Source organism: Gymnodraco acuticeps, unplaced genomic scaffold (assembly GCF_902827175.1).
Source record: "Gymnodraco acuticeps unplaced genomic scaffold, fGymAcu1.1, whole genome shotgun sequence".
NCBI classification, from domain to species: Eukaryota; Metazoa; Chordata; class Actinopteri; order Perciformes; family Bathydraconidae; genus Gymnodraco; species Gymnodraco acuticeps.
Window position 1 is genome coordinate 767,833 of NW_022992090.1, and position 243,793 is coordinate 1,011,625.

The 243,793-nt window shown below is 41.4% G+C and overlaps 3 protein-coding genes and 2 long non-coding RNA genes across 13 annotated transcripts; 3 read left to right on the forward strand and 2 right to left on the reverse strand.

Moving 5' to 3' along the window:
- The first annotated feature begins 17,313 nt into the window (after positions 1-17,313).
- LOC117537449 lies at positions 17,314-17,886 on the forward strand. Its single transcript, XR_004567720.1, has 3 exons — positions 17,314-17,397; positions 17,505-17,564; positions 17,802-17,886. It is a non-coding gene; the product is annotated as an uncharacterized LOC117537449 (long non-coding RNA).
- A 9,943-nt stretch (positions 17,887-27,829) lies between these two features.
- Positions 27,830-77,959, forward strand: ddc (dopa decarboxylase). Of its 2 annotated transcripts, none has more exons than XM_034202646.1 (14): positions 27,830-27,849; positions 47,566-47,773; positions 48,843-48,956; positions 49,033-49,152; positions 51,172-51,306; positions 51,799-51,942; positions 52,511-52,577; positions 52,872-52,966; positions 54,398-54,465; positions 55,521-55,597; positions 56,587-56,606; positions 56,731-56,829; positions 76,274-76,375; positions 76,638-77,959. In XM_034202646.1, the coding sequence occupies exons 2-14, from the start codon at positions 47,573-47,575 to the stop codon at positions 76,833-76,835; spliced, it is 1,440 nt and encodes a 479-aa protein (XP_034058537.1). In that variant the 5' UTR covers positions 27,830-27,849; positions 47,566-47,572; the 3' UTR covers positions 76,836-77,959. The 2 variants fall into 2 exon arrangements, with proteins under 2 accessions (XP_034058537.1, XP_034058536.1); XM_034202645.1 differs by lacking the exon at positions 27,830-27,849 and adding an exon at positions 43,074-43,164.
- Positions 35,572-36,291, reverse strand: LOC117537433. Its single transcript, XR_004567718.1, has 2 exons — positions 36,130-36,291; positions 35,572-35,748 (listed from the first exon to the last, which is right to left on the reverse strand). It is a non-coding gene; the product is annotated as an uncharacterized LOC117537433 (long non-coding RNA).
- An 8,917-nt stretch (positions 77,960-86,876) lies between the features above and the next one.
- On the forward strand, positions 86,877-98,380 carry entpd3 (ectonucleoside triphosphate diphosphohydrolase 3). The gene is made up of 10 exons (XM_034202703.1): positions 86,877-87,015; positions 89,981-90,118; positions 90,555-90,672; positions 91,221-91,380; positions 91,762-91,921; positions 92,623-92,850; positions 93,495-93,758; positions 93,842-93,952; positions 94,948-95,085; positions 95,943-98,380. Exons 2-10 carry the CDS (start codon positions 89,984-89,986, stop codon positions 96,129-96,131), a joined length of 1,503 nt encoding a protein of 500 aa, XP_034058594.1. The 5' UTR covers positions 86,877-87,015; positions 89,981-89,983; the 3' UTR covers positions 96,132-98,380.
- Positions 98,381-98,610: 230 nt separating this feature from the next.
- LOC117537445 (RNA-binding motif, single-stranded-interacting protein 3-like) lies at positions 98,611-239,742 on the reverse strand. Of its 8 annotated transcripts, none has more exons than XM_034202664.1 (15): positions 239,314-239,742; positions 191,711-191,889; positions 181,524-181,582; positions 174,221-174,312; positions 165,985-166,017; positions 146,690-146,847; positions 145,535-145,614; positions 129,872-129,978; positions 124,347-124,390; positions 120,486-120,582; positions 116,977-117,027; positions 104,439-104,555; positions 102,494-102,574; positions 101,881-102,006; positions 98,611-101,107 (listed from the first exon to the last, which is right to left on the reverse strand). In XM_034202664.1, the coding sequence occupies exons 2-15, from the start codon at positions 191,860-191,862 to the stop codon at positions 101,054-101,056; spliced, it is 1,251 nt and encodes a 416-aa protein (XP_034058555.1). In that variant the 5' UTR covers positions 191,863-191,889; positions 239,314-239,742; the 3' UTR covers positions 98,611-101,053. The 8 variants fall into 8 exon arrangements, with proteins under 8 accessions (XP_034058555.1, XP_034058556.1, XP_034058553.1 ...); XM_034202665.1 differs by having other exon boundaries at positions 101,881-101,951; positions 238,510-239,742; XM_034202662.1 differs by having other exon boundaries at positions 101,881-101,999; positions 238,510-239,742.
- Between the last annotated feature and the right edge of the window lie 4,051 nt (positions 239,743-243,793).

Consider the following 243,793-nt stretch of genomic DNA (forward strand, 5'->3'; position numbering starts at 1 on the left):
AGGAAGGCTTTGAGGCCCTGAAGTCAAAGTTGGTCTCAGCCCCAGTGTTGACTTATGCGGACTTCTCACACCCCTTTATTTTGGAGATTGACGGTAGTCATAGTGGCCTTGGGGCTGTCCTCTCCCAGGACATGGACGGTGCTGTGAGACCAGTGGCCTATGCTAGCCGAGGCCTTCGGCCCACGGAGCGCCACATGTACAACTATAGCTCCATGAAACTGGAATTCCTTGGGCTCAAGTAAGCCATGACGGAAAAGTTTCGAGAGTACTTATTGGGGCATAAGTGCATAGTTTATACCGACAACAATCCATTGAGCTACATCCAGTCGGCAAAACTTGGGGCCACTGAGCAACGGTGGGCGGCCCAGCTTGCCTCTTTTGATTTTGATATCAAGTACTGCTCCGGTCGAAGCAACCGAAATGCTGACGCACTTTCACGCCAGTATGTGCCTGGTACTCCCGTCCCTGATGGCCTTTACCACAACTCACCTTCAGGTTCTGTGGTGCCTGTGTCTCAGTCCTTGATCTCAGTCCTTCCATCCCACTCTGTGCCATATCGCCGTTCATTGCAGGAAAATGATTCCTGTTTAGGTGTGGGTGTTTTGGCGACGTAAAACCCCACCTACCTCAGCCGAGAAGCGGCAACTTCAGCGGCCAGTCATGGCAATTTTATGCCAATGGGACCGCCTGGTGGAGAAAGATGGCATACTTTTTCGACGGGTGTTCCGCTCTGATGGGGGGAGGGAAAGAGTCTTTCCAACTCATTTTGCCTGCAGTTCTCAAACCGGAGACCTTAACCCAGCTGCATCAACAGCATGGCCACCAAGGCATTGAACGGACCACAGAGCTGGTCCGACAGCGCTGCTATTGGTCGGGTATGTCCTCCGATATAAAGAGTTGGGTCCAAGAGTGTGAACGATGCCAAGTGGCCAAGGACTCAGGCCAGGTGCCCTATAGTTTTATGGGCCATTTGCTTGCTTCACGGCCCAATGAGATCTTGGCCATCGATTTCACTCTGTTGGATTCTTCCGGAAATGGGCTTGAGAATGTATTGGTCATGACAGATGTGTTCAGCAAATTTACTGTAGCTGTTCCTACTCGGGATCAACGGGCCTCTACCGTGGCCCAAGTATTGATCTGCGAGTGGTTCTACAAGTTTGGTGTTCCGAGCCGTCTTCACTCAGACCAAGGCAGGAACTTTGAGAGTTCCCTGATCCAACAGCTTTGCTCTTTGTACGGCATCACAAAATCCCGTACGACCCCATACCATCCTGCGGGTAATGGGCAATGGGAACGGTTTAACCAAACTCTGCATAATCTCCTTCGCACCCTGCCAGTATCACGGAAACGGGACTGGGCCTCCTGTTTGCCTCAGGTGTTGCAAGGTGTTGCAAGGTGTTGCAAGGCGTTGCAAGGCGTTGCAAGGCAAGGCGTTGCAAGGCAAGGCGTTGCAAGGCAAGGCAAGGCGTTGCAAGGCAAGGCAAGGCAAGGCAAGGCAAGGCAAGGCAAGGCAAGGCAAGGCAAGGCAAGGCAAGGCAAGGCAAGGCAAGGCAAGGCAAGGCAAGGCAAGGCAAGGCAAGGCAAGGCAAGGCACACACACACATATACGGGTTTTGGGCCGAGGGCGACACCGTACTTCCGGTATCAACCATTTCACACGAGGTGCATACAGAATATCATACTCGATTGCCTTAATCAATATAGTCAACTCTAAAATACCACATATATGCATTGGCATGATAATATTATTGTGACAAGTGGGGTATTCACCTGGTGTTTCCAGAAGATAGACGTAGATGCAGCCAAAATCGACCGAAGGCCACTTTTGAGGGTCGTAATTCCATACATTGTACGTCCAACAACCCACACAGCTCTAGTTTACGCTGGTAACGACCTAGAGCACACCCCTCAAGTCCAGAGATGTAATCCAAAGACATGCAGCGATTTCTTCGGTCGTTAATTCAGAAAAAAAACCTAGTGCGCTCTGCCTGGCTACATAAGCTAGCTGTTTATATTAGCATTTGCAGGATTTTTGCACCTCCAGAAAAATGGCGTCTTTATAAAAAAATATATGGCACGCGTTGCATTGTGGGTAGCTGTGACGTCACTGTGTGTGAAAGAATTGTCCGAGTCAGGGGCCTTTTTATTTTACTGTAACTTTGGAAGTTGTGTTACCAATGCTTACTGTTTATTTGATACCCATTTGGTAATGCAATTAATAAAAACAACAAGGTTTGGGTTCGTTCTTCAGATGACTGTGACGTTAACGTGTAAGCTCAATAATGAACTCCAGCTCAACCAACTATATTGTAATATCTAAGTAATCATCTTGAAATATGACATTAATAATTGTAATATACACACATCTTATTGTGAGGTTGATTTCACATACACTACTTCGACATTAGCTTGTCTACATACTTGAGAATAGCCAATTTAAAGGGATAGTGGAAATCCGCGAATTTTGGGTTTAACTTATGTATTTTTATTAAAAAGAAGCATATTAAACAATTTTTTTTAATTTCATCCGCCTAGTTTCATTTTATTTTCAATTTTACTGCGCCCTCTCAATGAAACGAAATACTTCGGGAATCGTCGGGAATCTTCGGGTGATGACGAGAGCTCAGGAAGACGGGCACAAACAATGGCGGACATTCAATAGCATTTGCATGTGAATAGCCGACCTTTATTATGGTGAAGAGAAGTGTTTTGTATGGCTGTAGTGCGACAGAAAAATGCTACGTGACACAACGACATTGGATTAACCTTGAGATGCGTTTTTATTCCGTTGAACACAACTTTTGATCACAAATCAAAAAAGGTAAGACGTAATTATTGTAATATTTTTGGAACCGGATGTTGTTTACTTTCTCTTTTCTGGCTGATAGCTCCAGGAATTCGAGGTCTTACAGTGATGACATTACATCTGTGGAGTCTCAGCTTTAAATCGTATATCTTGTTTGTGCAGTTAATATAGTAATAAGGGCATTTCTACCGTGTGTTGTGTGTAAAAAAGCGTTAGCATTAGTTAGCATTGTTTCGCTCAATGCTAATTCAAAGGCTTGGTATTACTCTTGTGTTTTTTCTAGCTAACAATTGTTCTTATTGTCAGTTAGCGGAGTTTCTTACCTTTAAAAGGGTATGAAACATTAATAGTTTCATAAATGTTAAGAAGCCCTGAGACATGTGAGAGAGAAAAAACGGTGGGAGGGGTCCACTGGGGGGACCTTCGGCCTTAACTGGTTAACAATGATTAATATTTGTAAAGGCTACAGGTGATCTTAAGATGCGTGAGCTATGCTTAGGGACCTACCAGTCAAGATTATTTGTGCGTAGGGGTGCATCATCTGGCTCCTGGTCATCCTCGCCATTGCCCATGCCGTGAACCATCACCTCGGGTTCGGGCTCGAACAAATAAGGACGTAATGGTCCATCGTCTGGCTCAATATTGTCACCATCGTCGCTTACTGAACCGGATTCAGATTCAGTTCCTAAAACGACATTTTCGTAGGAAAGCCGAGAGGATGTTTCTGACTCGCTATCATCACTGGATACCTCGTACAATCCTTCTTCTTTGTCTGGTATATTTGCCCTTCCACGTTCATTCTGCATAGACGCCATGGTTTGTTATCGTATCGTCTTCCTGAGTTTTCGTCACTTCCGGTTAGGCATTTCGTTTCTAAAAAACTTCGGGAAAGCTGCAATAAAGTGCTTCTAACATGCGTAAGGCAATTATTATATTTTTTAATCAGGTGTGATTGTTTTGGTACGTAATTATGCTTGTATATAAGTTAAAACGAAACTATTTGAGGTTCCATTTCCACTATCCCTTTAAATTAACCTTAGATGCATACAGTTCTACCTACATAATAAAATATCTCTAAGTTACAAGGATGTAACCTTATTTTATCAACCTCAAACAGAAGCCGTTTGTTCAACAGTATTATCCCACTTAACACTTGTCTATTTCGTTTTAACCTTTATATATACAGTCTATGATTTTAACTTGGAGGCTACGATTACAATCGTTAGCACCGATGTAGCTACCACTAGCTTACATGCTAACCCAAGCCTGACCATTCATTACGTAGCTGATTAAAATCATTAACACATAAATAAAGCACTAGAATTTCACTTACCGCAAAACCGCATTCATGCACCGTCTGTTTTAACCGCAGAGCGAGTCACAATAGTCCGATATATAAGCATGAAGAGCAAACAACCACGGCCGGCTACAAGTTGTGTTTCCTGGATGAGCTGAGCACTGCAGGCAGAGTCCCTGTAGCTAGCTTCACCGAGCAGATAGCAGAGAGACAAGAAGCTAACAGCAGCAGGCACTTGACAGAGCCGTCACTCAATGTGACCACGCCCTAATTTATGCACAAACGTTAAGACCTAATATAAATAAAAGGGTCGCGTTAGAAAACAATTCACTCACAGATCCATAATCATGAAGGTGGAATCTAACTATATCGATAATAAAAATGTATGGAGCCAAGGGTAGAAACATTTCTGCTGTAAAGTTGGGCATTTTAACATGGGGGTCTATGGAAATTGCTCCTTTCTGCAGCCATCGCCTATCGGCCAATATATGAACTACAGTGTGTGGCACTTCCGTATTGGCTTCCCGGCTCTACCCCACAGTTTGCCGCTTGATCCCAGTTCACAAAGGGTTAACAACACACAAAGAGGTGCTTTAGCCAATCAGAATGCACATCCTGCAGTACTGGAGGCGGGCTTTACTGCACTCGCGATGTGACAGTGAAGGGAGAGATCTGCTTCCGATCGGCAGAAATATAACTCAGATAAAACCGTAATAACTCAATATAATGTTGTCAAATCAAAACGGTAACAATTTGCAGTGGTATATGTGTATGTGAGAAGGCCTGCTCCCGGAAAGCTGGCAACTGACACAGAAGGACTCCCGAATTTAGTGATTCGCGGTAAAAAAATAAACAAGAGAGAAAGTGCATCTCTGTCAGCAGAGCTTCTGTCAGAGGGTTAGGTAAAAGTTGAGATGTCATGTGAGGAGAATTAACAAAAATACACTTCATTTATTTACATTTATTTTTAAATGACGGTCATGAATGTGCGTGTGAGATACAGGCAGAATAAAGGCCAGGCATATTTTTATTAAATGATGTGCCCTTTCATGCATTTGAGAGGTATATGTTTCTGTATGTGAGAGGGTGTGTGTGTCTATGGGAGGGTGTGTGTGTGTGTGTGTGTGTGTGTGTGTGTGTGTGTGTGTGTCAATTATTGTTCATTTTTAGATTTTCATTTTGTATGTGTGAGAGAGAGGTCGGGACACACAGAAAGGCTGAGAGCAAAAGAGAGAAGGAGAGAGAGAGGTCGGGGACATACACCCAGCATGTGTGCCTGCGTATGATGTGGCTCTTTGCAGTAACACATGCAGTAAAATGATTGGCTCTTTACCTCTGATTGGTTGGCCACCACTGCTGTAGAGCAAGGGTGCCCAACCTTTTTTGAACCGAGAGCTACTTTTAAAGTTGCCAGTCTGCCGAGATCTACCAGTCCAAATAGAGAGGAGTAGCCATTACTGACAGCCTACTGCAGGTAAATACACACTTCTACTTAAAACGGACCTTTGTACGATGAACACTTCATAAAATACTGCAGATCTTTTATCTTACCTCTTTCTAATCTACACACAAGTATTTAACTGAAGTTACAGAACAGTGTTGTTGATACAGAGTTGGAGTTTATTCACACGTCACATACTACAGTGGGTAATGTTTTCAAGACACATTGAACAGTGCTGCCACATATGACACAGGAAAAAAAGAAAATACTCTGAACCCTTTCTTTGCCATTATATAAAAATAGTGTTGCTACAAAAGTATAAATTAGGCTTACTAATAAGACAACTCAGATCTGAAGCTACACAGGAATCTGCTGCCAAAGTGCAATAAAAAAGACAAAATTAATAGAATCAAACCCTTTTTTTGTTGCATTTTAGTAGAGTATAAAAAGAAATGCCTTTTAATATAGGATGCAAGCAACACTAGTTTCTTAACCTGAATTGATGATAGACTATAATCAATTTAAGTTTGCATTCTTATATCATTTTTGTACAATAATTATAATGAATCCCTCCCCTTTTGGGAGCGTAAGGCAGAATTAGGAGGGAATTCCGTCTCGTAGCGTTTGTGCACTGTTTTGAAATGCCGCTCCTAAATTACCCTTCTTCGATAAAGCCACGCTCGCATTGCAGATGAGACAGATGGACTTTGAATTGGAATAGATACAAAAGTAATCATCGGAGTGAAATTTATATATTTTGGGCTTTTTTGCTTCTGCCATAATTGCGGTCTTGTGTATGTGCGGACTGTCACTCCTGTTGAGTATTGACACGGACAACGTCAGAGAAATAGTGCCCACTTCCCACCAGCCACGCCTCGACACATGGGGTCACGCCGGCCAATCACAAAGCTTTGATGCGTTCAAGTGCATTATTCTGGCACAGGAAGATTATTTTATAGGACATTAACGATAAAACAGAATATTGTTGTTCTATTTTTAGACACATCTCGCGATCGACTGGGAATCTCCCCGCGATCGACTGGTTGGGCACCCCTGGTTTAGATAGTTAACTTTAGTCTAAGTTATCTCAGTGGGTCTCAAACGGTTTGGTCACAAATTATTCAAAAGATTGTTTCCGCGGCACACCTTCATAGGATCATTATAGTTATAAAAAAAATATGAGAATAAAGGAAAAACAGTTATGAAATACTATAAAACAAGAATACAGTTTGAAAGGGGAGTGATTTGTAAAATATCCATAAAGAAAAATAGCATCTGCTTACAGTAGTGTTTAATCTGGGTGTTGACAGATGTATCCATAGATCTCTTAATGTTGCTCTCAAAGTGCACCAGATTGTTGCTTTTAACTTCAATATTTAAAAAAAATCTGTCAAAAATACCATGGTAAATATACCATGGTACATTACTATATGTGCTATGGAACAAATACCATGGTACATACCATGGTACGTACCATGGTACATTACTATATGTGCTATGGAACAAATACCATGGTACTATAAAATATACCATGGTACTATCTGTCAAAAAAATACTGTGGTACATGTACCGTGGTAAATATACCATGGTACTATGGAACGAGTACTATGGTAACATTTCATATAGCTGTTGGAGGGCTTGATATCCCACTACCCCTGGCACCATAACAATTACCATGGTAAATACATATGTTCTTGTATTTGTGTCACACCTGTACCATACTGTAGAATGCACAATGGTAGGCTATATCAAATAAAAATAATGGACTGAGGCAAATACAAATAATACAAAGACTCAACATGTATTAACACGTATTAACATTTTTAATTTAAACTACAGAACATACAATATTGAATGCAAACAAACATAATGGCCTAACGTGGCCGAACAAATTGATTTTTTAAAATGTTTTCCTTTTGAGGATCTTCGCCGAATTGGAGAGTTTCTGGCGTATGTAGCCCTTGATCTCCGCCTCCGTCTTCTCTTTGAAGACAGATTTAACTTCACCTAAAGAGAGAAAGAAATAAAGAAAAGGGGAATTAACAGATGAAGAGACAAATTATAAAAACAGACAGACAGTCAGGTAGACAGCAGGGATGCAAACTCATCAGGTATGAAAAAGGTGACAAGGATCCGAGCCCCCCGACCACCACACCCCACGGAAAATTGGCTTTAAATTTAGGAATAACAGAGGATTTTAGCAGTCAGAACAACTAAAGCAGCAGGTAATAATAACAGAAACGCCAAAGAGTCACATCTAATAGAAATATATAAAAGCATTTATTTTAATTGCAGCAGTCAGTTTATAATTTTGGCAGCACTGTTGAGCATTTTGAAAATGTATTTCCATGCCTCTGTGCAAGGCTTAGTCTTTCTATCTGTATAGCCACTGGTGTAAAGTAACTAAGTTCATAAACTCAAGTACTATACTTGGGTACAATTTTGAGATACTTGTACTTTACTCAAGTATTTCAATGTTTTGCTACTTTGTACTTCTACTCCACTACAGTTCAGAGGTAAATGGTGTACTTTTACTCCACTACATGTATTTAATCCATTTAGTTACTTCACAGATGTGGATGAATGATGTGAAATATAATCAAGTGTTAAATCAGACTTTAGTTCCACCTGGAGTAAATCCACAAGCTACCTTGCAGTATACAAAGTCATTCAAACTAGCTGCAACTTTACCAGCTTTGAGAACACTTTAATGATCAATCATTATAAAACATATCATATATATTATTCTGAAATGGACCAATCTGCACAATGACTATTTTTACTGTCGCTACTTTAACTATATTTTGATGAGAATACTTTTCTACTTTTACTTGAGTAACATTTTGAATGCAGGACTTTTACTGTAACAGAGTATTCTGACACTCTGGTACTTCTACTTACTCAAGTACAATATCTGAGTACTTCTACTTTTACTCAAGCACAAGATCTGAGTACTAACGTTAGCAGATAGTGACAATGTTAGTTAGCTAGCTCAACAATTATTTAAATAATATTGCGACAGAAACATTTTTCAGTTCACATCACGCTCTGCCGCTCCGACAGGGAGCTCTGCTCTGAACACCTGAACTGTTCTAACAGCTGTTCACCAGCCATCCAGTCTGTGCTCCCTCCCCGCCCCCACCACTCTTAACAACCTTAACAGACAGCAGAGCAGTGGGAGCCGGTAGGTCAATCCCCGACCCGTATTGCGCATGCGCAGATCTAAGATCCAGTAGAAATGATAAAAAGTAAAAGTCTGGTGCTTATTGTTCTACTAGGCCAAAATAGAGTCAAAGAGTACATGAGAAGGAGAGTGTGTTAATATATTTGGCAGTTTGGAGTAAGTCTGTAGATTTGTTTGTGTGTATGTGTTTCATGTATAGGCCTCTCACGATAATTAATTTTGTTGGATAAATTTTCCCGGAAATTATTGCGATAAATGATAATATTGTCGGCACCGTTGTATGACCATTTTAGACCACTGACATAATGATAATATATAATAATAATTCAAGTACATCCTTTCAAACTGCTAGTCACATCCTCATGTAAATGGAAATGTATCGAGTTCATTTTATTTATCGTACGATAAGTCAATTAATTGCTTATCGCGACATGCACACAATAAAACAGTGGAAACAAGCATGTGTTTGACTTTCATTAGTGAACGAAAAGTTGTGCCCTTTATAGTTTATGTCCAATATTGTGTATTTGTATATATATCCTATATATATATATGCTAAGGTCCCGCTGCTGACACGATAGCAGTCATTTAGTACGCATATGTGTAATTAAACCTATGATATCAAAATCTCACTCCAGCCAGGTACCCAAAGTTGGCAACCCTGTAATATATAAAAAAATAACACCATGTGCGTCATGATGGCACAAAACAGCTCGCGGCCACACTAATTACTTACAAACAATCTTCGTGAGTTCAGCAGAAGGAAGGGATGGTCGTGTCTCCCCCCTGCTTGATGCCCCAAGCCCAGTCACGCTGTGAGCAGCCATAAACGCTGTTGTGTACAGACTAGGGATGTGCATCTCCATCACTGAGGCCGATGCGATGCGCATCTCGATACGTTGCCACGATACGATACATTAACGATACATTTGAAACACCAGGCGATGCGATACGATTCACCCCTGTTGCGATACAGTTAGATACGATTTGATTCAACATTATGTGATTTGGTGCGATACGATGCGATTCAACACGATGCAAAAATAATGATACTTCAATATGGTACGACAGAGGATTTTTGTTTTATTCCTTATATGCAGCAAATCATACATTAACAAAAAAGTGCTTTACATATTTGGTACTGCACATCCCATCATGCCGTTTATTTTTTTTACCTTTAAAAGCTCTCCAGAGTACAATTCTATAACACCTCACAGTCCACATCCAACAATGTAAGGATGCATTGCTCATGATTAACAATGTGAAAATAACAGCTACCATAGTGCAATGCCCATACAGCTGCCATCCTGATGTGCTTAACACTCATTCATAGGCTAACTCACCAGTGAGCAGAAAGCAGTGGGTTCTATATGAACAATAAATAACACAAATAACCTTTAACAAACAGGTATTTCATAACTGCTTACAGTAAGGAATACATTTACATTATTATTGGCCGTCACAGGCTGCTGTAAACTAAACACCACTCTCTCTGACAGAACACCTCACTGAGTGATTTAACTCGTATGTCTAACTTTCAGGTTTATCTTTTCAGCCGCAGACCCCATGTCGCCTCTTTATGTGCGTCGCTAAGTTCCTCGTACTACTTGTGTACTTTAAAGCGGCTCGGCATCGTTAACAATTTGCGAGCGATTTTTCAAGTTGACCGTCTGTAGTATATAGTGCCGCACACATATTACATTACATTACATTACATTGCATTTAGCTGACGCTTTTGTCCAAAGCGACTTACAATAAGTACATTCGACCAGGAAGACACAACCTTGAAGAAAACAGAATCATATAAGTATATCAGGTTTCATAGAGCCAAACATTTCAAGTGCTACTCAACTGGCTTTAGGTAATCCAGTCCTTTATTAGTATAAAAGTGCTTCGTTAATCGTTCTAACGCTCGAAGTGGAGTCGAAAGAGATGAGTTTTCAGTTTGCGCCGGAAGATGTGCAAGCTATCTGCCGTCCTGATGTCAATGGGGAGCTCATTCCACCATCTTGGAGCCAGGATAGCAAACCCACGTGTTTTCGCCGATGGGAACTTGGGTCCCCCTCGCAGCGAGGGCGCAACGAGTCGTTTGGCTGATGCAGAGCGTAGTGCACGCGCTGGGGTGTACGGTTTAACCATGTCCTGGATGTAGGAAGGGCCAGATCCATTCGCAGCACGGTAAGCAAGTACCAGTGTCTTGAAGTGGATTCTAGCAGTTACCGGAAGCCAGTGAAGGGAGCGGAGGAGCGGAGTGGTGTGGGAGAATTTAGGAAGGTTGAAAACCAGACGAGCCGCTGCATTCTGGGTGAGCTGCAGAGGTCGGATGGCACATGCAGGTAGACCAGCCAGGAGGGAGTTGCAGTAGTCTAGGCGTGAGATGACGAGAGCCTGGACCAGAACCTGAGTCGCTTTCTGAGTCAGCTGGGGACGTATCTTCCTGATGTTGTAAAGCGTGTATCTGCAGCAGCGGGTTGTAGCAGCGATGTTTGCAGTGAAGGACAGGTTGTTATCTAGGGTCACACCCAGATTCCTTGCAGTCTGAGTCGGGGAAACAACTGAGGTGCCGATGTTGATTGTCAGGTCAAGAGTTGGACAATCTTTTCCCGGGAGGAAGAGCAGCTCAGTCTTGTCAAGGTTGAGCTTGAGGTGGTGAGCAGACATCCACTGAGAGATGTCAGCTAGACAAGCAGAGATGCGTGCGACGACCTGGGTCTCTGAGCGGGGAAAGGACAGAATTAATTGGGTGTCGTCAGCGTAGCAGTGGTAAGAAAAACCATGCGGGCTAATGACTGATCCGAGCGAGTTTGTGTACAAGGAGAAGAGGAGGGGACCAAGAACAGAGCCCTGAGGGACCCCCGTAGTTAATTGACAAGGGTCGGACTCAGACCCTCTCCAAGTCACCCTGTAGGTACGGTCTTTCAGGTATGAGGTGAGGAGGGAAAGTGCAGAGCCTGAAACTCCAAGTTTTTGGAGAGTGCGAAGGAGGATCTGATGATTCACCGTGTCGAATGCAGCAGACAGGTCCAACAGGATGATGACAGAGGAGAGGGATGCAGTTTTGGCAGTGTGCAGTTCCTCCGTGACAGCAATGAGAGCAGTTTCTGTGGAGTGACCTGCCTTGAAACCAGACTGGTGCGGATCCAGAAGGTTGTTCTGATTGAGATAACAGGAGAGTTGTTTAAAGACAGCGCGTTCAAGTGATTTAGACAGGAACGGGAGGAGAGAGACAGGCCTGTAGTTTATAACATCAGACGGGTTGAGAGTGGGTTTCTTTAGGAGAGGGTTTACTCTTGCCTCCTTGAGACTGTTTGGAAAGTGACCAGAAGTTAGAGAAGTGTTGATGAAATGGGTGAGAAACGGTAGAATATCAGGAGCGATAGTCTGAAGGAGGTTTGAAGGGATAGGGTCCAGAGGACAGGTGGTAGGGCGGGCAGAGGTAATGAGGGTAAGAACCTCACTTGGAGAGAGAGGGGAAAAGGAGGTTAGTGTGTTGGTGGAAGGTCTGGTGACCCAGCGGTGAGTAAAGGTGAGTCAGAAAAAGAAGAGCGAATATCATTAACCTTTTTTTCAAAGTGGGTAACAAAGTCGCTTGACAGAAGTGAGGAGGGGGGAGGAGCTTTTGGAGGGTCCAAGAGGGTGGAGAAGATGGAAAATAGTTTTTTAGGATTGGAATAGGAAGATTGGATCTTATCTTGAAAGAAAGTGCTTTTTGCCTGAGAGATCGAAGCAGAGAAAGAGGAGAGGAGAGCTTGATAGGTTAGGAGGTTGTCACAGTGTTTGGATTTCCACCATTTCCGCTCTGCTGCCCTAAGGACGGTTCTATTAGCACGCAGTGCATCATTTAGCCAGGGAGCCGGAGGGGACTGACGAGCCTGCCGAGATGTCAGAGGACGTTACTGATGGGGTGCGGCTGCGGAGTGATACTGTGTGTATGCAAGCCCGCATCTAGGACGGATCTATGTATCATGGCTGTAGACCTGTTAAGTAATAAAGATACCTCATACAAAGGTCTACGGATACCTTATTACTCTCCATGACCTGCGGTCAACTATACAGCATAAAGGACTATTACACCGTCTTTCTTGAACAATCCGAAGTGTTGCCAAACGTTTGATTTGTAGGTATTTTTCGGTGCGCTGTGTTTCTCTTTCTCCTCAACTTCCGTGTGTGTTGATAACTGAGACTCTCGGCCTCCGTAGTGGCAAAGCAAATATCAAAGATCGTCTCTGCTGAGCGTTGACAAGATGAGGGGATTTTATATGAATGAATCGTTTTTTTACCGATGCAAAGACGCTACGCAATCGATGCATCGCGAGTTCAACCCGGTTCAACCCAAACTGTAGCCGATGTGCACTCTTTCAACCGGTGCACTCGCATCTTGAACGTTTATGCCGGTGCACCGATGCGAATCGGTGAATCTTAACATCTCTAGTACAGACCATGCATTAGGTCGTTGGTGTACTTAGCTGCTGTGGCCTTGTTGCACCGATCTTTTATGGCTTGTTTAATATCCTAAGAACATAAAATAAGTAACACACTGTCATATTATCAGGACATGATTTGAAATAGCACTATTGTGTTTCTAAGACAACAATTAAAATCATCCAAATCAACATACTTGATAGTATACCTATTAGACAATATGAAACTTACCAGACAGACAGCATCGGTGGAAATCCCACCATCCTCCAAAGGCAGATGGAAGACTGCATATTTAAAAAAAAAAACACACAATAATCTTTGTTACTAATAAGAAACTACAGAGAAGATACATAGACATACAGACAGACAGGTACACACACAGACAGAAAATCAGGCAAAGAATGAGAAGCCGGAGCAACTTGGCCTTAACGCCTTAACGTGGACTAAAATGGTTAACAAGAAACAATGCCATGGCAAAATAAATATAAATATGGGGAAATATAATTAAATGTTATGAGTTCTAATTTGGAGGTTTAAACAATTATGTTTAGGTAATGATTGCACTTCCATCAATTAGTGATCAGTTAAATCAATAATCATCTACTTGATTTATAACAAAGAACAATACTAATAACAATATATAATAGCTGTAATTCATGTGATTACACAACAACCTATCATGTACCTGCAAACTTGGTCCAGCAGTTGAGGTGTGAGCCGTAGATCTTCCTTCCTCTTCTGGTTTTGTCTCTTTAATTGAGTGTGTTCATGAAATAAACAAAGTTTAAAAAATGACAACACAAAGCTGATTTAAAGACATAGCAGATGTAAACAAGTAACAAAACATACCACGGTCTGAGTGTTGCTCAGTGAGCTGCTGCATTGAGGAAATCATCCTAGGGAGACCTACAAATACAGTGATTATTAGCAATATCTCATTGAATAAAGATAAGAAGTCTACAGCCAAATTACAGGGGGTAGAATTTACCATCTCAGTTTGGTGTATTGGCATGCTAACATTAGCTAACTAGCCCTAAACAAAGTATATGTATGTAGGGCTGATGGGAATGTCACACGTTTTTGGGTTATTTTTACATAAGATGCCAGATGGTGCGTAAGGAAAACTACCAACATTTTCAGGTTTTGATTTACTTTGAGGGATATATGGATATCTGTAAAAAAAAATGCATTACAACCCAGCCAGCAATTGTAGAGACATTTAACTTAAAACAGAAAAAAAAAGCTGGGATTCAACAATTGGAAATTGGATTCGTCCGGGGACCTAAAGGTTCATGGCAATCTATCCAATAGTTGTTAATATGTTGGAATAGCCTCCCAACTGAGATACGGGATTGTCCCACTCTCAATAGTTTTAAAGGTTAACTCAAAGAATGGTTGAGAAACAAACAGACGTGTGATCACCGCTAACTGCATTTTAACACAGGGGTATCTCCTCTTGCACTTTGTGCATCTCTTGTATCATCTCTTGCACTTAATATGTCGTTGCTGCTATAGTGTACTGCCATGTGGTAAATACTTGTGTGTGCTGCTCTTGCTCTTTCTGCATATCATGTATTTATTTTTTGCTCTGTTTACAAATGTCATGTTCTTATATGTTGTATGTCAGGGACTATGGATGGAAATTAGCTCAAAGCTAAAATCCGGCATATTTACACTTGAAGCATTATTTGTCTTAAGTGTTCATTAATGTGCATTGTCCCTATTCAAATAAACGATTTAAATGAAAAAATAAAAATGTTGATACATTTGAGTCCAGACTGAAGTGGTGGACTAGCTAGCTAACTGACTGGGAGACAAACATTCTGTAAATTGCAAAACAGCTTCATGCTGCTACTGCGGCTAAAAAATATATTACTGTTAAATCAACATACCTTCAATGATGCTCAAAGCATTCCTGAGGGAATAATTCTCCCTCTCCAGTGCAGCAACCCTTTCTTCCAACGTCCTCTGGTAACTATATTTGTTCACCTCTTGGGCCTATCAAAAAGCACACCATTAAAAAAAGAAGGTTAGGTTTAAAAGCCAGTGGTGGAAAGTTAGTTCTAAATAAATGTACTTTTTTTATATACGTGTTTTGAGGATTTAGCAGCCAGGTATGTATTGCACAGTTTAAGTACATTTAGGTCACTGCACTTTGGACTTAGTATAAAACAGATACATACCTTCTGAAGATCCTTATATTTTTTGGATAATATCTGTGGATGACGATGACTCCGGCCTTGGTTTTTTGCTTGGTCTCTCCTGAGAACAGACAACAACATACATAAATATTTGTTTTTGTGTGTGGTTGTGTGTGTATCTTCATAAAGTGGTGGTGTTTCGATTTTGAATAACTCACCTGACTGTTCCACGTCGTCGTCCTCCTCCAGAAAAGGCCTCCTTTTCTTTGCCCTCTTGCCTTTTCCCATTGGCCCGGATTGTTCCAAAGGTTCTTTACCTTCAACCAGCCGGTTCCTCATCTTGAGGAGTGCACCTTTGTCATCTATTGGAAGCAACAAATATATTCAGCCTATTACTTTGTACAATCCATATATATATATATATATATATATATATATATATATATATATAGGGCACATCAACATTTGTATGTGAGTCACATTGTCTGCTTACATGACAATACGTTGGTAATGATAGTCTGTATAGGAAAATATAACATATGGTCATGCTACACCCATTAGTATACTTATGATACTTAGCTGATAATACCTATGTAGCCAGGTGATTTAAACTACATATTAGTGGCAGCTGGTGAAAAATATTTGAGGTGGGGCTGTGGAAGATGGGGGCATATTTTATACCAGGGGTCTGCAACCTTTTTGAAACTGAGAGCTATACTGAAGGATAATGAACTATGGAGGCCTGCTTTTTTGATATAATCTTTCTGAAGAATATAAGTATATTTTTACTAATTACTGTTTCCAATGGGCGACACTTTCTTAGATAAAAAACACTATTTTTTATTTTTAATAATAACTTTAGAACGGATTATAGAGAGCCTTTCATTTAACAGATCTGAGGACGCTGATTGGCTGAAATGTGCTGCCATATTTTTCGGGTAGCAGCGGTCAGCGGTTGGCTGCTGCTGCGCTGGGGTGGTTAATTCCCAGGAGAGAGAGGGTAATGATTCTAATGAAACATATAACGGTTTAGATTTGATATACTAAACAGTATTGTACTTATTATAAATATAAAACTTTCCATATAGCACCTCTATTGACCAGCCGCCACTGCTATATATTAACAAATAAAACATAGGTCTAACAACTGTTAATAATGATAAACTGTACATGTATGATCTATTTAAATATGCCAATTTACCGCCAGTTGATAACACTTTCGCAGTCCAAGCCGTCTTTTTCCCATTTTGGGGCCACCAGACAAGATACTCCTTGTCCAATTCAGGATCATACTCCCCCTCAATTAAATTAAACCGGCCAACTTCGATTGTATCATTGGTAAATTCATAGAGCCCGTACATTTTTGTGTTCAAAAGTAGCTCTAAGTAGTGGCAACAAAGTGATTACAATCCGGAGATTGCAGTTGGCACTGCGGTCTGTATCCTAGCAACGCTAGAGAAGCGGGAAGCGCGAGGCGAAAGTTGGGCACGCGCACGTCACCACTCACCAGCTACCCTCAGCGGCAGAATAATCCGTGCTTGGAAAAAGTCTTTAGTTTTGATTCTCATTCACAAAAAGAGAGAAAACCTGAGAATGTAGAAAATATATTTGTCAGATGTAGGTATAGATATTCCCAGGACTACAAAACGGTACCGGAGGACCTGTATGGAGGCACAACTTGTGACAGGTAAGGACGCGGGTTTTCTCTTCATATTGGACAAACGGGATGAACTGCCAATATAAGACGTATTTCATTTGGTGGTTTTTGTCTCACATTACTGTATTCAACGAATTATAGCAGAGTATACTACAACATTTTGAAACATTTTTTAGATGTACATGTATAGATTCACTTCGTGTATACTGCTATTATTCCTATTTTGATAGCAGTAGGGCAATATGTAAATTATGTTATAAAACATATAAAATCAATATTGACTCTAAAAAAGCTGAGATATATAAACCAACCCTAGCTTTTTGCTGAGATGCCAAATTAAAATGCTCACAATCAATGTGTGTATAAATGTCTGTGTAACAGCTGTGTGATTTTATCAATTTACAGACTCTGACTCATCCAGTGATGAAGCTTCAAATGAAGATCGAATGGTGGGTGAGAGTATATGTATTACAGTGACGATGAGGTTGTGTGAGATTCATTAAAATCATATTATCAGGAGTTATTGTGTAGCCTTTTGCTTTTTGCTTTAACTCAGGCTGATCACCATTCTGGCGGGACATCAGATGACAGAGGGGAGGATCCACATCATGAAATGGTAGTTTTTTGCATTGACTGATCCACAGACTTAAGAAATTGGACTCACTGGTGGACTTAACTATGACTCTGCTACTTGGTCACTGATTTTTTTTTAATGCATTGCCACAAGGTCATCGTTCGTCCGTCATGTACTGTCTTTGTATCCTGCTTGAATGCTCTTTTTATGATGCCTGTCTCAGGAATAGCCCCTCTTTTTTTATTGAATTAATTTGATTTAAACTTTTCTGTCTCTCAGAGTGACGATGAAGTAGAGATGGCTGCAGACGACGAAGGAACAGATCAACAACATGAAATGGTACAACATAAACATGCAGGATTGTTTTACTTATTATGCAAAAAAATGTATTCTGTTAAAATCCATGACTACATTACATGCTACATTACAGGTAGCAGTAAGAGACAACAGTTTTCTATGATGATAAGAATACAGATTTATCCGACACAAAAGAAGTTGGGTTACAAATATTTAACAAAATGTATCAGGAGTTATTTTATAACTTATAGTTAACATTATTTTCACTGTATGCACATACGACTTTCACCCACACTGCTACCTTCCCATTTAAATATATTATGTTGCTGCATGCGAACACCTGCATTCCCTATGGGCATCAATAAAGATCCATCTTATCTTATAGCCTTTTGCTGTCTCTCAGTCTGGAGGGTCATCAGAGGACGGAGGGGAAGATCCAAACCATGAAATGGTATAATTTGTGCAGGTCCACTTTGTTCCAGAAAGACAAACTGGTGTTTGGCTCATGACACAATTCCATCAGATTAATGATAAAAACCTAGAGGACATTATACAACTTCTGAAATCCTCCTCCTGCTGCCTTGATATTATTCCAACAGGATTTTTCAAAGATGTTTTGCCTTGCATGGCCTCAGATCTACTTCATATAGTAAACAAATCTCTTCACTCAGGTATTTTTCCACAGGCCCTGAAAACTGCAGTCATTAAACCGCTCTTAAAAAAGAATAATCTAGATGCTTCAGTAATGAACAATTACAGGCCCATATCAAACCTCCCATTTCTAGGTAAAATCATTGAAAAAGTTGTTTTTCAACAGTTGAGTAATTTCTTGCATTTAAATAACTGTTTCGATGTGTTCCAGTCAGGCTTTCTTCCAAACCACAGCACTGAGACTGCTCTTGTAAAGGTCTTTAATGACATCCACTTAAACACAGACAGTGGCAGAACTTCAGTGTTAGTATTATTAGATCTCAGTGCTGCGTTTGACACTGTTGACCACAGCATATTACTAGACCGACTGGAAAACTGGGTGGGACTTTCGGAAACAGTTCTAAATTGGTTTGAATCCTACTTAAAGGACAGAAACAACTTTGTTTCTATAGGTAAATACACATCTGAGTTGACAAATATGACATGTGGGGTACCTCAAGGCTCCATCTTGGGGCCTCTTCTCTTTAACATCTACATGCTACCACTGGCTCAGATAATGAAAAACAACCAAATAAGTTACCATAGCTATGCAGATGACACACACATTTACATAACAATTTCACCAGGAGACTATGCTCCAATTCAAACACTGAGTAAGTGCATTGAACAAATCAATGACTGGATGTGTCAGAACTTTCTCCAATTAAACAAAGATAAAACTGAGGTAATGGTTTTTGGAGCCAAGTCAGAACGTATAAAAGTTAGCGCTGAGCTTCAGTCTGCAATGTTCAAAACAACAGATCTATAAAGCCAGAAATGTAGGTGTAGTCATGGACTCTGACCTGAGTTTCAACAGTCACATTAAAACAGTTACTAAATCAGCCTACTATCACCTAAAGAATATATCTAGGATTAAAAGACTAATGTCACAGCAGGATTTGGAAAACACTTGTCCATGCTTTTATCTTCAGTAGACTCGACTACTGTAATGGTGTCTTCACAGGTCTCACTAAAAAATCTATTAGGAAGCTGCAGCTGATTCAGAACGCCACTGCTCGAGTCCTCACTAACACTAAGAAAGTGGATCACATCACTCCTGTTCTGAAGTCTTTACACTGGCTTCCTGTGTGTCAAAGAATAGATTTCAAAATACTGCTGCTGGTTTATAAAGCACTGAATGGTTTAGGCCCAAAATACATTTCTGACCTCCTGCTAAATTATTAACCATCCAGATCTCTCAGGTCTTCAGGGACTGGTCAGCTTTCTGTCCCCAGAGTCAGAACTAAATATGGTAAAGCAGCGTTCAGTTATTATGCTCCAAATATCTGGAACAAACTCCCAGAAACCTGCAGGTCCGCTGCAACTCTGACTACTTTTAAATCCAGGCTGAAGACTTTTCTTTTTGTCGCTGCTTTTAATTGAACTATTCATATCTTAGACTGCACTGTAACTTTTATCCATGTATTTTTTCTTTTAATGTTTATTTTATTAGCTTTTCTTTTTAATGACTGATTTTAAATGCCATTTTCTTAATGTCTTTCATTTTTTGTAAAGCACTTTGAATTGCCTTGTGTTGAAAAGTGCTATATAAATAAACTTGCCTTGCCTTGCCTTGCCTATGACTTCTGCTGCTCTTCTATTACAGAATTCTGACCGAGGCACAAACACTTCAGATGAAAGTGCAGGTGAAGATGTAATGGTGTGTAAGATTGTTTTCATTATTATATTGGCAAAAATGTATCTCCTCTGCTTAGCAAACAGTTTATTTCTGGTGGTAACAATATAGTGCTTATTTAGGACACAATGGATTATAGCTGTATACGTTTATTTAGGACAGAGCCGGTCATGTTAACAGCATGACACTAAATCAGAGCCCAATGTTTATGATTACATCATCAAGATCACACTGGAACTATAAACGTTGTTGATTAACATAAAGAAGGTGATTGGCTGAATCAGGAGTTCAACTTTTTAATTGTTTTTCTCAACAAGATAAAGACAAAATGTGGCACTGGCTGTTAACGCAACTGAGAAATATCCTTGAATATAAGCGTTGTGTATAAAAACATTTTAGTCCCGACCAGAGACTACAGTATGAATTTCAAAACAAATAATTCAGTAATAGAAACATCAATCTGCTTTGGTATGGTAGCAAACTCTACAAACAACTGATATGACTTGTAGAAAAAGTAGGTGGTTGAAAATAGTCATTCCCGCCTTCCTTCACACTTAATCTATTGTCTTTTGGTGGAGCTCTGTGGAGAGAAAGAATAGAGAATGTTACCAAAGTATATCAAGAGCAGGCCATGTACAGTATATGTGCAGCTGACCTCGGAGAAGTACCAGATTCAATTGATAGCTGAACGAAAATATGCTTTATAGTTTCGATAAAATAGTACACTTTTTCATAACTTGAAATATGAAGTTCGGCAATACGCTTCCTGATGCCCATCCCAAACTTTTCCTTATCTAAATTATGTGAGTATCTGAAAATCTTAACACCTTTGCGACTGGATCAAATGGGATGGGAAGTAAAAAAAAAAAACCTACACACAAAACATGTGTCCACACACAAGTTATCCAATTAATTGTAAATGAGAAGATTTATTTGGGCGTACCTGTAAATGCCGAGCACCGCGTGGTCTCTCTCAAAGGGCTCCAGTGCGAGCTGCTCCAGTGCGAGCTGCTCCAGTGCGAGCTGCTCCAGTGCGAGCTGCTCCAGTGCGAGCTGCTCCAGTGCGAGCTGCTCCAGTGCGAGCTGCTCCAGTGCGAGCTGCTCCAGTGGCTTCATGTTCTCCCCACTTATCTTCTTCACCTCTGAGGCAAGCACTGCCTCTGGAGCCGCTGTCAAGTCTATACAGTTAATCTATAGAAATAAAATGGTACATGCATTGTATCAACACTGGAAGTGAATACAGACACGAGGCTCAGGAAGTCAACACTGACAGTATTACACCAACCTTCAATTGTGATGGCGCCCCTGTGTTCAATTCATCAAAAACTTCAATTAGGCCCATCTTGTGTACTATCAATAAATTACCATTTCTGGATAGATGTAAAAAAATGCTATTGTATACATTATGGTTTGGCAAAGGGAAACCAAAGGTTCAAAGTTACTTCACCCCATTCATCCATGAATTTCAAAAACTGAAGGACACAGGATTCTGTTGGAAAGATGATAATGGGTTAGAACATCACACCAGAGTAACAGCTAAAATATGTATTTGTGATGCAGTAGCAAGGGCAATGGTGCAGAACTTAAAACAGTTCAATGGAGAATTTGGATGTTGTTTTTGCTACCACAAAGGGGCGGTGGTACCAAAAGGCAGAGGTTTTACTAGAGTCTATCCTGTACAGATAGTTGGATGTGAACTGAGACAAATGGCTGAAACTGTACAACTTGCCAAGTTATTGATGGAAAACGGTGATGACAAAGCTCAAAGGGGTGTTAAAGGACCAAGTCCACTGATCCTGTTGCCATTATCAAAAAGGCGTTGAGAAGGTCTCTTCCTCCTCCTCGGTCATCAAATACTCCTCGTCCTCTTCCCCTAAATTGTCCACGTCCTCCTCTGTCCCCACAAGGGCTGAACCCTGAAAAGCAAACACATAATGGGGGGCATTAGAAGGTTATGGGGACTACAACACAATAGGACTGCAACAACTGTGATTGGTCAAGTTGGGCTGCTTGAGTTCTCTCCTACTTGATGCATTTGTATGAGCAATTGTTATAATACAACAGAATATAATAGTAATATGCTTTAGTAGCTAACAATAGTGTATACAATCAAAACATAATACACTAGTTAGCATATAGGTGACGGTGACGTATCTGGTTGTGTTCAGCTCCTGGGGCTGAGCACGTGTGATTTACTTGGGTGAAATCACACGTGGGTGCTGCGCCGCGAGCTGCTACTGAAAGCAATTTATCCGTTTCAACCCTAACCGCACGTAACGTTTCTATATAGTCACTCACAGCTATCCTAGTTAACGGTGAAAGCTTCCATACACGTTGTTGTTTTTTGCTTAAATATTGGAAAAAAATATCATTTTATTTTGGTATTGACATGTGTTAACCTTTGTATTAGGAGCATGTATTTGAACCTACCTTTAATGGTGAGAAGAAGATCTATGCTGGTTCTTCAGTTACAATGGCAACACTGGTTTAGCGTGTTCTATTGCAGCCGACGGTCCTCTGTGGCTCTTCCTCTGCGTGGACCCATGGATGTATAAGCGTGGACCGCAGCACGTGTAAAGTCTCCTCACTGATTCACTTCTTTCCGTGAGGCTTCACCACAGAGCACAGGGGACACCAGCGCCACCACCGGGTCTGGGTGACTTATAAAGCCAGTATAAAAGCGCATTCTTTCAATAAATGCTGAGGGAAATACAAGCAGCTTTTTACTTTCTATGTATTGTCGACAGAACCTTGTAAGAATGTGAAGGATAAAGCCAGAGCTGCTTAAACAAATCCTGGTGTTGCTGCCGTTTTTGTTAAACCGGCAAATAAGTCAGTGGCTGTTCAGTGCTGACTATAGTCACTGGTATAGCACTTTCTGTGGGGATATCTAAATCTATCCAGAATGTAGTGAAACCCTTTATAAAGTCTATAGAATTATTCACAAGATAAGCAAATTTGACATAAGCAAACGTCAGAAGGTGGTTGAATTATAGTTTTAAAAAAAAGTAACAATATAAAGTTATAGTCTTTTACAGAAAAATAACATGTTCAAATAAATTCCCAAAAATCATTACGTTTTAATAAGTTAATTACTAAGATGTAGTAAGAATAATATATACTATGGAAGATTGCAAGGTTTATGATGTTCAGTTTAAACCAGTACTTAAAAATGCCTATGATTCTGTCTCCAGGTGCAGATGGAGTTAATTGAAGAAAGAAATGAGGGGGATGGATTTATTTTAGTCTGATTTGTTTATATTGTGAGCTCTGCACTTTGGATCTGAGGTCTCTACAAGAAGCATAATTTAGCAGCATATCACTGAAACATAACTAAAATGTTGGGGGAAATTGAATGACTTAACGAAGGATATATTGGGTTTTAGTCCAGAGCACATAATATTTAACTCAGATTCTTTACACATTCAAAATAAATCCTGTTCTAAGGAAACCACTTGGGTCCATTCCAAATCTATGATGATAAATAAACCTGGAAATGGGTCTATTATCAATTAAAGACTAAGATTGCCATCACTGATGACAACAGATTTCTGCTGTTTCCTGAAGTAAACTGGGGGAACAGAAGTATTTATATTAAACAATAAATAAAGTGACAGGTTCATCCTGAAACCTCCTTCTTTAATTTGATTGTTTCTTACATGTCCACATGAAATGCAAATGGATGTTGTAGACACAGGATCCACTGTTGGTTCATGTTTCAACTTTATGGTATATTTATTTATGTGTGATGTGATTAAAGCATATTGTAAACTCAGTGAAGTTTGAAGCTACAGAAATGATCAGACATGTAGTATTTTCAATTTGTAAAACAGAAACTTCACATACAGGATAAATTACCTGGGAAAATGCTCTTCTGCACCTGTTCTAAATACAGGACTGGATATGATCACAACTAACTTTCTGTATCTCTGCAACTTCTGTATTATAGAATGAAGATAGAGCTAACTCAGTTCCATCTGGTGACGACCAGTGCTTGAATTGGAATGAAAAAGGTGCCAGTACTCTAAAATCAGCAACTTTTTCAAGTCAATTTTATATATACAGCCCACAAACAAGAATTTGACTACTATAATGCTGGTGGGTTTGTCTCTTTACTAATGTATATTTTAGAAAGGTTCACTGTACTTAACATTTTTTATGATAGGCAGCGGATATGGCTAAAGCTCAGTAAGGTCAATATTAACTGAAAATATAGCAATCAAAGTCTAGATCTTCTGCTGAAGACACATGAAGCAGAGACCTTTCAGGTGAGAGCCCCTCTGGTGGTGTGCAACATTAATGACAAGGAAACAAAGCTCTGGTCAGAAGCATTTTTTATAAAAAGCTTTAACAAAATTAAGTATTTCTGTACATTTTGAATGCAATCTAACTTTCCAACTCAGAAAACGAAAAACGAAAAAGTGCCAAAAGTCTTCTCACATGGCTGAGCTGCTTTGCAATATACTTCACCACTGAAGAATACAAATATGTATAAAGTAAACTATGATGCAATCTAACTTTCCAACTCAGAAAAATGATAAAGAGCATGAACAAAGAACATGTAAAAACAAATGCAACATTTGCACAATCTAAAATGAGAAACTGTAACTGCAAGTAACAAAGTCTGAGCCATGGTAAAGAGTTACATTGAACACCAAGCTGATCAGATAACTCCCTGGTTGGTCTGAAGTCCTTCTATCTCCAGGATCTGTACAAATCGGCACATTATGCCAAAAGTCTTCTCACTGGGTGAGCTGCTTTGCAATATACTTCACATTGTTAGAAAAGGCTCCAGAAGGCCTTGGGGACATCAGTATCAGGGGCTGGAGCTGGACAGGCTCTTTCATCAGCACTTCTCCTTCCCTTTGCCAGCCAGGACCTCACATACTGTTCCGGATTGAACTGTCCTAGTGATGGTCCATTACATTTAATGAAAACCAGGCTGGACAGTCGGCTGACAGAGAGAGCATTCCTTTTTGCAGTAAGGATATCGTTCATGCAGCTGAATGCCCGCTCACACTCACTAGTGGAGACAGCGATGGTTCGGACTGCTTTCAGTAGAGGCTCCATGGCAGCAGGTGTACGGGATGCCCTGGTTTCCTTGTATTCGCGAAAGCCCTGAACAGTCTCTCTTCTGTCCACTTTCAGCACTTCGCACAAACGTAGCACCTCTACGTCCCCATACTGTACGTCTAACTCCTCTTCAGGCCAACTTCCAGGATGGATAACTTTCATGTCCTGGATTAGCTGATTGTCCCGGGCCTCCCGGCCATGTAATGGGATTTCTCTTGTGCTGACATGAGAGGAGGTTGTGGAAGTCATTCTGTGTCTCAGATTCTCTACCATACTGCGGAAAAACTGACCTGCATGAATCTGTACAAGCCTGCCATTCTCACGCAGGGCAACACCCTTGAAGGACTTCTCAGCTAGAGCTGTATGAACTGTAGTCATGTGTGGGCCAGGCATGGTGACCATGGATTCAAAAACTCGTATTTCTCGAGTTAAGAGCCTATCTGCTGTAGGCAGTGTCATCTCTCTTTTTTGGAGTTGCCGAGAGAGGTCGCTGAGCTCTGTGAGCGCATCGTACATCAGTCCCAGATTGCTGACAAACGTTGCAGATGTGAGCACATCATCCAGGCCCTTGTACTTTGCTCTGTCTCTGGAATCCCTGCTCGTGTCGTTTGCAGCATTTGTGAAGTGATCATGAAGCACTCGGTAGTTTTCCCAGACTGCTCTGACGCTCCTTTCACTTGAAGCCACCCAGCGGATGGACAAAACACGCCCTATCACCAGGAGACGCTGTCCGACTGCTTGCGCACACTGCGCTAACTGCCTCTGATTTTTGGGGGAGGCATGGAACAAGGAATAGAGTTTGTCAAAAAAGATCTGGAAATGATTGAGCCCTGAGACCTCCTTGACCACATCCCCAACTGCCAGCTCTAGACGATGATTGGAGCAGTGCCACACAAACAGGCTTGGGAATTTACTACACAACTGGGTAGCAACGCCTGTTCTCTTCCCTAGCATGACTGAAGCCCCATCACATGCAAAAGAAACGAAACACTGACCTAAAAAGTCCTCGTTAAAATCTCTTCCAAGACACTCCATTAACGCCTTTGTGATGTCATCAGCCGTTGTTCCATCCAACTCGATCAGCTCCCAAAAAAACGTTTCGGGCTCAGCATCAGCTAATGCTGAGCGTAGACACACAACAAGCACCGTTTTACCACTAATAGTGGTAGATTCATCGACCAAAACACAGAGTTTTCTTTGGTTTTCTGTAATGTCTTTTGCCGTTTTTTTCTTCAGCTCATGAGCTATGTGGTCGATGATTTCGCCACAGGTTTTATTGGAGTGCAAAACCCTGCCCACGTTCAGCCCATTCAGTTTCTGTACATTCAAATCAATTGGCATGTCTGTGAATGGCCGGCTATGTTTGCCAATTTTATATGCCGTTCGAAAAACTCTGATAGTGGTGTCTAATTCAGATTTATGCATAGACTGCACTTGATGTTGAATAGTTTCACGTGAAGCAGATGTAAGGATGTCAGCAGCTTTTACATGGGCTTGTGATTCTTTATGTTCTTTGATTTTTTTTCTCAGGCTAGCTTGTTGTTTGCTCTTGTCAACACCGAAATGAGACACTGCACACTCACCCCATTCAGTTGACAGTTTCAGTCCTTGTCCAGTGTGTATTCCCAAAGATTTGACATCTCTGCATATCCGACATCCTAGCTTCTTATCTTTAAGAAGGAGCCATGCATTGGTCTTGCAAAAAATATTGCACCTGGTCCGTTGTCCAGCAGTCAGGTGCATCGCTTTGCCCGGTGTTGGTGGTGGCAGTTGAGCCAGCAGCAGCTAACGTTAGAGGCTCTGGAGGAGGCGGCGGAGCTAGTGCTAATGCTAATGCACTAGAACTTGGAGCAGGAGGATCAACCAAAGAAAGCTCCCCATCAGACACAATTTCCAACACAGGCACAGCATTCTCTGTATTTGAAGTTTCTTCCGGCGACAACCGCTGTCTTTTTGCACTTTTATTAATCCACGCTAACATTTTAGAAATGCTAATTTGTGACGTGACTTGCTTTCCTTCTCTCGGGGGCGTGCCTGCTCTGTTCTATCACTCTACATAGCCACCCACTGGGTGGGAGTTGCACTGCATAAACACAACACACGTGCATCTAGGTATGTAAATTGTAAAGCATTAAAACATGGTTTTACTAACAGTTTTCAGTATGTTGTTACTTCGGCGTTATTATTATTATTATTATTTTGAAACGTGTATTACTATTAAATCACGGTCAAATAGGTTAATTTTGACATAGTCGTTTCCACCACAGTATTTACATGGAGAAGATAAGCCCCGCCCCCTCTCCAGCACGTTCTGTTTGAATGACAGGAGTAAACAGCTGACAGCCGCTGTGAAACTCCAGTGGTTAGAGCGATGAGAATGTCCTTTCGGCACCTCATGACGCATCTACTGAGTACCGGGCGGCTGTATATATATATATGGATGTATAATAAGAACGGCGGGAGAGTGTTGAGTACTGGCACGGTGCATGAGTACCGGAGTACCGCCAGCATGCCGGTACTGAGCAAGAAGTGCCGGTACTCCATGGGTCAGAACCAGAAGTGCCGGTACTGCGTACCGGTGAGTACCGGCCCAATTCCAGCACTGGTGACGACACTCCCGAAGATCCAATGGTGAGATCATTTAGCTAAATGTGTTTATTTTGCTTAAATAAAAAAATTGCGTTTTTCATGCATTTTAAGCACATTCTTGCAAACTCCTCCTAAGGAAATGATCGGAAAAAAATTCCAATCCAGGACAACTTCAGCGCATATCCAATATCATGCTACATTGAGAAGGAATAGTCCTTCGCTCAAATGGGGAGCTCGTAGGCTAACGGAGAATGTACCATTTTTGACCAATTATATGTCAGATAAGCTACTGAGACCTGCCTGTCTGCCTGGCACATCAACTCTCACTCTCTCTCACACACACACACACACACACACACACACACACACACACACACACACACACACACACACACACACACACACACACACACACACACACACACACACACACACACACACACACACACACACACACACACACACACACACAACACACACACACACACGTGTTACATTTGTCATTAGTTTTACCAAAATAACTTGATTTAATTGTATTTAAAATAATATTTCCAAAGAAATAAATCCTTCGAATCTGCCTGTTCAGTTTCTGTTGGAATGTGAAGGGTTAAATGCCGTCTCGAGTTATGTGAAGCTTGTTGGTCCCTCTGTACATTCACAGAGGGCCAGCTATAGTAACTCAACGAGAGAGTAATGTCAAATGACAGTACAATTGACCAATCATATCTTCCCTCTAAATGGGCGGGCTTTATTTTCGCGGACTTTATGACAAGTTCCGCCCGCTGTGAGGTCTATGCAAGTGGTGCAGTGACGCGCCCTAAAACCCGGAAGTAAGCTTCACTCGGATTCCCTCGACAGAAAACAATGAGATTTCTCCATAGGGTTTTGGAAAATAGCTCGAAATAAGGTCTGTGGAAAACAAACCTGTTAGATAAATGCACGTTTTGTTCAGCCGGATAATATCCACATGTCTACCCTACTTTTAATCGAATCATAAATCTATTCGATAGATTTATGATCGATAGATTTATGATTAGCATAAGTTCGTTCATGATGGCTCACTTCAGTGATAGTGATGACATCGTTGCGAAATTATTAACCGAGTCATTTTCAAGATTGAGTTACAATGATAAACTGGAGTGGCAAAGGATCAGCTGAATGACCCGCAAGTGCTTCATCCAAAAGGACAGGAGGATGGACTTTGTGTTTAAGTGATTTGATCATCAAAGGTAGGCCTAAGTCATTTTCAATGTGGGCCGCCGTGCCGACTTAATTCATTTGTAATTGTTACTTGGCTGTGGATGCCCTGTCATGATAGGTGTTTATATAAATCATGTTGTTTTGTGTGCTGTCATTGATGCGTTTTGCACACCAGGGCTGCTTCTCAGGTCGACTATTTTCATTTCCTCGCTCCTCGGTCCTCGGTCTCACCGGAAGTTGATTTGCCTGCGCCATCTTGAGTACCGTCCCATGGCTCTTATTTCTGCCGGAGGACCGAGGATCGAGGAGCGAGGAGCGATCATGGAGGAGCGATAACCGAGGAACCACCAGACCATCCTCCGATGAAATCCTCAGATACTCACCCCGCCCCCTTACTGTGTATCGCTCACTGATTGGACGAGGCAGTGCATGCACTGATCTGATGCTTCTTGACATGAGAGCAATACCCCAGCGGAGTGAAGAAAATACATGAACCTCACGGGACTCACTCCTCAGTTTATACTGTGTTTTGTTTCAATTCATGTATCATTTAGTTACAAATATGTGATATATCTGAACAACAAAGTGGTCAAACATTTTTTTATTCATTTATTGGAAACATTTTCATGATCGCTTTTTTCGTTTATACATTTTAAGAATGGCGTTTATCTTTTTTGAGAATGACTTCTTATTTTATTTCATGTATTTGGATCTACAACAGATGATACTAATGTTTATGTCAGTAAATGTGTAAGAGGCGGGGGTGTTTGTGGAAATAACGGGTACAGAGCTGGCTGCTGCCAGACGAACAGCTGTGCAGCGTCATCACAAACGGACGTCGCTTCACGTGACGCTCCGGAGGAAAGGACGTCCCATTGCTCTTAAAACTCATTTCCCTGCTTCTCGTGGTTTCCTTGCGTCCCTCCATGCTTCCCTGGTGGGAGGGACTAAACGCAGGGAAACGACGCAAGTGAGGGAAGCAAGGATTTCATTTAATCGACCTGAGAAGCAGCCCGGGCCGCTGTTTTGATATTCCGCTGAAGTCTACGCTGTGACGTAATATCTCTTCTTTTTTTTCCGAGGGAAGGGGGGTCAGAGGGCCTAGGTATACAATTCACGGCTCGCCACTGATTACAACAGACACCTATACACTCCCTAACCCTACTGTTTATTTGTAGATATCTCCTAAAGCCTACAAATAAAGTGTGAAATGTAGGCCTGTTACATTTATTATTAAGCGATATATATTATACACACTGTTCTGCTTTCTGCACTGACCTCAGCAGCTGTTCTCACTGTAAACATCGTCACAATGAAAGCAGTTGTATTGAAAAAAAAAATAGCCTAACATCCAGGGGACATGTGATTAGTGAGTAAACAAACGGTAAAGGGCAGAAAGTCTGATGCACATTTGATAATCTCAAATAACTTATATAATCACAACGGGAACAGTTTGCAGAGCTGTGCTTCGTTGACAGAAGTCCAGCCATGCGTCACACCTCTTTTAAACATCACTGTTGGCTGAAATCGTCTCAGGAGAATACTTCAGTGTACCCTCGGTTATAGCTCCTCTTGAGACACTCCTCTCTCCTCTAAATCAGTGTATCCTCGGTTACGGCTCCTCCAGACAGCCTCCTCGATAATCGATCCTCGACGAGCCTTTAGAGAAATTTGTTTTCCTTCGAGACGGCGCGCCGATATCCGTTTCCGGGTCACTGCCGGAGGACCTGGGAGTCTGGGGCTGCTTCTGATTGATTGATTGATTGAAAAGTTTATTAACAGCTTGTATATTGGGTACAGTACAGTACAGCTCAAAACATACAATTGTTAAGGGGATGCAGACCAGAGAAAGACTTTCGTCTTGTTTACATCAGGGTCCCCCATTTCCAATTCATCATGTCATTTAAGACATATAAGACATATTTGACATACAGATGGCTTATTTACAATTTAAATACAGGTGGTATTTTACATACAGATTGCTTGTTTACAATTTTCATTTTAGATTTCGTTCTAATACATCCTAACCGGACATTTAAGACATACCAAGTCTACAGATATACAGTTAGTAACAGAGTCTAAAATGCGAGTATATACATAGATGGGGGGGGGGGGGAAGCTGTCCATTGAACGACAGGTTGAGATTTGTACCATTACCGGGGCCAGTTTTGCAATGCTCTCCCCCGAAGGTGCTCTTTAAGAGAGGTTTTGAAGGTAAGTATAGTTTTACTTTCCTTTACAGTTGTGGGAAGAGCGTTCCACCTTGATGTGGCATAATTGCGAAACGTGTATTCCCCCTTTTTTGTGCCAAATCTGGGTTTCACATGATTTGTGGAGCTCCCTCTGGTGTTATGATCATGGTATTCCTTGACCTTTGGGAAGAATTTTGACATGTACATGGGTACCATAGAGGTGTAGTGGATCTTGTAGACCAGGCCCATTGCAAGTAGCTGTACTCTGTCGTCTACTCTAAGCCATCCTAGGTTGTCAAAGTGGGCAGAGGTGAGGTGGGTTCTAGATGAAAGGTCAAGCAGTAGTCTGACAAGTTTATTTTGCGATGTTTGAAGTTTTATTTTTAGCGCCTTGGAGGTGCTATGGTACCATGACGTGCAAGCATAGTCATAGTACCCTTGAATGAGTGCTCCTGCCAGAGTTTTCAGGGTGTTTTTGTTTACCAGAGAGGAGATCCGGTATAGGAATCTAGTTCTTTGATTGACTTTTTTTATTACATTGGATGCCATTTTGTCACAGGAGAGGTTTGCCTCAAGAATAGATCCTAGGTATGTAATTTCCTTCTTACTTGTGACAATAATGTCGCCCACTGCAACTGAGAAGTCGTCGGATTTGCTGAGATTATGTTTCGAACCGAAGAGAATGGACTCTGTTTTACCCAGGTGTAATGATAATTTATTATCGGCGAGCCAGGTGCAGATTCTGCTGAGGGTTTTTTCAACCTGCAACCTGTTCCTGTCAGAGACCAGCAGGGCTGAGTCGTCCGCGAACAGGAACAAGTTGCAGTCACATGCTGATGACATGTCATTTACATAAATTAGGAACAGTAACGGACCTAATATGCTTCCTTGTGGAACACCACAGCTCACTGGGAGGGGGGGGGACAGAGTACCGTTTACCTCCACCATCTGTTCTCTCCCCTCCAGGTAGGATTGCATCCAGCTCACCGATAGTTTATCAAAACCAATTGCTTTTAGCTTGTCAATCAGAATGGGGTGATTGACAGTGTCGAAAGCCTTTTGTAGGTCCAGCATCACCATGCCGCAGTACTTGCCCTCGTCCACCTCTTGTTTGATGTGGTCGCTCAAATAAAGAAGGCATGTGTTAGTGGAGTGGGATGTTCTAAAGCCAGATTGAAATTCATAGATTAGTTTCTTTTCCGCGAGGTACTTTTCGACCTGTTCATATACTATTTTTTCCATGACTTTCGAGATGGAGGTAAGTATAGAGACAGGGCGGTAGTTGCCTGGATCCAATTTGCTGCCCTTTTTGTGCAGGGGGGTTACTCTTGTAATTTTGAAGTCTTTGGGTACTTTTCCCTGTTTTATGGAGAGGTTAATTATGTGAGCTATGACTGGTGAGATGGCGGTTGCTGTGACTCTGAGGAATTTGGAGGGGATATTGTTGTGGCCAGTGGCCTTGTTAGGTTGGAGGGCGCTCAGTTTAATGAGTACTTCTGCTGTTGTTACCCTTGCTAGACTGAAATCATCTTTGCGTACCCCTAGGTTTTTGTAGTAGGTCATGATGTGATCTACTCCAAAAAGCCCTGAGTGGGAGGGTAATTTATTTACAAGAGTTGTGGCTATGTTTGTGAAAAAAATGTTCAAGTACTTGGCCACATCCAGTTTGTCTGTGATGAGCCTGTTATCTGTCTTTATGTTTAAGTTAGAAAATCTCGTTTTGAGTTTTTTACTGCAGCCAAGCTGGTTATTGAGTAATTTCCAAAGTTCACGGGGTTTATTTTTGTTTTCCTCAGTTTTGATATTGATGAAATTCTTTTTGGCAGTTTTGATCATGGAGCTTACGTCATTTCTTAGTCTGTTTCTTTCAATTTTGAGTTCAGTCACGTGGGCCTGGAGTTCACTGCTCGTGCTTTTGGAAAGCATTGACTGACTTTTATGAAACTCAGGTCGATTAAATGAAATCCTTGCTTCCATCACTTGCTTCGTTTCCCTGCGTTTAGTCCCTCCCACCAGGGAAGCATGGAGGGACGCAAGGAAACCACGAGAAGCAGGGAAATGAGTTTTAAGAGCAATGGGACGTCCTTTCCTCCGGAGCGTCACGTGAAGCGACGTCCGTTTGTGATGACGCTGCACAGCTGATCGTCTGACAGCAGCTCTGTCCCCGTTATTTCCACACACACCCCCGCCTCTGTTAGTACACATTTACTGACACAAACATTTGTATCATCTGTTGTAGATCCCAATAAATAAAATAAAATAAGAACTCATTCTCAAAAAAGATAAACGCCATTCTTAAAATGTATAAACGAACAATAGTTTGATTAATATTGATTAGAGTGCACAAAAGAAATAAAATAATTGAGAGAAGAAAAAGAGATATGTTATCTATCAAAACCCAGTTAGATTAACATTCATTGGATTGCACACTTTGTTTGTTTGTTTGTTTGTTTGTTTGTTTGGATAGCACATTAACATTTTAATAGCACTTAATGACTGACTGAATGGAAATGACAATAAATGAAAATGTAAAACGAAAAAAGCGATCATGAAAATGTTTCCAACTAATGAATAAAATGATTTTTGACCACTTTGTTGTTCAGATATATCACATATGTGTAACTAAATGAAACAGGAATTGAAACAAAACACGGTATAAACTGAGGAGTGACTCCCGTGAGGTTCATGTATTTTCTTCAATCCGCTGGGAAACGGCTCTCATGTCAAGAAGCATGAGATCAGTGCATGCACTGCATCGTCCAATCAGTGAGCGATACATAGTAAGGGGGCGGGGCGAGTATCTGAGGATTTCATCGGAGGATGGTCTGGTGGTTCCATTATCGCTCCTCGCTCCTCGATCCTCGGTCCTCCGGCAGAAATAAGAGCCATGGGACGGTACTCAAGACGGCGCAGGCAAATCAACTTCCGGTGAGACCGAGGAGCGAGGAAATGAAAATAGTCGACCTGAGAAGCAGCCTGGGACATAGATATATATAAACACTAGATGACTCACCCGCGCTGCTGACCAATGGAGACCGACGTTGCCACTTGGCCGCCATCTTGCTACAGGGAGTTCTCTCATTCATAACATTATGGTTTACTATTTAAATAACCATAGCTTGCTCAATTTTCAACCAATTTTCAAACGGTTTGGTTTTTTATAAACATCAAAGATGTAGTTATGATACTGCATACTTATAATCATGGACTTTCATATGAAAATAACATTAATCAGATAAAGCAATAGCTATACACACACACACACACACACACACAAGGTATTTATATTAAATATTTGCCGGTGTATATATTTCCATTTATTTTATTATATTGTTAATATTTAAAATAAATTATAAAATTAAAATACATTTATATTTTATATATAAAAATCGGTCTCATGTTACCACTCTGTAAGCCAAGAGTTGTTAATTTAGCAATGCCTTAGCTTTAAGAACAGGGACACAACTAATGACAATAGCATATGTTGGTATATTATTTAGATATTCACACCTTTATCAGAAGAACCAAACCAACATAAAATGTGCTCACAGACAGGCCAGTTCTGTCTAATTTATCACAATTATTTTTGACATGATATCTTCATATTACTATACTAGTTTTGTATTTAGTTTCTAGATTTGTAAACAAATCCAGAACCTTTGAAATATGTTATTGAAAAAAGACCAAGAATAATATAAACTGTACCATGTGTCCTTGTGTGTCCTTCTGTAGTCCATTTGTGGTTTGTCTTGTCTCACCCCGGCTGATATATCACAAAATCCACTGTTTAAATTGTTCCCTATATTGCCCCTATGCCCCTGTAAGGTGTCCTTGGGTCCTTGGGAAAGGCGGCCTCCCAAAATAAATGTATTATTATTATTAAGAAGAACAACTTGGTGTGGTGTGGAGGGGATGTAGGAAGCAGGAGCAGGTGGGGAGAGATGGGGCTTCAAGATTCAAGGTTATTTGTTTTAAATGTGTCTTGGAGATAAGGACCAGCTGCACACAATAAAATACAGTATAACACAAAACCAATAAGACACACGGTGACACATGGCACACCAACAATCAATCATCGTCCAGCCTCAGCTTTGGTATTCTTTCACAACCATGTTATGGGTTTATTAGACTGAGCAAACATAAACATATGTGGGGAACATAGTGCTGTGTCTCATGGAACATGAAGTTTTAATAAATACATAGTATGTGGCGATATATGCTCCTAGTGGTAGCGATTCACCATTAAACAACGAAGAAGAAGAAACATCAGGGGGAAAGAGAGGGAGACACACAAGCACCCACTACGGCACGTAACACATGTTGTTACGTTCCCTCTTGGCGAGGGGTACAAAGGGAAATGACACGACCAGAGTAGAATTGGTATGTGTTACCAGCGGTTTATTTGTAACTGCAAGTAAGTAAAATGATATGCACAAAACAGCTTGGCCCAACAACGGGTCAAACTGTTACTGTCCTGTCACAGGAAACAAAACCGTCCCTTCTTAGGGCAAGTTCCCACTGCCTCCTCCTCTCTTCGGTTTTGGGAAACCTTAAAAACACGAGATAGGTAGCCAGATATATAAATTATTGTCAAAATTTTCCTCCCTTCTTTCCTTTAACATTAAGGGTAAGGACAAAAATACACACCGAAATTATCATATTTTTGGTATGTATGCATGTATGTATAGCCTACTTTAAGAATAAGACAACCACACTAAGAGTAATAAAAAGGTGTCCAAAAGAAACATTAAATAATTGTGTAAAGAAATGGTAACAACATATTCTAAAGAGGCTGGGTCAACAACAATCTTGCAATACTATTATCTCACATAGCCCCACTGATCCTGTGTAGCAGGACTTGTAATGTACATACATCCACTAAGTAATTAACGATTATCCTAATTTTAGTCATAATATTGTCATATCTTACACGTGAAAGGTGATCCCACGGGTTCTTGTTTGTAGACTGCGGTGATTAGAGCATCCGTAGGCTGCACAAAAGTCCGGCATAGTCAGGTACTTCTGTAAACACAAAGCCAGCAAATTCCTGTATCATAATGCAAGATGTTTTTAACAAGCCAAACCACTTGGAAGAAATAATATGTAACTTAAGTTATGTTGAAAAGAAAGAGCAGTTCTGCCTCTCCCACTGGTGTAAAGTTGCTGGGTCTGCTTGACGCCGGGACGACCGGCTGCCCTCCCCGACAGGCGCACGGACGCGAGGGCCCGCTCATCATTGTGCGACCGCAGTTCTCATTCATTTCATAACACTCCGTTCGATGTCTCACTATGGGATGCGCCTCATCGCGGAGCAAACAGAAGCATCAATCTCATTACGCCAATCCTGATTGGCTGGTGATCTTGACGTCAGCGTCAGGGAATTCACCCCCTATAAGTAGCTTGCGCCACGACGCATGCGTCATTCAAACACCTCTTTACGCTTCAGAGCACATCTCTATAGTAGCCGGACAAGCTTAACGGTCCACAGACTGAACCCAAATATAACCATTTCGGTCGACGGGCGCTCGCCGGCTACTCCTTCTGCTTCGCAAGAAGACGGTAATACTAACGCCAGTTAGTATTAAAATCGACCTCGCCGTTTCTTTCCCCGGAAAGTAAGGTAAGGTTTTGATTTTTCTCAAGCTAGCTACGCACCTGTTGCTAGCTAGCTTCCCCTTACTACCGACACCACGGTAGCGAGGACGCTTTTATTTTTCTCTCTCACGGAGGAGAAAAGGATTAGAAGTATATTGACACACCAGTCAATATTCTTTGAGAACAAAGGACCCACACCGTCCCTTTTTCTCCGGATTAAGGACGGGTTGGTAACACTTTTTCTCTCAACGACGTACCTGTTACGAGCAGCTCCTCTCCACGCCACGAGGCGAACAAGATGGACGCCTCTCCCCCTCACACCAGAGGAGTCAGGGACTCGGAGGCTCGGTCATGCGGCTGCGGGTTGAAGATAGCAGGCACAGACTCACACCAGGTCTGCTCGTCCTGCCTCGGGCTGGAACACGCCCAGGAGGCTATCGACAACCCCGGCTCGTGCGGGCATTGTGCCCTTTTCACCCGAAAGAGCCTCCACCGACGGCTAGCACACCAAGCTAGCTTGTTGGAACAGGACTCCCTCATGTCCACTGATTCGCCGTTTGGCAATCAAGACACGGGGGCGTCCGCCGCAGAGACTGAGCCCCTCACTGTGTCGATCTGGGGCTCACTAACAGCGGCAGCTGCGGAACCGGGATCCCACGCCGTGTCAGGCCGGGACCCGGTGGCGGCAAGAGACGCGGGAACGGAGCCCCACGCCTCACCAGGCGGGAGCTCCTGGCGAGACCTCACCATGGTCTCGCCCGCAGAGGCTCGGCCTGCTCCGCATACCGCCGATGGAACTGCTGGTGGCAGCCCACCTCCTACCGAGGATGGGCCCATCACCAAGCAGGAACCCCACGCTGCCAGCGAAGGTGGACCGTTTCCAGTCGACCATGACTGAACGGTCCTACAAAGCCGCAGCGTTGTCCGCCAGGGCTCTGAACGTTTCCTCACTGCTAACCGCATACCAAGCGGAGCTCTGTGAGGATATGTTAAGTAATCCTGGACCGGCCGTTCTGGATGAGTTGGCCGCGGTCACAGACTTTTGTCTCCGTGTCCAACGCTGCGCCGTCCAGGCCACGGGCAAAACAATGGGGATCATGGTGGTGCAGGAAAGAGCTAGATGGCTCAACCTCACCAACCTCCCAGACCGGGAAAAGGAGAATGTGCTTGACATGCCCATCGTTCCCGAGGGGATTTTCGGCTCTGCTCTTGCCTCCATGCAGAGGAGATGCGAGTCGAAAAAGAAGGAGGACGAGGCCCTCCACCTCTGCCTCCCTCGAAGGGCCCAGCCGCTGCCTTCGTAGCGGCAGCCCTTCGTCCAAGCCGCTCCGAACCCTGCTCGGTTCAAAAATACCGAAAACGCAGAGGTCGCAGTCCGCCCCGAGTCCCCAGCCCAGGCAGGGGATGAGGGCGAGCTGGCCTAGAAAATCTCAGGTTCCGGCTGCAGCCCAGGCGCAGCCAACCCAGAATTTCGGCCAGCAGTCGAGGAAGAAGAAGCGAGCGGCGTGACAGCCTCTCCTTCTCCCCTCTTTGACAGAGCTGGAAGTCTACGGTTCCCCAGCTCTAAATGTGTTCCCGCCGCCTCGAGAGATGCCTCAACACCATCCTCAAGTCCACGTAAACACATGTCACACACTTATTGATTTTTCTGTCATAAAACATTTTCCGCTGACGCATCCAGGCTTCGAGCCAAGGGCGCAGCTCGGAAAAAAATGAAAAGAAAAACAATAAAAACAATAAACAGTCCGTCAACTATTCCCCTTCTGAGAGCAGCTACGGCCTCTCTCAAAGGGCGGACAATTGACGGGTCTGTGAAGGCACCACCGTCACGCGCATGCGCAGTGCCGGCTGGGGCTGTAAAGGCACCACCGTCACGCGCATGCGCAGTGCCGGCTGGGGTCGTGAAGGCACCACCGTCACGCACATGCGCAGTGCCGGCTGGAGCTGTAAAGGCATCACCGTCACGCGCATGCGCAGTGCCGGCTGGGGTCGTGAAGGCACCACCGTCACGCACATGCGCAGTGCCGGCTGGAGCTGTAAAGGCACCACCGTCACGCTCATGCGCAGTGCCGGCTGGAGCTGTAAAGGCACCACCGTCACGCGCATGCGCAGTGCCGGCTGGAGCCGTAAGGGCACCACCGCCACGCGCATGCGCTGTGTCGGTGGGGATTGTCGAAATGGGGCACCACAGTGCTCAGACACTGGAGGGCCCCATAACACAACAAATAGAGACTCAGAGGGGAAGAGACGTGACATATCAGCTGGCTCTAAGGAGCATACAGCGGGAGATGCTCACGACATCTGCTTGGGTTTCTCAAGACAGTTACACGGAGCTACAGACTCCAAGTCACCGTCACCCCCCCTCGCTTCTCGGGCATTCTGCATTCGCAGGCCCGAGGAGAGTCAGCCCATATTCTGGAGAGAGAGATTCTCTCACTCCTAGAAAAGAGGGCTATATCTATTGTACCCGCCGAGCAGAGTCAGGGCGGCTTCTATTCCAAGTACTTCCTCGTTCCCAAACGGGGAGGGAACGGAATTCGGCCAATACTTGATTTGAGGGCTCTGAACAAATATCTAAAAAAGATATAAGTTCAGAATGCTCACTCACACATCTCTGCTGCGGCTCGTGCGACAAGACCACTGGTTTACATCAGTCGACCTGAAAGATGCGTACATCCCAGTATATTACCCACACAGGAAATATCTGAGATTCGCATTTCAGGGGATCTGTTATGAATACAGAGTACTTCCCTTCGGTCTGTCTCTCAGTCCAAGGGTGTTTGTACGATGTACGGAAGCCGCGATAGCCCCGTTAAGACAACAGGGTATTCGCCTGGCGACCTACCTGGACGACTGGCTGCTTCTCGCACAGTCGGAGCAGGAGGCTGTTACGCAGACAAATGTCCTCGTAAAGCACCTGCTCAACCTGGGTTTCATAATAAACACAGAGAAGAGCATGTTGTGCCCCGCGCAGACTATACTCTTCCTGGGTTTACGCCTGAACTCGGTGCCCTTTTCAGCTCGCTTGTCAGCGGAAAGAGTGAAAGCTTTCAGAGCTTGTCTCGCTCTTTTTCAGCTGCACAAACATGTTCTCTTCAGATCATGCCTGCGATTGCTGGGGCTCATGGCATCAGCCATCCTGGTCGTACGACTGGGACGCTTACACATGAGGGAGTTTCAGCGCTGGGTGGCCGCCCTAAAACTAAACCCCGCGGAGAGTTATGGTTACTGTGAAATGCGTAGGCACTGCGCCACTGGCTGCACCCGACTTTTCTAGTACGAGGTGTGCCTATGGGTGCTGTCCTTTCACGGAAAGTGGTCACCACGGACGCATGTCTGACAGGTTGGGGAGGTATTTATGAAGGTCGCCCGGTGAGGGGTCTCTGGAGCAGAGACCTCCAGCGGGCGCACATAAATTACCTGGAGCTTTTAGCGGTGTTTCTCACCCTAAAACGCTTTCTGCCTTTCCTCAGGGGACATCACGTCCTCGTGAGGACAGACAATATGACCACAATATCGTATATTAACCGCCAAGGGGGTTTGCGTTCTCTCCAGTTACACACACTGGCGCGCAAACTGATCCTATGGAGCGGTAGACGTCTCCTCTCTCTGAGAGCGACGCACGTACCGGGAGTGATGAACCTCGGGGCAGATCTACTGTCCAGAGGTATACCACTTTATGCAGACTGGACTCTACATCCAAGGATTGTGAGCCAGCTGTGGGTGCGTTACGGCAGAGCCGCGGTGGATCTGTTCGCATCGAAAGACAACGCTCAGTGTCAGCTGTTCTTTTCGATGCGCGATCTAAATGCACCGTTAGGCGTGGATGTTCCCACCCCTGGCTCTGATACCCCCAACTCTGGCCAGAGTGAGAGAGCAATGCCACACACTTATCCTGATAGCTCCGCACTGGCCAGCTATGTACTGGCCAGCGGAGATATATCAGCTGCTGTGCGGGCATCCATGGCAGCTCCCACTACGCAGGGACATACTGTCCCAAGCGGGGGGGGGCAATCTTTCACCCACACCCAGAGCGCTTGGCTCTATGGGCCTGGCCCGTGAGTGGTACAATCTGAATACAGTGTGACATGAAGCTGACCCTGGCAGCTGCCAAGCGAGCCAGTGGCACTCATGCGCTATATGTACAGTCTTCATGCACTCAGTTCGCCCCAGGGCAAACAGAGTGTGGTTGAAGCCCAACCCTACCTTTATCTTAAGGCGGTTGTTTCAGGTACCACATTTGACATTGAGGCATCCTCCCCGCCACTGTATTCCTCCGGGGAACAGCGGCCGGATTTGCCGTGTCCAGCCCGTGCTTTACGCACGTACAGGGACAGATCAAGGGTGCTTCATCATAATGACCAACCCCTTGTGTCCTGGGCTAACCCTTACGGCCCGTCTACACTACAGGCTTCGAAAAAGCTTGAAGCTGGGCGTGTCTGAAGCTTGGCGATTTTTTGCGACCAACAACCAATCACATGAATCTCCCGCCCCCGACATACAAAGCAATAGCGATGTTAAAACGAAGTAAACTGGATATAAAATCCCCAAACAGGCGAAAACCTACCAGTTTCACCCACTGTCTCTGCCACCTCCCTCCATGCCTGGTTCCTCCGGTTTGTATCCCGGTAAATAGTTCTGGTCGGAAAGAACCGGGTGATTTGCTACCGTAATTTCTCGTTTGGAATATGAGGAAATGAACTGCGGCCTGGCTCTCCCAGCTTGCACGCGGTTTGATTGGCTAGCGCTTGTGGGCGGGATTTGCATAAACGGGATTTGATTGGCTGACGCCAGCTTCGAGCAAGCATCGAGCCTCAAAAGTTGAACATTGTTCAACTTTTGACGCCGATAGACGCTCGCGATGCGTGCAACGCCTTGCCATGCTACCCACAATGCAGTTCGGCGAAGTTTGAAAATATCCTACGTCACCCCATTCAAATGAATGGGCGAAGCGTTGAAAGCATTTTTTGACGCCTGTAGTGTAGACGGGCAAGCCTGTTACTAAGCAACGGCTCTCCCACTGGTTTGTGGAAGCAATTGCTTTGGGGCTCATACGAGTCAGAGTTCGCAGGCACCCTCGGGTCTGCGAGCTCTTTCGACTCAGGGACTGGCTGCATCCTGGACTCTGTCCAGGATGTCTCCCATCCAAGATATTGGTGCAGCGGCGAGCTGGTCCTCGCCGCTCACTTTTGTCCGCCTCTTAACGGGCTGGACGTTCTGCTCCCAGTGTGACTCAAGCAGTGCTGGGCACCTGGTTGAGTCAGAGCTCTACCTGTTAAGTTCTGGTTGGTTTGGTGATTTTCGAGATAAGCTCGTCTGACAATACGGGAGCTACAATTTCCCATAGTGAGACATCGAACCGAGTGTTATGAATGAGAACTATAGGTTACTTACGTAACCCCAGTTCTCAGAGTAACATGAAGTGAGATGTCTCACCAGACGGCCCTCCTTGCTATGGTGAAGCGAGAAGAGGTGCTTATTTTGAATGACGCATGCGTCGTGGCGCAAGCTACTTATAGGGGGTGAATTCCCTGACGCTGACGTCAAGATCACCAGCCAATCAGGATTGGCGTAATGAGATTGATGCTTCTGTTTGCTCCGCGATGAGGCGCATCCCATAGTGAGACATCTCACTTCATGTTACTCTGAGAACTGGGGTTACGTAAGTAACCTATAGTTTTTATTTTTTTTTCAACCTGGCTTTATTATTAGACATTTCAATTACGGTGTGTAATTCATCCAGATTTAATAAAGCCATTAGAGCAATATTCTTTTAAACATGTTCTTACAATGTATAATTGGTACATTTGGTGACTCATAAGCCTGTGTAGAATCAGGAAATAATAGAAATGAAAAAGAACATGTGTATAATATTTTATATAACATCTTCTTTACTTTTATTATTTCATGTCTGTTTCTTTACCACTGTACACTGTACATGTCCCCGCTGTGAGACTAATAAAGGATTTCTGATTCCGATTCTGATAATACTGTAATATATTTTTATCTCATAGATTCTCTTCGAAAATCATACATTCTTAATATTTTCTTGGTGTGCCTTGATTATTTCAATGCTAACTATGTACATGTATACATGTTTTGTAAGTATACACCTAAATATGTATGTTCCGTGGATATCCTTGTGAATCAACCAACACTTGTACTGACCGTGAGCCCTGTTCCCATTGGCTGGAATAGTAGGGGCTGGGGGGTGGGGGTTTGAGGGTGCGTTAGTGGCAAGATAAAAGGAGCAAATATCTCTCGTCCTGCTTACACACACAGACACACTCACCCTGTGCCTGCCTGTCTGTCCGTCTGATTGTCGAAGCTAAAGAAGAGGCTCCACCACCTGAAGCTTTCACTTGAAAATGTAAGTACGCTCACACACACACACACACACACACACACACACACACACACACACACACACACACACACACACACACACACACACACACGCAAACATGTGTAATCCTATTTGAGATAAGGCTGAGGATAAGGGCTCTGCTTCTTAACAAGGGAGAGAGACATGCAGGATAAAACACTTGTTGAACAACACGCCCTGGTGTAGAAAAAGGGGCAATGTTCACATGTTGGGACATTTGAATAAGCACCGCTAATAATTTGTAAAGAAATATGTTCAAAGCGTTTTTCTACAATACAATTAACTTAGTGTTGTCGTACTGCAACAGGATTTTTCTTCAATACAATGTATAGCATGCTTTTTTCATTTGCAGTTAACAAAAATGCTTAGAGTAATTGTATTTTCCGTTGGTCATTATGTTCATGTGATGTGATCTTCATAAGACTATTAACCGGGTTTATGTGACTGTACTTTGGCCCATTGTGTTATGTGAGAATGAGTTCATAAGAGTCAATAAACTATAAACTTGAGAAAATACAAATGTTTATGCCAATCTCTTCTGTTCACATACATCAATAAATTAAATGAAAACTAAGGGATAAGAGGGTCAAGGGTTCATCAATTCATTTATATTGCGCAAGGCTTAGGCTGTGTGTGTGTGTGTGTGTGTGTGTGTGTGTGTGTGTGTGTGGTGTGTGTGTGTGTGTGTGTGTGTGTGTGTGTGTGTGTGTGTGTGTGTGTGTGTGTGTGTGTGTGTGTGTGTGTGTGTGTGTGTGTGTGTGTGTGTGTGTGTGTGTGTGTGCATTAAAGTTAATAATTAAAAAACTGTTTTGGAAATAGCAACCAACAACATTGTTATTTTGTTCTACTTGTTGGCAATGAACAGTTTTCATTTCAGTTTGAACTTGTATTGCACTCTTCTAATATATTCATGTATGATGGAGCATATGTTCAACCCAGTCTCACGGCATTTCGTGTTATAGTCACGACATTTAATCTATTGATACGTGTTCACCAACACGATTTTCCCCTTTTTTCGTGTCACACAGAACGATTTTAAAAGCAATGTATTTCTATTGGTAGTATGTTTCGTGCCTGCAGCACGTCTTTTTGTCCGTTCGGGTCTTGGAAGACCGGAAGCTGTGGGGTTCATAAAAACATGTTCTTACTCAATATCAAGCCACGATTATTGTTTTTATTTTAAATCGTATAATGTCTGACTTCTTTTGTCGTCTGTGAGGAAAATAAATGGGGCTCAGAGCCTCAGAATACTGAAATCTGTATTTTTTAAAAACTTTTTTCCTTCTAATTTGTTATTCTTTTCTAAATAACACACTGTTATTTACTCACCAATAACACACAATTATCCTTGTTTTTATTTATTTGTTTAATTCCATAATCTCTGGCTTTTTTGGCGTCCGTCAGGAACTACATTTCAAAATAACAGACGTAGCATCATTGTGATACACAGCCACTGAACTGATTACCCAAGATCCTCAGCTATGGTTTAAGCTCGCTGATTGGATGTTTTAGCCGCAATGCATGTAGGGATATGGTGTTCATGCCATATCAAATCCGAACAACTTTTTTTTTTAAAGAAAATAATACTTTATTCCGAGTGTTTTTGCTTTTCTCTTTGAAAGTCATCACATAACGGCATTGTAATACACGGTTCGGCTGCATTACATATTACAGATCTGCCTTGGTTCTTTATTTATAGAGACCTGATGAGAAGACCTTTGGAAAAACTGGAAGAAATGCCGCCAAAACTGAATACTTGACGTGGATCATAAATATATCAACAATTAAACAACATCTTCAATTTCTCTTCACACAATACGTCTCCTTGCAGTATCAACACTAATTCGGCTGACTTTTATATTTGATCTAATTCGTAGATAGGTTATATTTACACCATAACGGTGCACAGCTGATATAAAAGGACTTGTAGTGTTTAAAGATATTACTGATTTTCTTTGAATATAAGAATGTAAATACTGAGTCTGAAATAATATAGTAAATATGTAATATGTAAAATTATGTGAAAACATGAATAAAACTACACATCTTCAGATGTTGTACATACATAAGTGTCCTACACTAATAATACAAAGTTATTATGGCTGTGTGTACCTTGTGTGCACCGCCTAGTGGTTAAAGCACGTTATTGAATTATTGTTTTTACGTGTTATATTTGATGAAAAAAATATTAAGAGTACATACTTTCATAGGGGGAAAGTAGAAGGTCAATGATAGAAATATAGAATATAAAAAATCAAGAAGATACTATAAGTGATCTCTACAATAAAACATTTTAGTGCAGGATGTACAAAGATATTAATAGGAGGAGGTGCAAAACAGAAAAACGAATTAACCTTTATTTAAACATTAAATAATACTTTAGATTAAGGTCTTCTTTTAAATAAGAAAAAAGCTTTGGGGGTATCAAAAGATAAATATTAAGCCTGACAAAGTACTTAACATCTAATATATTGCTTTCCTGCAATGTTAACTATGTTGAAGCACTTATTTTAACTGATATTATACATATTATACTCTTATGTATGTAGATAGTATAAGAAATGTGCAGAATATGATGGTGGAGGTATACACACATATTGATAGATGTCTTGTAATGCACTGTTGAGGAACCTCAGCTGCGACCCAAGTTTTTCATTCATTGCATAACTACACCGTAGTTGTGTATATGATATGTCAATAAACCTTTGAAAATCTTGAAATCTTGAAAGGGATGTGCAAAATAGCCATAATATACAGTCTTTAATTAACTATTAGTAGAGAATAACGAGTAATGAATATACTTTATTACTCGTTTCCATTCATGTCAATTGCAGATAAATGTTTAGTCTTCTCAAGCACCAACTATCAAATATCTCTCCTGATTGTTGGCACTTGACAATCACCTTCCCTGAATTTTACTCAGGTGTAACTAAAGTCTGATTTAAGGGTTGTTTATATTTCACATCATTATTCAGAATCTGCAAAGTAACTCAAATAAATGTAGTGGAGTAAAAATACCAGGTTAACCTCTGAATTGTAGTGGAGTAGAATTACAAAGTAACAATGAGCTGTCATGTGGGTATATATTAATGCTGCGCATTATGGACAAAAGCGATTTTCACCCATTTATTAATTATATGTTTTACATTTGGTAACACCAATGTGTTAAATACTGGCAACTTCTAATTGTGGGAAAAACGAAAACGTTCAGTAGAGACGTCCCATAGAACATTTTGCGAAACACAATAGCCAGCGTGTAGTTCTGGGGGCGTTCGATTCCAGTTTTGGAAAGTCTGCCGTGGTTCTATTCCATTTCATAGAGCTGTATGACGCACAGCGTAACCTTGTTGCACTGCCACTCCAACATCCAATCACAGGGCTTGATGACTAATCACGGGGTTTGTAAAGCAAGGCGGATGTTGTAGTCCCAAACGATAGCTGGGGATTCTGGGTAGTGTAGTGTCTTCGGAAACTGTAGTGTCTTAACTCCTAAAAAACTATTTGTTTCTCTGAATCGAAGGTTAAAAACACAAAAGCATTGTACACAATTTAAACCAATCAATATTGTGTAATTAACAAGGATAAACTGATGTTTTTTTAGTGGATGAGTAATGCAGATATCACTGTGTAATCATTTGACAGTGAGGGGAATATATCCGGTTTTATTATTTAAACTTCGAGACCGGAAAAACTGTTTTCACTCACGCTAACTTGAAACTGCATACACGTTCTCCTGGCGAGACCTCAAATCAACTTCGTAATATCTATCAAACTATAGATCCTACACATCGACTGGACGTGGATTCTAAGAGTACAATATACACTTCTCGCCAGAAATCGAATCAAAAAGCATTTTAATGGCCAAACTATTCCACAATTTAGGATTTTCCAGAGAGGGTTATTTGTGAATAAACGTCCCTCCGGAGCGTTAGCAAAGAACGGGCCGGGAGCATGCTGTTTCTTACACGACCACTAGAGCACCTCTAGTGGTCGTGTAAGAAACAACATACACTTTAAAACGTGTCTCTGGGTCGTAATAAGGTCATGAACAATCGGCCTATATGGTTGTTTTTTGTAGGAGGACAGGCTGACATTTCAGTGTAAGCAAGTATGACTTCATTTCCTTTAACCTCACTTGGCATTACACAACTGGATAGATTTTACATCGATCCACTCATCCCTATAAGCAGTTGTGTAGAAATGATTCAGATATTTAAGTACAAATAATCTACAGTGTCAACATTATTTATTACAAGAAAAAGTCCTTGATTCAAAATAAAATGAAATTGCCCTCTGAAATGAAATGAAGATACTCATTACTCATAAAAAAAGTACACTTCAAAATTGTAAAAAGTGTTTGAGAAGTTTTTTTGTACTATTTTCCAGTGTTACCATGGATACAGCAGAGTTCCGGCGCAGGGGGAAGGAGATGGTGGACTATGTGGCCGACTACCTGGACAACGTGGAGCAGCGACCGGTCTACCCAGATGTGGAACCAGGGTACCTCCGTTCTCTGATCCCCGCTGAGGCCCCTCTGGAGCCTGAGAAATATGATGATATAATGACAGACGTGGAGAGGGTCATAATGCCAGGGGTGAGATCATGCTTCTGTTGAATTGTTGATGCGCTCGATGGCGTTGGTGATAAACATATTCCCTTGTGCTTCTTCTGACTGTGTAGTTCAGATTAGCTCGTTTAGAAAAGTTATACTGGTATAGAGAAGACAGTTCTTTTATTGAATCATGACAACTAGTGCTGGGGGGGAAACGATTATTTTGAAAACGATTAATCGGGCGATTATTTGATCGATTAGTCGACTAATCTAACGATTATTTTTCTGTTGTTCAATTCATAAAAAACGTAATGTAAAAAAAAAATTTTTTCACGATACTGTGTCTCAGGGGATCTTAATATTTCAGAACCTATTAATGTGTTATACCAGATTAACGGAAATAATCTCAGCTAATTGACGATACAAACCATGTTTACCAAAACAAAACACAAGTCTCATAAGAAGCATCTAAATGACCCTTGAGCGAAAAATGCTAACGGACATTGGCACAGAACTCAAGATAAAAGTACCCTTATTACTTATCGTAGCTGCACATACAATATATCCAATTAAAGCTGAGACTCCACAGATTATGTAGGTATATAGTATCATCACTGAGTGATCCGGACTCGCGACAGGGGAAGCAAATACAGTCATCACAACACGTACCTTCACAGAGCTTCTAGGGAGATCGTCTCACTACCGTAGCTGTCAATCTGATCAAAATACGTGTTCAATGGCATTAAAATGAGAAAAAACGCGGCTGAATCGGTTAATCCATAGGTTTTTAACGTCTATGTATAAAAAAATGATTGCATTTCTAATCCATAATTCCATTTTTATGTAAAAATCGGAGAGCAAATGCTAGCTGCTAATGGTAGCCACCACAGCTAGCTGCTGCTTCTGCTAGGCTATGCAGCAGTCTCAGTGAGATATAAATATATAAATATCTTTGCGTTTTGGACTAACTTTAAAATATTCCCATGCTTTTGAAGACCTAGGGCGAGATGTTTTCGTTTGGGGGCTTCGTGCGCAATCCTGTGAGGAGGAGGTGGTGACTATCCAAGGTCTTGTTTTCAGATGAATTAAGTATTTGCATGTTTTTTTCCAGGTCACTCACTGGCACAGCCCATACTTCTATGCCTACTTTGCAGCTGCTTCCTCTTACCCTGCCATGTTGGCTGACATGCTGTCTACAGCTATTGGATGCATTGGATTTTCCTGGGTAAAAACACTTTGCACAATGTTATGAACACAGAACATTTGAGAAAATTGTTTTATATTTTGGGTTTGTTTTCTAGGCTGCCAGCCCAGCGTGTACAGAGCTGGAGACAGTGATGTTGGATTGGCTGGGCAAGATGTTGAACCTGCCTGAGGATTTTATCGCTGGGACAGAAGGCCAAGGAGGAGGAGTCATCCAGGTAAAGGTTTTTTGTGTTTTTTATGCTTCCCTGCAAACATTTTCCCAGGCAGTCCAAGAAGTAAACCTACGTTTTATAATCTACCCTGGTTTGAGACAAGCCAAGTCAAAGGCTTAGTTTTATAGGCTTAAAATAACCGTGACTCACAACTGAGCGCCGCTGAAATAATATTCACCAGGAATTTGGGTACTTTTGATTGTTGCTTTTTCTCTCCCTGGTTCACTGACAATTGGCAGGAAATTGCCTTTTAATGTGTCATCAACAGGCAGACAGAGGTGACGATGCTGGGATTGTTTGTGTGGCAAAAGGCCTAAGCGTTAGTTTAGTGTTCCATCGACAGAAGTGCAGTAGCAGCAGAGGATGCTGTGTTGTGTGTGTGTGTGTGTGGTGTGTGTGTGTGTGTGTGTGTGTGTGTGTGTGTGTGTGTGTGTGTGTGTGTGTGTGTGTGTGTGTGTGTGTGTGTGTGTGTGTGTGTGTGTGTGTGTGTGTGTGTGTGTGTGTGTGTGTGTGTGTGTGTGGTGTGTGTGTGTGTGTGTGTGTGTGTGTGTGTGTGTGTGTGTGTGTGTGTGTGTGTGTGTGTGTGTGTGTGTGTGTGTGTGTGTGATGGTGAGTAGTGGAGCATGAGAGTGCACTCTGATGACAGATCATTTCATGCCTCTTCTATTGTGACCACCTGTGTGTGAGTGTGTGTGTGTGTGTGTCTTGCCACTCTCCTTTTTAAGTGCAGCCTACAAGCTCACTATGGCAACCAATGGGGCTCTTCTCCCCGCAGCAGGGCTAATGAGGGTTGTGACAGCACATTGCCAGCCTATTATTATAAACCTTATGCCAACACAAAGGGGAACGGGGATTGTTTCAAAAAGACCCTCGTGACCTTAGATCTTCCTTTCTATGCCTGTGTGAGTCATTAGATTTGACGGCAAAAAAAAAACAGTTTGCCTATGATTAAAATAAATTACAAATAACAAAAGAGTATGGAGACTAATTGACAAAAATGTGCTACTTAAATATGTTAAAGACACAAACTTGCACTTTCTCTTTACATTTTTACTTTACGATCATGACATGTATACTTAAAAGCAGTGTTTATAATTTCAGCTGCAACAGGTTTCAATTATTTTGTGCTAAATAGTGTATTTGGTTATATTTGAAGCAGAAAAGGCTCTAGTTCACTATTACAGGTGGTAGCTAGGAGGATGGATGAGCGCTGGTAGACTTTTGCAGAAGAAGGACATAAAGCCCAGTTTGGTATGTTTGGAATACTTGAGGTTATTTGCTTTTTGCATTTATAAAAATGTATTTTCTTTGGTCATTTCATCTGAGCTAGTGCCATATTTACATCATTGCAGTGAGTTGATGGATTTGTTTATTGATCTTTTGGGTCTCTGATGTCTAAAATTGGCTTCATTTTACCCTTCCTGTCTATTTGTTTCGACGTAAATGAAATAGCCTATATTACCTTGTCTGGGGAAAGATTTGTGCTTATTGATTAAGTAATTGGAAAAATGTAATGATGTTTTTGTGGTAATGACCCAGATACCTGAGAAGCCATGGCTCATTATGTTGCCTCAAACAATTGTCAGACTGGGTGATGACTCAAGACATAGTTTCTATCTACAATGATTTTATTCTCTAATCAGGAAGTGGATGTGTCACCAGCTTCATATCAGTGGGAATATCCAACAGCACAAACTGTTTACTTAATGTCCTGCTTTGTGTTCATGAAGGTGTTTGCAAATGGTTTGGTATCTGTCAATTAACATCAGTGTATCTGCCAAATAAAATCTAGATATGGATTGTTTACACCTTTCATTCTGTTTAAAGGCAGAGATAGGTACACAATGCCTAGGATAGATGACTTTTCTGTAAGCATGAAAATCAACTCTTTTCCAAATATATATATTTTTAGAGATCTTGCAGAAAAAACAGGTGCTCTGGATTCCTTGAAGACTCCATGTATTTCATGCTTGCTTCTATAAAATGTAAAGATGCTTATCAATTTCCTTCTTATTCTCACAGGGCACAGCCAGTGAGGCCACCCTGGTGTCCATGCTCGCCGCTCGCTGTAAAGCAGTCCGCCGCATTCAGGCCTCCAACCCTGAGAAATCAGAGGCTGACATCCTCTCTAAACTGGTGGCTTACACTTCAGAGCAGGTAAGCACACATATTTACAATCTTACATACTTCCTGTTTAATGCACAGGCCAAGCGTACTTATGCTACTTTAACAGATTTCATATTTATTATATCTACAAGTGCAACAATCTTGACTTCTGTTGGGTCTTACTCAACATATTGTTCTTGTAAACTTCCATTATTAAAGGTTACCTCAGGAACAGTAAAAGAGATTTTCAGTGATTTAGCGAGACAGAGGGTCAAGGCAGTAGCTAACTCTGATCAGGTTTAATACCAGGCTGACTGTGATTGGGTTAGGGAGTCGCCTGAGGGCCACACAGACCGCAGCAGCAGTTTGTGTTTCTACTGAAGAACACCATCCTTATATCTAGGTGTACATGTCTAATATAGTGTGTATTTATTTCTGCATACATGTTGTGAAGTTAAGATGGGGTTATCTTCTAAAAGCTGAAGGAGATTCATCTGGCGTACAGTGCATTTGTACAACATGTTGCATTCACTTCCTCCTAAGGCTCATTCTTCAGTGGAGCGTGCTTCTCTGATTGCTGGAGTGATGATGAAGAAGGTTCCTGCAGACAACAACTATGGTGTAGAAGGAGCCATGCTTAAGAGGATGCTGGAGCAGGACAAAGCAGATGGACTCATCCCTTTCTATGTAAGAAAATAAAACACTATTTATTCATCCCCTTTGCACAGAACACATGGACATAAAATACATTTCAACATTGGGATGTGGGTGATTTTACCATTAAGATACACACATCTGTCAGTACATTGCTTTGCAAAACATGTACATCTAACAAACACACACAACTGTGGGAAAAGCTGCAATGATACAAAGTATGTGATGATGCTATGCACACCCTGAGGCTTCTGCTGTTTGTGGTGAACTTAATGTATGTCTATCAGGTTAAGGACAATAATCCCTGTCTCAGCTGGTCTCACCGATCACTATCAGTGAACAACAGTAGGCTGAAATGGTCCAGGAGCACTAAACCATCAAAGATATCCAGATTTAAATTAGGATATAAAAGGAATTAGATAAAAGTGATATTGCACAGTAGCTGAAATAAGTGTGAATTTGTCCTTTTTACATTTATATTATAGAGAGTGCCATTGTTGTGACAGTAAAAATGAAAAAATGTTGTACCCATTTTTGAAATTGCTACAGGTAACAAAGCACTTCGGGACGTTAATGATTTGTATGTCTGTGTCTTTTTCAGTTCTGTGCGACCCTTGGCACCACGCCATCATGTGCTTTTGATCACACCACCGAGCTGGGGCCAATATGTGAGTCAAGCTCACACACACAATTTTCTTTTGTTTCACAACAGGAAATGGATTGTAAGCTTTTGTGTGTGTGATTGAGAAACAGACAGACAAAAAATTATTTAGTCAGTCAGTTTACCAAACATTCAGTATCTTCCTTCAGAATTCAGTACAAATGATATGCAACTCGTTTCCAAATATATATTTTGAAAATTCATGAATCATATTTTTTATATCTCAGGTTATTAAATCTCGACTGTCAAAAGTTGTTATTTTTAAAACGTTAACAGCCTCTCTGTTTTGTGTCTGTTCCAGGTAATGAAGAACAGATGTGGATGCACATTGATGCAGCATATGCAGGGAGTGCATTCATCTGTCCTGAATTTAGACCTCTGTTGAATGGCGTTGAGGTGAATGGCATATAAAATATCAAAGCGTTCCTGTTCAATTAGTAATGATGTTTAGTTACTCAGTTTTGACATGGTTTAAATCTCGATCATCCCAATATGTGCAGAACAGACTTGATATTGTGGTCAAAATTTGAAGTGTGCATCCACCTAAATACATGCTGAAGGAGAAAACAGCCTATTTCTGTTCAATTAGTTGTAAAATATCTCTCATAGCATCTATAAAAGGCAACACTAACTAAATGCTGATTATATCCAGCTGCTTTATTTTTGTTTCAAAATGTCATAATGTTAATGTCAAGGAGGAAGCATGCACGAGTGAGTAATAGGCCAAACAATCGGGATTGGCGCAGGAGCATCAATCTGCCTTTTGAAGCTTCCGAGGAAGCTGTTGCTCCCCGAGCCGTGCAGAGACGCAGAGATAAGGACAGAGTCATTTCCTGAGGCAGCGTTAGACCTTTATATATCACTGTTTATTAGCCACACAAGTTCAAACAATGTTGGTGGGAAGAAATCGACTTGACTGTAAAGACCAACTGTGGTTGCATCTAAAATAATCTATTGGAACACATTTCCCTCTTATACTTGCAATTTTACATTTTATTGGAATTAGTATTTAGGGTCCTTTTATGAGGAAGTGGTGAAGGGATTACTTATTAGAAAAACCTATTAATTGTATCCGCATGCTGTTATATACTGTATATGGTAGAATCCATAAAGTATATTGTAGTTATATAATATAAACATTTGGAGCCAAAAAAGGTGAATTTGAATTATCCAATGAGAAGATGGTGTGTGTTTTAGGATGAGAGTGCAGCCCTGCTGGAGGGCTGGTTGCTAGGATATGACTGATGGGCGAGCAGGAAACCAGCCCCCTTTGAATCAGTCAGCATGGCAACAGTCAGCCAGGAGTCTGCCTCACATTGTCTCTCCACGCTGTGTTATTGCATTTGTGGAGGTAGAGAAAAGGATATTACAAAAGATAGCCAACATAGAGATGAGAACAGATTAGGAAAGGTTTGTTTCTCTTTGAAGAAACGCTGCCAGGAAAGGGTTACTTTCCCTGCGCTCTGCAAGCTGTCGGCTGAGTGTTCCTCCTTTGCATTTCAAATAAACTGAGGATGCTTTAGTCCAGTTAACGCTGTTGGTGAAAGGGTGTCACTGCGTCAGTAATGGTAAATTAAGATGTAGTAAGATGTGTGTTTTGGTCAACACACATTTTTCAAGTTTAACTAAAGATACAGAAATCATATTAATACTTTTATAACCATTAACTTCATGTATTTTGTTTTACTTCCTAAAAATATTAAGCACTATATGCACACAATGAAAGACACTGATATTTAATGAAATCATAAATGTTTTATTTTCGTTATTTCATACATACATGACCTCTTGATTCCTTACTATTGTTTATTCTCTTTCCTTCTAAAGTTTGCAGACTCATTCAACTTCAACCCACACAAGTGGCTTTTGGTCAACTTTGACTGCTCTACAATGTGGTGAGTTATACATTTCATTATAGTGTATGACACTAAACCCCGAGATTTATCATCCCTCTTTTTAGCATTTAACATGGTGTGTTTGTGAGTGTCCAAAAAGGACAGAACTTAAATGTGTTATAAAAGGCCACAGGGCTCATATTACCTTTGTCACATTTAAAGAAAACATACAGATATGAGGGTGTCTGATACAAAATGATAGCCAATGACGTCAACAACAAGGAGGTTGTTCAAGTCACAGTATTATATACTGATGTACTGTAATGAACAGTGTGAAGAATAAGACATTTAAAAAGGGCATATGAGTAAGCATTTTTGACATAATAATGTCAGTATATATGTCATATCAGTAAACGTATTATTATAATAAACTCAATTGAGGATCAGTGTGTTATTTGGTTTGATGAAAATATTACAAAGATGTGGAAGATCCTGTAGACTTCTGGCCCAGCTGCAGGTTCATGGGCCATGACAATAGCACCTTCTGTATTTTGTCAGATTATTTAGCAATTTAGCTCAGAGTGACTCATTGCCCCATAAAGTAACAAAGAGTAATCCATTTCAAACCGGTTTCCATCTACACCTCAATCATGTGTAGAGTAAAAATAGAACTACGCCTCCCATCTGCCCTTCTGTCAGCAGCAAACAAAACGAGACATGCTCTGAACAAGATGCAAACAGGTGAATCAAACCTGACAGAAGGGGACGGGAAGAGGGGATAAACCCTTTTTCCATCAGCTCTGGCTCAGCCGGTCACTGCTCACAGGATAACTGTTGACTTCTGACACATTTTCATGTTTATTTATTTAATGCAGTATATTTAGACACTAAGAATACCCTATACTGTGTAAATCAGTACACCATACTAATAATGTAGTGTATTACTATCAGGTTATTTAAGACACATGTCATATGTAAAATACAAGGGGAACACTAAACTATTACTAAACATAATATATGATGGTGCCAAATCTATAAGATTCCTTTGCCCTTATTAAATGGTCAGTTCATATTTGATGTAAACATTATCTCTGCTTGTCAAAACCTATCAACAGGGTAAAGAAGAGAGAGTCAATTATTGGAGCCTTCAAGATGGAACCTCTTTACCTGAAACACGAAAACCAGGAGTCAGGTAAGATCATTCACTTATAGTATTTTAATCAATGACTACAGATCAGGTTGAATTGACTTTGGCCTTTACAGCAGAACCTGCCAACAATGAACACATTTGACCTTGTTTACTGTTTAGTTGTGAATAGGGCAGTTAGTTTGAGCCATATTTCCGATTAAACATTAACTGCTGAAGCATGCACCAACCTCTTAAAACGCAGTGTTGTGAAGCCTATCCAGCTTAAATAGGCATGAAGGTGAATGTCTGACAACCAGACAGTTGTACAAGAGTGTTCTTGTAAACATATGTTTGTGAGGACATTTTCACAACTCGATGCTAGCTGAAGTTACGTTTTTACCTTTGTGACCTCACATAATATATATACAGCCCAAAAACATAATCTTGAACCATTTCAACAAGACCTAACATAGAAAATAATATATAATATGCATCAATGTCTACATGTGTGTTTGTCTTCTGTGTGTATTCTTTACATGCTATGCAGATGGGCTCAGAGCTGCTCTGTAATTTGTCTGTCACACAAGCACACAGAGGGAAAGACAAAGCTACCTCACCACACTGAGGCACCTCACGAAAAGCCATTCGCTTACACAATGTGGGTTCTTCCATCTAATGAGTGGTTTCTAGCTCCAGCTAAAAAGAGATGAGCTATCTGTATCTGCAGCCAGTAGCCTGTGTGGACTGACTGAGATGAGGGAGGGGGGCACGATGACACAACACCTGGACGGTGGAAGGCAATGCCAAATGCAACACCTGACAATATATCCTTTTCTAAAGCGAATAATGTTTAATGGCAATGCTTTGTTCATTTCACTTATACAGTAGGTGCCAGTTGTTGTTGTCTGTTATTGTTGTCAGTATTTTTGTTCGGATGTCGTGACCAGAACACTAATCCCTAAATATCTTTTTATAACAAGTTGCTTTTAAAATGTAAACTATAAGTATATTATGAAGTGACATTTTTAACTGAAATGTGTATTCTTTCACAGGCTTGATCACAGATTATAGGGTAAGATAAAAGTTCTTTAAATAAGTTATTTCCACAGTTTACAAAATATAACATTTTCCAAATTACCCAAAAACGTGCAGAGGGTTAAACCTATAATGGACTCTCGCCCTCCTGTGCTCTGTAGCACTGGCAGATTCCCCTTGGCAGAAGATTTCGCTCACTCAAGATGTGGTTTGTCTTCCGTATGTACGGGCTCCAAGGCCTACAGGATCATATACGCAAGGTAGGACACCAGCTGAATAATCCATCATGTATCATTGCTCTTACATTTCTTTAATGGTCAAAATCTTAACATTTATCTCTGAAAGTATTAAGAGAAATTCAGTTGATAGGTTCTGTTGATTCATGACCTTTAAAATATTATGTTTTCATTTCTCTAACCAGTTAATTGACGTAGTTGTATGCATACAATAGTTTTATAATAAATGCCATCCCATCCGTCCATCAAACGCCTCACCCAACATAATCTTCCCCAGCACTAAAGTCCTCATCTCTGCCTCCATCAGCGCATCCTGTCAGTCTTATAGGTCTGGTCTGCATCTTCTTTTTATAGCAACATTTCTCCTCCAATGCCCATCCTTTTCTCCATGCCTCTCTCTCCCCCCTTTCATATTCCTCTTCCTCCCTCCAGTCTACTGTCAATCAAATGAGACTGTTTTGCGTTTACTTCCATTTAAAATGAAGCAGCAGCAGTGAGCCCCGCGGCCATAACCCATGACACACTGCTCCACTGTGCATCCGTCCTCTTGATTAGATACAACAGTTTGATCCGTATTTTTTATTCTTTAAATCTAATCAAACAATATTTAGCCTACAAATTGAAATACAGAATGCCAAAAAAACTGAAGTGTCTTCTTTCCCAGTGGAGGAAAAACCTTTACTTTGTTTCTTTACTTCTTTCCCTGAGAAAAAGTTGTGAATTAAGCATTTTAATGTCAAAGGCATGTGGAATGTGAGTCTAACTAGCGCACAGTCATTAGAAATGAGGTCATTATAGTATATTGGCTTGTAAACACCTCTGCGTGATGGTGAATTACTGGCTGGGAATGAGAAAACAAGGTGGTGGTCAATCCGTTGGTCATTCATTGCTTTCATCAGCTTTATAGAGAAGCAGGAAAGTGGAGTTCCCCCTTGTTATTGTGATCAGATTGAAGAATACAGGTTTAGTGTTTCACCATTCTTTGATCATACGTGAATTAATGAGGTTTGTGTTGTATGTATGATCATATTTTGCCATTTAAAAATGTGTAAAAAGGAGTGCACATTATTTGATGAAAGCAGAATATGATGCAGACTATTTCATGGTTAATGGCAGTGCTTCCTATCAGTTCTATCCTGCAAAAAACCCTTGAATCAATGGGGTTGTTCATCAATAGTTTCAAATGGTTCCTTTGAGATTATAGTAAGGATATTACACTATAAGGTATAGAGTAGACTGAACCAGTTGGAAACAGTTTTCTTATTTTCTTTTTTAACCAGTGGGAAAAAAAGGCTCTGGGGCCTCATTTATAAAGGGATATACGCTCAAAAGATGGCGTACGCCAGTTTCTACGCAATGTTTGCGATTTTATAAAATACTAACTTGACGGGAAAACGTGCGGTCCTCCACGCAAACTCTAACCCATGCGTACGCACTAAGCACAACAACGGGAGAGATGAGAAACTGCGACACCGTTGGCAGAAGGAAGAATGGAGATAAATATGTGGAAATAATACCATAAATAAAATGTTACCTCTCATTTATCATATATGAAGAATTCATTTTCAGACATTGATTAAAGCCAATCTTAAAATGATTAAACAAACGCTGCGGGGGGGGGGACTGCGGTCAACTCAGCCGTCTCTCAAATTTGCTTGGTCAAATGAGCAGTTCTTCATTTTTGAGTGCGCGGTTTATAGCGCCTTTACGGTAATCGCTGAGAAGCGGCACTAAAGCAAGAGTAAAAGAATGCATGTTTTTTCTGCTTCATGCGATACAAATTATTTTAACCATGAGTTCTTAAAAAAAACTAACACTGTTACACAGTCCTAGTTTGACTGCTACCAACAATAAAATGAAGTAATTTTACTGTCTTTTTTTCTGGGTAATACTCTCAAACAGAACGAAATCATGCAACTTCTGCTATATTTGATGAGATAAAATGATTTTTATCCATACATCCTTAATAAAAGTGATACTGTTGGACTCAGTACTTGTTAGACTACTACCATAAGTACAATCAAGTACTTTTACTGTGTACTTTTGAGTAATCCCCTGTCAAACTCCCCTCCCGAGTACAATAATTCATGTATTTGCTATATTTGATGAGGGATACAATTATTCTTAGCCATAAGTTCTTAATACAATTAGTAGTGTTGGACTCAGTACTACTTGGACTACTCCCACAAGTACAATCAAGTACTTTTACTGTGTACTTTTTGAGTAGTCCCCTGTCAAACTTGTTAGGGCTGTACAAGGGCGTGGAATCAAATGCACGATGCAGAGACAAACAAAGTATCAAAATAAAGTGTTTTAATGTAGACAGGTCATAACACACTGAATACATAAAGCAACAAAACAAAAACTACTAATACACTAATCTAACTCTATGGACAATGACAAAAGGATCTTACGCTGGAAGGCTTGGAACACACAAGACAATCTGGCAACGAGACAGGGGAAGACGAGAACTATATATTAGACAGACAACACCAGGTGAAGACAATTAGACAATCACAACCGTGGGAAAACAGACAAGGCAGGAAACGTACTTTAGACACATGAGGGTAGACAAGACTATCAAAATAAAACAGGAACCTATCTAAACACATTACATTGCATTTAGCTGACGCTTTTATCCAAAGCGACTTACAATAAGTGTCAGAGAATATTTTTAATCCGATCTCTTTGTGTCTTGAAGTTCTCAGCTATTCTGAGAAACTGTTAATTTACAAACATATGCTTTTCGTAAAGTCGCATATGCTCCTGCCTGTAATGTGAGAAGGACACAGGTCAAGAGGTCCTCTGCTTTCCTGTGGGTGAGAAGTTTGGCACAATGGGTCTTTGTTCCAAAGTCTGGTAATGATTAAGGTAGGAAAGGCGGGCTTTTTAGGTTCCTCCTTATGGATATATAGATCCATGTTTCCACTCTTTGTCTTCAGAGTGTTGCTTGGTTGCTCACACATGTGATCTCTCCGGCCGTATTTCTACTCTCAATAAATAACAGTGTTTGACTAAAGCCTCTCCAGCTTCCATCCTTTCCTGAGCCTTGGCTCTGCATTGCTGCACAGAAGTTTCACTCACAATAAGTACATTCGACCAGGAAGACACAACCTTGAAGAAAACAGAATCATATAAGTACATCAGGTTTCATAGAGCCAAACATTTCAAGTGCTACTCAACTGGCTATAGATATATTATATTAGTATATAAGTGCTCTGTTAGCAGTTTTTTGTTAGTAATTCTATCGCTCGAGGTGGAGTCGAAAGAGATGAGTTTTCAGTCTGCGCCGGAAGATGTGCAGGCTTTCTGCTGTCCTGATGTCAATGGGGAGCTCATTCCACCATTTTGGAGCCAGGATAGCAAACCCACGTGTTTTTGCTGATGGGAACTTGGGTCCCCCTCGCAGCGAGGGTGCAGCGAGTCGTTTGGCTGATGCAGAGCGTAGTGCATGCGCTGGGGTGTACAGTTTAACCATGTCCTGGAGGTAGGAAGGGCCAGATCCATTCGCAGCATGGTATGCAAGTACCAGTGTCTTGAAGTGGATTCTAGCAGTTACCGGAAGCCAGTGAAGGGAGCGGAGGAGCGGAGTGGTGTGGGAAAATTTAGGAAGGTGGAAGACCAGACGAGCCGCTGCATTCTGGATGAGCTGCAGAGGTCGGATGGCACATGCAGGTAGACCAGCCAGGAGGGAGTTGCAGTAGTCTAGGCGTGAGATGACGAGAGCCTGGACCAGAACCTGCGTCGCTTTCTGTGTCAGCTGGGGACGTATCTTCCTGATGTTGTAAAGCGTGTATCTGCAGCAACGGGTTGTAGCAGCAATGTTTGCAGTGAAGGGCAGGTTGTTATCTAGGGTCACACCCAGATTCCTTGCAGTCTGAGTCGGGGAAACAACAGAGGTGCCGATGTTGATTGTAAGGTCAAGAGTGGGACAATCTTTTCCCGGAAGGAAAAGCAGTTCAGTCTTGTCAAGGTTGAGCTTGAGGTGATGAGCAGACATCCACTGAGAGATGTCAGCTAGACAAGCAGAGATGCATGCGACGACCTGGGTCTCTGAGCGGGGAAAGGACAGAATTAATTGGGTGTCGTCAGCGTAGCAGTGGTATGAAAAACCATGCGGGCTAATGACTGATCCGAGCGAGTTTGTGTACAGGGAGAAGAGGAGGGGACCAAGAACAGAGCCCTGAGGGACCCCTGTAGTTAATTGACAAGGGTTGGACTCGGACCCTCTCCAAGTTACCCTGTAGGTACGGTCTTTGAGGTATGAGGTGAGGAGGGAAAGTGCTGAGCCTGAAACTCCAAGTTCTTGGAGAGTGTGAAGGAGGATCTGATGGTTCACCGTGTCGAATGCAGCAGACAGGTCCAACAGGATGATGACAGAGGAGAGGGATGCAGCTTTGGCAGTGTGCAGTTCCTCAGTGACAGCAATGAGAGCAGTTTCTGTGGAGTGACCTGCCTTGAAACCAGACTGGTGCGGATCCAGAAGGTTGTTCTGATGGAGATAACAGGAGAGTTGTTTAAAGACAGCGCGTTCAAGTGTTTTAGACAGGAACGGGAGTAGAGAGACAGGCCTGTAGTTTATAACATCAGACGGGTTGAGAGTGGGTTTCTTTAGGAGAGGGTTTACTCTTGCCTCCTTGAGACTGTTTGAAAAGTGACCAGAAGTTAGAGAAGTGTTGATGAAATGGGAGAGAAACGGTAGAATATCAGGAGCGATAGTCTGAAGGAGGTTTGAAGGGATAGGGTCCAGAGGACAGGTGGTAGGGCGGGCAGAGGTAATGAGGGTAAGAACCTCACTTGGAGAGAGAGGGGAAAAGGAGGTTAGTGTGTGGGTGGAAGGAGGGTCTGGTGACCCAGCGGTGAGTAAAGGTGAGTCAGAAAAAGAAGAGCGAATATCATCAACCTTTTTTTCAAAGTGGTTAACAAAGTCGCTTGACAGAAGTGAGGAGGGGGGAGGGGCTTTGGGAGGGTCCAAGAGGGTGGAGAAGATGGAAAATAGTTTTTTGGGATTGGAATAGGAAGATTGGATCTTATCTTGAAAGACAGTGCTTTTTGCCTGAGAGATCGAAGCAGAGAAAGAGGATAGGAGAGCCTGATAGGTAAGGAGGTCGTCATGGTGTTTGGATTTCCACCGTTTCCGCTCTGCTGCCCTAAGGACGGTTCTATTAGCACGCAGTGCGTCATTTAGCTAGGGAGCAGGAGGGGACTGACAAGCCTGCCGAGATGTGAGAGGACAGAGAGAGTCCAGAGAGGATGAGAGAGTAGAGAGGAGAGTTTCTGCAGCAGAGTTTGGAACGAGTCAGAGGAAGGGAGGGCTGAGAGCACCGATGAGGCAAAGGTAGAGGGGGAGAGGGGGAGAGGGAACGAAGGTTACGGCGGACAGGTGCAGGATGAGAAGAGATTAGTTTGTTATGTTTGGAAAGGGGTAGAGAGAATGAAATGAAGAAGTGATCGGATGTGTGGAGCGGGTTTACAGAGAGGTTAGAAGTAGTGCAGTTCCTTGAGAATATGAGATCAAGGACATTGCCAGCTTTATGCGTTGGTGGGGAAGGAGACAGTGAGAAAGCAAAGGCGGTTAACAGAGATGTTAGTTCGTCTATATTCCCTGTCTGGAGGTTGAAGTCTCCGAGAAGTACAGCGGGAGGGCCAGTTTCAGGGATGTGTGAGAGGACATGATCTAATTCCTCCAAGAAGTCCCCAAGGTGCCTGGTGGACGCTAGAGAACAACAATGGTTAATTGTATAGGATGGGTTACTGTGATGGCATGGAATTCAAAGGTGGAAGGAGTGAAGTTAGGTAGCTTGAAGAGGGAAAAGCTCCATTTGGGAGAGAGGACAGGAGACCAGTGCCACCTCCTCTGCCAGTGGGTCTGGGTGTATGGGAGAAGGAATATGCTGTGGAGAGAGCTGCTGGGGTGGATGTGTTGAATGGAGTAATCCAGGTCTCAGTGAGAGCAAGGAAATCCAGGGTCTGCAGGGAGGCGTAGCCAGAGATGAAGTCAGCCTTAGGAACAGCTGACTGGCAGTTCCACAGGCCACCTCAAACTATAGATGTTGGATCTCAGTGGAGCATGTGGGATAGACGAGAGCAGGCCGGTTATAGCGATTAGGAGATACACGGGGCCAGTGATAATTGCGAGAAGACACATGAACAGGAATGGAGAAAATACACATGATTATAGCATGAGGGGCTAGAAAACTAAAGAAAAGAAAGTAAGACACCAGCGGTAATTAGCTCAATCAGAGTAGGATTTGCCTCCTCTTTGCCACCCTCGTGACTCCCGCAGGACTCCAATGTCTTTGTCAGTCTTAGAGACTCCCGCAGGACTCCAATGACTTTGTCAGTCTTCGGCTGTCTGACGCTGAAGCTGACGCTCCAGGAAAGAGTTACCTAAAATGGACGCCTGATTGCTGAGTTCTCACAGCTGTGGGGCCACGCCCCTCTAATTAGTTAACTCTCTACAGCTGATGGGCGACAGCAGAGTGGCCCTGCCTATATTGTAATGCAGGCTTGAGTGCCCACTGAGACCTGTGTAACAGGTTCACTTGAGCAGATCTGAGATTTAAAATCTCTCAAAAGCGCCGTTTTAGCTACAATAACTACAGAACAATTATACAGAGTAGAATAAATGAAACAGAGAAGTCTAATTAAACAAGAATATAACTTACAGTGGTTGCTGCGTCAATAGGTATTGTCGTCACCCGGTCTAGATGCACACATAACATGAAACCTAAACTAGGGAACAATCTTAGCAGAGCCGTCTACGCACAACAGTACCCTCCCCTCTAGGGACGACACCTGACGGCCCTGGGACCTCCGGATGACACCTGTAGTAGTCCTCGATTAAGTCTTTGCCCACGATAAAACTGGACGGGACCCAGGACCGTTCTTCAGGATCGTAGCCCTCCCAATCAACCAGAAATTGACGACCTCGGCCTCGATTTCTCACTGACAGGAGACGTTTGACAGAGTACAGCGGACCGCCATTAACAACACGGGGGGGGGGGGGTTTGGAGGGTGGAACCAGGGGACTGTCCAGAACCGGCTTGATTCGGCTGACGTGGAACGTTGGATGAACCCGTAGTGACCTGGGCAGACGGAGACGGACAGATACAGGATTGATTATTTTAGTGACAGGAAATGGACCCACAAACCTTGGAGCGAGCTTCTTTGACAAGACCCTGAGTGGCAGATCCTTTGTGGACAACCACACCCGCTGCCCCGGTCTGTATGTAGGTGCCGCCCGCCGCCGTTGATCCGCCACCGTCTTCATCCGAGCCGAATTCCTCAGGAGGATCCGACGAGCTGCAGCCCAGACATGGTGGCATCTTCTGACTAAGGCGTGAGCAGATGGCACCACCACCTCCTTCTCAGTTTCTGAGAATAGAGGAGGCTGATAGCCAAAGACACAGTGAAAGGGAGACAGACCGGTAGCAGAGGTGGGCAAAGAGTTGCGTGCATACTCCACCCATGTCAGATGCTCGCTCCAGGTTGCAGGGTTCTGAGAAACCAGGCAGCGCAGGCACGTCTCCAGCTCCTGATTCAGCCATTCCGTCTGTCCGTTGGACTGGGGATGATAACCTGAGGTGAGGCTGACGGACTCTCCCAGGAGGGTGCAAAACTCCTTCCAGAACCTGGAGGAAAACTGAGGACCTCGATCCAACACAATGTCTCTGGGAATACCATGAATACGGACAACATGAGTCAATAATGCCTGAGCAGTCTCTTTAGCTGACGGCAACTTTGGCATGGCAATAACCCTAACCAAACCTGACAGTTTCTCAATTACTATAGACAACTCTTCACTCTCCCCCTCCCCTCAGGTTAAGAGTCTGGGTGTCATCCTCGACGGCACACTTTCATTCAAATCTCACATCAGTAATATCACTCGGTCTGCCTATTTCCATCTACGCAACATCAACCGCCTCCGGCCGTCCCTTAACCCTAAGACCACCGCCATTCTTGTTCACACCCTGGTCACTTCCCGCATCGACTACTGCAACTCCCTTCTCTTTGGTCTCCCTCTCAAATCCATCCACAGACTTCAACTGGTTCAGAACTCTGCCGCCCGCATCATCACCAGAACCCCCTCCATTACCCACATCACTCCTGTTCTTCAGCAACTTCACTGGCTCCCCGTCAAATCCCGTATCGTTTTTAAGATTCTGCTCCTCACCTTTAAGGCCATCCATAACCTCACTCCTCTGTACCTCTCCGACCTCCTGCACATCAACACACCCATCCGCACACTCAGATCTTCTGCTTCCCTCAGCCTCACTGCACCCCCCTTCCGTTTAACCACCATGGGGTCTAGAGCCTTCAGCCGCTCTGCACCCCGCCTCTGGAACTCCCTCCCACCTGACATCCGCAACACTGACTCTCTCCCCATTTTCAAATCACGCCTCAAAACATATCTCTTCACACTCGCATATCCACCCTGATCATTATCCATCACACATCCTCTGTTTTATTTATTTGATTTGTTGCATTGTCTTGTTTATGTTTCTTATACTGGTGTTAGGTATTGTGTATCTTGTTTTTTATGTGTTTGTACGGCGACCTTGAGAGCCTTGAAAGGCGCCTATATAAAATAAATGAATTATTATTATTATTAATAAAATGGACCATCTTAGAGAACCTGTCCACTACAGTGAGGACAGTGGTGTTACCCTTGGATGGAGGAAGACCCGTGACAAAATCCAACGAAATGTCAGACCAGGGCCTGCTGGGAACGGGGAGAGGCTGCAGAAGTCCCATCTGTGATTTTGATGACGTCTTGTTCCTGGCACAAACTACACAGGCAGCCACATATTCGGAGACATCCTTAACCAAGGAAGGCCACCAAAACCTCTGTCGAACGACGAATACGGTCCGCTTGACCCCTGGATGACAAGTGAGCAGTAATGTGTGAGACCAATGAATAACCTGTGACCGCATGGATTCAGGCACGAATAGCCTCTCCAATGGACAGCCACTAGGTTTCGGCCCCTCACCATTGACACGTTTCACCTGATCTACTATAGGCCATGTCACCACCCCAACCACACGGGAGAGTGGAAGGATTGGCTCTGGATCCTTGGCCATGATGGGCTCTGGGTCATGGAGGCGTGAGAGGACGTCAGGTTTGCCATTCTTGGACCCAAGTCTGAAAGACAATGTAAAGTCAAAACGGTTAAAAAAAAGTTGCCACCGGGCCTGGCGTGAGTTCAACCTCTTAGCTTTGCGGATGTATTGAAGGTTCTTGTGGTCGGTCCAAACCAAGAACGGCTGTGGCGCCCCCTCAAGCCAGTGCCTCCATTCCTCCAGAGCCATCTTGACTGCCAACAGCTCTCGGTTTCCGACGTCGTAGTTTCTCTCTGCGGGAGATAGTTTGCGAGACAAAAAGGCACAAGGATGCATCTTATGATCCCCAGCCGCTCTCTGTGAGAGAATGGCCCCCACCCCATCATTGGAGGCATCCACCTCCACAACAAACTGTCGTTGAGGATCAGGAACAGTCAGTATGGGAGCTGTGGTAAACCTTCTTTTTAACTCATTAAAAGCCTCCTCGGCCCTGAGGCCCCACACAAAGTTAACCCCTGGTGAGGTCAGTGCATGAAGGGGAGCAGCAACAGAGCTAAAGTTCCTAATAAATCGTCTGTAGAAGTTAGCAAACCTCAAAAACTGCTGTACCTTCTTCCTATTGGTGGGGGTGGCCCAGTCTGCCACTGCACTGACCTTTGCAGGGTCCATCAGGATTTGTCCAGGAGAAATGATGAACCCCAGGAATGAGACAGTTGATGCATGGAACTCACACTTCTCTGCTTTTACGAACAGGTGATTATCCAGTAGGCGCTGTAGTACTTGGTGGACATATTGCACATGAGTCTCCTTATCAGGAGAGAAGATTCAAATGTCATCCAAATACACAAAGACAAACACGTTAAAAAACTCCCTGAGTACATCATTGACCAGCGCCTGGAAAACTGCTCGGGCGTTAGTTAACCCGAAAGGCATTACGAGGTACTCGTAGTGTCCTGTTGGGGTATTAAATCCAGTTTTCCACTCATCCCCCTCCCTTATTCTTGCGAGATGATAAGCGTTGCGTAAATCCAGTTTTGTGAACACTTTGCATCCTGCAATAGGTCAAAAGCAGAGTCAATGAGAGGGAGGGGGTATCTGTTTTTTACCGTGATGTCATTCAGTGGACTGTAATCGATGCAGGGACGGAGAGAACCATCTTTTTTCTTCACGAAGAAGAAACCCGCTCCGGCAGGAGAGGAAGACGGTCGGACGAGTCCTGCCTTGAGTGAGGTGTCGATGTAATCCTTCATGGACCCCTTTTCTGGAGCTGACAGGGAGTACAGACGGCCCTTGTGAATCGTGGATCCTGGCAACAAGTCTATAGCACAATCATAAGGCCGATGGGGTGGTAGTGCACTCGCCCTAGCTTTACTAAAGACTTCCTTTAGATCATGATAACATGTGGGAACCTTTGATAAATCAGGGTAATCAGAAAAATAGTCAGAAAGAGGTTCGTTGTGACAGTCTGCTTTAGAAGTGGAGATTTTCCTCAGTATCAACTTACTCTGATCGTGTACACACTTCTGTTTACACAACATTCCCCACTCTTGTACTTTCCCTGACCGCCAATCAATGACAGGATTGTGCAAAAGTAACCAAGGGTAACCTAAAATGATCGGGTGTTGAGCTGATTTAAACACATGAAAAACTATGTTCTCAACATGAGTGTCATTGATTGTCATTTTTACAGGTGTGGTGCAATGAGTCACTGTGAATAGTAGGCGCCGATCTAACGCGTTCGCTTTTAACGGCGAAGGTAATGGCGTCAACGTCAGGTTAAGCCAAAGAGCTAGCTCTTTATCCAAAAAACTCTCATCGGCTCCAGAATCTACAAGTGCCCCCTGTTCAATAACCTGATTACCTTCACATAGCATAACTTGAGTTAATGTGCGTGAAGGGAAGTCAAAAAAGTCAGATTGGCTCACCAGTGTCTTCCCTTTCACCGGTGAGCCTGTTCTTTTACTGGACACATGGCTTGTTGATGCCCCTGTTGACCGCAGTAGAAACATCTTGCCTCCACTAGGCGGCGACGTCGTTCCTCCGGTGAGATTCGGCTCCTTCGAGTCAATGGGTTAACGCTGTGGCCTCTGAAGCAGGTGACGAGCCGAATGATGTCCTCCGGACAGGATGAACAGCTGTTGAGAACCCTCTGGTTCCGCTGGACGAAACGGCAGTCTTCTTTCTTTCTCTATCTCTCTCACAGATGCGATTGTCAATCTTAATAGCAGCCGCTACCATACTTTCTAAGTCTGTGGGAGGATCCATAAGCAATAAATGATCCTTAATTTTCTCTGATAGTCCGTTCCGAAATATGTCCCTTAACGCTGAATCATTCCAATCGCAATCAATAGCCATAGTGCGGAACTCAATTGCATAATCCGCCACTCGGCGTTGATTTTGCTGAATGTATGTCCAATTCTGTGCGCTCTCTACAGCTGGTGTGTGATGTGCAAACACTCTTTTAAACGAGTGGATGAACTGAGAGACAGAGTTGCAAGTTGCAGAATTGTTCTCCCACTCCGCCGTAGCCCATGCAGCCGCACGGCCGGACAGATGAGAAATGATAAATGCAATCTGAGCATAATCAGAGCTATATATGTAGGGCATTAACTTAAAGTGTAGATCTACAGTCATTGGAATCTCCGGAAAACTTATCTGGAGGGGCCAAGCGAGGCAACGGGACAGCATGAGATCCAGGAAGCAGCACCGCTGTAGTAGGAGGGGCTGCCAGCTGTTGAGGATGAGCCGCAGCATCAGGTAATGCCGGAGCAGTGGCACCGGCGTCCAGGCGTGCCAGCACACGATGCACTGCCTCCGCCATGTCGCTGATTTGGGTGTTGACCGAGGCTTGGAGTCCATGTTGCTGCTCCGCCAGGTCCCTCACTGCCTGGTGTATGACAGAGAACTTCTCCTCATGATGGTGTAGACCAGGGGTGCCCAACCTTTTTTGAACCGAGAGCTACTTTTAAAGTTGCCAGTCTGCCGAGATCTACCAGGCCAAATATAGAGGCGTAGTTACTGACAGCCTACTAGGCTACTAGGTAAATACACACTTCTACTTGTATAAAACTGACCTTTGTACGATTAATACTTCATAAAATACTGCAGATCCTTTATCTTACCTCTTTCTAATCTACACACATACAAGTATTTAACTGAAGTTACACAACAGAGTTGGAGTTTATTCACACGTCACATACTACAGTGGGTAATGTTTTCAAGACACATTGAACAGTGCTGCCACATATGACACAGGAAAAAAAGAAAATACTCTGAACCCTTTCTTTGCCATTATATAAAAATAGTGTTGCTACAAAACTATAAATTAGGCTTACTAATAAGACAACTCAGATCTGAAGCTACACAGGAATCTGCTGCAACAGTGCAATAAAAAAGACAAAATTAATAGAATCAAACCATTTTTTTGTTGCATTTTAGTAGATTATAAAAAGAAATGCCTTTAAAATAGGATGCAAGCAACACTAGTTTCTTAACCTGAATTGATAATAGACTATAATCAATTTAAGTTTGCATTCTTATACCATTGTGTACAATAATTATAATGAATAAGTTCAAACAAACTACAACTTACAGCTGATTAATAACGGTATCTAACTTGAGTTTTTATTATGTCAAAAACCTGTTGAAATGCTACTGTTATTTTGACTGTCCCCAAAAAGCGTGTCGGCAGCCTCCAGGAATGCTTCTTTCACAACTTCGCCGTCTTTGAAAGACTTCTTGTGTTTCGCAAGAATGTGACTGACACGATAAGATCCTATGGTAGCAGCCTTAATCTTGTTGTTGGGCCTGGTGAAAATGGACTGCTGTGCATTTAGCTGTCCTTTCAGGCCCCTCCCCTTTTGGGTGCGTAGGGCAGAATTAGGAGGGAATTCTGTCTCGTAGCGTTTGTATACTGTTTTGAAATGCCGCTCCGAAATTACCCTTCTTCGATAAAGCTACGCTCGCATTGCAGATGAGACAGATGGACTTTTAATTGGAATAGATACAAAAATAATCATCCTCCCACTCGGAGTGAAAATTATATATGTTTTGCTTCTGCCATAATTGCGGTCTTGTTTGTGTGCGGACTGTCACTCCTGTTGACACGGACAACGTTAGCGAATTAGTGCACTGCCCACTAGCCACGCCCCGACACATGGGGTCACGCCGGCCAATCACAAAGCTTTGATGCGTTCAAGTGCATTATTCTGGCACAGGAAGAGTATGTTAGGACATTAACGATAAAACAGAATATTGTTGTTCTATTTTTAGACACATCTCGCGATCGACTGGGAATCTCCCCGCGATCGACCGGTCGATCGCGATCGACTGGTTGGGCACCCCTGGTGTAGACGTTCGCCCTGAAGTCGTATTGCTGTTTTAACTGGTTCTGCATCTGCTAATTCCATGTTTTGGCCAGATTGTACTGTTAGGGCTGTACAAGGGCGTGGAATCAAATGCACGATGCAGAGACAAACAAAGTATCAAAATAAATAGTTTTAATGTAGACAGGTCATAACACACTGAATACATAAAGCAACAAAACAAAAACTACTAATACACTAATCTAACTCTATGGACAATGACAAAAGGATATTACGCTGGAAGGCTTGGAACACACAAGACAATCTGGCAACGAGACAGGGGAAGACGATAACTATATAGACAGACAACACCAGGTGAAGACAATTAGACAATCACAACCGTGGGAAAACAGATAAGGCAGGAAACGTACTTTAGACACATGAGGGTAGACAAGACTATCAAAATAAAACAGGAACCTATCTAAACACATAACATGAAACCTAAACTAGGGAACAATCTTAGCAGAGCCATCTACGCAGAACAAAACTCCCCTCCAGAGTACAATAATGCATGTTTTCTGCCATCTTTGATGAGAGATAAAATGATTTTTTGCAATAAGTTCTTAATGAAATTGGTACTGTTGGATTCAGTACTACTTGGACTACTACCAAAAGTACAATCTAGTACTTTTACTGTGTACCTTTTGAGTAATACTCGTTTAAACTCCTGTCCTGAGTACACACATTAATGTATTCTGCTATCTTTGATGAGAGATAAAATGATTTTGTGCAATAAGTTCTCAATGAAATGGGTACTGTTGGATTCAGTACTATTTGGACTACTACCACACGTACAATCAAGTACTTTTACTGTGTACTTTTTGAGTAATCCTTTGTCAAACTCCACCCCTGAGTACAATAATGCATGTTTTCGGCCATCTTTGATGAGAGATAAAATTATTTTGTGCAATAAGTTCTTAATGAAATTGGTACTGTTGGATTCAGTACTACTTGGACTACTACCAAAAGTACAATCAAGTACTTTTACTCTGTACTTTTTGAGTAACACTCGTTTAAACTCCTGTCCTGAGTACACACTTTAATGTATTCTGCTATCTTTGATGAGAGATAAAATAATTGTGTGCAATCAGTTCTCAATGAAATTGGTACTGTTGGATTCAGTACTACTTGGACTAGTAGCACAAGTACAATCAAGTACTTTTACTGTGTACTTTTTGAGTAATCCCCTGTCAAACTCCCCTCCAGAGTACAATAATGCATGTTTTCTGCCATCTTTGATGAGAGATAAAATGATTTTTTGCAATAAGTTCTTAATGAAATTGGTACTGTTGGATTCAGTACTACTTGGACTACTACCAAAAGTACAATCTAGTACTTTTACTGTGTACCTTTTGAGTAATACTCGTTTAAACTCCTGTCCTGAGTACACCCATTAATGTATTCTGCTATCTTTGATGAGAGATAAAATGATTTTGTGCAATAAGTTCTCAATGAAATTGGTACTGTTGGATTCAGTACTATTTGGACTACTACCACACGTACAATCAAGTACTTTTACTGTGTACTTTTTTAGTAATCCTTTGCCAAACTCCACCCCTGAGTACAATAATGCATGTTTTCGGCCATCTTTGATGAGAGATAAAATGATTTTGTGCAATAAGTTCCTAATGAAATTGTAACTGTTGGATTCAGTACTACTTGGAGTACTACCAAAAGTACAATCAAGTACTTTTACTGTGTACTTTTGAGTAATACTCGTTTAAACTCGTCCTGAGTACACACATTAATGTATTCTGCTATCTTTGATGAGAGATAACATGATTTTGTGCAATAAGTTCTCAATGAAATTGGGTACTGTTGGATTCAGTACTTGGACTACTACCAAAAGTACAATCAAGTACTTTTACTGTGTACCTTTTGAGTAATCCTTTGTCAAACTCCACCCCTGAGTACAATAATGCATGTTTTCGGCCATATTTGATGAGAGATAAAATGATTTTTTGCAATAAGTTCTCAATGAAATTGGTACTGTTGGATTCAGTACTACTTGGACTAGTAGCACAAGTACCATCAAGTACTTTTACTGTTTACTCTTTGAGTAATCCTTTGTCAAACTCCACTGCTGAGTACAATAATGCATGTTTTCTGCTATCTTTGATGAGAGATAAAATGATTGAACACCCTTCCAGAGTACAATAATGTATTATTTTTTTACCACGTCAAATTCCTCGTACGTGTAAACCTACCTGGTAATAAACATTTTTCTGATTCTGATATATAATAAGCGTTGTAAAAATGTTCTTCACAATAATGACTATGTTGGACAGAGTATTTTAACAGGATATGGTAAACACATGATATGAACACTAGATCCACTAGATCAGTACTCCAGCAACAGCATTGTTACACTTTGGAAACTCTTTAGAGACTGGCCTGGTCGTGGCAGACAGGACCCTCTCTGCAGAGCGGATGACATGCTGCATTACATTACATTACATTGCATTTAGCTGACGCTTTTGTCCAAAGCGACTTACAATAAGTGCATTCGACCAGGAAGACACAACCTTGAAGAAAACAGAATCATATAAGTACATCAGGTTTCATAGAGCCAAAACATTTCAAGTGCTACTCAACTGGCTTTAGATAAGCCAGTCCTTTATCAGTATATAAGTGCTTTGTTAAAAGTTCTATCGCTCAAAGTGGAGTCGAAAGAGATGAGTTTGCTGCAGCCTGCCCTTATCCTTGGCTGTGGCTGCAGCGTACTAGATGGTGATGGGGGAGGTGAGGATGGACTCGATGATAGAGGTGTAGAAGTTCACCATCATCGTCTTTGGCAGGTTGAATTTCTTCAGCTGCCTCAGGAAGAACATCCTCTGCTGGGCTTTTTTGATGAGGGAACAGATGTTCTGCTCCCACTTGAGTTCCTGGGCGATGATGGTGCCCAGGAAGCGGAAAGACTCCACAGAAGTGACTGGGAAGTCACACAGAGTGAAGAGGGTGGGTGGGGCTACTAGTCCAAGTATTACTGAATCCAACAGTACCAATTTCATTAAGAACTTATTGCACAAAATCATTTTATCTCTCATCAAAGATAGCAGAATACATTAATGTGTGTACTCAGCACAGGAGTTTAAACAAGTATTACTCAAAAAGTACCCAGTAAAAGTACTTGATTGTACTTTTGGTAGTTGTCCAAGTAGTACTGAATCCAACAGTACCAATTTCATTAAGAACTTATTGCAAAACATTATTTTATCTCTCATCAAAGATGGCAGAAAACATGCATTATTGTACTCTGGAGGGGAGTTTGACAGGGGATTACTCAAAAAATACACAGTAAAAGTACTTGATTGTATTTGTGCTACTAGTCCAAGTAGTACTGATTCCAACAGTACCAATGTCATTAAGAACTTTTTGCAAAAAATCATTTTATCTCTCATCAAAGATGGCAGAAAACATGCATTATTGTACTCAGGGGTGGAGTTTGACAAAGGATTACTCAAAAAGTACACAGTAAAAGTACTTGATTGTACTTTTGGTAGTAGTCCAAGTACTGAATCCAACAGTACCAATTTCATTAAGAACTTATTGCACAAAATTATTTTATCTCTCATCAAAGATAGCAGAATACATTAAAGTGTGTACTCAGGACAGGAGTTTAAACGAGTATTACTCAAAAAGTACACTGTAAAAGTACTTGATTGTACTTGTGCTACTAGTCCAACCCTGTCTCCTAAAAATTACGTTCCCACAGAACTAAACTGCATTCTGAATTACGTTTAGCTAGAAACGTATTTACTCCTACGTTACGTTCGTTATGAACGTATCTAAAATACGTTTATTTTCTACATATCTTTGCCATTTATTGTCTTGCTTATAATAATGATAATAGTCATTTATAAATATCATTTTAGAGCACACCTTTGAAATCGACAATCGGGCTCGATATATGGTTAAATTAAAATCAGTAGGCGAGGCTGTAATTTTGCCAGCTGTTACTCTCATGAGCGAGGCAGAAAATAATAGTTGTATCATGCCAAAAAGCTGCTGTGTCGTTTACCTCAAACATTAAAACAAATCCAGAGTTACGTGTTTCTGTACTTCCTCTAAGAAGAAAGGACAGTCAAAGAAGATCTCTGTGGCTTCAGGCTTGATCGCCGTTCAAATGACAGCGTTGGTTTCCCCAAAAGTGGGCGGGGCTGTAAAGTGACGTAGATTTTACTCTCATCTATTATTCAAAACCATTCTATTTATTCTAACGTAAATTACATGCCAGTGTTTTATCTTTTTATTTATTTGTTTTTATTTTAAATCGTATAATGTCGGACTTTTTTTGTCGTCTGTGAGGAAAATAAATGGGGTTTAGAGCCTCAAAATACTGAAATCTGTATTTTTTAAAATCTTTTCCTTTTAATTTGTTATTCTTTTCTAAATAACACACTGTTATTTACTCAACAATAACACACAATTATCCTTGTTTTTATTTATTCGTTTAATTCTATAATCTTGGGCTTTTTAGCCGTAAATAAAGTCACCAGAAACAGACGGGACATTTCGAGATTTAGCATGGCCGAAGACACTACCCTACCCATAATCCCCAGCTATCGTTTGGGACTACAGTCCCGTTGACAAACCCCGTGATGTTGGAGTGGCAGTGCGCCAAGGTTACGCCGAGCGTCAAGCTCTTTGAAATGGAACGAAATCACGGCAGACTATTCAAAACTGGACTCGAACGCCCCCGAGAAATACACATGCTGGCTATTGTGTTTCGCAACATGTTCTCTATGGCACGTCTCTACTGGGAATTGTAGTTTTAAAAGACGTTTTTCCCAAAATTAGAAGTTAACAGTATTAAACTGTGTAGGCTACAGCCCTGGAGGTTTAGGCGATAGGAAACACATTGGTGTGTACACATTTAAAACATGTAATTACTAAATGGGTGAAAATCGCTTGTATCCATAATGGGCAGCATTAATATATACCCACACGACAGCTTACTTTGTAATTCTACTCCACTACAATTCAGAGGTTAACCTGGTATTTTTACTCCACTACATTTAGTTTAGTTACTTTGCAGATTCTGATTAATGATGTGAAATATAAACAACCCTTAAATCAGACTTTAGTTTCACCTGAGTAAAATTCAGGGAAGGTGATTGTCAAGTGCCAACAATCAGGCGAGATATTTGATAGTTGGTGCTTGAGAAGACCAAACATTTATCTGCAGATCTCTATAAAGTATATTCATTACTCGTTATTCTCTACTAATAGTTAATTAAAAACTGTATAATGGCTATTTTGCACATCCCTTTCAAGATTTCAAGATTTTCTAAGGTTTATTGATCATATACACAACTTGGGTCGTAGGTTCCTCAACAGCGCATTACAAGACATCTATCAATATGTGTGTACCTCCACCATTAAACTGTCATATTCTGCACATTTCTTATTCTATCTACATACATAAGAGTATAATTAATGTATAATATCAGTTAAACTAAACTGTTTTATTGTAGAGATCACTTATAGTATCTTCTTGACTTTTTATATTCTATGTTTCTATCATTGACCTTCTACTTTCCCCCTATGAAAGTATGTATTCTTAATATATTTTTCATCAAATAACATTATTCAACAAATATAATTCAATAACGTGCTTTAACCACTAGGCGGTGCACACAAGGTACACAGCATACTAATAATAACTTATAAAGGGAAACCGGCGTAGGAAGTGCTGTACGCACTTTCCTCGCCGGTGCGCAATGTTTGGTGAATCGGAAAATTTCGGAAAATTTCGGTACCTATTTTTTGGATTTCTACTACGTAAGCAACCTTCCCACGTGAATCCTACGCACAGCGTTATAAATGAGGCCCCTGATCTGTATGACTGAAAGCCATTATAATACAGCACTGCCATCTAGTGAACATCATTGAAATTACAACATTTAGCAGTTGCTTGTCAAATATTGTCTTGTTGAGGTTATCTGATATACTTTAATCTACATGCACAGTCAATTATAAGGTACATGTACCAACCTGCATGAGTCATAGCAGATTACAGTTGTGTATTCTCTTTACAGCAAGTGGACTTGGCCAAAGAGTTTGAGAGTCTGGTGCGAGCAGACAGCAGGTTTGAGATCTGTGCAAAGGTCGTCATGGGACTGGTCTGCTTCAGGCTCAAGGTAAGCACATCCAACATCTAAGGACCACATTTACTTGATCCATGTGTTCCTCTTCTGTTTGTGAAAGTGTGGCTGTATTGTTGAATGTTGATTATATTTTATTCAACATTGTTGAGTGAATATAGACCTCCCAGTTATCAAACTAATTGCAACATGATACATATTTTAACCCATTAACCCAGTGTTTAGGAAAGACCAAATTCCAGACTTTGGTATATCTTCTCACTGTGATAGGTTTGTTCTTCCTTCCCCCTCCTTTCAGGGCTCCAATGGGTTGAGCGAGCTCTTGCTGAAAAGGATCACCAAGAGCAGAGAGATCCACCTCGTGCCTTGCCAGCTCTCCACCCGCTTTGTCCTGCGCTTTGCCATCTGTGCACGCAGTACTGAATCAAGACACATCCAGCATGCATGGAAGCATATCACGAAGCTCACCTCTGAGATGTTGGAGTATAGGCATTAACCAACTAAGATTCTGAAAGGAGGACCAAAGTTAATTCAAAACATCTAAATCATTTTGCAGGTATACAATGTCATAAAGGGAATGAACAATGCTTCATAACTCACTTAGCAGTCAGGTTCTGTTCTGTTCTGCGGAATTTTGAAAATGATTGTATGTGAAAATAATTGTATTAGAAATCTAAAATAAATAAATAATAATGCACATTCAAATAATATTTTCAAGCTTTAACTGTCACTGTTTAATGAATATGTTATTGTCCTCATCATAATGCAGCCATCCTGAGATAGACCTGATAGACTGCTTCTGTGTCTTCTACATACAAAAAAAGGTGATTGGAATGTAGAAAGGTTTAGTGTTAATATTGCACATCTTTTGTTTGATTGAGTTTTTTGAGTATGTCTCTAATTTTCTATTGGTGGTGCTTTTTGATGTGGTACGCTAAAAAATAAGCAGTTGTTATGGTGTGAAAGAGTTATTTGATCACATTGCTCATGTTATTTGGCGATATATTTTACGGAGGACTTTGAAAAGCCTGTAAAGGTAAAGAAATTGTTGCTCCTACTAATCAGGTAAAACCCTTTTACAAGTGCATTCATTTATTCATGACCTTATTGGCATAAGTACTTGTGTGTAATAGATGATGATAGGCAAGGTTTTATCATTTTATTAAAAAAAAGATTCTATTCTATTCTATTATTTCAATAGTGTCTTATGCACAGAGTGTATTACTGAGTGTATTCCCAAACATTACAGTGAGACAGGGAATTTATTTGTGACACAGATTTAACATAATCGGTATGTACTGTATTGTGTGTTCCAGTAATCTAGGATCCTTCACAACATCCACATGTATCTCTCCCTAAATACTGCTTGTGTAAGCCTCAAGATAACAACAAAGATTGTCATGATTTACAAATGTAAAACTTCTAAAAACAAGGCTAGTCTCCTGTCTGTCAATAAAACGTGTCACCATGGTGTCTGGGTTGCTATTCCCTCCTATATGCCACCTGCATATCTGTGGTGTGACCTCATCGAACCTTGTTGTCAATTCATTTGAATGTTTCAAAGTATACTACTTTCTGACTTGGCGGTGCAATGGTATGGGTTTGTTTCAATAAAGTCTTCTCTAGTCTGCAAAGTGTTTGAATCTCTCTTTTTGAATAATCATTAAAGGTTTATAATATATCAGGGTAGCTATGTAAATATTGAAAAGGGGTGTTGTGGTGTTTTAAAGTTTTGGGAAAAATCTGGGCTACATTATATGGTATGAAAAGGTTCTGTCTGCACATAACTGTTACAACCCCTTAAGTTAATAATGGCTCCAACAGAGAGCATAACATGTTCGGCACCACCAACCAGTGTTTATGTTTCCTGGTAGTCACTAAAAGACTGGTGAATACAAATTCAGCGTGATATAGCCCTGCTTTCACTTTACTGCAGTGTACTAAATTAAAGATGACAGGTGTACACACACACACACACACACACACACACACACACACACACACACACACACACACACACACACACACACACACACACACACACACACACACACACACCACACACACACACACACACACACACACACACACACACACACACACACACAGAGCAACCATTATGCTGTGCCACTGAGTTTCTCTGAGCAACCTATAATCCCTGAGGACAAAGGCCAGTGTACTATAAATACAGATAAGGATTCAGTAGTAGAGGTTAATTCTTAGCACCTGATTACTGGTCAACAGTATTGGCCTGTTCACTTGCTTCAAAAGCTAAATTATGATTGTTCTGCAGGCTGTATACAAGAAGATCTTTGTAGTTTTTGTTTTGAGTATTTTGCTTTAACTGTAAAACACTTACAATCGTGCAGCTGGTTGAGAAAATGCCAGGAGACAAGTTCTTAAGGACTGTCTGCTCAGAGAAACTGTAAACTAGGATGATGGCTCACATGGGAATGGGATATAACAATGCTATTACAGGGGTGCAAGTTCAAATGTTTGTGTGAGTGCTCTTGGCCATATAAATAAAATATGTGCTTTTGCGAGACGCTCTGTTTGCATTGGTTATTGAGTGAGATGTCAGTGCTTAAATGCACACAGAGAGATAAAAGTCAAGGGATTTATTTTTTGCATGTTTCTTTTGCAAATAATTTTTCTCAAAGCATTGCTTTGGGAACAGTAACATTCATCAGTGTGGTACACATGCTCAATGTGGTACAGACTTGTATTTTTAAGGCCTCAATAATTCTACATAGTATATCTTGTTGACGTCAGTATAAATATGGTCTATATATGACGATAACATTTTCCAGTAAAACACTCAGTAGCTTCTTGTCAGAATAACAAAATAATGAGTATAATCAGTTTGAGGCATCACTTTAGTTGAGGGTGCACAAATAGATACTAATGCTCAAGTAATGTATAATGAATAAGTAGTTAGTACTCATTAGCAACTATGCCACTCAGTGAAAGTGGACGACATTCTAAATTACAGACATTTAAAAATGAGTGCCTCAAGGTTCTTGTCATTCATCATTATCTACTATTAGTTCAACTCAGACTTGTGTGCACTTTGTGTGCTGTGTTTGTGTACTTTATTGTTGCTCTTCCTCAATGTAATGCTATCTTTTTGCAATGATTGCCTGGAGTTGCAACTGCTCAGTTTGCCCACAAGAGCTCGCCATTACACATGTTTCCCAGAAAAATGCTGCCACAACTGCTGTCAACTGACATTCACACCGCTGTCATTGAATGACCCGAATCAGCACACTAATGATAAAGGCACCAATTGATAGACTGATTGATAGATTAGTGCCTGCCCTCTGCATGTCCAATATGTCTCTTCTAGACAAAATACACTGCAGTGTACTATGTCAAGGCATTGTTACTGTACACAGTCGTTAAAGGTGCCAAATGTCTTTTTAATTTAAAGTACATTATAGACTGATTTTAAATGCCATTTTCTTAATCTCTTTCATTTTTTGTAAAGCACTTTGAATTGCCTTGTGTTGAAAAGTGCTATATAAATAAACTTGCCTTGCCTTGCCTTGCCTTGCCTTGCCTTGCCTTGCCTTACACAGTCGTTAAGGGTGCCAAATGTCTTTTTAATTTAAAGTACATTATAGTGCTCCGGGCAAAGCAGTTAAACTTCATTGTTATGTAACTGCTGAGAAGTATCCTCTTGAAGAAGATACAGTGGAACTTTGACTATGCAACGAATCTAAAGGCCAATTGAGATGCAGTCAGTTGACTCCTCAGGCTATACACCAGTGTTTCTCAAACTTTTTCATACCAAGGACCACCTAACCAATACAAAAACACTCGCGGACCACCTAACTCCACAAATATCCAAAAACACATCATTTTTACAAATCGCCTGAAAATGATACAAACAAGTGGCCACATGTGTGACGAAGGTGTTTATCTGGGCTATATCATGCAATCGAAAATTAAACTTAAGCTCGCTCCATTGCGGAGATATTCCTGCGAGAGTGCGGAAAACTTAAATTAATTTAAAATGTGACATTTTACCAATATACTCACGGACCACTAGGGGGCGCTCACGGACCACCAGTGGTCCGCGGACCACACTTTGAGAAGCACTGCGTTATACACATGGCTTTCACAACTTAGTCACACTGTATCTGCATGAACCAGAACAGTCAGGGAAGTCAGTTAGATTTCAGAGTTTTTATCAGTTTTAACATGCAAGGAGCTCTTCTTATATTTACTACTAACACCTTTAGGAAGTAATGTTACTGTATGTGGCTGTTGAATATATGAGTTATCTGACCTTATTTATGTTTTTATATTGACAACGATGGATCACATTACTACTTACAAGTGAAAGGGCTCGCTCTTAGTGAAAATAATCAATCCACTCCACAGTTCCCCTCAGTTCTTCTAAGCTTTATGACGCTTGTTGTTTTGGTTGTCTGGCCAGTAATCTTTCTGTTTTGGTTTACTTTCACCATTCTCGTGACACAGCACTAAACAGCAGACGGACACAGTGAGCGACAATCTTGTGAGCATTTGGCACGACTGACTAATGGACTTGCTTTCATCTGGTTACCAGAAAAACGAATGAATGCTTATGTTGTTCATGCTAGACGTGTGAATAGGCTTCTGTTTACTTACCGTGTCAACTTAAAAGATGATGTTGGTGTCAGTGTTGTGTTCCAAACTTGTGGCATGAAAGTCAATATATTTGTAAAGGGCTTTGAGCATCTGGAAAAGCGCTATAATAAATGTAAGGAATTATTATTATTATTATTAATATATGTGACAGAGAGTATCACTGATGATTAGATTGAAACCAGGAACAATATGGGACCATTTGTGGCAATAAGAGCAGTATATTGTGTCTATTACTGGCACCCAATGTGGCACCCAATGTGAGGGAGTGCGGTCGTCTTTCAACCAGAAGGTTGTGGGTTCGATCCCAGCCCATGCAGTCAACATGTCGATGTATCCTTGGGCAAGATACTTAACCCTGAGTTGCTCCCGATGGCATGGCCAACGGTGTGTGAATGTGTATGCATGTTAGGTCCTAGAGTAACATACACTGCTCTGTATGAATGGGTGAACGACATGTAGTATGTAAAGCGCTTTGAGGGGTCTTAAAGACTGGATAAAGCGCTATATAAGTACAGTCCATTTACCATTTACCAATGTAGCTTTGGGCCAACTCTGAGTCTTGGCTCTTTGCTGTATTAAATGTCCTCTAACGTCCTTGCCTTTCATTTGACTCTCCACGCTTTCACTAACTGATCAATTCAGCTGAAGTGCATGACAAATAAATATAATATATTAAACAAATTATTACTGACATGATTGTCTCATCATATCAATCTATCATGAATCAGTCAATAGGTCCAAATGTAATTTTGAAAGAAAAACCCTCCGTTTCAAAGTATAATAAAAAAAAGTGTACATAAGTGTACACTGACAAAACTGAAACGCTGAATTTAATGAAATGTATTATGTCAACAAATTTCACATAACTATATTATGTTAGTTGAAAGCAATAATATTAAGTTGAACCTAATATTTTACAAAGTGATGTGAAATCTGTTTTAAATAAAGTCAACGTTTTGTTTTTTCCTGTGTACAAGTAGGAGTAAGTATAATCTGTGTTGTGTGAATGAAGGATTGCATGAGAAATGTTCCCATGTAAGTTTGAGAACCCCTGTTTTAAACTCTAAACTGTGTACAGTACACAATCATTCATGGTGGACAAAAAACAATTCTGACCCAATCTTTTCAGGTGCTGAAAAGTCCCATTGAGCCTGGATGATGCACGAGGCGTTATTGGAATCCCAGTGTTACAGTGGAGTCCAACACATGATTTCAGCTCCACTGTTTGCTTGGCACAAGTAACAGCAGCTTTCAAACATTTATCATATGAGGTTACTGGTTGGATGCTTGCCACAGACATGTTTTCCCTTGGGAGGCATCAGATGGGAAAACATTACAATCCAGCAGCCATCAGCACATAACTCAATCTGAAGTCACAGCTACACTTGAGACCTCCGAGATCAAGTTACATTACAAGCATTTAATGCCTCATGTTGAACTGTGCACTGATTGCTGTTAACACTAATACTTCCAATTATATTAGGATAAGTGTTTCCTTTCTGATGATTCAATAGTAGGGTGATGAGTGTTATTTTGCAGCTTTAGTATGCAAGACGTACCGGGTTGTGTTACATATTTCCTGGGGATGTCTCTCTGTAATATCACTGGCAGATCTGAGAGAGTGTTTTCTATATTATGTAAAGGCCACGTCATAACCATAAAGAGAGTTTGTCACTGTATTGAGTTGGGTTTGAGGTATAGGGAGCAGGGCAAATGTTGATGCAATAAGAAGGGGTTTGGGTTTAAAGTGCACAAGCCCACACACTACAAACCTACACAGAGGCATGATGGATTACTTTCCTTCATCATGGCAGGGCAGAATGCTTCAGTATGTATAATGTGTGTGCTCATATCATTTTTTTCACATTAAGAAGTTAAAAGGTTACAAGGATAAAGACATCCTTTTGCTTATAAACTGTGACTTGAGTGGCTTTTTATAAAGAGTACAATACCTTTGATAACATTGCAATGAGTTTGATAGAAGCCTCATGATAATTACTGTAAATACTTTTCGATACCAGGGCCCCCCAGACAAATATATGTTTGCATGTCCTACAATTAAGAAATACATTGAACAAAGTACATTGCATGTTGATTGTGGTTAAGAAGTAAAGTGTGTAATATACAAAAGACCCGCACAGTGAAGACGTTTGACAAATGTTGAGCATGAGTCAGAAAGAAAGTATACAGAGATAAAGATGGATGCAAACCCCATTATCAGCCGTGGCTCAAATTGAGATATTTGAATAGCAGACGGGGTCTTTCTGCGGATCTGAAGTGCATCTGTCCTCTAATTGATCTGGCCGCAACACCACCACAACATTTCCTCCCTGCTGTGGTGGAGATTCCTGGGGATGTTTACTGTATGTTGAAAGATCAGAATGAGACACAGGCAATTAGTGAGAACTCCTCTGGGCAGCTCTTCAAATCCCGCAGCGGACTAGTAACAGAGTTAATGCAGTTGGTAATGCTGTGAGGCGGATGGAGCTGCACTTGGTTGTTAAGAAGACTAAATCTTATTATAGTTAAATCTTTAATAAAAACACTTGGAAGTATGAATTATTATATGATTTTTTTCTCAGAAAATCACGCGTTTTTCCTACGGTAAGGAGAATGTTTCATTATTTTTTTTAAAAGGATTGACACAAAATAATGCCCAATTATTAGTTATCTGGCAGTATACTGGTGATAACTTTAACATTTACGACCAGACAATATAGAATATGCAATGCATGTAATAGAAATAACTTATTAAATAACAATAGGCAACTCAGACTTAGCTTTACTGTTTATAATAAGTATATAATGGAGTAGCTTTAAAGGATATTACAGCTTTACTGCCTAGATTTTATTAATAGGAGTCTGAAGCATTGTGCCGGTGTCCATAGCATCTGAATAAAAAACCTCCCCTGTGCATGCTGATTAATGTGTTGATAATAATGTACAGTGAAAATCCTTGTTATTTGATTAATGTGTGTATCATTTCATATGTGTTACACATGAGTTCCATCAGGAATACTAGCTGTCACTTATTTCCCTTTGCTGGTGGATTTTCTTTTGTTGTTTTGCTAAAATGTTCTTAGACATAGATATCTTTCAACAGGCATCATTGAGGTGAATGACATTACTTTGTGTTCCAGCACAATATAACAACTGCATTCAACAAAGTTATTGCTCTCACCTGTCTTGTGAAAGAACTTCCCAAAGTTGATACCCTCATTTTCTTTCTTACTTCTGTTTGTTAATTCTCAAATTAGTACAAGTACAGAGCAGTTTTCAAATAAACGTCAGCAATACAAGAAAGGACACACCTCTATATCTAACCGGTTTGAAGTACTACAGAAATGTAATGCAATCTCTATTCAGGAGGGGTGAAGCACATCAAGTTAAGTAGGAGCTCTCTGTCTCTCTTCTATTTCCTCTCTCTGTACAAATCGAATTTTCAGCGTCCTGTCCGTCTGCTTCATTCAGACCAGCAGGTTTCAGGTCTCACTTTGGGCAGCTACAAATACTTTATCTTCACTCTCTGAGAACTGAATCAGACATGTAATTCACTTATGACTGGCCCCATAAGTGTGTTCTTTGTAGACAGTCCAGATAACCAGTAGAGCACCGACGTGCTGAAATGTTTAGGAATTCACCAGAAATATAGAGCAGCCACCGTCGATAGGAAGCACTGCAGCAAATTAAAGTCATTGTAAAAGCAAATATGACAAATACAAAATATGACATGGGCCAAGTACAGGATGGAGCACCAGATGTTCACATTCCTAGTTTACTCTCAACTCAGAGGAGCAGTTAACACAAAGCTGAGCCTTTGGCTACCTGGGTGAACAATATGACCGACTGAGCTGAGTCTAAGCTATTTCATTTAGATCCCTGGAGCCTGAGCTTGAGTGTGTGAATGCAATAGCTACACCCACTCAGAATAACATTCAAATGCAAACTATTGCATTAATGAAAAACATTTAAAACTCAAACCCTCATATTGAACATTAACAAAAAATATATCTTTAGTGTTATTCCCATGATTTTGAAAAATAAATGTCAAAAGCAGCCCCCGAGGCTGACATATCCTGCCTTTTGGTACCTTTTTACCAAAGTTTTAAATTGGACCCTTTCTGCCTGGTAAACTTTTGTAGCTTTAAAATGTTATGCTTCATTTTTAAAGTGTAGTCTCCAAGCTGACTACATGCTCAGGTTGATTTTTACCTGAGTTATTTTCCTGGATGCACTAAGTTCTTCCAGAGCCTCAGTAGAAATGGTTTTCAGAGGCTGGCTGGGTATGATCCTCTAGTGACTAGTAAATGTACTTTGACATGTATAATTGGTGGAGTGCCTCTTGGAGGTTAGCAGAACATTGTGGTCATGGTAACATTGCCAGGTTTTTGCGGCGCCTTAAGAACGTTAATACTTCCTGTATTGGCCTGTGAAAATAAAGCATAAAAGACAAGGTTGGAAACTATGGGGTATGTAAAGAAAAGAGTGAAATAGTGAGCGCTATTTTGGATAAAATACATTTAAATAGAGTGTTTTGTAAAATAGAATGTATGATTGTTTAGATATGATGTCGAAACTGGTTGAAGTTGTTTTGGCCAACAATCTGGACTTTGAAGGGTGATGCATTGAGAGGACCCTCCACCTCCTTACAGTATGTGATTTTTGACTAAAAAGTCAAATCCGGCATGTTTTGCGTGCAAATACAACTACTCACACACGCACAGACACAATGAAAATTACACTATTGGTTATTTACTGTCGGCCGCTGTAAGGCAAGGCAAGGCAAGTTTATGTATATAGCACTTTTCAACACAAGGCAATTCAAAGTGCTTTACAAAAAATGAAAGAGATTAAGAAAATGGCATTTAAAATCAGTCATTAAAAAGAAAAGCTAATAAAATAAACATTAAAAGAAAAAATACATGGATAAAAGTTACAGTGCAGTCTAAGATATGAATAGTTCAATTAAAAGCAGCGACAAAAAGAAAAGTCTTCAGCCTGGATTTAAAAGTAGTCAGAGTTGCAGCGGACCTGCAGGTTTCTGGGAGTTTGTTCCAGATATTTGGAGCATAATAACTGAACGCTGCTTCTCCATGTTTAGTTCTGACTCTGGGGACAGAAAGCTGACCAGTCCCTGAAGACCTGAGAGATCTGGATGGTTCATAATTTAGCAGGAGGTCAGAAATGTATTTTGGGCCTAAACCATTCAGTGCTTTATAAACCAGCAGCAGTATTTTTGAAATCTATTCTTTGACACACAGGAAGCCAGTGTAAAGACTTCAGAACAGGAGTGATGTGATCCACTTTCTTAGTGTTAGTGAGGACTCGAGCAGCGGCATTTTTGTAAGCAAAAAAAACACTGGATTACAGCACAATCATCCATTCATTTGTAAAATGAATGACTCATGGATTTTACTGTGAGAACTTGAGTTCTCCTTTAAATGTGGAGCTTTCAGGTACCAACACATCCATGATTGTTGATACAGTGCTTGATCCTCTACTTTTCATCGCACTTACCTTTAATTCAGGCTTGTCAAATAAGGGCTGACTTTGTGATAACGTGTGCAGCAGATACTCAACCACATTGCACTTTATCTTATTGATTACATCAATTAACTTCAACCCTAGTCAACCTCTCCCTTATTACATTATGTTATGCATACACAACAACACCTTAATCTGTGCTAAATCATTACACAAAGACATTGAGCGAGGAACAAGCCCTGCATCATTCCCTGCCTGCTCCTACGGGCTGCTTGCTGTGTGTCTTCAGTGCAATGGGATTGGTGAAAACTTGAGTTTCCCCACATTGCTCCTCCCATGTTTCCTCCCTCCCTCCCTCACTATCTCAGTTTTGTTGGGGTACAACAGCTCCTGCTCCTGTGGGAAAAGCACTCCTTCAATCGCCCACGCTCACAACTGACTCTCTATCTTCCTCTCCCTCCCTCTGCTGATCCCTTGTTTCCTGCTGTGTTTCTTCATCCTTCCTTCAGAGCCACCTCACTAGGATCCAACCAGGATCCACAAACCAGCTCTTCAAGGTAAGAAACAAACAAAGCTACTTTCCTTCACATGCATACATATTTATTTAGCGCACACAACACTCTATATTTCAAACACAGTTAAGACTGCTTTCCTTTCACTGGGTTGCTACAGTATATGGGTGTGTGGACATGTTTCAACACACTCCTTTACTCATGAGGACCAGTCCCCACAAGCAGAGGCTACATGTTCAAATGTTCTTGCAGGGGTGATGTGGATGTTCATTCTTGCTATATATATGTAAAGGAAATATTTTAGATAACTTTGTTTGCGGTATTGTGTAATTTGTTTACTTTGTGCACAAATGAACTGTAATGGGGTGTGGTTGTGCATAGGGCTGGATAACAGAGTACTACAAAATGGTTAACTAGATTTCAAAAACAGCATATTGATATATTTTTCTTGGGCACACAGCGACCGTAAACGCCAAACTCATTATACTGAAGCACATATTTAAATCTTCGGGTTGCATTAGGCAACATAAAAGAGAACAAGCTTAAATATTAGAGAGCAGAAAAGCAATCGTAAATCAGCTTTGATTTATTTCGTTTTTCTTATCTTCCTCTCAAGTCCATGTGTATCACAAGCCTGGGAAAAGCCATTAATCGCTATAAAAATAAAACACAAAAATATATACATTTCATATATAAAACACCAACAGAGACACACACAAAAGTGTTGAGCCGACTAAATCTGCATCTGTCTGAGGATGGTCTGAGACATGTCTGTTGACATTTCTTCAGGTTTTAATCACAACTTGTCTGGCAGCGACTACCTGGGTGTTTTCACCTGGAGTTTCCGTGTTGACTGTAAATGCCATGATGTAAAAGACCAACACATATCCTGCTGCTGGCTTGTTACACTCTACTGAAAACAGAGGTGTCAAATATGTATTTGGGGTTTAAACAGCTTAAAAGATGATTAAAGTAATAAATACAGAGGGAAAAAGAAAGAGGGGGGAGAATTGTGTTGCAGCTTACCAAATGTTTGTCAGTCTGATAATGACAGGGCTGAGACAGTACCATCTAATATCTGAAGACTGACACAAGGTTGTAACTAGGTTGCATCCATTTATGACCTCCCATTGCCATACAGACAACCAGTTAAAGCACAGGATGGTATTATCCGTTGCTGTGCCATTGATTGTTATTTTAATGACTATAAAATAAATGTATGCTATACAAATGAAGCAATTACATAGCATGACATTGCTAAGCTTAGTTGTTGTTTTAAGTATAAATTATCACCATACACAGTGAAAACTGCACAGCACATCACCAGCTGCCATCCATGGAGGAACTTTACTCCCAGCGGCTCAGGAAGAAAGCCCTCAGGATTATAAAAGACCCCCATCACCTCAGCCACAAACTGTTCTGTCTGCTGCCGTCTGGCAGGCGGTACCGCAGCATCCGGACTAAAACCACTAGAGTCAGGAGTTTCATCCCACAGGCCAGAAGACTATTAAACACCTGAACTTTTGAAACAACATCCATAACATTCATCTGGCTGCTACTTAGAAATTATTTATCTAATATATCATATTTCAATCACTTGTTTATAGACTCTTATTGCACTATTTCACTATTTCACTATTTTACTATTTTACTATTTTACTATTTTTCTTTTTGTATTTACTTGCACTATTTCTTCTGTTTTTCTGTGTTATTGTGTTGCACTGTTGGAGGAGCCTGTGACCTAACATTTTCATCGTCATAACTACACTGTAGCTATGTTCGTATGACTAATAAAAGCCTTGCACCTTGAACCTTGATACCAATGATACTAGCAAAATGTAAAAAGTATAGAATTGACAGCATGAAAGGAAAATGGAATAAACCAGATCACTTACAAATAAACGTTTTAGAGTTTGCACACATTCAGATACAAGCAGCTGCTGTTCAAAGTTTGCGTGTGAACTGTTAATGCATCAATAATGCATTTTACTGAAATACTGGAGAAATGCTTGTGTGATTCTGGTCTTGTGTGACTTTCCTCCTCCAAAGCACATATGGTGGATCTGGCGTGAAACACTGTTTTCTGCAATTCAGTAAAAACTTGAAGCTCAAACAGAGCATGCAATGTTTATTAACAAGATCCAAATCTGAGTGAAAAACTGTTTATCTGAGGTTAGGATTTTTCCATTGCCGAATGTTTGACATGAAGTTCCTTTGTTCTGAGTGTTTCTACTGAAGGTCTTTTTGTTTAATAATAGCCATAAAGTAGAGTTTAAAACAAAACAAACCTAATGATCTGCAGATTTTCCTGTCCAGTGGGGTTTGTGCAATATTGAAATGTGGTAGTCATATTGTGTTGGAGTTTATACAAACATCACAACCAAAACGTCAAGGCTAAATAACATGTACGGCTTTCATGAGCAGAACATGTTCTAGTTGGCTGTTGAATTAAAGCATTGGCCTTTGAGTCTTTGCTCACTTCTTGCCCTTGAAAAACGCTTGCCTTAACTTTGGAAAGCACTGACACCCTCTATAATATCTCTTATATCAAACCCCAAATCCACAGTTCACTCTCTTCAAAGAATCTGAAGCTGAAAGAGGCCTATATTCTCCTCTACAGATCATACAAAAACTTCCCTTTTCATTCCATTGCTTTGTATGTATAGCTCAAAGATAATCTTATGGGATTAAAGTATCTCATAAGATTTTCATTGCCTGGAATAAAGGTATACATTTAAACTGAACAAGACAAAAAAAGAAAATCTTCAGACAGCCAATCATTATCCACAATTTCCTCATGATTCTGTTTCCAGTTATATTTATGTATGTTTTCGATAAACCTGGTGGTCATATTTATTCCATCAATACTGCTAATGTTTTTTTATTCTATTATTGCTCGTCATTGCTCAAACCTCTCCTCATGTAATCACTTTGAGTGCTCAAATGCTTTTAGTGAGAACATCACTTTTTCCCCCCCTTTTTTTTAAAAACCCACATTCCTTGTTCACAGGAAATGGCTTCCAAACAGCCAATTGGCTACAATTGTTGCATAGCAGGAGTGCTGCTTCTCCTCTTGGCCAGCGTTGCCGCCCTAGTTGCTGTTGCTGTCATCCAGGACACCTGGAGGTTCAAAGACTATAGCTCTGAGGTAAACATGAACACACACAATGGATGGTCCCATCAATCTGTGCACTATTTGGCTGCAGATCTTCCTCAAATCATCAAAGAACAAAACAGTTATCAATACAGAGAGAGGGACAAGAACTGGTTTACAAACCCTTCAGATCACCAACACTCTCATGTGAATGTGATGCCAGAAAGTTTCCAGATGTTAGGTTAATTTCCATTGAAAGGGGTCATCAGTAAGTGACACTGACAATGTGTTTTTTCAAGGATAGATAGGGTAACAACAGCCTCTTTAAAGTTTAATGTAATGTTTATAGTCTCAGCTCTCTCTCTATATGTATATGCATATATATATGAAACCTCTTCATTAGGTTTATTTAACTAATCAAGGCAGAGGGTAAATCAGGTAAAAAGGAAATTAAACATGTGGACCGGTAACAATTTGTTTTTCTTTTCAGTATGGCATCGTGATAGACTCAGGTTCATCACGTTCCAATATTTACCTGTACAAGTGGCCGGGGGAGAAAGAAAATGAAACAGGAGTGGTGACTGAGCAAATGAACTGTAGAGTTGCTGGTGAGTCATGGTCTATAAAAAAAATTCATCTTTTGTACTTAATAGTTTTACATTTTCAAGAATTAAGTTAGAAAAGAGAAAATTGACAAAAGTCATAGAGAGCATTTTAAAATACTCTGTTTGAATAATTAATCTTAAACATGGCCAGAAGGTTTTACTTTTATTACATCTTTATTAAAACTGAATCTGAATTTGATATGAATAAGTTAACTATATATCAAAAATAACCTAAAACTCATAATTTGTATACAATTAAACTCTTCGTTCTCGCTAAATGGGTCATTGCTGGGATTAACATTACTTAACTTTTCTTTTTCATTTTAAATAATTATCACCCTGTTTACCTTACCCTGCTCAGAGACCTTTATCAATGCATACTGTTATTCCGTTGGCTCAAACTTTTCTTAAGCCCATTACTGCTTTCCAACAATGATGTTTCATTCTGCTATCCTATAGTAATAACAGTTTTATTACAAACTTATATGGTAGTCAGTTGATATCTTTGTAACTGTGCTTGAGAATATGATTTTAGCTTGGCCCTGTTACAGGTAATGGTATCTCCGAGATGAAAGTTGACAAGGAAAAAGGTGCCAAGTCAATGGCGGCATTTAAAGTGTGCATTAAGAACATCACCGAAGCCATTCCTGCTGAAAAACGCAACACCACAACTCTTTTTCTAGGAGCAACTGCTGGAATGAGACTGCTACAGTAAGAAAGTGTTGAAATAAGTTAAACACAGGATATTCTCTTGACATTACTTACTATGCCAGAAGGATCAGAGCAATTTAAACCCATTCATGCACCACATGATTCTTCCCAAAGCCCTCTAAGGCACAAGTCAATGGCTATTTCCTCTTCCTTTCAGTCTCCATGTTAAGCCAAGCTAACCTTCTCCTGGCCAGCGCTAGCTTCACATGTAGCATACATACACCAGAGTAACAATCTGATTAACTCACTCTAGGCAAGAGAGCAACACAGGTGCATTTTCCAAAATATAAAGATAAAGATGAATGATACTCATTTCACAATTGACCACTGCTGTTTCCAGTAAGATATGTTCTCATGTCACTTGTTCTGCTTTGCTTTAAGGGGATTGGATGAACAGAGGTCAAGTGAAATCATGGAAGATGTTAGGGAATACCTGTCGTCTCTGCCTTTCGTCTTCCAAAACGCTTCCATTATTTCTGGACAAGAAGAAGGGCTGTATGGGTGGATTACTGTCAACTACCTGATGGGGAATTTACTAGAGGTAAGGCCACTGTCATTGATCTATCTGGTCCAAGTGTACTTATCATTTTCAAGGGATAATATACCCACAAAATGACCATGTGTATATCATTTTTCACCCTGCATTGAGTTCTTGTTTTTTACTACTAGGCTACTACTACTACTCTTTACTAACTCTACAGTGAATGAAGAATACAAAACAAAAGTATAATTGATTAGAAGTAAATGGCTGCCCCATTAAACAAATTTCAAAGTACGTATATAAAAAGTTCAAAGTATGTATATAAAAATACCTGTTACAAACTCCCACACAACTAATGAAGTGTAATCCATGTCTTTTTTAAATAGTCGGCCTATATAAAATGCACTACTCCTCATTGCCAGTTTTGTTTATGCAGAAGTGTATAAAATAGTAATGTTTTAGTGAAAATGCATGTATTTGGTACTGAGTACACTGCAAGTTGCTTACAAGTGTGAACGGATGTTTTTTGATATGTTGAATGCAGCTCCAATGTATTTAAATTAATTTACTTTATTTACTCTTCGTTCACTGTAGATGCATGAACAGTTTTCGTAAATAATTTCAGGTAAGACAGGGTGAGTAAATAGTCATATTGTGGATGGATTATTTCGTTAAACTTGAAAAAAAGAATGTCAATTTACCAAAAGGGTGATCACATGGTTTTTCATATGCTGTACTAATTAATCACCTTATATTTACAGAAAAACACATGGAACAAATATGTGCGCCCTCAAGGGGAAAAGACTGTAGGGTCCATGGACCTTGGTGGAGCTTCAACACAGATCGCATTTGCTGTCCAGAGTAATCTCAGCGGGCCGGACTACTTACCTGTCAAACTGTACGGTTACCCTTACAATGTCTACACACACAGTTTCCTCTGCTATGGCAAACATGAGGCTGGGAGGATGATTCTGGACAAAGTAGTGCGGGTACACAGCTTATCCTTTGTTCTTTTCTGAGTTCCCTTCCTTAGGATGTTTTTCTATGTTCATGTTGAAATGCTTGTTTGTGTTCCTGGTGCATGTGGCAGTGGAAATGTAGGTTGTTTTTCTTTTGCATGCATGTACAGGCCAAATTCCATTAATGCCCATTTAAGAATTGATTAGTGAACACTTATGTCCCTGAGTTGCTAACAGACAAGGGGAGACCAGTCAAGAATACATTATGTAATTAAGAATATTGATCGAAGTGTGAATGTACTCAAACAAGTCTGCTAGAAATGCATTATTTCTGGTAGCCTATAGATTCTTCATATATAGTAATTGGCGCAGGATACATAAGCCTAAAAATGAGAATGTGTTATGGGTAAACATTTGCAGGAATGTCCTGTAAATGCTAACATAAAAGCATGTATGTACATAAGTATATGCATGTGTTAATGTGTAATTAATAAGTAAATAATTCCTGTTTTGTATATTTAGATGATGTCTGTTAGTAAGAATGTTGTAAGAATGTTGTAAGAATGTTGTAAGAATGTTGCTCAACCCCCATGTCCCTTCTATCTGATAGTTTTATTTCTTCTTCATCCTACATTCTTTCTTTTGACATGTACCTTCTTCTCCTCATATCCCAGGAGTCATCTGACCCAAACTACATTCCTAACCCATGCTACCCTAAGGGTTACAACATCACCTTGGGCGCATCATACATTTATGACACACAGTGCAATGAGAAGCCAAACGACTACAACCCAGATCAACAACTCTTCTTTGTGGGTACTGGCAACTCGGACAAGTGCCTAAGCATGGTGAAGAGGATTTTTGATTTCCAGACATGTTCTTCAACCCAGTGTTCCTTCAATGGGGTCGAGCAGCCACCAGTCACTGGAGATTTTATGGTAACAGAGAGCAAATAAAACACGTGCAAGAAGAGAGATGAAAATGAAAGCAACTTATGATTTGTCTTTACTGTTTCTGCCAGGCATATGCAGGATTCTTCTATACTAGTAGTGCGATTGGGTTGGAAGGAACATTCGATCTCGAACAATTCAAAGCTTCATGTACTAAATTCTGCGAAGAAAAGTGGACGGTGGTAAGTGTTTTCAATTGGTATAAAGCTTAAGTAATAATAGGAGGAGAAAATGGGGAACAGGAGGGTAAAAAGAGAAGAACAATAATTTAATATTGTAAAGACAAAGTGAATTGTGGGAAGAGCAAACAAGTAGAACAATTAGAGAACACATACACTTAGTGGTGTGGCAAACTGTAGCACGTAAAGCACAACGGCCAACCACATTCCACAATAAATCTGCTTATGAAGAAGTAAGAAGAGTTTTTTCCCTAGGGCAAAATACCTGATTTAAGATAAACACCTGGAGATGATCTAAGCTGTGCTCTCATCAAAACACCACGTCAAAACTGAGGCTTAACTCACAAAGGAAACAACTTTGTGGAACACATACACATAAACATATACACTTACACATCCTGTGGATTTTGTTATTTTTGACTGATCAGCTCAGGGATTTGGGGATTCCTACTTACAATAATATGATCAACTCATTGAATGGCCATTATCAGTTCTCAATACTAACATTTGAAAGGTTAAGACGAGGTGAATGAGCACCCAGCGTTTACTCGCATGTTGCTATAACAATAGGTGAAACATAATGGTAGTATTTTGAAACAAGTGCTTAATGTTGGACATTAAGACAGCTTTAGACAGCAAAACTACCTGGAGAGGTTTAGGAAAAGATCATGTGTGTGTCATCAGTGTGTTGTTACTTCAAATAAGTTTCATCAGACACAATCACTGGGCTCCCTGGTAAAAGTCCAATGTTTATTGACCCATGATTTCACCCTGACCTGCTCCCTACCTGTTATATGTTGCTTTTCCTAAAAAGGTGCCTGACTCCTTCAATGAGATGACAACAACCTTGTAAATGTTGTAGTTTAACCCACTGAGGCTGTTAACCACTGATAATGGCAATCAAATGGGCTGATACATGTATTTATTACATAATACATTTGAATTCTTCCTCTTTCTATCACTGGACTCTTTCTTGATCTCTGTTTTCTTTCTTACAGTTGAAGGAAGAGAAGCCTTTCATCTCTGAGAAATACCTTAGGACCTATTGTGTTTCATCTCACTATGTGTTCACTTTGCTGGCAGACGGATACAAGTTTGACAAAGAAACGTGGAAAAACATTAACTTCCAAAAAGAGGTTGGTTGAACAAAATAAACTCCACTACACCGCTTGCTAATACTGCTGTTCTTTACACGGCTATGGAACACACATATCACATTTATTTATTTTCTATTTAAAAAAATAGGTTTGTTTTAACAAAACTATCAGAATATATCTTTGGCAATTTAATGAGAGTTTATATGCTTTAGCTGCCAACATATCTGAGTCACAGGCGGTTAGCATTTAACATGCACAAATGTGAGTCAAGACCACCCATTGGGATAGAGATAAACGGCAGACATACCAATCATCTGCAGTTTAGGGTGGCATGAAAGACAGCCAATGTATTTCTACGGGATGCCTTGAGGACAGGGAGCGGCTTTAACAATGGAACCCCCTGAACAGAAGGGGATTCCTGTTCTGGAACACACAATCTATATGACATGAGTCATGAAGAAAGACAGTAGCTATGGAAAAGCCGCACATTACAGCCGTAGTTTCCAAATTGCATGGCGGTTTAAACTTCAGACTTGAACACAAGAATGTTCCTTAACAGCTCGATGCTCCAAATCGTCAATGCAGCCAACAAGAGGGTCAGTGTGCTGTTGAGCGCCTGAAGGGGGACTAGGAGTCTGGTGGTTGGGCAGGTCCTTTCAGAGGAAATTACAACACAGAGACATTTGGGTTATAAACAGAGATGATGTCAGGGTGTTATTACTCATGTTTTGCCCTAGAGCTGTAATTGTGAACTAAACAACAGGAACGTTTAATATTATCAACATCTCTACACGCAACGATGATGTATTAGATGCATTGAAAAATACTGTGTACATCATTCAGATTCACTGTGACCAAATCATTATGAGAACTCTTCTCCTCTCTTCTCTCTCCAGGTAAAGGACACCAACATTGGTTGGAGTTTGGGTTACATGCTGAGTTTGTCCAACATGATCCCGTCTGAAGTGAAAGAAATCCTGCCCATGACAGATCCCCTGTTTGCCGGTCTTATCTTTCTATTTTCAGCACTCATCATCATAACTGTTGTTTTAGTTTTCATCTTCCTCATTCGCACCTGCTATTGAGAGAAGTGTGAGAAAGGGAATGGCCATTGGAAGCCTTGTGGGTTGCTGTTATCCTTTAACTAGAAGGAGAGCACGACAGCAGCATGTGCCTGCCAAGACAATTGCACCAACAGAAACTAAGGGGAATTTTCTAGTTTGTGCCATTTACTGCCATCTGTGTCAATTGTGAGGGTTTATAGAAACGTACTGTAAGAGACTCAAAAATGAAATAAAATCATCTCCAGTGTATCCCGTTAGTGACTTTGAATAGACTGGTTATAATAAAACGTATCCAAAGAAGACTTTCAAAATGTTACAATTGACACACACTCTCATAGGTTAAGTAATAGGATGCAAATACGGGTGACACAGTGGTCTATGAATGCTGCAGAGATAATGAAAGAGCATCCGGGAATTTCGACGTGCCCGTTCTTGTCGAACATTGTGTAAAAAAAGAAGAAGCATGAGCTACTGAATCACTGATTGATTCTGTTGATTCCCCTGTATTATACATGTAGTTGCACTGTATGGTTCCACTTTACAAGCTAAATGGTAGCACTTTGCCAAGGCCAGTGTTTTAAAATATACTGTACACAACACTGTAATCCTGCTAACAATCTTTTTTTTATATCACATAGTGAATGACCTCATTGAAAACCAGTGGTGGCATCAACACTCCCCATTTAATGAATGAAAACCTCCCTAATAAACAATGTATTCAATGTGCTATGTGCAATTGTCTTATTATGATTTAGCAAATACATGTTCCACATATTGATTTTTTTATTTGCTAAATATCAATTTTAATCATATTTTATAATAAGTATAGGACAGCAGTCAACTGTCAATTATTAATTTGTACAACTAGTCTTTGTGTTGTTTTATCAATAACAAAGCTTGGGGAGTAACGGGCGACATGTAACAAGATTACGTCATCAGGATACTAAAAGAAGGTATCTGAATTAGATTACAATTACTTGCGCAAAAAAAGATTAGTAGCAGGATTACAGTGTTAGAATACATTTTTAAATAAATATAAATATATTATAGGTAGACACACTGAATTAATTTTCTTTATGATCTGATTTAGGCTACTTTAATTATTCTTTATTTTAAATACATTTCCTATTTAATGCAGTAGGTGGACACCTGATTTATTAAACACAATTACAATCTATGCTTTTGATTAATGTATGAAGCTTAAACAGCATTTGTAAACTATTACTGTAACTACATTTTGTATGTGGAATCTTGGTTTCTTGTTTTTTAAGGTATCATTGTTAAATACACTTAAGTAAAGAACACCATATTGTTATTTGTTTGTTCTTGTTTTTATTTGATCTACATTTGATATTGAGGTAATCCAAAGGTAACGGAAAGTATTCTGATTAAAGATCACTTTTATATTTTGATTCTCAGAATAGTTTAGTGATTACATTTTTTGACATGTAACTAGTTATTGTAACGGATTACATTTTAAAGTAACCCTCCCAATCCTGCCCATTATGTCATATTATATTAGCCTATGTGTTGTTCACACCCTAGGAAGGTTTTCTTAAAGGACTAAAGTATTGTTGTAGACATATTATACATTTACAGAAGCTATTCGAACTGTATACTGTATATAAGATAAGTCAGTGGAGTGGATGGACTCAAGTACACCCGATTTTAAATGAAGTGTTGAGGACACTGACAATCACATTGGAATCCACACATTTCCACTTTTTAGTCACTACTACTGAGTTTGACATATATTCTGAACAATGTCTGATAATGTTAATGCCTTTGAAGATAGACTAATTTTTATGAGCAGAGACTAGTTTACAGATATTAAGCATTAATATCAACAGTTATTTTTTTACTTTTTGGTCGGAGCCTGAATCAGTCTGCAACAGAACACAGAGCATTACCAACATAGGAAAAGCATGTATTAGAAAATAGAGTTTAGAATATTTTCAATTATTGTTTGGTCCCTGTTGTAGTTTTGTTACATAAGCTAAGGAATTACAAAACATCTAATTGTATAGCAGATAAAATGTATTTCTATTGATAACTTCTGACTGAAAACAGCATGAATTGAATGGATGTGTGTGCGTTTGTGTGTGACTGACATTTTGTATGCATCGTACACTGCCTAGCTCTTTGAAATGGAGAGAATTATGCATGATTGTAATGCAATGTCTTTATTAGTCCTGATACGTAATAGAAATATCTTGTTACTGTGCCTTTGAGGCTGTGTATAACATTAAAGCTTCCGTGTTACAGCAACATTACAGTTTTTTTAATCTAATTTATTATTTAACAGAGGAAATACTGTATGTTAAAAAAGAAATACGGCTGTTTGAATATGAATTCCTTTGTTAGCATCTGTGTCGAATGAGAAAATGTAACATGCGCACACACACACACACACACACACACACTCATGTAAATCATACTGTGCACAGCAGTGCACTCTAGTGGTTCTACGTTGTGCCTGCAGAATAAACAACATGAGTAGTGACTGTTTGAAACATTTTTTTATTGAAAGATTTGTCTAAAAAGGAAACAAAAAAGAAAAGAGACAGTTGAAACTACAGCAATATCCACTGGTTCTACAGACACTCTCTGAATCACAATTTGAAAGACATGGGATGCATGTGATCAAGCAAATAAAAAAATAGCATCATCAAAGTTATTTCTGTTGCATCTTCTTTTACACACCTGTACAAAAAAAAGATCTCATAAATATTACTTTTGTCCTCACTTTCTCTACTTTCTCTCTTCTTTCAATAATGTATTTTTCCCATAGAGGTTTGTATCTGCTTGATTTTGGTTGAACCGTGCATTTTCTGTGTGTCCGTCTGTTCCCACACCTCCATTGGCTTATTTTCATTGATGGAGGCTCAAGTAGGTGCAAGTTAATGTCCATAGAGGTGTTTTCGTTTTCAACAGATGCCCTCTTACGCATTACATAATGCAGATTATTATTATTATTCAAAAAGAGATTCATAATCTCATAATAGGGCTGCAACAAGGAACCTATCTTTTCTCACACTTGAAAAGAGGCACCTGACTTGTAGAATGTTTTTTAAATACAGTTGAGTCATGGATAACAATAAACTGTCCCTATCTAGGCTCCAAATGTCATTCCGTCACCGTCCCCTCTTCTGGACCCACCCAACACACAACTACCTCAATCCCTAATAACAGCAGCTCACACGTAATCAATTCTCAAAAAAAGTGTAACACAAATAGAAAAACAAAATATCTCTCCTCTTCCTCTTAGAATATACATAAGCTGAAATGATTTGTTCAACAGAAATGCCCTTTCTTTAAGGTAGATCCTCACCCTGCTCACATTTTAAAAGGCTTGCGTTTGGCAAGACATTGGCGTAAAACGTATAAACTGAGTCTAATGATTAAAAAAATAGTGTTGTAATGAGCTACACCAGCATTTAGGAGTCATTTGAGTAAAGATTAGTCAATGCAGCCTGAAGAAGGCGTAGTAGGGCGTACAGGTTTAATCAATATTCCACAGGATGTCAACCTCTTTACCACCAAAGTGTTCTATACCAACTTCCCAATATTATAACAACCTCCTCCACTTTCTCCATGCCATATTGCCACAGGGTGTCTGGTCTCTCACAGATGTTCCAACGCACTTTGGATCCTCACCACGTTTGATCACATGACAACAACAAACGTCTCAGAGCACACTCTTCTGGTTGAGGCAGTTGTATAGCAGACCCACAACATGTGACTGATAAAACTGTCTCAAAGGCCAACAGCATGACAAGCAAGACAGGTCCGTTTCAGGTTTTAAGGAGGTGAAAAATGAAGGAAAAGCAACACAAGGAAGATCTCTTCACTACCTAGTTTCTTCATCTTTGGTATAAAATACGCCACCTGTTGGCTGCTTTTGTTCAACGTTTAAGAAAGACTCAAGAAACTGTCAACAGTTTTACTAAAACTATTGCTTTTGCACATTTAAAAATCCTAGCGTTTTTTTCTGCTTTTGTCAAAGTCAGATTTGTTCCTTTTTTTGTACTTTTCTTTTTTGCAGTGAGACAAGCAAAGCAGGCAAAGCAAAAACGTCAACGTAAAAAGGCTGCAATCAAAACTCAAAAGATACAAATGTGATGGAATAACAGAACTTTTATCCCATTAAACTTGACTGCATTTTCCAGGAAGCAGTGGATTGACCCTTCCCAATAGTCATATTAAAGAGGATTTTTTTCCCTATCAACCAACATCAGCTGCACTGCACCACATAATTTAAAATCATCTTCATACAATAACAACCTTCTTTTTTTAATCCTGTACAAATAGCTTTGTAGATTTCATCTCGGTCGCTCTTGGAACTCTCCAAGAAAATCTCAAATCATCATCATTATTTTTTATAATAATTCAACACTATGGAAACTATTTTTCCCCAACGTTTGAGAAAATTAAGGCAATAAAGATTTACGAAAACATTGATATTCTAGAAAACTACTCAAATAATAAAAATAATGAAAATAATGTAGCTTAATATCAAAGGAAGACAAACTGTTTTTTTCCCCTAGACTTTGCTTCCTTCTTTTTTTTTTATAAAAAAGTCTGAAAATCTACCTGCACATTCAAATGTTCTTTTTTTTCTTTCTCTACAGCTTGTTAGTTGAGTTTAGATTTCACTTTATGTCTTCTCTTTTTCCTTTGGAGGCAAAGTCCAGTCCCACAGTGAGAAATGATAAACTCAAAGTTGCAGACTGCATTTGATTTCATTGTCCTCGAGTTCAGCAAACCAGCCTTTCTTTTTTCTTTCTTCGTTCGACCAGGTCGGAAATATAATAGATTTTTTTTTTCATTTTGTCTTTTATTTGGTGCATGTGCACAGTGGAAGCATTCTCCCCTCAGTGTTGCCCACGCCACCTCTTTTTTTGTCCCTGTTTCATTTGGATTCTCTCTGTGTGTCCAGCGCCTCAGTGCAGTCCTTCTGAAGGCGATGCAGCAGCGATTCCCAACAATCTTGTTATCTTAAAGAGACAGAAAACAAGTCAGTGAAAAAAGGGTAACAGAGGAAACAGTGGACAATGTCACAGTTTCTCCTGTAGACACAACGCCCTTTGTCCGACTGCTGTTTTTGGAAAAGAAACCACCGGTGGGTTATCTAGGAGGCAGACAACAAGGAGAATAAAAGAAAGAAAATAAATGTGTTGTGCAAGCAGAGTTCAACATGATTAGGCACGAAAAAAACAATTGGCTCCACGTTGTGTTTGCCAGAACTGTAGTGTTCTGTTGCTAAATATATATGGGCACAATTCAACATGGTTGTTCTAACTTGTGAATCATAGCCCCCCAGAAAACACTCATAACGAAATATGTCAAAATTAAAGGAGACGTTTCTCTCTCTGTCCAGGTCTTTCCACTCACATAAGCTAAATGAAATGGCTTTGAATGACTAGTTTGACATTCTGGGAACCAAAGCTTAGCATAAGTTCCATTAGAATATAACAAGTCACTATGAATTCACTTATCAAAACTAATTTCCACGTTAATAAAAAAACCTAAAACTGAAAACAGTTTGCATGAATCTGTTTAAAGTTACCAGGTGTTTGTCCAGATTAATTCACCTGTAACTGTATAGCATATTAAGTGACACCACTGTTTTCTTCAATTAAAGCAATGAAGGAAATAAACTTAAACAACACAGACAGGAGATTTATATATCAAAAACATACTGTAATACCTTTGTGGTAAGTTTACAGAAAGTGTGCAATACAAAGAGAGATGTCTTTACAACACTCACTTCTGCTGGTAAGAGTAGGCTGTGGCATGATCTGTGTTCTCCACTGATAAAGGCTGCTGCCCGCTGGCGTCCTGTGAGGAGGGGGGAGCTGTCTGTGAAGAAGGGTCTGTCACCACACCCTGACACCAGAAACCATTCAGATACAACGATGTACATGTTGTTAGAAGCTGTATACGGCAATTTACTGAGAAAAACATTCAAACTGTTCAGCAAAGACAACAAGTCACTTGGTATCGATTAAAAGTGATCTTCAAGCAGACCCAATTTAATTTCTGGTGCTCATCTTCAGAATTAGATAATGGTTCTTCTGACCTTTGGGAATTTAGGTTAATTATTGGCAATGTCTAACCCTGAAGCACAGCGAACCGCAACACAATTCTGATATTATCTAGGCTTAAGTGCCCTCAGTGGAAATGAATCATTTCTGTTTTTCGTTTCTGGCAGCATGACCGCAGCTTCCGTTACTAGCATCTAATTTATCGAAGAGACACAATATGACAGAATCATATGTGACTTATAGACTATAACATTCTCAATATTCAAATCCAGTTAGCCCTGGCTGCAGTAAGAAGTTGATCTAAGGTCACAATAAGCAATTTATTATAGTCCTTACTTCCACTGTGATGGCAGAGGCAGGCACTGCAGAGTACTGGGGAATGTAGGTTCCTTGCATAGGAGCTGCAGCAGGCATGTACTGCAGAGAGAGAGGGGGAGGGGGGGGGGACACAGTATGATGATACAGACACAAACAATATGTCCCCCAGAAGCTTGTGTTTCATAGTACTGCTATTCCTGCTGAAATATGTGTTTTTGTAACCTTTCACCAGTGGTGTAATGTAACAAAGTACATTTACTCAAGTAATGTACTCAAGCACAATTTTGAGGTACTTTACCTGAGTATTTTCATTATATGCAAATGTATACTTCTACTTCACTACATTTTGGAGGCCAACATTCTATTTTTAACTCCACTACATTTATCTGACAGCTTTAGTTACTTTGCAGATTCAGATTATTGGCTATAAAACATGTAAAACGACTTATAAATAAACATTATACATAATAATTGGTTAAAATATCAAGCAGCAGTATATTTTACATGCGCAAAATCCGCAAATTAGCTCCACCTACTGGCTGTGATGAACATTTTGATGCATTAACAATCATAATCCAGCAGTTTAATTAAAAAAAATGGGCCATAAGGAATAACGACTACTTTGACTTTTGGTACTTTACTATAAGTATAATTTGATCCCAGCACTTTTATTTAGGTATGGTTTTAAAAGCAGGACTTTTGCTTGTACACAGGAAATATTGGTGAGTATTTTTAATTAGTAATTACTATTTTGCTCTGAAATAGTGATATTTAATCATCTTGGAGTGTATTTATTACTCATAGCTTCTAGAGTGCGATAAAAAAATGCAGAGATTTAATTCTATTGGAGTTAAACCGTGACCACGCTGTAACGGAGGTGATCTCTGGGGCCATAGATCTCGGTCTCCGTTACGGATTATATTAGCTTCATTATTGGCGAAGTATGTTACTTTGTTCCACGCTAAAACATTGCACAGGAAGCATGTAAATATATGTAATGTATGCATATATTTGTCACGATCTGTCTATATTTTAGTTTGTCTGTCTCTGTTTCCTGTTTTAGTTTGAAAGGTGTTCCCCTTCCCGTCTTGTCTGTTGCTGCTGATTGCGTTGACCTGGTGCCCTGTGTTTCTCCTCCCTCCTCACCTGTGTCTTGTTGGTTTGATTAGTCTGTGTGTATTTAGGTTCTGTTTTCCTGTGTGTGTGTGTGTGAGATCCTTGTTGCTGGTGACTGTGTTCACGTGAGACAGTCATATTGAGGATGTGTATCATGTACCACAGCGATGAATAAATGCCCACACCGGGTTGTATTTGAACTCTCTGCCTCCTTGCTTGGTCGGGCCGCTCAATGGTCAGCTTCACACACGCCCACTCATGTTCATTAAGCACTTTGGTTTATTGACCTTTTTTATTGTAAAGATCATTATGGTTCATTTATTCTATTATGAGTAAAATGGCAGTAGAGTTGTTTTTAATATACACTACATAGAGTAAATAACCATTAAGCAGAGTCAAATCTAAGCACATAATAGAGTAAAATAAACTCTAAAAATACAACTCTGAACAAAGAGTACATTTTACTCTATATAGGTTGGGACCAAATGTAATATTTTTAGAGTCAAATTTTCTTCAATTTGAGTCAATTTTACTCAGAAATTTACTGTGGAATGGAGTATTTAAATAATGCATATTTTTATGAAGTAAAAAATCTGAGTACTTTTTTCCCACCCCTGCATTTCACTAACCATAACGTTATAGTAAGGCTTGGACCAGGGTCATCACAGATTTCAGCAAAATAAAAAAAGGCAATTAGCAAATCCATGTGTGCTCTTTCTGCTGTGAGATCATTTAATTACAGCAGATCATGGCGATATCTACTTGACGAAGTATATTAATGTAATACAAATCAAAAGATAACACAGATGCATGCAGAGCAAAGTAGTTTAGAGGAGCTCAGACTCACAGTGCCTGTGGTGCCCAGAGACATGTGGTTCATCTGCTGGGTGAGGGGAGCCATCACACTGGAGGGGTGGAGAGACAGACTGGACTCTAGAGGCGATGCAGGGTTGATCACAGCACCCTGAGGCAGGAGGACAAGAGAGAGGACGGGATTATAGATATTCAGGGCCATCCCTGGCCAACATGAGGCCCCATGCAAAGTTATATGATGAGGCCCTCTGCTTCGCGAGTGTCGTCGTCGTAGAGCATGCACAGTTTTCTGGCTCTCCAAAATCGAGGTTCTTCCAACAACCGGGCTGAGTATGCTAAACTAGTGAGAGAACCGCTGGCAACTACAACAAAATGAACATATTTTACATTGATTTAATTGTAATACACGTTTAAAAATGATGCCGAAGTAACAACATACTGATACCGGTTAGTAAAAACCATGAATTAATGCTTTGACAAGTCTGCAGACAAGACGGCAGGCAAAAAACCTTTTAAAATGCATGTTTTCTGAATGGAGATCGGCTAAGCTAATGCTGTATATGCTCCGACCGTCCACACTCACAACAGCGGCCTAAACAGACATAAATAAACCAGCGACTGTATTCGCCATGACACAGACAGTCTGTGGTTTGTACTTGTTTAAAGGTGACCTATCATGCTATATTTGAACAATATATTGTAGGGCCATACCTATATAAAATATATAAATATAGGTTTTTTTTCAAAATACCAAACAGATCCTGCATTTTAGCCATGCCTAATTTCGCTCTATTTGCTCTTTCCAGCCCTGTTTTTGCAGAGGCTGATTCTGTGAGCTGCAGCTGACCACGCCCCCCTGCAGGAGAGGGGAGGTGCTTTGAGATCAGCTGCTAGGCTGCAGCAGGGAGAAGAGGGGGACAAAAAGAGATCTCCGTCCTCCGTGTTTTATTCTTATATGATTATATAGAGTCATTATTAATTTGTTTTAAAGCTCAATAAATAACAAAGAAGACCTTTGACCGGCACTTTTCTAATTTTGTCCGGAAGATTTCAACTTTAACGGACATGTTGACCGGCGAAAAAAAATCTAACTGAAACTCTGCCGCATGGTCCCCTCATTCCTTGGAAGAGGCGGAGAGGTGGGTGTTTGTCATCTGCTGGTGGACTAACCAGAGAGAATTACAGCGAGGGAGGGATTGCAATGAATAACAGCAGCAGGAGCAAACGCTTGCCTCGGGGAGGGAGAAAAAGAGCCACAGCGGACAATAGAGTGGCGAAGTCCCTCCCCTTCCGGGGGAGCTCCATGGGACCTTATTTCGGAAAAATTATGTATTGAAGTCAATGGAGAGAGAAAGATTATCTTTCGATCCCGTTTGAATTGTGCCACAAATTACACATATGATGTTTGTCAATTTCAAAGATAATTTTGCAAGTCAAAAAAATTAAAATGTGTCGTAAAACTGTGAAGTAACACATTTGTTTGTCTGAAACGCTCAATGAACTACATCTCTGGTCTCGCAGACTCTCACAACAACACACGTCACCAAGATGGCCGTCACTGTCTTGTCAAAAAAGTGATTGACTATCAACACGTCCAGAAAAATGTCATGCAAAGCTGCCTGCCTTCCTTTGATTCTCTCTGAACTGCCTGATCTTTTTAATGTTTAATGTCAACCATTTGTGCAGATAGCATGAAGTAGAACAGATCGCCGGTGCTAATGTAGCGTTAGTGTTAGCATTTCTCCCCCGGGCTTAAATGGTGTATTATAGAATGATCACCCCGGTGTGACAGTACTCTTCAAAGGGTTCACGAAATATGACTACTACTCTTACTGTTTAACATTTTGGGTTACTTGATGTTACTTCATGTTAAGGCTAATACAAATGATTGACAAGGCTAAGACTGTAATGCTAACTAACGTGCTTGCTACTAGCTAGGTAGCTAACTTGATCCAGCCACTCCTGGTCCTTTCATCAGACGGGAAGCGAAAGAACGAGCAAGACCCATTGCTGGCATGATTACAGCCTGGTACTAAGCACACAGGCATCTTGTTAAAGTTATCTTATGTTAGCTATATCTTCTATTTAGCGGAGGAAAACAATTGTGACATCAGTTATGACATCACTTACGCGACTCTGGGATTTGTAGTCTTTCTAGTTGGGTATTTTTCATAGTCTTATATTTCAACAGTTTTGCGAGAAACTGTGACTTTTTTTACATGGAAATTATTTTTTAAGATTGACAAACATCATAGGCCTATGTGTAATTGGTGGCACAATTTAAACGGGATCAAAAGATACGTTTTCTCTCTCCATTGACTTTAATAGCCTACTGTGGTGACACGTTATTGGACATAATTCACCTTGCTTATTGTGTTGCCACACGGACCCTTTAGTGGGGAACACCTGTAGCTTTAGCTGCCATTCCTGCTAGCTCATCAGGCAGAGCAGTGCATGTGTTAACCTCTCTGAAAGTAATGGATAATAAAGATTGGAACTCCATTCTTAATACACCGCCTCCGACTCTCTTTTCACGGCACTACACTGGTGACCCTGACTTTTCCGAGAAAGTTTCCGGAAAATTAACGAACATGGCTGAGCGCGATGTTTTCATAAAGCTGCCGGAATTCTGGGAGCACGCCGCGGAGGCATGGTTCGCACACGTGGAGGCACATTTCGCCTGCCGACAGGTCCGTGACGGGGACCTAAAATACTACCATGTGGTAGCAGCGCTGGGGAGCTCCACGTCGTCCAGGTTGGTGGGATTCATCGCAGCCCCCCCACATCATGGCAAATATGAGGCGATTAAGGCCCTTCTCCTTAAGACATTTAGCTTATCTGCTAAGGAGAGGGCCCGCCAGATACTTGACATTCAAGGCCTAGGAGACAGCAAGCCATCCCAGCTAATGGAGAAAATGCTAAATCTGCTAGGGGGGAAGATCCCCGGATTTTATTCACGGAGATTTTCCTGCGTCACTTGCCTCCGCGGGTACAGACGGCGCTGGCCAACACGCCTGTCACGGAGCCCCGTGCTTTGGCTGAGGAAGCGGATCGTTTTTTCCTGGCTACGCAACAGCCCGGGGCAGAGACGTTAGCCGCGACGCTCAGCGGCCCACCGGCAGTCAAGAAAGCGTGGCGGAGGCCGGACACGGCTGTGGCTAGCCGGCGTGGAGACACCGGAGAGTGCGTTTACCACGCACGTTTCGGGACAAGGGCGAAGAGATGCATCGCTCCGTGCAGCTACAAACCCCCGGGAAACGGAGGGGCCGGCGCTCAGTAGTGGCTCTGAGCGTCGGCGGCACGTGCAGGCTCCTCTTCGTCAGCGACAGCGTTTCGGGGAGCCTGTTTCTGTGTGACACGGGCGCTCAACGGAGCGTAGTTCCAGCGTCGAGTGAAGACGTCGCCCGTGGGGGGCACGGACCGCGATTGACGACGGCTAACGGCAGTCCCATTCGCACGTACGGCGTGAGGCCTATGTGTTTGTGCATCGGAGGATTGACCTGGGCCCTTTCTCATTTCACTAATTCCCCTCCTCCACTCCTATCCTTGTGTCTTAGTCCCGCCCACAGGAGATGAGAGTGGAGGAGCCGAGGTGGGGAACCGAGGAGAGCGGAGGGGAGGCAGCAGGCGGTTAGAGAAATGAGAACTCCTCTCCTCTGAGCAGTCATTTTAAAGAGACATCCATTAATGATGACAGGATCGAGGCACAGCAGCCCTCTGATGGACATAACTGTGTTCATGATGACTTATATATTTACTTTTAATTAAATCACAGTGCGGTATAATGAGACAATAACAGGCTACAGATGCGGGGACACACACACACACGCACACACACAGAGGTATATATATATATTTATATAAATATATACAATTTCAGAATCAAACAAGTATGAGAGCACTCTCATAATAACGTAACACAATCAGAGACTGGCTATATCCCCCCCAGTGGCGGTTCTAGACCAATTTGACTGGGGAGGCCAGGCTGGGGCCAGTTATTTCCTGAGGGGGGCACAATAAATGCAGGACGAAAAAGACAAAGACAGTATGAAGTAATTGCGCATAAGAAAACAATGCAATACAGTTATTGGTATTTGTTTCAGTACACATATTTATTTCAGATACTTATAGTTACACTTTGTACGCTCGAATGCAGGGGTCGCCAACCTTTTTTAGGATGAGAGCTACTTTCAAAAAATAAAAAAAGTCGTGAGCTACTTTTACTCCTCTTTCTTTTGTTTTTTGCAGTGTACATATTTAGCACATTTTAACATTATTATATGCTTACCTTTAACCTTTGTGTTCTGTTTGGGTCTGTGGGACCCGGTTTCAGTGTTTACTAAAATACATTTTTTGCAATTTAATTATTTTAACCTGCTTTATTTGGGGGTGGACCTCACATCCTCTAGGGGGGTCCGGGGGTATGCACCCCCGGGAGGTTTTGTTTTTAAATGTTGAAGTTAAATGCATCAATCTGGAGCACTTTGAGCACAAAATGAATTTATGGATACAGCTCTCAACACTCATGAAAGAGAGCTGTATATTTTTCAATAATCCAAACATCTTTAGAATATGATCACAACCAATAACAAATAATTTAAACTTGTTTATTCTTATCTTATGTGTGTTATTCAAAGAGCCTGCCGAGGCTATAAATTACTTTGATTTGTTGTTTAAATAGGGGGCCTACAAAAACCTGCCATCAGCCTCAGGGCCTGATGGCAGGTTAAGGCGGGCCTGCGCATAAGCGCATAGGTGCGCTGCATTTTCGGCTCAGTTGAGGCACCCTTCGCAAGATGAGGCCCCCTCCGCAAGGTGAAGCCCCACGCAGTCTGCATGATCGGCCTGTAGGGTGGGGCGGCCCTGTAGATATTGTTGTACAGGGTACAGGTTATATTCAGTCATTAAGTGTAACTGCATATGAAAAGCAACTGATGTGATGAATTAAACAAAAGGAAAAACACAAAAAACTGCGTATGGAGTTTGGCTGGACTAAAATATTGACAGATAGTTGAATATGAAGAGAGTGGAGGACAGCAAGAAAACTAAAAATTAGTGTTTCAGAAATGTAACTATTCCTCTGGATCATGTCAAAATCACATATCAAAATGACTTGGTGGAAGATGTATCTGTTTCTTAAGTAAAAGTAGTAACACAATGGTGTAGAAATACTCAACAACATAAGTACAAAATGTTAATTTAGTAAAAGTGTTAGCATGAAAATATTGTCATTGCACAGAAAGTAAAAGTGAAATACTACACTGCAGCTCATTTTAGAATTCTATTTATTATATCATTGCAATAGAATAATAATATGCAATAATGTAAACATCACTCTACAACTGTTAAAGGTGGAGCTTATTTAATTGCTTTATCTCATCATTATCGATTGTTGATTTTATTTCCGATTAATAATAATATTACTAATATATAAAGTCAGATAAATATTTCCCTCTGAGATGTAGTGGAGTAGAAATATAAAGCACAAGTAAAGTACATACAAGCACTGCAACATTTTAACTTAAGTATAGTACTCGAGTAAATGTTACACTCCAGCACTGCAAACTGACAAGGTAGACCATTAAAATGAAACTAGATAACATACGTTATGTCAGCAAAACATGTCACTCGATGTGTGCGCTCCACTGTATAAAGGATGTTTTTTATGCTATTCAGCTAAAGAATAGCTTTTTAAGACAAGCAGCTAGTAGACATACATTAGTTAAAGGAATACTTCCAACCCAGTTAAGTCTGATGACTGCAAACTGTGAGCCTGGCAGGCCTGACAGAACATAGCCCTGAGTGGAGCAGAAAGGCTTTTACTGTAAATCTCCTCAACGTCAGGGGCTTTGATGCCCGCAACCACCTTGATGCGCTCTCCTTTTCGGCTTCAGACTCTCTACAGCATTTAACAGGAGACTCCTCAAACTGTGAGCCGAGGTGCCTGGCAACATTTCCGTGGAGATAAACACTGTTCAATTGTGATAGCTGTTTAACTGCACTTCCTATGAGCCCAGACAGCATCACCGGATATGTGTCAGCATCGCTCCAGAGAGCAGTCAGCACCTCTGAAGCTGCGTGTTGAGACAGGAAGTTAGAAGAACACGTATTAAATCTAGGTATTTTAGGCACAGAAGCTCAGACACCTCCTCATCACTCCACCGATCCCACGTTTTATTTTGTGTTGCCATAAGTTAGTCTCTCTCCGTTGGTGCGCTAGGCTAATGCTAATAATGCTAATGCGAGGAAATAAAATGGCGGCTTCACAAACACTTGAATTGAATCTAGGTATTTTAGGCACAGGCATAGCTGTACAGCAGTCGGCTATAGGATTTCATAAAGAGGCTCGCAACAACACAAGAGGCGCTGTCACACCAAGTACTTTTCCCAGGAAAAGTTCCCGGAACTTTTCCCCGGAACTTTTATTTCCCCGGAACTATCTAGTAATTCAATTAAACAAAGATAAAACTGAGGTAATGGTTTTTGGAGCCAAGGCAGAACGTATAAAAGTTAGCGCTGAGCTTCAGTGTGCAATGTTCAAAACAACAGATAAAGCCAGAAATCTAGGTGTAGTCATGGACTCTGACCTGAGTTTCAACAGTCACATTAAAACTGTTACTAAATCAGCCTACTATCACCTAAAGAATATATCTAGGATTAAAAGACTAATGTCACAGCAGGATTTGGAAAAACTTGTCCATGCTTTTATCTTCAGTAGACTCGACTACTGCAATGGTGTCTTCACAGGTCTCACTAAAAAATCTATTAGGAAGCTGCAGCTAATTCAGAACGCTGCTGCTCGAGTCCTCACTAACACTAAGAAAGTGGATCACATCACTCCAGTTCTGAAGTCTTTACACTGGCTTCCTGTGTGTCAAAGAATAGATTTCAAAATACTGCTGCTGGTTTATAAAGCACTGAATGGTTTAGGCCCAAAATACATTTCTGACCTCCTGCTAAATTATGAACCATCCAGATCTCTCAGGTCTTCAGGGACTGGTCAGCTTTCTGTCCCCAGAGTCAGAACTAAACATGGTAAAGCAGCGTTCAGTTATTATGCTCCAAATATCTGGAACAAACTCCCAGAAACCTGCAGGTCCGCTGCAACTCTGACTACTTTTAAATCCAGGCTGAAGACTTTTCTTTTTGTCGCTGCTTTTAATTGAACTATTCATATCTTAGACTGCACTATAACTTTTATCCATGTACTTTTTTCTTTTAATGTTTAATTGACAGCACTGTAACATTTATCCATGTATTTTTTCTTTTAATGTTTATTTTATTAGCTTTTCTTTTTAATGACTGATTTTAAATGCCATTTTCTTAATCTCTTTCATTTTTTGTAAAGCACTTTGAATTGCCTTGTGTTGAAAAGTGCTATATAAATAAACTTGCCTTGCCTTGCCTTGCCTTGCCTTGCCTTGCCTTGCCTTGCCTTGCCTTGCCTTGCCTTGCCTTGCCTTGCCTTGCCTTGCCTTGCCTTGCCTTGCCTTGCCTTGCCTTGCCTTGCCTTGCCTTGCCTTGCCTTGCCTTGCCTTGTAAATCGCGTTCACACCGGAATAAGTCCCTGAGGGAGGATTACGCAAACGAAGCCGCTGACGTCACTTCTTCTTCTGCTTTGGGTTTACTGGCAGGCCGCAAACAACTTCACGGCGTATACTGCCACCCGAAGTCCCGGAGCCCCCCGGAGTCCGGGACTTTGGGTGGCAATAAATCGCCACCCGAAGCTCCGGGTAACTCGTCAGAAGTGCTGACACCTCCTCATCACTCCACCGATCCCACGTTTTATTTTGTGTTGCCATAAGTTAGTCTCTCTCCGTTGGTGCGCTGGGCTAATGCTAATAATGCTAATGCAAGGAAATAAAATGGCGGCTTCACAAACACTTTTCCGAGTTTTACGTGGCGTGGTTTGCAATTCGCCCAGCCAATCAGAAATTGGAACCTTTTTCTCCCCAGGAAAGTCCCTACTCTCTAGCAGGGACTAAAAAGGGGTGAAAAGGTTCCCGAAATGTTTTGGTGTGAACGCAACATCCCAGGAACTATCGGAACTATTTCTGGGAAAAGTACTCCGGTGTGAAAGCGCCTAAGCACACAGGTAAACACACACCAACACACACTCAGAGCAATGAAAGTTCTAGCTGTGTGAAGCATTCCTCTTGAAGACACATACAGTCTATCAGAGTTGCTCACAGTTGCAGATCTGTACGTGAAGATCCTTAAGTCTGCAAGCCAAGCACACACACACACACACACACACACACACACACACACACACACACACACACACACACACATTACAGTCAGAACTGTTAACAGTGCTCTTCCTCCTGACTGCTGTCTTTATAGAGAGATCTGTTTGAAGTACAAAGCCGCCTGGCTATCAGTGATGCTCTGTCAACACTGTCCTCAACATCACAAGTGAATGCGTGGCACTATTTCAACACGCACGCACGCACGCACACACGCACACACACACACCGGCACAAAGCTTTGGCTCCGGCAGGTATATTCAGCAGCCAGAATCTAGCTAATACCCAAGCTTTTCATACTTCTATAATACGTTTAATGATTTCTCATCCTCCCTCACTCTTTCTCGCTTCATCCAATCTCGCAGCAGGATTCAATTCAGAAAGAACGCTACATAGGGCCAAAAAGAAAACGCACAATGACTAATTATCTGCTTTGATTTACAGCTGTACAAGTGTTAAACTTGCTATGTTTGCGTGTCTATGCAGGCACAGTGGGTGTGTGTTGAGCCTGTGTTAGTGTGTATGTTTTCATGTATCAGACATCTTTTTACCAGGCTAAGCAATTAATGAGTGCGCAAGACAGACAGTTATCTTTTCCCCCGAGGACAAGAGAGAGAAAAATACAAGATCTGCTTCAACTTTGAACTTCGTCTTTCTCCCTCCTTCTCTTCTTCTGCTATAATTTTATAGTAAAGTAAAGCTGACTAGCAGATTGCTGCAGGCATTTTGCAGCCTCACATACACAGTATTGGTGATAATGACACCCGTTTAGGGAGAAAACCATTAACTGCTGCTGGGAGCTATCTGTGTGGGCGAGCATGCAGGTCTATATAATCTACATTATTTAATTCTCTCTCAGGTGCGGTGGTCTGAGAAGACGTGCTTGTATTACTCTACAAAGTTACATTTTTTATTTTGAAACTATTTTTTGTAGCTGTCAGTCATACACCTGCCCAGGGACTGAGTTTGAAAATGTGCTAAAAGGGATAAATTGGCAGGGTAGGACTATGGTTTTAAACTGTAAAACTACAACCTGATTTATATATTATTTTACATTGTACAGCACACAAATATTCTACAAAAATGTTCTACATGAAGTCAACATGCATGTGTTCTGCATGCTGACAGGTCATAAGGTAATGTAAGTGCGCACATATCTCTAAGCGTTTGAACAATCAAAACAGAGCCGTCCAGCTAACCAGGAGGAGGTGCTGCAGCACAGGCAGTATGAGAAGAAGAGAAGAGCTTTTTGAACATGAAGCATGTAAACATGTCACAGTAGAGTCACAAAATACAATTATAAAACCTGAAATAAGCATCATAGGGCCCCTTTAAGAGAACAGGAAACAAACGGAGCATTGTGCACTATAGAGGCTTAGATATGTACTGATCTGTGCTTTCTTCCGACACATTATCCCCCCCCCCCCCTTTTGTCTGCTCAAATAGGTTTAACATAGCAATTTAACTCAGGAAGATCCAAAATCCCAATTCTTTGGATGTCTCATTACAGCGCTCCCCAATAAGCCACCTTCCCTTCTCTTTCTTGCCATGCATGGTTAGGGTAATCATTCATTTTCTGTAGGGGGATTTGTGAGTAATTATGCACAAAGACATTCTCTCACTAATTAAGATGTAAAAACAGGGAGTTCAAGTAATCTGGGCATTCCACCAAGGCTTAGAAACACACAGTCCTTAAGGCACTTCACTGTGTGTATAGGTGTGTTACTGCGTGTGTGTGTGTGTGTATCTGAATTCATTAGAAAGTGCTTGTGCCTATGAGTGAAAATGAAGTATGTGTGCACCTTCTTTAATCCCTTTGATAGTGTCTTTATTTCTCTCATTCTAACCTTTTAATAAGAGGTATTTATTTCTTAAGTAACCGTCTGCCTACAGTCTGTATCTGTGACGCCTTTTTTGTCAGTGACACACATAGTTACCCTTCCAAACATGTAAGAAAATCTAACCGAATGATGTGATTAGCAGGGGCGTGCTTGTGTGCATCAACCTAAATGTGTCAATGAGCGCACGCCATAAATCAAAGTTACCAGCAACCACAGCGGAGAGGACGCCTCTGCTACCATAGGAACAGAATTAAGCCGCTGTGTCTCTCTCAGTCTCCCTCCCAGACGCAGCTTTAATTTGCCACGCTCCTCTGTATCCAGGAAATACAATGACAAGCATTTGCCTTTGTTGTCTAACAGGGATTTTGACTATGCAGAGACAAGGCTGGGGAACAGAAGCGCACAGCCCAGACATGCTTCTGCAGCAGTTGTTTTCTTTTCTTTGTTCCCGATTTGTTCTTTGTAATCCCTTCTTTCCTCTGCTTTCCCTCTCTCTGTCAAACGCACACAGTTCTCCTATTTATTTATTTTCTCTTTCTCCAATAACTTATTCTCTCTTCCCATGTCTCCCTCTCTTTGTTTTCCCAAGACTTGCGCAGTCATATCAAGTGGCCGGCCAGATAATTAGATTGGACATTTGTTTGAAAACACATTTACAGAAGGGTATTATCCTCTCTCACAGACATAATTTTAATCAAACATGACAACAGAGCATTTTAGGGGTTTGCAGATAGACACAAAGAGGAAGACAGATATCCAGGGAGAGCTATATAGAGAGGGGGACAAGAGAATTTGGAACCAGTTTAACTATTGTGTTGTGACAGAATTGCTGGAATTCCTCAGTGCACGGCTGATATACCTATCTGTGCTGCCTGTATCTCCCATCGCCTTACAACGGACAATTTCTATGGAGCATAACTCAATTTGCAGGTATGAAATAGCCCGGAAAACAACTTACTCACACTTGCAGTTTGATGAAAATATGTCTGTGTCTGTATTTTTTTTAAATATCTCAAATAAAGGAGACTGCTGTCCTGGAAAACCCATTCCTCCATTCCAAAAAATCAGTGTCGTCTTGGAAATTCATGGCTGTCCAGATAATGTGGCGTGTCGGAAGGCTTTTGCCAGCCGTGATGACCATGCTCACTGAAATCCTCATTGGATTGAGCACTAGTCTTATGATTAACTCCCTCACTTCAGACTGAAATGTTCCCAATAACAAATACTTTTCCACTGTGACATTTCCTTATCCTTCATATGATCCCTGTCTACAATGAGAGGACATTCAGAACAGGTGTGTAATAAAACCCACTAGTATAAAAAATGAAATGAATGTTTTACAAGCTGGTTTAATCTTACTTCTAAACTTAATAGAAAATTATAAATGTACACTTTAGATGAATAAATGTTAAAGAGGTGATTAAGATGTATTGTTCATCTCACGCACTCTCAAGGTTAGTGCATGGTCCTGACATGCATCTATTCTGCCTATCAATTTCACATCCATTAAACCTGCTGTGCTGAGAAATAATCACCGGTGAGTGAGGTTGAACTGCTGAGGCCTTATTTAGGCCTGACATAGCAACAATAATCCTAAATTATTTTTGAAAATAATGCCAGACACTACAGGTAAATATATTATTTTCACGTCATCTTCAAGACGAGTGAAAAGAAAACTTCCGCAATATATATGTTCATTTCTCTCCCTTGAAAAGGATAAAGAGTATGAAGGTATAGAGATTGAATACAGCATTTGAAGGAAGGTACTGTATTTGTGATGGACAGGATGTCAGAGCGAGTTACTACACCTGTATACAGTCCCTAAGGAAACCTTAAAGTTTGTGTCGGATTGAGCTTGTGTGTGTGAGGGAGATATAGGAGATGTATTGACTGTACAACTACACTTACAGGCATCATATGTGACTAAACTTGCAGCTTCCTATCTGCAGTTTCATTTCAACCCAGCAGGGGGCAACCCTTTATTATAGAAAACAGGCTCTGCTCTGCTGAGCGAGCTGCTTTTAGGAGGTTATTCACAGGCTGATTCAGCAGGGTAGGACTCAGACGAAGAGAACTTTGCTTTCTTAATCTGACTTGGGTTTAACTCTCACATGCTGCAATTATTAGAACAACGGTGTGTCATTTTCCCATTTGCTATTTGCTATTGATAAATATTAAAATTAAAACTGGTGACGTGACAAACTGTCTCTATTTTCCTTAAATAGATGCATTTGAAGGTTTTGTCTAAGAGATCCTGTGGCAGCCAAAATGACACATTCACATTATCTTTTTTAAATGAGCCATGCTTTTTTTCAGTTTGGCAGACTAAAAAGCCTAGAAGGAGTCAGCGCTGAGAGAAAGTTAGACACTGCGATGAAAACGAGTAAAAAAAGTTGATGAAAATAATGGAGAACATTTTTCTGCTAGGACAAGATAACAAATGACCCAAAAAAATAAAGAAGAGTGTGTTTCAAAAACTTACTGTAGGTTGCATAACATACTGTTGGTGTGGCATCCAAGACGTACTCTGGACCTGTGGAGAGAAGAAGGTCGGATCAGAGAGGAGATGAGAAGATAGGTAACAAGAAGATGAGACATGAAGAAAGAGGTCAGATGGGAAGTAGAAAATAAAGTAATTAAAGGAGGGGATGGGAATGTGTAGGAGGATACAAAAGGGAGGTGAGGAAGAGATGAGAGGAGAAGGAAGATAAAAAAGAAGACAGTTATAAGTGAATATAGAATTGAGGGGGAACGAACATAAAGAAGGACAATTGGAAGACAGAATGACAGGACAGGAGTGCAAATCAGGAAACCAAGGAGGAGAAGAGAGAAAATGAATCATTAGCTCAAGTCTTTACAAGCCTATTTCAGAGCCTCAGTCCCTACGAAAGTGTGTCTTAAAGAATATTACAGCAGTATGTGAGGGTCCACTATACAGTACGTTATGTTGTAATTATAAGAGGATATGAAGACCACAGAGAGTCTAATAATTACGGCTTCACAGTGGAGGGTTTCATCATCAAAGCCTGCACAAATCACCACTTTCATCTCCTACTGCCCAACCCAACATGAGGAGTCCCTGAAGGCCCCTTAGTCACATGTAAATAGGGCATGGTATCCATAGTAATGAAATGAGTGCATGTGTACGTTTGCTTACCTGTGTCTGTCTATGGGGAGTTAACATAATGCAAGGTTAATTCCTTCTTGTGTTTCTCCTCAAAAAGCAGGATGTCTCTGTGTGTAATTCTGCTTTTCTGAAGGCGTGACTTTGCATATGTCTCGTTTACAACAGTGTTCGGTGCTAGGGGAACATCTGTGGGGGGAGGACTGCCGTTTGTTTTAAAGTCTATAGTGTTTGAGAGATTAAGAATCAAGTACTGAGTCAATATCTGAAAGAAACACAGCTACATCTGCAACCAGCTTTGACATGAGTTTGTAGGGTTGGTGCGTGTGGGAGAGGGAGGATACACCACATGGGAACATAGAGAGACAAAAAGAGGATTTGTGCCTAAGAATGAAAGATCAATGGGAGGAATGCTGCAATATAAGCCTGTATTTTATCATTGCTAGACGAAGAATTATCCTGAGTGGAGAGGCGTGATAACTCCATTTTTGTTTTAAAGTCTTTCCTGAGAAAAAGCAAGCTCTACTTGCTTGACCTGTGTGCCCACTACACAAACAGTGGTCAAAATAAGGACCAGAACTGCTGTGAATGGCATCAGCTCAAAAATATTTATTACATATTTCCAAATCCCTGATCCCACATACATTTTTAACTTCACTCTATAGTAGATGAGGCGGCTATTGTTCCATATTTTTCATGCGTTTAGTCGTCTGCCAGCAAACCCCATGAAAACACCCAAACCAATAATGTGTTAATTGTCACGGTCTGTGTTGTGTTTTGTCTGTCTCTGGTTTCCTGTCTTTATTTTGAAAAGTGTTCACCCCCTGTCTTGTCTGTTGATTCCTGTCTCTGTGTTTGCCCTCCTGTGTCTGATTGTCTGATTGTGTTCACCTGTTGCCCTTGTGTTTCTGCTTCCCTTACCCAGCTGTTTCTCGTCCTGTGATTACCCCTCTCTGTATTTAGTCTTGTCTTTCCCTGTGTTCCCCTGTCGGTTCATTGTTTGTTTTTCCTGTCTCCCTCCATGTCAGTCACGGTCGGTCAGTCTTTTGGTAATGTTTTTTCCTTGTGCTTTCGTTGTGTTTCATGTCATGTTTTTTTGTCATCGGCTTTTGTAATAAAGCTCGCTTTTGTTTATAGACCTTTACTAGTGATGGCAAAATGAAGCTTTGAATGAAGCGTCGAACCACTTGGACAATTGTGTCGGAAATAGGTTCATTTCTCGAAGCTTCAGTTACAGCGACCTCTCCTGGCGAAGTGCAAAGCTGCAGTGGGTTTAACGTATCTTTGCCTTGAAAAATATTCGATGCACACACTCACACTAAGACTGAATATCATGTTCTATTTGCAATTAAAGATTGATAATTGTGTGTATTGGGTTATTGAGAAGAGACTAGAGAGTGCTAGACATGTTTTTTGGGCCTTTTATCAGTTATTAAAGTTGAAAAGCAATGATTAAAATACGTCCATTCCGGGATTTGAACCAGCTGCGCGGAGGACATCGCCGCATTCGGGCCGCCGGCTGTACCCACTGGGCTATCTATTCCTTGAAATATTGAACTGTTTTTATATTACTGATAATTGTCTTTTTGTTCACAACTTCTCCACATTTCGAAGTGTTTCCCGAGCCAGAACGACCTATCTTTCTTCCTGGCTTGCTCTATAATGATATAAAATGCAATACCAACAACAACTCAACAGCAACAACGCAAAGTACGACAACAACCCACACATTGTGCATTGTTTAGAGCGGTCATAAAGTGTTGAAGCACTCAAGTTTGAAACTGTTTCAACCTGTCAGAATCGAGACGAGGCAGTGCATTGAATCGCGTGAATGGACCGTGAACCAGTCAAGTGATTCATTCAGGAAATGAAGCAGTTGCTGCTTCGGACGTCACATGTCACGTGATTTGAAGCAGTTGCTGCTTCGGACGTCATATGTCACGTGATTTGAAGCAAGCTTTGAAGCACTGCTTCTATGGAATAGGAAGTCCAGGGTTGAAGCTCCGTTCGAAGCTTCAGTGTCAAACTGCCATCACTAACCTTTACCTTTTTGTAGTCTGCATTTGGGTCCTACCTTTTCCACCATTTCTCAAATCCTGACATTAATCCTTCTCTCTGTACTTTTAGACTTCTCCTGTGATGCTAATGGACGGGTAGTTTACTTAAACAGCTGGGCACTGTAGTTTTAGCAAACATTATCATTAAAACAGTAAACATTGCTGCATTTGTTGGAAATTAAATTATGGGATACATTGGCATACATAAAAAACACAATCAAAAATAAAATATTGTATTACTTTACCACTACAGATGTTCATAATCCATTACTAAAGCTCAGGTTTTAATGCATCTCTACAGAGTTGTTTTTACTTCAATTTATTCTATAAGGCTGTATGTCCTTGGGATTATAGGCATATAATAAGACAATGGACCCCAGTAAAAGATATACCAACGTTTCCACCATATTTTCTTGATTGGTGAAAGACACAGACTTTATAGTGCTTCTTTTCGTTTTTTTTGTCATGTCTGTGGTTGTCGCTTCGCCAAATCTGTTGGCCATCCAGCAAGCTATTGTCAGGTTAAAATGCATGCCTGAATCTTGAACATGTTCTCTGTAGTAGTGCTAGTACAGGACAATGCAGTTGAGTTTAGTTAACTAAGCTGATAACTAAACGGTTTACTAATGAACGCTACATTTGAAAGAAATAAACTTAACAAAACCATAATCTTTGCTATAATATTCTAAACAAATGATACTTTATCTGACAATGAATTTTCTGTTTAAGGTGCCCTCTGATATCTTGGAGCCCTTACAGCATTTCAACACTGGTTGTGAACCGTAAATTCATAAGAGATTGTTCACCAACCTGATATGTAGACACGGGAGAAGCAGCGATGAAGGGTGTGATTGACGTCTGTGCAATCATCCGATTGGTGGAGATGCTGTATGGCGAGGAGTAGAACCTATGAAAGCATACAAGAAAATGTTTGATTTTGACATCATTAAACTAGCCAACTAGGAAGTATTAAATAACGAATCAAGACAGTCAACCGGCAGTCAAGAGGCTTCCCTGCACTATTAGCTCTTCAGATGTAGCCACATGCAAAGGTGAAAATGAGCCTTTTGTACCTCTTTGCTTTCACATACCCTGTGCACTTCAAGACACCACTGACAAAATGGATCAGACATCATCAAGGCAGTCATGGAAACAATAAATATTGCAGCTACACTCTGTGCCACACCATCAAAGACGTCTAGGAATGAGACTTGACACTGCACCGGAGCACACATCATGTTACAAAGGGGTCTGCTCCATTGCCATGCATAACAATGAATTATCACCTTAATGTGTGAGTGGGAGAGTATTTCTATCGCCCTTTATGTCCCGACCTACGCTCATTCCACTTAGCAGAGAAAGCTGCATCTGTAACATGTGGATGTTGTACTCTATCCACCCCCCCTCCATTCGCCCTTATCTGATTTTGCTCCATCTCTTCTTCTTTTTTCATTTCACCCCTCTCAGCCCCTGCAGCGGTTGAATGCTGTGGCTCTCAGTGCTTTATTATCATTGTGTACCTAGAGAGGACATGTTTTCATCCGCCAGAGCCGTTTTTCTGTGCCCGATCGATCCTAAAGTGGTCCGTTGACTGAATAATGGAGCAAGGGAGCAGAGAGAGAGGCAGAGAGAAGCCCTCCCCTATCGATTCTAACATGGCCTCGAATGCATAGAAAGGCACTCGCTACAAATCAAGGGATGTCTAATTGGTGGAGAAAAAAATCACCCTGTTACATTTAAGGTTACTTCCAACTACAACCAAATATCAAGTTTTTTCATTTCATTCGTAAAGATCTGTACCACACTGAGATGACAGCCAGATATATATGACGGATTGGTGCTTCTCCACTGCGACACCAGCACATCTCATATCAAGGGTGAAATGGTTTGCCGAGGTGCTCTCCCGCCTCTGTTTCACATTACATTTGTTCGGTCAGTGATAGCATGAGCGCTGTTGAACTCAGGTATTTTTAAACCATTGCAGTCCTGGCCTGGTGGAAGCAGTTGGTTTCCAAATGCCTGCGATCAGCTCCAGAATGGGATTGTGCTTCACACTGACATCCAGCCTCCCTGCTGGATTTGTATGCAGTACTTGGGGTTCAAGCCGAAGTAATAGCATAAAAAAGTATAGCTACAATGGTTATACAACGTGGTTCACTTCCTTGGCGCTAGAAAGAAATCTCATGAATTATTAGCACTATATATTCTGTCTTGCCAAGGCTCGGCTCTGGTTCACACGCAGGTTGATTGCGTGTTCAATCTTAGGTGTGTTGACACTGGCTCGGCTTACTTAGACTTTCCCTGAGCTCTTTGCAGGGACATAGATTTTCTTTAGCTTTCCATTTGTTCCTTTTAACTTTGGTTTACCTAATGTCTCCAAGTATAGTCTCCAAGGAAAAAAGGTGTGTTGTAAGTCACGCAAACATTCTCTAACAGCATGTTTTTCTTTGAGTAATAGCACCGTGTGTTTTACATTTAATGATGTATGTTTCAACCTTTTACACCCATTGAACTTGTAAAGTTTGAACAGATATATAGTTTGACTGTACAATTAAAGTATGACTTGCATTAGAGATACTGTCACTGATGAATACAAATGAGAGACCGCAACGGGGTTATTCAATATGGTCTTCTGATTGTGTTTATTGTATTTTTCATTAGAGTGATGTGTATTGAGAGAGAGAAATAGTAGGCAGAGGACAGATCCAAGGTTATTGATGGAGGCTATTAGCCCTGAGCAGCACACTGTCAATAGGGACTCCAGCGCGCCTGTTTAAACAATACACTAAACATGTAATTGCACAGAGAACATTACTACGGGATCGAATTGAAAACTTCTCTGTGAATCCCCGGTGTGACCTAGCCGCACTGTCAGGAGTTTGCCCTGAAAAATTTGTGAATGATTTAGTGCCGACCTCACTGACTTTTCAGCGGAGAAATGTGGGGGAGCCTGCTAAAATATATGTGTTTGTGCATGTGTGTGGGCAGGAGAAACAGAGGGAAGAGAAGACAGATAGAAAGGCAGAATAAGAGCGCAAATAACAGAGATAGGGAGAATGAGAGAGAAGGATGGAGAGACAAAAGGACAAACAAACCAGATAGAAGGCAAGAGATTAAAAAGAGAGAGCCAGAGAAAGAGAATTGTGTGTCTCCCTGATAGAAGAGAGGACAGGCTTTAAGCCAAAAGCGGTCTGGTTGGTTGGGACACATGTTTCCAATAACCTCAGATTGGCATCAGACCCTAGAAACCAGCCGATCTCGAGCTTGGAAAGACTCGCAAACCTGTAAGTGATTCGTACCCTTCCCCTCTCCTTGGGCTGACTTTATTTCTGCCTTTGCCCTCCTATTGACCCACCCAGCCCTCCCTTCTGATTCAACTCCCTTCCCTGCCTGCTTTTTCGCCTCTCTAATTAACTGCATTAGCATTTCACAGTCATTTAGCGCTTTCCCGGAAGGAGCTCCGATGACCTCGGAAGAGAGGTCGGAGTGGGGCTTAAGCAACGCAGGCACACAGATGCTTGCGTGTGAGCATGCATTTACACATGCACAAGGCACCATAGATGACCAAAGGTATATCATCTGCTTGGAATGGAGAGTAGGAAGGGATGTGAAGAAGAAAGAGACAAGTTTAATTGACATTTAGGATGAGGTCAGACAAGAAGATAAGGACTGGTTTCAGGTGCGCGTCACTCACTTTTATGTATTGGTGGGGCTTTTTTACTTTTTTGCTTGCTTACTTCTGCTCCAGTAACCAGAACAGGAAATGACGTGTAAATACTATGCTTCCTATGTTTTGGTTCCGATTGTGTTCACACCAGCGATGAACAGCTCCAGAGTTCACTTGCAATCGCCCCAAGACCACCTGTTTTAAGCGGAGCAGAGTCCGGTTGTTTAGGTCACATCAGAGGTCTCGGACTACGTTCACACCAACCCAAACAAACTGCACCAAGGGGTTAAACGCTCCAGGTTAGATTCACTAAACAAGGCTGGGGTGAACGCGACCTAAGACGATAAAAGGTAAATGTGTAGAGCAAAACAGAACACCCGTGAAAAAGAGGAGGAATGTAGGGGACCAAAGAGTAAGAAGTACTGTGTTGACAGGAGGAGAAAAGAAACACAGTGCTGGAGGGAAGCGTCTCCTGGGATCGCATCACCAGCAGAGTTCCTAGCGGACAGGACCGATCGCCAATTTCCCCCTGTAACAGGCAGACACTCGACTCTCTGCATGCAGCCCCAGAGCCCTGCAGATAGCCCCGGCTGACGAAAGTCTTACAGCTGCACTGCCACATCGGCCAACTTCCCTGTCTGAAATCAAAACCTACATGTCTGACAGCTTGTATGCATAGGTGCATAAATAAATACCCCATCTGTACCAGTCAGATGTTAGCATGAGGGCAACAGCATGCAACAGCGTCAAACAAAGAGATGGTGTGTGTGTGTGTGTGTGTGTGTGTGTTTGTTAATGACCCGTGTTTGATTATGTGCATGTTTTGTCATCTGCTCATTTGCATGCAAGAGCATTTGTTGGTGTGGGAACGTGTAAGGTTTATAAAGGCTCGTAAACAGGTGGTTTACAAATATTTGGCCAGGAACATGTATCAAAATAAAATGAGAAGACTTCTAAAGTTGTACACAAGGTTAGTAAATCTGAGAAGAAATGTATCCACCTACCCGTTCTGCATGCCGGTGGGATCATACGTCAATGCCATACCACTCTGCAGAAAGAGATAAAGAGAGAAAGGTTAAAATACTTTTGATTCAGTTGTGTTTACTAATTCACTCATTAAGATGCTGATGTGTAAACGGTTGTTTGATGGTGTAAACTGACAGTAATACTGCCTCTGAGGAATGGTCAAGTCAGTGAAGGTAATGAACTGAGAGGGGGAGAGACAGTAAAGAGGGGCATTAGAATGATTCATAATGGAAAGTAAGGAACGCAAAAGCTTTGACTTCAAATTCAACAATATCATGAACATGTGAGTTGGAAACAAAGACCTGGTAAATAAAGAACAATTGATGATGTCGTTAGTAGCACAAAACATCTCAACTGAGCCAGTTTAAAGAACTCGTGTACAATCACATCATTCTGCATGGATTGGTGTGACCCTGTACACCACTGTACTTATCATGTTCAAAGATATTCGCTGATATAGTGAAATACTCATAACAAAAGGACAGTGCAGGATTGCCCTCATAGTATTACTGCAAGATCCAACAATAATCCCTGTAAAAATAATTACATTTTTTATACACTTAAGCTTAACATAAAATAACATTAAAAAGTCAACTATTTCTTATGTATTGAGCAATTCAATGTTCCAAAAAGTATTTGAATAGATAGAAAAAAGAACAGAATGTCTTATAGAAGTACATGGAATAATATCAATCAATCAATCAATCAATCAATCAATCAATCAATCAATCAATCAATCAATCAATCAATCAATCAATCAATGTTTATTTATATAGCCCAATATCACAAATGTTATCAGTATGACAATACGACACCCTCTGTCCTTAGACCCTCACATCGTACAAGGAAACACCTCTGGAGAAAACCCACAGTTTAATAAGACATTCTCATTATCCAAATGGCATATGCACGGTCTAAACAGTTTAATTCACTTACATTTAAAAACATAAAGCAATATTAGGAGGGGGATCATGTGTAATAAAGGTCAATAGAAAGACTCCATTAATGGCGGCAACAATTTGGGTTACAGCACTTCTGCTTGAATTTGAAATGTTTCAAATTATTTCCTATTTGCCTATTGTTGAACCCTCGTTGTGAGCAGAAAGGAGATGAGTTAGAAAAAATACTGGAGATAAAGTTCTTGATAAGTTTGATAAGTTTTGAAATGATTCGGTGTGAGCTGTCACACCAAACATATGTACCGTCAGTCAGGAAACTGACAGTGGCAAACATTTCCCAAAAATACTCAATCAGTCAAAACAAGCCTGAACTTCATTTATCTGACTGCAACATGCTCAAAAATATGCAACAACCTGTCACCATTTTGTAACTTAAAATATCAATCCATGATTCATTCATTGTTACACCTCATCTGCAGGAATCGTGCTACCCTACTCAGTATAAATGAAAGGATGAGGTTGTGCATTCAAGCTGCATTATAGCAGTTCTGCCCCTCCTCTACTCAATTAAATGTTGTCCCCATTAAGTCAAGTGTTTATCATTAAGTGACACTTCTGTGACTGAATGAGTTCTATCAGTGTGGCACTTCCTCTTTCATGTGCATATGAATGAGGTTATATTTCTCGCTGCTGAGCTTTGAAAATGATCTTCATCCACTTGACTGCCTCTTGGTAATGTTTCAATGAACATTAAGCAACAACTGTTGTTTTCAGTCGTCTCATCTGTCTCTCAAACGCTGTCCCTCGACCCCACCCTCCTATTCCATCTGCAGCCCCTGAACAAGTCATTTGGACTTGCTCTATATTCCAGACAACTCTCTTATTTCCAAATTGGCATATGGGTTGAAAGTTTGCCCTGATGCTGAACCCTACTACACTGTTTGGTTTTTCCCCAAACACTGTTTCTAGCCAGGATTGGGGGATTATAGACGGCACAAGCAATAAAATGTAGTGCCAGACATTGAAGACCTCATATTGGAGGAAAAAATATTCCAAAGCACAGGACTCATTATTGTCCCAACTCTTAAACAAACATCTGATTTAAAGCAGGCACAAAAGTACATAATGCATACAGAAAAATCCTAGTTTTCACCTTGAGCTGTATTTGTATTCATTGCTGTTTACCCCAAATTGTTTTGTTGACAGAAGATTTAGATGAGATCAGCTCTGTGAAGCATTGTGATTTTTGCCAGGTCCTCTCTGCTTTGCTGCATAATGCCTGCATTTCTGAATGAATGTGTATGTTTAAGGAAGGGGACCCCAGGAACCAATACTACTATTTGAACGTACTATTAACGTCTCTTGTAGCAAAGTCAATCAAAAAGAGATGCAAAGAAAATACAAAGAGACACACAATGAATCCAAATACAAACTACCAAGAGGCATCCAATGACTACAGAGGGGCACTAAAAAACGAAGGTGACAAAAAACGACTATGGCTACAAGAGGAATGAAAAAACTACTGAGAGACATAAAATGACTACAGGTTGCACAAACCAAAATAAACATAACAAAAAATAAAGAAAAACAACTACAAAGATACACAACATGTCTACAAAGACACACAGAACAATTGCATCCATCCATCCATCTTCTCCCGCTTATCCGTGGTCGGGTCGCGGAGGTATCAGTTCCAGCAGAGAGCCCCAAACTTTCCTTTCCCCGGCCACATCAACCAGCTCTGACTGGGGGATCCCAAGGCGCTCCCAGGCCAGCGAAGAGATATAATCCCTCCACCTGGTCCTAGGTCTACCCCTTGGTCTCTTCCCAGCTGGACGTGCCTGGAACACCTCCCTAGGGAGGCGCCCAGGTGGCATCCTAACTAGGTGCCCGAACCACCTCAACTGGCTCCTTTCGACGCGAAGGAAGAGCGGTTCAACTCCGAGTCCATCCCAGATGACTGAACTTCTCACCTTATCCCTAAGGGAGACACCAGCCACCCTGCGGAGAAAACCCATCTCGGTCGCTTGTATCCGCGATCTCGTTCTTTCGGTCATGACCCATCCTTCATGACCATAGGTGAGGGTAGGAACGAAAATGGCCCGGTAGACAGAGAGCTTTGCCTTCTGGCTCAGCTCCCTTTTCGTCACAACGGTGCGGTAAAGCGACTGCAGTACCGCTCCCGCTGCTCAGATTCTCCGGCCCATCTCACGCTCCATTGTTCCCTCACTCGAGAACAAGACCCCGAGATACTTGAACTCCTTCACTTGGGGTAAGGACTCATTCCCTACTTGGAGTGGACAGTCCATCGGTTTCCTGCTGAGAACCATGGCCTCAAATTTGGAGGTGCTGATCCTCATCCCAGCCGCTTCACACTCGGTTGCGAACTGATCCAGTGAGTGCTGAAGGTCGCAGACCGATGAAGCCATTAGAACCACATCATCTGCAAAAAGCAGTGGTGCAATCCTTAGTCCACCGAACTGCAGACCCCCTCCCCCACGACTACGCCTCGAAATCCTATCCATGTATATTACAAACAGGATTGGTGACAAAGCGCAGCCCTGGCGGAGGCCAACCCTCACCGGAAATGGGTCCGACTTACTGCCGAGGACCCGGACACAGCTCTCGCTTTGGGAGTACAGAGATTGGATGGCCCTGAGTAGAGACCCCCTCACCCCATACTCCCGCAGCACCTCCCACAGTAACTCCCTGGGAACTCGGTCATACGCCTTCTCCAAGTCTACAAAACACATGTAGACCGGATAAGCGTACTCCCAAGCCCCCTCCAGGATCCTTGCGAGAGTAAATAGCTGATCCGTCGTTCCACGACCAGGACGGAATCCGCATTGTTCCTCCTCAATCTGAGAACAATTACAGAGACTACAAAATACATAAAACACCTAAAAAGAAATGTAAAATTACCCAAAAAATATGAGTACAAAGAGACTCTAGGAGACACATATTTATGTTATGTTCGCAAAGAGACAAAGAGAAACGTTTGTTGTTTGTAGTCATTTTGTGTCCAATTCAAAGGGACGGGGGGGGCTTTTACATTTATTTGCCTGTTGAGGGTTGTTTGCTGCAATGTTTGCCCATGCGGATCCTTTATGTGTTCCTCTGCAGAGAGGTTGTATGTTTGAGTGATTGTGTGTGTAATGTGTGTTCATGTCGCAGTCCCAAGGCCAGACTCATTTAGGAGTGAGAAGTTCTGGGAGATTAGGGCCGGCTGACTGAGTGTGAGGACGCAGTGAGGCCCTCAAAGCACCTCCACGGCCAGATGCCTCTATTAGTCTGCCTGGACCTGAGACATGGCTCAGACAAGGACTTGGACCACTGACAAATGTGTGAGGAATCCCACTGAAAGCACTGATCATTAATTTTAAGTCCAGCAAACAATTCACACATGTTCGGGATAGTATACTGACACCGGAGCCTCTATTATTAACTATTGATGGAATTTGTCACTCTCTGCTTCCCCAAAAGCTGCATTCTGTGCCTGCTACACACATTACCGCGGCATCCTGTTTTTGTGTTGCCGGCTCTTATTGCAGCACTCAGTTGTTTCAGCCTGGTTCCATTTCATTTCACTTCACCACTTTGCTCTTTTCAAACCTCAATCTAATGCAAAAGTTAAGCAACTGTTTAAAACTGCGCTCGATGTGTGGGTGGAAGACATTATTATTCACGTCCCCTTGTTCTGTAAATTAAGGCTTTGGTATCGACACTAACAACTTCTGAACTCTCTGCATTGTGTAACAGTCAATCTGCCTTCAATCAGCTGCACAAGGTTTCATTTCGTCTGAAGATGACAGACTGGAGGTGGGAGTTTCAACAAAAGGAAAAACAACTTGGCATTGGGGTCTTGCATAAAACCTTGCATTTTAAATGTAAAAACCCTTATACATGCCAGCTGTCATACTGTCAGCAGCATCTCTAATTCGGCCTGCAGTGTGTTATTGGAAGTGAAAGCTGATAATGACCCCGTAGGGGGGCCTGTCAAGTTATTGAAACGTCTTTATAATATGTGAAAAAGAAACTGATTTGAAAGAGAACATCAGCTAGATATTTAAAGTTTGTGAAATTGATGACCTTTTAGATCTACAGTAATGGTTTCTATAAAGCGTCTGTCAACCCTGCGAAACGCTGCCTACAGTATAATCTGTTGAATTGTATCCAAATGTATTTCACTCTCACCTCCTTGACTACTTTGTAAAGATTACCAATTAGATTTTTGCTAGAAAGCTGAGTAGGGAAAGGTTTAAAGGAGATTTGTGGATTTACTGTTCTCATACTAAAATACCACTTTTGGTTTTGTTAACTAAACTACTTCCTCTTATAAACCCTCTCAGCACACAGTGTGCTCATTCTGACTGTAAGAGGCTATTGTAGATGTTGAAAATACCTGCCGTATGATTTTCCCTGAGGAAAATTCGATGTTGCTTTCTTTTATAGTGGCAGAGGGTAACAAAAGTATTGTGTTGTACCAAACTGATTGAAAGACATGGTTCTTTTGTTACAATTGCCCATTTCCACTTGTCTTTCAAGAAAAAGCTGCTGGGAATCCTGAGGGGGATCTTTCGATGAAGTACACTTTCAAGGCTCACCTCTCCTTCCCGTGTCCACGGTCGGCCATTCTGGGGATACTTGACCTGGGTCTGCCTCTTCTTCTGGCCTCCGTCAGCAAACTTGCACAGCAGCGGCTCTACAGGCGCTACAGAGCGAGTCAGAGAGAGAGGGAGACAAGGACAAACAAGGACAAAAGATGTATTAATAATCTTAATAGCATGGAAAAAAGTGAATTTCCATGCATTATGTTAAGAGGTACATTTTGAAGATAAGATTTCAATACAGAGTGTTATGCTGTTGCTTAAACAAACACATAACATACATCAGTTAGACCTGAAAACAGCACTTCAGCTCTTACATTTATCTCCTCCATCCCTAATCTAAACATCAGCAGTTATCGCACCATCTCTACTACCCTCAACCACGCTTCAACAAAAGCAGCCTTGAGGCCACGGGCTACGGGCCACGGGCTAATCATCAAAGCACGGCGCGCGTGGTTAGAACGACAAACCAAACAGGCATGCTAAATACGCAAAATAACTCCACGCAGCTTGACCCCGGGCACCAGACTGCGATTGTGATTGCTCCAAAGACAACATGATCTTTTTCTGGACCAGAAAAAGAAGAAAGCCTTGATTACAAATAGGATTAGCTGCGTGTGAACTCCCATACAAAAGTTCACCAAAACTCTAACTTCATCCTGCATCCTCCAAACACCCTACAGGCTTCCGAAACAGCAGGAAGCGGCTAGATAGGGGCTTGATTATCCGTAAAATTGAATCAAAGGCTTTATTCTGTATTAATTTATTGGATTTTAAAAGCATATTTTTGGAATTTGTTAGAGAGCATGAAAGCGGGAATAATGGCTTCGATTTCTGGGAAATACTTCAACAAGGACAGCATGACTCACCAAACACAATAAATAGTAATGTCATCCTAACATGAACCAGATATGTGTGCTTTCAATATTGTGGTACAAGTTACATGGATTTGTATATAAATGTTCGTATGTTATACAGTGTAATTATTGTATAAAATTGGATTAAATGCCCACTTCACTTGAATGTGTATGGGACTTCTACACAGAGCCCTTAGGATCCAGATTCCCTTCTAAAAATAACTACAAATGAATTAAATAATATGTGTAAAGGTTTTTGTCAAATGCAGAAGATGCAAAGCAAGCACAGAAGTATGTTGAAATAAAAAGACATTAAAATGCCATAAAGTTGTCACGCCCTAAACTGTTATTGCAGCAGTGGAACACCAACAAATGTCCTGATTCAGTTTTATACAGACACCCATTAACCCTGAAATTGAATAAGCGACCTCCTTTTATGCCATGCCTCTAATTTGTTACTTTAATACGTCCATCAAGGCATGTTTGAGTCACTGACGGCATCTTAAAAGAGGCTATTAGCCAGCAATCCTGTCTTATTTAACTATCAATGATTTAACACTGCAGAGAAAGTAAAATCCTCATCACTGTGTGTAGCTTAGCAATTCCTAGAAGACATGCAATTCTATGAACTAGCAAGGGCGATATCATCATACTGGTACTGATTCGCACATTATGAATGCCAAAATAAACTACGCAATTACCTCGCCTACTTGAAGAAAAATGTTTCTTCATCTCAGTAAACTGAAAAATGAGAAGAGGTGTTCTCGGAGGAGGAAAGCATTCGCAGTTCAAGGTTGAGTTGAGAGTTATTCAGAATGCCTGGGGCCATGATGGGTACTCCAAAGGCATGTAGACGGAGAAATACGGAAGCTGTGTGAGTGCTGCATTTAGGATGACATGTTATTATACTCTTTAAACTTCTGTAAGAATGACAGGCCACACGGATGTTTTCCTGTCATCATCCCTCGCCTGCTTCTCATCTTTCTCAATCACTCTCCCCTCTCTCTTTCTCTATGCATTCATACTGTATACATTTGGGAAACAGAGCTACGTGTAGGTGTGTGTATGTGTGATAAACAGTCCACATGTTTACCCTACTTTTATAATTTTCGAATCATAAATCTAATCGATAGATTTATGATCGATAGATTTATGATAAAAGTAGGGTAGACGTGGAGATTATCCGAATGAACAAAACGTCAACCACAGACCTTATTTCGATCTATTTTCCAAAATCCTATGGAGAAATTGCATTGGCTTTTGTCGAAGGAACCGGAAGGAGTTTTCTTCCAGGACGCGTCACAGTGTGTCGTTTCCTCATGAAGTTTGGTCAAGAATGATACATAACAAATTGCCACGATTATCAAGAGATTAGTGTTTTTTCATCAAGATATACACCATAAGTATATAGAGTATACAACAAACATTCTTTACAGTAGATGAGATGAGATTATTTAAGTGGGTAGCAATAAGGCTGCTAAAAAAAAGTGTATACTGTTTCATTATCTCAGTCTCCAATACCCTGTTTGAGATTTAGATAACATCGTATTCCTTTTTAACAATATAGATACAATAACTGCTGAACCACAGGAACAAAATCCAGTTACCAAGATTCCCTTTTACGCACTCCTTCTTGTGATTACGAGACGACAGTTCTATCGTGCGGCAAGACTCAGCCTTTTTTCAGTTTGCAAAACACCAAATGCAGAAGAGGATATCGGAGGCTGAAATTCTAGATCACACTGTCTTAAGTAGCGGAAATAATCGTGTTGTATTGTGTAATATAGTGTTATCAGTATAGCTGGGACTGTTGGGGCAGCAGGAGGTCAGAATAACTAAATTCAGACACTTCCGGTTCAAAACTTTTGTTTTGTGATGTTTGTGAGTTTCTGAAATGGTTACTGGGAGTTCCCATGTTGGATATGAAAGTTCATTTGAGACTCTGGCAGTGGTACGTAGTCTGTGTAATGCATCTGTAAAAGCTTTCAAGAGTTGGCTGAGGTTGAATTGATATGGTAATAATGGGCGGTAAAGAGGTTCAAAGAGGGCTTTTGTTCATATTAAATAGTTGTGAATTCTAATTTACAATTTACAATAGCATTAGGTTCAGGTTTATAGGAAAAGGAAAGAATGCTTGTATGCCCTCAAAAGATTGAAAATGCATTGATGTGTGTCTATTTGCGTTGTTACTTCTTGTGCAAGCAACTATGTGACTTGGAGGACACTTACACATACACACTTGAAAAATATTTGAGTTGTGTTGCTGTTTTGTTTTACTTGTGTGAAGAACAGAGAAAGCAAATTTGTCGACAGCTGACAACTTGTCAAGTTTATAGTTGGGACGCTTTTCTTCTTTGCGTCTTCTCTGAAATATAATATTTGCATGAAAAACGACTAACTATCACATTGATAGAAAAAGGTTTGTGTTTTTGGGCTTAAGAGAGATGATAAAATGGGGCCCTTTATTGTTAGAATTAGCAATGCAAAAATGCTAAGTAGCTGGTCCAAGGAGAGAAAAATAAAAGTGATCTAGAAATGTCAGTTCTCATGATGTGATAGATATCTGCTACAGAATGACAGGCTAAACTTCTCTAAGTGTGTCTCATACTAACATCCAGTTAGTAAAGCATACAACAGGAAAACAGAAAATCATTTATGTGTAACTGGAGAAACGTGTGCTTGTTAAGAGCGACATTCAACGACGACATGAGTTTGAATAAGTGTCCAGCCTAATAACCATAGACTCTAATAACCCATAAAGTGGTATACATTAAAAAAAAAGTGCATACACATAATGCTGTAAGCTGTTTTGTATCAGAGCTAAATGGCTCCAGACATGAAACACTGGCCCATAGGGCTATGGGCCAGTGTTTACATGCACAAGAGCGCCCACACACACACACACACACACACACACACACGTCACATACAGTACATCAATATTTGTTTAATATTTCGGTTGCATTTAATGTTTTGAGACACTGCTGCAGGAGGCTAATATTTAGTTGGGCAGGACATTTCGACAGGCCAAGAAATGTGGAAAGCCTTTTTTTTCTATTTAATGTATATCTTTATACACTGCTGCCACATTCTTTTGAAACCTGGGTTTAATCCTTTTTATTATTTAAATTGGACTTGTCAGATTATACTGTCATGCCATCTCACAATTCCACCAAAATAACATATTAAATGCACAGAAGATTACGTTTTCGGGCTGTAGCTAAAACAGCAAACTAATTGAATTATACGAACAAATTGATGAAGGATTAACACACATAATATACATGAGTAGTATTTTGTGTGTGTTTGTGTCAGATTATGACTGTGTATGCAAGAAGACCTTTTAGGTGTTTCTACTGTTGATTATCACATTAAAGGAAGAGGATATCTTGTCATTCCTGCCATTATCATCAATGCAAAATGTGTGTTGACAGCCAGAATTGTAATGTGCCACAAACGGTGAAAGGATTTCAACGGGGCATTCATTAATCAGTATTGGCTCATGTGCAGAAATATTAGAAGGATAAGTCCCACAAATCAGCTAACCTATGGAGGCATTTTGTCTATTGAGTCATTTCATTAAAACAATTAATGTGTTCAATAGAGACAACCATTTTGAAATGTGTCTCATCTGTATTTTACACCTACAGAGCGAATGCAGTGCGAGGCATGACAAAATGATTCAAAATGACTTGCAGCCTCCACCAATACTCCAGTGTGTAGTACTTCAGCACAATAGCCTCATATTCCAGCTATAATGTAAAAACAGACAAGTGTAATATCACTGCTGCATTGGCTTTAGGTGACGCCTGTGATGGAAGAATTGGGATATCATATCATTTTTCTCTGAGGTAGAAAATAACACACTTTATATTCATTCACTGGCACAGTAACAAGACATAAATACTGATGATGGTAATGACAATATGAAATGTTATTTATTCCTAAGAGGGAAACTCAGTTGCCACACAATCAGGAGGCAACAACAACAGCAGAGCATCCAGAGACGAGATTACCTGTCTGCTCAAACCGGTGCATCAAATTAATTATTCAGCCTGCTTTCACGGTTACATTGCTACAATCTGTTGCATTTCACGAGAGGGCTTTAAAGAGGAAGAAGGACATTTTTAATTGTCCGTTTGACCCTGCTGCTCTCATTTTTGCGGCTTTGTAAGTGAAAAAAGTAGGATGGATTTAGGTATGGATGTGTCCGTCTTTCCCCTACAATGTTCGCATTTTGGGAAATTAACATTGTCTGTAATAAATATGGGTATCCAAATAGTTCAGATATGTTAATTCTTAGTAAACAGAACATGGAGTTGAAGAAGTGAAATTCAATCCAAATTGAATGAGCAAAATGATTGCTACAGTCACACACATAGATTTTTCTTCAGCCCCAAGCACGACGATGTTCCCCCTCTTGCTCCAGGCGGTGTTTTCTTGTCAGTGTGTCTGACAGGTGAGGAGTTTGTTTAGTAAATCCCAGCACTGACGCTTGGTTTGCAGACCAAACTGCTGCACAGTGCAGACAACTGCTCACGCCTCATGGAAAATTAATGGAGGCAGAATGGGCGGCTTAGTGGATCTTCACCCTAACAGAAAGAGTCAGCGTGGATGCACAGTGAGCAGGAACACATGTCTTTACTTCTGTTCTATTAGGTTTATACTGTGGTTGCATTTGATCACAAACACGGTTTATTATTCATAAGCGGTGTTATTTTTATTGTGCCGATGGGAAGAAATAAAAACATCTTTATTGACTTCACAGGTATCACCCGAGGTTTCAGGTATGAAACGATTCAGAAATGTAGCTTTCAGTTATGGATGTAGTTGATGGAATTTTAAAAAAGACAGATTATTTTTAAAGCATTTTTTGTGTTCCAATATTTCTAATCGGTTTCCATAACTTGGGGGGAGGATATCATGGTATTTGGTCCATGTATTTATGCATACATAGCATCATATATTATAGGTGTACAGCATAAAAACATCTGTAGCACTTGAGGCTATACTGTACATGTATACATCTTTCAAAACAGCATACATACATTAACATTTTTAAAGTGTTTTTTAAATGTATTTTTGATTAATTAATGATCTATCATACCAATTTTTACACATTTCAAAGTGAATCTCAATATTTAGTTTTAGCTGTAAATTGTGCTTCTGAGCTTCCTAGGCAATGTGAAAGAAGACCAAAAGAAAAAGAACCACCCACACATTGAGCCACTATGTGGTGTTCTCTATGTTCTTTATGAGCGCTTCCCTGCAGTCAATGCTACTCAACAACACAAGTTGTAGCCAAGAGCTGCAAGAATTTGACATGTGCAAATTACCGGAGTGAACTGACTAAATACTACATGTGTTTCCTCAAGTTGGGAAGTGTTTACAAGATGTACTTGCAGTCATTAACCAAGGTGTAATGTAGCTATCAAAGTGTCACTGCTTTGTGGATTAGATAGGGAAAAGTTTCCCTCCAGTTTTTGTGTTTTCTTTGCTTCATTTGGGGGTAAAAAAACATAGCGACATCCTGTTGAGATATGTGATGAAAATAGGAAATAAAATACATGAACACTGGAAGAGATGTCAATAAAATGACAGGGAGGTTGGTTGTTGCAAAGTGTGTTGTGAATGCTATGGTGGAAAAAAAGAGAGTTTTCGATCTGTGGTGTTTTGTGTTTAACTGACAGGATGTGTATAATGTAGGTAGCAGGAGCGTACTGTGAAGAGTGGATCACATACTGTTACCACTCTTTGCAGCAGTGGGACATTGCAAACTGCAATACAGGGCAATATAGAAAACTGTTAAAACTCCAGCAGAGCAAACAAACATTTCCATCTGTTTTCTGCTGAGGGGGACCAAGGAAAAAGAAGAAGATGTTAAGGCAAAATATAAGGGTGCAATAAGCACACAGGTTTTCTCGATGCACCAGGTGGATACTTAGCTTTGGTGCTCCGAAGCAAGGAAACTTTCTGTAAATAAATCTTCACTTATAACTGCACAATGGTTTCAGTTTTCACTATTGGAATTTCATATAAATTGGACCAAATCCCTCAAATGTGAACATTCTCATTTCAAATCCAATCCAATCTATTAGCGAGCAACATGGGAAACCATTCAGTTGGAAAATGGGATCCAATCCCCAAATGTGACAAAACGAGAAATCCCCCGGCTAAATGGGATGTCGTCTCTTTTTTCTTTTTCTTAAAGACAGTCGGCATTAAAGAGCTCAAAGCCCCAGGAGAGAAGAATATGCACTCCAGAGGGTTACTGGTTCAAGCATCGCACATCAGAGGATGCCAACTATTTGCCACAAAGATCAGGAAATATGTATTAGAAAATGTTTATTCATATTGCTATTAGCATTTTTAAATCATTAAAAATTGAATTTATATGTCTACTGCAGAAAAAAATAAAGACTGCAAACTAAATGAAATTAGGTAGATACTGTATAAACACTCAATACGTTTGAAAATAAAATCATGATTATCTCCAGCCTGTGTGGCTGCCGCTGCTCAATACATTTACTCCTCATAATTGTGAAGCAAGAAATAATTGGCCGTGAGACAAGTTGGAATAAGATGTATCGATGAACTACCATCATTTACTAAAGAATTGAATTCTCACAATGATGTTAAGATAGCTGTAAATGTCATTGCAACATCCAGAACTTGACAGCATCGATGTGCTTCGATCAGGATCACAACTTAACACCCATAGCGATGTTTGAGTGTAAAATAAGTGGCTTTAAATAACGCATGTATGTTGACTCGGTCTGACAGTGCAGTACTGCCAGATAATTACACAATATTTCTCTCAGTAGAGCCTCATTCAAATTTTTCACAGAACATCAAATAACAATCATTTGCCATTTATGAAACTATTGAACCACTTCTGCAATGAATGGAGGCTTAATGCCTGCTGATCATATTAGATGCATTTAAGGCTGGACACATTTTTAAAAGCCTCATGATTGTTATTGAAACTACATAATGATAATGGGCTTTCTCTGAGATCTGGACTCTTTGTATTCTTCTGTTTCATTTGTCTTACCATTAGGGGAGGGCAGGATAAGGATAACTATTAAAACACTATATCAGATAGTGGGAGAAAGACAAACATAATGATTAAAAACAAGGCAAAAGAGGAAAAATAGATTAGGTGTGAGACAGCGTTTATAGAGTGGGAGGAGACACATAAATAAAAAGCCTAAACAGATAAAAGGTGTAAATGGAAAAGGGGGGGATGAGTAAATATCGAGAGGCACATTTCCTTCTTTTGGCCTTGAATCCCCTCTAATGACTTTTAAGCAATTTAAGTCATTTGTAGTGGCTGTTTTTGTGACCTGATTCAATCACTTAACATTTTAACCATTAAACACGTTATTACCAAATATCAATAACTATAAATTGACAAGATCATAACAAATTATTTAAATAGGAACATATTTTTATGTTTTTTGATTTTATGTTTTATTCCAGATTCTCTTATCTTTCATTATTTTTAATTTGCGCAATTATATTTAAAAAAAAAATCATAAGAAGAATAATAATAATAACCATAACTAACAATAATAAACTCAATCAATCTTAATGTTAATCTGTTATAAATTAGATCTTCCATCTGTTAGGAGTAAAGCAATGGAGGATAAACCCAGAAATATTTTTCCTCACACACATGAAGTTAAAAGAAATGCAGAATCATCATTTCATATTTTTATCTTTGGGCGGCCCTTTGAAGTCAACATTCACTTATTAAGTGCTGACTCTCAGAATCTGTCATGAAGCAAAATAAAGACTTATCATATCAAGTGACATGGTCATGCAGAGTTGGGTGTAACGCGTTACTGTAATAATATTCCTTTTGTCGGTAACGGAGTAGTGTAACGCGCTACTTTCACACTACAGTTACTAACATTGCCCGACACGCGTTACATCGTTACTTACTCAAATCAGTCATAATCAAACCTCAACAAACACCTGCAAAGAACACATGCTAAGGTGAAGCTAACGCACAGCTATTTGTTGTTTGTTTATATCACGTAGTCTGTTCTTCTTCTCTGTTTTCCGGTTGTTGCCTGTTTTGAATGACGAATACACACCACCGCCGCCTGCTGGTAAGGAGAGTTATTGTCACTCACGCATGCGCAGTTCGTACGTGCTCGGCTGAAGTCTTTGCAGTGTGTTCCAGTCTGGTTCTAGTGCAACACATGGCCAACACGCAGGAGAACACGCCGACGCAACAGCGTGAGCAGAGATAGACTGCGCAAAATATACAGATAGCAGGAGACAGAGGACAGCCATAGGAAAACATTCAGGAGCAATCTGGATCAGTCTTATGCGACAATGGAAACTGAACTAAAGAGAACATTTGAAACTTTAGCAGGCTGCGTGATCTGCCTGCAGGGAGGGGCGGGCCGGCCCTGCGAGTAAAGTAACGAGTAAAGTAACGAGTTACTTTATGTAACGAAGTAGTGTAATATATTACTTTTAAAAAAAGTAATATGTAATATATTACTTTTTTTCAGTAACGACCCCATCTCTGGTCATGCTGAAGCTGTGGATGATGTGTGCTCTTTAGGGCTGGGTGGGGTGCTTCCTGCTGCGGCCGACTCTCTCCCTCCCAGCATGGGGGGGGGGGGGGGGGGGGGGGACACGGACATTATCGGTACGACGAGCGCAGAGAAGACAGAAATACGGTGTATAGTAAACACTGGCTGATTGCACGATTTGCACATCGGATTGCTTTGTCGAATTTCACGGGACATATTTATGCACTAAAAGTGATGAGACATTAGGAGAATAACACATTTTATTAATGGAGCTGTGTGGCAATTTAAAGACCATTTAAACGTATTCTGAATATTCTTTATTAATAAGGAACCTAACAAAGAAGATAATCCAGATAGACCTCATATCAAGCCCTTCCTCTAGACCGAAAAATGCAAATGTATGTCCAATCTATGACATGATGCGCCAGTATAAGTGAGAGAGCTGCTGATCGATGGACTTCCTGTTAACGAGGGCTGATGGAAGCTCTGGTCATGTGATCAATGTCACCATTAATCTCGCAGCAAGAGAGTTAACTATTACACATAATTTATGCTTTTTACCAGTACAGTAGCCATGATGGACAGAATGTGGTTTTATAGAGGGACAAACACTTCACACAATAATATGCACACACACATAAGCACATTACACTATTTAAGAATAGCAGATTTACTTATAATAACAGTAAGTAATAAGCAGATTAATAATATAATAAGAACGGTATGTGGGGAACGTTTCCGGGAACGGTGGAGGCGTGACGCACGGCCGGACTTATCTCAGCCAATGACAGCTATGCATGCATCCCCTGGATATTATTTTAGAAACTGCTTTCATCGCGTCGCGATCTTTCCAGAGAGAACAGCTGTGAGGTCCATGCAGAAATCAGAGCAGTGTGTATAATATATATCACTCAGTATAACAGGCCTACTCTCTTTATTTGCTTTAGTTTAGTAGATATCTACAAACAAAGAGTCGATATTTTTCTAAGACCATTGCTTCACATAATAAAATACACAACGGCTTATGCTTTAGGAGCTGTAGGTGTGTGTGGTACAGTGTGTAGGTGTGTGTGTGGTACAGTGTGTAGGTGTGTGTGTGGTACAGTGTGTAGGTGTGTGTGTGGTACAGTGTGTAGGTGTGTGTTGTACAGTGCGTAAATGCGGCGGACAGACGGGTCTCAGTTGGTTTGGTGTCCTCTGCTTACTTGTAATACTTGTAAATACAACTTTTGGCCCGTAATTTCAATTCCCCATTTCAGCGACCAGAGAGAGGGGGGGATATATCCAGTCTCTGATTGTGTTACGTTATTATGAGAGTGCTCTCATACTTTAAATTGTATATATTTATATAAATATATTTGTGTGTGTGTGTCCGCATCTGTAGCCTGTTATTGTCTCATTATACCGCACTCTCAATGAATTCAAAGTAAATATGTGGGGGAACAATGTTCAGCTGATCTAACAGAGATACAGCGCTATGACAAAACACTCGACAGCTGATGCAGCTGTTGCCACGTAATAATGAACGGACGTCTCTTTAAAATGACCGCTCAGAGGAGAGGAGTTCTCATTTCTTTAAACGTCTGCTGCTTCCCCTCCTCGGTCCTCCGCTCGCATCTCCTGTGGGCGGGTCTAAGTCTCGAGGAGGGGAACCGAGGAGGGGAGTCGAGGAGGGGAAATTTGAGTATTGAGAAGCCTCTACAGTCTATATATGGTATCAACAAACCACCGCACACCGCAGCACGGGGCCCTTTCTCATTTCATCAAATCCCCCTCCCCGACTCCTCGGTCCTCCAGTAGTGACCCGGAAATGAATTTTAGCGCGCCATGTTGAAGGACATCTCATTTCTCTAAATGCACTTCGAGGACCGAGCGTCGAGGAGGCTCTCTGGAGGAGATATAACCGAGGATACACTGATGGGTCCTCCACGGCTCCTTCGTGGATGCATTTCCGGGAACAGAGATGTTTCAAAGAGGCGTGACGCACGGCCGGACTTATCTCAGCCAATGACAGCTCTGCATGCATCCCCTGAATATTATTTTATCAACTGCTCTCATCGCGACGCGATGTTTACAGTTCACAGCTGTGAGGTCCTTGCAGAAAGCAGAGCAGTGTGTATAATATATATCACTCAGTATAACAGGCCTACTCTCTTTATTTGCTTTAATTTAGTAAATCTACAAAGAGTCGATATTTTTCTAAAACCATTTAGTGCTTCACATAGGCCTAACAAAATACACACCGGCTGTAGCCTGTTTTAGGAACTGTATGTGCGTGTGTGTGGTGTGTGGTACAGTGTGTGCGTAGATGCAGCGGACAGACGGGTCTCAGTTGGTTTGATGTCCTCTGCTTACTTTTAATACTTGTAAATAAAACTTTTGGCCCGTAATTTATTTTCCTCATTGTAGCGACCAGAGAGGGGGGGGGGAGGGGGGATATATCCAGTCTCTGATAGTGTGTTACGTTATTATGAGAGTGCTCTGTTTGATTCTGAAATTGTATATATTTATATATATATATATGTGTGTGTGTGTCCGCATCTGTAGCCTGTTATTGTCTCATTATACCGCACTGTGAATGAATTAAAAGTAAATATATAAGTGGTCATGAACACATCTGTCCATCAGACTGCTGTGCCTCCTGTCATCATTAATGGCAGTCTCTTTAAAATGACCGCTCAGAGGAGAGGAGTTCTCATTTCTCTAACCGCCTGCTGCTTCCCCTCCTCTCTCCTCGGTTCCCCTCCTCGGCTCCTCGGCTCGCATCTCCTGTGGGCGGGACTAAGTATCGAGGATAGGAGTCGAGGAGGGGAGTTAGAGAAATGAGAAAGGGCCCGGGTTGCGTTGGATAGTTTAAAAATCAGCTCCTAAGTTCTAACCATCTCCTATTCCTTGACCTCTGAGTGAAACGTCACGGGGTTAAGGGATAGTGGATAGGATAATTGAAAAGGATTTAGGAGAAGAGACTGCGGTTCTTTAGAGAATCCGAATGCACTTTCACTATCCGACGTGTTTATGATGCGCCAGCGGACGTCATGAATGTGCGTCTGCTGCTGTGGGGATACTATGGAAACTTCAGTTTTCTATACAGCGGACTACAACATGGATGTTCAATAAGAACGAGGGACTACTGTAAACTCATCTAGAGACTCTGCACTGTGCTCTGATGCTGTTGTTTTATGCTTTATGAACGTGGACAACAGAGAAACATATTCTTCATGACCAAAGTTGGAATTGAAATAAAAAAGGAAAGTGAAACTTATGCTCATCACCCTCTCCCTCCGGTCCACATTAATACAAATGATCCCAATACGTATGATTGTATAAACTATGAAAATATCTTAAAATCAATACAAATGTATTTATTATAAACGTTAGTCTTTAACATCTATCACTGTGTTTATCACCATTCAAACATCTTTTAAAAGTTGAACAAACTCCACACAGCTCAGTAAAGACTGAAATGTTGACTTTATTTGATCATTTCAGTAAAAACTAACGTTCATATTTCTCTTTTTGATTATAATACTGATGAACGTTCAAAACAAAGCACTTTGGCAACTTACCACATACGTTTTAAAAAGCTTAATAAGCACCGTAACTTTCATGATATCATTTCTCCGTCATAATCGATTGTTTCCGTGAACGGCCGACTGTTGTGTGACGGCCAATGCTCCGGCTGCAATGCATTGTGGGGCAGCATTTTCTCCTCTCCTTTCGGTTAGGGAGGTTCAGTGGTTCCTAAGCTAAAGGAGGTTATAAAGGAAGTTTGAAACCTCCTTTCCTTTCATTCTAGAGAATTTGAACGGCACTTATCATGGCTGCCACTGAGGGACTTCCGGGTCAGTTCACTCCGTTAGGAAGGTTCCTAAGCTAAATGGACTATTCGACTGCAGCCCTGGACTTGTATCGGAGCAGCGAAAGAGTGATGAAGTATCTAGAGATCTGAGTCCAGCGGGCTGCTTGTGTTTCTGTTCATCAGGACATCATATGACCAGCAGATCCTGTGTGAACGCTCTACGTTAGTCAGTGGACGTCCGACAACATGCACACTAACTTATATTGCAGCTATAGGCTATACTTTGGTTTAAATTGCGTGAATAAACTAGCTAGAGAGCTACAGTTAATTACATTCATCCAATGTCAGAAGGATTATCTTTTAACAAACGTTGTAATGCTTTTCTTTCATTTCAATTTGAGTAAAACATTGAAGAAATAACATTGTATTGTTTTCTTTTTACATTGACTCAGATATAATGAAAATATACGTCAGTCGAAGCTCAGCTTTGGTAAGGAAGAGACAGGACAGGCAGAGAGAAAGAGAGAGAGAGAAAGTGATGGAAGTCAAGGAGGAACTGCAGGTACAGTCACACAAAAATAATGTAGGCTTAATAACCCCATCTATCCATCCATCCATCCATCTATATATCTATAACAATAGTCTTCATTTACAATAGGCATAATTTTTAAACAACATACATCTATTGCAGCTATGATGTCATAATAACATACAATTGTATAAAACACAATTTTCTTACATCTTTGTTCTCTTTTGAGAATCAAACAAAACAGATTTAAATAAAACAAAAAGTGCAAACAAACAAGTGAAATGAACTAAATGGCTGAATTGCTTTGAATTCACTGGCAGGAGCGACAAGTGAGGAGGAGCAAACATTTAACAACGAGGGAGAGGTTGAACAAAGAGAAAGAGTAGAGGACAGAGAGAGTAATGAACAGGAAGAAGACAGAGAGACTAAAGACGATGGAACCATGCAGGTTATGGAAAGGAGAGAGACATGGCAAATGAATGTTGACCATTTTTTGTGATCATTTTAGCCTCTTCTGCATGTCCAGATCATTAATAGTAACAATCAACTGATTCTTATGCATCACACTTTCAAAAATAATTTATGCTGCAGCCCACTGACATGGTTTGAAATCAATATATTATCCAATTTGTGACCCCCCATAGGACTTAAAAAGCACCTAAGTAGATCATGAAAATCTCGGGGGGTATCCCCCGAACCCTCCTAGCATGTTTGGACCTCGGTATTTAGGAAATCCTGGATACGGCCCTGCCTCACAGTATATACTGTAGAAGCACAACAGCCTGTGTGTCCGGGTGAGAAACTGAGCCGCCCACCATGCTGTCCCTCACCAATCATACTGCCAGAGCACGGGGCACAGCTCCCTGTCTGTCCTTGATTTCCATTTTGTTCAGCGTGGAGCAGCTCCCCTCTCTCTATCTATATTTGATCGTTCTGTTTCTCCATCTCTTCTCTTTCATTCTGTGTCACTTTCAGTTTGCTTCTCCCCACCTCAGCTTTCCCTTTTCTCCCGTCTTGTCCTTGCTTTGTTATCTCTCTCCATGTTTACTCACCCCACTCTCCCTCTCTCTGTCATGCTCTCTCACACCAACACCCAATGACATCCTCAATCTCCTCCTCATGCATCTCCCCCTTGTCTTCTTTCTCTTTATCCATCTCTCCTTACAACCCCATCTTCCCCTTCTCTCTTACCCTTGTGCATGTGTGCGTCTCAATCTGCGTCCCGCACAGTCAATAGTCAATTAATCACTCAGATCTTCCTACTAAATCAACCCAAGGTGTTCTGAGGATGGGACAGAGAGAGGGAGCAGAGATGATGCCGATATATTCTCAGCCACACTGACACGGCTTGTACACAGACAGATGTTGTAACACCAAAAGGCGGAGATGCCCCGTGTGTGACTGATAAAACATGAAAATACAGTGGTAGTTGTGACAGTTGTCGGGAAATGTGTTTATATTTCTCAAACTAAGGCGCTGAAGATAAGCATGATATTGGTATCCATAACTGAGCTCATACAGTTTATTTTGTCTGTCGTTATAGATTTTTTATACAATATCCAGCACCAGCTATGCAAGCTTTCCACCTTTTCTCTGCAAATAACAACACCATGTTGTGTGCAGGGGAAACATGACAAGACTGCTGGATTATCACCAATTAGACGTTTAAAGATGACTTCCATTACAAAACTCAGAAATCATTGGAGGTGCTTTTAAAGGTTGGTGGCAAACGGAGTTAGACTAACACACTAAAATATTCTGACCTTTGAGGGAACCAACCTTGGTGTGTGTAGGAAGATTGAGTGTGTGATGCCACTGCTGCTGCATCAATATGAGCACCCTGACCTATTGAGATACTCTCTCTGTAGAAAAAAACACCAGCTCTGCCAGTGCAATGCAATTGTCTCGGTGATCGACACCTACCTGTCATGCCTGGAGGGGTTTTTAAAAATTTGCCGTTGAAATTTTGAATGACCACATCGCACTTCTCCGTCGACTCCATCCTGAGAGGGAGAGAGAAAAGATAGAGGGGATACTTAAGGACAATCGATTTACACTAGTTTTGCTTTTTTACAAGTTTGAATGTACTGTACGTGGTTATGTGTGCATGCAAATGTCATTAAAATACATTAAATGCCTGCCTTTTGTGCTTGCTTGTCTACAGTATGCATGCCTGAGAAAAAAAAAAAGCCTGAGGTAGGCCCTGCGTGTGTGTCAGTCACAGTGTTTTCTATGGGGTTTCCTCTCCTTTGTCCGGGTTTAAAAGCTCCATTCAGTCTGATCTGTTGTGTGTCATGTCCTCTTTGTCTGCCCCCATTCAGCTCCGCTCACCCAATCACAGCTCAATGACTAATTGCCTGCTTGGCAAGCAAAAGCCAGTTTGTGTGTGTGTGTGTATGTATGTGTGTGGTGTTGTGTGTGTGTGTGTGTGTGTGTGTGTGTGTGGTGTGTGTGTGTGTGTGTGTGTGTGTGTGTGTGTGTGTGTGTGTGTGTGTGTGTGTGTGTGAGAAAGATGGTGTTCCGAGCTGTGTGCGTGTGGTATGTGAGCATGCATGTCTGTGTGGGTCTTGGGTTTTCTACACATAGCCAGTGACCCTGAATAGAGCCCCGGCTGCATTCTAATCACTGGCACACTCCACGGTGTAACTGAGAAGACCACACACAGACACACACACAGACACACACACACACACACACACACACACACACACCACACACACACACACACACACACACACACACACAACACACACACACACCACACACACACACACACACACACACACACACACACACACACACACAGAGCAGGGTGAAGGGGCCAAGGGTACTGGAAAGTGCAGTTACAGCTAGAAGTAATTGGGTAGAAAATGTCATCTCAAGTTAACTTGAGATAATGTTGCTTCTTCTTTGTAGGATATAAACAGTTGAAACCTCTCAAATGTGTGATAGCTTGGCTTGATAACTATTATTCCGTATTATATTGTGCCTGATAAGTTATTTTTGTTGCCCAGCAAAAGCGTACATTAAACTATAACGGGATGTATAATCAGTTTTGGAGAAAGTTTGGATCCATACCTGGCAAAGCCGACTCCTCTGCTCAGGCCGTTGGCGTCCCTCAGTATCCGTGTGGAGATGACATGACCGAAGGGCTTCAGCATGTTCTCCAGCTCCTGCTCATCCATGGACAGCGGCAGGTTGGAGATGTAGAGGTTGGTGGGGTCCTGCTCCTGTTGCTGTAGGGAGACACAGGGGCAGAAGACACTTATTATCACTTGGATTACATAGAAAAAAAGAAAGACAAGAAAAATATCTGGACTAATTTTGGAGACTCAGCAATGACGGAAAATGTGGGTCCCAGAATAAAAGCTTTTATGCTATTTTATGGTAATTCTCTTCACAAAACTATTTTCTTCAAGATCAGCATTACACTCTAGAAATGGACAGTACTGTTGGATTCATCCTCACTTCAGCTGGATACATCTTGACATGAGATTTCACTTGTGCTAAGCAAAAAATAACTGTTTTGATTATTACAAGGGCAATCTCATTTTGGATAAGTAAAAGGCTCAAGCTGAAGTAAGAGAAATAAAAGTGTTTATTTTAGCCCTCCACTAAAAGCTTGTTTTGTAGCAGTAAATGCATTAAAGGCTAACGCAGTGCCATTCAAGTAATTCCTTTCCATATTCATGACTGGAAAATATCTGTGAATTGAACTTAGGTGCCGAACTCTGCTCAAAAGGGGAATACACATTTCATTGAAAAGGCAGCGCACCCGCTTCCTACTCAGAACCCCTGAAGCAATAAGGAAAGCCCCTCAGGATTCATAGCTGTTAACCGAGTCACATTAAAGTTGTTTGAGGGAACTTCTTTCTAATGTGGCTCTCAGTTAGTTAGAGTGGTACACTTCAATTATTTTGGTTCTGTTTAGCTGCACTCCATTGAAATGATCCTCGGCAGGAGACCAAAGGCTGTGCGTGCATGTTTGTGTGTGCATGTGCGTGTAACTGGAGTTCTAGCAAATCAAAGAGGGATGGTTGCAGGAGAGGGTGTGAGGGAACAGTCTAGTCTTCTAAAATGTATGTTATCATACAGTCATTGTCAATTGCGTTTGGAGGGATACCTATTTTCTCCAAGATAACGTTTGTTTCACTAATGCATTTCTACTCAAAGTCTGCTTAAGTCAACATACAGAGAAGGCTGGCGAGGATGGAAAGGATCATAAAAAAACCACCAGTCCGGTGTTGCACTTTAACTCATGTAACAGATGTAACCTTTACATTACATGTTATTTGTTAGACGCTTTTATCCAAAGCGACTTACTTATTCAGTACTGTGGACAATCCCCACAGGAGCAATCTGGGGTGAAGTGTCTTGACCAGGGACACAACGACATGCTGACTGCAGTGGGACTCGGACTTGGTACCCCGTGATTCCAAGTCCAGCACTCTATCCACTGAGCCACAGCCGCCCTCCTGATTTGACAAACTTAACATACTCAACTAACCTCACGCGGGTGAAATCATTCCACCCTTTCAGAATATTTAGAAATATAGTTATTGTGTGTGTGGGTGTGACTCCACTGTTGGTATGGGAAATGAAATAAATACTTAAAGTATGTACTGGCTGCTTTGCTGTATACTTCTAATTGGCAGGAATCCATTGTTTAGTTTTATTTTCGTGCTAGGAAAAAAAACATATATGTGTGATATATACCTGGCTGCATGTATGAATAGTGTGTGGCAAGAAAAGCTTTAAAGAGTGGGAGGTCTATGTATTCAGTGAAGGAATATTTTACCTTTCTTTCTGAATCTTAATGTCTCTTTGTCAGCAGGGATTCTCTTTGGCAGAGTGTCCAACACATAGAGTGCCTCAGTTTGTCTTCCCACACAGGGCAACTGGCTTTCAATGTCATCTTTTACATTTGCTTTCATGCTTGTGGGTGTGTTCAATTATGCAGGCAGCAACATCAAAGATATTGTATCATACTGTATTTAGTTGTCATTTATTTCAGTCATGTTCTTTAAGACTTACAGTATGTTACTGAGGCCTTCTGCTTGCCACAAACTAAGGTAACGTTTTCCAAAACAGGCCATATTGTTTTGAAAGTGGAAAAATACTTCTTAATGGTCTCAGATTAAGTTTTGATACATTTGAAAGAAAACCACTATTTTGCTCCCCATTGCTTATATTAGGAGACACTAGGAAGGGATCCCCGAATGCCTAGTATACATAGGAGAACACATTAGAAAACCTATCCTTTACTTTGGAAAGGGCTTTAGCAAAGTCAAATTGGGCAAATATTCAAACACTTGGAAACATAATCTAATCAGAAATGCTCTAATGCTAAAAAATGCAAACTATTCTTACAGACATAGTGAGTGTTTTGTTTTGCAAACCTAACTTATAAAATGGTTAAAGCATGGCCTGTGACCTTTTCATTATCATCAGAACATTCTGACATATCTGACTGTGAGCTTCCTGTTTATGGAATCAAGGTCCATTTTGACTGAGGCAAATTGCCTCATCGAACCGTGTTTATATCCATTGACAAACTGCAGCACAGTGGTAAGGATCAGAAAACACAGGTTAATAAGGACTAGGATGACAAACAGGAAGTGATATACACCCAGTTGCTGTGAGAAACCTTTCAAATAAAAAGAAGAACTTTACGGTCACACTGATAAAAAGTTGCAGGTCTCTGATCTTCTGTCATTCAAACAAATTAGCTCCAAAACACATCTGAGCCTATGCTGCGCTGTAGTTTAAAATGTTACTGTGGCTGTGGACTTTGTCAATATTAACAATGACTTGCTCATCTAGACACAAAGGATTTAAACGTGTCAGTCTACAGTTGCTCTACAGATGTGTCCTACGGCCATCTATGGAGGCACCACTGACAGAATCCTGTTCTCCATGTTTGAAAGCCATAATAAAAAAAGATTACATTGTAAAACAAAAGAGTTCCTATCCCTGCGGTCAATGTGGTTGCAATTTAATGTCATCCAAAGAAAATATGTATTAAATAAAATCTCAGTGTGGTTTTCCCAATTCAGCAAAAAGTGGGCCAGCCACATTCCCACACCACATTTTCCGTGCTGTAACAAAAGAAGTGAATGCAGATTTGATGTGAACAAGAGGGATGCCACAACCTCTCCTCCGGTTGTTGATTATGCATGTCTTTGCTCGCCTGGAAATCCTTTTTTTATATTGTCTCAAACCAGGGAAATCAAGAGTGCGATGGGTACAAAATCAACAGGGGTGGGTTATCGAAATCACATTACACTCTACTACACCATCTCCAGACACAGTTGGCTGCAAAACCGTGTATTTGCCCAAGTACTTCTGGGATACGAGCTAAAGTGCTTCAGAGCACCTACATGTGAATGAACTCTGCTTGACTTTGCTCAAAGTTCTCATTTGCACAAAGTTGCTTCCCGGTGATCTCTCACTCTGCATGTTGCAAATGAGTCATTCACTCTCTCTCTCTCTTTCTCTGTCTGTTTGTCCCTCTGTCTCTTTGTCTCTCTCCCTCTCTCTCTCTCCGTAACATCTGTCACAAGCTGGAAACAGCTTCACACCAACTGTGCCTCTCCCTGGCTGTGTAGCCTGCCTGCCAGCCAGTCAGCCTGTGTTTTCAGCCCCATTAAACCTCATTGCTGCATCATTATAGCAGGTCTGCACCTTCTATCATGCCACTTCCTGGTTACCCTGAAAAGCAACGACACCTGCTGAAGAGCTAGAGGGTAAAGAGAGGGCAAAGCAACGGTTAAATACCTGTGAAAAACACCTGCTGGGTCTGTATGCAAGATGGATGGATATGAGGTGAGACGCCACTTGAATGTCACATATCTTTGCAATCCGGTCTGCATTATAAATATAGCAACTCTTCACATCAGAAATGGCGATCACATCCTCGCGCGACCCTGGGAATAAGCAGGTATTGAAAATGGATGGTTTGAAAAAAGAGAAAGAGTTAAGAGAAGACTAAAGGGAGACATTCTTTACAAACAACAGGCAGATTCAATTCAAAACCTTTATTTATCCAGGTAAAATCCCATTGAGATCAATGATCTCTTTTTCAAGGGAGACCTGCAGCAGGCAGAGCACTTATGTAAAGAGGCAGGATGTTTTAGGGAAATTAGACTTTCTATTCATTATGTGTAGACAGCTTCCTCTTACCTCTCAAGCTTGTTTTACACCTAATCCTGCTCATTTCCTTTTTTAATCCATCTATTCTTCCTCCTTCAGCCCACCTCCTCTTTATCCCTAACTTTCCCCTTTATCATGCTCCTCCTCCATGCTTTCATTACTTCTATTTCCTACATTTGCCACTCCTCTTCCTCAGATTAAACCCTAATCTCCTTTTACTTGCTGTCTAAAATGCGATCTGAATTCCTAATGAATATTTAAAGAGCAGAATTTCCCCTTCCCGCGCTCTTCTCCATCTTCACTCTCCTTCATTTCCACTCATTCCTCACCGCAACCTCATTCTCTCTCCGCATGTCCGCCTTCTTCCATTTTCCTCTTCCTCACACCAAGGTCTTATATTTCATAGGGATTGTCTGTGTGTCTAAATGCTCTCTAACGGCTAAATCAATACTTAATGAACATAAATACTTTATGAACCCTAAACCCTGAAATCCCCGGGGTTTCATTAGCCATAGCGATATACACTTTCTCCATCTTCATGAGGACTGGAGGCTCAGATAAATCAACGCTGGATACTGATGACCTCATCATGGAGTCTCTGGTCAGTTCATTGTTACTGTCTGCTGCTGCTTCTAATGTGTATGTGTTTGCCCCTGTATAATAAGAAGCGTTATTTTATGTATTTCCTTTCAATTATACAGGTTGTAACACACAAACTGCACAAACACAACCCCTGCATGGTATGATTCTTATTTTTTAGCTTGTGATCACTTGTAACGTCTGTCTGGGTATCTCTGTGTGAGTGGATTAGAAAACATTGAAATATATATCTAATATGAACATAATTTCCTCAAACACTGTTTAAAGGTGGGGTAGGTAAGTTTGAGAAACCGGCTCGAGATACACTTTTTGTTATATTCCATGGAATGCTCTTAACATCCCGATAGCAACATCTTAAGTGCTTTGACAAAAAATCCATAAAAAAATGTCATCTCTGGAAGCCGTGGCGCTGTAAAAAGCACGACCAATCATCTGAGCCGGCCCGGCTAAAGTAACTGGATGGCCTACCTGCCTGTCAGCCTTCCATCTGTGCACAAACTTATCTCGTGCCCTCATTGCTCATGTGCGCGTTCGTGTGTGTTGGAGGAGGGGCTCTGTAAGGAAGTCTGAAGGAAGAGGCAGATTTATTCCGGTTGTGTATTTTCAAATTCTAGCGCACTCGAGCTGGTTTCTCCAAAATTACCTACCCCACCTTTAAGGTATTGTGTCATTATTGAAAGTGATACTTTGTTGAGTTAAGTTTCCCTACACTTTTGTTTGACAAAACCCTAAGATGGTGATGTTAACACAAACAAATACACTCCTTTATACCATCTGACTTGACCATGTGTGGATTGATTTTATAACATAAACCACACAATATGCCTAAGGGATTGTTTTACATGGCATAAATATGCCATTCAAATTACACACAATTAGCCCATGGACTTACCAACCCCTAATGATTCATAATTGCACATAGAGGACATATTTTGTTCAAGGGGAAACAAGTTTCAGAAATTAAACCAAAATAAACTTATTGGATCCTGGTCTCAATGATGATATACATAGATATACAAATATTCATCCCCAATTTTTTTAACAGACAAAATAAAACATAATGACAGCCATGTTCACCTATTTCCATGTATGATATTTTTCTTTCTGTGTAATCTCCTCATCTTATTTCATAGTATCACCAGGCTATGTGATTCCCTCCCATTGATTGTTACTACTATATTTGTGAAGCTACTCCCTTGTATTCTGTTTGTTGTCAGCCCCGACAAAGACCTACATCGGTCAAAACATGTTGATCTTGTCATAATTAAGCTGCTACAATAAAAGGCATTCTAACTTTTACTTCCTTGTTGTGACATATTCTTAAAGAAGTTCTTATGAAGTGCCTTCTGGTTTATTTATGTATGTGAGTTTGCAAGTTAAAAGATCCAAGAGCATGCAGATGTATTGTTTGCCTTTTTTTATCACGAGAGATAACAAATTATTGGTAAAAAATAAAGCAGAGCCATACATGTGACAATTCTAAACAACATTCTGCTGTGTTTAATTCGTTTTTTTAAGTAAAAGACCTTAGACATTTTCTAAATAGTGATAATGCTCAAGCCTCATCAATACAAGGTTTAGAAGCTTTTCAAAAGATTGCATATTCAGTTGCAGAAAAGCTGTTTCCCATTCTGCGCCTCTGTTGGCTGTGAAGTGGCAAAGGAAGCCTGACCATTCAAAGAAAGAGCATCACACTTGACCAAGTGAGAGACTATGTTTCAATGTTTAATTCAATTTCATGACGGGCAGAACGTTTTTCCTCCCTCTAGCTTCCAACACTTCATGCGTCTTCACCAAGCCCGCCTTAACCTGCCACCAGGCCCTGGGGCTGATAGGTTTTGTAGGCCCCCTATTTAAACAACAAATCAAAGTCATTTATAGCCTCGGCAGGCTCTGTGATCACACTTCTCCACTCTGCTCAACGCGCGCCTGGTCCTCTCCTCCAGATGAGTGACGTATCGGGCCTCCCTCATGTATCTGTCCGGTTGCCGTTGGCTCCCCTCCACGTAGCAAGTCCTCGTCGTCCTCCCATCTCCTCCAACAGATAATGTCCCTCCTGTCTGTTTTTCCTCTCCCGCTACTCCAGCTACCCCATCGCTATCAGAACCAGACGGCCTACTTGGCTCTGAGGCCCCGCGGCCGGCACCGCTGCAGCTCGGTACAGAACTCATCTGTCCTTCCTCCTCATCCTGGCCTACAGGTTTAAAATAACCTGTAGGCTTCGGCATGTTTTGTAATAGCAGCTTGTCTCGAAACTACTTTTCCCTCAACAATTTTCTTTTCCGAGCGCCACTCTCAAACTTTTTCTTCTCCGACATTTTCTCCTAAACAACCTTCATCTGTCACTCAATCACTCGCAATTTGAATACGTCACATGTGAAACATATTCTCATTCTGATTGGCTGTTAAGTGGTGCCCACTGACTGTTTCGGAGTCATCATTTTTGAGAAAAATCTCTGGAATCCATCGATCTGATTGATTAGCGGTCTGGGGGAAGCTCACGTACGTGTGTGTGTGTGTGTGTGTGTGTATACGTGTGTGTGTTTGTGTATTTTTGCGTTTGTTGTGTTTGTTTCCCGGGGAAAACACTCACGAGAAACACCGGCTGTTGTTGTGCCTGCTGTGACGTCAAGTTACTCCGTTCTCCACTTGTAATTATGCCGTTACAAGCTTCAAAGTTGTATTTATCATCTGAATTTGCCAAAACAAGTTCAATATTCTGAAAGCCACGACTTTGTTTATTTGAAATCAGATGAAAACAAACTGTAACGGACCCTGCCGTGTTATCTATGATTACTGTCTGTACTGTTACCTTACATTCATAATGTCAGCCGGAGGGAGGGGGGGCGGCGCTGTGGTAGTGCAGGGTGGCGAGTGAGAGCTGTCATCTTCCGTTTATAAGCTTCAAAAATGTATTTATCGTGTGATTTTGGAAATAAAAGTTTCATATTCTGAAAGCCAAGACTTTGTTTGTTGAAAATGAAAAAAAAAACACCCGAAAAAAAAAAAGAAGATATTTGAATCTTTTTTTTTTTTTTATTGGCTCATGATAGGCCCCCGATCTCCGTAGGCCCCTGGGCTTCAGCCCAGGTCAGCCCGTGCATAAAGGCGGCCCTGGCTTCACATTCTGCATGAGTCATTTAAAGCAATGACAGAGGCCTTTCTAGAAAACGGGAACTACACACAGTGTTCTCATATTCTAGTCACACGAGCAATACAAAAAATGCAATCCACCTACTTATTTTTTACTGGTTTGCTTCTTCTCTTCAACCCTTGATATATAGCCATGTTTTCCTTTTGCATTGCTCTCCACACAGTCCTCTCTTTTCTGTTGACATTTTAACATGGATCCTTCTCATACCATCTTTCTTTTGTTTCCACTCACACTGTCTGTACTGTGTGTATTAAAAGGCCAGTAATTCATCACAGAGTCAGAGCAGAGTGCAGTCCCTGCTGCAAACCAGTGTTCAGGCTGCTTTTCTGCCAGCCGTCCAGAGCTAAAATCAATCACCCAAACCTGAGACACTACCATCAGAGAGGGCCAGACAGAGATAGAAGAGAGAGGGAGAGACAGGGATAAAGCTAGGGAGGGGGTAAGGCTGGAGGTGGACACATGGAGGGACAGAAAAACGCTGAGAAGATTAAATACATATTTCCTGGGCTGATGACGATCAAAATGCCTTTGACCAGAGTCAATTGCGCTTTAATGTGATTTAAGGGCAAACATACTAGATGGATAGTGGCCTGGATAGACTAAAAAACATTCTGGCATCATTATAATGTTGCATCTGTGATGTTTTTGATGTAGCTGTTTATTCTTCAAACCGACCACACAAACACAACATGTGAGTGTGGGCTGATTCCTACCAGCTGAGTAGATGTGGTGTCATTTCCTGTGGTGTTTGTGGTTGTAGTTACTTTTCATAGCTCGGTCATGTACTTTTTTCAGCCAGAAACCCCAAATGTGGCATTTAGGCTCATTGGAAAACTATAGCCGCTTTCACACCAAGTACTGTGCCGTACTTAGTGCCCAGCACTTATTGCCATCACAGTACCCCCATGGAACTAAGTACATATCGCGTTCACACCGGAATAAGTTCCCTAAGGGAAGATTACGCAAATGAAGCCGCTGATGTAACTTCTTCTTCTTCTGCTTTGGGTTTACTGGCAGGCCGCAAACCACTTCACGGCATATTCGGGCCGTTTCTCAATCGCGAGGATGCTTGCTCTGTAGCACATGTCTTCCGAGTCACTTACTTCAGAAAACGAAGAGTGGAACAGGCTAGCAAGTGTGCAGGTGTGCGTCATATGAGAGGCCCCGCCTTACATTTTCCGCCACAGATTTGGGGAAATTGGTCCGTGCGCAAAGCATTGTGGGGATTTTAAGGACGCGAAGTCTACCCATGTCCAGCCTCAAAATTACCCCCAAACCAAGGACGCGGCCTCAGTGGAAATCCAAGTATGCTGGAGATTGGAACAGTCCTTCGGCGGCACTCGATGACGTACAGTAGCATCCTTGAAATATTGGCTTGGAAGCCAGTTTCCTCGAGATTGAGAAACGGCCACTGAGTTGGGGACTGGCTTCAGTAGATGCTGCTGGGACTCCCAGCAGCTTCTATCGAAATTGGTACTTTTTTCTCCCCGGGATAGTACCACCTTTCTAGCAGGCACTAAAAATGGGGGTAAAAGTTTAGGTAAAGGTAAAACGGAAATAAACGGGAAAAGTACGGGTAAAAGTACTCCGGTGTGAACGTGCCTAATGATGTGTCCTTGCACATCATGCATTTGGGGTTTGACATTACAATTTTGGCTGACAAAAAACGTCTCAGCGGCCATTCTGGGAAGTCAATTGAGAAAAAAACTAAAAGTTGAGATATTGCTTTGAAATACAAAACACATGGGTCCTAAACTTAGACTTTTAAGACTAAAGGCACTGCTATATTATACCCATGCATAAGTATTACGCACACAGATGCCTACATAAAAACTTCATAATGCCTTACAAATACTTGTGTACCCCCTCTAGCTCTCTTTCTTTCCTCTCCATAGTACTGAATTCTGTAATCAAGGCTAATGGGACTCAGCTGTTGGCCAGTCCAATTACCTGGAATGCAGACGAATGATCTGGGAGACAGGCACGCACGCACACACACACGCACGGACGCACCTTCAATATTAAAGTATTTATCTCTCATGCACCTGCCACTCAAAAAAGTGTGAGTGTGTGTTTGTGGTGTGAGCCAGCATGCGCTTGCTTGCCAGAGGTGTGAGTTTGTTGACAAAAGTATGTGTACATAAATGCATTTATTTTTCAAAGGTCAATAAAAACTCAGAAAACATTTCCATTCCATCTCCATGTCAAGAATTTCAATAGTGAATGGCATGCCAGAGGAATTTTCTTTTGCTAAATGTAAATACGATCTTTTTTTCAATTTTCCTTTCAAACTGAATAATTCTAGTTATTTTCCAAAAGGGCCATCATTTCCCATCACATTCACTCAAGTCTGTTTACTTCTAACCAAGTTTCTCCTCATTTGAAAAAGAGCCGGAACTCTAAATCATTTATATTTAGAGATTTTTTTAAACATATTTAATTTCAAAGCTATGAAGGATCCACATGTCAAGTCTACTAAAACTCTTACAAAGTTCAATATACATGTAAAGGGATCAAGAACTTGTACATTTAAGAGTCCAAAAGGGGTGGATTGAATTGCTGTACAGAGTATAACACACTCAACAACAACACAGATGCCCTGTGTCTCGAGATAATGAAAGTAAATCCCATTCTCCAGATCCTATCTGTGCATAATAAGGAACAACAGAAAAGAAAGCATTGACTAGAGTTGATTTTTAATGAAAAGAGAGATTTTGAAACAATGTCTGATAATGTGCCTGCGTGTTATGTGGGGCCTTGTCAACCTGATGTTGTCTGCTGCCTGAAAAGAGAGCAGGCTTCAGGGAAATCCTTGCTCTAAATGATTAATGGAGCCTGGAATCAAGAAGGGGAGTTGTCTCTGATTCTGCAGGTACACGCCCTGTGTACGCTTTTCAGAGAGAATTAACGATGGCAGCGTCAATACAAATAGACATTTAAAATATATAAAGTCACAAGGATAAACAGAGGTGTCACACTGGGTTAAGATAATCCAGGCAGGAGCAAGGGTGGAGGAAGAGAAGTGTGGATTAATGGAAATTAAATAGATGAGAAGAGAATGTGATGAAGGGAAGGGACTGATAAACAGAACAGAAAGATTGTTTCGTCAAATGTAACTACAGCAAACATTATGCAGTGTACTGCATAATGTTTGAATATTCTTAAATTAAAGCCAACCATTTATCTATAAAATAGTTTATTTTATAAAGAGAGTTATAGGATCGTTTGGTCTCCCAGGACGCTTGTGCTTTAAAATCTAAGGATGTGCTGCAGCTAACATCTTTCAGCATCTTGACAATGTAATTGATGAAGTTTTCTTGGCTCTTGGAATTAGTTGATAGTTGAAATAACATTAGTAAAAGTTGGAGATAAAAGCCTGGATTACTTCTGAATACTTTAAAAAGAAATAGGGATGTTCACAATGTTCAAAATATTTAAAAATACTAATATTTCATACTGAATTTCCACAGCGTGTCTACCATCGAGTGATTGACAAGGTTTTAGGGCAATATAAAGTAGAATATTATCAGCATGAAAATACAAAAACAAACCTGTGTCTTTTATGAGACCCATTTGCAGCAAATATAAAATAAAAGTACACCCAAAACTGATCCCAGGGGAGCACCACGTGTAGGTAGTCAGAGAAGGAAGATGCCTCTATAATGGCAGAGTAGCAACAATGAGTTACTAATGGCATACATTTCTTTCAAACTATTAATTAAAATAGTCAATGGAGGTTTGAACAGAAATATTGCAGACTGAATGTTTTCATATTTCGGGTTCAGTTTTATTATTTGTTATTTTTTGTTACCCGAGTTGATTATGTCAACTACGGGTGTAATAACTAATGTGTCAGTGTTGGATAGCCGTTTGATCAGTTTTATGTCTGTACTGTAGCTTCTTGCTCAAGTCACAATTTTGCACAGCAGTGATATTTCTGCGTTACTGGACAGTGTCTTGTAAAGAGTGACTGGTTGAGAGAGGATGAGAACGTGGTCAAGAGCGAAACTCAAACCCTGCAATCCTAGTTGCTCGGTCTGCAGCCTTTACTGTCACCCTGCACTACTCTAACAGATTAAAGCTAGCTGTGCTCCCAAAATGACTTACATACTACCTCCTCCATTTTCCCTCTCTCTCTTCTCCTTTCACCGAATTGCTCCTTGATTGCCTGTCTGTATCAGAGCATTTCATTAGAAAAATGCAATAAACCAGAAGGCCTGCTGGATTGCTGGATTATCATTGAGGAAGCACTTTCTTGGATAAGGAAAGAGAAAATTAATAAAGAACGTTCTTTAGAAAGACTTATTGAATGCAGGGTTTTTTTCCTTTCTGTTTCTGGCTTTTTTTTTCTCCTGCTAATGGCATGTGGCTTGTCCTCAGACAAATGATTGGGAAATGAGGTTAAGAGCCACAGCCAGAAAGAAAACAAATTAAAGGGAAACTACAAAATTAAAAAAAGTTCTCGCAAAGTGCAGGGGAGGAGTGAGTTTGTGCTCTCGGCACTGCAGTGATTAAAACATAAAGCGCTGGCTCAGACAGAAGATTCACATTGGCTCAGCGGGAAGAAAGGTGATTCTGAGAAAAGTTGGTGTTCCTATTGCTTCATGTTACCAGCCCTCATGTTGACATGAGACGGAAAAATGCTGTTCTATAATTTGTAAGGAAAAGTACATTAAACGTGGGGTAGGCAATTTTGGAGAAACCAGCTCGAGTGCGCTAGAATTTGAAAATACACAGCCGGAACAAATCTGCCACTTCCTTACAGAGCCCCTCCTCCAACACACACGAACGCACACATGACCAATGAGGGCACGAGATAAGTTTGTGCACAGATGGAAGGCTGACAGGCAGGTAGGCCATCCAGTTATTTTAGCCGGGCCGGCTAAAATGATTGGTCGTGCTTTTTACAGCGCCACGGCTTCCACAGATGACTTTTTTTAATGGATTTTTTGTCAAAGCACTTCAGATATTCATTGCTATCGGGATGTTAAGAGCATTCCATGGGATATAACAAAAAGTGTATCTCGAGCCGGTTTCTCAAACTTACCTACCCCACCTTTAAAAGAAGAGGATAAATGTTATCCCAGTCTTGGTGGTAACTGCAGAAATATTCATTCCAAATGTGAACTTCTGTTGAAAACAATTCATCTCAAAAGAAAGCAAACACTCAGTCTTTGCTAGAGTGTAAATGAGGTGCTTCAGGCCATTGCTTTAACCTTATTTTCATCTAAATTGCATGGCACTAAAAGTCTAAAAAATGAGATCGTCATATCCTCCAAAGGCAAATAACACTTGCCGCACTCATAAAAGTTACACAAACTGGTTGACTTGCTGTATTATGGGGATTAAGCTGTCCATGTCCACCCACACCTTCTGCTGGCCTCGGCTATAAAGTCCTGGAGGAGAGGAACACTGGCTTACACTTCCATAAAAGACCCTTTTCATCAACTCTGCTGTTCTCACTACATCTGTCACGTTGCAATCCAGCTATCAAGGTCAAGTATGTGTATGTGGGCGAGTATGTGTGAATGAATTTGTGTGTTGTAAAATATCAAGTGTGGCCTGAGTGCAAGCAAAAATAAAAGTAGTATGTTATTCCCCTAAATGCATCTACATTTTTGTATTCTTAATTGCTACAAAAGTGTTATTTACCTTTAACACCATTGTTCAGGTGCTTCCTGTGTCTTTTTTCATCATTCTATACACATCCTGTTCCAGGGATTTGTAGGATTTAGCAATGTATCGATTTACCAACAAGCAGCTACATGCACAGTATCCTTGGCTGATTTTCACACAGTGTAATATGGGTGATTGAGCAGCGAAGGCAGGGTCTGTGAATTCTCTGGCTCGACGCTAGTGTGCACACGTGTGCATGTTGTGTGTTATGTGGCTTACACCTGACAATATTTCATCCCGATCAATGCCTTTGTCCCGCAGACCCGAGGCTCCAAAGCCGTGGCCTGTTGCCATGGTTATCTCTATTTCAAACCGGAGGGATTAACCTCCAGGGAAATGGCTTGGGAGACGGAGAGAGAAGGATGTGTGTGAGAGAAGAGCAAAACAAGCAGGGAGAAAGTGATAGATAGACTTGGATTGGATCAACTTACTTTGCTTTTAAAACCATTGGCACTGGATTCAAACTTAATATTTGGGCTCTCTCATTGAGATGTCGTTTTTCTATTGGGTGTTTGTTACAAAAAAACGCGGAATGTGGCCACTGCTTCACGATTTCAATTTAGCAAAGGCTTGTCTTTCTCAAGTGTGTGAGTTTGAACCTTAGCCCTCTGGTTGAAGAATAGCATCTGTGCTTCAGACGATGCATTCAAAGCATCATGTAGCTACATGTAAGGGAGTTAAATTAATATGCTGGCGGAAAATAAAAGCATGTAAACTGTACCAGGTTTTCATCAAAAGGTGGCTTTTTGAAGATACATGTTCTTAGCAGTGAACGCAGTCTCTCTGAAGGTGTGTGTGTGTGTGTGTGTGTGTGTGTGTGTGTGTGTGTGTGTGTGTGTGTGTGTGTGTGTGTGTGTGTGTGTGTGTGTATGTTGTTGTGTGTGTTGCTGTGCTGCTCAGATGTGAGAGCAGAGATTTTCTCTGCATCTTTAGATGTTGGGACGAGGGCACAGTGGGGCCAGCTGACAGCTTGGCAGACCAAGGTTATTTACTTTTAGAAAGGGAAAACCAGCCTGAGTCAGCACATACTAAAGGGCAGCCACACACACACACACACACACACACACACACACACACACACACACACACACACACACACACACACACACACACACACACACACACACACACACACACACACACACACACACACACACACACACACACACACACACACACCATCAGGCAAAGATACATGCGCAGACTTCCATTTCTAACTATTTCATCTTTGGTGTGTGCTCAAACAGACCCCCCACACATGCAGTCACACACACACACACACACACACACACACACACACACACACACACACACACACACACACACACACACACACACACACACACACACACACACACACACACACACACACACACACACACACACACACACACACACACACGCACACACAGCACTGAGAGGTTAAGTAGGCTCATTGCTGGAACACCATTGAGAAAACAGCAGCCTAATTACCATCATATCCTCCACCAAGGACACCTCATGACAGCACACTCACATTCATCTCTTCATTTTACCTGTACAATCCCCATCCTCCCTTCTTACAAAGCCATTAGGCTCCAACAAGGGTTCTTAAACCTTTCCAGGCCAAATTGAGCAGCTTTACCGCCTCCCGAGAAAGAGGCTTGTTAAAGCTCCGTCATGTGAGCACCCACCACAAACCGGCCTGTGCTGTGTTTGGGTGCCCAGCAGGGCCATAACCCCACATTTTATTCAGATAACCGAGCACCCATCACTAACTAGTCAACAAATTAATAATGACCTTATCACTAACTAGCATGCTCGCGCCTTCTCTCACACACAAAGAGAATATGAGCAGCATATGATTGACTATAATAGCATGCATCACAGATCCAAGCACCTCTACATTTACCATTCGAGCAGCGAGGAATTGTTATCCACTTGCTGGACCGTGGCTGCTAATGTCCGATTTGTCCTCTCTAGCCAGGGTGTGGATGTTCCTGAAAAAGGACTGGCTTTCAATTGGATCATTCAAGCCTTTACCATAGTCAGTTATTTTCAGTGTAAGCTGCAGCAAGAAGCTAAAAGCAACAGAATTTGTAATAATGTACAGAATTTACATCATTATCAAGACAACACATATTCATGTCCCTGACTTTTCAACCAGTGTCTGATGCTTAATCGACTCAACCTGCTGATTTACAGAATCGATTATACAGTAATCTATCTTAGATATCCACAGTCAAATAAATCTTTAGATATCTCAGCTTGTGTATGATCATGGTTGTTTTTGTTTTTTTTCAATTGCATTAGTGAAACAATTGATTACAGATCAGTCTTCTACTGTCACAGAGATTTTTTTTTGTGAAACATCTGTAAGATATTGACTATGGGCAATATTTTAAATAATCATTTAGTTGAAATGCTCACGTTGTACATTTACTGTAAGGGCTCAGTGCAATCACTCAGTGATCAAGTACATTATTCTGCATTGCAATAATTGAATTCATTTGATTTATTAGTATGGACGCTTGCTATTTCTCCAATTCTTTGTGGACTAAGGGACGTGTAACAGATCCAAAAATTATCAATCACAATTTAGACATTTTAATGCTGATTTATAGCTTTAAAAATGTATGGTTTAACACAGCTATCACTGGAGCAAGATGTTACAATAGAAACTCCAATCTATCCGGATAAAGGATAAGATCAGCCTTTGAAATATAAATATCAAATAGTTTCAGTTTTTCGGTATAATCAGTGACAGGATACTCTTTACTTAATCTAGTGCTGAAAACAAATGTTCGCTTGATAGTTGTTGCTTTTAGAAAATGGTGCATGTGCTTTTAATATTGGTGGAATAACAGTAACTTATTTTTGACCTATCTCACCCTGGAAGCACAGATCCTTACCGCTGAAATAGAAAGCCTCGGTTTTATCTTGCTCCCTTGTGCTGCAGAGACACACATGCATGCAAATATTTCATCAGAGTACATTTTAAAAGGACCAGCTGGTGTTTCACTTAGCAACCATCATCATGATTCTGAGCGCATCTCTGTTTAGATCAACAAAAGAAAACTGACCCTGAGGAACTCAGCGAAGAAACCTTTGAATGCAATGTGGATGTGTGATTGAAAGAAAATGAAAGACAGAAGAGAATAAAGAAAAAAGAAAGACAAGTGAAGAGGTGGAGTAGACAGGCTGATCGGCATAGCAAGAGAAAAAGCCTCATTGGGTTGCAGTGGGCATGTGCAGACTCAGACGTACTAAAAGGTTACAGCATTTGATTTGTGATATTCTACTCTGAAAGCTCTCTCTCTCCCTCGCTGTCTTGTGGAGCAGTTTGGCTACTGCTGTCCACAAAGTTTGATCGATGGCTGAATTATGCCATCGGATTGTGAATCTAGCCGACTCCGCTGTCTGCCCAATGATAAACAACAAACATGCCTGGCCACCAATAACAATGAGAGATGTGAGGAGCGAGCAGCCAATCAGAAAATACACTTAATAGTGTCCCCATAAAATAGGGGTATTTGAGTCAGCCTGTTCCATGAATATACTTCATTCATATGTTGCCCACACCATTTTCTTCCTCAAACCCTCCTCCTTTTCTTCATGTCCTTCCTGTACTTCCTCTTTATCCTTGATCACTCTGCAGTAGTTCCTCTTAGAGTTCAAGCTTCCCACTCCATATTCACTCAAATCTCTCCACCCCTCCCTCACTACAGTTCAGGCTTCCCACACCAGCCCTGCATCAATCTCTGTATACACCCCCCCTCGCTCCAGCAGCCCACTCAAAGGCTTATTCCACAGAGGGAAAGAATGTGAGGGGAGGCGTTTTATAGTGTTTTCCAGTTATCTCCGTCCTTATAGAGCTGTTCTCAGCTCAGCTCCATCAAACCAAGCACCACCCCCACTCTCCAGCTGCCTACTCTGTTCATTGCAATATTTCCCTCATTCCTCTTTGTTTTCCATCTTCTCCAGGGTAATGCCTGGGAGATACTGAATCTGAATGTTTCAATCCTGAATGAGGCAATCACAGACTAAAAAACATTAATACAATGTGGCCAGAGACCCTTTGCAAAAATAATGGTCCCAATAAATATTCATTTATTATTGAAGGTATTTTCGTCCCAGATTAGGATTATAGTTTTATGTGTATTGTTCTGAATTCAAATATAACAACTTGATTTTGTTTAGCAAACGATGGTTTAGTTCAAATAAGAATATTTGTTATGCAAAGTAACTTATTTACATAAGTAAAGGTATATGTAAATTGGTCTACGTTTACTTTTTGCCACCCCTGGGGTCTCCTGGGTGAAACTCCTGTGATTAACGCACCCACCCTTCCACCCCGTTCTCATCCCTATGCAAACTTACACACAGACTTTAATAAGAAACATATCTGTTATAAGTTTAAGGAAATGTTAATGTTATGTTCCCATTAAATATTGCACTGTCTACATTTTGAGAGACCAGGCTGATTTTCTGATGTTATTGTTAAGACTATTGTTTTCATATTCTTGAAATATGACATAATGCAACTTGTATTCACTTCCCAAGATACAACTTTTGTTTTGGAAACCGTCACATCAGCTTCCATTTCTGCAGGTGTTAAGACAAGTTTAAATACATACCACACTCTAGTTGTTTCTGAAAGCAGATCCATTCAGCCGACGGGAGATATTCATTACATGGCCACCTCTTAGAGATGTATTTGATTTGATTTCATTCAAGCTGAAAAAACAACTCTGAGTTGCTGTACAAACACATACTATTTTGGCTTTTAATTAACTGTGTTGACTGTGAAGTATTTGCGTGTTTAATTTTGTCCATGACCTCATGTCATGACATCCAAGCCCAGATGCTATTGTACTGCTGTAATATGTATTCTGTGGGTTGGGACCTTTATATATACAGTCTATGGTTGGGACCCATTAATAAGAAAAATCCATTAAAGTCTAAAACATTAAGTTTGCTTAGCTTTTGTCTCCTTCAGAAAATCCAGTTCTGGGACACAAGTGCAGCCGTAACCACTTAACCACCACAACGTTTCCATTTTGCTCTGTTGTAGTACTGTATGATGCAGGCAGGGTACTGCCAAATTCCAGGCATATTCATTATGTACATTAGTACCTTAAAAATGCAACTAATTGGTCGAAGGAGTCACAATATATGACCTATGATAGAAGTTGCAGGTTTCCCCTAATAGCATATTGTAGATGGTGACTTTTTCAGAAACATGCTTTGGTACACAGGATATGATTCATTTAAACATTTAAAGCTTAAACCATAACATCTTGAGTGATTTAAACAGAAGAGGAATAAGAAAAAAAGACTCAAACTTAATCCAAATAAAGAAGATTTAGTTTCAGTTAAGTTATCCATAGGAAAATTCAACACAGTCAGAAAAAAAGATGCTGTTAATCTACAGAAAGCATAAAAAAAGGATTACATGAATCACAATTCAACCATATGATGATCTCCTGGTATCTGACAGTGTGACTGCCTTTAGTTTGTCAACCTCTGTTTTCAGGCAAATACACCTCAGAAGCACAACACCTGCTTAAAATGATAACATTTTCATATTTAATGAACACACTGCATAAAGTATTTAAGAGACATGTTTTGGCTGAATATCACATTAGCTATGCCACTCCAGGAAGGATAACACAACATATTCATTCAGACAACAATGATAGCAAAGAGGAAAACAGATGGTATAGGGAGGGAGAGAGAAACTTTAGTATAATATCAAATGATTTCAATTTTAAATGGCTTAACAGAGTTCAACTTTACAAATAATACTTGCCTCATGCTGCAATTGTTGAAGAGTCCAAGCAGGCTGTTTTTGATGTAGAGAAAGTTACAAATATTAGCTGATAACTTTTAGCTATAACACAGACCCCTAATGAGAGCAGTCTAAAAAACGCTCGCCCTATCAAATGACTTATAATACTAAAACTATGTTGTGTCTCCTCATGAAATGCACGGTGATCCTTTTACTTAGCAGAAATGGAATCAGACAGATTGTTTTAGAATATAAAATGTGTTTTTAAAAGCCAACTGGTCGCCAGACACTCAAGACTAAATGCTCTTGAGTCTGTACTCTTTGTTTACACTGTTTTGTCAGCCCCTGTTAAGTATATTAGCTAATTACTACCATTTAAAATGGATGCTGCAGCCTGATTTGAGTCCACATGCAATCCCTTTTGATGGTATAATACGGCAGTTAATTCAGCAAAATACAGAAGTGTCACCAGAAATTATCGTGATTACTGTTATTATGAGAGATATTTGTTTTCATTAGCAATGCCAGGGAGGCACATGAATCACCTAAACACCCATATTCATCTTCATTTTCTTCTCCATCTCCCTATCTCTCACTCTCTCTTCCTCCCATCTATTCCTTTTATTTTCTCGCTCATCCACTTAACTCCTCCATCTCTCTCCCTCCTCCAGACACACTAACATAAAACGACACATGCACTCGCAGACACGCACACACAATCCAGGGCTGGTAATGCAGGGTTAATAAGATTTGAGAGCAGCTGATGGTTGCGCACATTCAGGCCAGATTACATTTAATTTGATTGGGTTTCACTCACTAGGCTCCCTCCCTCTGCTCTCTTCTCCCTGCCTTTTCTTTCCTCCTTCCGCTCATTGGCTTCCATCTGCTTTTGTTGGACCAGAGGTGGTCTGGCCCTCACAAAAACACACAGAGGGGTACAGCAAGTGCACACACACACACACACACACACACACACACACACACACACACACACACACACACACACCACACACACACACACACACACACACACACACACACACACACACACACACACACACACACACACACACACACACACACACACACACACACACACACACACACACACACACACACACACACACGCACACACACACTGAGCCTTTACTTTGGAGGTGCTGTGAATACACATGCACACACACGTCCTTGGCAACACTGTCCTCTACTCCAAACCCGACATCATTCATTATCTATATTTTACAATGTCAACCATGCCTTGAACGAGACACAAGGATGGAGCACATAAGGGAGGAAAAGTTTTAAATATATTTAAAAGAACGTGCATCCTTGACTAATTTAAATACTGTTGTAAAGGAACATTTGCTATGGACTTTAACTATGGCAGGATCATTGCATAACACACATTTCTGTATGTTGTATGATATTTGCTATAATTTAGAATAATTATTTTGTGATAGTTTCCTTTGATATTGTAAGTAGATGGATGTATGTCCTGCATACAAAAGATGCTAAATTCCCTAATTCTTGCACAATACATGTTTTGTCTAGTTACACAATATCATACTTTTGTAATAATGTTCAGCTGCGTTTAAAGTACAGAAAAACACATTTATTGGGGAATAGTGCTTATGTTAGCAAGCTAGGCTAACTAGCATTTCCTTTGTTTCTTGTTAGCTCTCTCTGAGTGGAATACATAAGTCATTTGGGTTCTGCTAAATGTTGAATGATTTGAAGGGACTGCTAGAACTGGTGATGATATGTGGTCCAATTTGAAAAAGTGAAAAATACTTCTTGCATCAACACTTGTTCACTATGACTATACCGTTTGTCATTCTCCAGTGAGAAGCACACCACAGAAGTTGAAACCACATGTCCAAGCAACGTTGGCTGTTTCAACAAACATTTCCGATAATTGATTCCAACTCTTTCTGAAAATCTAAACAAATAATGAGCACAGCTGCAGTATCATAACACTTTATTACTTCTTACTCAAAAACTGTTTTAGTATTTAATATTCTGACAAGCTTGCAGGGTTAAATGCATGCAAAACTCATTTTCTATCGCTGCATAACAACAAGCTTTTGTATCCTTGTAATGCATTATGTTTCAGTAGGTAAAACTAAAGGTTTAACATTCAAATCACACCATAAAGCAGAAGAAACATCACAGCAGCACAATAACTCTAGGTCTTACCATTTCAAATAATACTCTGTAACAGACATGCTTTAGAAAGCAGAGCGCCACCACATTCCACATTATATTTACTGGCTTCTAAAAGCATACTGTATTATATATGGCTTAGAAAGGCAGGACAAAGAAATGTAGAAACAGAAAAAACATAAGAAAAAAGCGCACACATTTGAACAAGCTGAAGCAGAAAGATGGATGTGAGGAAAAGAAGAGGTGAAAAAAAAGACGACGCACAGTTTGAAGAAAGAAGGAGAGGAGAGAGTGATAGACAAACAGAAAGCAGGGTGAGAAAGAGAGAGATGCAAACGTCTTCCTGTCTGTGTGTTTTTGTCTCCTCTCATCTTTTTATGTGTCAGTCGGCTCTGTTGTCATCCTCTTCCCATCACTAACCCGCAGCTGTCACACACACACACACATACACACACACACACACACACACACACACACACACACACACACACACACACACACACACACACACACACAGAATATAGGCAGATGCAGGCAGAACATCAGGCATCTGGCTCCCATCACACACACACGCAAGGAAGAAGGAAAGCACACAACTGGACTGACCGAAGGGTTTAATCAGCGTTGATAAATGACATGCAACAAAGTTTACTTTATGTTTGCATGCGTCCTCTCTTTCATCAAACCTTCCTCTATCAACCCACACACTCCCCCCCTCTTTCTCTCTCTATCCTTCACTATCTGTCCTCACTCAACCCTGTAACTAATGACTCTGGAGGAGGCATTGCAGCACCTGCTGCAGACAAACAAGGGCGGAGGGAGTGGGACAACAAAAAAGGAGGAGAAAGGGTGAGGAGGTTGGTGAAAGGGGAGGAGGGTAGATGAAGAGAACAAACTAGGCCAAAGAAAGAGGGAATAAGAGGAGGTATAAAAAAAGAAAGACAGAGAAGGGGAAAGAATGTCGGGAGGGTCCAAGGACAACGTGGAGGGGAGAGAGGATGGGAGGGAGGTGTGAAGTGTCACTGCCAGTGGTACCATCTCTCTAATTAGCATAGTGACCTTGGTCCTCTGGAACTGTTATTGTACACACACACACACACACACACACACACACACACACACACACACACACACACACACACACACACACACACACACACACACACACACACACACACAATTGCTCATATGCATAGCAGAGTGTGAATTTCTCTGGTATTTGCATAGTATAAGTAGCACCTGATATGAATTTGAATGCACAGTAATTTGGACCCGTCTTGTGTGATATCAAGATTGTACATAATACATTTAACTGGATAAATGGTTGTTGTTTTTTCTGAAAGTTCAGTACGTAATTGGTTTATCAAGGCAGGATTCATTTTCAAAAAGAAAAAGTATATAGAAACAGACATATACTCATCGCATTTCTCTGTCAAGTAAATTCAATGGTGCAATAGGTAATGAGAAGTTTAGGTGTGAGGATGAATTTTAACACTAAGTTAAAGTGTGCGATTCAGTGTGCGGATACAGTGACAGAAAGTGAGAATGAGGCAGGCAGACAGAACTAACTGTGAGTGAGCAGGCGAGAGACAGGGGGAGTACAGCTGAAGCAGCAATCATCTTTCAGGTCAACAGTAATTACTAAGAAAACTGAGGAAGTGAGTGTGGGACACACACATACACACAGTTTCTTCCCTCTTCACAGCTCGGCTTGCTGTATTTTTCCTCTTGTCTAGTTTATTTCACAACCAAAACATGCACCTATCACAAAGAAGATGTCAGAGCAAGCTGCAGGGTTTATTGGATACAGGTTTCTCACAGTGGATACAATTATATATACACCGACAGTCTAATCCCCTTTAACTGTGCTATCATTAATTCACGGGTAGTGTCAGGAAGTTGCCTATATGATTCATTTGAGATTGGCAGTTGAATTTGCAGACCTCTGACACTCTCCTATTGCTATTTTAGAAACTTTTTAAAAGGTAAACCCAGCAGGACAGTGATTGTTTGGCTGTGACGCTGCCCGTCTATTACTTTTTGTACGGTGTATGAACATTGATGTGGTTGCTGAATCTGCTTATGCACAATGTACAATACCTGCAGGAGGGACTTTTCATTATCAAACCTTACACATAATCACTCCTCTCAGGGCACGAACAACCCTATGTGGCTAATGGTACCTCTGTAAAACAATACTTTCCCTCATGTGCCATTAAAGCCCAAGCTCTAGTCTAGGAAATGAGGAAGCAAGTTCAACTAAAGCCTAAAGGTATAGCTCTGGAGACTTGCCGGTTGCCTTTAACTGCATTGCATCATACAAACATTTACGCTACTTCTGCACTATTTCGTAGTTCCTGAGGGAAGTTTCAAACATGTCTGGTGTCGGCTCTCCATCCGATGCAGCAGAGTATCAAACTTCCTGGTTTAATCCAAATTACCTCGATTTTAAGCTGAAGCGGTGACCCAGCAACTACCTTTTGCTCCCAGTTTAACTATTGCTCAATGATTATTGGAATATTCACTTCCTTTGAAGCCTAAATGATTACCCCCAGTGGTGTGGTGGGGATTTTTTTACTGGGTGGACGGGGCGGGGGTGGACGGGTGGTGGGTGGACGGGAGACATATATGGACGCGCTCCTGAACTGCCAACGGGGGGGGGGGGACCTCTGTGTCGCCTGTCAGCGCAACTTACATGATGCCGTTTAGACAATATAATAATAAAGGGCGGTGCCGGCTGTCAGCGAACCGATCCGGCCTCTCTGCACGACTATCACTCAAATGCGGGACATAGTCTCAATTTGTGGGACGCGGGACAAATAATACAAATGCTGTGTGTGCAGTCCCGCACAGTGCGGGACACCTTGTCACCCTACACACACACACACACACACACACACACACACACACACACACACACACACACACACACACACACACACACACACACACACACACACACACACACACACACGGTTCAAATCAAGTTGCATAAATGCTTGAGCTACGTTTTTTATTGTAATTGATTTTAGATGTATTAGACTATTAAAAAATAAATCATCCTTTAAATAAGTGGGGGTACGGCGTACCCCCGCGTCCAACGCCCACACCACTGATTATCCCAAATGTACTTATCATGCTTGTAGTTCTGTAAACACAGACCACATGTTTTGGTTAAATATTAATATCTGTACAGCACCTCAGTTTTATTTATGTAACCTCAGTATCTAAAACATTTAATGACTGTGTTAACACGCTTTCCACTCAAACACTGATTCCAACTCTTATTACACCTATTTGTCACTCTAATTTAACCCATCTCTTGAATCCCCATACTCTTAATAAAATGTGTTTCATAAGTGATGATATTGACTTCTTTAAGTGTGATGGTAGAAAAGTGAAGATATTGTGGAAATCTAATAAGCTCCATGTATAACATTTCTACCTCCTTTGGTTATGTTATAAGGTTCAGATTAAGGGTGTGAGAACTGATTATATTTCCAAAAGACAATACAGAGCTTTATTATAAACTATTTGTAAATGTGTTTGTGCTGATCCTATTGCTAGTCGTGAGTGCACCATGCATAAGATTAAGGATTCAGTCACTCTTGTAAAGAACTCTACCATAGTTATCCGATAATATTTAATTAATTCAATTAAATCCAAAACTACAATTTGTATGCATTCACACCAAACAGCCTTTAGTTTTCCGTAAAACAACAGTTTACAAGGCTATGAAGCTGTAGCACATAACCTTTAACCTTTCTATTTGTATATGCTGAAAATACACCACATCTATAATCTGTAATTGGGCAAAACAAATGTTATAATTTTTGGGTCTTTTTTTTGTGCCTTTTGAGGTAGTCAAAAATAACGGTGGGTATCATGAAGCAATGAAAACCCACACATTTACGTCGAAAACACTTTAAAATATTCTCTAAGATTATAAAGTCATACATTTGCGAGATAAAACTTGGCAAAGAACAGTTTTTATTCAAGTCTTGTTTTTTCGTTGATTTGAACCTCATGAATTCTGTGTTTTTCCACGGAATATAACCCCCCTACCGGGATGCAAAATGTACTCCATTGTACATCTTTCTTTCAGAAAAGCTTTTTTTGTCTCTTCCTACTGCCACCTCGATGCTGTCTTTAGTGGAAACAATTATAATTATCTAGCCGATTAGAACAAACAAAAGTTTCACCCCCAGCTAACCTAGCAAACCTCAGCGTACTCTGAGAAGGATTTGGGAAATAGCATGGCAGTCTAATTGGTACTGAATGTCTTAATACCAAGACAAACCCCAATTAAACTGCTCATCTTACACAATGTGAGAGGCTGGAAACCCAACAGTATATTCTTGAGACTTTCTCATATCACCCTGATTCAGGAAAGTTAGCAGGGACATCAGCGTCTTGCAGCATTATTAGTTCATGAAACAGTAAGAAGTCAGTGTAATTTCATTTGGAATTGACTCCTTGCCCTCAATTCCTTCCCTCCGGAAAACTCAATCTCCAAGGAGTCGAGGGTTCTCCTCTCTTTAATAACAGCTAAACACATCAACACAGCTATTTCAAATGCCCCCTCAAGCCGTTAGACACAAAATAAGAGATGGAAGTCTAATGAAAAGAGGTTTAATAGAAGAGCAAGGCAAAGGTGGCTCAGAGTCTTGCTGCTGTTTAATTCAATGGGATGTTCCTGGTGCCTGAAGACTGGCCCATTTTAATTGCACTCTTCTCTCATATATAAAAGGAAGTATGCAGCAATGGAACTTTAATGAATCGGAAAGCAAGGCAGGATATTCAGTGCTTTCTCTCAAAACCCATTGAAGGATAATGGGATTGTGCTGGTCTGGCCCACATGTTCTGGCACAGCCTTGTTCTAGCATTTACACACACACCTTCAACTATAAATACAAACACAAATTAAACATAACTAGTCAATTGAATGGTCAATATAAATTGTCATTGGGAAAATAGATTTGAGTTGGTTTCGCCATGCCCTCCCTTCTTACTGAGGCCATTGTAGTCCATTGGTAAACTCGATAAAAGCAAGGGGGTTCAATATGATTAGGATGGCGTAGTAATTATGACGAGAGCAAATGAGGAAGTCATGTCTGTGCAGGCAAGAGGACAGAGTGGATAGGTGGCTCAAAAAAACACATCAATTAAAAAAAATACAGAACTTTCACAGAGGGGATCTCTGTTTTTTCCCGTGTTTAACAAAAAGTCAAGACGTACAATACAAAACATGCTTAACTGATGAAATGTACATTGAATACTTAACCTATGTATGTTACTTACTTACCTATTTTACCCCAAAACATAACATTTTTCCAAACCTAACCAAATTGTTACACATGTGTTTATGACACATACAAATATGATCCCAACTAATAAAGGGATGATTTAATAATGCGTTGATAACTTCCGAAGATAATCTGCTCCATACTTTTTCCCATCTGTTTTGGGATTAAATCAACAGTTTGAGCATGACCATAGCGGTTTACAATATCTCTATATGAACTCAGTAATTCCATCATGACTGAATTAAAGCTGCATCTATGTCTCCCATGAATCAATGCTGATAGTTACGGCCCGTCCACACGGCGGCGTGCGTTGAAGCTTGCCGGCGGGCATGTCTGACGCTCGAACCAACAACCAATCACATGAATCTCCCGCCCCGGACACACAAGCAGCGGTTTGATTGGCTAGAGCTTGTACTGGCATATGATTCGATTGGCTGACGCTTCCGTCGAAGCTTCAAAAGTAGAACATTGCTCTACTTTTGAAGCGAGCAACGCTACGCTTTGCTCCCACAATGCAGTTCGGTGAAGCGTGACGTCACCCCGTTCAAAGTGAATGGGCACGCCACCGTGTGTAGGGGCCGTTAGAGACCATCCAGTGATATCTTTGTTATGATAATCAACACTGGTGTCCCAAGTATTATTAACACCACAAATAACCTCAGCACCCTTGGGTTTCTTCAGGCTTCACAGACACTGATTATGTGTATCTGGAGAATATCAGCACAAGGAAGCAAAACACCTCAATAACAACACGTAAAGCAAACCAGACAGTGGAGGATGAAGCTTACCTTGGCCATCTGTGCCTGGACTCCGCTGGCTTTGAGTGAGGCCACAGCCTTCTGGGCTGCTGCAGGGCTGTCAAAGTCCACAAATCCATAGCCTGTACACACACAGGGACAACACAGAAGAGGATGATGATGAGAAGGAGGAGGAGGAGGAGAAAAAAAACAATAAAGAATATCGGCTAATGTTCTGAATAACTGTTTGGTTTTCAGTGCTGCATAAATCCCGTAAATGAGTCCAAATCAAGTCAGGTCACGTATTTAATGAAAGCTGCTAGTTCCTCCCATCAAATGTGTTTTAGCACAGAACATCAGCAGAATTGGTGTCATAACAGTAACTCTAGCTATCTCTTTTTATGATCCAAGAAATCTCTGCACAACTTTTTGTGTACTTTGGCTCTTTTTAATGAAACCATGTTGATGTTTTGGTAATGGCTCTAATGTGTTTCATTGCACTAATGCATGCAGCTCATCATTCATTCCCTATGCTATGATGTGTGTAGGGACGCGATGCTGGGATAATCCTTTCCTATACATGTGAAATCTACATTTAATCTCCCACTGCAATGAGCTTGTTTCCTCCCTGTGCTTCATTACATCTGTCAGTACTTATGGGGTTCCTACAGTAGAGGCCAATACAAGTGACATCAAGAACAATTCTCTACATTTAATGCAGTCATTAAAGTGATTCAGACTCATGTTTCAAGAAATAAGACACAAAGAGTATGAGCTTTATACGATTGTATTGCAATGTGGTCTGCGTCATTGTGTGCGTGTGTGTGTGTGTGTTTGTGCATGTGTGTTTGTGTGTGTGTGTTTTGTGCGTGTGTGTGTGTGTGTGTGTGTGTGTGTGTGTGTGTGTGTGTGTGTGTGTGTGTGTGTGTGTGTGTGTGTGTGTGTGTGTGTGTGTGTGTGTGTGTGTGTGAGTGAGTGAGTGAGTGAGTGAGTGAGTGAGTGAGTGAGTGAGTGAGTGAGTGAGTGAGTGAGTGAGTGAGTGAGTGAGTGAGTGAGTGAGTGAGTGAGTGAGTGAGTGAGTGAGTGAGTGAGTGTGAGTGTGTCGTGCGTGAGTGCGTGCAAGTTTGCTTTTGAAGCTGTCAAATAGCTGACGCTCTGGGGATCTGGGTCTGGGCCCTGCAGGAAGCACTGAAGGACAAAAGGTCCGAACACACACACATCAATCTGTACTTTCAGAAATACGCCCTGTTTTACTGGCTCGCGTCCCTAGGTCTTGAAAAAATGTCAAAAAGACAGAAAGAAGCAAAAGAGACGAAGTCTGTCTGCATTTTGAATGGCAGTTTGCCTGCAGGTGTGTTTGGTATAGCTGAGCAAAACCAACAGACTGTTAGTATAGGAATGCTTTTGACTCTGGGTTTGTGTTAGAGACTATTAAAATAAGCCGTATAGACACACATGCATTGAGCCAGAAAGAGACATATTCAGAGCACAGCAGCTTTGAAACTCCAGCTGTAGTTTTGAGTGTATTGCCTGTTGTTAACACAATTACATGATCCACAATTCAAAAGCCTCATTACAATCTTAAATATAAACATGTTAAGAATGAGGCAATACAATTTATTTTTCCCCTCTCTCACACACACACACACACACACACACACACACACACACACACACACACACACACACACACACACACACACACACACACACACACACACACACACACACACACACACACACACACACATGCACAAACTTCACTCCTAACATCTGTTCTTGTCTGCCCGTCTTGCAGAATCTGGAGCCTGTTCTGTTTAGCTGATAAGCAGATGATTTTTTATTGTTCAAAGGCAGCAAGCTGCTTTCACAGCAAGATATGTACCGCACGCCCAAATATTTATGTTGCTAATGAGAAACCCATAATTTAGCCAAAATAGGAATACACACATACACATTTAATGTGCACACATGTACAACTGTGATAAAGTATGCAGTAGACATTTTGAATCTATATGCATCTAATTGAAGCCATACCAAAACAGTCAAACTAATTGAGCACAAACACACAGCATCCATCACTGGCCGGGCTAGATGCTCCTTTTTATTTCCAGAAAATGTAATCAGTTCCATTTCTCAAATGTCACACTGAAACTGTGGCTGGACAGTCTATGGTTTATTTAACAATACACAGTTCACAATGGATCATTTAATTACCACTGGTCCAAAACCTTGGTTGACGGCAGCACACATGGTTGTTGGAATAGAAAGCTCCTTTTTTAAAGCGGAATTCAAATATTGAATACATCAAAGTCTGTTCATACTGTAGGTCTTGAACTGGTCACGGCCTGACTAAAACAAAAGTTGTGTGGCTCCAAAGGTAGCTTTGAAATCTAAAAAGGCCTCAAGTGATGTCGCTCTTGCTCAGATTTTTAAGATAAGTGTGAAAATGAAAAGAAAACTCATGTAGATAGAGGTAGAAAGAGGAGAGCTGCACAGATCACTGTAGCACACCACTCATCTCTGCTTGAGGCTAGCCGCTTAAGATCATCTTACCACTTTTGAATTGTTAACCTTGATATTTGTTCAAATCGTTGGTTTATTAATTGAATTGTGGGTAATGTGGGAAGCAATATATGACTTATTGGAATAGAAACAGACAATATTTATGGTTTTATTTTGATGCTTTATTTTTTTAAACCGTCCATCAAGAGTATTACAATGCTGTACGTAGAAATGCAATCCTAGTTTGGTGGAATACACTTAAAGAAAACAAAAAGCTCTATTGGTTTTCTGTTTGCCAGCCAAACAACTCACGTATGTCACACACCTTTACAAGAGCTCAACATATCATTTCACATAAGTAACGTTTCTATTCATCACTGAGATGCATAAGCCTCTATGTAAAACAAATCAGAGTTGACGAGAGCATAACAATCCTGGACAGCACCTTGTCATTGTTCAAATTAGAGCAATTCATTTGTTATTTTATTCAACCACTTCCATTTCCTCCTTTTTAATATGTAAGCATGACATTCATTATGCATTATTATATTTGCGTTTTATGAGAGCAGCAGAGGGTTCTATGAAACAGCAGGTCTGCATACACCATGCCGTTTTACTCTGCGTGAGTTAACCAATGCTCAGTTATTTGAGGTAGATAGATTTGAACTGAGACTAAATAACGAGGCTACAAACATGTCATTTACAGTATAACCATTTTTTTTATTTGAATATTTGCCCAACATTAAGGCAGTTTATGTCATGGAAGTTGAACTCAGTGCTTGTAATATTCACAATCACCAATGGAGGATAACATATGGTTAAGTCTATTCTTCAGAGTTGGAACAGAGCACTTACTTGTAATCGAATGTGCAGGTTTAAGGCCATTAAAGGCTTGAGACTTTAATCTGCAATGTAACCAAAGGCAACCTCATAGAGCTTCTCTGTTTACAATGATTTACCGATCAACTGTGGAGCTTATTTTAAATGTGTATGTAGTATTACAGTACCAGAGTCATTGTCTCAGGTGCACTGTTCATGATATCTTCTAAAAAACGAAATATTGAGTTTCTGTAGCTGCTGGCATGTTATCTATATTTGGCACATACTGTCTGAGTCCTGTCTGAGTGACAGCTTGGGCAGAAAACACCTTTAGCCATACACCATTCAGCATTCAAGAGACGTGCATGATACAGACATTTTATTTCTCATCTCATTGACAAATTTGTTACGATAGAATATCAGCCTTAAAATGTGCCATTCGCTGGACTGTATTCATCACTCAAGGCGCAATCTGTGTTCTCTGAAACTGATGTGCCCCTCCCTCCGGAAAGGTCAAAGGTCAAGTATCAGGGACAGAACACACCCCAGGAGCTGGAAGGGATTCATTGTGTTGCTCAAGGACACTTCAACTGAGTGCAAGCTTGTTGAGTCTGTGAGCAGATGCCTGCCTACCAAGCTGATTGACAGTTCCCCCAATCATGTCGCCACGCTTCCTTTTAATTGAACATTTACATAATGACCTGTACGCTAAAGTGTACTGCTCTCACGTGGATGTTAAGTGATGGCTGTTATTGTCACGATGATAAGCAGATTTCAAGAACAAAAATGAAAATAATTTATCTGAATAATATAATCCTTGTCATTCATGCATTGACCCACCCATCTGTGGCCTTATGATGACACAGTGATGACAATTCATATTGCTCAGTCAGGCCCGACAAATATTCTGCTCGTGAAAGGAGAAAAAAATAAAAACGTTTTATTACGAAGCACACTCCCATGTGAATACACACTCATATGCGCTCATAGACACAGATGGATGCACAGATAAACACAATTACACACACACACGCGCACACACACACACACACACACCTCCCATTTAATCTCCTGAGCTCCCAGAGTTCCTGGCCTTGGGCCATTAGAATGGGCTAACCGAGTACACAGGGAAAACGAGAGAGACGGAAAAAGGGAGGAGTGGAGGGACGCAATGAGTTGGGGGGGGGGGGTTGAGAGAGTGGCAGGCAGAATGAAAAAAAAATTGAAAGTAGAAAAAACAGGACGGGGGGGAGTAGGGCTGAGAAAAGGCGGGAGACGTGGAGTCGGTGAGAGGGAGGGCGCTTGTCTTTGGGAAATGGAAATCCTTTACAATCTAAAGTGGTTTCCTCTCCCTTCCTTCCTCCATCCTGTGCTCTGTGCCCTCTCCCTCCCCTCCAGCTCCCACGCTGCTAACTAGAAAACTGTCAGTGTGTTTAACATTGAGCCCGCTACAAAGCTGAGGATTTTACAAAAGAAAACCTTTATTTTATTTCAGAGAACAAAGCAGAGGATTTGCTTTCTTTGTTCACTGAAATGACAAGGCATTATGAAAAGATTATTCTTAGGATAGGGTTGTTTTTAGGGCTAGCATTAACAACATCTTTTTGGATATATTTACACACAGTATGATTCCAGAGACAAACTTTTCAGGGAAAGGGCTTGAGGGGGTTTTCAAAGTGTTTGAATCATTACATCTCAGCACCCCACACCATTTAGATGAAATAAGACCTTCAGAGAAACTGGGATCATGAGCCTCACATGACAACAGCTGTGCACAAACAGATCGAACACTATCCCTGCAGACTGCAGAGGAAGAAGACTTCATTCATCTACCTGTCTCCTTGTCTCTCTCACTCTCTACCTTTCTTCCGCTGCAGAATCTTCCTGAAAAGCAGAGGCTGTGTGCTAAATCATCAGTTTCAACGGGACCCCCTTCCTTTTCTGTCAGCCCCGGGTTATTTTTACCCCCACCCTCCATCCTCCCAGCCACCCCTCCCTTTCCCTGAGAACTCTCTGTGCCAATTTGTACTCTCTTAGTCACGCTAAGCACTTATCTTGTCCCCACTGAATGCCTCTGCAATCAAACCAACACTTATCCGGTTGTAAGGCATTCTAATGGCCGCCTGATAATGAAACTCCTTTATTGTGAGTTAACAACTGGCTGAGAGATGTATGAAGTCGACATCACAAGCAGTCAAATGGCTGATGAGGGCCACGACCTAAAATCGCCTATGCTGCTTCAACTGCAGATGCTGCATTCTAAGCATTCTGTGCATTAAATAATAAGCATACATTTACAGCTACATGTATCAGTTTGCATGTGTTAAATATTTATAAGGCCTTGTCTGGAGTATATCCAGAGTATAGTGCCAGAACCGGTGCCAAGGATACCCCTATTCACTTTCAAACACACACTGTCACAAACACAGGTTCACTGCTTTGACAGAAAAAACACAGAGATTTAAGATTGTATTTCTCTTATATAAAGGGACACTGTAGGTCTTTAGCAAATGTTACCCATATCACTATAGATCTACACAGGCACAACCAGGATATTCTCTCCATGATTTGTTTACAATAGAAAAACATAGAATATAATCACTTTAAAGCATGCAGATGAAGGTTGGTTTTGGTTTATTTTATAAGCACCACATGGCCTTAGCAATTGCAATGTGCTCTTGAGGTAAAACAGATCATTTGCATTGGTAAATCATACTCAAACAAAGAAGCGTGAAGCCATAATTGGCAAACATAATATTCATGAGCTGGACCACTGAGGTTGTATTGATTCAGGTTTTTAAACTCCATTTTAAGTAACAGCAGTGAAAAGAATTAATGAGTTGAGAAAGTGGAAGAAAACTGATAATTATCACTGGGTTTATAGAATATTCTCCCTTCCCCCTGTGATGTAATGATGTTAGGCATTTCAATACGCTTTCAGAGGATATTTGATCATTTAATGCCAAAGCAGGTGATGGAATCATCAAGTTTTTAAGATGTATACAACTAAAGTGAAAGATTTCTCAGAAGAAGAGTTCATAAAGTTTGTTGAGATAGGCAGGACGGCAATAATTGACAAAAAAAATAGTTTATCTTCGGTAATCAGAGCAGATGAAGTCTTGAATAGCATTAACATATTTTCCTTCGCTATCATCTGACTGGGTATCCCTTCACTCGTGCTATTGAAGCTGATGCTCTGATTGTGTGCTGTTGTCCTAAACCCCTGTCAGCGTACCTTTGAGTACAGCCCCGGCAGAGGAGCAGCAATCATGCTGAACACATGCTCTTGTGTGCCTCTTCAAAAACAGACGACTACAATCATATTGATTAGTGCTTTGTTCAGACCACTCCAACAATCAAGCAGACCCTCATCGGAAGACACTCGAGTGAGCCCCTTTCACCACAGAGACCATTTGAAACATATTGTGTGCTGTTCTCGGTTTTGATTTGGCCGATGACAACAATGCTAACATCTTGATTTCAAAAGCTGTTTAACTCTGAGTATCATTAGGGTGCAATCCTGAAATCATCATCATAGAGAAGTTAAACAAAATCAAGATACAGCAGATACTCTCAGATACAGTAGATTACAGGATCACAGGGTTATTATGGCAGTCAATACCGGTGTGTGTATACAATGCAACACACAGCCTTTCCACATAGCTAGACACATACAGTACTGACTTTGTTCAACAGTACAAGGTATTATAAAACAACTAACTTTGTATTTGATGTCACACTTGCTGTGTTGAAACATTTAAGCCCAGTGTAAAAGCCTATGGGCATTGATTAATTGGGGATGCCAACAATTATAAGAAAAAGGGAGTAATACCATAAAAACCACTCCCCAGGATGCACCAATGGGTCTACTGGTAAGTTCACATGTTAACATTTATTTAAAACTGATTTTTGGTTTTCCAGACTCAAATCTCATATTAGAATCTGCGCTGGTGATCAGAATACAAATGTGTACGGTAACTTCGAAAGGCTTGAGTTAGCCAAAATGAATCAGGGCAATACAATCACTCACCTTTGCATTGATTGGTGTTCTTGTCCAGGATGGCCTTCGTTGATACAATCTTACCATATCTGTAAAAACAACAATGACATATTCTGATTAGTTGTTGTAAAAGTTTTGCTATTTTTAACATCTCGTTAAATAAATGGGTGAGTTTTGTATGAAATCTCAGTCTGACCTATTTTCATTTATTCATCCACTAATTGGGTCCAGAAAAACTTGATTGCAATGATTCTGTTATACAGCCATCCATGGTCCCCAGAGGACGAATCTTTATCGCCTGTCTTTTTACCTAGCGCCACCATGAGGTTCACATTTTGCGAATTTGAGTGAAGTGCCTTGACAAGTATTGGATGAATTGACATTAACTTTAGCAGAGACATCATTTTCACCACAGGAGGAAAGAGAATCATGTTAACTTGTCATCCAGACTGAGGACTGAACGTCGAAGCAAAAGGAATTGACATGCAAAAAATAGAAGCTTTGCAGCATTCAAATGTTGCACTTTTTTGACCAAACTTCTGCAGAATTATTAACATTCCCATCTGCCTCAGATTGGTTTTGTTTTAAGTGCTTGTTATAACATGTTAGCATGCTTACATTCCAAACCAAGACACGACATGTGGGAATATTCTTGCTCTACATCAGAGTGTGTGCATTGTGTGTGTTGCCAAGCTTGCCATATAATTTAGCCAAAAGCACCACTATGCAAAAGTAGAACACAGTAGTTTCTAAATTCAAGAAAGGCTACCTCCTCTGAGAGATTACTTTTTTTTTTTACTTTGAATCCAAGAGGATCAAATAAAATAAAATAAAAAAACTATTTCTCAGACGGTCTGCAAGAGACTCCACTTTATCACAGTTACATTTTTTTTTATCTATGCTTCCATCTATCCATTCAGTCCTTCTCTATTTCAAATCCCCCCAAAGCCCTCAGAACACAGACAGCAACGTCTCATAAATGATGAGTATAACAAGACATATGTGAGGCAGCCAACCCTGCCTGGAGGGCCTATAGGAGAGAGACATACAACCTCCATTCCTCTCAATCTGCTCTGTCAACTCTAACGTCTGTCCGTTCCACTACCTTCCTCTGCTTCTTAAGTTTGACACCTCTGCCTCTCTCGTTGTCTTCTTCCCTTAATCCCCTTCCATCCCACTTCCATTCTCCAGCTCTGTGTTCCCAGAGAGAAGTTAATAATGTTTCTTATCAGCCCAGTCTTTCAGTCTTCCTGGAAAGAGAGGGGAGAAAAAACTGAGAAGGTAGAGAGGAAAAAAGAGACAGAGAGAAAAGGGGGGGGGGGGAGTCTGAGATGGAATGCTTGGTTTGCTGAGATCAGCCTGGATCACTGCATAGCTCTGTGGATGAGACTCTTTAATTAATGTTTTTACACTGCTGCACAATGACTGACTGGCTGGCCGAGAGACAGATTGACAGACTGACAAGCTGGCTGACTGGCTAGCGGACCGGAGTCAGGTGAGGGATGGAAGCGTATTTCCTAATCCCTTTTAGAGAAAAAGAGAGAACAACCAGTCAAAGAGAAATCAGGAGAAGATGCAGTAGGGGAGGTTACTTGCCGAGAGGATGAATAAAATGAGGGGAGGGGGGGAGAGAGAGACTCGGAGGAATGAGAAATAGATGAGGAGAGGGAGAGCAGTCAGTCAAAAGATAAAAAGAGACACTGAAGGCAAGGAGGAAGCGAAGGTAGTCAGGGAGCGATAGGGAGATAGTAAGAGGTGTTTAATAAAGAAGAGATCATTTAGTTGTCACCATCAGGAGAGACTGTCAGGGAGAAGAAGAGAACAGAGACTCGCTCGCCTGCCAGCTTCACATCAAACTCTATTGGGACGGGAGGCTTTGGAAATAAAGACAGACAAAAGGCTTTTAAAGACTGTTATCACACATAACGCGTCAGCTGAGCGCCTTATGATCTTAAAATTGTTAGAGGGAAAACCAATGCTGATTGTGTCAGAAAACAACGTTACATTTTAACACATTTTCCTGCAATTTGAGATATTTTTCAATCATTCTGAAAGCCTAAAATCAAAACCTTGCTTTGGTTTTATTCTTGCAAAGTCATGGCTGGGGTTAAACAAAGTATTTGCCCTGCAGATTGGGGAGTAATTCAACTGTTGCAGAAGAAGAAAAACACTGAAAAAACAAGGCAGGTCTTACCGCCCACACACATACGCAAAGACACACACACATGTGGACGCACACGCGAGGCAACGCATCAGATCAAAAACACTAAGGCGGTAATCACACACATTACACACACCATCTGGCAATACCCAGCTCTTTGTTGACTTCTGCCTCGGTGTGATGCAAACTTCATGTGTGTGTGTGTGTGTGTGTGTGTGTGTGTGTGTGTGTGTGTGTGTGTGTGTGTGTGTGTGTGTGTGTGTGTGTGTGTGTGTGTGTGTGTGGTGTGTGTGTGTGTGGTGTGTGTGTGTGTGTGTGTGTGTGTGTGTGTGTGTGTGTGTGAGTGAGTGAATGTGCCCGGTGACTGCGGTGAGTGAGTATGAATGCATGAAAAAGATCTCATACACCATCAGTGTTTTGGCAGGTTGTTTTTCCCGGCAGAAAAGTGAAACATTTCCAGACGGTTAGTGCAAAGAGAGAGTGAGAAAGACAAAAAGAGAGAGGAACCTGGCCTGACACATTAGTAATCTTGAAAAAAAGATGTTGCCAGTTGTCACAAAATGGAAAACAAACAGTGTGTATATCCAATGCTTCCAAGTTGCTGTGTTGGCTTGTGTGTCATGTGAGATCAATGTGTGACGTCAATGTATAAATCCACCTGTTTATTCTCCAGTTACAATATTTAGCTGGAGTGAAACAGAGAGGAAAGAGGGATGACACCATGGCCTTGGGGAAATGTCAAATTACAACAACACTGCACCATCCAAAATGGTGGCCTTTGTTTCTGAGGTAAAATTACATTTTATCCAGACAGCTGCAGCAATCTGCTACTGTGATGAAGAAATGGAAAAAAGTATTGATAATAGATCAGATGATGAAGTGAGGAAGCAGAGCGGAGCATGGAATCAGAGGAGAGGGAAAGTTCAGAATGTCCTGTTCCGTTTAACAGTCCCAACAGGAATGATTGATTCCAGCAAAAGATGGGGTTACGTGAAATAACATGGACTTGTGCTTGACCCAACGGCAGGGACACAGGAGACACAACTCAAATACTTAACAAAGAAATGCTACAATAATGGTAATGCTACGAGTGTTTTTTTTAATCCATTACTCTCCATTGTGAAATAAACAGTAAGTTAATAGGGGCTGAGTATGTCATTTGTTTCTAATAGATATAAATCATGACTTGTGTGAAGCAACACTGGAGCAACTTTCCAACATGCTTGACAAATTGATATAAACCACAGCTACATCTGTAGTTCCGTAAACTCACTTTTTTTCTTCTGTGATTTATGAAAATGTTTGTATAAACAGAACGACATGGGACTTTCAGGTCTGCTATGTCTATTCCCATGTTATTCCCATCCTTTAACAGTTCCATCAGTATGACATCATTTTTACTCCCAATCCAGATTCCCTGTGCGCACAACTGTGTTTATACCCCAAGATTTTACACTTTTCCTACACTGCTGGTATTTTAGGAATTCAGAGAGAAAACCATATTTGTTCATCTTTAGACAACCCTGCTGAAGGATTTACTTTCTGTTTTAAAGTTGTTTTTTATATCATAAAGTACTCACCCAGGAGTAGCTCTCTATTGCGTTTGGCTTCATAGCACTGCTACAAAGCCAGCAGTACTTTCCCAGAGAAGAGCTTTCAAGACAAGCTAGGTGTCTTTTTCAACAAATGGAAAGTCCTTAGATTCTTTGCCAAAACTCATCTTTAGATTTGTTTTTTTTGCCTTCCAAGATATGCAATGCAAAAAGAACAGACCTCTGAAATTGACAGTATTTTCCAGACTGTCAGGATTCAAGGAAGAATATCAATGTGAAAGTCAGTGCGCCAAATTCTGGCAGGCAGGACACTTTCTGTATGCACCCTGGTTGTGTGCTTAATGTGTGTTTGTGAAGTGTTAATGACAGTCCTCAGAGGGCCCCCAAAGCGTCAGATCTGTGTTTTCATTTCCTTGTGGAGCCCAGTCAGCCTATGGATGCTCACCGTTTGATGTCTACTGAACCACAGTTGCGACACACAAACACTTGCATCATTCCTACATCTCTCCAGGATGTCTGTGAGTGTATACATAATGTACACGTGCATGTTCTGTTTGTTTGTAAGTTGGGTGCTTTCTGTCTAAGGCTGTGTATGTGTTTGAGTGTGTGTGTGTGGGTGTGGGTGTGTGTGTGTGTTTGAGCATACACGCAGGTTGGTCTCTGTGTGTGGTATCCAGTAATTGGGGATCCGATGCAGCTGTCTTGTCTCTAACACTTCCCTCATTTTTCCCCTTCTCTGCCAGTTAGACTCAGACGAGCACAGAGGGAGAGACCGAGGGAGTGCAGTGCTTCAGAAGTCTTCCAATTCATTATCCATATGTTGTTTGAAATGTGCGGGCCCTATAAAGAAATAACGTTTTTGGAATGTTTCCATGAAAGGCTATGAGCTGTGAATTGAGAAGACAGCTCGACATGCTATCTTCTAAAAGAGCTTTCAATTAAGTTTAAATATGTAGCTGCAAGGCACTGTGGTAGGGTGGTGCATCCTTTGGGTGGTTTGTAATTGAGTAGTTACAGAGGAGTCTCGTTATACTTAATTAAGTATAAAAAAAAGTATTATAAGCCCAAATGTGAAGTGATCATAAGGTATTAAAATACAATATATTGAGCAGGGGTGTCAAACTCAAGGCCCGTGGGCCAAATCCATCCCCCGACTTCATTCTATTTGGCCCGCAAGAGCTTTCAAAAAATATTATATGTTTATTATACGGTTTCATGCCACTTTACAGAAGCACGATGTCCGTATACTACATGTCCGATAATAATCCAATGCAAAGGCAATAATGTAATATAAAACATTTATATATATATATGTATATTTATTTAGTCTTAAAGTTACAACCGGCCCTTTGAGTGCAACCTTAATGCTGATGTGGCCCGCGATGAAATTGAGTTTGACACCCCTGCAATAGAGGGTAAATTGAGTTTAAATTAGTCTTATCTCCACATCGCTGGACTTGTATATTCAGAGAGCTGTAGCATTTTGAATCCTAAATATAATATTTCTATCAATGCAATTAGAGTTAAATTATGCATGAATGTTGGTTGGCAAAAGAAAGACATGACTGTTAAACCATGAGAAACGCGTTCATGCTGGTATGATCACATCAGAAGGCAACAGTTTTTATAGTTCAGTGTAGCAAATATATTTGAGTTTTTTCAAGGTTACTTCACAATTTTATCCAATTTTGGAAGTAAATTGTCAAAATTAGGATAATAATTATTTAGTTATGATGACCAGGGAAAGCTTGACCTATGACCACCAATAATGTTTCAGTTTATCCCTTATATTTGTGTCAAATTTGAAGAAATTACCTCCTGAGATATCACGTTGACGAGAATGAGACACCTTACATTTTTTTCATTACGTAGTGTTTTAGTCCAAAACATACTATATCTATATAAAAAATCATTCATATCCAAAAACTGTTAAATAAGTGTGTTTTATTTTTCAAATCTTTGAAATACTACATTTTAGGGAATGTATATATATTTAAAGGGTTCAGGTTTCACATCTATCAGATGCCACCAAAGTGTGGATGTTACGACTGGTGCACACAAGAAAATGATAGGACCCAAATGCACGACTCCAGACAAAAGATGGTTCAAAAAAGGAATTTACTTAAGGTGATTTGCAAGGTATTACAAACACTGTTGGTAAACAAGGACTCCAAAAAATGACTTTACTAAATACTAACTTAAACTCACTTTAGAAAAGATATCAACTGGCTGACAAATAACAAGGCTCGAAACGATCTGGCACTTGGCACAGATAAAACACAGATTAAATACACACACAAGGGGCTCTAGAGGTGCAAACAATAAGGGCGGGGCAGGTAATCAGGTCAGTGAACACACAGGGGCCGTTTCTCAATGTCGAGTAAAACTGCTCCAGAGCCACTATTTCAAGCATACTACGTCATCGAGTGGCGCCGAATCACTGTTGAAATGCCCAGCATATGTATGGGCTCAGAACAGTCTCATAATACACACATGCACACAGAAGGATTCACACTTGTATTTCCGGATCCACACTTGTGTTTTTCAATGCACACACAAATGTGTTCCGTTTCATATACATGTAAATACAATCCAAATACAGAAAAAAGTTGTACATATGTATTTTTGATCCTCACATATTTGTTTTCCGTTTAAAACCTCTGCACCTGCAAACACAAACCGCTTTCTGTGCACGGATCGCTGTGCATTCGTGTGTGGGTTTTTTGAGACTCCCCTGACGGTCACCCGATTCGTACTTGTAATTTTTTCTATCTATAGCCAATCAGATGTCTCCTTCATTCTAAGCCAATCACATGAGCGCGCCCCCACGAGGGTATGATGTCTTGCGTTAATGACACTTCATATACGCATTTTGCGCTGTCCGGTCAGCTCTCTAAACAGAGAGCGGAGCATCAGGTGATCATGCAGAGCTGCGTGTCTCCGTCAGACTCAGCAGCTGATCTGATCTCTCTCTCGTCCGGTTATACTTCACTCGCGTTTATGTCCATATCGATCAGACCCAGCTCTACTGATCGGCCTTTATAGAGATTATTTGGATTTTATTTACATGTATATGAAACGGAACACATTTGTGTGTGCATTGAAAAACACAAGTGTGGATCATGAAATACAAGTGTGAATCCTTCTGTGTGCATGTGTGTATTATGAGACTGTTCTGAGCCCATATATATATGCTAACACGCAAGCCTCCTCGACATTGAGAAACGGCCATGGTATTGGGTAGGAGTCGAACTACCTGAAATGAGAGAGGAGATTACCAAAGTAAAACAGGAAATGACAGACAACAAAAAGGATTAGCAGACGCGGACTTGACAATATTAACTAAACCGAGAAATAATACTAATACAAATAAACAAGGATAAAAAACTAACAAATCTGATGAGACACAACAGTGGAGCACATTGACAGACAGACAGACAGACAGACAGACAGACAGACAGACAGACAGACAGACAGACAGACAGACAGACAGACAGATAGATAGATAGATAGATAGATAGATAGATAGATAGATAGATAGATAGATAGATAGATAGATAGATAGACAGATAGGGCTGATAAATCAGTGGTTAGGGTGAGAGAGAGAGACAACAAGTGTGAGTTAAAGCGGGTGAGCGAGAGAGAAATTGCCCTTGTGCTCCGCTTTAGATTCCGCTCACGTTCTGCTCTGTCCCCAGACGTTAAAAGTGTGTCCATAGTTTTGGCGACCGGGGGAGTGATTGGAAATGTCAGTGACAACAGCACTTTTCACTGACACCTCTGAGAACTGGCAACAAGAGACAGAGAGATGAGGTGGACAGCAGGGGTTGAGGGGGTGGAGGGAAGGGGAATGGGGAAGTAGACCGACCGGAGAGAGACGAGAGATGAAGGAGGCCGCACGGACGTGACTTAGAGGAGAGATGAGACGAGGGATGAGAGAGATGACGAGAGACAGAAGAGAGAGGAGGAGAGTCGAGAGAGAGACGAGAGAGAAGAGAGAGATGAGCGAGTATGTCTGAGAGGATGGAGGGAGGGAGGGAGGGAGGGAGGGAGGGAGGGAGGGAGGGAGGGAATGAGGAGGACAGAATAGGAAGGGAGAGGATGGTACTGGTGGGCGGCAAAAAAAGCCACGCTTGGTAACAATAAGTATGAGGATGACATTGAGTTTAAAGAGTGTGTGTGTATGAGTGTGTGTCAGCGTTAAGGGACTGTCCTTCTGTTATTCATTGTAACTGTGTGCATGAATGAGATGCCGGTGTGTGTGTGTGTGTTTGTGTACGTTTGTGTGCATGTCATGTCAGTGAGTGACAGGAAACTGCCATCCAGTCGGTTTCTGAAAGCCGGGGAGAGTTGGAAAGTCAAGGCAAAGACCGCTGGCCAACACAAAGACCCCCCCCCCCCCCCTCCCCAACTGACCTTTCCTAAATGTTACTGGCCACTTGGCACACTGACTGGGCCTCTAATGAAACTTTTATTGGCCCCCATTTTTCACCCTGTTTCTCCAGAACGCCTGCAGGGCAAAGCTGAAATACAACAGGCTTGAACTGCAGCTGACACGCAGAAGGGCAAGTTATGGAGTGTGCGTGTGTGTGTGTGTGTGTGTGTGTGTGTGTGTGTGTGTGTGTGTGTGTGTGTGGTGTGTGTGTGTGTGTGTGTGTGTGTGTGTGTGTGTGTGTGTGTGTGTGTGTGTGTGTGTGTGTGTGTGTGTGTGTGTGCGTGTGTGTGCGTGTGTGTGTGTGTGTGTGTGTGTGTCATAGTCTTCACATTTAATTGTATCCACCTTTTTCCAATATCAATTACATAAATTATAAATGTTGATGAGACCATTTGTAGCCGTTACCAGCAGAATATTTAGAGCTATATATCATTCTCCAATTACATTTGATAGCATCAGGTAATAGCTGGAGGCAAACAAGACCCTCTCTGGAAAAAGCTGGTTTATTGTTTGCATTACATTCTGCTCTGTTTGTCCACACAGGGACAATTGGGAATGAAATGTGCTGGATCGACTTTAAACACCAAGGATGAGAAGTGCCTAACAGTTACTGCAGGATTCCTACACCATTCACCATTGTATTATCAGGACGCACAGATACTATTTGCTATATTGCTGTGAGGAGAATATTCTAGGTTCATTTCAGCAGGTTAGTTGTAATGTGTCCTCAGCATTGACCTGCTCAGCCTCACACCCTTAAAACTGATCTCTGAGCTGTGACTAGTAATGAGAGGTTTACATATTTTGGTATCAGCTTACTTTCTATCTAATTTGGCAATAATGTACACACAAAGGCAGACGTTAGCACACATATGCCCAACTTGCACAGAATACTGTGAATACTTATTACTGAATATTTGTCAGTATTTTGCAATTATCGGTGACTTCAAGAATAAAAACTTAAAGTAAATTGGTACCCTCTGGCTTTCTGCTATTTTATTCCTGAGAGATTTTAGGGAAATCAATGTTTGAAGTTTTGAATCGATTCAAAATTGTACAAGATTATTGAAGGAGCATACATTTATTTTGTTCCCCAACCTTACTATGGCATTTTCATCTTATTTAGGTCCCCCCCCCCATCATTCTTAAACAATCCATTTAGAGCAAATTCAAATATAATAATATAATCCATCCACTTAAGCACAATGTTTTTAAACTGCACTAATAATCTATCTGCACACAGGTTATGCCTAAATGTTTTATTCAAACTCAATTGTAAAAGTCATACCACAGTGTTTTTGTGACATGCTGTTTCCAGGGTGAACTTTCAATCTCAATGTTTATGGAGCAGTGGGACATTCACAGCACAAACTGAGTATGACAATCACTGCTGCCAGGGTTATAATACATATTTATAAATAATAAATATATGCCTTAATCAGCTTCAATACCAATCATGCAGATCTGTTTTACTGGTATCCCTAGGTAGCATTAACTACATGCAATTACATTTCTATTCAGCCAATTTAATGTTACTTCCATTTAATAGAAGGAGTGGATTGGCCATGCAGTAAAACATGTGCATGTCTTTTAACAAGAAATGTCCAGAAGCATTAGCAGACATTTGAAAGATTAAGGGGTTTTCATTTTCTGCAAATGGATGCATGTGTCTGTCCATGTGCAGTTCTGTGTGTGTGTGTGTGTGGTGTGTGTGTGTGTGTGTGTGTGTGTGTGTGTGTGTGTGTGTTGTGTGTGTGTGTGTGTGTGTGTGTGTGTGTGTGTGTGTGTGTGTGTGTGTGTGTGTGTGTGTGTATGACCCAGTGCCAAAGAGAGCGGATGGGTTAGGCCCAGCTGTGTTGTGTTTTTTCCTCTGAGGAAGCACAGGGGGGTGGGCAGAGAGGTCAAGAGCAAACTGTTGATACTCATTATAAACTGCTGTTGGAGTCACGCACAACTAATTACCACAAGCTGAAGTGAACGGAGCAGGAACGAAAGGAGCTGAAGGATGCATGTGCAGAGCAGGACAGGGTCACATGAAGTTGAAGAGAAAGAAAAGACTAGAACTCACGGCTGGCAGAGTTTGATGAGGTCCTGGTCGGTGGTGGCAGGAGGCAAGCCTCGGATGTACAGGTTGGTCTTACTGAGTTGCTCCATTAGCCCACCTCCATGACATCCTCCATGACCTCCTCCTCCTGTAGTGCCAGGGCTGGGCGGAGCCATGGGCTGCGGGGGAGGAGCATAGGACTGCTGTAGAGACAGAGAAAAAATGGAGGAAAAAGGCACTTCAGGTCAATGTATATTTTCACATTTCAATGCCAAAATAATCACCAATTTAATAATTCCCCACTTGTCACATCATCTTCCTGAACTTCCTACGGCAAATCCCAAACCAATATCTTGATTCAACAGGAAGCAAATCTCATTAAGGAAGCAGGACGTGGATGATTAGTAGTGTTTATTATGATCATGGTACTGAGTGTTACTTTGGGTGCTTGTATCAATAACGCTGACAGGCTGTGCTGAATCTTAGCACAGATTTCTCCAGTTTTCATTTGTATCAAGCCATTTGCGGCTTTATTAAATATAAAGAGCTTTACAAAGAGTTGCTGGACAGATGGCTTTGAGCGTGTGTCCTGTCAGTGGTGAGTGTATTTGAAGTTGCATCAGCTATCTTGACAGGTATTTAAGTCTAAAAATGAATCTTAAAATTGAACATTTTAACTTATTCTCCAATGCAAACAGAATTGGACACATTTGTATTGATACCAGTGATCTTTCTACTTCAAGGTATTGTAACATATTTCTTAAAGTTTACAATACTGCATTAGGCACACTTGCTCAAAGGGTCAGTGTGAAGGATTGAGGGGCATCTAGCATTGCAGTTGCCGATTGTAACCAGCTAAAAAGCCCTCTGTTAACCCTTCCCCTTACAAGACTATGCTAATAACCCAGGAGTGCAAAACCATGGTAAGGGACCTTACCCTCGCTCAAATGCCATCACACTAATTTAGAAGCACTGACATTCAGGGGTATACTAGCATTACTGCAGTTTAACAATAGTGATGCAAGACTTCAGTGACAATGAAAACATGAAAGAGAGCTAGTGTTTGGTTTGCAATTCTGAAAAGTGTAAAGTAAAAACATAGTGGTGCAACATAGCAGTATCCATGCAATAAACCTGCTCCCTACAAAGATGGGCTAAAGGGCTAACTCTACGTTTACAAAAACCAAACCAAAAAGTTTCAGGTTCTGCATCACTGAAAATACAAGTTAAAATAGGATATCCCATTTCTGATAAGAGATCCCCTAAATACTACACACTGACCTGTTAAGCAGTTTCTGTCAAACATCTCGTTATGGGTGAATAAACCAGGCTATCCAGTTTTTTAAATCCAGGCCGTCTATCGCCCCAACTTACTCAAACGTTTCCTATCAGCCTCCACTGTCCAATTACTCAGTTCACTGCTGACTTAATAAGATGACCATTTCTGGCAGGGAGAAAGGGCAAAGCGGGATTAATGAGTGTTTGGATGAAGGGTTCAGAGTGCACTCCCAACCGTGCCTACATGCCCGCTGCCTTAGGCTAACTATTAGGTGAAGTTTAGAGGAAGTAAACAAGCCTGATGGTTCATATGACAGCAGCGTTCTCACTTTGTCTCATTCATGTTCAGAGAAAAACCTCCCCACTGACATCTAGTTCCCTACAGTGGGACCAGTGCTGTGCTGTGTGCAAGTTCAACAACCGCTGCAGTTTGAAATGATCAAAGACAGGGAGAGAAAGTGAAGCGAAGGGATAGAAACAGGTGAGATAGTGAGAGCGTCTTCTTAGAGGTATACTGTATTTGGCGGATGTGTGTGCATATGTGTGTGAGATTGCTAGTAAGCGTGTTTGAGCCTGTTTGTGTGTGAGTCGGTGTTTGTGATAATGACAGGTTGCCAACGCGCAGCAATGTGTAGCCTGAACCAGCTCTGATATTAATCCATTACCTGTACTTCCCTCAAATGGCACACAATTTCACACAAAAATACACACACACAAACACACACTGACAGCTCAGGGAGGCTGCACTAACAGGATTCAACACACACATACAGCAGACATGGAGCAGTAAAAGGAGAGGCTGTCTATGGAGTAGTGTCATTTGCTGGCGAGTGCATTACACTAATAGTCCAGCAAAAACATGACAAAGTACAGAGATGAAAAAAGGCTGCGCTGGGTAATACTTCATTTGAATGGCTGTGACAAATATGACTCTATATTGCAAGTGACTCCTAAATCCCTTACATTTGCAGTCTGGTATTTTCTCCAGACCATATCACAATACTCTGTTCACTGCGAAAATATTGTCTCTGGTTCTCTGAATTCTAATGGGAAAAATGAATAAATGTTTGCTTAGGTAACATGCTTAAAGTAACATTATGTAACTATTTTATCTTGAAATATTTTTGATGCTGACTGGTAATAGAGAGGATGGTGTCTCAGTCCCAATTTGTGCCACAAAGGCCTGTTCTTGCACTATAACTTTGGTGCACGTGTCACATAATCTACCAAGTAGAGTAAGTAAGATTTCAAGGCACCACTTTAATTAGATTTTGTTGAAACTTGATCATATCTAATAGAGATCATGTGTACTGGCTTTTTAACTGTGGTGTCCTCCAGCTCCCTTACCTCTACTCTTTGTAATATACATATTCTCTTGATGATGTAGCTTAAGTAATGCTAACCGCTAACTGTTGCTAACTAAAGCTTCTGTCAATTTGTTGACTCACTAGTCTTTGATCATTAATTAGTAACATAATCAAAACAAATTAATATGTAACATTATGTTGGATGGATGGATGGATGGATAGATAGATATATGGGTAGATAGGTAGATACAAAAGATGAACTTTGATATCCTTAGGCAGTATTTTTCTTATGGACAGCTTTTTTGCTTGTCAGAGCACAGAAACACTGAGCAGAGGATCAAACTCAAAATGCCTCCAGAGGAGCTGCTGAGGGGCCAGCAGTGAGCGGTTTGTACTGAGAGGTGCGCGAATGTGTTTTCATGTGGGGCCTGTGATCATGATAATGAAAACCTCCCTGCTTCAAAGCCTGAACTGTGTCGAGGGCTGTTCCATATGAGCCTTTTAACAATGGGTTTGTTTACACAACCACCTCTGAAAGATAACATCCAAACATGTCTGATGGGAAGAGACAGATACAAATGAAAGACCCCAGGCTGAAATCTGACAGAGAAAAAGACCCTGAATAAAGCTTAAACATGCCTTATATAAGACACATTGCACATATGCCGGCACAGCAATATGCGCACCCAAACATAACCAATCTGGCAAGATTTATTCACGCACACTCACTGTCAGCGTTATCTATACACATTAATTTCATTCCACCATGATTTGCAGCAGAAAAAATCCTTTCTTTAACCACAAAAACAGACTCAGATGTCCAGGTATGCGCAACTGTTTAAACCTCTCTCCTTCCTCTCACTCGCTGACACAACACACACACACACCTGATCAAAGGGAACCTCTTTCAGCCAATTTGTGCAGCTGTCAGGGTCGGGCCGATAGTGAGCTGTGTATGTAATGTGTCAGAGACTGTGATAGGGAAATCCTTTGAAACATTGAAATCTCTCTTTCTCTGGCAACAGCTCTTTTTCCTCTATTCTCCCTCTCTCCCTCTCTGTCAAATTCGACACCACCAACACTCAATCTCTTGCTCTTTTCACCTCTATTTTTCCACTTCCCACATTCTCGCTCTTTATTTCTTTCCCACTCCCTCCCTATTCTCTCCCAATGTGTGTCTTTTAAGGATTACTCTGCAGTTGGAGTGTGTGGACTGAAGGCTGCCTCTCAGCTGGTATTGTTGACACACTTAGTACAGTGGAGAAGCTCTCGCAGTGGGAAAACGGCTCAGAGGCAGCGACACAAACTGTCACACAAAGCAAACACAGTCGCCAGGTTTTTCGTAGATTTCATGCACGGCTGAGCCTGTGAACGGCACAAAACATTGCTGCGCGGTGTCATATATGTGCATGCTGCTGAATATCTAATGAGCATATGTTTATCCGCACAGTGACATGCAAAGAGGGCTAGAACACAGGAAATCAGTGTTGGTTACTGATTCACAAGACACTGTAAAAAAACACAACAGCCTAATCTTTTAATATGTGATGCATACTGTACATGCACTAAGAAACAATGCAGATGTGTCAGTCGATTGCAGAAGCCAAACACTTACATACACAAGAATAGATATATATAGTTGTTTTGTCTTTCATTTATATGAAAATTCAATATAACAACTGATCCTTCAAAAAACTGCTTTCTGATATCTCATTTTGTATCTATATGTTGCTATACGTGCATGGAGTTCTTCTTGCTTGGCAAGTCGGTAGACTAGCGTAGCTTGCAAGCTAATCGCTATCATGTTAGCCAGCCAGGAACATGCTAGCACCGGTCAGTCCTAATAGCTTTCTTAACCTCTTTCTGTTGTGTCTATACTGGGTCCTTTACTCACCCGGCATTTCGTTCTCAGGATTTACATAATTGTATTCAATGAAGTGTTAATAAAGGGGGAAAGCTCTTCAACTGTCAGATAACAAGCTTGTTGGCTGAGTAACTAACAGGTCAATTACATAGTTATTTATTCAACCATAATTGTTCCATTGTTTCTGTCTCATAACATTGCCCTTTTGTGGTGCAAATGATACTCCAAAAGAGAAGGGTTGAATTAAAGATGACATGGCTCTTAAGCTGCAATATCTTATTCCAGTTTGGACTCTTTTGGCTCTCCATTTCCTCAATATGTGAATTCATTTTGCACACAGGGCTTTTTTTAAATGAAACTTTGCTAGATTGCTGATGCAACATACCTTACACTACCATCCACCGCCCATTTGTTTTTTAGACCATTCTGTGAACTCTTACTGCCCTTCTTCTCTAGCCATCCAGTACATCATTTAGGTTAAGGTCAGAACACATAAACATGCTAGACAGACCTCACATGCACTCACACTTGTCTATAGCCCTCTCATCCATAAAAAGTTCTCTACTTTCCAAACAATGAGTTGCTCCTGGAAAACCCTGAAAATTGATTTAAACCAACCCCCCCACACACTCATGTAACCACAGCTCAGTTTTCCTCCAGAGTTCCAGTAAAGTACATTGACCTTTGTCAGGAACCAAGCAGTAAGACAACAGGACACAGGAGTGGTTTAAATAAATAGGGTTTTTATTTACCCAAAAATCCACAAAACATCATATAATAACAAGGCCTATAAAAGAGGTCAACAGAAAATACCTCAAAAACCCATAACAGGTGTTAACTCAACAAAACTGACCTGCTACAATGAAAAACCAAGGAACCTATATAGTGGCTTGGCCAAACCACGTTGAACCCAAGGGATAATTAATAGTCACAGAATACACAAAGGACACTGACAAAACCCAAATCCCCCCTTTGACATGGAAGCAGGTGGTTTGTCCCAATCTGCCCCAATTGGCTCCTTGCAGTATTTATGAGTCCTCAGCGCGCGGCCACACCCTTTGCTGAACCAGGAAGTAACCTCCCCCAATGGACATGGTAACATTTAGAGCAAATGTGTGGTGTTAATTGGCATGTTTTATTGTAGCTGCACTGGAGCAAAACTACTGAAGATGAGGATGCAGTGTAGTTGGTTTACCCTGTGTGGCTGTGGCCATCACCACCTTGCTAAGGTCAGGTTTCCCCTGCTATTTTCAGCAGAACCGATTTTCGAGGTTGCATAGTATACTGATGCACTCTGTAAGTCAGTGCGTAGCTGTTGTATCTGTGCACATTTATCTTTGTTTGACTAAAACAGAGATACAGAGATAAGAGACAGACAGAAGGACACACACCAAGTGTAAGACATGGCTCGAGAGATTACAGCAATAGCCAACAATTTGTCCAATAGTCTGCTGCTATAACTGTTTTATACAATTAATAAGGCTCATATGGGCATTTGTGAATGTAATATGATGGATATTCTCACTCATGTGGGCGTGTATGAAGAGACATTCACAAGGATCGAACTTAGCTGTCTTCAGCGTGATTCCATAATGGATCATCATAGGAAAACTCACTAGTAACGGTAGAAAGGAAAAGAGAGTAGGGGAAAAGAAGTCGCTCAGTCCCAGAGAGGGGTGAACTTTGGGTCAAAGGTATGGGAAGGGGTAGAGTAATGTGAGAGAGGACGCCACAGAAAATTGTAGAGATATGGAGAAGGAGGAATGGCTGATCCCGACAAAAAGGAGTGAGAAAGGATAAGAGTGGGGAAGGGGGAAAGAGGACGGGACAATAGAGAAAGGAAAGAGTGGGACATAGGCGAGGGGTTTGTTCCGGCCTCTTCTGATGCTTCCTGAAACACAGAGGAAAGAATGCGGGCTATTTTTGGGTCCAGCGCTGAGATTCTCCCTTACTCTCTGTGCCTCTAAACACAGCAGCGGAAGGGTTTAAGGAAGAGCTTGGAATGGAAACATGGCTTTGAATATAGCATCTCCATTTAGAGATTACAAGCAGCTAAATTAAGCCTTGGCTACAGCTTCTGTCGGAAACCTTGAAAAGACAACAAATCATCTCTTTAGGAATTTACCAAAACAAGCAAAGTGTCTCGTCCAGGTCTTGTTATACTCAAAGGTGAGGCCTCAGGGATACCACACTGAAAAGCTATAGTTAAAGTTATTCATATAAAGGAAGGAAACATGGCATATGTTTGTCAGGGAAAGCAGAGGAAGCTGCAGTAAGTCCAGGCAATGTTGTGTGCAGGTATAAATAGCCTTGTTGGATACAAGCCTTATGATATCCAATACAGGATGAGGTTTCCAAGTGTTGAGTTGAGGAATGTGTAGGCTGGAGGTATAGCCTGTGATTAAGTATGGGGAGTAAATTAAATGTGTGGGCAAATCACACCTGAGAGGGCTATTTATTAAATCATTCAAAGTCCAGTTCCAGGTAAAGCTTGCAATCCCAGAAAACAGATTTGCACTTAGTTTACCCTACATGAGGTACACTGATATTAAAGTGGCTACAAGTGAAGGCAATCATACAGTGTGTGCATGTTTCTTTAAATACATGTAAGACCTTAACAGACCTCTTATTATGCCAATTAGGATAACAAACCTGAACAAATCTGCAAATGAAATACACATCAAATAGGAGCCCTTGTAAAACATACCACACCAACCACTTTATTTTACAAGTGTAACACTAGATTAACCATACCCCTCGGCTAATACAACCATACTTATACCAATTTAAGGCTGTTTCGTTTTTTTCATGACCTGCAGAAATTCTGCAGATTTTAAACGCAGACATAACTCGATATCATTTTTTACCAGTCTGCAAATTGCATCAGCCTCAACTAAAGAGACCACTGTAAGGTCAATCTATATGAAAATAAATATCACTTTAATTTGAAATGCAGAAAGTTGACCAATCACAATATACTCAATTTCTTTTTTTTCACAAGAAGGATTTTATACATTTGAACGGGTAAAAAAAAGGATATTTAATTGTATGTAAAGCAGTATCTGTAACTGTATTTAACAGATACTCACTGGAACTAAAGACAATACTGCTGGTAAAATCGTTCATCGTTCTCATCAACATGTTTCACTTCTCTCACATCATAAAAACCCGATCTGTCAGTGCTGAGTTCTTCTGGAAATAAAGTCTTTGTTCCTGCATTTTGAAACTAGCAGTGCAATAAAGGCACTTACACTGATCGCTCATTGTGCTGTTGTATGCTTCCTGTCTGCTCATCTAGCCCCCCTGTTAATGTACATCCACTTTCTGTCTCTAGTCTTATTATTAATCTCTCACCTCTCCCCTACCTTCCTCTCTCGTCACTCTCCCAGTCCCCTTCCCAAATGCCTCCCCCCTCCGATTCTCTCCGTCTCCTCAGAAGATCAGGTCGTCAAGGTTGCTTCCCAGTGGAACACTGTGTTCCAGCCCTCTACCTCTCATGTTAACATCAGCAACAAAAGCATCAACAACACTTGGGATGTCATAAACACGTTGCACAAACATCCCAGGGGGACATATCGTTTGGGCTTGATGCTTACTGACTGGGTGGGAGATAAGGAGATGATGGAGAGGCTGTGGTGAACTCTCTGCAAATTCCTGTGGCTGTGTTTTTCAGAAGGTCAGAGAGTGGGGGGGTGCAGGCTGTGTGAGTTCACAGGCGAGTTGTTTAACTTGAGATTGATTTGAATACGCGTTCGCCTGCACGGCTATTGTTCTTGGGGTCAAGGGCGTTTGTGTGTGTGGGTTTGTGGGAAAAAGACAAAACCCACTACCACGTGTTTGTGCAACAACTTTGTCCCCATTTGGATATATTTTCTTCTGTGTTTTTATTTGTTTTCAGAATGTAATTCTAAAGCTTGAATTGCATCAAGTAATTCGTACAATTTATCTTCAGATCCTGAACAGGGTGAGAGTTTGAAAAATGCAGCTTTGGACAGAAAAAAAAGGGAGACATACTGAGAAATGCCCTAGCTAAGGAATGAAGTAGAAGCATTCTGGGTATGTTCAGGATTGACCTGGCCACGATTGCTTCCAAAACAATGTAAATTAGGAAGCAAAACAAACGCCTTTCTCCATGCATAACAGCACATTCCCCAAACATACAACCACCTGGTTAGTTCCAGATTTTTCAGATTAACTGTTCTTGATATCCAAGGATTTTACTTATTTTTCCTCAAACGTCTGCCAGTGCATACATCTCATATTTAACATAATGTATTCTACACATGCAGGCTAAGATTTAAGTACTTGCTAAGCTATTTTCTTGCTGTCAGAAACAATCAAAGTAACTAACAAATCTATTCGCTAAAGCTGCTGACCTTGCACTCTTTCGAAAAGAAAAATAAACACCACCATTCCTGAGTGATGTCCAAGAAAATCATTCCACAGCATAATGCTTCAAAACTCCTTGATACAAAATCCTATGCTACATTCTTCCTTTTTAATTGCATGACCTCTAGCATGCAAGTATAAAAAGAGGAGAGGGGGGGATTGCATATTGAAGAGAAGCTTTGCACAAAGCTCTTTTATTATGCATATTTATGCAAATGACACGAAAAGTATTTCTCGCTCCTCCTCTCATTGCCTCCTGGTCAGCGTTTCAACCCTGCAGTATACATTAAGTTCGGCATCAGACGGGATTCTTAATAGGTTTTATACAGAAGGACAAAGTATGGAGGTTTCATTGTTCTTTAGCTTTCCCCTTAACGTTTAAACTATAGCAATGCTAAATATTGAGTTGTAACGGCAACAGCTCCAGTTCATATCACTGTTAATGAACTCTAGATGTCTCCTTATACTGTATAGTGAAATGTACAATATATTCCTACCTGACGCTTACAGCGCTTCTAGCCTCTATATATTATCGTCTCCTCTTTGCATATTCATGATATCTTCCTGCCCTCTCATGTCCCTTGTCCCTTGCCTCTTCTAATTTCGCTTTTCTCCTCCTCGTACATAACTTCACCTCCCCGTGTTTTGTCTTCAGTTTTCTCCTCCTCTCCATTCCTTTGCTGCCGCCAGCCCCTGCCCTTTCTTCTTCTCCTGTTCTATCATCTCATTTCCTCTCGTCTCATCATCTCTTCCTCTTACTTCTCCTATCTCCTGGCCCCCCTTTCCTCCAACACTGTGCAGGAGATTAAAATATGAGGAAACAATCAAGCTCTTGCTCATTAGCATATGAACGGGGGGCCGACGGGCAACTGCAGGAACGACAACAGAGCCCTGGAAATCCACCGCAGAGCTTTTTTTAATCCCAGGAATGACTTTTTAGCGTATTTTGTTGAATGAGACAGAACAATCGTCCGCCGGTCCTTTCAGGCAGTCAAATTACCATCAGAATAAGAGGCCATAAGAATAAGACAGAATGCTTATATAGCGTCATGTCAAAGAATGGAGACTATAGAATAAGTGTGCAGACAGAATAATGTTTCTCCGCTGCAACAATGAGAAGCTGAAAAGATAGGATATGCTGTGTGTGTGTGTGTGTGTGTGTGTGTGTGTGTGTGTGTGTGTGTGTGTGTGTGTGTGTACGTACAATTGTGCGTGGGGTTCTTTTTCTCACACTAACAATGAGAAACTGAAAGATAGCTATTGGCAGGTGTGTGTGTGTGTGTGCTTGTATGTTGAGGGGTGTCTACCCTCATTAGCGAATCAATTAAAATGTCTATAAGCCAAGCAGCATCAGAGGTTGTGACATACAGTATATTATGTGAGCTGCATACACAGCAACATAAATGAGAATCACATTACTGGAAGAGACAGCTACGAAATAATATCAGGTTTTGGGAATTCATTCTGCATTGTAAAATTCAGTTTCAGACGTTTTGACAAGGCACAGATGGGTCACTGACAATGGATATTACCTAACACTGGTTAATATTGGGGCCCTAAACATATTGTGTACGAAGATACAAACTGTAAATCACATTTAAAAAAGGCGGAAGACTACCATAAAGGCCACAACATATTTATTTATTTTTTTAATGATCTTAATATCATTTAGCAGACTAGCTATTTTCTTTCCAATCAAAAATGCTGAATCAAGATTACAAAAAGAGTCTACAGCCATGCTAGCAGCTCTGATGCTGTACTTTGAGCTAAAGGCCAACACCAGCAATCTTGCATGCAATTAATGGAGCAGATATAACGTTTCAATGTTCACCATCACATTTTGGCATGTTAGCATGTTCTTTTTTATTATTAACAACAAACATTAAGTAAGGTAGCTTACTGTACAAATACAATACAAACATCTGACTAGTCCTCCAGCAAAACATGTGCTCGCAAAGGCTATACAAGCTATACTCAGTTATCTATTATCTATGTTTTGCACTGCTAACTACTAAATACTGCTAATAATTGCATTGATTGTGTGACCATCTATGTTTCATGTTGTCTGTAGATGTTAATTGCTCTTTTTGCTGCATGCACTTTTAGTGTACAGTTTTGCTGCTGTGTTTAATGTGTTTATTGTATTTTGTTACTCTGGCACAACAATTTCCTTCGGCATAAAGTCAAGTCTTATCTAATCTTATCTTACTAAGCTACTAGCAATCAAGGCAATTGTACTGCATATTAGCTTTTTGTTTTGTTTGAAATTCTCTTTTTATTCAGCTTTTCACATGTTTACAGTCATAGATAATACAATAGTCTCTGTAAGCCATGTAGTTAACAGTGAAATCAGAAATCAAACTTTCACATTTGTGGATAATACAGAGGCAGGCCTCACTGACCTTCAAACATGCTATAACACATAGAAAGAACATCAACACGAACAGGGTTATGGGGGTGTACCTGCAACTTATTCAAACAAGGGGGGCATAGAAAATACTGGTGTAACATATATTATCCATTTTTCCCATCTTGACAAAAAGATTCCCTGTTGCAATCTCAAAGCAAGGGTTATCCTTTCCATCTTAAAAATATCATACACAATGTCAATCCACTCATCCAAAGTAGGTTTTCCTGGTTTTAACCACATTCTGGTGATGGCCTTCTTGCAAGCAGCACTCAGGATTTGAAAAACATTTTTGGTGGTAAAGCACCCAAATATAACGATTCAAATTTAAATGGAATGTCTACCTGAAAAACCTTTTGTAAAACTCCATGAACCTGCTGCCAGAAAGGATTCAATGATGTGCAAGACCAGAATATATTAAAATGGTTTGCCATGAGGCATCCACACTGTCGCCAGCATGCAGAGGAATTAGTGAAATGTCTCTTCTGGGCTGGAGTAATGAAAAACCTTATGAGGTTTTTCCAACAAAACTCTCGCCATGAGGTTGAACTTGAAGTTTTCCATTGTATCTCACATAAGTTCTCCCAATCTTCTTCCTTCAGAACTAAGTTTCCTTCCCTTTCCCATTTTTGTTTTACATACAGCGGGTTACCTTTTGTTTGTTGTAAACTCCTATAGATCTTTGAGACAACTTTCTTGTTTGAGCCCTCAAGATAGGCTTCTTTAAACACTTTTAACAAAGTGTTATCCCAGTGCACTTGTGTACTCTCCCTCTGTATTTTATCGATGTAATGACGAACTTGAAGGAACCTGTAAAAATCATCACGTTTCAAGTCAAACTGCCCCTTCAGATTCTGAAAGCTGTTCATGGACCCCTTGTGGGAAAATGTGCAGTAGGCTGTCAGGCCTTTTGAACACCAAAACTTAAATCTTGCGTCCCATCTTCCAGGTAGAAGTTCTAGATTGTTCACACCATCTTAAAACCATTACAGCCTCCCTCAAGTGATTTTGAGTTACCAGTCTGTTCCACACCTTAAGTGACAGACAGATCCATGGGTTTCTCAGTTCGTTTAGTTTGTTCATCAAGACCAATTGCAGCTTGAATTTGGAAATTCTACCACTCTCAATCTCCTTCCATCTAGCAACGTACTTTGGATTGCACCAGCATATTAATGGTCTCAATTGAGCCGCAATATAGTAATCCTTTAAACATGGGAGTGTGACACCACCCTTGTTCTTAGCCAATTGTAAACTCTGATATTTAAATCTTGGCCTTCGTCCCTGCCAAATGTACCTTGAGATATGTTTATCCCATTCCTGAAATTGTTGGTCAGATAGTTCTAGTGGAAGGGACTGTAAGAGATACAGCAGTCTCTGCAAAATAACCATTTTGACCAATTCAATGCGCAAACTAAAACTGAGAACAGGAACAAGGTCCCATCTCCTTATGTCTTCCCTAACCTTTTGGTTCAAAGGTAGGTAGTTAAGTGAAAACAGTGTTGTCAAATATATTGGAATATTTACTCCCAAGTACTTCATGGATTCAGAATCCCACCTCAATGTATAGTTTTTCTTCATATTTACTGATGGGCAGTACTTAAAACTCAGAATGTGTGTCTTCAAAACATTCAGTTTATATCCAGAGAAGGATCCATGTTGTACCAGAGATTGTTCTGGGCTGGATAGATATACCAATATGTCATCAGCAAATAAGGAGATCTTTTGTTCCACCCCCTTCATTACTATTCCCTTGATATTGTTATTCTGAATAATCCACTGGCTCAGAGGTCGATAAAGATCGCAAACAAGAGAGGGCTAATTGGGCAGCCCTGTCTCGTTCCCCGCTCCAATGGAAAGGAATTTGAAATGGCTCCATTCATTTTGATTCTTGCCCTGGGTCTATCATATAGAGCCTGTATAGTTTTTATAAAGGTACTGTGAAATCCAAATGTATTTAAAACTCTAAACATGAAAGTCCAATTTACACAATCAAATGCTTTTTCTGCATCCAGCCCAACTAATACTGCTTCCAAATTACTTTCAGTTATATGGTTAATTATATGTAGTGTCCTTCTGATATTGTCCTGGGTTTGTCTTTCTCGTACAAATCATGTCTGATCAAGTCTAATAATTTGTGGTGATAATCCCTCTATTCGTTTGGCTAGTATTATATGAGTAAAGATTTATAATCCTGGTTCAACACGCTAATTGGTCTAAAATTACTGCATTCAGTTTTATCCTTTCCCTCTTTTGGAATAAGTGAAATGACTGCCTCCTTCCAGGAGGGGGGTATAATGTTCTCCTTAAGAACCCAGTTAAAGGTAGACTGCAACATAGGTATCAATGAATCTTCCATCACCTTGTACCATTCCGAAGGAAACCCATCTGGGCCTGGGGCCTTATTTGACTTAAGATGTGCTATAGCTGCGCTAATTTCTGTCTATGTTATTTCAACTACCATCTGACTTCCCTGCTCACTAGTCAGTTTAGGAAGATGTACAGTATCCCCTTAAAGAAATCCTCCATTTTCTCCCCATCAATTTGAGGTTGGGAGTATAGCTTTCGATAATATCCTTCAAAACTATTTTGTATTTATTTTAGTTTATACTGTATGGAATTAGTAATAGGATTTTTTATTTTACTAATTGAATTCTCTGCTTGTTGTTTTTTCAGCCTATAGGCTAATCATTTACTGGCTTTTCCTCCTCCGTCATAGTATTTCTGTTTTGTGAAAATTAACTTTTCTCATTTATTTCATTATTTTTCTTTTTTAGCAGTCCTCTTACTATCTGATCATTTGAGTCTTTATGATTTTGTTCCAATTGTTTTAATTCTCCTTGTAACTTGTCTAACTCTTTTTGATTGGCTCTTTTTAAGCGAGCACTGTATCCAATTATCTTCCCTCGAAGCACAGCTTTACATGCATCCCACAGTACTGGAGGGGAAACTTCACCATTATCATGTTGTTCCAAGTACTCAGTGATATCCTTCTTCATTTGGTCCTTCATATTATTCAGTAAATATGTATTTAATCTCCATAACGTGTTTCTTTGATCCTGCTCCAGATTTAATTTTAAATAAATAGGGCAATGATCTGAAAGGTCCATGATCCCCATGTCGTAGATCTTTACCAAAGGTTAGACGATAATCAATCCTTGAATAAACCAAATGTGGATTAGGAAAAAAAGTATAGTCCCTCTTTGAAAGATGTATTTCTATCCAGATATCTACCAAACCAACATCCTCCATTGCCAAATTGATTTTCTAGTTTATCAGCTTGGGCTGCCCAATATGCACATTTGAAGAGTCCAGTTTAGGATTCAATTTTATGTTTAGATCCCCCCCCACAGATTAGGACCCCCTGAGTTTCTGCTATAATTAAATCAAATATCTGTTTAAAAAATGTCCAATCTGAATTAGGAGGAGCATAAATATTTAGTAGAGAAATCAATGAACCACCAGATTTCCTCTCACTAATATATATCTCCCCTCTTTGTCCTTCTTTTCGAACGTGGGTTCAAAACTAATATTGTTGGAAATTAATAGTGCCATATGATGATGAGTAATGATGTTTAAAGCCTAGTTTTCTTAATTTAGCATGCTCTGTATCCGATAGATGCGTTTCCTGCAAGAAGGCCACCTCAAATGTATTCTTTCACACACACATACGGGTTTTGGGCCGAGGGCGACACCGTACTTCCGGTATCAACCATTTCACACGAGGTGCATACAGAATATCATAGTCGATTGCCTTAATCAATATAGTCAACTCTAAAATACCACATATATGCATTGGCATGATAATATTATTGTGACAAGTGGGGTATTCACCTGGTGTTTCCAGAAGATAGACGTAGATGCAGCCAAAATCGACCGAAGGCCACTTTTGAGGGTCGTAATTCCATACATTGTACATCCAACAACCCACACAGCTCTAGTTTACGCTGGTAACGACCTAGAGCACACCCCTCAAGTCCAGAGATGTAATCCGAAGACATGCAGCGATTTCTTCGGTCGTTAATTCAGAAAAAAAACCTAGTGCGCTCTGCCTGGCTACATAAGCTAGCTGTTTATATTAGCATTTCCAGGATTTTTGCACCTCCAGAAAAATGGCGTCTTTATAAAAAAAGATATGGCGCGCGTTGCATTGTGGGTAGCTGTGACGTCACTGTGTGTGAAAGAATCTCTTTTTAGTTTGGTTAATATCTTACTTCTCTTGATAGGATTTACAAGACCATTCACATTGTATGTTGCTATTTTAACAACTTGCTTTCAGAGTCTGATAAGGACAATATCGAACGAACGATGTATCATAGGTAACACCCATGGTAACACCCCATAGACTGCAAAGAACAGCGGCAAAAACAGGAACATAATAAGAAAAAGAAAAGAAAAATAAATAAGACTTCCCACTGTGGGGTCTTCATATGGACCCTGCCCTGATGGTGATGATAGGGCTCTGAGGTAAAGCCTCCCCACGCCGGCCATCTGACAGGTGTGAGAGGGCCTTCATATCCTACTTCCATGTTGTTCTGTCGGCTGCATGGCTGAAGATTAATGCCCGACCCTTACAGAATATTCTTAGTTTTAGCCTGTACAATGCTTCTTCTTTAGTGTGCAGAACGTGATTATAGTCTTAAGTCTCTCTCTTGTGGGAGCCAGCTCTTTGGCTTCCTCTACTGAAAATAAAAACTCACCCGTTTATCGGCAAACAGCAGCTTTCAGTTCACTTCCATCCACGCTGAGTCCTTGTGCCTAAAGGCCTCTAGCTTCTCCTTGTAGTTTACATTCCTGCCGGCTCTGTCCCGGGTCCCCGGTCTCTTGCTGGTGCGCCAGGTAATCCGCTGGATCCGTTCCAAAAGTGAATCTGGGTGCTTTGCTTAATGACCGACACCGGGAGCCCCCTCTTTGCCATATCATCAGTCGCTTCCTCCGCCGATCCGTATACGACAATTCCCTCCTCATAGAAGACTCTTAACCTGGACGGGAACGGAGTTTGAAATCTTATCTTCCTCAGGACAGTTTTCGCTTCTGCATACGCCCTTCACTTTCTTAACACATCAGTCATGATCCAGATTTACCCTCCTTTCGAGATGTTGAAATCGTCGCTTTTGCCAGGCCAGTGTCAGCAATTCTTCTTTCGTCCTGTAGCTTGACAGTTTGACTACGATACGCTTCCCCAGGCGGCTTCGTCATCAGGGCGCGGTGCGCTCTCTCAACTCGTAGTTCAAATATAGCCGGGAGGTCCAAACCCTCCCTCAGCAAAGCCTCCACTTAAGTTCCCATCGACAGGGAATTATCATTCTCAAGACCAACACTCTTAAGCCAAAGTGTTAAATATATGTTTTATGTATCCCGATTGTCGATTTGTCGTTGGAAACTTTTAGCACCGAATGTCGGGAGTACGTTCTTTAAGCAGCTATCGCGTCGCTCACCAAACCGGAAGCCCTATATTAGCTATTATTATGAGGAAAATACATACAATTACGATTAATTATGAATATGACCATGGGGAATATTTCAATTGAATAATTTCCTTAAGGTGGGAAACCACAGTACGAAATGTCTAAATAGAAATCTCCCTACAATTGTAAGATGTGTGTTAGCAGTCAAGGGCCGTATCCACCATTGAGGTCACCGAGGTCGGAACCTCGGTAATTTTTTCCGAGCTGTGTATTTAACAAAACTTGTGAAATAATTACACTAAACGGGGTATTTTGTAGAACTTCCATTTACTGATGGGGGCGCTGCATAACTACGTAGCCTCGATTAAAGCAAACAGAAGAAGACGACATGTATGTAATGTATCAACAAACCACAGCAGCCCTGGACTTGTATCGGAGCAGCGGAGGAGTGATGTGGTATCTAGAGATCTGAGTCCAGCGGGCTGCTTGTGTTTCTGCTCCTCACAGGACATCATAGGACCAGCAGATCCTGTGTGAACGCTCTACGTTAGTCAGTGGACGTCCGACAACATGCACACTAACTTATATTGCAGCTATAGGCTATACTTTGGTTTAAATTGCGTGAATAAACTAGCTAGAGAGCTACAGTTAATTACATTCATCCAATGTCAGAAGGATTACCTTTTCACAAACGTTGTAATGCTTTTCTTTCATTTCAAGTTGAATAAAGCATTGAAGATATAACATTGTATTTAGAGAGAGAGAGAGAGAGAGAGAGAGAGAGAGAGAGAGAGAGAGAGAGAGAGAGAGAGAGAGAGAGAGAGAGAGAGAGGAGAGAGAGAGAGAGAGAGAGAGAGAGAGAGAGCACGAGAACTGCAGGTAGTCACACAAAAATAATGTAGGCTTAATAACCCCATCCATCTATTTATCTATAACAATAGTCTTCATTTACAATATAGACAATAGGCATACAACATACATCTATTGAAAACTCCCAGAAAACTGCAGGTCCGCTACAACTCTGACTATTTTTAAATCCAGACTAAAGACTTTTCTTTTTGCCGCTGCTTTTAATTGAATTATTCACATCTTAAATTGCACTCTAACTTTTATCCATGTATTTTTTCTTTTAATGTTTATTTTATTATCTTTTCTTTTTAATGACTGATTTTAAATGCCATTTTCTTAATGTCTTTCGTTTTTTGTAAAGCACTTTGAATTGCCTTGTGTTGAAAGGTGCTATTCAAATAAACTTGCCTTGCCTTGCCTATTGCAGTTATGATGTCTTAATAACATACTATTGTATCAAACACATTTTGCTTACATTTTTGTTCTCTTTTGAGAATCAAACATAACAGATTTAAATTTAAAAAAGAATGCAAACAAACAAGTGAAATGAACTAAATGGCTGAATTGCTTTTAATTCACTGGCAGGAGCGACAAGTGAGGAGGAGCAAAAGGTGAACAACGAGGGAGAGATTGAGAAAGAGTAGAGGAGAGAGAGAGTAATGAACAGGAAGAAGACAGAGACTAAAGAAGATGGAAGAGAGGCTGCAGGTTATGGAAAGGAGAGAGACATGAGAAATTAATGTTGACAATGTTTTGTGATAATTGTAGCCTCTTCTGCATGTCCAGATCATAGTAACAATCAACTGATTCTTATGCATCACACTTTCAAAAATAATTGATGCTGCATCCCACTCACATGGTTTGAAATCAATATATTATCCAATTTGTGACCCCCCCCACAGGACTTAAAAAGCGCCTAACTAGATCATGAAAATCCCAAAATCTCGGGGGAGTTTACCCCCGAACCCCCCTAGCATGTTTGGACCTCGGTATTTAGGAAATCCTGGATACGGCCCTGCAGTCAACAACGTTACACAGCTGAGCTGTATGGTAAAACAAACCCACGGTTGAGGTTTTCTATTAAAATAATCTATGGTAATGGAAGTCATATGAAAAAATATGAAAAATCATTTTTACAGTCATCTCGCTGAGTTATGGCAGTAAACAGAGACATGTGATGGTAGACATCTGCACAAAGATTGTTAAACTCGTGATTCTGCACAGATATTTCAGGGTTTACCGGTAATTTCAATTGCAGGCGAGGAAACGCAGCAGCATCAATGCACCACTACATCAACAGTCTGGTGTAATGTATTAACAAGGTTCAATATGCCGCTCTGCTGTAGATCGACCAGGCCTGATTCAAACGTATCTTTACCTTGTCTGCTCTCAGGGTCACTGACCATTCATTATCCCTCTGCTTCTTTCCCTCATTGTTTCTCTCTCTGCTCTAATTAAATTCCTTCATCAAATCTGAGAGGAGCAAACATTCAGGGGAAGAGAGAAGAAGAGGGAGGAGTAGAGGAAGGGAGGAAGAGATCAGAGTGTAAGAACATATTGAGTGGAATCCAAGCCCGCTGACTAAGATCAGATGATGACCCGAGGATACCTAGAGGGAAAATCCATAATAAGGCATTGTAACAAATGTAGAGCTCAGATATACCATTAATGTTTTTTGATTTCACAGGTGGAAGATTAGACAGAAACATCTCAGAAAAATACATAAAACAGCTGGCCAGACACATATGATATGAGTTAAGCCTAATGATTTGACACTCGGAACTTTCATTCAGAAATGCACCTCCACTGTGTACACTTTACTGTTGAAATGAGACCCACAATTTATATTCTGAACGCCGTGTTCCAACAGTATGTTAATAGAGTCAACTGCCAAAACAAATTGCATCTGGATTATGACGAGCCACTGGGTCAATATAATATTGCGAGGCACTATTTTCCACAGGAAATTCCAATTGTTGGAATATTGAATGATAGCATGAAGTCACCCCGATGTTAAATACATTTAGATCTGTAAACCATTTAAACTCTCACTGCTCTTGTCCAAAAGAGATGTCACACAACTGCTCACATTTATAATTCAGAATCCAGTATTGAACCATTTATCAAATCAAAACAAGACATGGGTTACCCATTTGACAAAAACAAACAATATCTGAACAGCGAGCAGCAGTCGATGCATCCACCAATCATTACTGAGACAGTGTGTGTGCTTGGATTGATTTAAAAGCCTGATCAAATTACCTGGGAAAGGTTACAAGTATCCATTACTGGCTAACATGCTTTTGTTATTGAACACAATGGAATGCAGCTCCACAGAGACACAATAAACCCTAACTGTATCCTGGAGACAACAATATAGAAAAGTATTCAGGGAGGGAAAACATTTCTTAAAAAGACAAACAGTGAACAGACCCAAGTTAAAGAGAGGCAAACTGAGACAAATCTGCTTTCCTGATAGATCATGTCCACATCTTTGCATCGCTTTTTTAAGCAGATGGTAAGATCAATTGTTTCGATTTTAAATTCATAAATCAACCCTTGATTTTCTAGGAAGAACACAGGTAAAGAGTGAAATAAAAGAGACTGCAGAGAATAAGGAAAGGGAATGCGTTGTGAGGGAAAGGAGACAAGTTTGACAAGGAGAGGAAAGTAGAGGAGAGGAGAGGAGGAGAGGAGGAAAGGCCACCAGAGAGGTCACTTCTGCTGTTAATAATTTATCCTATAAAAAACAGTCGGAGGCTTTAATTGGTGCTGTGGCTTAATCCTGAAGCACATACACACACCTCGGGGAGCCTCTTAGCAGCTGTGCTCCAGCTAAATTGGCTACAGTATGGCGGGCGGCAGCATCCAGCTCCCTCCAGGTATAACACAGTCAGCCAAAACAGCAATCGCAGGCCTGCTATCCCCCGTCTCATGAATCTGGGCATGACACTTCTATCTGTCTCACGCTTGCTGTCACGCTCTCAAACAAATCTTGCGGCAAATCAAGGCGACAAGACGTTAGTCCCCTCGTACGGTTGTTAGCTGGATAAACACTGGGCTCACTTCGGTTGTAATCTGCATTTAGCTGAGGAAGACGTTCTGCACAGCGTCAGGGGGCTTTTGCATGACATGGATTTAAGTCATTCTTTTGATGATTTAAGGCTTGACTTTGCTCGGAGGATAATGACAGCTTGTGAATTGAATTGGCCTTCTCAGGACTCGAGGCCTTCAGTTAATCAAGAAATGATATGAAGGGAAAGTCATTATTGTAATTAAATAGCCTCATAACCACAAATGAGTTCTTATTTTAAGTACAATCAGAGCCTGTTTGTCAATATGATTGAAACCCTTTTGTAGTAAATCTGCACCGGTATCAATGGGGAAAAGGGGAATGTTCTTCTTATTCTTTTATTAAGATTAAAAGGATATTGTGTATTTAATTTGAGTTTAAGCGAGAGAACATATTGTGCTTTGAGTGTGACAAAACAGTTTTGATTGGTTGCAAACCCTGTAAAATGCCTCTGGGTAAGGTAATGGTGCCCTGGGGTGCTCCTTAAAGGGATGTAAAGAAGCATGGGGGAAATAACAGAGGACACCATCTTATATTTATCTTTATCGGTTTGTATTTTTCTGATGCTCACAGACATTACCGCAAAACATTGCTATTTTATCCAGACTAACTCAAATATAATAATGCACATGCAAAGTATTTAACATGTATCCCTTCCAACATTGCCTTCACTAAGCACAGTCTGGCTTTAGACATTCTGGCAGAATCATATCTGTTCCTGAAGGTTGATGAGCATATTAACTGCCTTCATATCCTATCCCCACACATTAGCTCTGCTGGTGAGATAAGCACTCAAGCCCTCAGCTGACCCAAAGGGAAACCCCGCTATCTGTATCACATCACCTCCCATGTGCCAATATTCTATAATATTGGAGCATTCTGATAGGCCATTACACTTATCTTATGCATGAAGGCAAAGTTATTTTGGGTACTCGACAGTGTTACCTAGTAGATAGTGGATAGTGCACATCGTCTGTTTGGTAAAGCAGACAGGAGTACCAGATTGCAATGCAGACAAGGGCTGCAGCAAAACATAATAGCCACCTAAGAAAACAGCTTCCAAAAACATCTATATCACTTTAAATGTATACTATATTTAGAAATGTTTTACTTGCCTTACCTTGCCGCCTGATTACTAGTCTAGACTGAAGTGTTTATGCTCTCTTCTTTGACCCTACACTTGACAAACAGAAGTTGATGCATCCATTGGCTAGTTATGTTGTTCTATTGTGTTAGTATGGTGAATCAGAACTAACTAGTGGTGCACGATATTAGGAATTATGACGTCATCCCGATAAAAGTATTAATAGCCCCGATAATATACAATATATTTTTTGGGTAAAAAAAAAGAAAAAATAGGCTACTGCGGTGTGGGTGGATTGGGATGAGGGGCGCTTGTTTTTCACTCGGCTCCTCCCGTTCTCATTCATAACACTCCGTTCGATGTCTCACTATGGGATGCGCCTCATCGCGGAGCAAACAGAAGCATCAATCTCATTACGCCAATCCTGATTGGCTGGTGATCTTGACGTCAGCGTCAGGGAATTCACCCCCTATAAGTAGCTTGCGCCACGATGCATGCGCCATTCAAACACCTCTTCTCGCTTCAGAGCACATCTCTATAGTAGCCGGACAAGCTTAACGGTCCACAGACTGACCCCAAATATAACCATTTCGGTCGACGGGCGCTCGCCGGCTACTCCTTCTGCTTCGCAAGAAGACGGTAATACTAACGCCAGTTAGTATTAAAATCGACCTCGCCGTTCTTTCCCCGGAAAGTAAGGTAAGGTTTTGATTTTTCTCAAGCTAGCTATGCACCTGTTGCTAGCTAGCTTCCCCTTACTACCGACACCACGGTAGCGAGGACGCTTTTCTTTTTCTCTCTCACGGAGGAGAAAAGGATTAGAAGTATATTGACACACCAGTCAATATTCTTTGAGAACAAAGGACCCACACCGTCCCTTTTTCTCCGGATTAAGGACGGGTTGGTAACACTTTTTCTCTCAACGACGTACCTGTTACGAGCGGGTCCTCTCCACGCCACGAGGCGAACAAGATGGACGCCTCTCCCCCTCACACCAGAGGAGTCAGGGACTCGGAGGCTCGGTCATGCGGCTGCGGGTTGAAGATAGCAGGCACAGACTCACACCAGGTCTGCTCGTCCTGCCTCGGGCTGGAACACGCCCAGGAGGCTATCGACAACCCCGGCTCGTGCGGGCATTGTGCCCTTTTCACCCGAAAGAGCCTCCACTCCAGCACACCAAGCTAGCTTGTTGGAACAGGACTCCCTCATGTCCACTGATTCGCCGTTTGGCAATCAAGACACGGGGGCGTCCGCCGCAGAGACTGAGCCCCTCACTGTGTCGGTCTGGGGCTCACTAACAGCGGCAGCTGCGGAACCGGGATCCCACGCCGTTCAGGCCGGGACCCGGTGGCGGCAAGAGACGCGGGAACGGAGCCCCACGCCTCACCAGGCGGGAGCTCCCGGCGAGACCTCACCATGGTCTCGCCCGCAGAGGCTCGGCCTGCTCCGCATACCGCCGATGGAACTGCTGGTGGCAGCCCACCTCCTACCGAGGATGGGCCCGTCACCAAGCAGGAACCCCACGCTGCCAGCGAAGGTGGACCGTTTCCAGTCGACCATGACTGAACGGTCCTACAGAGCCGCAGCGTTGTCCGCCAGGGCTCTGAACGTTTCCTCACTGCTAACCGCATACCAAGCGGAGCTCTGTGAGGATATGTTGAGTAATCCTGGACCGGCCGTTCTGGATGAGTTGGCCGCGGTCACAGACATTTACTCCGTGTCCAACGCTGCGCCGTCCAGGCCACGGGCAAAACAATGGGGATCATGGTGGTGCAGGAAAGAGCTAGATGGCTCAACCTCACCAACCTCCCAGACCGGGAAAAGTAGGATGTGCTTTACATGCCCATCGTTCCCGAGGGGATTTTCGGCTCCGCTCTTGCCTCCATGCAGAGGAGATGCGAGTCAAAAAAGAAGGAGGACGAGGCCCTCCACCTCTGCCTCCCTCGAAGGGCCCAGCCGCTGCCTTCGCAGCGGCAGCCCTTCGTCCAAGCTGCTCCGAACCCTGCTCGGTTCAAAATACCGAAAACGCAGAGGTCGCAGTCCGCCCCGAGTCCCCAGCCCAGGCAGGGGACGAGGGCGAGCTGGCCTAGAAAATCTCCGGTTCCGGCTGCAGCCCAGGCGCAGCCAACCCAGAATTTCGGCCAGCAGTCGAGGAAGAAGAAGCGAGCGGCGTGACAGCCCCTCCTTCTCCCCTCTGTGACAGAGCTGGAAGTCTACGGTTCCCCAGCTCTAAATGTGTTCCCGCCGCCTCGAGAGATGCCTCAACACCATCCTCAAGTCCGCGTAAACACATGTCACACACTTATTGATTTTTCTGTCATAAAACATTTTCCGCTGACGAATCCAGGCTTCGAGCCAAGGGCGCAGCTCGAAAATGAAAAGAAAAACAATAAAAACAATAAACAGTCCGTCAACTGTTCCCCTTTTGAGAGCAGCTACGGCCTCTCTCAAAGGGCGGACAATTGACAGGTCTGTGAAGGCACCACCGTCACGCGCATGCGCAGTGCCGGCTGGGGCTGTAAAGGCACCACCGTCACGCGCATGCGCAGTGCCGGCTGGGGTCGTGAAGAAAAGCCCGCCCCGAGTCCCCAGCCCAGGGTGGAGACGAGGGCGAGCTGGCCTAGAAAATCTCCGGTTCCGGCTGCAGCTCAGGCGCAGCCAACCCAGAATTTCGGCCAGCAGTCGAGGAAGAAGAAGCGAGCGGCGTGACAGCCCCTCCTTCTCCCCTCTGTGACAGAGCTGGAAGTCCACGGTTCCCCAGCTCTAAATGTGTTCCCGCCGCCTCGAGAGATGCCTCAACACCATCCTCAAGTCCGCACAAACACATGTCACAAATTTGTTGATTTTTCTGTCATAAAACATTTGCCGCTGACTAGGGGTGTAACGGTATCCGTATTCGTCCCGTACCGTCACGGTTCGGCACATGCAGTCACACGGCGAATACGCCTTTTTTTACGAGTGGGAAAAAATTCTGTCACTCAGGGCAGTATTACACTATATATAATCCAGGGGGCGGTATTGCGCCTAAAAGCCAGCCGCCCGTAAATAACAAATGAAGAACAAGAACAAAACACAACAAAACGAACACAATATATGAATAAGAACAGTTAGTAGCTACGGCGAGTTCACACAACACACAGGAGCTAGAACCCACCTGCTTCTTTTAAATCAGCTGTGTGGGAACGTTTCGGGTTCCCTGTGGATTACAACAATGATGGGGTGCGAGTTGTGGATCGGACGAGGACGGTGTGTCGGCGTTGTTCGACAGCGGTGCGGTATGATAGTGGTAACACGTCAAACATGCTCAATCACATCTGAGTCTGACTCAGTCTCCAGCGAGAGGGTTTTCTCGACGGCAGGTGACATAGTTACCGCCAACAGATCTGCCCTCACTACTGACAACGTAGACAAACTCATCTTTTAGAAGAAAAACTTGAAAATAGAGTAAAGCTTGAGTACCTTTATTTAGGCATAATGGCCTCACACACTCACAAGTTAATTGCACATGTTAGACATTGCTCCTAAAGGTACAGATTTTATTTTGTTTTATATTATTGTATTTATTTTATATTTTGACATCAGGAGATGTTATACAGTTCTGTATTGCCTTTTATTGATTGTGATTGAAACACGTTCTTATTATTTATTTTAATATTTTCAAGACATTCTTTTTAGTTGTGCAGCTTATTTACCTTTTAGTTTGACATCAGCCATTATAAATAATATGGCCATCTGAGTGTGTGTGTTACTGTTTGTGTTTTGTTTTTAACTGTGTAATACAGTTAATGATTCCAAATGTTAGAGTTCCTTATTTTCATACCAAAACTTGCACTACTGTTAAAAATAAATAACAGCAAAAAAAAATTATGCATTTGGGACTTTTCTTTGCTTTTCCTTGTTGTACCGAAACCGTACCGAACCGTGACCCCCAAACCGAGGTATGAACCGAACCGTGACTTCTGTGAACCGTTACACCCCTACCGCTGACGCATCCAGGCTTCAGGCAGAGGGCGCAGCTCAAAAAAATGATAAGAAAAACAATAAAACCAATAAACAGCCCGTTAACTGTTCCCCTTCTGAGAGCAGCTACGGCATCTCTCAAAAGGCGGATTACAGGCGGGTCTGTGAAGGCACCACCGTCACGCGCATGCGCAGTGCCGGCTGGGGTTGTGAAGGCACCACCGTCATGTGCATGCGCAGTGCCGGCTGGGGTTGTGAAGGCACCACCGTCATGCGCATGCGCAGTGCCGGCTGGGGCTTTAAAGGCACCACCGCCACGCGCATGCGCAGTGCCGGCTGGGGTTGTGAAGGCACCACCGTCATACGCATGCGCAGTGTCGGTGGGGATTGTCGAAAAGGGGCACCACTGTGTTCAGACACTAGAGGGCCCCATAACACAACAAATAGAGACTCAGAGGGGAAGAGACGTGACATCTCCACTGGCTCTAAGGAGCATGCAGTGGAAGATGCTCACATCATCTGCTTAGGTTTTCAAGACAGTAACACAGGGCTACAGACTCCAATTCGCTGTCACCCCCCCCTCGCTTCTCGGACATTCTGCATTCGCAGGCCCGAGGAGAGTCAGCCCATATTCTGGAGAGAGAGATTCTCTCACTCCTAGAAAAGATGGGTTATATCTATTGTACCCGCCGAGCAGAGTCAGGGCGGCTTCTATTCCAAGTACTTCCTCGTTCCCAAACGGGGAGGGAACGGAATTCGGCCAATACTTGATTTGAGGGCTCTGAACAAATATCTAAAAAGATATAAGTTCAGAATGCTCACTCACACATCTCTGCTGCGGCTCGTGCGACAAGACGACTGGTTCACATCAGTCGACCTGAAAGATGCGTATTTTCACATCCCAGTATATTACCCACACAGGAAATATCTGAGATTCACATTTCAGGGGATCTGTTATGAATACAGAGTACTCCCCTTCGGTCTGTCTCTCAGTCCAAGGGTGTTTGTACGATGTACGGAAGCCGCGATAGCCCCGTTAAGACAACAGGGTATTCGCCTGGCGACCTACCTGGACGACTGGCTGCTTCTCGCACAGTCGGAGCAGGAGGCTGTTACGCAGACACATGTCCTCGTAAAGCACCTGCTCAACCTGGGTTTCATAATAAACACAGAGAAGAGCATGTTGTGCCCCGCGCAGACTATACTCTTCCTGGGTTTACACCTGAACTCGGTGCCCTTTTCAGCTCGCTTGTCAGCGGATAGAGTGAAAGCTTTCAGAGCTTGTCTCGCTCTTTTCCAGCTGCGCAAACATGTTCTCTTCAGATCATGCCTGCGATTGCTGGGGCTCATGGCGTCAGCCATCCTGGTCGTACGACTGGGACGCTTACACATGAGGGAGTTTCAGCGCTGGGTGGCCGCCCTAAAACTAAACCCCGCGCGCCATGGCGCACGGAGAGTGATGGTTACTGTGAAATGCGTAATGGCACTGCGTCACTGGCTGCACCCGACTTTTCTAGTACGAGGTGTGCCTATGGGTGCTGTCCTTTCACGGAAAGTGGTCACCACGGACGCATGTCTGACAGGTTGATGAGGTATTTATGAAGGTCGCCCGGTGAGGGGTCTCTGGAGCAGAGACCTCCAGCGGGCGCACATCAATTACCTGGAGCTTTTAGCGGTGTTTCTCACCCTAAAACGCTTTCTGCCTTTCCTCAGGGGACATCACGTCCTTGTGAGGACAGACAATACGACCACAATATCGTATATTAACCGCCAAGGGGGTTTGCGTTCTCTCCAGTTACACACACTGGAGCGCAAACGGATCCTATGGAGCGGTATACGTCTCCTCTCTCTGAGAGCGACGCACGTACTAGGAGTGATGAACCTCGGGGCAGATTTACTGTCCAGAGGTATACCACTTTATGCAGACTGGACTCTACATCCAAGGATTGTGAGCCAGCTGTGGGTGCGTTACGGCAGAGCCGCGGTGGATCTGTTCGCATCGAAAGACAACGCTCAGCTGTTCTTTTCGATGCGCGATCTAAATGCACCGTTAGGCGTGGATGCACTCGCGCACAATTGGCCCCCGGGCCTTCTGTACGCGTTCCCACCCCTGGCTCTGATACCCCCAACTCTGGTCAGAGTGAGAGAGCAACGCCACACACTTATCCTGATAGCTCCGCACTGGCCAGCTATGTACTGGCTAGCGGAGATATATCAGCTGCTGTGCGGGCAGCCATGGCAGCTCCCACTACGCAGGGACATACTGTCCCAAGCGGGGGGGCGATCTTTCACCCACACCCAGAGCGCTTGGCTCTATGGGCCTGGCCCGTGAGTGGTACAATCTGAATACAGTGTGACATGAAGCTGACCCTGGCAGCTGCCAAGCGAGCCAGTGGCACTCATGCGCTATCTGTACAGTCTTCATGCACTCAGTTCGCCCCAGGGCAAACAGAGTGTGGTTGAAGCCCAACCCTGCCTTTATCTTAAGGCGGTTGGTTCAGGTACCACATTTGACATTGAGGCATCCTCCCCGCCACTGTATTCCTCCGGGGAACAGCGGCCGGATTTGCCGTGTCCAGCCCGTGCTTTACGCACGTACAGGGACAGATCAAGGGTGCTTTGTCATAATGACCAACCCCTTGTGTCCTGGGCTAACCCTTATAAGGGCAAGCCTGTTACTAAGCAACGGCTCTCCCACTGGTTTGTGGAAGCAATTGCTTTGGGGCTCATACGAGTCAGAGTTCGCAGGCACCCTCGGGTCCGCGAGCTCTTTCGACTCAGGGTCTGGCTGCATCCTGGACTCTGTCCAGGATGTCTCCCATCCAAGACATTGGTGCAGCGGCGAGCTGGTCCTCGCCGCTCACTTTTGTCCGCCTCTTAACAGGCTGGACGTTCTGCTCCCAGTGTGACTCAAGCAGTGCTGGGCACCTGGTTGAGTCAGAGCTCTACCTGTTAAGTTCTGGTTGGTTTGGTGATTTTCGAGATAAGCTCGTCTGACAATACGGGAGCTACAATTTCCCATAGTGAGACATCGAACGGAGTGATATGAATGAGAACTATAGGTTACTTACGTAACCCCAGTTCTCAGAGTAACATGAAGTGAGATGTCTCACCAGACGGCCCTCCTTGCTATGGTGAAGCGAGAAGAGGTGCTTATTTTGAATGGCGCATGCGTCGTGGCGCAAGCTACTTATAGGGGTTGAATTCCCTGACGTCAAGATCACCAGCCAATCAGGATTGGCGTAATGAGATTGATGCTTCTGTTTGCTCCGCGATGAGGCGCATCCCATAGTGAGACATCTCACTTCATGTTACTCTGAGAACTGGGGTTACGTAAGTAACCTATAGTTTTGCCAGTACTGTGGTATTAGTGGTTTAGGAAGAGGGGAGTTTTGCACAAATCCAGCGCTCTGTGATGTAAATGGTGTGCGGCCGTGAAGCCAGGACAGTAAACAAACATGTCGTCGGTAGTATGGGACTATTTCAAAGTTTCAGAGTTAGATAGTTCGCTTGCTATTTGTATTAACAAATGCAATGCAGAAGTTCCACGAGGAGGGAAAAAGGCAACGAGCTATAATACTTCCAACCTGATTAGTCTCCTGAAACATCGCCATCGCTACGATGGTGTGTTAAAAGCATACGAAGACGCCTGCGCTGCTAAACTAGCGGTGAATCCAAAGCCAACTGCAAAGGCACCGGGGCTTTTACCTATCGACGAGGCTTTTGAAAAAGGCAAGAACTTTATTTGGGAAAATAAATATGGTCACTGTTCTTGGCTTTATTTTGTTCATAGTTGTAATGCTTATGTCATTTGCTCACTACTAGGGATGGGAACGATTAATCGAATATTCGAAATTATTCAGGTATTCGAATAATTATTCATGTATTCGAATATGAGTTATGAATTCATTTATTAATTTTTTTTTTTTTTTATAATTTTTTTTTTGGGAGTGATGCCTAAGTTGATTACATATTATCAAATTGAATAATTCAATGTATACGACAGTGCCATAGCTAAATGTGTTAGGTGACGTCTAAAGGCGTGTTTTGCTCCGCTCACCGGTCCCTCACAGCGGGCAGAGCTGCAGGTGCTGATCTCTCTCTCTCTCGTCCGGTTATACTTCACTCGCGTTTATGTCCAAATCCATCAGATCTAGCTAGTGCTAGCCAATGATATGGCTGCTGCCACTCCCTACACGCAGATCACGCAGACTCAAATCTCATTTTAGGCCCAAATGTGGCGCAAATGAGCTCCGCAGCCGTTGCGAGGTTCCGGCGCTAACAGTTCATGAGCGTGCTCCCCCGCCCCCTGTCAACACTCGCGACACATGAGTGGCCAGCCTAAACAACAATAAGCGCTGCTTGGCAACCATGTGTGGCGGCAAAGTACATAGACATTTTGACAGGAGAGATTTAGTTTTGCCTGTATTCAACATATTTTACCAGTCATCATAGTCCGGTAATTATTTACACTCCAACAAACATGGCGTCAAAAAGGAGTAATGTGTGGAAATATTTCGACCAGGTTAGTGAGTGCGGTGTAGAGGTCAAACTATGCCAAATTAAACTTATACATGCTATACCTTGCTATACCCGCAACCTCCGTTCCAGCTGAGAGGGTCTTCTCTACAGCTGGGCTGATTGTGAATCGCCTCCACACATGAAAGCTGTAGGACTATAGCTGTCAAACTGTGATCACCAGTTCAATACATTTGACAAATTCGACTTGGTTTCTACACTTATTTGAACATGTATGTATTTATTTCCCAAAATTATTGAAAACAAATTGGGTAAAATAAATATATAAAAAAAAAAAATCAGAAAAACATTTTTTTTACCCAATTTTTTTTTTAGAAGATATGTACATTTCGGTTACTCACTACTAGTCTTTTTTTTACCACCAGGTGTGCAAAAACTACAGGTACATTTAATATATATATATTATATTATTATCGGTTATCGGTATCGGTCTTGAGAAGCAGGAAGTTATCGGTATCGGTATCAAAAAACCAATATCGTGCATCCCTAGAACTAACACCTTCAAAACACCAAAGTCACCCAATAATACTGACACACTAGCTGGTATTCCTTCCTGCTTCTCTAAACTGGGCCATGTTAGCAGTGCACCATTGACAGTAGGTTATAAACTGAATATGTACAAATCCCTTATACGTACACCCCGGGTTCAAACAATCCAAACTATTCCTCAAATAAGTTAGATGTCAAATTCACAACTTCTACAGAATCAAGGAAAGAAAGATGAAAAACATGTATTTGTTTAGGGCACATGGAAAACATGGAAAAGACCAGTTGGAACTGCAGATGAGAGAGATGAGTTTTATGAGTGACATTTCAACTGATAATCTGCCATATGAATGTGGTCAAAGGAGGATCCAATAGTACACAGTTTGTGATATGCCTTGCACCAGTACATTCGTGGGGATCAATATATGATAGTTAGGCTATGTCATTATATTTTGGCTGTCCTTATAAAATGACATTACTCTGTAAAAGTGGATGTCGGATTAAATCTATTTATCAGATGGTCTTTTTTTGTGTTTCCAAAATATTGTGTGATCATATACGGTTATTGTGGCTTACCCTGAAGTATGTATTATTGTGAACTGCTTTCCCACCTTGAGTATTAGATTTCCAAAGTGAGATAAAAAAAAACTAGTCCAAGAGTTGTTGCAGTCTAAAATCACCCAGACAGCGAGGTTATCAACCAGACCCCGGCACTATGAGAATACATAGTGTCTCCCAAATCCTATTGTACCATGAAATGTCACAGCACATTAGCTACAAGAGGGATTACCCTTCATTGAAAGTAAAAGACGGAGGGAGGGAGGGGAGCCATTGAATGGAGATAGAGAAACAGAGTTATATACAGGGAGCCTATGGGAACGTGTATTTGAACACATGCTGCATACAGCTAAGTGTGGGGTGAATATAAAATAGTAGAAGCTCAGTAACCTGTAATTGCATTCGTATATCCTTGCTAAACACCCCCCTCCTTTTTTGTTCCTCTATCTGTTCCCATTCTTCCTCTCTCCTCCCCTCTTTTGTGCCAGCAGTCGTGATAATCTCTCAATCTTGATTTGGCTACGCTTATGAACACACACACACACACACACACACACACACACACACACACAGTTTATCTATGGCTGGGAAGTTGAGCTAGGCTGGCAGACTGAGACCAACAGCTTGTGGCTGTACTTTGGAAGAAAGCAAGAGTGTGCCTCTGTTGCTTTGTCTCTGTTTTGCCTCTCCACTTTGTGTCGGCCCCTCATCCCTTCTGTGTGGGGTTGCCACTCAATCTGTATCTCGACTGTACTTCCTGTCTCGGACTGACTGTTGTGAAGTCCAGATTGCATGTTTAGAAATCTGTGTGACTGTCTCCCAGCTTTCAGCACAACATGATGTCTTGTCTGACTCCATTTTCTCTCACGAGATCTAGTGTATTATTTCATTTATTTATTTTTTCAACCTACAATGTGACTTTTAAAGCTTCTTTGGGCATGCAAATCAAAAGCATACAATAATGAAAAAGTGAAGAATTAGGAACCATAGCACCCTAGCAATATAAGTCTGATCATATATATTTCACTGTAAAGTGAAAAGATTGAGTCTTGACAACAATTCAAGTTAATAGTGAAGAGATATATATGTATGCCAGGGTGGGATATGAACATATGCATTTGAACACGTTACATGTTTCAGTGTACATCAGGGAGTGACTGGTGGGGGATTACAATACCGCGGAGTCAAACAACTCTCTTTTTATAAGCTTATTTTAGACGTGCTCCATATTTCCCTCTGCCCCTTATTTCTTCTCCTTTCTGCCTTATTTAATTCCTCCCTTAATCTAATTGTCTCCTTTATTTCCTCTGCTTCTCCCCTGCTGTTGTGCTTTTTGACCTGTCATTATCTATGGCTGTAAAGTCCACCTCCTCCAGACTGTAACCAACACCATGGGAGGGGATCACAGTGGTATTTGTCTAACGTCCAATAGAATATGATATGTATCGTGCTGTATCTGCAGTGCGTCTCAGAGTGAATTACAACAACCAACTGCATGTTTCCTTACTTTCCAACTACCTACCACTCAACTAATCGCCCCCTCTTTAGAAGCGGCTATGTCTCTGTGAAGTACTCAGTCACACTATCCCATAACAAGAGATATCCATTGGCGGAATACATTGACTTTTGGAAAATAATCCTTTGGATCAACTTGCGGTGAAATAAGAAGATTGCTTGCAGTTTCACCTCTGTCTTCTTAGTATTTAATCCACCATGGTGCTTTTGAGATAATGCAAAACTAAAGCGTATAATTCAGTCATCGGCATGATCATATTAGGTTGCACCACAAAAAATATATCTTAATAGATATCGGATACTATTCGAGGAGAAAATGGTAGTAAAGTTTGACAGAAAACAGCAACATTATCTGACATCTGCATTCTCTTCATATTCTCTACAGAACAAAAAAGGAATGAGTTATTGTATGCAGGTGAGTCTCCCACCGTACTGGCTGAGTGTTCCCCCCCCCATCATTGATTTTTTTTCTGAGAGACAGACAGGGAGGACGGAGAGAGACCTCTGCTGAGAGGATAATTCCAGGGTTGGTATTGGTAAGAGGGCTACAGTTAGTATTTTCTGTCACAGCGGTGCACTGAATGCTGCTGAGCCTCCACTGCATCTCATGTCGCAGTTGACAGTTGCTGCGTATGTGTGTGTACCCGCAATTTTATTACATACAAGTGCTTTTTTTGCATCTCATGTATGCCTGCATGTGAGTAAGCATGAGTTTTTACAGTCCAAATAAAATGGCATTCAAGCACCTTATTTCCATTGTATGGGGTATAGTTTAAAAACGTTTGGAAACATCAGTTAAAGAAAGAATAGGCAGATTTCCTTGGTTATTTATAATTGAATGAAATAATGGGATTATAATAGAGCTATAAAAATAACAATGTCTATATAGCAGGTATTATGCATGTATAATGTAATTGAATGTATCTGCTGCTGCTTATCCAGGAGGAACGTTTGCATCCGTGTTAAATGACTGGTGCTTGATGTTCATCGACACAAATTGAATTCAGACATTATGGATGATTTTGGGCAATTAATAAATTCCTTATTTTTTATTACAATGCATCAACTCAGAATTAAGGAATGTACTTGTTATGTATATGTCTGGACTGCAAATACATATTTTGAGGAGAAGGAAAACAACCACAGGAAGAGATAAAGATGTATTATAGATTAAGATTGAAAGGAAAAGACTATGTGACTACTGACTACATTCAGGATATCTGTTCAAGCTCAGCCAACTTCAATAGTGTTGGAATGAGTCAGTCAGTCACCCTGAGTCTTAGGTCAACACAAAAACAGCACCGCAGGAAGAGACACCCACGGACACAAATATGCAACAATATCAAACTTTGATAATAAAGTAGCATAAATGTACTCTGTTGCTGCTACATCCTTCCTCTGTGGTGTATATTGTACATACTAAGTCCGCCTTTAAAATGCACACATTAGCCATGCACTATATACCGGCTGGACAGCTGAACATATGCATACAAGGATGCAAACATGCATGCACAACGAGATACTGCCTCCCGGGCTCTTAATTATTCATGAAGTTAAATCAATGAAATATGCAGATTGCCGCTGTTCCACATGTAGCAGACTAATGTCTCTGTCTCATCCAATGGTTTAGTACAAATGTCAGCATGGTGGTGGAGTTTGAGCAGCACTGAGGCAAAAAAACACATAATGATAAACTATTATTTAGCAGTGGCTTCAGTTACCTTTCACCTCGCTGCTGCCAGAATGTGACACAGACTCCTACTCATTCAATGGTGTTTTAAGCAGTGTTTTGTTATTAATAAAGGTGGTTGTTAAGCCTCACTGCACGAACACCCAATAGTAAGCGTTGCTCTTTAAACCCTGGCTAAAGAGCAGTGGCATAATTGTCAATATTTGAAAAGCAGAATTTGAAGCTGTTAAAGATAGATCAAGCACACCTTAAGCGTTTAAAACCACTTTAAATGTTATTTGTACCCTCAACTGTCAGTCTCCTGCACACAGAGAAACTAACAGCGAGAGACAGCTCTGCAGAGCGACTTAGCCGATGAACTATTATTGTTGGAGACTACCTTGACTTTAAACAGCAGGGTTTCTGGGTAGGGGGGACTTGAATATGTAGTTAAACTTGGCCTCCTACTCCAGATACTGCAAGGTTAAGAGTATATTAGAGGATGGGAAAAGCAGCTGCAAAATCTGTAATCTATTTCCCATCTCCTTCACAGAGATTGAGAATGTGGGGCATTCAGTAGGGACGTGCAGGAGTGCAGATGACCTACTGAAAAACCTCCGTACTACCTCTCCATAGTGACACTTCACCAAGGTAACGCTTTGTACAGCGCAGGATATTGCTGAGATGTCAGAACTGTGTTTGGTGTCCTCAATACTGTTATAGTGGCTCTGCTAATCTGCTGCTTTTGGTACAGCAGCACCAATATCAGCAGTAAAGTATCAAACAGTAGCCGCATGCACAAATCCCAAAACAACGTTGTCACACAAGTACAGTTCTCGCAGACGCACACACACGCCCGGCGCAAAGTGTGCTGAGAGGCCAGGCAGGACAGCACGCCTCAGTAGTGTGTGCCAGCCTAATCTAGTCAGGCCTTTTATCCCATCTCCTCCCTCCACTTCCACTTAAATCAACACTTCACTGAGAGCTACAAAGCTAGTTTGCACCCTCGGCACACACGTACACATGCTTCACTTCTCCTCCTTCGTTGGTAGTCTCTGTTTATCTCTCACGTTGGCTCTCTCGCCTCATCTCTCTGCGTCTCAGGCACATCGCTCAACAACACACATTTACTCACACACACATACACACCAATGGGCAGTCACACACCAAAACATACTTGTGCACAACACACTCCCTCACAACAACTTTGAAAAAGACTGGTAGTCTCTGAGGAGAGCCGGCAGTGTGAATGAATAGAAGCTGAATGTAGCTTTACAATCTGTGCCCAGTCAACTGTGTTGGCCATTGCCCAGGCTGAGAGTTGGTACCCCAGAAAATAATCATCCACAGAACAAAAGTAGGACTGTACATTGGCAGTCATTATAGAGGTCTCCCTGAACTCCATACTGATGCAGTCAGCAAGTCCTCAAAGCGGGAAAAAAAGGTCCCAGTTTCAAAGAAAGAAACATAAGGGCATTTTTGGATCGGTCTAGATGGAAGATTTAACACTCAGAAATGGTTAGAAACATATCGGTTTTGTAGTTAAAATAAAGTACAGTTTGAAGGACGAATGCTGTTTCCTTTTAGAGATGGATTCGAGTCGTGGAGAGCTTCCCAAATATTTCTTCCCGGAGGCGGGTAGAGTCCCATGAGCAACAGTCCTACAGGAAGTGCAACTCGAACCGTGCTCTTGTTTATAAGTGTCAGTGTCTTTATTCATAAATGTCAAGTTGAAATGTCACAAACACCAGACCGGCCTGCCAACAGGCAACACAACATTTGGTGTTATGCTATCTTTGGAAAATCGCTGGCATATGAGTAGAAGCACACACGCAGTCTCTTATTCTCACACACACACACACACACACACACTGAGGGATATATAAACAGCTTACTCTCAAGTGTCATTAGTGACCATTTGCTCTGGATGTGCTCCCTGCAATCAGCCTATGTTTGGACTGCCTTAACATGCATGCCCCCATGCACACACACACACCCACACAAGCACTTACACAGTTGCGTAGAGAGCTCTGATAAAAAAGCATGAGAGCTCTGAACAGTAATTTGACTGGGGCCCAACAAAAGGAGTGTTTTCACAGGATAATCCCTGGCTGGGACTGCAGGGGTTCTGTGTGTGTGTGTGTGTGTGTGTGTGTGTCAGAACCCTGGAGAGTGGGTGTCTGTGTTTGTGTGTCTGAACTTGTGCAATTGTATATGCGTGTTGGGGATCAAACCATGCAGGGAGGGTTTTATTCGGGATGTCATTAGCAGGGAATAGGAGATGTTTGGCCAGGCCATCCACCTCTGGCTCAGGGACAAGAGTGTGTCTGTAACTCAGCTAAACTGTTTTTAAGGGCAAACACTGTTTTACTGAGTTTAAAATGCCTTTCTTTATATATTCCTCTCATATTGAGAAAGACTAGGTACAGAGGATGAGCTCCAGAGTTAGTTCACACTTGGAACTGTCCTACTGTGCTACAGGAGGCGAAGAAAAACGTGTCCCGTGTCCTAGAAAGTGCTTTTATTTGTCAAGGATTTAAACCTCAATGTTAACTGCGACTGGAGGAGGGAAGGGGATGCACTGTGCTTGGTGAAGTTGACGGTTTCTTGTGGTTGTATGATTATACGTCTTGGATACAGTATGTACAATTATTTTCGAAATAAACATATTTATCTCGGATTTGTGTTGTTTTTTTTATCAATCATAATAGCATGTGGTTTGGTTATATTTAAATAAAACTATAGAAATAATTAGGAATATAAATATTTGTGTTGTTCATTGTTTTGGAATTAATGCTCATCGGTTGAATCTTGGGGCTTCATTTTGTAATTGTTAAACTTTTGTGGACAAGATGTAACAGCTTTCTTTCAGTACAGGCAAAATATCTCAGCAAATCCGTGTCTTGCTGTTAAATATGCCGACAAAAATACGAGTTACTGTGAAGAGCAGGACGTATTTTGTAGAATGTAACCTTGGTGTGCTTTAAGGTTTCACGGCGTATTTGTGTAAAATACAGGGATGAGGAGTGAGAGCTCTTTGCCTTTATTTCCATGTGTACAGCCTGCATCTAACCCTCAGGGCTCAAGCTGGATGTATAGTCAGCACGAGGGGTTAACAGGAGCCCTGCTGCTGATACCTAGGGTGGAGGTTTGACTTATCGTTCAGCATGGGATTTCACCCTCACCACTTGCAGATGAATCATATGTGATCCGGCCATATTGCCATTTAATTATTTTCCCATCATTCTATTATAACCCTCCACTGAGTTATGTTTTCGGTACGTTCTCATGTTTTGTTTTGTATCTGTTTATCAACAGCATTAAAATACATGCGCTTGGTAGAAGGTTGAAGCATGGGCCAAGAAAGAACGCATCTGAACTCAATCACAGGGCAGATGCATGCAATATTTTTCACTTATGGAAACAGCCTTGGCAGAGGTGTGTGCTCGACGAATGCTATTCTATTTTGTAAAATGTGTACGGCTGGGAAGGTAACACCTTGTTTGATTAATACATATAACATTGGTAGGACCTTAACGTTCGTAACATCCGTGTTCATGAAAAGGAAAATAAAAGTGTGCTTTTTTTCACAACCACATCTCTTAAGGTTATCCAGTGGTTTCTGTAACTGCCATGCATGTTTGTAAGGTCTTGCAGCAACCCTTTAATACTAATTCAAAATTAGGGCTTTTCCTTACATGTAAGGTTTTCTGGTTCATGCATGATTTAAATTCTATTAAACTTGCAAAATGAAATGTGTAAAACATGTAGAGTACAGATGGATTTATAGACATTCATCAGTGTCGGTACACCTGACCTGTGTTTAAGGGTGAATGTAGCTCTGAGTAAAACCAATCGGAGGGTCGGTGCTTCGATCCCGAGCCGAATAATGTCAACGTTTCCTTGGCCAACAGGAAAGTGATGGGTTGCTTTGCTAAAATCAAGTGTGGCCTATGATCTTCCAGGGATGGACACATCAATTCCAAGAGTGGTTGAGACTTTCCCAGTGATATGTAGCAAAATATGATAAGCTCTTCTTCACATTTTCTATACTGAAGAGTCAAACTCTCATTCCAACATCTAAGACTACACCAATTACTGTCTCTGCTCTCCAAAAATTGATGGGTTCTACAGGTCCTCTATTTTGGAGGATATTAAAATGTATTGTGTGAAATATATGGTTGCTGAAGAGACAGGTAAATGGCAAAATGACTGGAATGTGTGAAAGATCACAGATCAATTTGTGCTAACTGTGTAAAGGTATTCAGGGCTGGAATTGTACTTAACATGTCTGACCTGAGCAGCTCTCTGACAAAAATAGACAGAGGAGAAGACACAAGGAGAAGAGAGAGTGTGAAAGGAAAAGAGTAGAGAGATAGGAGGAAGCAACAGCTAAGTAGGATAAGGAACAACATATGGGGGAAATTCCCTTGGGCCATTCTTTCAATTATCTCTCTGGTCCCTGGTGTAGGGATCACTCGCCCACCAACGCACAAAGCCCCCCCACCCCCACACTCCCCTCACACAAAAGAAGAATAAAAAATGCGCATGCTGATGGTTATAATGACATCATGGAGTTAATACACAGAACGTATGCAAATAATGCCTGTGTGTTTGAGATGTTTTCAATTATATGAAGAGATTTGGTGTGCAAACATAACATAATTATCAAATGTCTTGCTTACATACTAACAGTCTGCATATAATCTAAACATGTTTAACAAGATTTCAAATGTAAACAATTAAAACATGTATTTTCACCCCTAGACAATCCAGCACAGGATAAGATAGGTTGATTAAATGCAAAGTGTATTACAAGCCTGAACTAGAGTATATAATAAAGCCAGCTTTCATAACAAAAACATTATCTTATTAATCAAAAAACAATCTTTATTGTACTATAATTTATTTGGTCTAATTAAAGCAGAGAGATAATGAAATTCATAATGGCAGTATCTGCGACAGCACGGACGTGTAGGTGTAACAAATGCAGGCAACATCTGCCATGTGTGATGCAGCGCCTGACTAATGCCCACACTCAGCACTTTACTGAGGCATATCATGGGTCAACAGGCTTCGTGTAAAAAAATCTCCCAATCAGGTCGGCTAATGATGCTTAAGCTAGTAAGAGACCCCAAGACACCAATTTTCACCAGACACCAAAATCCAGAGTTTTCTTATTCTCGACATGATATAATAGGCCATGTTTAAAGGGAACACTACATTAAACCAAAGGTAGATTAAAGATGGGGTATGTAATTTATTTCAGAAACACTTTTTGTTATATTCCATGGAATGCTCTTAACATCCCGATAGCAATGAATACATTAAATGCTTTGACAATAAATACATAAAAAAAATTCATCTGTGGAAGCCGTAGCGCTGTAAAAAGCACGACCAATCATTTTAGCCGGCCCGGCTAAAATAACTGGATGGCCTACCTGCCTGTCAGCCTTCCACCTGTGCACAAACTTATCTCGTGCCCTCATTGGTCATGTGCGCGTTCGTGTGTGTTGGAGGAGGGGCTCTGTAAGGAAGTGGCAGATTTTTTCCGGTTGTGTATTTTCAAATTCTAGCGCACTCGAGCTGGTTTCTCCAAAATGACCTACCCCACCTTTAAGTGGAATGGAAGCATCACATGGCCCACCAATACCCCAATGTTCTCAAATAGGGGAAAAGTGTTATACGTTTGTATGAACAAAGTAAATAAAGAGATGTTGACTATAAGAAGTATTTTGTCATTTGCTTTCCATTGTTGACCAGTTATAACGAATACTTCTCACTTAAGGATTCAAGATGATTTTTACACATGAGGCACCAGTAAGCTCTCATACTTCAACATCTAAACATGATTTGCCAAAAACTGGAATTATGTTTGCTGCTGGACAATATTAGATCATTGGACATTCTATCAGGAAGTGTTGGGGACTGGTGGAGCCCTCGGCAATTTCCGTGGTGTAACTGTTCGAGGTCGAGGGCTCTGACAGGGGCTTTTAAGAGGCAGAGAATCCATTAGACAAGGGTCGCTACAAAGTGGCCAACTATTAAAAATGCAGCAGCACCATTATTCCCTGACCCTGCCTCCAACTGCTGTCTCCTTCACTGCACCACTCTTTATTTCCCTTTGGATCTCTATCTCTTCTTTCAAATTCCTTTTGCTACCGCCATCTGTTCTCTTTCTGATATATCTCGCTCTGCTCATCTCCTTCACATCCCTGTTTCTCTACCATTTCGCTCCCTCCTCCACATATTTTCTATTACAAAACTGGCAGGGGTGTAGCCTCTCTCACCCCCTCCTTGCATGTGCTGACCCGCCGCAGCTTTTGCACTCCTATCCGACATAGCGAGGCACTGGTCAGCCTCCGCTACTGTAGTGGGACAAGAATAGAAACAGCCCGCGGAGAATAATAAAATGGACATATATGGGTGCTTAGGAGAGTCCCTTTTAAGCAGAAATAACCACCCAGGCCCGGCAAACTGAACAGATGGTAGGAGAGGGGGGGGAAAGAGTAGGAGAAAGCAGAGAAAAGAGGGAGCAAGAGTGATGGGATAGGGCTTTAGAAGAAGGCGACATAAGGCTGTTCTCCATTCTCTACATTGGCATATGATGCTATCAAGAGCAGAGTTTGAGATCCAACCAAAATAGAAGCTTAAACAACAAGCATATGATAATACTGTGGGTTGTAAAACTGCAGCGGGCGCAGGCAGGTTGATGTGTGAGGAGAAACAGGGCATGAGCAGAATGCATGCCGTGCCATACAACCTATACCCTGTTTACTTTGCACACACACACTACTCAGTTTCCGTATATGTGTGTGTGATGTGGGCTGCATAATTTATGGTCGCTGTTTCTGCTAAGGCGGAGTACTTTATGTTTGACAAGAGGAGCAGAGGCTTGGAAGGAAACAAGAAGGGAAGGAGGTGATAGTAAAACGGGAGAGCGTGTCTTAAATGTTGTCTTTCATTCCCTCCTATCTTCCTGATGTGTACCCATCACAGCTAAGCAAACACTGGCCACATTTATCTGCCGCATAATAGAGAGTAATTGAATGTGAAAAGCTCATTTGAAGGATGGAATATTGTATTTAGACGTCCGGGCGTGTCCGCATGTGCCATTACTTTGATATCAGCTGACTGCTGTTTCTCATTACCCTCATTAAAGCTCCTCGTGTGACAATGAGCATATTAGCACACTGATCTGCAGCAAACTCATGATCGGATGCGTGATAATGCAACTTCACCATTCAGCTTCTCTCTTATCTGGCTCTCAATGATAATCCTTAAAGATGCATATCCTCAGTCAGTCATTATCAAAGGGTGAGAAGTTGATGATGATGATTGATGATGATGATGGTTCATATGTAGAGAGAGGTACATTCATGTTTGAGATAAGAGAAAAGGCACAAGAGGAACAGGAGATAGGGAAGAGGTATTTTTTTCCCTCATGATGAATTTATTTTTGCAATTACAACTTGAAATGATGAAGACACTTGACAAGGTAGTGCAAATATAAAGCTCTTGTGTTTCATGTTAAGCTTTTACAAAAAAACGTAAACGATAAAGATCCTAGAAAGATAAGGATGATATGTTTGTTAACTAAGATAAGAAATGTCCATATTATCTTCGGTGTCTGTCTGGTGAACTCTACTAAATGTTTTCTGTTTATCAGAAGCTTTATTGTGGCAATAAACAAATGTATGTAAAATAATGCATTTTCCTTGTCAAAACCAAGCAGCACCTAACATAATAAATGCCACTTTTCAATGTAAAAAAAAAGGCAACATGTCAGATTTTGTTGTTATTGCTTTGAAATATTCGGTTATGACATATTGCGACCCAGCCACGGGAACACGCTCAAAACGTCACAGCAACAACCACAAGCTATGATAATTAGTTTTGGACTTTCATTTGGTCCAATTAGGGATTTCACACACTGGATTTCCTGAAAAATGCTTTCAGTAGATTAAATTATGCCCCCTAAACTACAAAATAGGCATCAACAATACACCGACTGAAAACTAGCTCACTGAGGCAATTGAGAGAATCCAAAACATTGATTGTACTTAAGAATGATAGATTTCCCCAATAGCTAGCCCCCCCAGCTATAACGTATAGTTACATTTGAACAAATCACACCGAGGAGGCAACAACGCAGCTGTGCCTCGGCATCAAACCCCCCCCCCTGATCCCCTTAAACCCTCTTACAGCCATGATGAAGGGCCCCAAGGCTCATAAGAGGGCATGCTGTCCCTCCCCACCCCATGCTAATGTATGCTAACTGTACCTATTGCCCATTATGGAGGCAGAGCAAGAGCAATTCTCTGTTTAATAGCCGCACATTTACACACGCACTGTCATCAGGCTAAGCATTGTTAGTTTAAGCTCGTCATTTCATAACTGCCTTTGTGTGTCGCGTGTTTAAAGAACGCTATTGTACGCCAGTGAAAGCAGCGCACACACACACAAACACGCAGGATAGATTTCCACAGGAGAGCCACCATTCTCTGGAACCAAGATTAATAAGAGGCCGTTTACATCTCCAATCAGATCAGTGAGCGCGAGCAAGGGAGGGCCAAAGAGAGGTGGTGGTGTGAAAAAGGGCCAAAAAAGTGACCCAATAATAAATATGACTGCCAAGTTTTTTGTCCCCTCTTATCCATTGTACAAACAGAAAAGAGCCTGAAAGCACCTGCACACCTACATTCACACCCACACACATTTACAAGCACAAACACTCCTCAAATTTAAAGTCTGAGAGCAGCACGGGAAGATCAAAGACTGGACTGTTGTGAGGGTCCATATAGGGCCTCCAACACACGCACACACAGACACACACACAGACACACACGGATACACAGAACTGTTCCTCTGGGACCCGGTTGAGCTTTAATGACAGCAAGCTGCACGAAGAAGGGGTCAGGCATGGGAGTCGCTGTTCAGAGGCCACACACACGCTGACACACACACTCACAGCAACACAGGATACACACATCCACGTACGCACACCAAAAGTGAGCCAATGTATTCAGCCCACGTTCACGCACATGTTGGCGATCAAAGTTACAAGCTCATGTACAGTCACGGATACAAAGCTGACATACAGACTCAGCTTTTATTCATATATGGATAGATATGCGAACACACACACACACACACACACAGACACACACAGATTCAAGCGAGAGGGAACACTGGGGAGCATAGGATCCAATTTGATTTGACCTTGACAGCAGCGGGAGGAAGGGAGGGCTGGGAGGGACGGAGGGATGGAGGGGAAGGAATGAAGTGATGGTCTGGGCCAGATGCCTGTTGCAGATACTTCAGAGAAATTAGATGACCTTGAACTGATGGAGATAAATCATAGAACAGGACACAGCAGCGTGACACGGTGACATCTGCACACATAAAACGGCATGACAGACGCACATCAAATGTAGGAGTTAATCTAATGTACGTTTGGATACCTCGTGTGAAATAAACCTACAGATTAAAACTCTATTGGACGCTCAGTGATTGAGCTGACAGAGCTGACTATAAATGCTAGAGAATTTGATGAGATTCCTCTTCACATTCATTAGAAATCTGGTGCAATCACTACCGTTTGCTAGAATCGTAAATAGGCAGTATTAATGCAACATTAATGAGGAAAAAGCTGCCAGAAACACTGGTTGTCAAAGTTTTCTGAGCATATTCTTATTTTTTTAAAATAATTCAGATAAAATGAACTGTGTTTTTGTTCTTTGTAATTCTGTTCAGGGAAAACAATATAAAACAAAAGAAGACTATTTGCCAAGAGACAATTACCATATAGTTTCTTTCATTAAAAGGACATTTAGAAACAACACAGTTTATATTACCCAGTTGTAGACATGCATTTACTCTTCCAGATTAGCCAACAAAGAGACGTGCTCGTCATTGGCGATGTTGTTTATTACAACGGAATCGCAGATGTGCTTTAACAACAGCTTCTGTTCCTAAAATCATCAGACAGCGCCCAGATGTGAGCGTGTGCAGATCCCAGATCAGAAGATAAGTCGCTGATGTCGAAATGCTGCAAATGCAATCTGCTCGTCATCAGCAAGTATATTGTGCAGTTAATTGGAAATGTTGATCTTGTTTTCTGAACTAAAGCTAAAGAGCTGCATGTGTTTAAGCCAATGAATACAATATATTAGCCGGCTTCTACCTGATTGAGCTGAATTTGTGAAAAGATGTTTATACACTCTAACTAGATTGATTAACCCGGACTATAACAGTGTAAATATGCCTATGTGTAACCAGTTGAGCGCATCTGAAAGATATTTTTGTTCATATTTTTTTAATAATCATATCAGCTACAATAAATCTCCCTATATTGAAGTTTCTCTTGATTGGATCTCGTCCCAAAATCAGTCGTCATTAAAGGTGAGGTGGGTAATTTTGGAGAAACCGGCTCGAGATCGCTAGAATTTGAAAATACACAGCCGGAACAAATCTGCCACTTCCTTACAGAGCCCCTCCTCCAACACACACGAACGCGCACATGACCAATGAGGGCACGAGATAAGTTTGTGCACAGATGGAAGGCTGACAGGCAGGTAGGCCATCCAGTTACTTTAGCCGGGCCGGCTCAGATGATTGGTCGTGCTTTTTACAGTACTACGGCTTCCACAGACACATTTTTGTATGTATTTTTTGTCAAAGAACTTAAGATATTCATTGCTATCGGGATGTTAAGAGTATTCCATGGAATATAACAAAAAGTGTATCTCGAGCCGGTTTCTCAAACTTACCTACCCCACCTTTAACTATAACACATGTACAAATTAAAACAGCCAACATCCACGTGAGATCTTTGTGTTTGTGCGGTGGCTGTAACAGCTTCTTTCAACACATATTTATTTATTTATATGTTATTTTTAGGGTGTTAAGTCTTCTTTTGGAAATAATTAAGACATTTAGAGAGAGATCTATAATGTTTTGGAGAGGAGAGGCTATTTTAATAGTGCTCTTAGGTTTTCTGGAGGGCACCATGCAGCTGTAAAACAAATACAAAAATGAGATCAGATTGTTAATTGGCTGGAAGTTCACTGTTATAGATTTGTATTGGATTCTAGGGAAGGAACCCTGAATAAGACAATCCTACCATTGTGTTATTGGTTCAAATAAAGTATATAGGACTTCACATTCCTATAAGATGCGTTGCTATTAGACTGCAAATGAATCATGCATTCTAAGTATGGCTCAAGGTTCAACCTATTTTTAAAAGTGGAGCAATCATTAGCTTACCTGTTCTTCCCACACCGTGTCCACCCAATAGCATGATCGCTCTATTCTCAAAGCATCCCACTCCTACACTTTTATCTTTGCATCGCTCTCCATCTCTCTTGCCTGCTGACAAGTACACATTTACTAAATATTGCAGCAAACCTGCCAACTCCTCACACTTACTATCACAGGAAAGGAAAACAAATGAATCACGGCAGACAAAGGGATATGGCAGGCTGGGCGATATGATGCAGGAGCCATCGATCAGGCCTTTTGCAATCCATTTTCCTCCTCTTGGTGGTAGAGGATTCAGAAAGGGGAATATCTTGTGTGTGTGTGTGTGTGTGTGTGTGTGTGTGTGTGTGTGTGTGTGTGTGTGTGTGTGTGTGTGTGTGTGTGTGTGTGTGTGTGTGTGTGTGTGTGTGTGTGTGTGTGTGTGTGTGTGTGCATTGATGATAAGTGTGAGTAAGAGAGAAGGAATAAAAGTGAAAGATCCGAGAAGAGAAACTGAAGTTGGTTTTGGTAATCGGAGAAGTGTATCAGGTTCCAGCGTCTACACAGCATGGAATCATGGGTATGGGGCTGGGGATGGCCAAGTGACGACGAGGGGGAGAGGATGTCAGAGCAGAGAGGTACAAAGTAGGACAGAAAACAAGGACTGAGGGAAGGGGGGCTTCATGCCCTGAACTTGAACTTGGAGCTGGTGGGGTTGTGGAGAGGGGAGGTCTAGGGTCAAATATTTAGTGTGGAAGGAAAAGGAAAACCCAGCTGAGTGATACCTACATCTCAGAGACGGATGGGGATAGGGGGCCATTTAGCAAGCTTACTTGCGGGGGCCATTTCGCCATCGTTTTCAAACATTGGAACCTTAAAGAGAGTCAATCTTGGTATTTTTCTTGCTTGGTAAAACACAATCTTAATCTTTATATATGCTGGGGACAGACTCCTTTTTGGATCATGGTGCATTAATTAAGGAACACGACATGACTCATGGGTAAATTAAACATGTCAAGGTTGTTATTTTGTCTTGAAATGGCCCTGATTGGGAAGGAGAATTAAAATAGGCAGAAGATATAGAGTTTATTAAAAGAAGGTTTTCAAGACGGCATCAAGGTGATGTCTTATTTGCGACACACAAACATTGCCTCTGAGTTCGGAGAGGTAAAATAGGTCAACATCGATGACCATCCTACCTTAGTCTGGAGATAGTGGGGGTAGTAGTAGGTGTAGTGGGGGTACATTGGCTGCTGCTCCAAACGTTTTCCCATGTAGCTGGAATCCAAATGAAGGTCCTGGAAGCTGGAGAGAGAAGCTCGCAGGTGAGGGAACGACCACTCCAGGGGGGCGGCCAGTGTCCTTCAGACGAGTGGGGGACGTAGAGAGAGAAACGTTCTCCTCTTACTGAGGTGTGTGATAAGCACACAGAGGAAGGGAAGGATAAGACGACAGATCGTACTTGGGATTTCAGTCCGTCTACTTGTCTGGGAGCTCACAAAGAGAGACAGAGAGAATCCAGAGAAGCCGCAAAAAAGGAGTTGGGGTAGAAGGAGGTGAGGAGAGAGAGATATTAAATGGGTATATCAGCATGAAACAGAAAGCAAAAGGGGAATTGAAAAGCAGGACAGAGAGAGGGTAAAAGGAGAAGGGAGAAGAGGAGGAGGAGGAGGAGGAGGAGGAGGAGGAGGAGGAGGAGGAGGAGGAGGAGGAGGAGGAATGGATGGGATCCGGTTGCTGGTTCCTTGCACTCTCCGCTCTAAAAATCAGACCCACTCTTCTTCTCTGCTGCCCTCAACATACCCTGCAATTTGCTTTCTCCGGCGCCCCTTGCTCTTCTCTGTCTCCTTCTCTCTTCCCGTGTATCCGTTTCCCTGTCTCTCTCTCTCTCTCTCGCACCAGACGAGAGCCCAATCCCACCGGGAGCTGGGCTGTATCCTGGGGAACACACACTGTCCTCCGCTGCTATCCTCAAAGGACAGTGAAATCAGCGATGAACTTACACAGAGGAGGACGAGGAGGAGTACGAGGAGAGAGGGTGGTCTGGAGCTGAAGCTGTGACTGCCTTTCTTCTCACTCTCTCTTACTCCCTCCCTCTTTTGTTAAGCTCCGGGGGACGGATAGGTAGATATGGCAGGAGCCTGGCTTGGAGGATGAGCAAAAGAAAAAAGCCTCTGTGAGAACTCCTCTGGCTCGGGGAGAAGTAGATAGTCCTATCCAGACGCGCTCTCACACACAGAGGAAAATCCCCTCTGATCCACAAGGTGCCTCCTCCAACTCTTTTGCTTTTCTTCCCCTCTGCGACCCCTCTCTTTTCTTCTCAAGCTCCTTCTCCCTGACCGCTTGTTTCCCACTGTGCCTGGCAGCCGTCACTGTGTGTGAGGTGGCGGTGGTGGTGGTGGTGTGTGTAGTGTGTTGTGTGGCTGTTGCCGTCTGCTCCACTCTGCGTGGTGAGGCAGAGAGGGGCTCGGCTTCAGCGCAGCTATGCTCCTCCCTCCCTCTCTCTCTCTCTCTCTCTTCCTCCCCTCTGTCTGTGTCTCTCTCTCCCTCTGTGTTTTTCATGGAACTATAGAACAGTGGGAGTGGTTGGTCCTGCCCTCGCTCAAGCCCTGGGGTGTGTGTGTGTGTGTGTGTGTGTGTGTGTGTGTGTGTGTGTGTGTGTGTGTGTGTGTGTGTGTGTGTGTGTGTGTGTGTGTGTGTGTGTGTGTGTGTGTGTGTGTGTGTGTGTGCGCACTACATAGAAACTGGGAGAAAAGGAGAGAGACAGAGATGGGCTGCTCTGCTGGCAGATAGGCGGATCTGGGGAGGGAGAATGAGGAGCAGGAGCTGGGGTAAAGGGTGAGAAGAGGATACAGGAGGTGCAGCATTTGGAAACAGAGACCCTACTGGCACCCGCGGCGCAGCAACTATTTGGAGAAGTTTGTTTTTTTCCTTTTCTCTTGGCTGTTACTGAATCACATTTTTTCACATCACCATCATCTGGCATGAAGAACATGTATATACACACGCATGCTTGAATGACCCTCAAATATGTGCGCCTGAATGCAACAGCGCACAGTGTTGCTACATTCACACGTGCCCAGTAAAGGGCCCAACATGGACTGTGCATTCAGTGGTTGTGTGGCACAGTGACCCACTGACACAGTGCTGCCTGTTATGTGATGTAACCAGGTTTAAGTAGTGCTCTCTTACATAAGCACAGTGAGCCATGAGCATGAAAAGACTGCTCTGCCCTCTGACTGCAGCTGTGCATGAGTGTGTGTGTAAAAAAGGAGACATGGGTTGGCAGAAAACGCAAGTTCACTGCAGTGGGAAAAAAAAGGGCATGAGAACAGAATGCAAACACAAAAGCTCCTGTGAAGATAAGGGCTTTATTTCTTGAGGGCCACTACACTACTAAGTCACTGTGTGTGTGCCATTGTGCGCCCATCTTTTTGTCACTTTTCGTGCAAGTCTGTCTGTCTTTTAGTATCAGCCTTGACAATAGACAATAAAGATGTGTTCAGCTCAGAGATGTACCAACAACAAAACATCTCCATGCAGAGGCAGCATGTACACATATATGTTAGTCACCTAACTCTATGTTGGTCACCTAACCCGTGACGCGTGAGATATAATACAACACTTACTACCAACATGTTTGATCCAGATTAGGATATGCCAGACAAGATAAGGAGCAAGAACAAAAGTGACCACGTCACACATACCAACAACATGAAAGTATGCTAAAGCGCCCTGGGGGGTGACTTTGAATACTACACCAGTTTCCAGAAGTGGCCAAACATTGTGTTCACCACTGACTATGACTGTGAAACTAATCAAACGATCAGCTAATCAAAAATAATTCTAACTTGATTTTTGTCTTACCTCAGCACTGCTGTGTGTTACTGCTCTCTGAGCACATAAACTGTAACATCATGCCTGCAGGAGAGCCTGGACTGCATTCATCTGTTCCTATTTGGATCTGTATGGCCTTGTTTACAATGTGACTAATTGAGTTTATTCATTCCATAGATTAAAACAAGTCTTTGTCATACATTACATGCTGTTACACAATTGTCATTTTCAGCTTTGCTTTGCCCCTATCATTTTCCATATGTTCTTTAATGTGTTTCTTTCTTTACAAAGTTTTGCGCTGCAGTTTAACCATGGGTGTTGTTGATATAGTGCTAGTAGCTTTTACACAGTTTCTAAAAGTCATCTGAATAACCTTGTGATAGCACGTTTTATGATCATAATTATCATATATTAACAGTGGCAGACATTCTCTGCCACCCAGAGGAGCGCGGGCAGGAAGTTAGTCATCAGGTAAATTGCTGCTCAGCCTACACCGCTCTGAGTGGAGTTAAAGCATCACTTGTAAATGGAAATCAAGAAGTGTGCACTGCACAGCTGTAGCAGTCAGGTTGAAGCCTTCAGCTGACAAGCAGTTAGGTTTAGCGCAAAGACAGAACAGTTAAATGCAAATGATTGGTGCAAATAAAAAGCTGCTTCTCAAGTACAAAAGACAAAATGTCCTCTAATTTTTAAAACTTTGGATACATTTGAATGCAAAGTAAAATAAATGTACATCGCTGCTAACAGCATTAGTGCTGCTTTAAACTACATGCTAAAATCTGAATGTTAACACAGTATCAAAGTTAACAATCTGAGTTTTGAGCTGTATGTTAATAAACTTCAATTTGCCTGTAAAACTGTCATTAGTTAGTTGTATTTTGACATGAATAAAATGATTGGATATATATATATATATTTAACCTGGTGATTACATCAAAGCTACTCCATTTTAGCCTGAGGGGAACATGAGCGGCTGTACTGAATCTTACATCAATCCTTCCCACAGTTGTCAAAAGGTTTTTTTCCCAGATCACCAAAGTCAGTGGGATTCATCCTCGGGGATCACAAACGCCAATTTAATTGCAATTCCATGTTATAGTAGTTACGATTTTTTATTCTGAAAGGTGGTGGGCAGCATGGCAAACCAATACATAGTTTGATCTTGTGAAAAAAGAAAAGAAAATAGAAAAACAGTTTTAACAACATTTTTGTTTTGTGCTATTACAAATACCCACTTAGAGAAAATACTATACTACTACTAAAACACTATACAAGTACTGATTGTGCAACAATCAATACAGCTTACAGTCTTTCCTCGATGACACTGAGTAAATATTTTGATTAAGATCATATCAGTTATTTTTCATGCTATCCTGTGTACAGTATGCCATTCATACGATCAATCAATCAATCAATGTTTATTTATATAGCCCAAATGTTACATTTGTCTCAGTGGACTTCACAGTTTGTACAGAATATCAGTATGACAATACGACACCCTCTGTCCTTAGACCCTCACATACGATCCGCTCCTATAATAAAATTGCATTTTCTGTGATACTATTTGAATTCCGTTTTATAACCTGTAATACCCAAGTCATGATCCACACTCTTATGGGTAGCTGTGTGAGCTCATCTTGCAATAATTCCTGCCTGATCTTACCAGTGAAATATATGAGCATGCTGTACGGCTGCTGCTAGCAAAAAGAAAGCAGGCTGTATTGATTGTGTTGCGATTGTAGTGGAGCAGTGTGCATGGCCTTAGCAGGCAGAAGGGTTATACGCACACAGCTAAGCAGTTTGATGGAGGAAGGTTATACATTCATTCGACGGCACTATGTGTAGAATGCCAAGTGAGAGAGGGATACTTGGATATCAGGTGGGTGCGTCTACTCTGTGTGTGTGCATCTACTATATATGAGTAGCACACCAGCCAACGTTTTCATGCAATATTAAGATTCTGCTGACAGCGCAGATTGGGAAAACAAAGAGAGAGAATTGATTCTTCCAACTGCACAGAACAGTCCCATTACGAGGAGCACAATCTCTACATCTCACTCCATACGCTGCTATAATAAAGCATTCCAATTACCTTGTCTAGTGACAAGACAGCCATTATAATGGTGGTAAATACACACTGGTTAATTGCAGTCATTCTAATATCAAACAGACTTCTATTAAGTCTTAAGCACAATCTCATTGCCTACTTGTTTTGAAAGACTTCAAATGTATCTGCTGCATCTGCGTTTCTCTGCAAAAGAGAATGACTTTTTCTAAGAAGGGACGCAATTGCCAGAGATTGGAAAATACCATAGAAAAAACGGACAGCTGGAGCAAAAATATAAGTGTTTTCATTGACACTGTGTGTTCTTAAAGCCCCCAGGTCATCGAAGCAGTTTTAAAATGGAGCAGGAAAGGCCATGCTGTGAATAAGGGATGTGATCCTCTCACCGCTGACCACCAGATGTATAACAAACACCCAGCCAGACAAAAAAAAGCAGTAAAAGCCTCACATCTTAGCTCAGATACAGCTGGGACAACAGAAGAGGTCATGATGACGATAGTCCTATTTTACAGAAGCTGCTCTGGTTGGTTTTCAAAGCAAACCCTGGCCAGGACCTCGTCACACACACACACATATACACA

Bases quoted from the DNA above. Each gene is read 5' to 3' on its own strand.
- ddc (XM_034202646.1), top strand. From the start codon at position 47,573: ATGGATACAGCAGAGTTCCGGCGCAGGGGGAAGGAGATGGTGGACTAT. The intron at 51,307-51,798 runs GTAAGCACACAT...CTTCCTCCTAAG, and splicing joins TGGCTTACACTTCAGAGCAG to GCTCATTCTTCAGTGGAGCG. The intron at 56,607-56,730 runs GTAAGATAAAAG...TGTGCTCTGTAG, and splicing joins GCTTGATCACAGATTATAGG to CACTGGCAGATTCCCCTTGG.
- entpd3 (XM_034202703.1), top strand. From the start codon at position 89,984: ATGGCTTCCAAACAGCCAATTGGCTACAATTGTTGCATAGCAGGAGTG. The intron at 90,673-91,220 runs GTGAGTCATGGT...GCCCTGTTACAG, and splicing joins AATGAACTGTAGAGTTGCTG to GTAATGGTATCTCCGAGATG. The intron at 91,922-92,622 runs GTAAGGCCACTG...TTATATTTACAG, and splicing joins TGATGGGGAATTTACTAGAG to AAAAACACATGGAACAAATA.
- LOC117537445 (XM_034202660.1), bottom strand. From the start codon at position 238,584: ATGGGAAAACGTTTGGAGCAGCAGCCAATGTACCCCCACTACACCTAC. The intron at 146,848-165,984 runs GCAAGTATTATT...GTCTCCCTACAG, and splicing joins TTCAACAATTGCAGCATGAG to CAACAGGAGCAGGACCCCAC. The intron at 102,575-104,438 runs GTGAGTCTGAGC...CTCTCTCTGCAG, and splicing joins CTCTGGGCACCACAGGCACT to TACATGCCTGCTGCAGCTCC.